The sequence below is a fragment of the Pristis pectinata genome, chromosome 8 (genome assembly GCF_009764475.1).
Source record: "Pristis pectinata isolate sPriPec2 chromosome 8, sPriPec2.1.pri, whole genome shotgun sequence".
Classification (NCBI taxonomy): domain Eukaryota; kingdom Metazoa; phylum Chordata; class Chondrichthyes; order Rhinopristiformes; family Pristidae; genus Pristis; species Pristis pectinata.
Genome location: NC_067412.1, coordinates 73620214 through 73825795, shown reverse-complemented (window position 1 = coordinate 73825795; position 205582 = coordinate 73620214). Strand labels below are relative to the sequence as shown.

The window sequence follows — 205582 nt, the reverse complement described above, 5'->3', positions numbered from 1 at the left end:
TAAACTGAGTTGCCGTCCCTTCCCCATTGCAAAGACCACTCACTTCCTTCTCTGTCCTGGATGATACATTTACTTAATCTCTCATGCATGGTATGACAAATCCAAAGCTCCGTCATCTGTACAGAAAATCTCTTCAATTATTCCAGAACTCCCTATCCTATTCTGTCCCACTTCATTGTTCTTGCTTTTGCTGAACAGCATAGGATCCTAGGCACCAGCAACCAAATAGTCACTTCTGATTAGTGAGTTTCCGCCAGGTGCTCCAGTTTCCTCCCACATCCCAAAAGTGTATGGGTTAGGAAGTTGTGGGCATGCTATGTTGGCACCAGAAGTGTGGCAACATTTGTGGGCTGCCCCCATAACACTCTACGCAAAAGATGTATTTCACTATGTGTTTTGATGTACACGTGACTAATAAAAATATCTTACCTTAATGTCCCCAACTACAGTCACTCTTTTCTCACTTTTGTACTCATTGGCAATATCCTACATGAATGTCTCATCTACAAATTCTTTTCCAAAACTGGACTGGCAACATTACATTCTACTCCAATGTCAGCTTTATACTTACAAACCTAACTTGATCTGCATCTCCCCATTGCCAGTCACTTCAACTACCCCTCCCACTCCATCAGATATGTCAGTCGTCAGCCTCCTCCACTGCCAGGAGAATTCCAAGCGCAAGCTGGAGGAACAGCATCTCATTTTCCATCTTGGAACCTTGCAGCTTAGAATCTTGGAACATCGAATTCTCCCACTTTAAGTAACCCCAACCCCCTCCACATCCACCATGCCTCCTTTTCTTCCCTTTCCTAGCATCTTTTTTTTCTATCCCCTTTTTTTTCTCCTTACCTTTGACCCATCCCCCAGTGGATCTGCTCTCCCCTCCTCCCCAGCACCTATCACTGTCTCTTACCTGCATCTACCTACCACCACCTTGTGACCACCCCGCCTCCCCTTCCCTCCTTTGTCCACCTCTCACTGCTTTGCTTTTCTCTCCCATATATTGGGCTTCCCCTTTTGCTGTCTTCAGTCCTAAAGGGCCCTAACCCAAAATGTTGACCGCTTGCTTTTCTCCACAGACACTGCCTGGCCTGCTGAGTTCCTCCACCATCATAGTGTTTTCACCTAGATGCCAGCATCTGCAGTCCTTTGTTTCTCTAACTTGGCTTGTCTTTTGTGTTGAATTCCTTAACTTCTAATCTATTCACATTCACATCCACTGTCTTGGCCTCCACCCAATTCCTCTGAATCTGATCTTTTAGCCACACCAAGATTTAATAGGTAACATTCTCCCTCATTACCTTACACCTCAATGTAGCTACTAATTCTAAAGAAAAATAGAGGTGAAAACTGTAAACTAACTCGAAAGAAGCCTAGAGTATAGATGGATTTGCTATCTTAAATGTATAATACTAATGTGCTGACACTGCTGCAAATGCTGGTGCACATCCGGCATTTAATGTCAAAGGTAGAAATTACATGGTGGTACACTTTGTTTAGAAAAGTTAAATACCCAGTTGAATTATTTATTAACTGATCAAAAACCCAAAATCTGTGTCCAGCAATGTCTGAGGAATAATTATGGAACTAAAAAATATCCCCCTCAAATAAAAATAATCTGTATACAGAAAACAGATCTTAGACATTATGTTACTTGCTTCTGAAAAAAAATTCAAGCAAAAAGCAACAAACACTTGCAAATATAATTTTACCCAATATGTTCACAACATACCGGTTCCATTTGAGAGTAAAATTATGTTTCTCCAAGTGCTGACATTTCAATGGAAAATTGTATTTCAAACAGTAGTTTTAGTTGACCATTTACAATATAGAGGATTTTACAAAACTGCAACATGTACATCATAAAATGTAACCAATAGTCAACATTTTTGTTAGATCATAATTGTCAAAACACTAATCATGATATCTTTTTTGCCAAAATTCCCTCACCCAAAGGTACTGACCCTTTTGTACAGTTTCTGGGGTACCAACCATACTGCAAAACATAACCAAGTGGCAGGTCCGCATAAGAATCTGGACACTAAATGCTCACAGAAAATTTCAATGCAGTGCTTATCATGGTCAAGCTAGTTCTTACCCAGGAGCCATACAGAGGTTTCACAGTTGGTTCACTGGCTAGAGATCAAGAAAAAACATTCCTAATTTAAAACACTGAGATGAAGAACAGGAATATCTAGTTCAGAATACTGAATCAGCCAACCAAATAAAAATTATGAAAAATGATGATGTCAACCACTTGGTAAGGTTCAGAATTGCAGAAGGTAACATTTTTATCAAACCACTGAGGTACTATCATGATAAATAGAAATCAAATTAAAAACACATTTGTACAGAAGGATCAACATATTTTCCAAAGACAAATATTCTCAGTTAACCATCCAAGACGAGTACAAATGGATACTGCTCACCAAAATTTTCACTGTGAGGGTATATTTCCAAAAAAAATACTAACAACTTTAAAGTTACTTAAGACCTTAAGTATTTTTACTTCATTACCAACAGTTCTTTGCATTTTGAATCTGGGAGGGACCTCTGGAGTTTCACTCTTAAATATCCCTGGTTTTCCATTTCTTCCTTGGCTATACCTTTGAACTAACATAACATTGGACAGACAAGTATTCAACTTTTCCATAATAGGTTGAAGTCAATCTATCCACATATTCATCAAAGTGCAATATTCTGTTCAGTTTGGAATTGGGCCAGGTTTTCAGTTGTTCATGTCTTTTTAAAATAAGAGTATTGTGATAACAAAAAAAAACAATGACCTAAATTAAAATAAGTATTAAAAAGAGCTGCAATTACATCAAGGACTGTAGATTCAGAAATATAGGATCACTATCTGTTAGATACAAATAATGTTTCCTGCTAGAGAAACAGGATTCATTTTAGTTTTTAAATCTGTTGAGAGCAGCCTTTTAAAGCAGTGATAACGAAGTCTATAATACATATTCACTAATAGCAAATATTCTTTAAAGCGACTTCATGAAGAGAGAATAAAAATTCCTAAACTTTTTACATACAATATTTGTACAGATTCCAGGAACTACTTTATATACAGAGTTCAATGTGTTTTGGTACTAAGTACAACTTGTTAATAGAATTTATATTTCCTCATAACTTTACAGAAGATTCCTATCCATAGTCAAAATTTATTGTAGGAATATAGCAAATAATTGCTCGTATGTTCTCAAATAATCCATTGTGAAGTCTGTGATGTCATTAATGACATGAATCAATGAAATCTGCCTCCATCGCAATGATATCAACACTGGAGTTGATGCACCTGGTCTTGCCAACAGGTGGTAACAAATAATGATCAGCTCTCTATATCCGAGTCCACGTCACTGTCCCCTCCAATGGAATGAAATTCTTCACTATCCTCCTCATCTTCACTCAGTTGAACCTCATTAAGAACACTTGGCCCGTGCCTCTGTTCATCATCCTCCTCCTCCTCCTCTGACAACTCATAATCACATCCACCACTGCTAAAGGTTGTATCACGAGTATTTGACTTCAGTTCAGTTTCTTCATAGCTTTCATAGCTGGAGAAAAAAATAAAGTTGCATTCATTTTTCAGGGAAAACTTATTTGATTAAACCAGGAAGCAACGAGAGTAAAGTTGGACCCAATCAAGGTATATAATGGCTATACTTCTGTCTTTTAAGTTAATTTAGAGGTGCAGTAATTTGATAAATATCATTTTCCAGTCAAAAAGCATTATGATTAACATCTCCAGTGCCTGTATTGTTACTTCTGAAAAATGTAAAAACCCCCCCTTCTATTTCAATATCTACATGTTACTCTGCAGCAATTTTTGTTTTCAAGGCAACTGCCAAAGGCAGAAGGTAAATATTCAACTACCTTTGCAAAAGTTATTATCCTCTGAAACCTATCTGAAATGTTATCCCATCCCTCCTCTCATTTTTTCTGCTACTATCAACTTCTCAATCCTTCCTTTACTACAAAAAGTGCCTTTTGGAACCATACCTTTTGGTACTTTTTGTATCAAAAATGGCAAACCAATCATCTGTTCCAGTTTCAATCACTATAATCAACTCGAGACAATTAAGTCCACTGTTTATTATCCATTTGCTCCGTTCTGATCACAGGTCATCGACTTGAAACATCAACTCTGTTTCTCGCTGCATTGTTGCTTCCTGGTCTGGTGAGTATTTCCAGCATTTTCCTGTTTTTTTAAAATTTCAAATATCCAGTATCTACAGTTTTTGTACTTTGGCCTATGTTTATTCATGCTTACACTGGACAGTTTTCACATTTTGTTTTACCTTATTGCCACTGATAAATCAACAGTTGTTTTTAAAAAAATATAGAAAGGGTTGCTGTCCTGTATTCTACTAATGATCCTGAAAACATTCTTCAGGCATTTTTGTTGCTCAAAAGATTATTTGGAATGTTATTATTTGTCCAGTTGTTCAGATCTCATGCCTAATTATGGTAATATAGTCTCTAAGGGCAAACTGATGAGTCTTTTTTTAAGTAGATGGTATTCATGGACAAATCTGAGTCTCAAATCCCAAAAACAATGATTATCTCAAAATTTCAAAGGAGTCACTTCGGTTCATCATCCTGTTGAATCATAATTATAAATCACAAAGTTTTAGAGTTCTCTCAATCAAAAGAAAATTGAGGTTGCGATGTGTTTAGCAACAGCCAAAAAGGTTATAGAAAAGCTGCAAAGAAAAACTGCATGATCACGGCTGATCTAAGAGATTTGTAAGAATCAACATTTTGTCGGATTACATCTAAGCAAATGTAACTTACTTTGTAAAAGGGACAAAGCAACTTAAAATAGACCATTTATCTTTTTAAACTGTGTTGGGGGCTGGGGGAGGGAGTAAGGGCTTAAGGCAACAGGGAACAAAATTTCTGAACAGTAGAATCAAAGGTACCTGTAGGTTTTCCAAATTTCTGAACAAACTCAAAGAGGATCTTTAATGACTGAAGCAAAATGCAACTTGAAATAGTAATTAACCCACCTGTCCAAATAATTTTACCTTATATTACTGTCTTCCATGATCTGAGAAGTCTCACCACCATCTGCCTCATAAGACATCATACTCTCCTCATTTTCCATTCCCATACGTGTATTCTCTGGTATCAGATGAAGTTTTTTTGATCGCATGGCAGTTGTTTCGACCTCAGAGTCACTGCCACTCTCACTGAGCTGAATGGCTGTATAAAACAAATGAAGGATTTGGATAAACAGACAATGTTATTCATTGCTGAACCAATAAGAATAATCATTAATACTGTAATATCCAAGTCAAGTCCATGGCACCTGGAAACAACTCTGCTGTAACTGACGTGTATGTAACATAAGGATATACGGATCAACTCAATTTATAAAAGGTACAAGGCAATGCAATTTGCCAATCAGATAGGAAGTCAGCAAAATCCTAGTGTGCCTGCCACATTGCTCATAAAATAATTTGGCATGGCACAGGGATAACACTACGCCAAAAGTATTCTGATCAGTGTATTATCTATATTCCTAGAAAAACAAAGGACTGCAGATGCTGGAATCTAGATGAAAAACACGATGATGCTGGGAGGAGCTCGGCAGGCCAGGCAGCATCCGTGGAGAAAAGCGGGCGGTCAATGTTTCAGGTCAGGACCTTTCTTCAGGACTCAGAAAGGTCCTGACCCGAAATGGTGACTGCCTGCTTTTCTCCACGGATGCTGCCAGGCCTACTGAGTTCCTCCAGCATCATGTTTTTTTTTATCTGATTGGACAAGAAAATCATTTACTGAAATCGTGATTTATTTTAATGTTAGGAAGAATCCAAATCTAAATTTTTTTTAAACAAAGCTGAGGACATCCTAAATTAATTCCAATCAATATCCAAGCTTGTTTCTGAAGATTTTCAATACAGAGAGTTGCCAGCTAAATATCAAACACTCAAGGACAAATAAGGTCTCCACTGAGCTCAAATCCATGATAAATAATCACTTTCTTGTATATTATTTACACTAATATCTGAAAATATTTACTTTTCTTGAAAAAATATCCTTGTTGCTCATCAAAATTAAGGATATTAGCTGTTAGGTTTAACTTATTTGCAGTGCATTTAATCGTACTAGACCCACCTTTAATTGTGTATCAGCTTACATTTTCAATTCCAGTCCACCAAATAATAAAATAGGTAAGAATGTGCGTGCCTTGAACCAGATTTTTCAGCATGACACTAGCAACAAGTGTTCAAAATTGACGTGACCACTACAAATAGTACCATTGCTATACATAAGTTGTGAGTTTTATCAGTTTATAAAAATAAAGTCTTTCACTTTAGTGTTTATCAGCTGTCTTGGTGAATTAACTGAACTCAGGCTGGTTAAATGAATTGGTTTCATTGGTCTGGAGCTACAACAAAAAAAAAATCAGGATCCTTTCTCTTTTCATTATCCAGTGACTTCTATTGTAAAGAACTTGACATTATGTGATCGCAGGGTCAATAATAACTGATGTCAATTCAAAATTAGATACCAACAGACATTTATACCATTTAAGTTCTGCTAAGAATGCATGACAACATTAATACTTCAAATTAGAATCATAGAGACATCAAAAAAATCAGGAAACGTCATTAACAATGGTATTTCTTGTAACATTTTCAATAGTCATTGCTTCCCCTTGTGACATTTTGGACATGCAAACTCAATCTATGAAATAACAGTAACCAATGGTACTTTTCACTGTGAGTGGGATGCACCTATGGTGCCTGGGTAAGGTGGGAGTTTTTGTGGAGGATGTGTGTTTTGAGAGGAGGAAGGGTTCCGTGCAGTAGTGACTGACACCACCTTCTGTCACAGACTAAATGCAGGCTAAAGAGACATTGATGGTCTAACAGTCTGTGACCCCTGTAATCCCCATTTCAATGGTGAGGAGAAAAGCTGTCGACTGCAAGGAGATATTGACAGCCTGGTAAGTTGGGCAGAAAAATAGCAAATGGAGTTGGATCCAGCAAAGTGTGAGGAAATACATTTGGAGGGTAGAAAGATGGGAAGGCCCAATAAGTGAAAATATATTGAGTAATGCAGAGGAACTTGGGGTGTAACGCCACACGAATATAGAAGTCAATAAAAGGTAGTTAAAATGCTTTTCTTTATTTCCCAAGGCATAGACTGCATGAACAGAGAGGCTGTGTTGGAGTTGTACCTGACACTATTTAGACCACAGCTTGAGCATTGCATCGAGCTCTGATCACTATATTAAAGGAAAGGTGTGACTGCACTGCAGAGGAGATTGTCAGGACTGGAAACTTGGGTGAAATTTGGATTGGCTGAGTTTGTTTTCTTTGGAACAGAAGTAGCCAAGGAGACTTGAGGGTTTTATAAAATTGGATATCCTTTAGCAGAGAGGATGAAATTCTGAGGCATAGATTTAATGTGATTGATGGAATTAGAGGGGAGATGAGAAGTAGTAATCATTCATAGAGTGATTGGGTCTGAAAACTCACTCATGATGGGAGAGGCAAAAATCTTCACCATATTTAAGAAATACTTGGATGTGAACTTGAAGAACTACACTCTGCAGGGCAATAGCAATGTGAAGCATGTAGGAGTAGAAGAATTCTGAAAATGATTTCAAAGGAACTTTGTTGATCAGTGTAGCAAGTCCAAGAAGAGTGTGGGTGTGGAGCTGATGCAGTGGGTGAATCGGGCAAATGGAGCATGGGAAGGCAGTGATCCTAACTTGGTTACGTTTAACATAATTATGGAAAAGGACAAAGACTGGAAGTAAAAGTTCAATATTGGGCAAAAACCAAAGTATGATTTGGTAAAAGTAGACAGGAAATGCCCACTTGAAGGTAAATCAGTGTTGAGTCAGAGAGACATACGAGTAGAAGATGGTAAGTGTTCAGATCAAATTTATTCCCAAAAAGAGAAAAAGGCGTTTCAGCCTCTTCAGGCTCGTAGTATTTGTCTGAAAATGTATACAAGTGGCAGGGGTAAAATTAGAAAGGAAAGCACCAAGCCATGGAGAATATGAATAAAATCAAGGGAAGCACAAAGTAAAAGTAGCAAGTTCCTTACAGGAAACCAAAACACTGGGGGGTGGAGGATGGGGAGATGGTATATGGATTTGTTAACATGGGTAAGGCTTAAGAACTGAATATGTAGCTGAAAGATTGTTGTGGAGAAATGGATTGGAATTCCTGGGGCATTAGCAGCAGTACTGGGAAGTGATCCTAGCGAGGTAAGCAAGAGCTGTGGATGAGACTTGCATTTAATAGTTGCAGAAGAGAGGTTGGGACAGAGGGAGGGAGGTGGATTCTGGTGAGAGAAAGTTAAGTAAGTTAAAGAGAAAGGACAAAGCAGCGGTGGAGCAATGGTGCAGCTAGTAGAGATTGAATCCAGTTTCAATCCTGACCTCCAGTATTGTCCATGTGGAATTTGCACATTTTTCCTGGGTACTCAGGTTTCCTCTCACATCTAAAGACTTGTGGGTCCATAGGTTAATTGACAACTGTAAACTGTCCCTTGTGTGTAGGCAAGGGGTAGATTCTAGGGGGTAGTTGGTGACAATGTGGGGAGAATAAAATGTAATTAGTGTAGGATTAGCATCAATAGCTACTTGATGGTTGTCACAGACTCATTGGTTGAAGAGCCCATTTCGGTGCTGTATGAATGTATCACTCTACATGAAGTCATAGTGTAGGATAGCAAAATGGGTACTGACAACAATAGTTTGTTCAAGGGGGGACTGTGCATACAGACATGAATGTACTTGGAAATGGAGGCAGAGCAGGTAAAATTGCAAAAAGGCAAAAGTGACATCTCTTAAAGTGTATGCAACAATGAAGATGAATTAATGGCACAAATAGAAATGGATGGGCACCATCTTGTCGCCATTATAATGACATAGTTGAAAAGTGACTGCGCTCAGAAATTAGGTATTCAAAAATGGTTAACTTGTAGAGAGAGGCAAAATAGATGAGGTAACCCTGATATTAAAGAATGGGATAAAGGCAGTTGAGACAAATGCCTTGGTTTATAAAATTAAGCAGCAGAATTCCGAAGACAAGCTGGTTAGTAGGTTAATGGACTACTGTAAATTACCTCAAGTGTAGGTGGGTGGGGAGTTGAGAGATGTGAGGGAAAACAGATTACAGGGAATTAAGTGGTGGGGAGAAGATGGAATGGGGTTGAAGGGATTTTTCTGTGAGTCAGCATAGACCATAGGCTGAAGGACCTCCTTTTATGATGTTATGAAATATAAGAAATTACCTCTATTCTAAAACATCACACATTTACAATTTGAACTCCCAAGAAAGGCAAAAAATCACTTGTGGAATGGTAACCATACTGTAGGACAGAGTATAAAGGAAGATGTAAAGGAGCTTGTCAATAAGGTACAGCAATAAAAATGAGGAATATTAATCTACACAAAGACTAAAAAGAAATTAGATGGACAAGGTAAGTGAGGAGCTTATAGAATCTTTACAGAGTATGGAACAGTTTCTTGGAATAGCATGTTCTAGAACCAACCAGGGAACAGGTTATACTGGATAATTAATGACCTCATTGCAAAAGCATCTCTATGCAGCAGTGATCATATGATTGAATTTTACATTCAGTTTGAGGGAGAGAAGAATGGGTTTCAGACTAGTATTTTAAACTTAATAAGGGTAATCAAGGGCATGAAAGCTCAAGTGATCTGGCAAATTAGGTTTGGGGATCAGTCAGTTGAGATACATTAGCAGACAATTCAGGGGATCTTTCAGAATACACAGAATAAATACATTCTGAAGAGAAAAAATAAATCCAAGGGCAGAAGCCACTAACCGTGATCAACTCAAACTGTTAAATGTTATTTAAAAAAATTATTGCACAAAGATGTGCAGCAGGTTAGAAGATGGGACAGAATATTAAAAACAGCAATAGATGACTTCAAGTTTAATAAGGGAAGAAAAACTATAGGATGAGATAAAGCTGGCAAGATGTAAAGAAACCAGCAAGAATTTCTATACAGATAATTAAAAAAGCAGAATTAACAAATGAGTGCTAATCTTCCAGAAAATCAATCCAGAGAATTAATAATGGAAACCAAGGAGATGACAGATGAACTAAACAAGTATTTTGCATCAACCTTCACTAGAGAGACTAAGAAACATCCCAGGAATAGCTGTAAATCGAGAACTGAAAGGGCCATGGGAAAAGAACTCAGGGAAATTTACAATCACCAGGGAAGTGGTACAAAGTAAATTGTTGGAGCTGTTGGTTGCCAAGTCTTGAGTGAGATAATTGACCTCCTTCTAATTCATATATGATATCCATTGAAAGTGACTTGGTTGAAACATGTACAATCCTGAGGGGTCTTGACCCGGTGGATATGGAAAGGATGTTCCCTCTTGCAGGAGAATGAATAACTATTTAAAGTCCCTATTTAAAAATAAGGATTGCCCATTTAAGACAGGTGAGCCAAAATTTCTCTCAAGAAGGCTGAGTCTGTAAAACTCGCTTCTACAAAGGGCAGTGGAACTAGGGACTTTTTTTTGACAATAAAACTAAATGGCGGTGAACTGCAGACAAGATAGACAAATCTGCAGAAAAGAATTTACTTCTATTAACTAATTGGCTAGTTAGTAGAGAACGATGTCAGAGAACCCAGAACTGGTTGGTGACCTTTCCAAACACAAGCTCAATGGGTCAGTGATCCAGTACGTTGCAGTGGTAGCCTGGTATCAGTGGCCAGAATTGAGCAACTTAAGCATGGCACTGATGATCTATTTTCATGTGTGGCCTTGATTACTATGATAGAAATCATAGTCATAGTGTCATCCAGCATGGAAGTTGTCCCTTTGGCCCACTGAATCTGTATCAACCATCAAGCACCCATTTACACTAATCGTATTTTAGTTGTCCAACATTCCCATCAACCCCCAGATTCTACCACTCACCTACACATTAGGGACAATTTACAATCACCAATTAACCTCCCAACCTGGAGGTCTTTTGGATGTGGGAGAAAACGAGAGCACCCACATGGTCACAGGAAGAATGTCCAAACTCCACACAGACAGCACTGAGTGCCAGGCAACCTGCTGGAGTTGTGGGGCAGCAGCTCCACTAGCTGTGCCTCTGTGCTCCCCAAATGTTGCAAGTTTGAGTTAAATTGTCAAAACAGTAAGGAAAAGCAAGGAGCTTTCTACTTACAGGAGAATGGATTATCACCTTCTTCATCTTCACTGTGATCCTCATCCTCTCCATCTGACATCAGTAAATCTTCATATAATACACTTGCCTGGCGCTGTGGTACAGAGATCTCATCCTCATCTTCCATTTCACATACTCCCTCAGTTACCTCCTATTACAGACAATAGAATATTTATGGTTAAATCAGAAATAAATGGAATGTAATACAATGTCAGAAGAAACATTCAAGAGTTATAATGAAATATTACATGCAGAGGATGGTAAAAGTCACTTGCTGGGGCAGGGGTTTTTGGTTTTCCATCATCATCTTCCTCAAAACCTTCAACATCCACATCAGATTCCTCTTCACCTGTTCTTGTGCGTCCCTCACGGCAATGTCCCTAAGAAACAAACACACTACATGAAACTTGGAATTCTTTAAAGGAGTATCAGCCACTGAAGCCTCAGGACAAATCCCTGGTCAATGCAAAGATAGTCCAATTCATCCACGGTGGGTATTACTTTTGGCCTCACCATATGAATGAAGAGATTATTTTTCAAAAAAGAAACTTTTACAATTTTTCTCCAGTGACAATGCTATATTGTGGATACATACAAGTGCTTTGTCAGAATCAGGATGGTGGATATTTGTCAGACATTTTGTTGGTTCTGAATAATACCCCTTTTTAAGGATCTCAATGAGTAAATTCTCAAGATTAATCTTCATCCAAAAACATTTGGTGATCTATGGAAACTCTGTGCAATGGCTTTGATTAAGGAAATTTAAGAGTTTGCAAAAATTAACTCAATTGGGAGTAATAAACACTAGGAGATTGAAAATCCTGCCGATAAAAAATTCTAAATCCATCCTCAGAACTCATAACCATCTTTCAAGGCTACATGTTGTAAATATTTAAAGTGACTGTGTTAGAAATATATATTGTTTTAGCAATTTAAGTCTGTAGCAATGTTATTGAAAGTCTATAGCAATGTTATTGAATGCACTATCTGTATGTCTCACTGGTTCTTTAAGCATAGTAGTATTTTGATTCCAAATTCAAGCTAAACAGTAGCTTCAAGTTTAGATTCTGCCCAAGATAATCATGTACACTTTAAATAAAAACAGACAATTTCATTAAGGAACTGTTTAAAAAAAATCAGAAACAGCCAAGCAGAACTTCAAGATTCAGAGAAAGTGAAAAACCACATTATGCTGAACTTTAATAATTTAAACCACTTTTTAAAAAAAAAACTATAGCCTGGTTTTATTCTTCTCAGAATTATCAGAAGAGTTCAAATTAGGGAAGAGAATTGTAACGGAATCCATTTCTTCAAGTGTCAGTAATTGAACTTAAGGTATTGCAGAATTCTAGGGGGAGGTCAGGATTTTTCTGAAGAGTAGCAGAACTGCAAAGGCAAATAAAAACCTTGCAACCATAAGGCCATCTGAAAAGCTAAAGCACCAAAAGTGTTTACCATCTTGACCTTGGCAGGAAAACAATAACACTGCGTGAAAGAACAAAGGTGGAGTTGAGAGAAACATTTTGTATTTTGACTCATGAAATGACCTTGGCAAGCATATAAACCAATTAAGAAAACACATGTATAACATCAACTTGTTTTAGAACTGACCTGAGGAGTGTGAGGTCCTGGAGTCAGGGGATCAAGACCATCAAACTCTGCAGCATCAAGAGCAGCCTCCTTAGCAGAAGCAATATCTTTTTCCAGTTGAGTCAAATGTTCATCATACTATTTTTTAAGAATGGGAAAAATCAAAAAGAAATGCAATGATCAGAGATAAATCTTAAGTTGTATCAACTACTTTCACCAAAGATCTAACCGCACCTACAACCATTCCACTCGTATCAAGCAGACTGCACTTAAAGTCTGCTATAAAACTATTACATCAGCTGAAAGGATTTCTTACCAGTTGCTAATGTTGACTGTTGCAAATATACATCAGAATCAGAGACATAATGATATGGGGTAAAATCACTGTGCCTTCTTGTTGCCCTGCATGCGTTTTGCTCCTCCAAACCACCTAATGTATGTTTCATAATGTATATTTCATATAGCAGATATTATTGTGAATTCTGAATATTTTATATGGATGCATTCAGAAGATTACTGCCAAATAATTTCTGTTCAAAGACGACAGAGAACTCAATTAAATAAAAATTGTGAACACCCTCGTACTGTGCAATACAAAGTTGAAAAACAAAAGGTCATAAAAAGATCAGCCTCAACTGAGCCCCCTCCTAATGAATATTGTTGATATTTGTTGTCTTGATTCAAGTATTTTTCAAGGATTATCAAGCATCTATTTATTGAGTATAAAAGGTATTTCTGTCGGGACACAACTCAGCCCATCACGAAAACCAGCCTCCCCTCTATGAACTTTGTCTACACTTCCTACTACCTCAGGAATAATCAAAGGTCCCTCCCACCCTGGATATTCTCTCTTCTCCCCCTTTCCATTGGGCAGAAAATACAAAAGCTTGAAAACACGCACTACCAGGTTCAAGGACAGCTTCTATCCCATTTTCATAAGACTCTTGAATGGATCTCTTGTACGATAAAGGTGAACTCTTGACCTCACAATCTATCTTATCATGGCCCTTGCACCTTATTGTCCACCTGCACTGCATTTTCTCTGTAGCTGTAACACTATATTCTGCATTCTTTTAATTTTTTCCCTTTTGTACTACCTCAATGTACATGTTTTGAAATGATCTATATGAATGGCATGCAAACAAAGTTTTTCATTGCATCTCGATACGTGTTACAATAATAAACCAATTACCAAACAATGCCTTTTAGGAATACTGGGGGGAAAGAAAAATCTGGGACCCTATTAAATGCAATTTGCAAAGAGAACATCAATAACAAACAAAAGCACAACCTACCAATAAAGTTCAACTGTATGAAAGGCTTTTTATTAAACTGTTATGTCTTTTATAAAACCTATTCAATAAATTCATTGATGTTCATTCCCCCCAGTTACATGCTGCAAAATTGAACACAAGGTTAAAATTAAGGTTTTTTTTAAAGATTTCTACCTCAGCCAATGTTTGATGGCAGACATTCACAATCTCCTGGCCAGTTTTCGTATATGGACTATCTGTGCCTGCAAATGAAGAGAGAAATAATAAGTCTACTGCTGGTTCTTGAACAAACAAGCTCATTACATTCATTTCCCTAAGACTATTACCCACACGAGTATAGTTTCATTATTTGTACATGAGGTTGAGCTATATTGTTAATAATCTCCATTGTAAAAAAAAGAGATTACGTTACTGTCATAAAGTCATTGAGAAATGCAGCACAGAAACAGGCCCTTCAACTCACGGAGTTCAAACTGAACATTGTGCACCCATTATTACATCAATCCTACCCAAACGATATTTTATTCTCCCCACATTCCCAACAATCACCCACCAGATTCTATCCCTCACTCACACACTAGGGGCAATGTACAGTAGCCAATTAATCTATCAACCCACGCGTTTTTAAGATGCGGGAGAAAACCCACACAGTCTCAAGGAGAATGTGCAAACTCCACACAGACAGTACCTAAGATCAGGATTGAAACTGGATTACTGGTAATATGAGGCAGCAGCTCTATGAGCTATGCCACTGTAATATCTGCTAACTTTGTAAGTTTGGCACAGTGGTGAAGCTCTGTATCGTCTCCTCTCATGCTACTTCATGCTAAGATTCCTTCTAGCACTCAATACAAGTACTTATACAAAGTTAAATGGTTGGTGTTAGTAACGGTTTCCAATCTCATATTGTATTGTAGATGGATGACCAGCTCATGAAGCTCACAAGTACCTTCATTAATAATATTTATGTTGATGAATATCATGCATAAAATGATCAGGTTGTAGGAAGTGGCAAACTAACTATTGGGAATGAAATAAGAACTGAAAATGTTGGAAATACTCAGCAGGTTAGGCAACATCTGTGGAAAGAGAAACAAAGTTAATGTTTCAGGTTGAAGAACCTTCATCAAAACTAGGAAAGCAGGTTATTTTTCAATGGGGGGGGGGGGGGGTGGTGGAAGGCAGCAAATCCTATTACTTTGATAGGACAAAGGCCAGGTTGCCATAGGAATGCATTACAGAGGTCATCCAGAAAATGTGTTAATGTGGGCAGTTACAGAAAGAAAATGAACAAAAACTATGAGATGTGGGCAGTTAGAAAGCAAAAACACAAAACAAAATGGAAATTGTAAAGTGCAAGGCTGTGGTACGTGCCCAGCAGGTCAAGCTGGGCTAATGGAGGAAAACTGAGTCAATATCCCAAATGGATTTACAGCAGAAATGACAGCAGAATTACTGTAAAGGATAGAACCCTAAAGGCTGCAGCATGCACACACAAACACTGCATGAACCCACAGATACATAAAGAACAAAGCGGGATGGGATGGAAAATTAAAATGACAAGCAACAGGAAGCTCAGGTTTGCCCAAAGAGGCTGAAGAGTGGTGCTCCACAAAACAATCACGCAAACTCCATTTTGTTTCTCCTATACAGTAGAGGACACATTGTAAGCACTGGATGCAATACTTCATATGGGAGGAAGTGCAAGTGCATTGTTGCTTCATCTGGAAAATTGTGTTTGGGTACTTGAATGGTGGGCAAAGATTAGTTAAATGAGCAAGATCTTTAAAAATCTTAGAACAGCCTACTGCTACAAAGTGTCATTTATAGCATTCCGGTTAACTTTCCAACATTGTTTTTTTTAATCATTATCCTCCGGGGCAGCAATATGTTGCACTGAGGGGTAGAATCAGTTTTCTTCAATATTCATTCTCCCTCTCACTTGATTTTCCCTTAGTCTACACAATATCAGGTCACTCAAATCCCACTGTGATCTATTACTCCTTTAATATTTATCAGAGGATTTATTTGTGCTACTTTCGAAAAAGGCTTCATGAGTCTGAGTGATCACAAATACCCAAGGACAAAATAGCCTCTCCTTTTTACAACATTCAAATTACGGAAGGACTCCCCTCTTCCTTTCTCGGATAGTTTTCGGTTTAAAATTACACTGCATCTTTAATGAGGAGAGGCCAAGAGAACTTGGAATGGAAACATCCTGAAAAAAATTGGTAGTCGTCTGCTGCATTTGTTTTCTCCATTTCACAACCATTTTTGTTCACAACCATGTTTTCTACATGTCAATAAAACAAACATGTTGACTGACGGTCATATTTGGAGAAAAAATATAAAAGTTTATTCTTGAATGCTTATTGTTCACAAACTGACATTTTTTTTTGACCACTGTTAACTCCCATCCACCCTCGATTACAAGAAAATGTGACCATTAAATTAAAACAAAGCAACAAAACTGATGTAGTGATGGATCTGTGGTGAGAAGACTGGCTTCGAACGTTACCATTATATTTGATGCTGTTTGACAAAATAAGTTCCACATCCTGCAGGAAAGCTTCACGATTCTGATACTTGTGTTTGGAAATATTCTGCAATACCAAGAACATGGAAATAATTTAGTAACTGCAATGTGAAAGAGACAAGTGTATGCAGAAATTTCAGGTAGCTATTTCCAACAGATCTCCAGTTTAATTTTCATACCTTTCTCACTGTTTCAAGGTCCATTGGATTTGTAATTACTTTGTAATAATCAGGAACAAACTTCTTATTAACTGGATGATGGAAGGGCCAAGACTGACAGGTAGAAAGAAAATTGTTCACAATACACATCATAACAATTCTCATGATTTAATTTGAATGTATCCTTTGCAAAAGACAAATAGACAGTCTGACTTACATCTGCCACGGCCATCATCTTTTGAGTAACAATGTTATCCAGTATGAAGGAGAAGGCAACCTGGTCATCATCATCTAGAAGAGGATTGATGGCTTTCTCTAGGCGGACCAGTTTATCTTCTTTCTAATAAAAAGCAATGAAAATTTTTTGATGTTATAATGAAGTAGATTTCTTCCCTAATGAGGCCATCACGTTACAAACCAGGTGGATAAAATTTCAGGTTTTAAAGTGGGTGTCAAGTCTTTGAGACAGAAGTTTGAATCCCTGCCTCAAGTGGTATTCACACCTGGATTCTCTTCATTCAAGCCAATGAGGGAAATGGAGAGAGGCAGGGAGAAGACTTACCTAATGTTCAATCAAAGGTAGAGACCTGTGTCAGAGATTTGAGCACTAAATGTGGGCTGACCTTCCTGTGCAGCTTTAAACAAGTACTACAATGTCAGACACTGTGGGAAGCTAAACTAATGTCCTCTCTGGTGAATGTAAAGAAAATCCCACAGCACAATTTTAAAAGAGATGAGGGGATTTCTCCTTGGAGTCCAGGTCAATATTTATCCTTCTCCAGCCTTAGTAAAATTAATTATCTGCAAATGACTGCCCTTATCTGCATAAACTGGCAGATATGTTTAATGGTGATTATACTTCACACAAACTTTTGGTGGGAGGTGAGCAAATGAGTTGTTCAGCAGGTGAAAACATTTTGTTCAATTTAGTTCTCATAAATAACAATGTTTTTATTATGGCTTCCACATGCTTATAGAATTCTCTCATCAACAGTACACGTGAAGTATTTTTAAGTGACAATAACCTCCTTGACAGAAAAGATTCATTGAACAGTACAACACAGTATGGGCCCTTCAGCCCACCACGTTGTGCCGACCTATATAAACTTACCCCATGATCAATATAACCCTTCCCTCCGACACACCCTTAACCCTCCACTTTTCTTACATCCATGTGCCTATCCAAAAGTCTTCTAAATGTTCCTATTGTATCAGCCATTACCACCACCCCTGGCAGTACGTTTCAGGCACCCACCACTCTATGTGTCGAAAGCCTACCTCTGATATCTCCCTTAAACTTTTCTCTACTCACAAACCAATGTCCTCTGGTATTTGGCCATTGCCGACCTGGGAAAAAGGTGATAGCTGTCCACTGTATCTATCCCCCTCATCATCTTATACACCTCTATCAAGTCGCCTCTCATCCTCCATTGCTCCAAAGAGAAAAGCCCTAGCTCGCTCAAACTTTTCTCTTAAGGCATGTTCTCTAGTCCACGCAGCATCCTGGTAAAAATCTCCTTTGCACCCTCTCTAAAGCTTCCACAGCCTTCCTATAATGAGGCGACCAGAACTGAACACAGTACTCCAAGTGTGGTCTAACCAGAGTTTTGTCGAGCTGCAACATTATCTCATGGCTCTTGAATTCAATCAGCAGACCATTCACCTTCTTAACCACCCTATCAACTTGCCCGGCAACTCTGAGGGATCAATGGACTTGGACCCCAAAATCCCTTTGTTCCTCCACGCTGCTAAGAACCCTGTACTCTGCCTTCAAGTTCGATCTTCCAAAGTGCATCCCTTCACACTTTTCCGGATTGAACGCCATCAGCCACTTCTCCGCCCAACTCTGCATCCTGTCTATATCCCATTGAAATCTACAACATCCTTCTACACTATCCACAACACCTCCAACGTTCGTGTCGCCTGCAAACTTACTAAACCACCCCTCCACTTTCTCAGCCATTTATCAAAATCACAACGAGCAGGGGTCCCAGAACAGACCCCTGCGGAACACCACTGGTCACCGACCTCCAGGAAGAATACGCTCCATCTGCTATCACCCTCTGACTTCTGTGGGCAAGCCAATTCCGAATTCCCACGACCAAGTCTCCATGGATCCCATGCCTTATGACTTTATGGATGAGACTACCACGGGGAACCTTGTCAAATGCCTTACTAAAATCCATATACACCACATCAACCGCTCGACCTTCATCAATTTGTTTTGTCACCTCCTCGAAAAACTCATTTAGGCTCGTGAGGCACAACCTGCCCCTCACAAAGCCATGTTGACTATCCCTAAAAAGACTATGCTCTCCAATGCTCATAAATCCTGTCCCTAAGAATCCTCTCCAATAGCTTACCCACCAGTGACACAAGACTGACTGGTCTATAACTCCCAGATTATCCCTACTACCTTTCTTGAACAACAGAACAACATTTGCCATCCTCCAATCCTCTGGTACCACTCCTGTGGCCAGGCAGGACATAAGATCATTGTCAATGCCCCAGCAATCTCTTCCCTCACTTCTCTTAGTAACCAGAGGTATATCTCATCCAGCCCCAGGGACTTATCTATCCTAATGTTTTGCAGAAGCTCCAACACTAACTCCTTCTTAACCTCTTCTTCCGAGCTCTTCACCACCTGTCTCCGGGCCTACTTTGGCAAGGATTCCCCATCCCCCCACTGATGATCTGCTCTCCTGCCTTAAGCCCTCTTCCTCCTCTTGGACACTTCATCCTGGCCTTCTGCCCACTCTGGATCTCCATCTCTAACAGTCTCAACTTCACCACTCCCCTCACCTATTCCAACCTCACCCCCTCTGAACGCACTGCCCTCCACTCCCTCCGCACCAATCCTAATCTCACTATCAAACCCACAGACAGGGATGGTGCTGTTGTAGTCTGGCGGACTGACCTTTATAATGCAGAGGCCAGATGTCAACTCTCGGACACCTCCTCTTACTTATCCCTCAACCCGGACCCCACCAAGGAGCATCAAGCCATTGTCTCCCGCACTATGACTGACTTCATCGCCTCTGGAGACCTCCCTTCTACAGCCTCCAACCTCATAGTTCCCCTACCCTGCACTGCCCGTCTCTACCTCCTACAAACCCAACTGCCCTGGTAGACCCATTGTTTCTGCCTGCTCCTGCCCCACTGAACTTGTGTCCTCATATCTTGACTCCATTTTGTCCCCCTTGGTCCAGTCCCTTCCTACCTAGGTCCGTGACACTTCAAATGTTCTCCATCACTTCAACGACTTCCAGTTCCCCAGCCCTGACCACTTCATTATCACCATGAACATCGAGTCTCTGTACACTTCCATCCCCCATCAGGAAGGCCTAAGGCTCTCAGTTTCTTTCTCGATTACAGACCCAACCAGTTCCCCTCCACCACCACCCTCCTCCATCTGGCAGAACTGGTACTCGCCTTTAAAAACTTTTCTTTCGGCTCCTCCCACTTTCTCCAAACTAAAGGTGTAGCCATGGGCACTCGCATGGGCTCCAGCTATCCCTGCCTTGTCGGCTACATCGAACAGTCTATGTTCCAAGCCTACACTGGTAATGCCCCCCAATTCTTTCTCAGCTACAGTGATGACTGCATTGCTACATTGACGACTGCATTGGGGCTGCTTCCTGTACCCATGCTGAGCTCGTCAATTTCATTAACTTTGCCTCCAACTTCCACCCTGCCCTCAGATTGACTTGTTCCATCTCCGACAACTCTCTCCCCTTTCTGGATCTCTCTGTCTCCATCTCTGGAGACAGGTTAACCACAGTTACCTTGACTACCCCTCTTCCCACCCTGTCACTCGTAAGGACGCCATCCCCTTCTCCCAGTTCTTCTGCCTCCGCTGCATCCGTTCCCATGATGAGGTTTTCCATTCTAGGACGTCAGAGATGTCCTCCTTTTTTAGTAACCGGGGTTTCCCTTCCATTACCATCAATCCTGCCCTTACTCATATCTCCTCCACTGCCCTCATGTCTGTCCTCACCCCCTCCTCCAACCGACATAACAGGGACAGGGTCCCCCTTGTCCTCACCTACCGCCCCACGAGCCTCTGTATCCAACACATCATTCTCCACAACTTCCACCACCTCCAATGGGATCCTACCACCAGGCACATCTTCCCCTCACCCCCTCTCTCTGCTTTCTGAAGGGACCACTCTCTCTGTGATTCCCTTGTCCACTCGTCCCTCCCCATTGATAACTTCCCGGCACTTATGCCTGCAACCGCACCAAGTGCTACACCTGTCCCTACACCTCCTCCCTCACCACCATTCAGGGTCCCAAATAATCCTTCCTGTTAGTCCGAGGGTGTCACTTATTGCATCCGGTGCTCCCAGTGTGGCCTCCTGTACATCAGTGAGACCTGATGCAGATTGGGTGACCGCTTCATCCACTGCAACAGCCAGGACCTCCCGGTGGCCACCCACTTCAATTCCACATCCCAATCCCATACTGACATGTCTATCCATGCCCTCCTCTATTGCCACATTGAGGCCAGGCGCAGGTTGGAGGAACAACACCTCATATTCCACCTTGGAAGTCTCCAACCTGATGGCCTCAACATCGATTTCTCTAACTTCCAGTAACCCCACCCCTTTTTTAAAAAAATTATTCACCCCTCCCCCTCAACTCCTTTGTCTTCCCTTATTCCTATCGCTCATCGCTCCCTTTCCCCACCTTGATGACCTGCCCATCTCCTCTCTTCCCCCATCCTTATTCCATGGTCCACTGCCTCTCCTACCGGAATCCTCCTTCTTCAGCCCTTTGCCTCTTCTACCTATCACCTCTCAGCTTTTACATCTTCTCCCCTTCCCCCCACCTACTGCCTTCTCCCTCTCACCTGGACTCACCTACCACCTGAACTCACCTATCACCTGCCTGCGTGTGCTCCTCCCCCTCCACCGCCGCCTGCAACCCCCCCCCCCCCCCTTTTCTTATTCTGGCTTCTGCCCGCTTCCTTTCCAATCCTGATGAAAGGTCTCGGCCCGAAATGTCGACTGTATATTTCCCTCCATGGATGCTGCCTGACCCACTGAGTCCCTCCAGCACTTTTTGTGTATTGCTCTTTTTTAACCTCAACATGCTCCAGCACATTAGCCTGTTCTACGCTGACCTCACATTCGTCAAAGTCCCTCTCCCTGGTGAGCAATGAAGTATTCATTAAGGACCTCCCCTACCTCCTCCAGACACATTTCCCCCTTTATCCCTGAGCGGTCCTACCCTCACTCTAGTCAATCTCCTGCTCTTCACCTACATGTAGAATGCCTTGCTGTTTTCCTTAATCCTTCTTGCCAAGGCCTTCTCATGTCCCCTTCTAGCTCTCCTAAGTCCCTTCTTAAGCTGCTTCCTGGTTACCTTATAATTCTCAAAGAGCCCTCTCTGATTTTTGCTTCCTAAACCTTAAGTATGCTTCCTTCTTCCTTTTGACAAAATGTTCCACCTCTCTTGTCAACCATGGTTCCTTCAACCTACCATCCTTTCCCTGCCTCAATGGGACAAACCTATCCAGAACTCCATGCAAGTGGTCCCTAAACATCCTCCACATTTCTGCTGTGCATTTCCCTGAGAACATCTGTTCCCAATTTACGCTCCCAAGTTCCTGCCTAATACCACTGTAATTAGCACCCCCCCCCAACAATTAAATACTTTCCCATATTGTCTACTCCTGTCCTTCTCCATGACTATGCTATTTTCCATCAGAAAATCAACATTTTATAACGCAGCTCTTATATGTACTTCCAGTTTCAACTCATTCTTTTACGCATTTTAGCATCCTCATTTTAAACAGTATGAGTGGGGCAAAAAATAGCTACCATAGATTGCAATGAGAAAAACATTGACACAGAATAACCCAAAAGCAAAAAGTTGCAAATGTTCTAAATCTGAAATAAAAACAGAATATGCTGAAAATACTCAGCAGTTTAAGCAGCATCATTGGAGAGAACAACAAAATAAATATTTCACATCAATAACCATGCAACAGAATTGGGATAGATTAGGACAGTTTCTAATATTTCCCAGTTGTGATCAAAGGACAATGAACTGAAAAGTTGTCCTTGTTTCCCTCTCCTCAGATACTCCCTAACATGCTATTTCTTGCATGTTCTGATTTTACTTCAGATTTGCAGTTTTGTGCTTATTGGAATCTGATGACTCACCTCTTTGAATTTCATGTCACAAAGGTCCACCATACTCTGGGCAATTTGGGTCAGAGGATGCTTCACACCTGTAGAGATAAACAGATGCTTAGTGTGGTGGCAGCATTATACCAAGGTACAACCCACCACTGTACCTCCCTCACACAACCATCCAACCCATAAACATGTAAACTCTCTCATCTACAGTTACTCACTATAAAATTATTTCACACTGTATTTACTCAACTGAATGGAGCTCCAGCACACAGCTGCAGATTATCTGGCCCAACAGGCCCTAAATGTCTGTGTCCAAGGTTTCCTTCACATAAGCCAAAATCTCCCACTCATATCTCCTCTTGTAGTCTCCTTGTTTAAGCAATTATCTAATTTTCATTTATCTAAATTTCATTTCATACCTAAGCCATGTTTTAGCAATTCAACTATCTAATCGCCTTACTACAAAGAATGTGTGCCTTGTCTCAACTATTGGTCTCAATTTGTTGGGGAAAAAAAACCCATATAATCCTTCACAATCATATTTATGAACAGATTATCCCTTGACCTCTCAATCTAATGGATTAGACCTTAATATTTTAACCCTCTTCCTCGCAACAAATCTCTTACCTAGCTTCCAAGCAGATGAATATCATATTTATTCCAGTGCTTCATGTAATGAAGTCCCCAAAAATGTATAACTTATTTCTATTAAATTAAATATAAGGTCTAAGATCTTGTATTAGTTGAACATTTTATTTTAAACAGGCACACCTCTCTCATGTATGTTATTATCTAACTGCACTATTGGTTTTAATGATGTATATTCCATAGTGTAGTTCTTTTGCTCTTCTGGTCTGCTTATAAAAGTATCCTTTAAGATTATTTTCCTTTCCTCATTCTCACTTCACTTTTTTGCAAAACTGAATTACAGCTGTTACAGGTCTGCTCATCCATTCTACTATTAGTTTATTACTGCTCTACTATTATTACTACCTTAATAGTGCGGACAAGCAGATTCTAGAAAACATCTAGAAACTGAAACTCTCTGGAAAATAATTTGTAGCTCTGAATTTAAAGGAAGTTATAACTCTCACCATTATAAGTAGCACAGTTTTTAACAATAAGTTCTACATGCTCTCGGAATTCTTCTCGTGAATGGCACATTCTTTTGCGGACATTCTCTCTCAAGGTCTGCAAGTCCATTGGTTTAGTGATAATTTTATAATAATCTTTCACAACCTTTGCGTTGACTGGAGTGTGAAATGGATAAGTCTGGCAGAGAAAGAGAACAAATTCATACAGAGAGAATGCATTAAAATTCTCGTGTCTCTCTTATCTCAAATGACACATTATCTGCTGACACAACGACTTGAGACAATGAGAAAATGAAATAGAATGGTATTTTGCGACATGTTAATCGACTGGTCCAAAGGGTTGTATTTCCAGTGGATACTATCCCAAGGTGGCTCAAAGGTTGCATTTTCTGAACCATTTATCTCAAACCAGTGTCTACTGGCATCAGTTTAAAAACTTTAGAGCAATGCATCCAAGTCCACAAGGAACTGGATCAAGGTTCCTTGAACTGACAATATTGGACCCATACAAACTGGGAAAAACTTTCATTAAAATCAGTATGAAGTGAATTTTAATACAGGCCCAAGTGAATATGGCCTCATATTTCAGTTTTCTAATCATTGTCCTTCCCACTGCCAAGGTTAAATTAAATAATATCTATGAACACTCACATTTACTAGGTCCCTCATGTCATTGATAATTCCTTCCAGTATGCCTGACAGGGTCACCATCGGGTCTGTCCGTCGTCTATGAATGGACTTGTGAGGTCTCTTTAGAGAAAACAAAAGCAAAAATCATTAGTTTTACAGCAACAAGAATTCTAATTAAAACCTAGAAAAAATCTGATTTTGGTTGAATAATTCCCTTCAGTTTATCAACATTTCACCCATTTTTCCATAAAAAATCTTGGAGAAGATGAGCAAGAATTTTCTTTAACTTAACATTTTTGAAATCAAATCATCCTACTTGTATCCTATCAAAACTTTGCATCTTTGGCTGACTCCATCCCCATCAGCATTTTCTCCAACAAACACTATGATGCTGGAGGAACTCAGCAGGCCAGGTAGCATCCGTGGAGAAAAAGCAAGGACTGAAGATAGGAAAAAGGGAAGCCCAATATATAGGAGGAAAAAGCACAGCAGTGATAGGTGGACAAAAGAGGGGAGGCAGGGTGGGCACAAGGTGGTGATAGGTAAATGCAGGTAAGAGACAGTGATAGGCAGGTGCAGGGAGGAGGGGAGAGCAGATCCACTGGGGGATGGGTCAAAGGTAATGTGAGAAAGGGAAAAAAGGGGAGGGGGGGTAAAAAAAAGATAGGCTAGGAAAGGGAAAACAAAAGCACGGGGGGGGGTTTGTGGGGAAGGGGGGTGGGGATTACTTGAAATGGGAGAATTCAATGTTCGTGCTGTTAGGCTGCAAGGTTCAAAGATGGAAAATGAGGTGTTATTTCACCAGTTTACGCTTGGAATCCTCCTGGCAGTGGAAATTCTGCGAAACAGTCACCTAGTCTGCGTTTGGTCTCACCAATGTAGAAGAGGCTCCTCCCACACTATCACTGATAATCTGCATCTCCCCGTTGCCAGTCACTTCAAGTCCCCCTCCCACACTATCACCGATATGTCAGTCTGTAACAATTCTGTACTTGTTTTAAAATTGGCTCAGACACCTATAGCTATACTTTGGAAAGCATTGGAGGCAAAAAGCAGCACTTACATTTAGGTAATCACAGTGGACGGTAGTTCCTACCCGTCTGCGACGTTTTGGAGGAAGCTGCTGTTTGGGGAATTTGAGGACCAAAGATTTCCTGCGCACTTCATCTGCACTGAATTAGCAAAGAGTAAAGTAATATAAATATTAGAGAAAGGATACAGCTAAAGAATGCTTCAGAAATCAAGACGCAAAAATAAATGTCCCACAATTGGGATGTCAGAAGAAACTTTGCTAATGCTAAACACCATGTATCATAGACAGATTTACGGATATTTCAAGTGCAACTGTGAAAGCAGAAAATTTAAGTTCAGATACTGTAGGGTTTTATCTTTAAAGAAACACATTAATTAGTAAACAATGAAACTTATGACCTGCTTACTTTGCCTTCTATTGTACTGGTTGTTGCTTGACATAATGATAATGGACTTAATAACAATCATGGAAATTAATTCAGACAGTAAGTGAGGAAAATTCAGGAGGTAATGCATTTGAGAATCCGAAATCCAAAGATTTCCTTCACCCAAGCCAGCAGTATTTCACATCTCTGAAGCGGTGTCCATAAATATTGCTTTGTGAATGAAGGCCATCTTATTTGCATCTGAAAGAATTATCATCTGCTTCCGCCATCTCCCTGGGAAGCTTTTTCCAAAGGAGGATCACACATTCATTGAATGTTGCTAAAAATTTGTTTTCAACTTGCTGTATTTCAAGATGCTCTGGAAATTTCTGCTCTTCGTGCCAGGCATTATATATCTACTTTGATTCCCAAAAACAGTATTTCCATCACCATTTGAGAAATAAAAACTTGAAAAAATACTGTAAATCTCAGCAGGTCAGGCAGCATTGTTGGATAGAGAAACAGTCTCAGGTTGACGACACTTCCCAGCTGCTGCCAGACCTATTGAGTATTTCCAGAAATTTTTTCTTTTCATTTGACATGAGAACATGCCCAGCTAACACAATCAATTACTACAAACTATCCCACAAATCTTGTTTTCTTTTATAACATTCAAATGCTGCAATATTTTTGTACTGTGGTGACCAGTACTGAGAAGCTTATGTGCAGCTGTATCCATGATTTATAAAGCAGACAGAATTACCTCAATATTTTTGCATACTATTGACCTCTATTACATGCCAAAAGCTGCTTTGTTTTATGCCCTGTTACTATCCTTCAGTTTATTATAAACCAGCACACCAGCTCACACTAATTTTAAATGTACCTTACCTTCTTTTTATTTAAATCTATTGAATACCAAGTAACTTTCATAAGAAATACAAGCTGATGGGCATTCAGCCCCTCATGCCTGCTTCATCATTCAATAAGGACACAGCTGCTTTCACCTATATGCACCACTTTCTGTACTAACCACTTCTTTGATTCCATAAACATCTACCAACCTCTGAATGAATATAAATTGTGAATGAACCTCAATCTTTATGAGGACTGTTAGAACCACTCTGCTAAAGAATTTGGAGAACACACAATCCTTTTAATGAGATATTCTAGTTTAAATTTTATAAGATGAAGGCAAAGGTTTTAAAAATAAATTAAAATGACTTTAAAATTATTTTAAAAATAAAATCAATGATTTAGAAGTCATATGGCAAGTCCAGGTCTTCAAAATGCTTGAGTCAGAATGTCTGCAATAAACTGACATTAGTCAAGGTATCAAGGGATATGGGGTTAGGGCTGGAAATTGGGGCTAGATAGGAATAGCTTTAGTTTAGCTCATGGAGCAGACTCGATGGGCCGAATAGCCTACTTCTGCTCCCTTTTCTTGTGATCTTGTGATAACATTTAAAAAGATAAGCAAAACAAAGGTTCTGATCTGAAGCTGTCAACAAATTAATTCATCCAAGGCTAACAACAATTAATAATTCAACCTAGTAAGTACTTCCAGGGTTTTCTGTTTTTATTTAAGTAATTTTTTTTTGCCATTTAATTAATATAATGCTCATGACCATACAAAATAATAATTCACCTAACCAACCATAAGCATTGCCACAATAAATCTGATATGGAGTTCCTCAAGGCTTAACAACATGGGAAAAAAGTGAGACCACTTGCAGTCTTAAGGAAAGGGATATCTCAGGATGTGACACTGATAAGAATCTCTCCTAGATCTGGGAGTACTGGACAGAGGGGGTGATCTGGAAAAAATGGGAGTGAGAAATTTCATTGCGTGATCACACCTTTGGGGTACATCTCATGGATCTGCAGCATTAAAAGGGTCCTGTGGTCTCAAGGGACTACAAACCTGCCACACACATTTTTGTTCTAATTTTTTAAAAACAGATCCCAATTTGTTTGTCAGTACTGCCTTGAAGAGGTCATCTATATAGAATTCTTCTCTTGCTTTCATCATAAATCACAAATTCTTACTTACCTCTCAATGAGCTGCTTGCCCAGAACAATTTTGGTTCCTTCTACTTTGATAAGTTCCTCGTTGTCATTCGGTATAACAGTCTTTTCGAGCTCCTCCTCTTGTTCTTCAGTCATAGCAACTGGGTTACTTGGAGGAGCATTTGTTTGGTAATATAGAGGACAAAACTTATTGGTCCTCATGTGTCCAATGGCACCACAAGCACCACATTTTAACTATTAGGAATGAAAGGAAATAAGGGAGACTTGAGTTTCATACTGAATTTCCAGCTACAAATGTTGTTATAAACCACATTTTAACTTCAAAAATTATTTATAAACTAGCTCCAAACATGGTTCTTCAATGCTCCAAGTATACATATGGTGTATGCATACAGAAGGGTGGAGAGTTCTTTTTTTAATATTCTCTGTTCAATACATGTGCTCTCAAGACCACATTCTGAATGCAATTCCATCCAATCCTAAATTTCTGATAGACAGCGCAATATACAAAAATCATTGGGGAAATAGATCCTGGAAAGTGATTAAAGGAAGGTGGTGTGAAAGTCACCAAAACAATTAACTTCCAAGTCAGGTGGTGTGTGATTTACAGGGGAACCTGCAGGTATTTGTCTTCCCATTCACTTTCTGCTCTTTTCTTTCCTGTAGCAGATGTTGCCGGTTTGAGAAATGCTGTCTAAGTGGGTTAGGCAAAATAACTGCAGTGCATCCTTTATTTATTCATTTTCTGTATCTAGGCATCACCGACTAGGTCGGTATTTATTCACTATCCCTAACTGTCCTTGAGAAGGTGACTGGTGATCATCCCTATCACCTAATGAAAGGTCTTCAGCCTGAAATGTTAACTCTGTTTCTCTTTTTGGAAATGCTGCCCAACTTGCTGAGCATTTCCAGCATTGTCTGTTTATGTTTCAGATTTCCAGCCTCTGCAGTTTCTTCTATTTTCATTGGCTATAGACTCCCATAGCAAAGGGGAATCCAGTGATAATGAAGCACAAGATGATCTGTGACCTTGCTGGGAACCTGCAGGTAGTGGTATTATAATGTGTCAGCTGCCTTGGTCATTCTTGGTGGTAGATATTGCAGATCTGACAGGTGCAGTTAGAATAACCTGGGCGTGTAACTGTAATACATTTTGTAGTATCCACTGCAGGCAATGTGCACCAGTGGTGGAAGGAATTAATGTCTAGGTGTTGTGGGACTTGACCACAGTAACGGTCTTGAAAGTCAAGGTTGGGTGGATGGACTCTCTCTTGTTGGAGAAGGTCACTGCATGGCATAGGCTGCTTCAATTGCTAAGGAGTGGTGAATGGAATTGAAAACTCTGTAATAGCCAGTGAAAATCCCCACTTCTGATGTTATGATGGAAGAAGGGACATTGATGAAGTAGCTCAGGATGTTTGGGCCTAAGACACAAAACAGCTCCCTGTACTTGTGTCTTATGGCTGCAGATGATTGATCTCCAACAACGACAACCATTTGGTTAAACATGGTTACTAATCTTCAGTCTTGTCACTGGCATTCATATGCTAGGCCCCACCATCTTTGAAGATAGAAATATTCTTGGAGACTCCTCCTCCCATTAGCTGTTTCACAGACCACCACCATCTGGCTTCATGGTTACAAATTGTGGCAGAATATATTTCTGTTGTCGTTGATGGTCCACTGCACCTCATGAATGCCCAGATTTGAGCTGCCAGATTTTTTCTGAGTCTATCACATTTAGCATTTTGTGAAGGCCATACAACGTCATAACTAAAGCAAGATTTAGTCTATACAAGGACCATGAGGTGCTCACTCCAACCAGTGCTGCCATGGGCAGGTACAGCTGGCACAGGTAGACTGGCAAGAATGTCAAATTGGTTTATCCTTTGATGCTCACTCCCTGCCAGGATTTTCCCAATCCGGTCAATAGTGGCGCTGCTAAGCCACTCTTTGATGGACACTGAAGTCCCCCACTCACAGTATATTCTCGAATTGAATACCTTAAGGTCAGGCCTTTCTTTGACTTTTTTGGGTTTCTTTTCTGGTGGTCCTTTCAATTTCTCCTTTTCCTGATTCCTTTTCAGTCTCCTAAGTTGTTCCTGAATTCTGCGTCGTTCTCGTCTCATTTCCTCACGATGTTGTTCATCAAACAGTGCAAATTTGCGGCTATGAGAAATAAACACAAGATCGGTTAAAAATACCAAAAAGAGTGAATGTCTTTTTCCATCCAATTTTAATGTTTTTTGGTTCTTCATCCATTGCCTGTTTAAACCATCATATGGCGATGCCAAGCTACACTACACTTTATTCCAATAAAAGAATGCAACCACATTTTTTTTTAATTGCCCTCTAAATAGAACATTACAGCACAGGAAAAGGCCCTTCAGCCCACAATGTTTGTGCTGACCACAATGCCAAATTAAACTAATTCCTTCTGCCTGCACAAGATCCATATCCCTCCCTTCCTACATATTCATGTGCCTATCGCATTCTAAATGTTAAGCCAGGTGATGGACTGGAGGACACAAGGGATATCTATTCATTATGAACAGATACACCTATCTGTATAGAATTTTATCTGCCACTTATTTGCCCAATGGCAGATTCTACCCAATCCTTGGATGTTTCATCTATCTAAAAGTACCTTCATAAATATGAAAACTTAAACATTTCTACCACCAGCTTTTCTTTTCTAGCAACAATTTATTTTGCATCTCAAGGCACTTTACAGAAGGGTAATTGGCCAAAACCTGATATCATCAAAGGAGGCACGGTAGCGTAGCGGTTAGCGCGACACTATTACAGTGTCAGCGATCAGGGTTCGATTCCCGTCACTGTCTGTAAGGAGTTTGTACGTTCTCCCGTGTCTGCGTGGGTTTCCTCCCACATTGCAAAGACGTACGGGTAGGTTAACTTGGGTTTAAAATGGGCGGCGCGGACTCGATGGGCTGGAAGGGCCTGTTACCACGCTGTAAATAAAATTTAATTTAAAAAAAGAGGTAGCAATAGGATAAAAATCAGTCACTGCAGTAGATTTGAGCAGGAGTTAGAAGGTAGAAATTGAGTAATGAAGCCTCACAATTACACAGCACAATTCAGAACGTCAAGTCATCACAAACACTTTACAGCAAATGAAGCACTTTAAAAGTAGAACAGAAAATGACCAGAAAATTTATTTTATTGCACCTAAGTGAAGGAAATGTATATTGGCCAGGAGAGTTTTGCAAGACAAATCTATTGCATCCATCCAAGAGGAGAGAGAGTCTCAGTTTATCATCTAGTCCTACAGATTACATTCCGATAAACCAATCCGGAACACCTCAATTGCCCTATAATTTACTGTTAGCTACAAATCTATCCAAAGAATTAATTTTCCTTACTAATTATTTCCTTTGCAAAATCAAGGCTAAATATTATGTAGCCTCAAATATTATGTAGCTCCATGCAGAATAACAAAGCCACTCTATAGTATAACCGAAATGCAGTGCAAGCTGAAGTTACATAATTGCAATAAAAACATTCGACTTACATAAAGTCTTCATCTTTTGTTGTCCGTATTCTAACATATGCATCAATTACAGCAGCTTTCCTGACAGTCTCGCATCTTACGTACTCCTTCCCATCTTCATCTCGGAACGTACGATAGATCTTCAGCCGTCGCCCCGTAGCTGAGGAGTTAAGACTGGTAACAGAGGCTGTGTCATCATCTTTATGAAAAACTCCTGGGGTCGGAGTGCTGCATGCTAAAAGGCAAAATAAGGATTTGGATGTCATGTTGTTTAATGTTACAATACTGTATCATGTTTAATCCAAAGATAAAATAATAAAAAGACCCGAGTGGATTAGTAGATTGGACATTGAACTATCCTCTCTCTTGGATCCAAATGCAGTAAGATAAAAGTCAACTTACTCTGATGCGGTCAGAATCCTACATGAAACAAGTCTGGGCTGTCGGAAATTAGTTGCTCCTTGGACTGAAAGCTTATGGGATGTTAGCATTCATGGGATCACATTTAAGAGCTGCGAGGTAATGATGCAGCTCTACAAAACTCTGGTTAGACCACACTTGGAGTACTGTGTCCAGTTCTGGTTGCCTCATTGTAGGAAGGATGTGGAAGCGTTGGAAATGGTGCAGAGGAGATTTACCAGGATGCTGCTTGGATTAGACAGTATGCATTATGAGGAGAGACTAAGGGAGCTAGGGCTTTACTCTTTGGAGAGGAGGAGGATGAGAGGAGACATGATAGAGGCATACAAAATATTAAGAGGAATAGATAGAGTAGACAGCCAGTGCCTCTTTCCCAGAGCACCAATGCTCAATGCAAGAGGGCATGGCTTTAAAGTAATGGGTGGGAAGTTCAAGGGAGATATCAGAGGGAGGTTTTTTTTACCAGAGAGTGGTTGGGGCATGGAATGTGCTGCCTGGGGCGGTGGTGGAGGCAGGTACATTGGTCAAATTCAAGAGATTGCTAGATAAGCATATGAAGGAATTCAAAATAGAGGGATATGTGGGAGGAAGGGGTTAGATAGTCTTAGGCGAGGTTTAAAGGTCAGCACAACATTGTGGGCTGAAGGGCCTGTATTGTGCTGTACTGTTCTATGATTCTATGATTGAACTGGCCCTTCAATGCAAAATTGAGCCAATTATGGCACTGAAATGCTGTTTCATAATGCAGACTACAGATTGGTAGAGAATGCTCATCTAAAATGGAGTTGAAGAATATCTGAATGGATAAAATATTAATCTGTAACCAGTTGTTTTGTTTTGTACTGAAGGCTTAATATCAAAACCAGGGTGAAATTGCAAAAAAGTCATTCTCCAACATTAATAATTTATAAAATCTGTATTGCATGTCAAAAGGGTACAGTTCTGCTCATCTGTCTCTAATATTATAAACAATCACCATATTTTGAATATATAGCCACAGATTTTGAGCATTTTCATTCAAAAAAATAAGAAACTATTTAGGTTCAATCAACATTTGCACTTTGAACCCCTCAGAGCTTATCTTGTCATCCTAGTTCTCACCATCTACCCTCACGTACTAACATTGTGCAATTTCCTTCTTCAGGCCCACTCTGCTTTAGTTCCTCTTACTCCAGCACCAGTACACACTTAATGAAGCTAAATGATACCAGACCATCAGTAAAACATTGCCTCTTCTGCAGCAATACCAAGCAAGTGTCACTCACATGAACCTTTCCTATCTTTCTTCTCCTTTTTATCACGGTCTTTATCATTTCCAATTTCTTCTCCCATCAACATCCTCTGCAGTTCCTTCCGTTCCTGTTCCTCACGCTCTCGAGAAAGTTGTGAGCTTGTTTTCTTATTCTGTAACATGTTTTCAATATTTTTTCCCATTTCTTCAAAATCACTGTCTTCTGCTGAGCTGCTATCTGTGTCTGTGGAGAGAACCTCAGTTGAAGACAGGACCCTAAAAGTGAAGAAAGGAATTCGGCATTCTGAATTACACTCGTCAATTGTGTGAAAACATTTGTTTGAAAAACATTTGTTTTTCAATTTTGAATCCATTAATAGAACTGTCAAACAATGCAACCTTCAGCTAACTTTGAAGTTAGCCCAATGGTGGTACTGAGAAACTGGAGGTCAGTCCAAGTCCTTTCTTGCATGAGCATGAAGATGCACTGTAACAATGTTGGCATCTGAATTGAGCAGTCAGTTATTTTGGAAAACAAGCAGATAGATGGAACTCTTATGCTCTCTGAGGTGCACGTAGAGACTGAGAATTGGCATCCTTATCTACTTCCATATTGCACTAAGTACAGTCATGAAGTCATAGGAGTTACAGCACGGAAACATGCCCTACAGTTCACCAAGTCCACATCAACCACCCAGTTACACTAATCTTACATTAATCCCATTTTTTTTTACTGACGTACTTTTCAACCATTAGAAAATATACAAAAAGGGATAGTTCACTGTAAGGCTCAAAGAGTTGTCAGATAGGAGCATGCTTCCAGTTTGGAAAAAAGAGGGTAACCCAAAAAGTTAAAGAAATTATCCTTCAGTAATAATCATCCAGATCTAGGTCTTAATGGATCTTTGAAAGGTAAGGTTCCATCAACTGCACCAGAAGTTAGATCTAAAATGCAAATAGCAGTACGTAGAAAAAGTATGTACTGTACATAATTCCATGTTGTAATTTTATATGCTCAGTAATGGACATCTTTAGCACAATATCCAAAGCAGCTCTGGAAAAAATGGAATTACTTTTCACTGAGAACTATAACATTACAGAATAGTCTTCTAATCATTTTGCAAATTTTTTTGCTGGAAAACAATGATACCTGTCCCTAAAATTGTGTTACTGCTAAGCAATTTGGTGCAATTTTTAGTTAAAAGACAAAACAAGGTAGCATCCACATGGTGGAACCAATGTTTCTGCTTTGATTTTAAGATACAAATAGAAGTGAAATCATCTTTGGTAGGAAACCTGTAAACCCTAAGGCATAAACATCAGCATATGAAAGCTGATTATCGACAAGTAGACTATAAGTTGAAACAAGAGATACTAACAATTGGCGTTATTCACAAAGAAAACTTAACATTGTCATCTGAAAAGGTACAACTCATGATCAATATCACATTTCAGTCCAAGGGACAATTTATCCACTGACCTGTCTTCATCACAAAACACTCAAGGATTGCTTTGCCTGAATTATTTTGCTTAACTTGAGCAAGGTGTATTTAATTTCCATGGCAAAATACTGTATTGATCAGTGTTGGTCAATGGATCAATATCAACAGGAACAGGACACTTAACACTGACAATATTAACCAAGTAGTATTGCTGATTAACATAAATGAACAATACTTTAAAATATCATTAAACTAATTTCAATTCTTTTATATTCCCTCTATAGATGTGACATTCTGTGGAAAGAAATAAAATCAGTGTGACTTAGTGAGGGAGTTAAGCTGCTTTAAATTTGAATTTTCAAAGGATATAGACAGCAATTCTAATATGATCCTGTATTTGATGGAAGGTCACACTTAATATATGATAAATAACAACTCTTTCTTACTTGTTCTGAAGATCAAAAATACGCTGACACTCTTCTTTGTATCGCTCCTGATGTTCAGCCACTGAAAAACGTGACCCACGGGCAAATTTGCTCATGGGAGTATCCCCTGACCTGGCTTGCTCTGTCGACATCGTACGCACAACATCAATAACTTCCCATCGAGAGAGCTTTTTAATCTGCCATAAAGCAAATAAAAGCATCAGTTTTAATTGAATATTTCAGATTTGTGTAATTGGTGCATAAAATTATACAGCATTTTATATCACAGAGCTGGCATAATTTTAACAGATCAAATTTATTAAATTAATCTCATTTCTCAAAGATTCTAAAAATCACTGTCACTTTTTGCTCCACACCAGTGAAGGAATTATTGCTGCTATCCGTAAGGAGTTTGTACGTTCTCCCCATGTCTGCATGGGTTTTCTCCGGGTGCTCCGGTTTCCTCCCACATTCCAAAGACGTACGGGTTAGGAAGTTGTGGGCATGCTATGTTGGCTCCAGAAGTGTGGCGCCACTTGCGGGCTGCCCCCCAGAACACTCTACGCAAAAAATGTATTTCACTGTGTGTTTCGATGTACATGTGAGTAATAAAGATATCTCATCTTAAAACTGCATACTGGAACAACTTACTTCTTCCTCGGGAACACCAAACTTCCGAAGGAGCTGTTTGGCATTTTTCAAAGATAGTCGGCGGAGGTCGGCATCTGTTCCTGTTACTGTCTTCTTCACTGGTTGAGGCTGGTTGTCATCCTGGAAATTAAGTCAAAGAAATTTTTGTTTTTAATTTTGTATTTAATTAAGTCAAAGAAATTTTTGTTTTTAATTTTGTATTTAATGACACAATTTAATTCAAATTGTGAGACCAGAACAGAAAAGGTTCAATATTTATGTCTTCACAAAATACATAAAACTCCAAAATAAATTGGAATCTGCAATGCATTTTTGGTTTTTAGTAAGTCATAAAATATAACCAGAAGATTCTGGAAAAGCATCTGCAGGTCCTTCAGCGAAACAAATGACAATATAATATTTACGGTGGAATCAAATCAGACCCTCTCTCCACACTGGATATCAATAGTGACATCCTACACAGACTAATAGCAACAAATGCATTCTACTTTTTTAGTTGTATGTTATGTTACAACATTGATGGGCTTAGAGACAATTACTTCAGTCCATCTCTCAAACCTACTTACGTACCAAGTAGATGTTACTAAATGACCAACATAGTTTTTAAACAAGTTCGTTGTGTTAGTATTCTACATTATCCAATGTTCATATGATTGGTAACAAGAAGTTCACCATAGTTGTCCTAAAAGTATTAACTACCACATTTGCATCAAAAACTTTAATACAGTTTTTTGGTGAGTAACTTCATGAAAATTCTCAGATGTAGATAATGAAGAGCTTGCACTTTCTGGGCACAAGTTATACGATCCAATTTACTGGTACTGAATGTGGCCAGTTGGAATGATGACAAGTAGCATGTAGGTAGAGTCCAAAGACTAGCCCACTTGTCTAGGTATTTTTTGATCATATGCCATCCCACACTTCTTTTCTCACATCATAATCACAACATCAGTTACAAGCTGAAAATTAAAGACTAATGTTGATAACAAAATTGTTTATGGGCATCACCCAAAGACTAAATCCTAGAAGATACTTCACTGGATATTACTGATTGACCTGACAAAAAACAAAAATTTGGTTTCAGTTATTAACACCGAAATGCACTCAAATCACATTTAATAATATGACAACATATAGTCTAACGGTTTCATCTGATTCAGAAGAAATTTAGTATCAACTCCACCAATTTTTTTTATTTGAAACTGTGTAAATAAAATGAATAAATGAGCAAGCAGGCACTTAAGATGCATTCCATACATTGACTGATGCTACAAATGACTACGAGTATGAAAAGTGAAGTAGGTTGATAAATATAGCTTCCAGTATTGTAAACACTTAGCAGTAATGGAGGAAAAGTATTCAAACTCCAAAGTATTACCTTCTGCTGCTGTGGTTTGTTGGGAACCTTGACATAGGAAAATCCTTCACCACAGCCAGTAGGATCAGCAACCCCAGTAACCTCCAGTAGACATTTGCCCTTCATTGCAGCAATGAACGCTCGTGTTGTATTCCAAGGTGCTGTCCTGACCTGCAAAAGGTTGAGAAGAAAGAAAGGTCAGCAAATCTGATGTTGGTCTAGTGAAAAGAGCTTTAACCATCACAGCATTATATCAGCATGATTATAATCCACAAAAATACAGTTTTACCGAAGTAATGGTAGCCAGATAAACTTAACTGCATCAAATCCAGTGTCTCACAATTCCTTTCAAACTCTGCTCATCTGGATCTGGACCTATGATTGTTGCATAGTGGCACAGATGGCATTATAGTGCAGCCTCTGCCTCAGAACTTCAATGATCTGGGTTCATTCCTGACCTGTAGTGCTGTCTGTGAAGAGCTTGCATGTTCTTTCTGTGACCATATGGATTTCCCCAGGTGCTTCAGTTTCCTCCCACATCCCAAAGATGCAATGGCTGGTATCGATTGTTCATTGTAAATTTCCCCTGGGTGTGTAGGTAAGTAGCAGAATCTGGGGGGTTGGGGGGGGGGGGGGAGGTGGCAGTTGATGGGAATATGGGGAGAATAAAATGGGATGAGCATAGGATTAGGATAAATGGGTGTCAGCATGGACTCAGTGGGATGAAGGGCCAGTTTCCATGCTGTATGACACTATTATAACAGCATACTCCTGCTCTCTCCCCACACCTATTGATGCCACTTGTAACTAGAAATTTATCTGTCTCCTTCTTAAATACCATCAGTGATTTGGCCTCTACAGCCCTCTGTCATAGAGAATGCCATAGGTTCACCACTCAGAGTGGGGATGTTTAACCTAGTATCCTGCGGCTATGATCTCCTGTTTGAGACAACAGTGTTACCAACTGAAACATGATTGTCATACGTTACCTCCTACTCCATGCACTTGCATTTTACACACTAACCTTTTATGTGAGACTTTATGAAAGGGTTTCTGAAAATCCCAGTACATCCAGGTGATTTTTCCCTCATCTATTCTACCAGTTGCATCTTCAAAGAATTACCATAGGATTGTTAAACACAATTTCCTTTCTCAGAATCCATGTTGACTTGATCTAATCGTGTTGAATTTTTTTTTTTGTTTAGGTGTCTTGTATTTCATCCTTTAAAATAGCCTCCAGCAATTTTCCCACTGCTGATGTTAAGCTAACCGGTCTTCAGTTTCACATTTTTTTCCTCTCTCCCTTTTCAAATAGTGGCATTGCCATCCACCACACTGCAGAAACTATTCCATAACCTATAAAATTTTGGAAAATGATCACCAATGCATCCATTATTTCCATGGCTAACCCCTTTGATACTCTTGGATGCAAATTATCAGCCCTTGGGGATTTATAGGCATCAGTACCTTTAATTTCTCCAGCACTATTTCCTTCATCACCTTCATTATAGTTTTGGCTCCTCAACATTTCTGGAAAGTTATCTGTATCCTCTTTACTGAAGACAGAGCCAAAATATTTTTTTAATTGCTCCACCATTTTTCTGTTTCCCATTATGAATTCTCCCATTTCTAATAGTCAGGGACCTGCACTTAACTTCAGTAATCCTAATTTTAAATATTTGTAGAAACTTCAACAATCCACTTTCATTTTCCCTGCAAGTTTGCTGTTAGGCTCTATTCTCACACTCTTAATCAATTTCTTTATCCTTCTTTGCTGATATCTAAACTAATCCAATCACCAAGTCTGCTACTTTGCCTGGCATTCTGATATGACATCTCTCAGGATCCAATACTATCCTTGACCTACAAACAGAGTGTGTGTGTGTGTGAGTGTGTGTGAGTGTGAGTGTGAGTGTGTGTGGTGGAAGGATTGGTTGGGGCTCTTTTACATCAAGTCAGGAAGGAATATATAATTGCTGTAGTTCCTGCATTTGTTCCTACATTTTAACTGTTTGAATTTCAGTGATTATCCTGAGACCTAGTTGCCACATGATCATCCCATCCTATGGGACAGTGAAGCCAAGAACTTAATTTATGCTGTGGGGCTACAAAAATTAATTGTGACTTTGGGAACAGCAGGGGCAGGGGGTGGGGGGGGTGGGAAAGGGAGGAAAGAGAAGAGGCTGGACAGAAAAAGGGGGGCAAATGCAAGTAATAGTCTGGATCAAATACAATCTAACGCATTAGCTTTAGCAGTAAAAACATGAAACATGGTTCATCAAGAATCTAATGAGAAGGAAGTGTTTCAGTCCCCATGAAATTACACTGATGTTTCAACACACACATTAGGTGCATGATTATAATTTCAAGAGTTGAGGATTTTACTTTAATGGGGGCAGTTTCCCTTCTGTTACCTCATCATCAATCTTCATCTGAAATTCTTCTTCATTCTCCTCCTCTGGTGCAAAAAATGATTTTTCACCATATCCAGCATCCTGCAAGTAGTGAATACAAGGAACTTAACACAACTTAGTCAACCAAAATTGGGTGATGATAAGTTTCTTGGATATAGTCCAATAATTACTTTCAACAGAGATTTATTTTAGAAGTAAAACTTAGATTCTTTACATTTGAACAATGTATTTTGCCTGGCCTGATTGGTATATAAATGGAACAGTGAGTTCAGATTCCAGTTCAAAGAAATCACAGGAAAAAAATTACAGCATGCAAGGAGGCTGTTCAGCCCCTGAAGTCTATACTGGTTCAATGCAAAAGCTAGTCTCACTCTATGACTCCACTCCAATACCCCCCACCCCCAAAGCCTTGCGAATTCTTTCCTTTCAGATAAGTATCCAGTTCCCTTTTGAACACCATAATGGAATCTACCTCCATGACCACTTCAGCAGTGCTTTCCTGAACCATCAGCTACATAAAATATTTTCCCCACATCACTTTTGGTTCTTTTGCCCAACATGTGTAATTTATATTGTTTGATTCTTGACTCTTTTGCTAATGGGAACAGTTTCCCTCTATGTGTTTTGTCTTCTCTTTTCATTATTATTTTATCAGATCCCCTCTGTTCAAATGAGAACACAGCTTCTCCACTCTATCCAAATAACACAAGTCCAATATCCACAGAATCATGTTGGCAAGTTTCTTCAGCACCCTCTATAAGCCTAAAGGTCTTTTATATAGTACCAGAACTAGAGACAGAACTCCAGCTGTGGGGAGAAATTTTTTTTATCAAGGTTCATCATGACTTCCTTGTTCTAATACTCAACACCTCCATTTATAAAACCCAGCATATCTTATGCTTTTTTAAACAACTTTTTCAACTTTGTAATCAACAGGCATATAACCGGATATGTGTTCTGAAACATCTTTTATAGTTGTGCCCTCGAAATCACATCTCCTTATTCATCCTACTAAAATTTGGCACTAAATATTAAATTTCAACTGCCACGTCCACTCATTCTACTGGCATTTATCCTCATTATTCTTGTTCACTATCCAAGCCATTAATATTTCATTAAAACAGTGGTTCTGTTCCCAACCCTCTGGCAAACTTCACCATACAATTTAGGTCAATCCAAAACACAACCTTCCTTACTAGAGTCATAGTCATAGAGCAAATACAGCACAGATGCAGGCCCTTCAGCCCAACGAGCCCATGCTGACCACGATGCCCACCCAGCTGGTACCAATTTCCTCTGTTCAGCCCATATCCCTCTAAGCCCCACCCCTCCACGTACCTATCCAAGTGCTTCTTAAATGATACTATTGTACCTGCCTCAACTACTTCCTCTGGCAGCTCGCTCCAGATACTCACCACCCTCTGCGTGAAAAAGTTATCCCTCAGGTCCCTTTTAAATCTTTCTCCTTTCATCCTAAATCTGTGCCCCCTAGTTTTGGACTCCCCTACCCTGGGGAAAAGACTGTTACCATCCATCTCATCTATGCTTCTCATAATTTTAAACATTTCTATAAGGTCATCCTCATTCTCCTACGTTCCAAGGAATAAAGACCTAGCCTGGCCAACTTCTCCACATAACTCAGGCCCTCTAGTCTTGGCAACATCCTCATAAATCTTTTCTGCACTCTTTCCAGTTTAACCACATCTATCCTACAACAGGATGACCAGAACCGTACACAGTACTCCAACTGCTGCCTCACCAATGACTTATACAACTGCAGCACAATGTCCCAACTCCTACACTCAATGCCATGACTGAAGGCCAGTATGCTAAACAACTTTTTCACCATCCTGCCTACCTGTGACGCCGCTTTCAACAAACTATGCACTTGTACTCCCAGGTCCCTCCGTTCCATTACACTCCCTCATGCCCTACAATTCACAGTACAAGTCCTACATTGGTTTGACTTTCTAAAATGCATCATCTCACACTTATCTGTACTGAAATCCATTTGCCACTGCTCAGCCCACTTCCTTAACTGATCAAGATTCCTCTGTAATCTACGATAACCTTCTTCGCTATCAACAACACCTCCTAATTTCGTGTCATCCGCAAACTTACTGATCAAGCCTTGTGCATTTGCATCCAAATCATTTATATAAATGAACGAATAACAAGGCTCCCAACACTGACCCCTGCGGCACACCACTAGTCACCGGCCTCTATTCCGAGAAACAACCTTCAACCACAACCCTCTGCTTCTTACCTCTGAGCCAATTTTGAATCTACCTAACTAGCTCTCCCTGGATTCCATGGGATTTAACCTTCCAGACCAGCCTACCATGCGGGACCTTGTTGAAGGCTTTGCTGAAGTCCAGATAGACAACATCCACTGCCCTACCCTCATCTACCCTTTTGGCTACCTCTTCAAAAAAACTCTGAAAGGTTCATCAAGCATGACTTTCCACACACAAAGCCATGCTGATTCATCCTAATTAAACTCTGTCTATCCAAATGCTGGAGGATCCTGTCCCTCAGAATTCCCTCCAGTAACTTCCCCACTACAGATGTCAGGCTGACCGGCCTATAGTTCCCCGGCTTGTCCTTGCTACCCTTCTTAAACAATGGAACAACATTAGCCACCTTCCAGTCTTCGGGAACTTTACCAGTGACTAATGATGAAGCAAATATCTCTGCAAGGGCCTCCACAATTTCTTCTCTAGCTTCCCACAAAGTCCGAGGATGCACCTGGTAAGGCCCTGGAAATTCATCCACCTTAATGTGCTGCAAGGCTGCAAATAGCTCCTCCCTGGTAATATGAATTTCCTCCAAAACATCTCCACTAGTTTCCCTTATCTCTTCAGCAACCATGAATTTCTCTTCAGTAAACGCCGCGGGGAAATATGTGTTGAAAATCCCACCCATCTCCTGCAGCAGGGCTGCCTATAAGGGGACCTACTCTCTCCCTAGCCACTCTTTTACTCTTCATAATAGCTATAGAACCTCTTGGGATTTTCCTTAACCTTACCTGCCAGATCAATCTCATACCCTCTCTTTGCCCTCCTGATTTCCCTCTTAAGAGTATTCTTAATCTTTTTATAGTCATCGAGGGATTCACTTGTTCCCCAACCTCCTAAACCTAATGTATGCTTCTTTCTTTCTCTTGACCAGAGCCTCAATATCCCTTGTCAGCCAAGGTTCCCTAAACTTGCCAGGTTTACCCTTCAACCGAACAGGAACATGCTGCTCCTGGACTCGATATCACATTCTTAAAAGCCTCCCACTTACTATTCGTTTCTTTCCCTTCAAACAGGTTGACCCAATCGACCTCTGCTAGATCTCGTCTAATTCCCTAAAAATTAGCCCTGCTCCAGTTTAGGACCCTAACCTGTGGACCTGTCCTATCCTTTATCACCATCTTAAAACTAATAGAATTATGATCACTGGAGCCAAAGTGCTCCCTGACTGCCACTTCCGTTACTTGCCCTACCTCGTTCCCTAACAGGAGGTCCAGTACTGCACCCTCCTGAGTAGGGTCCTCTATATATTGACTCAGGAAACTTTCCTGGACACATTTCACAAATTCCACCCTATCCAGGCCCTTAACACTCTGGGTAGTCCAGTCAATACTCTGGAAATTAAAGTCTCCCACTAACACAACCCTATTGTTCTCACAATTATGAGCAATTTCTCCTCACACCTGCTCCTCAAGTTCCCACTTACTATTGCGGGGTCTATAATACAACCCCACGAGAGTGACCCTCCCCTTCCTGTTTCTACGTTCTACCCATATGGCGTCACTGGATGATCTCCCAAGAATGTCATCTCTAAGTACTGCTGTTATGTCCATCCTTATCAAAAAGGCAACACCCCTTCCTCGCTTACCTGTACCTCTGTCACGCCTGTAGTATCTATATCCTGGAATATTGATCTGCCAGTCCTGCCCTTCTCTCAGCCATGTTTCTGTTATGGCTATAACATCCCAATCCCCAGAGCCAATCCATGCTCTGAGTTAGTCTGCCTTACCTGTTAAACCTCGTGCATTGAAATAAATGTAGTTTAACTGGGTATTCCTTTCCCTGCCTTTACTGTGCCCCTGGCTATCCTGATTACTAAACTTGCTCTCACTGGCTACTGCTTTATCCCATCTGCTCCTGATGAGAGTCCCATGCCCCTGCCACCTGCCAACCGAGTTTAAACCCTCCTATGTAGCATTAGCAAATTTCCCTGCAAGGGTATTGATCCCTCTCTGATTCGTGCAACCCATCTCTCTTGTACAGATTGCCTCTATCCCAGAAGAGATCCTAATGGTCCAAGAACCTGAATCCCTGCCCCCTGTATGAGCTCCTCAGCCACAAATTCATCTGGCCTATCCTTCTATTTCTGACCTCACTAGCACATGGCACCAGAAGTAATCCAGAGATCATCATCCTCAAGGTTCTGCTTCTTAACTTCTTACCTAAGTCCCTATACTCATCTGCAGGACCTCATCCCTTGTTCTAACTATGTTATTTGTACCAACATGTACAATGACCTCTGGATGTTTGCCCTCCCCATGGAGTATTTTCTGCAGGTGCTCAGAGATATCCTTAATCCTGGCACCCAGGAGGCAACACACCATCCTGGCATCTCTTCTGCAGCCACAATATCTCCTGTCTGTCCCCCTCACTATTGAGTCTCCAATCACTATCGCCCTGTCTGACCGCACCCTTTCCCTCTGAGCCTCAGAGCCAGTCACAGTGCCAGAGTTCTGACTACTGCTGCTAGCCACTAAAAGAACATTTCCCTCACCAGTATCCAAAGAGGTATACCTGTTAGTAAGGGGAATAGCCACAGGGGAACACACCACTGACTGCCTACTCCCCTTACTTTACCTGGTGGACATCCATCTATCTGGGGCCTGTACGTTGGGTGTGACCACCCCCATAAAAGTCTCATCTATGATGTTCTCAGATTCCTGGATGATCCTGAGTACACCCAACTCCAGCTCCAGTTCCTTGACCCGGTCTATCAAGAGCTGCAGCTGGGTGCATGAAGTTCCCTGACTTCGCACATTTTGCAGGAGGAGCATTCCACTGCCCTGACTGTGATCGTCCCTACACTGAATCAAGTGTTAAGGATCAACAACAAAATAAAAGCTTACCTGTTCTTACCTGCCTCTTACTTTTGGTTTTCTGTCTCAGCTAATTTGCTATCCATATTGTTACTGCCCATTTTAATCCACAGACTTCAACCTTGATGACAAAATATGATAATATTTTGCAGCACTTAAGACCTCATCAACTGCATTTGCCTCATCGACCTTCAAAAAATTGTCAGGTTAACTAAACTTGATCTGTCTTTGATAAATCCATGCTGGCTTTTCCAAATCAATCCAAGCTCATCTAAGTAACTACAAATCATGTCCTTTACTATTGTTTGTAAAACTTTCCCTGCCACCAAAGTTAAGTTGACTGGCCTATAGTCACTGGGTTTATCTAGTCACCCTTCTTGAAACAATTTGCATTTCTTCAGTTCTCATGCACCACCCATATATCATGAGATGTTTGGAAGGATCTCTACAATTTCCTGTGTTCCTTCCTTCATCAACCCACGATGCATTCCACCTAGACAAGATGGCTTATTGATTTTAAGTATAACTAATATTACTAGTCGCTTCCTTTTAGAAATTTTAACCCATTAAAGATCTTAATTACATCTTTCTTTGCTGAGACTCCAGCAGCACCACCTTCCTTCGAAAAAAATGATGCAAAATTAATTGAGATTCACTTGTTAAGAAAACATCAGCATTTCTAGAAATAATTCCACTCAGAGACGGACTGGTGTACAAATATTACAATAGGATTTTGGCCACGTTTGAACAGAGAGAATCTCCTCATATATTGGAACATATTAAATGGTGCTGTGAAGCATTACTGGTCACTTTTGAAATTTTGATGGAGATGATGCAAACTTTATATAAATGAGCTGCAGCACAAACAGTATGGCCTCAAAACACCCAACTATAAGTAGCAAATATTACCACTTGTCTAAAAAAACAATATTTACATGACAAAAAGACTTTTCCCAGGAAATCATTTCATCACTCACATTGCTTCAACTCAGCTGAACTTCGAATGTGACAACCAGAATGGAACTGAAATCTAATGTTAAGACTATTACTAGTCAGTGGGCTCACAAGCAGTGTCAACAACGTGGCACCCCAGAGGAAGTGGCAGCAGAGTACAAAGCCAGAGGTAAATAAGTCTTGGAGCTAGGATAGAGAAGTTCATAGCCTGAGGAGAGAACAAGGAACCTGGATACGGAAGTCCAGGTTTGAAAACTCCTCACTCTCTACCTGCTCTCATTATGTGAGTGAGTTGATCCAAGATGAATGAAAAGTCATTTTCAGGACGAAACAAAAGATGTGTCAAACCCAGGGCCAAAGCTGCAGACCTGAATGAAAACAATTTTCATCAGTCCTGATGCTTAATTAATGGCCCAGAAAGATTCATACTGCCCTAATCCAATGGCCAAACCACAGGGTCCAGCTTTCAAACAGACCAGCCCTGGATACTCAGGGTATATTGGATCTTGCATGCTTCTGCACATCTCCCCACCCCCCCAGACCCTCTTCTCATCTCACCTGTTCCCTCTCCTCTTCATCAGTTTCCCTCCCCTCCCTTTCCAACTTCAATGAGCCACTGAAATTGAAATCTAATCTTTGACTATTGCGAGTCAGGCCAAAGCCAATGTGATGGTCTTTGAACCAACTGGTGAAAGGGAAATCGAGAGCTTGAGGGACAAACAGCTAAAATCTCAGGATTACTAAATCAGCAAAGGATTCTGTCAGACTTCCTAATCATCTCTGCCCATTCTCCTAGGCTGGTAATGGAAGGTGAGGGGAAGCAGTGGGGGTGGGGGTCAGGATTGATTTGAGAACATGATGTCTTCAAATCTGAATACTGTCAACATTCACAGTAGAAGAGGATGTGGGATGCAGATCTTTATTGAACATGGCACTGAAATAACTTTTAATTCTCTCAAGATAATTTATTTAACTTGACACTTGGATGGAGTCTCTAATATATCATAAGGTAATATAGTTAAGGCACAGTTCAATCAAGATCAGATTATTTTAAAATGCTACAATGCACAAAACATTATTCATTGTCAGAATTTCTATTATAATCTAGCCAATGCTGTGATTTCTCATGGTACACTCACAGTTGGACATATTCAAGATTGCATTATTCCATCTAACCTTTAAACGCTGTTCCGCTGCTAACATACTGTAATATGCACAGCACTGCTCTGGAGATACCATGGCTCGAATCTCTTCTTCAGTGGGTAATCGGAAGTCTGGTTTAAGTACCCACCAGTTTGAATCCATCCCTTCAGAAACAGATTAAAATAACAAAACATAACAGATTAAAATAACATAACTAAGCTAACACAGAAAGCTCCTGTTCAGTACATATACAGTAATATGGCTACAACCCTTATAATACTGAAATTACATGATAAATGTTCTTTGTATTACTGCAGTAACAATAGCCAGCTTTACATTACTGTAATACAATGGAATTACTCTGCAGTGTTGCAGTAATGCATGGCCATATTACTGTGCCTTGTCAATGTTTGCACATTCAAGAGCTTGTACCTGTTCGTTTGAAGTCTGCACACAGTTTTAATCGCTTTCTGATGCTGCTCTCAGAGTGGGAAGGAAATGCCTTCTTTATGTCCTCCATGCGGATTCGGCGTGGGCGATCTTTACTTTTCCAGAAAAGACGGTAAATAAATACCTACAAAAATGTAAGCAAATATTGTACATCAATCTTATAAAGGGCTGCGATTTAGAAATTAATTTAGCTGCAACTTAATGGGCATGTGAGATAAAATAGGTTTCAGGGTAATAAATAAGGGAATGGACTGATGGGAATGCTCTGCGAGCTGGCATAGACTTCATGGGCCAAAATGTCAAAAGGAAAAACTAGAATTATGAGAATTAAACACCATGCTTACCTGAAGAAAGTCTCGCACATGTGTGTTTGCACGCTTTGAGTTTGGACCAGGAACTTCATAAAGTGGACACTGCTGGCCTACAACAAAAATATCAACCAGCTCTCTAATATGATATCCCTGACGAGTTCGTATTATCAGAAAATCAGTTTCTGGCATCTTGTGTAGGTATATTGGACAACGAAAGAGGTTATTTTCAAATGCCTGTCAAAGAAAGCAAAGAACCATTCAATTAAAATGCATATTATCTTATTTCTACTTCAAAGACCTTTGTTTAGTTCTGACCCCCTTGCTTATTGACTAGTTACTGGCCTGCTGTTCAAGATACGATTCACATTTCTGAACTTCAAAAATGGGTATTATTTAAGAAACGGTGAACAACTTCCAAAAAGACCAGTGAAAAGACAAGGAAAGAGAATGAGGCAAGTCACAAAGTTATGATGCCAAGTAGTATTTTAATTTTCTTTTATTGAAAAAGATCTTGCAAATAAAATGATGGATTAAAGATGTACATCAGGACAAAGGCCAATCCCCACCAGACTCCATCCTTTATCTGGATTCTACTCACACTTTCGTGGCTCTAATTTCATTAAATTCTGAATCCCTCTACAGCAGGGACTCTGCTGGAACTATGCAAGACTCTATTTGGGTGACTTGGCTTCTCCTTGATTTACTTTCTGAGTTGAAGTCTACTGGCTTTTGTCCTGAAGGAGCATTTAATTGTTCTGCTGGCTTCTAAGTGGTACTCTGTTGTTCTATCAGCTCTCAAGCTGATATTGGTTTCCCAAGCTGTTCACCGACTTCCCCGAGTTTCCCAGGTGGCCTCACATCTGGTTTCTGCCCCTCTGCTGGACTAATTCTAGTTATTTCCCTTAGTTACTGAACCAAACTCCTTTATTTCATGGATCAATCACCTCTCTGCCACTTGACAAATGTTATATTCTGCACAGACTAGAAATTCAGAAGGATCGAAACCATGGCATAATGAGAGATTCACAAGATCACAAGACAAAGGAGCAGAAGGCCATTCAGCCCATCAAGTCTGCTCTGCTACCTCACCATGAGCTAAACTATTCTCCCACCTAGCCCCAATTCCCGGCCTTTTTCCCATATCCCTTGACTAATTAGATACCTATCAATCTCCTCCTTAAACACCCCCAATGATCAGACCTCCACAGCTGTATGGAGCAACGAATTTCATAAATCCACGACGCTCTGGCTAAAGAAATTTCTCCTCATTTCTGTTCTAAATGGGTACCCTCTAATTCTAAGACTGTGCCCTCTTGTCCTGGACTCACCCACCAAGGGAAACAACTTAGCCACATCTACTCTGCCCAGTCCTTTCAACATTCGAAATGTTTCTATGAGGTCCCCTCTCATTCTTCTGTACTCCAATGAATACAGTCCAAGAGCGAACAATTGCTCATCGTATGCAAGCCCTTTCATTCCAGGAATCATCCTCGTAAATCTTCTCTGTACCCTCTCCAACATCAGTATATCCTTCCTAAGGATATGGTTATTCCATAGAGCAAAGGTTTGATTCAGCATCTACTTTGATAAGACACTGAATATTTTCTCAACCCTTTAATGAGTTCCATCTTAAATATAATTTCTCTATTGCTGGCTATAGTTCAGTGACTGCAGTTTCACTCTTTAGTCAAAATATTATGGCTTTGAACTTTAACCTTGGAATCTGAACACTAAATCTAGGTTAATTTTAAGTGTAGTACAGAAACATTGGTGGCTAAATCTTCTTCCCAATGTGCTATCAAACCCAGATTCTATCCTAATATGGATGTAAAAGATGCCACAGCATTACTCAAAAACAAACAGGGTATTCTCCAAAATAAATTCTTCTGTAAAATATGGCCTGAGGAGCGCTTGTTATTCACAATGTTAGTGAAAACAAGGCTTAGGTCGATAGCATCTTATAAATGCCCACTTTGGTGATACATTATTCAACTGTAAAGAACAAAAGGGGAAAGAAGTAATCACAGAAAAAAGATAACGAGTAAAGCAGAGAGGTAATAAATATTAAAGAGATAAAAACAAACAAAATAATCCTGCATGCAAAATAAGTCCCGATCTTTGCCACACAAAATTGGGGTGCAATTTTACTGCTTTATGGTCTGCAACATGGTTTTATGAAAGGTAAATCATGTTTGACAAATTTGTAGATTATTTCAGGATTCAAGGTGTCAAGTAGAGTTGATAGAGGGGAATCTGTTAGATGTAACATACAGGTTGAAACTCCTGAGTCCAGCAACTCCCATGGTCTGCCATGTTTTGAATCTGTAGTACAGATCTATACTGATTAACTAATTCTAACTGAGATCTAATTATGATCTAAAATTAACAAAGATCTGTACTAATCTGTAGCTAGTTAACCTACCAGTGCAAATTTTGCGAGTTCAGCCAACAGCTTTTCTGACTTATGGAAACTTCAGGTTATATACAGGTGCTACACAAGAGGCTGATGCATAAATTAAGAACCCAAGGTATTGGAAGAAGTGTGTTGGCATGGATTGAACACCATTTGAAACAAAGAGTCGGAATAAATGGGTCCTTTTCAGGGATGTCACCATTAGGAGTGCCCGTGGCATCGGTTCTTGGTCCTCAATTGTTCACTATTTACATTGATGACTGAGAGAAGGGAATGAAATGCAAGGTTTCCAAGTTTGCCACTGATGCAAAGATAAGTGGAAGGACTGTAGCAGGATATGGATTGATTGAGTGATTGGGTAAAAACCTGACAAATGGAGTTTAATTTAAGGAAGTGTGAGGTCATGTACTTTACCTAAACGGAGAGAAACTGTAAAAGCAAAGTTCAGAGGAATCTAAGTGTTTTAGTACATGAATCACAAAATGTTAACAGGCATGCCTAACAAGTAGTTAATGGAGAAAAAGGCATTTTAGCCTTTATTGCAAGGGATTGGAGTTAAAGAATAGGGAGGTTTTGTAACAGTTGTACAGGGTGTTGGCGAGGTGTCACCTGGAATACTGTGCACAGTTTTGATCCCCTTTACCAAAAAAAAATGTAGTTGCACTGGAGGTAGTGCAAAGGAGATTCATCAAGCCAACTCCTGGGATGAGAGGGTTACTCTATCAAGAGAGGCTGGACAAATTGGGTCTGTATTTCTCAGAATTTATTAGAATGAAGGGTGATTTTATTCAAATATTTTCAGGATCCTAAGGGGGCCTGACAGGGTTAGATGTTGGGGTGTTGATGGTGGAGAATCACAAACAAGGGGACATAGCTACAAAATAAGGGGGCAGTCATTTAAAACTGAGGTGTGTAGAAACGTCTACTCTCCGAGACTAGTATTTTCTACCCCTGAACATGGTGCAGGCCAGATCAAGAGAGTTATTAAAAGGTGAAGATGGGGAAATACCTGAAAGATAAAGGAATTAAGGGTCATGGGCAACTGGCAGAGGAGTTGATGCCAGCATAGATCAGCCACGATCATATTGAATGGCGGAGCTGACTTGAGGGGCCTGGTGGCCTATGTTCTTGAGCCTCATATTGCCATTTTATCTCCATTCCGTTGTTTCCATCCAACAGATAAGCATTTCCCTCCTAACACCAACTTCACCTATCAAATGCAATTGATGACAATTTCATTGGCAAACCTCATTTCCAAAATTTTGACTGAAGCCCTTACGCACAATTAACTAATTTGCAGTGGATTTGTACAGGTGGAATGAGCATGGAACTACAACACTGATGTTTTTTTCCACCAAAATCTTCGATGTAAATCTGCAAAATAATTGCAACGCGACTTTCAACTCTGGAGAGTAGCAATAAAAAGAAATGAGGAAAAGCTCTCAGCTTTGAGCTGGCCAAATGAATGCAGGTAAACTTTGACAGCAATAAACCGATGACGACAATCATGTGAAAATGCAAAATATAACACAAGGGTGGTTCAATGCTACATAGTATTTCATTTTTAGTTGCTCAACATTTTGCATTCGACCAAATGCAGAATCATACCTACCTGCAATAACTGGCCTGGATGTAAAGATCCAAGGAATGGAGAAGTATGGCAATAAACTGTCTCTCCATATTTGCAGTCAGGTGCACCAGGATCCTTGCCTGGTTTCTGTAATGCAAAATAATATAATCCAATAACATAAGTGGCACATTCAGCAGATTTAGAATGTCAAAAATTCAAACATTTAAATGAAAACTAAAATATACTACCAGTTTCAATCAAAAGTCAGTTTATTCATTCACTGGTTTGAAATATGAATCTGTACACCACGCAGAGTGGATAAACTTATTATTGCACTGTACCTTTCCTATAAATAATTATTTAATAAATTTTAACTTACTCGTTTGTAATAGTTTTTAATTTTGGTTGCCATGCCAACTTGCATCATTAGTGGTGGGTATTCTTCACTATACTCGGCAAGAATGAGGTCTCCATCTTTACCCGTCAGATCTTGCGGAGTTCGCATGAAGAACATTTCTCCACCACCAGAGGCCTGACGTTCTTGCTCACGCATCTGAGAGTAAATCAGAAAGAGGAAATCACTCTGGTCGATTCTGCAGTAAACAGAGCACATTATCATACGAAACTTAAAGAAACACAAAACAAATGTGTCAATGAAGTGCAAATTCTAGCATTTTCTCAGATACTCATATTTCCTTATAGCATAAAAGGCATTCAACCCATTGAGCACAAACTGGCACCTAGAGCAATCTCATCAATCCCATTCCCTCACTTCCCTATAATCTATGTTTTCACACATGATCAGATTTCTCTCATCATCTGTTGTTGGATAGCAATATCCTGACCCACAAAAGTTCAACCTAATTCCATTTTTCACTTGATTTACTTGTTTCCCTTCAATGTATCTTGCAATAAAAAGTCTTGTACAACTTTGAGGAAGCCCTTAGTCCATTTACTGTGGACCCGGCAATCAATTTCACTAGCTGATACTGAAATTTTGTACACCAACTTGCATTCATCAACATCAAATATCATAACTACGTCTTAGCTCATACTTTCAATTTTTTTCCAATCCTTGTGATTCACCCAAATTTCCTTTACATTGCTCACAGGGTTTTGGTGCCATCAGCATATTATAAAATATTAGATTGCCTCTGCTATGTATGGTATGTATGAAGGATAGCACATATTAAATGGAACTGGAGTTAAAAAGAGCATGGACAGGGCTATTAGAATGAAGAAGCTTCTGAAAGTTATGAGTAGCAAGATCACCTATGCATTTGTAAATGGGGATGAGAATCCTAAATTCTGTACAACTGATAACCAATGGACACCCAGTGAACATTTGCTGAGGCAAGGCCAGTAAGTGAGTGGCAGAGTTTAGCTTTGTGCAGAAAAGTCTCATTTAGATCAAAGAGCTTTGTAACACCATGCCGACCATGTTGCCTAACTGAGCTTGTCCCATTTGCCTGCATTTGTCGATATCCCTCCAAACCCTTCCTATCTGTGTACTTGTCCAAATGTCTTTTAAATGTCATAATTGTACCCACCTCTACCACTTTCTCTGCCAGCATGTTCCATACACTCACCACCTTCTGTGTGAAAAAGTTGCCCCTTAGGTCCATTTTAAATCTTTCCCCTCTCACTTTAAACCTATGCCTGAGTTTTGGACTCCCTAACAGACTTTAGCTTTTCATCTTATCTATACCCCTCATGATTTTATAAACCTTTATAGGGTCATCCCTCAGCCTCCTGCTCTCCAGGGAAAAAAGTCTTAGTCTATCCAGCCTCTCCTTGTAACCCAAGCCATCCAGTCCTGGTAATATCCTCATAAATCTTTTTTTGAATGCCCTCCAGTTTAATTTATTGAATAAATGAAGCTTGCAGGAGGAAAAAAAATATGGATGAACATTTCAGCAGTAATGGCAAGGAGATAGGGAATGGACAACGGAAATTGCCATTCTGTGCAAGTATTTAGAAAGCTCAATTCACAATCAAATAATCCACTGATCATTGGTATCAGCCTGAACACAGACTGGAATGAGATGGAATCACCATTTCTAACAGGACAAAAACACAATGGCTTCAATATTGCCACCACTATGCTGAAAAAAAGAATCTTGTTATGCATCCCATAATTACAAAATGCCTCGTGTTTGAGGATGGCCATGAAAGTTAAAGCTGATAACATAGTAATTCATGATGTTATACAAGGTTAACATAAATATAGAAATCAGAAGTATGCCAAAAGGCTATTATGAAAGTTCAAGAAATGAAGCAACTACACAAGAAGAGCAGAATTGGACCATCTGGTCCCTGGAACCTGGTTCGCCATTCAATATGATCAAGGCTGATCTTCTACCTCAGCCTCATTTTTAACTAGCACCATCTCAATGGATGGAGGCCATTTGAACAGAAGAATTCATTTCAACTCAATGCAAGAGCAGTCCAGCTAGTTCCACTCCATCCCTCGTTCCCTATAGCACCACAAATTCTTTCCTTTCAGGTATTCATCCATATCCCTTCAGAGTGCTACAACTGAATGTACCTCCACTGCTGACCCTGGCATTGCATTACAGACCTTAAATAAAAAAATATTTTTTTCATGTCATTTTTGGTTCCTTTGAAGATTGAGCTAAGATGACAGGTTACAATCCCATAGAGTGTTTTCACTGACTAAAGAGTCTTGGACTGGAAGGCAGTTTCAGAATAAGGAGTGAGATGGAGAGAAATGTTTTCACCCAGGTGGTGGTGAACCTTTGGAAATCTTTACCCCAGAGGGTTAATTTTGTGTCATCTGTAAATTTGGAACTTTGTGCAGTCACTCAAGTAGGTTCACCTGACGAACTCCACTGTACACTTCCCTCTAATTCCAAAAGATAACCTTTCAAAACTATTGCTTCCTGTTACTTTCAATAACAAGGATGAGGACATACAAATCCATACACTTGACGCCAGAGACAATGATGAAAAAGACAAGAAGAGGAGTAGAGAACTTTTGCAAATGTAGTAGATGTGGCTGCAGAGAGAGGCAATAACAGTTGCAGTGGACCAACCATACAACTCAGATGAATCAGGCCTGATGTGCTTCAGCCTTTATATGCAGGATAAGTTATATGAAGTGAATTTTCAGGACTAAAAAGAGTTAAAACAAAGCAAAGGAGTTCTTAGCAGGTTTTTGGCGATATTAACTTCCTGGAAATTGGGGGATGACTGAAATAAACATTGAAATTTTGAAGTTAATGGAGCAGAACTGGAGCTGGGCAGGGAAATATTAGAAGTCCAAAATATGTGCAGCCTTGTGAACAGTCAAAACCTCAGGAGGTGGCAAGGTGACAGAACATCACCAATGCAGCAAAGCCCAGAGAGGACTCGAAGGTACAAGTGTGGACTGAAATGAAAGGAAATTAAGTCACTTTGTAAAGCCTCAGGAAGCAAATTAAAAAAAGAGAGATTTCATTGTTTACTGCCCTTTAAGTTAAGATGAGAATTCAAGGACAGAACAGCTGAGTGAAAAAGCACAAGTCACTCGAAGTAGTCATATCTGAGAAATAGGAGAGAAGACTGAAATGGAGATGTAGATGAGAACCATGCAACTGCTTGAAGAGGACAAGTTACTTGACATGTCAAGTTCAATGAGAGTGATAGAGTCAGTATCAGTAAGCCTTGTCGCAAATCAGACTGATATCAACAATAAAATATCCAGGACTGAAATAATCCTGAAGGTCTTCTTTGTAAAATGAAGACATTCTGTAGACTAATGTAGAACGGGAGAGAACAAGAGGCCCAAACAGGATTACTGAAGTGAGAAGCTGACTGGGATAACATTAATGAGGTTTGGATGAGATATTTTGTAGTTACATGAGAAAGAACATGGATGTGGCCATCATTAAAGAAACGGCAAGAAACACAGGCTAAAGTAGAAGACAGCTGTTACTTCATCAAGAAAGTCATATGCTTACCTACGAATTATCTGAACTTGAGATTGTGGCAGGAAATGAATGTGAATATTGTGTGAAGGGGAGGAAAGGGTCAAAACCACGAACATACAGGAGGATGAAAGACAAAGGAGAATGGAACCAGAAAACAAACAAAAAAAAACTCCAATCACTACAATCGATGCACATAAAAAATAAAGAAAGCACAGTTATGTAAAAATAAATACCGTAAATACTTTACCTTCGCTTTTTTCTTGATATGTTTCAGGAGTGGATACACAGCATGAGGCCCCGGCTGTGACAAAGCACCAAAGGAATACTTCTTCAGTGATGGCCGATGATATTGCCTGAGTTTCATTGGGCCCATATGAGTTGGGAAAAATGGCTGCCGGAGCTCCACAGCAGGAATGGAGTGCTGCAACAGAAACCTATACTTAAACTATATAATAGAAATAAGCACATTCCAGTGTTTCATATCACATGCCATTAAGTAATTCAATAAGAAGAACCAGACATGGAAATAAGAAAGATTTAAAAATACATATTTCTGTTCTATCTTAAAGCTTAATACCACACTAGAAACATTTCACTCCTTAGATACTTACCTCATCTTTCAAACAGCTGCAAACTATTTCTAGGTGGGATACTTTATTTGTCCTTTACTTCCATAACTATCCTGGGGATATTTATGGAAACAAAAGATGAAGGTTAGCCACCTTCAGTCTCTTCAAAGAGTAACTTCTCATGTTTGGTAATTTCAATTTTCTTTTCAGCTCACCCTAGCCTCAACCCTTCTGGAAATCACTGCCTGCATGCCCTCTAACCATCTCCTTCCATAAAAACGCCACCCCACCTACATTAACAATATCCTCAAGCTTGTTAGTTCAGATGGCATTTCTACCCTTGTGGTCTTAAACACAGGCAAGGACATTCGTGATCATTTCCCTGTATCGCTTACTCCTCATATTCCTCTCCTTCTGACTTTAATACATCCTGCGTCAAGCCTAGAACTCTTTCCAAATCACAATATCTACTGCTTGGCCTTTGGCTCTCTATCTGCCCCAGAAACATTGCTATCATTCTATACAACTTCTTCTTTTCCTGATCTTTGATGCACTTGTTCCAAGCAAAAACAACTTTTCTCCCTTTTCCCTCCACTACTCCAGTACCATGCAACTTCTAAATCCATTCATATTTTGTCTCTCAAGAGACAATTCTGTTTCCTTTCAGCTTATAATGCACACAACTGGTTAGGCCATTCATCATCAAATCTAACTGACTACATCAAGCAATATCCATTCATTCTCTTCTGCTAAGAGTGCTCACTACTTGAGATGGTCCTGGAGAACACAGTTCCCAGAAAGCTTTTGTTTTCTCTGTAACCAACTGGATCCTTATCATTAAAAAAAAGTTTTAACATTAAAAATGTTTGTCGTCACCAAAACTGCCTTTGTCACTTTCCCTCCATGGCCATGTTATCTTGCAAACTAAGTCCTTGTCACTAACTGCTTTTTACTTTTCAGTCCTTGAATTCCAAAATCTGTACACATCTTTTCTGCAACTCATTTGTTTGAATCACTCCAATCAGACGCTCACCTGCCATAGCCATAACCAGAAGCCAAGTAAGGATTCATCCTCAGCTTCCTCAACTATAGGCTGCCAGTTGGCAACATCATCCTCAGACATTGGGTCAGCTTCCACATGTGTGCAGATGGTGCGCAGCTCTATATTTTTAATCACTTCTCTCAACCTTTCACATGAAGATATTTCCATGACTTCACTCCTTCATGTTCCTTTATTTTCCAGCCCTAAAACCTCCCAAAAAACCTTAAATATGATCTTTCTAATCAGCTCAATTTTTTGTTGGGATCTATATTTGACATCACTTGTTCAGGTTCAATGTTATGGATTTCTCTGCTGAAACCTCTTCATCCTGTCAATTCCCTTTCCTCGATAAACCCACCTACATCAAATCTTAGTCATCACTCCAAGTATCTCCTTTACGGCTCAATAGTCATTTTATTTTATATTGTGTCTTTGAAACACCTTGGGATAATTTTCTACGGCAGAGGCGCTACATAAATGTAAGGTGATATTCTTGTTGGGTATAAACTGACCTGTCCCAGAGCCTTATCAGCTTTCTCCCTCTCTTCAACTGTTTTACTTCTCCACATAGTCCCACTATTACCCAGATATCTTGTCTGCTGGATAAACAATAATCCCACTTTCTTCCTTTGTGACGAATGGTGAACTCATTTGAAGATTCTCCTTAAGCTGATCTTCTACAAAATCTTCATCTTAGGAAAATAGAAATCATAGAAATTACACCAGAAAAGGAGACCATTCAGCCCATCAACCCAGTATCAAACCTAGCTATTCAATCAAAACTATCTACACTAATCCTATTTTCCTGTTCTTTTCCTATATTATGCCATATTCTTCTCTTGCAAAAAAATTAGCGAGTCTCATTTTTAAAAATGTAACTTTTCATTAGCTCATTGCGAATCAAGAAACAGAAACATGGGTTATAATTGGGAACTGTCTACACTACAAAATCTCCCTACTTGCTTTCACATTTCATAATGCAAACAGCTGTACCCTTATTTTAATACTAAAGTGTAATTAATTTGTTGTTATACGACCTTACTCCCTTCCATTGATCCTGACGATCCAAAATCCTCAGTGGTTACCATCACTGAGATCTTTACACATCTCTCCTCTTTCAGCCTTTGTACAAAGTAACTCTTTGATAACTTCAAACTAAAACTCATCTGTCCCACGCCATTCTGATTGTTCATGCCACTCCGTCAATTAATCTCCTTTCTCATCCTCCTTTGCTCCACTGTTCTCACCATCCCATGCAACTCATCCACTCAATCGGTCCTGATCATCTGACTTCCCATCTCCATGAAATATATTCTTCTGCATCCCTCCCCGACCACTAACGTCACTTTCTATAGCTGGACAAAAAAAAATCTACTTTTAGCTGTCGCAGATTTACTCCCAAACTTTGACTTCCTATTCTCTGATCTTCCACATGTCAAAACACCTCTACTACTGCTAATCTGCTTCTTCAACTTTGTCTTAAATGCCTGTTCCCAACAAACCATTCACCATTTCCCACTCCTGCTGCTTCTCTTGATTGAGTAGGTGTTCCCCACTTCAAATTGATGGGCTGAAAGCCCAAGACAAAAGATGTAAGACTTACTTTGACACTTACTACCAGAAAGCTTAATTTCTCCAAGACTAAATATTTTCAAATATCTCCCTCCTCACCTTCACATGAGATACTTACTGCAAAGATCCTCAATATTGAGGCTTTCTACTATAACCTCCTGCATATCCCAATCCTAACTCTCATCCTCAGTGTATCTCAATCCTATGATGGGATTATTTCACCCATCTCCCTTCCTCTCTAAATTCATCACTCACTTGACAAACACTTCTTGGTTCCTTTCTCTCCTTCCCAGTCATTGCTGTTAAATATAGTTCCAAGCTTGTTAACATTTAATAGCTGCCTTGCCTTTGCACTTACTGGGCGAGTCAAAACTTTTTCCACAAAAGATTGAAAAGACAAAGACTGTATTTTCAGTCTCTACAGTAACCACTTGTCCTTCCCATGGATTACACTTTCTTTCTCAATCACTTGTCCAAGCTTAATCAGTCAAGTACAATCTTGTTGTCCTGTTCAATATCCTAAACTAACCTGTAATCATAAATCATCTACACATCTAAGAAAAACTTCTTTCATGTTTTTATTGTATTCAGACTTGGTTGCTTCAAAGTTCTCCTTGTTGGTCTCTTATGCTCCTTTATTATCAAAATCTAAAACACTCAGTGCATGTTATCCGCTGATTTGCTATCTCATGAGATCACCCTTGTATTACTGGCTGAGAGGATAAACATTGCTCCAGAGCCCTCTCCTGTGGTGTCCAGGTGTTAAGGGGACTTCTGCTAGTGGCTTCCTGGGAAACAGGACCATATATCCAACCTCTCCCTAATTATATGGAACCTATTTATGTGGTGAAAGCAGGGCTGAGCTCTGAATGAAAGGTGCAACACCTAGAGATCATATCAGTTTTGTTGGCTTCAAACAAAACAAGTGTGGCTCCAAAAGTAAAAGAGCAGCAGCAATTTGTCAATAGTACAAGTTAAGCCTGTGGGATTTGAGAGGTCTTCAGTTAACAGAGATCATTTGGGTGAAGGCTGTCATGGAAACAAGGGAGAATCTCGGCAAGGCACCTTTCATCCATTACCTCCGAAGTATACTTAAAGCTTCCAGAGGTAAGACTGAGGAACAGGAGGAGGCCACACTCGTTAATGCTTTTGCACAGGAGAGGGCCTCAGTGGTATCCCTGTTTTTGTTAACTCCAGAAAGGTTGTGCCCCTCTCCCTCATGGATAACATGGACCAAGTACATTATGTCTGCTCTGGTGCCCTGACATAAATGATGTGGCAGTTTTGTTGTGGATTAAATCTACAAGAGTATATCATTTTCTGCTCATTTTATCATGGGCTAACTGAAATCTCCAATAACTCTAAGTTCAATGAGACTTCTACTTGAGCAGAGAGTTTTGAAGAGAAAGCGTTAGAACCTCAGCTCATTTCAGAAAACCTGCAAACATTAGAAATTTGAAACAAAAATTGAAAATATTGCAAATATATAACACACCACTCAACATCAAAGAGGAGAAAAGACCAGTTTACCATCTTTTGTCAGAACAAACCTTGTGTACTTATGGCATTTTTGGTTTCAGTTCTAACATGATCTCTTCCCAATGACTCCACTGAGTAAAGCTGCAAGGAGGTGACTCACATATATATGGAGGGTCAAGGGTTCAATTTGTATTTGGTTCCTAATCTCAAATAGGTAACTACTCATTACAAATGCTTGCAGTTAAAAAGGCAGCAAGGACCCCATTGCTAATTACTGTTTGGCTACCTTCAACTATGAAGTCATTAAATTACATTCCCATTCCCTTCCCCACATACATTTACCAATTTGTGATTTACAGCTCTGGAGTATGACTAAATAAAACTCACACTTGGGAAGAATACAAATACCCAGTTCCACTCACCTGAATAATGTTCCCTCCAAATGTCCCTCGCAGGCCTTGCTGTTTGGGGTAGTAAAACTCATCGTTGGATAGGTTCCAAGGGTCCTTGACTTCTGGTTGTGACATGTTCTACCAAAGAGACAGGGGAGACCAAGGAAAATACATTCTTGTATGCCATTGCAATAATTCACATGGTTCAGTTGATAACTTGTAATGAAGAGCAAGAACATACATACTGGTATAATGTAGTCTAATTATACCCTAATTGGCATTTGTTGACAATGCAAGGAGTACAAGCACATACAACAAATAAGAACAAATATTCAGCATCGTGTTCGGTGCATACATTGTCGGCCAAAAGGGCCTGTTCCTGTGCTGTACTGTTCTATATTCTATCAAAAAAAAGTGCAGACAAAAAAGTGTATAGTTGACCGCACACAGATCTGTGAGTGTTATTCACCACTGTATATAAGAGAAGATCAGAAGTCATGACAATAAATGTTAATATTTCACTTCATATTGGACAACGGCTGGCAAAATTTCTTAGTAAGTCCAACTTAAGACAGGCCTACAGTTTGCTCTCTACTTAAAACATGCAGTTTTTTGCCAACTGTGGTACCCTTCTATGCTTGTGGAAATGTGGATTTCACCACTCCCCCACTACCCCGCAACCACTCATTGGGGATCCAAAATCTTGAGGTTGAATTTAACTGAGAGGCTCCCTCACTGTTTTCACTCAGAATACAAAGTTATAATTACTTCTTAATTAAGTTCATTAGCTAGAATGCAAACAGGTAACTGCTCACTATGGGATAAGGCAGAATGGAAGTCAGATGAAGAAGTATATTTGAAATGCTGCAAAAGGACATAGCTGTGAGTAATGTTTATCAAATAGTTCCAACACTGATAGATCCAGCCTTCTCTGCAAGCAGTTTATGAATAGCTATACACTACCAGGCAATAAAGCCTTGAAGGCAGCAAATACCCTGCATTGTACAATTCAGTTACAAAAGACCCAATAAAAGGCTATTAAAGAGCCTTCTGTGTTTATAGGTAGAGTTACTATGATCTCAAAATTATTTAAGGTAATGATCAAGGAGTCCTGGAATTCTGCTGTGGTCTCCGTTTCAGAGGATCTATCTTGGGCCCAACACATTGATGCAATCACGAAGGTGGCTCTACTTCATTAGGAGTTTGAGGAGATTTGGTATGTCACCAAATACTCTTGCAAATTTCTACAGGCATACGGTGCAGAGCATTCTGACTGGTTGCATCATCACCTGGCATGGATGCTCCAAAGCATTGTAGACTCAAACAGTTCCATCAAAGGGACAACCCTCCCCGCCATCCAGGACATCTTCAGGAGGCGCCATCCATCATGAAGGATTCCTCACCACCCAGGATGTGCCCTCGTCACGTTACAACCATTGGGGAGGAGGTACAGGAGCCTGATGACCTACACTCAATGTTTCAGGATCAGCTTCTTCCCCTCTGCCATCAGATCTCTGAACAGTCCATGAACACCATCATATTATTCTTCTTTTGCACTATTTATTTAATTTTGTAACTTATAGTAATTTTCGTGTCTTGCACTGTACTGCTGCCGCAAAACAACACATTTCACAACATATGTCAATGATAATAAACCTGATTCTGATTCTTACATTGCAAACAGAGAGAGTTATACAATAGCAGATTCTGAAAACTATTAACAACAGAAATCAGGACTTTATTACATTATCTGATATCTGAATAGAAGACTTTATCCCTACCCTACTGACCTGTTGTGGCTCATCTTTGATGACACCAGTTTTTCCTAAAAGGATCCTGCTCTTCCGAGCTGATGATTCTTTCTTATTTTCCTTGGAAGGAGAGTTAGATGTCATCTCCTCTTTCTCATCAGGAATTTCTGGAATAATGCAGAAGAGACATGAATGTACATCTAAAATAATTAATTGTGGTATTGTTAAGTAAACAGTGTATATTATGAAACAGAAAACATCACATCATCCACTGCTGATTCCAAAACTTTTAAAACCAGAAAGCAGTTATAATCATCGCCACTACTGACCACTATTATTTTTAAATTAAGCACCAAGTATTGAATAAAAACCTACTTACATTCTATTCCTGTGACTTGGAGAAATATATACATATATTACATTTACATAGGCATCAGGAAGTTGAAAAGCACTTCACAACCAATTAAATATATGTTCATAGTGTCTGTGTGGTAATTTAAGAATATAAGGCAGTAAATTCATTTCACAATAAGGTCCCATAAAGATGGTAAAATAAATTACTAAGTAAATTATTTCAGTATGCTAGCTGAATAACGAATATTAACCAGGAGAACTGGAGCTTCGCTCTGTAATTTGTGCAATGCCTATCTGAATGGAAGGATGGATCCGTGATTAAACATCTCATCTGAAAGGAAATGATCTCCAATATCATACATTTGAACAATAGACTAGAAGAGAGATTTCCTAACTTTTTACTTAGGCACCCACTTCCACATTTAACAGCTGCCCAGCTTACTTTATATATTTTAATCCCTTAAGTGTTAATTTATTATAGTTTACATTGTTATAGTTCTTCAAAGTGCCACGAGTCTTTGTATTTATTACCATGGGAAAACAGTGTATTACTTCATTAATGATTCACCTGCCCACAACCTCTTGCTGTTACCTGCCCAAGCACACACCAATCACCACTGATCACTTGCCTGACCATCTCCCCATTCAGTTATTGGTCCTCCTACCCCCCACCCCACCTCACCTCCCCACCCCCCAAGCATTAGCCCTACTGCCCTCACTTCCTGAGTTTCTCCACCTGCAGCCCTCTGCCAACCCATCACTAGCTTGTCCACCCAGCACCAGAACCCACTGACCGTCTAGCTCCCCAGCATAGTAAAAATCCATAAACTTACAGATCCCCCATATCCCCTTGCCACCTAATTCTTGTCAGGGAATTTTTACATATTGCCACAGGTGTGCATAACATTGTCTAAGATCATCTGTATTAGTGTGTCAGTCTTTATTATGCATTCATAATCTACCAAGTGACTTGAATTTATAATCTTCTGACTCAAAGAACATTTCTAATAAGCTGAGACTGACACCTTAAACTCACAGCACAGTGCAGGAATTGATTTTTCAAGCCAGTAGAGACAATAGTGATATGGCAATGTGTTGTAAGAGCCCAGCAATCAATGTGAGCTATAGCTACTTAGATTTCAAGAAAATATGAATTCTAACGGAAAATACAGTTCCTCAAATAAACTCCTTAACAAATAAGTACTTCTCACAATACTGTCAAAATTGTTGATCTCCAAGATGATCTTATTAAGGCATACAAGGTCCTGAATGGGAACAACATGAGACTGCTTCTTTTGGCAAGGAGCATCGAAAACTTGACCATAAGCCCAGATCATCTGAGCTATGTTTCCAATCAAAAAATGGTCAGATCTGTGGAGTCTCTTGGCAACAACAAAACTGCCAAAATTTCAGTCATCAGCAAATTGGGATCCTGGTTAATCCTATCAAGCTTAATCGTGACCTTTATGACAGCAACCAGCTTTCCCTCTCAGACATTCAGGCTCAGATCTTTTAGCACAGGTGGATCATTGAAAGGCAAGAAACCGCTGACTGAATAAGATAAGAAGTATGGCATCTTTGGCTCAGTCTGGGCTTCTTGCCTTGGAAAGTCAGGGAGAAATACAGAGAGGGATAAAGGGATATCAGCGCATTTCAAAAGAATTTAAGCATTGTGAAAGATTAACTTGTTGCTTTCATAAAATATATCCTTCCACTCAGGTGATTCACATGGAAAGCCTTGGTGCCAATTCTCATCTTTGACTTTATATGGAGTAGGGATGAAGTAACAACCCTCCCACCCACCTCAAGAAAGGATACAGCCAAGAAACATTGCCAAGGTTTCTGCATCAATCACCTGGGAGAACCAACCATCATATTTCATCAGTGCATGCAGGGGCCAGTCACGTGATCTCTCCCAATGAGCAACACAGACTATGCCAGAGGCCCAGACTTCCACACTGTGTCCACAAGCTGTCAGGGATGTACTTGCAATTGGATGAACTGATTCATAGGGGAGGCATGAGGGATTAGACATTTAACACTGAGAAAAAGTGAAATTTCAATAAATGAGGTGGTGCAAATCTTTGAACTTTCAACCTCAGAAAGCTGTGAATGCTCAGGGCTGAGAACTGATAGACTTGGTTACCAAGAAAATCAGAGGATTTGAGGACTTAACAGGAGATTCTGCCTTAAGTACAGTATCAGCTAAGATCCACAAATAAGATCAAATGATCACACAGCCCATTCCTTGGTTCTACTTCTTATATTATTCTGCACTCCCAACATTACAAATTTTTAATAATTTGATAGGGCAGTTTGTATCCTGTACTGTTCTTGCTTTGTTGTAAAATGCTTCCTTTAGAACATACCGAGAATAATGTTTTCATCATTTGGGTCAAGAGTCAACACTGGTGGTTCCAAAATTTTATCCATGGCTTGGTCATCCCAGATGATGTTATCCTCCCATCTTCCATACACCAGTTCCTCATTGTCAATTGGAAAGATAGAATACCAAGTCTTATCATCTTCCTGGGAAACTATTTAAAGAGACAGCAAAACAAATACAATTTAACTGATTTTGTGGCTTCAACCAATCCTGATAATACAACATAAAAGTTAAGCACCAACTTTTGGAGAGCATCAAAATAGTTAAATCAATAAGTAACAGAAGTATGAATTTGGTGGCATGTGACTTGAGGCAGAAATATGTAACGATATGAAGGTGGAATTAGGTATTCTTGGTGATGTTGAAAATTTGGAGACAGCTTCACATCAAAGTTAAAAAACAGTGTAGATCAACCTTGGACAATGGCTGGGGTGGAGTCAGCAATAGGAAGAAGTTGAAGCCAGTAAAAAGAATCTGTAGAGGAGACCTAAGACAATGGTATCAGTTTGCCTAATGTTCACTTGGAGAAAACCTCTATTCATCCAAGTCAAATATCATGCAGGTGAAAAACAGGAAACAAGAAAATAATAAATCAAAATAGAAATTGTGATTCAAGTCAGTTGTTCACACAGCACTTTTACCCCCAATGTAAACTTGACACATTAGGGATTTATCAAAGAAATTCATATGGCACATGACATGATCTTTTTTTTTATTGCAGATACTTTTCTCTACCAATTTCATGAAAGAAATCCAAACATCCAAATTCCACTGTCCCCCCTCCACCCACATTTTAACCTATGCTGAAATCTTTTGATGCATGATACTGCTCACTGAATTTTGCTTCTTGTTTTCAAGAAGTAGGCATCACTGAACGATTCTAGCTGCCCAGAGAAGATAATCACAAACTGCTTTCTTGAACTACTGCAGTCCACGTGGTGAATGTTTTTAGGTTAGGAGTTTTGAGATTTCCGTTTCCTCGAGATGACAAAATGATAGATTTGACTTGGAAAGGAACTCGAAGGTGACAATGTTCCCATTCACATGGAGCCCTCAAGGGTGCTGGAATATGAAAGTTTGGGAGGTGCTGCCAATGAAGTCTTAGCTAGCCACTACTGTTGGTAAGACATAAATATCCTTGGTCCACCAGTGGTGGTGGTGTCAATAAGCAGAATGCTTTACCCTGGATATTACTGCACTTGAATGTTGTTACAGCTAGATTCCATCCTAACAATGCAATGCATTTCATTCTTGTGCCTTCTTAACATTACCTAAGTCAAAAAATGGGCCACTTGCTGCAGAATGCCTGGCCTTTGATCTGCTTCAGCCTAACTTTGGGCATTTACTTTGCTGGTCTATTTGAGTTTCTAATTATTCTAGGACTTTGATGGTTTGGACACTGGTAATGTCAGAAAATACCAGATGAGATAGTTTAGAGTGCCCTTGCTGGAGATAGTTACTGTTTGGCACCATTGTGAGGTGAATGCACTTAACGTACAGCCCAAGCCTGGATGTCAGCCAGGAATTGGTGCATTATGGACAAGGACTATTTCAACAAGCAAAATTATAAATGGACTAAGAGACTGCTTAATCATCAGCAAACAGCCCCATTTCTGCCTTCTAATGGAAGAAAATTCATTGATGAAGCAGTTGAAGATAGTTGAGCTCAAACAGCTGCTCTAAGGAATTCATGTATTTCCTTTACACGTGAATTGTATTTGAACACAAAGTGAAAATCTTCTTCAGTGATTCCTTGCACAATTCAGTACAAATCCCAGCTGGTACAATACACAGTTTCCCAGATTTGCTTCCACCTTAATTTCTAGTTATACTATGCATTACTGCCATATTTCAAGTATTAACCTACATTCTTTTCTCAATTCCTCCCAACTATAATATAACTCCTCTCCTCAGCTTCATTCTGCAAGTACAACCCTTGTTGTAAATACTCTGCATCCACTAATACCGACACATTTGCTTACCCCCTACTCCCAGAACAACACATACTCCCTTCCCTGTTCTGCTGCTTTCAATGTTCTTCTCATTCCCTATTAAAACACATGTACTATTTGCTGAGATGGTGTACCGTGCTGCTCTGGTGCATGCTTGTCCTTCCCTTTGGCTGGGATTGGAGGACCTGGCATTGTCGTTTTCTGAACTGGAGTAGGAGGCACGGGATTCGACAACCAAGTGCCACCACGATTGAGCCCTTAACAGAAAAAAAATGAACTTACATGTAATGATATCGGAAGGTAAACAGTTTCTAGAAATGGAAATAGTGAAAATATAAAACTACCAATTAACTAAAAGGAAAGAAATATTGCATCAATATTTCTGGTCTTATGCAGCTTTGTTATGAACTGACTCTCAGTTATTGACTTCGACCTGAATATTTATATTCACAACACAACAGTGAAATTTAAAAGAAAACAAAACAAGATCCATTGCATTGTGTTAATTCAGTGTTCACTGATAAGTTGGCTTCACTCTCAAAAATTTTCAGAATGGGGCAAAATTCATACCTTGTTGTGCATTGTATGCTGTGGCATTTCGAGTCATGCTGGATGGCAACCAGCCTGCTAGGCTAGCTCGCTGGGATTTTGTTGTCTTATGCTTGACGTCCTCTCCATTCCAAATAATGTCCTCTTCCCAGGGCAGCTGAGTGACCATGAGAAAGTGCTCATCCAGAAGCGCCTCCATTTCATTCTCAAACTCCTTCTCATCTGTCGACTTATCCATCTCTTCAGAAGACTCCTACATATTTATGTACATATTCATACATATTCATGCTCCTACATATTCATGTACATATTTATAATCAATTTTGGAAATATCAATTAAAGTACTCCATGCAAAAAGGTCCTGCCATATGAATTATGGTAACAACAAAAAAAAATTAACTTCATTCTAAAGGACCTTATAGTCAATAAATGTTTAAATTGCTGTTTTTTTGCTCTCGGCAAATCCTGCAACACAGATAAGTGACCAGCTAATCAATTTTTGTGAGAACTGAGCAGCTTATGTTTATTGAGACAATCCCCTGCTTTTCTCTGAACTGTGAAACATTTAACAACCACTTAAATGACAGATATAGTTTTGAAATATCAGATCAATCAAAAGATCATCTCATATGGCAGCATCTCCTCCATACTGCCATGAATTTACAGCCCAGCAGAGATCTTGAATCCATGACTTTCAAGTGCTACTACCCAGGAAAACTGATGTGATCCAAAAGAAATAATCCGAAGTATCTAAAAAAATACTTACACACATCTCAGTTGTGCTTTAATATTTTTGATCACTGTCCAATGGACAGGATTGCAGGATGAGAAATAAATAAAACCTTTCATGCTGGAAAAAGTGAATGACTGCAGCAATGCAGAAAAGTTGACAGCCAATTTGCAATATGCTAATTGTCAGATCACCTATTCCTTTAGTGATATTGATTGAGGGATAAATATTGGCCAAGAAAAAAAGAACTCCCTTGCTCTTCTGACATTTCTCTGAGATGACAAATAAGTCTTGGTTTAATATCTCATTTGAAAGTTGCTATCTCTTAATGTGCACATTCCTTCAGCGCTGTTCAGGGATGTCAGTACAAGTCTTGTGCTCAAGTATCTGGGAATGGAGCTCAAACTGAGAGGTTAGTGTGTGTGTCCACAATATGTCTAGAAAGAAGAGAAGGGAGACAAGTTTTTGAACAGTCTCAATCAAAAGAAGGGCTGGAAGTGTGGGGAAGAAAGTTCCAAGGTCTGACTGAGAGGTTACACAAAGAATGTATAATTTATACTTAAACGATTTAAGGGGTTGAAGTTGACTACCGTAAAAATAGGAATTGGCTGATGATGACAAAAGTCACCACAGGTGTACTAAGAAATACAAAAAGGAAAGCATGACGAATGTGGGCAAATGAGCATTAGTTTACTGAATCATCAATGTACTCTCAGTCAAAACAATTTATGATTGGAATAGTGATGAAAAGAATCTCTTAAAGGATGACTGAACTAGGTATCAAACTGCTCCAGATCCAAGAGGTATGGAGACATGGCACACAATTATCTAGTAATGTTAAAAATTTTTTTATTAATTATCAAAATTATAATGACAAAAGGTTTTACAATAAACATATTTGACAATGCTCCAAAATTAGATAATAGACAGAACTCACTTCCTTTTACCCTCTATATCTGCGTTACTCACCTGTACCTCTACCTGGCAGGTTACTTTATCCTCCAGTGCATCTTCTTGCTCTGTTGTTTGCTTCAATTTGAAGCCATAATCAAATCCTTCCCCATCCTCTGGCACCCCCAGCATATCATACCAAAGTTGTGCAGGTCCATAGCGCCACTCTGCAACTTTTGGTCTCATGTCCATTATATTATCAGTGTCACCAGTGGATTGAGAGAATTTGGACTCCACGGGGGCCATCATTGTAATCTGAAAGTTATAACAAGAAATGGCTTTATGAGTAATTGTGAATTAATAACTGACATTAAAGATTATATTTCTAAGGTATTAGCAATGGTTAATTAAATAGATCTAAATATTAATCAGCACATGTTCCTTCAAGCACGTTATGCTTTGTTTGAGTTCACTCTTTTGCCGCTTAAAAAATTTCTTATTCAAAAAATCCTTGCTCCATTCCTTCACTTGCTTCTGTATTGAACAGTATCATTACTATGCGATTTCAATATCCATCTCTGATCCGCTTTCCTCCTTCCTTTGAATTCACAGCCCTCCTCCTTAAATTTCTCTCTCTGTACAAATTCTTACATCCATTTCATGTGCACTCACTCAAATAGCATCTGAATTTAACTCTTCATTTGATTGGGCTTGATCAAATTCAATGCAATCCCAATGCTTCTGAGTGTCCCTCACCAACTATATTCACTTTAACTTGGAATTTACAACTGAACAGGAGTGTGGGAGCACCATCACATTGACCCAGCAGATTTGGCTTGCGCATACCAAACTCTCACTCTGATGAAATCAGCCTCAATGCCATGATCAGATGAAAGAGTAAACGTGACACCAAGATTCCTTCTTCCACTCTAAGCTATCCTCTATCACCCTATCTGAATGCAAAGAACTTAACATTATCATTGTCACGGAGCAACCTCTATTGACTTCACCCACTCAACAAACAAAATCTCCTCCAGCAACCACTTCTGCACCCCAAACCCAGAATTGTGTAATTTCACCCCACAAGACCACGTTCTGCTCTCCCACTGTTACTTCCATTAAAATTCCTCAATAAATTTAATGTCCTTGTTATAGTTGATATGGTAAATGATTCCATTTTCTGAAAGACTGAAGCCTACCTTATCCCAACTGCAAATTCCTCCAGCAACATACCTTCTTTAGCCATCAATTTTATCCAGACACATTTAAACATCATGTTAGTCTCTCCCAAGCTAAACTTCCAACCCCATTTCCTCCCAAAGAATAGTTACTTCCTTCTCTAAAATGTTCCCCACTTGCTACTGAAAACCTCATCCATACTTTTGTTATTTCTGGGCTCAACAGTTTCAATGGGCTTCTGGCTGGCTTCCCATCCAGCATATTCCTTAAACCATCCAAACCCCTTGGAACTCCTAAAAACCTCCACAATCATTGTTGACTTCTGGCTCCCCGGTATATCTACTGCAATGCATGTATGACAATATATGACTGCATTTTATATTTTGTATTGGAGCATAGAATTTCGAACAGTACAGCACAGGAACAGGTCCTTTGGCCCACAATGTCAGCACCGACCATGACGCCAAATTAAACTAATTCTACCTGTCTGTACCTGATCTGTATCCCTCCATTCATGCATCTGTCTGAACGCCTGTTAAACTTTGCTCTCATGTCTGCTTCTATCATCTGCCGTAGCAGCGCACTCCATGCTCCTGCCACTCTCAACGCAAAAAAAAACTTGCCTCATAAATCTCCTTTAAACTTTTCCCGCTCTTAAACCTTAAGCCTATGCCTTCTGGTATTTGACATTTCCACCCTGGGGAAATGACTCTGACTATCTACCCTATCTATGCCTCTCATAATTTTATAAACTTCTATCAGGTCACCCCTCAGCCTCTGATGCTCGAGAGCAAACAATCCAAGTTTGCCCAAACCCTCCAAGTTTGCCCAAACCCTCCTTATATCTAATACTCTCTAATCTACGCAACATCTTGATGAACCTCTTCTGCACCCACTCCAAAGCTTCCACATCCTCCCTGTAATGCAGTCCAGAACTGCATACAATATTCCAAATGTGGCCTAACCAAAGTTTTATACAGCTTCAACATTTCTTGCCAATTTTTATACTCAATGTCCCAACCGATGAAGGCAAGGATGATGTCACATCTAAATTATTGTATTTTATTGTTTCAAACTGCAAGAATAAATTAAAATTAAATGAACAAATGGAACTGAGAAAAACTGCTCATGCTCTGGGTTTTATCCTTAACATTGGGTGGACTTATCTCACAGGCTGCAAAAATGAAAGATATTTGTACTGTTACGGACTCAGTGAAAGTCCCTTTAAGATAGAGAGTGTGTGTGTATGTGTGTGTGGGGCGTGCTTACGTCAATAGAAGATAAAGGACGTAATGACGTTGTTGAAGAAGTAAGAAGAAGAAGAAGAAGGAGAGAGAGAGAAGGGAGAGAGACACCAGCCTGCTTGTTTTCTCTATCGATGGATGAGAAACAATAACTGTGTTTGCCACTGAAATCCATGTATGGAAGTTGGAAGTAATCCGGTGGAGTTCACTTTGTTGCTGACCTGTAGAAGGAAACAGGTATTTGTGTGTGGACGACCACGGTTCGGATGCTTTTCGGGGTGAGGAAGTCACTACCGAGTAAACACTGAAGTGTCGTTTGGGTTCCATCGTGGAACATTTGGATTTCGTATGTACTCTCTCTATGTTTTTCTACATCTACATCTTATCTTCAGACAACGGTGGTTGTTGAAGAAGCCCTTGCTCATGTTTCACCTTATGGCTTGCGGAACTGAACTTTAAGAACCATTCAGGAACTGGGAGTTTTGGACTTTGTCACACACACACACGAAGAGTTTAGTTTTGGGGTTAACGTTCGAGGTTTAACATTTTTGAATTCTAACATACTAACATTTTTACTTTTATTTTACGTATTATCATAAGTAGTGATTAATAAAATAGTTTTTAACACTAAATCATGCTCAGTGTGTTTCTTTTGTTGCTGGTTTGTGACAAAATTTTCTCAAACCAGGCCAATAGAATGGTCTAGGGGTATGATTCTCGCTTGGGGTGCGAGAGGTCCCGGGAATATCCCGGACGAGCCCCCAATTTTGTCACAAACCAGCAACAAAAGAAACACACTGAGCATGATTTAGTGTTAAAAACTATTTTATTAATCACTACTTATGATAATACGTAAAATAAAAGTAAAAATGTTAGTATGTTAGAATTCAAAAATGTTAAACCTCGAACGTTAACCCCAAAACTAAACTCTTCGTGTGTGTGTGTGACAAAGTCCAAAACTCCCAGTTCCTGAATGGTTCTTAAAGTTCAGTTCCGCAAGCCATAAGGTGAAACATGAGCAAGGGCTTCTTCAACAACCACCGTTGTCTGAAGATAAGATGTAGATGTAGAAAAACATAGAGAGAGTACATACGAAATCCAAATGTTCCACGATGGAACCCAAACGACACTTCAGTGTTTACTCGGTAGTGACTTCCTCACCCCGAAAAGCATCCGAACCGTGGTCGTCCACACACAAATACCTGTTTCCTTCTACAGGTCAGCAACAAAGTGAACTCCACCGGATTACTTCCAACTTCCATACATGGATTTCAGTGGCAAACACAGTTATTGTTTCTCATCCATCGATAGAGAAAACAAGCAGGCTGGTGTCTCTCTCCCTTCTCTCTCTCTCCTTCTTCTTCTTCTTACTTCTTCAACAACGTCATTACGTCCTTTATCTTCTATTGACGTAAGCACGCCCCACACACACATACACACACACTCTCTATCTTAAAGGGACTTTCACTGAGTCCGTAACAGTACCATCTTACAAAGATACACAAATTGGCAGTACTCAAGTTCTTGAGTCACAAAAACCAATAGTTTCAATTCGTCTGCATCCTCTTTGGATATTGGAACAAATCAATTGCTCTTGTTTCTCTCACCGTATAAAGAGAAAAGGAAAGGAAAAATATCTACAATAACCAAACCAATAAGTTCACATTTTGTTGCAATATCAGTAATCTAAGTCAAACAGACTAGAAAACTGTTGGTTCATTCCTGCAGCAGACACATGAGCAAATAATATAGATTTGCATAGCTGGGCAAGTGCAATATTGTCAGAAGTGCCATCTTTCAATTTTGTCCACTTACACAAATACAAGAAAAGACAGAGAAATACTACCTGCCCTCTTATCCAACATCAATGGCGCAGAAAACACAACTACAGTGTGTTATGCTGTCAATTATATCACCATTGTTTGCGTTCTGATGTACTTTGGGATACCCTTAAGCAGAAAACAATGTACAAATGTATAAATTCCTATGACCTATCATGTGGTAATTGCCTGTCATGAGAGCTGCATTGTTCAAGAATGCATCCCAGAGGCATACAGTCACGAGGGGTGAAATGGATAAGATTCTGAAAATGTACTTTATACTAATTATCACAAAGAGCTTTGTGTTATGTTTCACAAAATGGCACATACTTATCTAATTCAGATTTGAATTTGATGTGTTGATTACGTAATATTGTACAAGTATAGATGAATAATATATTAGATTATTCAAATACAGTTTCCCCAATGATAACATCTACTTATCAATAATTTGTATATTACACACTTCATCATCAGACAGGCACTGTTCAGGTGGTGGAGGGGCAGCATAGTGATATTCCCAGCCAGATTTTTGTTCCTTTGCTGTCTCTTCTCCATCTCCCTCCTGTGCTGGAGCTTCAGGCTGTGGCTCACGATGTTTCTTTTTCCTTTTCCTCCTAGCACTTCGCCAAACTGATGGGATATTTTTTCCAGGTCCAAACAGGCGCAAAAAACGTAACACCTGCAAGGTTAAGCAAAGCAATCTTGATTATATATCCCAAACAGCACTACAAAAAAATCAGAAAAAAATCATCTGAAAACCTGTCAACAGTTGGAATAAATGTATCTACTGAAACGTCCCTGCATAATCCAGGAGAGAAACATTATGTTCTCATACATCAACAGATCTGGGAGTTGTCAAAACTCATTAATTCACATAGTTGAGCCACATCATCTACAACTAGGTTTTAAGTGTGGCATTTACGAAAAAGAAAAAAAGGGAACACAAAGTCACTGAACAAAACGCTGCCTGTATTCAGCCAATCAAATACTCGTCCCCACCCAGATGCACCATAAATCCATAACTTCATGAATGACTGATGCCACCCAGACTCTCACAACTCTCCAGCATAAGACTGGAGACCAGTGGTGGAGAGCAGCTTTTAGAGAATTCCCTAGCATTACAGTGGGGGGAAAAACAAAAATCACTCAGTGGTGCTTACTCACCACGAACACCTCACAGCCCAACCCAACCCAACCCAAGGATAGAAAGTGCCAGTGAAATTGACCCCAAGCATCCAGCCAACTCTTTGCAGACAGACAGGGACAATAGGCAGTGGATGAGGTTCAGGAAGATTCAGCCCACTGATCTGCCACGCAACTTTTCTGATTCACATTACTGTGATATATTTAAAAGAGAAAGCAAAACTTAAGTTCCACTAACTGACATAATAGGAAATCCAAAAATGTAATACCCGAAAAATATTTTTTTCTACACTCAGAACCTGGCATAATAAACCCAAATAAACTTTAAGTTGAAAAGTTGTAACCTAATCAGCACTTATTTATGAATATATATTGGGTAAAGTAAATTTCCCATGGCATTGGTCAGGATAAGAGTAATCAGCATTTATCATGATTGGGACCCTAAGTTGTGTAATGAAATATGTAATCAGGGACCAATAATTTACAGTGACCAAGTGATGCTGCCTTTTTATTGCAAAGTATTAATGGGCATTAATTCTTCATGAGTGATGAGGAAAGATTAATAAGAAATCTTGAGGTTAAACATCCCTTGGGAGGTGGTGACCACAGAATTCCAGATGCAGTTTGAGGGTGAACACCACTGGACCAAAATCACTGACTTCAACTTAAATAAGGGCAATTATAATGATGTAAACTGCCGGAACCCAAAAACTTCCCAGTCCTCTGGCCAACTGCCAGCCCATGCCACTTTGTATTCTCTACTTTTCAATTTATCATTATCCTTGACCTTTGTTAATCACAGATGTGCCTCATTCTCATGGAATCCCTCTTTCTAATTAGGATGTATTTCTGCTGAGTGTTATGGACCAGCTGTTTGCATATCTGCAACAGTTCATCTTCTGACCCGTTTCTTAGCTTATTTTCTCAGTCCACCTTAACAGCTTCACCTTTATATCATTAAGTGAAGGACACTGCAAATATCCCTCAAATAACGGATGGGCTAATTTCAAATAACAGAGAGAACTTGTAAAAATCCTAATTACAAAGGGTAAAGTATTAGAGAAACTCAATGAGCTAAAAGGAGGACAAAGCAACAGGGCTCGATGGCCTGCAATCAAGAGTTTTAAAGGAAACGACTGCAGAGATAGCAGACCCATCGCTTTGAAAAAATTCAACCTCGCTAAATTCCGGGTCAGTATCAGAACATTTGAAAACAGCCAATGTAACTTCCTTCTTCAAAGAGAGAGGAAGACAGAAGGCAGAGAACTATTGGCCAGTTAGTTTAACATCTATTGTTGGCAAGATGCTTGAATTAATAATAAAAGAAATAACTAATCATTTAGGAAAGCAAAATATAATCAAACCTAGTCAACATGGTTTTATGAAAGGTAAATTATACTTGACAAATTTGCTTGAATTCTTTGAGGATGTGACAGGGAGATTTGATAGAAGGGAATTTGTAGATGTAGTGTATTTAGACTTCCAAAAGGCATTTGATAAGGTGCCACATAAGAGGCTGGTAAATTAAGGTACTGAAGGAAGTGTGTTAGCATGGATTGAAAACTGTCACAGTAAATGAGTTGGAATAAATGGGTCCTTTTCAGGCTGCAGTGATGCAACTGGTGGGGATCCCAAGGATACATTCCAGCATCTGCAGAAATTTTTTGTGTCTCCATACTTGGCTCTCAATTGTTTACTATTTAGATTAACAACCTGGAGGAAACAAAATGTAAGATTTTCAATTTTGCCAATGATATGAAGATAGGTGGAAGGATATGTTATGATGAGGACATTGTGATTCTACAACCAGATTTAACTAGATTGAGTTTGGGTGAAAATCTGGCACATGGAGCGTAATTTAGAGAAATGCGAGGTCATGCACTTTGGTAAGAGGAAACAAATAGTAAATTAACTAAATGGAGAAAGACTGCCAATGACTGAAGTTCAAAGGGATCCAAGTGTTCTAGTGCTTGAATCACAAAAAGTTAGCAGGCAGCTCTAACAAGTAGTTAAGAAGGCTTATTAGCCTTTACTATGAAGGAGTTGGAGTTTAAGAATAGGGAAATTATACAGTCATACAGGGTATTGGTGAGGCCAAACCTGGAATACCATCAGTTTTGGTCCCCTACATAAAAAAGCATTAGAGGATTCCAAAGGATATTTGCCGGGCTAATTCCTGGAGTGAGAATATTGTCTTATCAAGAGACAAGACAGTTTGGGTCTGTATTCCTTAGAATTTAAAAGAATGAGGGGTGACTTTATTCAAACGTACAAGGTCCCAAAGGGCCTTTACAAAGTAGATGGTGAAATGGCTTCATGAATGGGAGAGTCATGAACAAGGGCATAGCTACAGAATAAGGAGCAGGTGATTTAAAACTGAGGTGTGTAGAAGTTCCTATTCTCAGAGAATAATGAATCTCTGGAATTCTCTTGCTCTCGAGGGTAGTCGAGGCCAGACCATTAGGTATATTTAAGATGGAGGTGGAAAATATTTGAGAGATCTAGGAATTGAGGATTATGGGGAAATAGAACAGAAGAGAAGTTGAGGCAAGCATAGATCACCCATGATCTTATTGATCGGCAGGGCAGGCTTGAGTGGCCTGGTGGCCAACTCCTGCTCCTATTTTGTGTTCATTAATGATACCCTGGGGTTTAATTAAATTATGGTCATAAATTCTCAGAAAATTCAAAATTGGTCTTTACCAACATGTGTTGACTTAACTACATAGCTCATTGGATGCCAGGTAATGCTTTTCTTAATGATCTATCATGTTTCTGGATTCTGTGGTATATACCAGCTTTATTAATGTTTCAAAAGAGAACTACGTACATTTATCATGTTCATATATGGAAACATTCATGCCAGCAAAGAGCTCTGACTAAAGCATTGCTCTCCCAATATTCCTAAACCCAGGAATTTGCCCCTCCAACAATCCTATACTGCAGGTATGTATTTTAACATACATAATTAAATTTCACGACTTAATTTACGACATAATATCTAAATGAACAGTTTTTCACCTGTCCTGGCCGAAATTCTGGGAAGAGTTCTGTGACATTGGGCAACTGCTTGGTTGAATCACGCTGCATGATACCCGCCAGTGGCAATGTGAGTTTATCCTCCTTTTGAGATTCATTCTGCCTTATTCGTGGAACATGCCGATCAGTCTCAGACTCTGAATCAGAGGAACTGCTAAACTCAACCTTCTCTGAAGAGGACGAAGGAGCAATTATGGAAGGTAAAATAATCCCATCATTCTCATCAGCTACTGGACGAGGGAAAAGACCATCAGTAGCACGAGATCCTCCGACAGTACTGGAATTGAGTACTGCTGAATTTACCCCATTTGCTGGGAAAAAAAACAAAAGTTAAAAATAAGCAAATTACATTCTCCGCAGAACAGCATCATTATAGTAGACGGTTCACACTACACTGCTCTCCTGCACCTGGGGATTTTCCAATCACAGTGCTAATATACACCAGTTCTAAGTTTAAGAAATGTTTTCCCGATAAAGTAAATAAAAAAAAAGTCAATCTCAAAAGGATCATCCTGCATCCAGTCATTAGAATTCATACCTGTCAAGTATTGCTATAAATTGGATGAAGTGTTGCCCACAGTTACAGAGCTTGTTAAATCACTACATGGAAGGTCTTCTTCAATTACTGGCTATAGACAATGCACGATGGTTCCATATTACCAAAGAAATTGAGGTGGTCATGTGGCCCAATTCAAAATCATATTCCATCTATTTTTCTCTCTTTACATTACTCTCTTTTAAAGGAACTATTTACTCGTACTCACCACTTGATTCCTGTGAACCTCCCTCTTCTTTGCTTAATGGAGGAGGTGGTGGTGGAGGTGGCATGAGTTTTGAGTCCATGTCCTCATTGTCTGCATCATAGTCATCGTCGTCATTGTCTTCTGTGGCCAGCAAGAAAAATCCTTTAGTATACAATTCCAATTATGGAGATGCAGGTCTGATTTATTGAATGAGTTTTTTAATGCCTTAATTTAAGACTATTCTACTACAACAGTAAAATACTATTGATGCTGTAAATCTGAAATAAAAACAGAAAATGCTGGAAAACATCAGCATTACCAGCACCTTAATTACGAGAAATAGGTTGATAACCTTTCATCAGAACCCAAAAGAAACAGTAACTTCTTTGTTTTTTTTCTACAGATGCTGCCTGATTTGCTGAGTATTTCCAGCCTTTTCTGTTTTAAAGTTAAGAACATTAATATCATAGTTTTTCATCAACCGTCAAAAATGAAACTTTTGTAATATATGCTAATATCCCTGCAATACGTCCAACAAGTTAGTCTGATTGCAAGACCATGTTGGCAATGAGGAGAAAAATCACTGTACGGTGGCATAGTGGTTAAATTATCATACCAGGGACCTGAACTAACAAGCCAGAAATCGAAGTTCAAATCCCACTGCAGCAGCTGTGGAACTGAAGGTCAGATTAACAATCTAAAATTTGGAAAAACAGCTAGTCTTACCAATGATGACGACAACAAGAAGCTTTTGTTAAAACCCATCACAATCTTACGATATGTCTTGGTGCACTGGCAGGAAGGCCCATGAGGTGGTTGGGGGGGGGGGGGAGGGGGGGCACAGTGGTATACAGATGGGAGGATTTACCCTTTGAGTCCTCATTATTGACTCCAGACCTAATGAAGTTCCATGATGCCAGGTCAAAGATGGGCAAGGAAACTTCTCCTGATTACCATCTACCACTGTCCCTCAGCTCCTCAAATATTGAACAATGCTTGGAAGAAAAGAACAGGTGAAGATGCAATTTGATTGGGAATATCAATATCCATTCTGTGACATTGCTTTGACAACACTGCATTCAACAAAGGCATTGGGATCAGACAACATCCCAGAAGACTCATATTCTAGAACAAGCTGTGACTCTAACCAAGCTATTCCAGTACAATATTGGTATCTATCCAACAAAGATAAATCAAGAGCATGATTGAATATTCTCCACTTGTGCTCCAATGTGCAGGATCGAAAGAGGCTGCAGAGGGTTGTAGACTCAGCCAGTTCCATCACAGGCACAACCCTCCCCACCATCGAGGACATCTTCAAGAGGTAGTGTCTCAAGAAGGTGGCATCCATCATCAAGGACTCTCACCACCCTGGGCATGTCCTCTTCACGTTACTACCAACAGGGAGGTGGTACAGGAGCCTGAAGACCCACACTCAATGTTTCAGGAACAGCTTCTTCCCCTCCACCATGAGATTTCTGAACGGTCCATGAACACTACCTCGTTATTCCTCTTTTGCACTATTTATTTATTTTTGTAACTTATTGTAATTTTTACATCTTTATGTCTTGCACTGTACTACTGCTGCAAAACAACAGATTTCACAAGATACGTCAGTGAAGGTAAACCTGATTCTGATTGTCTGGAACAGTACAGTGCCAACAACTTTTAAGAAGCTCACTACAATGCAGAAAATTGCCCAGGTGCATCCTGATCATAAATAGCAACACAAGTCCAGCTAATACTGCCAAATCACTCTACTCTCAATTATAAAATTGATGAAAATTGTCATCGACAGTGCTATCAGATGGCACTTACTCATCAATAACCTACTCATCAATGCCCACTTTGGATTTTCCCAAGAACATTCCATTCCAACCTTAATCCAAACATGGACCAAGGGGCTGAATACCTCAGATGAGGCAAGGGTGACAGCCCTTGACATCAAGGCAGCATTTGTTCAGGTGTGGCATTTAGAAGCCCTGGTGAAGCTGAAACTGACACCCAAAAGCCTTTCTAATATTTACGAGGATAAGTCAGGAACCTGATGGAATACTCTCATTTGTTTGGATGAGTACAGTGCCAACAACTCTCAAGAAGCTCACTACAATGTGGAAAATTGCCCAGGTGTATCTGTTCATGAATAGCAATACAAATCCAATGCAATTAGTTACTGCCCAATCACTCTACTCTCAATCATCTACAAAAACATGAAAACTGTCATTGATCATGCTATCAAGTGACACTTACTCATCACACTATTACTTGTCACACTATTCAAGACAAAGTACCTTCTGGATTGGCATCCTACCCACCAGGCTAAATAGCCATTCCTTTCACTGCTATCGTACCATAGCTGTGTATGTACCTTCTTCAAAATTCGGAACAGTTACTCATGTAGACTATACAAACAGCACCTCCTAAATCCACCACCTCCACCACCAAGGAGGACAAGGGCAGTAAGTTCATCTCCAAATCATACAACTGATTTGGAAACATACTACCAGTCCTTCATCATTGCTAGGTTTAAATCCTCCAATTCCCTTCTCAAACTCACTGCTGGAGTATCTTCAACAGAAAGATTTCAATGGTTCAAGAAGTCAGTTCACTACCATCTTCTCAAGGGCAATTAGAGATGGGCAATAAATCCTAGCCTTGCCAGTGACACCTCAGATCCCAAAATACAAATAAAAAAAGCTGAAAAAATGCAAAATGTTTAAGTATTTGTCGTCACAGATGCCTATATTCAAAATAAAACCAATTAGATGTTTTTCCTAACATCAATCTCACCAGTATCGTTTCCTGTAACTGATGACATTAACACACATCTTCCATTCTGTGTTCAATATGTATCTATTGTATCACACAAGACTGAAATAGTAGCAGTCCTGTATTAATTTTTCAGTATTATCAGCATTATTTTTGCAAGTTAAAGGTCAGCGTTAATCATTCATCCTTGTATTAATCTGTTAATATATGTATAGAATTGTCCAGTTTACCCAGTTTCCTTAGAGGTTGAAGATTCCCCATCACTTGACGGTATCTGCGGGTCTCATCCTCTGCTACCTCATTAATATCTGAGTAATCAATGGCATCATCTTTACTTTGAATCCAGCCTAAATAGAACAAGATAATTATTAATTTCTTCAAATAAGTGCTAGCCCAGAGTAAGAATAACATGCAACAGCTCTGGCCTTGTTTGTGGATCAATAACATTTGCATTTATACAGGGCCACGGCTTTTCACAGAAGCACAAACAAATCATGGACACCAGGCCAACATGAGGAGATTAGGAGGGATGATCAAAAGAAGTGGATCTTACAGTCTTAAAGGACACGGAAATAGGAAGAGATGGCTGAAGTCACAATGGCAATGACACTACAGCTGGAGATGGTGCAAGACATGCAACAGGCCAGAATAAGAGGAACGGTGAGTTCAGTGAGGATAGCATTAGAATGATTGAGTCTGGAAGCAAGAGAGCTTCAGCAGCAAGTGGATTGAATTAAAGTAGAATCTAACTAATGTTCAGTGATGAAAATGGACAGTCACTTTGCATTAGTGTAAAGCAGAACTGGAAGCTTTTCCATTTGAATTGGTAATAGCTGTGCATCCTAGTAAATGACCACCATTTACACACTTTATTGGAATGCTGGGTGGCATTTACGTAGCACCCTTGTTTGCTAGAAACATCATTCCATGGCCATTCTTGATTGCTGAACGTACATTCCCATCATTGGATTTAGCGTAAAAGTGCAAATACTTGAAAGGATGTTAAAAGAGATGGAGAGGTGGTGGCTTAAAGGATGTTAAAAGAGGTGGAGAGGTGGTGGCTTTGAGAGTGAATTCTATGGGAATAAGACCTATGACTAAAGGCACAGCCATTATCAGTGGATTTAAAAGAAATGGAAAAGTGCACAAAAACTCAGACTCAAAAGGGTTGTACCAAGGTAAACAGGGACAAGGCTATGATCATTAAAAATGCAAGATGAAAATCTTATAAAGTAGGGTAGCATAAATCATTCTAATAAGCAAGCTGCTGCAGGACAGGACATGAGGGACAGAGCTTTGGACAAGTTAGAGTTTGTGGAATTAAGAGTAATGCAAGACAAGCAAGGAAAGCATTGGAGGTGTAAAGGCTGTAAACATGGACAAAATTAGAAAATCTGCATTAATAAAAAATTACAATACAGCCCTCGAGTCTACCCTGTCATTCAGTAAGAGCACAGATGACCTGTCCTGTCACCTCAACTCCATTTCACAATCTTCCGAAGAAATTCCTCCTCTTTGCTGTCTCTATCTTGAAACGATGCCCGATAGCTCTAGAACCTCCCTGCATTCCTAAACCAGATGAAACATCCTCAACAACCTCACGGTATCTGGTAATCTCCTTCAAAATTATTTATGTCAGTGGTGTAGAGAAAAGGAGGTCACAGGAGTTGGAAGAGCAAAAAATACATATTAGAAAGTAAAGCAAGAAAAATTGTCAACAGTAAAATGGAGCAAAACCCAACAGGAATTTGAAGAATGTGACCGTCAGTCCAATATGAGTCAAAAAGAATATGAGCAGTAGGGTTCTGAAATTCCTTCAAGATAGTTTAGGAAGTTCAACAAGTGCATTCTTTAACAAAAATACATTACACACCCTCTGAATTGGTGCTCCCTTCATCAGACTCCTCTTCATTGGCTGTGATTTCCTTAATGAAGGTCCCGAGGCCCAATGTTCCCAAGCCATCGAGATGCTTTTTTGACTCCTGAGAGCAGACAGTGTACAAATTAGCCCTTCTTAAATGAATAAGTCACAGCTAGCCATCCATACAGCTACATCAACAAAATGAAAATGTTCCTTTGGATCCACAAGACATGCAGGAGCAGAAAATAATTACACGATGAAGGGAATGATTAAACTCCAAAAGCAAATGAACTTTTGAAGATCTTAATCCTGTTCTCTCCACTTCAATTATATGTTCACTCCTTCAGTTGCAAATGGAAGGCCTGTTGCAGTAATGACCCTAATCAATCCAGCAAAAAAATGTTTGAGAAATCAAATTAATCGAGAATGTGTCTTAACTCTGGGTGATTTCTGTTGACTTTTCCACCTCAAAAGCAGTGTTCCATAGCCAAAAATTACTCTATCCAATAACAGTTATTATCATGAAAGATAAATACAGTAAAACATATTTATAAATACCAAGAAATAATGTAATTACATTGAAAATTCCTTTGTAACACATGTTTCTACAAAATCTTTTTCAGATGGAGCAAGGATTTAGAGATCAGAAAGCAGAAAATGAGTAGTAAGGAAAGAAGTTTGGCCAGGATAGAGGTGTAGTCAAACTGAAATGTTTTTCGAAATAAAAACAAGGTACTTAAGTAAGGGAGTTCTCAAAAGCAATGCCTACTGGCTGAAAAGTAGCTGCTAATACTGGAATGGAAAAAATGTGGAACAGACTGATCTCAAGGAGTGAAAGGTGAATCAAATTTGGGAATTATTACTAAGTTATTTACTCATAATAATTCATGTATTATTTAATTCCACAATATTAATTACACTAAGAACAGATTGGATTTAATAGTAACAATTTCTGTCTGTCAGTAAACTTAATGTTAAGCATGTGTGCAATTATGGATTATATACATTCTATATTGCTATGATACAGAGATTATTCCAGATGAAGTGCGTACCTTGTCAAGAACACTGTCATCCTCCAATTGTCCATCTTCATTGATATTTCCAAACAGAAACCCAGTGAGAGAAAATGGGTGCTCGTGGTCCTCATCACTGTCTGAATCCGACATTTTCGAAGTCCTACCAATCTACTCTCAGGGAATAAGAGCAAAAATAAGTTTCCCTGAGCGCACCATTTCTTCAGCAGCACAACTCACGCTCATCTTGAATTATTAACATTAATGCAACTACTCACTCTAATATAGTGCCTTTCCTACCTTGAACACAATGAATATTGATCTTAAGTTGCTCGATCAGAAGTGCACAGTGGAGAAAAGACAATGTAGGTGGAATAGTGACCAGACTGAAAACTCATGATGTACAGGTAGTTCTGCTATAACATGAATTGGCTATAACATGATTGATGGATTAGGGTCGAATTGGCTATAATGCAATTTCGATTGGGAACTAGAAAATCACTTAAGAGTAACTTGGAAATTGACAAGCAAAAAAAAGCCACCTTGGGAAAGAAGTAGCATTCTTGGAAAAAAAAACTGTTTACATGTAACCTCCACACAGTAATCAAACAACATTATCTCTTAAAACACAAGCTGCTAGTTTCACTGTAGGCCATTGGAAATAGACAAGCAATCACCTCTAATGATACTTGGACAACAACACTCTTTTAAACAATGTATTATACAGCCTTTAGTATTTTTAGCTTGCAGTAACAAAATAAATTTATAGGCATTAAAAACACCTTTATTTTTGAAAATCCTGCGGGAAAATTATCTTTGTTATAGTCTGAAAATCTCTAGCCCTTAAACCCCCCCTCCCTTCCCATTGATACAATTGTTTTTTATAACTTGGTTTTCTATAACACGAGGTTTCTTCAGAATGCAACTATTGCGTTATAGCAGAACTACCTGTACCTATAAGTCCCTTTTGTCTTCTTCACCTGAGATGTATCACAGGTGCCATTATAACCAAATTCTTCCAGAGAAATCGGAAGTAATCTTCACCTGTCCCTGAACAACTGGCAGACTTCTAAAGTGAGTTGAAAATTTATTTCCACCAACTTCAGATAGATGGTCTAGGTGAACAAGAAGAAATTGAACCAAAACTCAAATTTCCGCCTGGTTCAAAACTAGGGGGGAGAAATTAACAACATTTGGATGCATACATCCCAATCCATGGAGCAGTTAATATTAGGATAGGAGGTAATCTTTTTCAACAAGAAACCTAGACCTGAATTAAAATATTAATACTACATTCCCACTTCACAGTCTCCCAACATACATGATTTTCCCTTGTCAATAGAACATCCAACTCTCTAGCCATAAAATCAGAAATCCAAACATATCCTTTGTATAGGTAAAATGCAGAATGAATTTAAGAACAAAGATTCTAAAAACTCTCTATATTGTCATTGCATTCATCTCAAAGCTGAGTGGTAGCTGTTTTTTTTTAAAGCACTGGTTAAATCCCCGTTACATATTCTCTTGCTCCTCTTTTGTCTAGGATTGCATAAAAATCATTTTAAGGAAATTTGCAATGTCGTTCAGGAAACTGTTAGTTGTTACACTGGATGGATCTTATTTACCAGGCTCTATCCAGTTGGTAGAAGCACATTCACTTCTATTCTAGAATCACCTTCAATCTTCTGACAAATTCAAAGTTTCGCTTGCACACAACTGCAAAATGGATGCAGTAATTCATAATATTCACCAATGTGCCATAGTTTAAAAGGGCTGACAGCAGAAAAAAAAATCACAGGTGTAAGTTTATGATCAGATGGGGGAAACAAGAATCCAGCATGTAGATTTTGAATGATAACTTAAAGAGGATAAACACTGCTTTTAATGGTTAGATTCTTAATACTTTTGGCTGCAACAGTGAATTAATCAAGAAAGCAAAAAATCTATTGAGATGCATGGCTGGAGCACAAGTTACATGTCAAAGGAGAGACCATTAATGTCACACACAAAATTGAGTCCTGATGAAGGGTCTTGACCCAAAACGTCAACAGTTTATTTCCCTCCAATAGATGCTGCCTGACCTGCTGAGTTCCTCCAGCATTTTTTGTGTGTGTGTGTGTGTGTGTGTGTGTGTGTGTGTGTGTGTGGCTCCAGATTCCAGCATCTGCAGAATCTGTGTCACGTCTTTTTTGAGTTTGGCATTCGAAGCACTAAGTTCAGTTTCAGCATCCAACAGTATAAAAATTTGTGAAACTCCCCAGAGTAAAACAAACAGCATCATTTCTGAGTTATAAGGAAAGCTTACCTAGGATCCAGAGGATTAGAGAAAATGATAGCAATCTTTTAAGATTGTTTGTAGATCAGACAATTTGGATTTAATTAAGTTATTCCATTTAGGAAAGGTTTGAGTACTAGACAGAGAAAACAAAGGAAACAAAACACAAAATACTGGGAACTTCTTTTTAATTGTACAATGTGACCCTGGTGAAAATGGTAGAACAAGAAAGATTTTTTATACAAATGGAACGGATAAAAACTCAAATAATTAGTTCTAGAATCACAGTAAGGAACCTAATGAAAAGTCTGAAAGGGTAGATTTGGTGAACCAATAGCTGTGCAAAACATTTCTTAGTTGCTAATCTGGATTGGCTATATTTCTGCACCTTTATTATGTTTTAATTATCGATTATAATCTAAGATTTGGGTTCTACTGCTTTAGTTCAAGTATTTCCTGGGTTTCACGGATATTTATTGAATAATAACTCATATTTCCCTTTCCGCTTGTCTGTTCTCGTTGCTGCAAATTGATACACTGTACGCATTATTGGTGTGTATAATTACTATTAATCTTTTTTCTCAAGTAGTCCACACCTATGCATGTCTCCCTTTTTATCTTGCTTAAGCAGTACCAAATACATTTTGTTATATTACCCATCTTACTACTATCAATCATTCCCATGTCAGCTGCTTTTGTACCATAAAACACTGAAAGCCATTGTTTTTTTCTTGAACCAAACAATTAATCTCTACTGTTGTTTTCAACCTTTCTTAGCAAACCACAAGCCATCTCCCACTCCAGTGCCATTTACACTCTAATATTCAACTTTAAGGTCCCAATGAGTGGTCCTCACCAACATCTGGCCCTGCATGACTCCACTTCACAAAATTGAATACTCCCACCTGTAACTTAGCATCCTCTTTCCAATATATTTAATTGAGACTCGAAAACTGGTGACATTGTCTTTATGACACTGATTCATTACTTCAAGTGTCAGGTCTCCAACAGCTCATATTTCTATCAACCTCAACAGTCATTATTTGTGAAGCACTTTGAGACTTTTCTAATGGACATATTGAGGCTCCGTATAAATGGGGTATGAATCTTCAGGAAGAAATAAGTTGGTTAAAAATGGAGGAAACAGTGGGGCAGTTTTCATGCAAGGTCATCAACCTGAAACATTACTATTATTTCACTCTCCATAGATGGTCCCTGACTTGCTTAGTACTTTCAGCATGCTGGGACAACAAAGAAGATAGAGTGCAAATTTACTAAGATGCTGGATGGTATCAGGAAGAGAAACATAAAAGCAAAATGTGGAGCAGGTTTTGTTAATCAGAAAAGATTAAAGGTGATTTGCTAAAAATGTTGAAAATATGGAGGGATGGGCCAGGAAATTGTTTTGAATGTTCAGCTAGCTCACATTTTGCCCAGTTTCCCATTTGATTCCTTCCTCCATTGAACAGCAAATTAAAGTCAGTCTTCCTTTCATTCTAGGAACTGCCCTTTTATCCAGGCAACCCTAAAGCCATGGATGATTGGCTTGTCTCCAAACATCAGTACCATACATATCCACACAGCAATAATTAATTCAAGATCAAAGATATGGTCTTCCAACCACTCCTCCCCCAGCCACACATACATCAGCTTGCTATTCAGTCTTGAAGATACCATTCCACTCAACATACTTTGGCACTCGATATTCTTCCTGACCATGGCTAGGAGAGTTTGTTATGAGCATGGGGTGGTTGAAATACTGAACAATGAGAGGAAAAAAAGCAACATTTTAGTTGTCTAAGATAAAAGTGAAACATATTGCTGCAACAGCTGGGAGAGAAATCTTGTGGAATATCTCTTACAGGAAATGATAAAAGGGTTTACCATTTTCCAAGTATATTGCTGACACAAACATTCCTTCAACTTGGGTGTCTTCTTTAGTTCCAAATTTAAATTATACAAAAAACTGTTTTACCCATTTATCACAGTTTAGACCACACCAATCACTGCTGGATTCTGCTATCTCCTGCCAAAACTGGAATACAAATCCAATTTCTTTCTTTACTGCCATATGTCTCCTCGTGCACTTCTTCCTTTACCACATGTGTATAGAGATTGTAGGCTTTTGTCACTATGACTGAGATTTGGTTCATCAGTCTCTTGTGTATTAATCCCTATCCTCTGCACTGGTTCTGAATCATTTAAATTTGCAGCACAGAATGAGGGAATCACAATGTCCTCACTGGCCAATAAAAAGCACCAATTAGCCTCTCTCAGCTCTTGATTCATAACCTTGTAGGTTACAGCACATTGTGCTCAGCCCAGGAACCTCAAATTTGATGAGGGTTTCTGCCTCCATCACCTTTCAGGCAGAGAGTTCCACACGCACACCACTCTTAGGTGAAAAATATTCAACTCCCTCTTATCCTTCAGCCAACTAAGTCAAATCTATCTCCCCTGATTATTGACCTCTGCTGGAAGAAATATGCCTTATCTAAATCTCCCATCAACATCCTCCATTCCAAACAACTTGAGCCCAGTCAATCTCTCCTCATAACTAAAGTTCTCTGTCCTGCCAATACCTTTGCACACCTTTTCTGCACCCTTCCTCATCCTACCACATCCTTCATGTAGAGTGGTGTCCAGAACGGTACATAGTAAATAAGCTGTGGCCTAATCACATATTATGGTATACAATTAATTGTACCATAACCTTTCTACAGTTATATTGTGTGCCTTGGCCAATAATGGAAGGTATCCCATGTGCCTTTTGTCCATCTTATCCACCTGTCCTGCTGTATTCAGAAATCTATGGCTATCCATTCCAAGGTCTCCCTGCTCTTCTGCACTATTTAGTAATTCTATTATTTAATGATTATTTCTTTGCCTTGTTTGACCTTACTTGAAATTTTTGCTCGTTTCCCATTAATCTCCCTTCATGCCACCTCTAACCTATTTTGTCCACAAGGCTAATTTCTTTCTCTATCAGTTTTATTCCCACTAAACTCCCAACCATCCAATTTGCCTTCTTATTCAAGCTAACTGCTTCTCAAATTGCTCCCCACACTTTAAAATTTGATATTACTCCTTTCTTAAGAAACAAATATTCCAGGTACTTGTAAATTTCTATCCCATTTCTAAATTTCCCTTTAAAGTTCTAGAAATTGTCATCTCCAAAATTCATGCGCATCTTACCCACAACTCCATGCTTACGTATCTTCAAACACATTTCTGTTTCATCTACAACACTTAAAAGGTCACAAATAGCATTCTCTGTTGTTTTGTGCTCATCGCTGTATTTATTGTTGCATTTATTATTTACCACATATACTGTTTACTCTGAACTTCACGCGGCAAGGAATTTCATTACACCCTGGTGCATATGACATTAAACTAATCTGAATCTCTGAACTCAACCACGATATTCCACCCTATCTCATTTTAGTTCATTTGCAACCTTTGGCAAAGTTGACATCATCCTTCTCCAATAGTTCTCCATTGTCCAGCTGAATGGAACTGTTATACCTACTCAGATGCAGCCAAGAAATCTCTTGCAACGGCTTCTCTTGTCAATACTGCACTATTATCTGCAATGTCCTTAAAAGATCTATCCTTGGTCCTTGTTTGTAAGATAAACCTACATGCTACCATTCAGCCAGATCATCCACAAAACATCAGTTCACACACTTTCCCTGCTTTATTCTCATTTTTCTTGCCTACATTGTCAGATTTCTTCTACAACATCCAGGCCTAGAGGTGTCCAAATTTCATCCAACTTAAGACTGGAAAGACCAGACCCATACTCCCTACCATACCGGGTTCCTTCAACACCCCTATCTTGGCTACCGTTTCAGGCTGAGACACTTTATTTGCAATCTTGGGCTCTCCGAATTAAAATTTCCAAAGCTCACAGTTTCAAAGGACTGTCCACTTTTTAATTATGTGCCCCATTTTACCCCCACAGTTCACTCCCTGGTTTGGGGCTTCCGTCGGGTCATTAACTTTCCTCGCTTGGACCCCCTGTTCTTTGCAGCTTACATCAGAATATCAGCTGCTGATTAAGTTCCTGCCACCGGCCCATTGCCTGCTCCCTCCAGTCACTGGCCTCCTTTCCCCCTCCACTGTTCGCCAGTGAACCTCAAACGCGGGCCTCATCCCGTCCCCGCAGCGTCTCTCGAACAAACAGCAGCAACAAGAACAAATCCAAACATTTTACTCCACTCTCGCCCCGACCAAAATACGACGTCGGCTCACCTACCCCTCACTCCCGCTACTCCTTCCCCGACACGTCCAAAGAGCCGGAGCACCCTCCAGCTGGAGCACCACCGCCAGCCCCGGAGGACCAGCGTGTCATCCGAGATCCCCGGCCGCAAACAGCGCCATCCATCGGACACAGGCCTGCAGCGCAGGGCGATCACACCGCAACCTGCACCTCAGCGCCAGTATCGGACCCGCTCCGCCACCCACTGACCGGGAGGACCACCGGGACACGAGCACACCAACACCCAAAGATCCGGAAGGTAACAGCACCATCCCCAGACGGACGAGGTGGACAAAAGAAGAAAAAAATAAACTGCCGATGCTGGGAATCTGACAGAAAACAAAAGGTGGAGACATTCAGCAGGTCGGACAGCATCTGTGGAAAGAGAAACCATCAACATTTCGGATCGTTACGTTTTTCAATAGCGCCACAAATGCCATTAGGTACAGATGGAAATCAGGAACAAGGTGCATCATTGCGGCTGAAACAGCCGGGAACAAGTGTGCTCAAACTGGGCAGCACAGCAGTTAGTGCTGTTATCTCATTGTTCCAGTAACCCAGGTTCGGTCCTGACTTCTGAAGCTGCCTGTGGGGAGGTCAGAATCAGAATTATTATCGCTGACAAATAAGATATCTTTATTAGTCACATGTACATCGAAACACACAGTGAAATGCATCTTTTGCTTAGAATGTGCTGGGGGCAGCCCACAAGAATGCCCACAACTTCCTAACCTGTACATCTTTGGAATGTGGGAGGAAACCAGAGCACCCGGAGGAAACCCATGCAGACACGGGGAGAATGTACAAACTCCTTACAGACAGCGGCTGGAATTGAACCTGGCACTGTAATAGCATCACGCTAACCACTGCACTACCGTGCCTGCTGTGAAATTTACTGTTTTGTGGCAGCAATACAGTGCAAAGACATAAATTCTATAAATTACAAAAATAAATAAATAGTGCAAAAAATAATGAAGCAGTGTTTATGGATTGTTAAGAAATGGCAGAGGGGAAGAACCTGTTCCTGAATCATTGTGTTTGGGTCTTCAAGTTCCTGTACCTCCTCCGATGGTAGTAATGAGAAGAGGGCGTGTCCTGGATGGTGAGGGTCCTTAGTGATAATTGGAGAGGTTGCACGTTCTCCCTGTGACTGGGTAGGTTTCTACCAGGTACTCCTTTCCTCCCACATCCCAAAGGCATGCTCAGTTAATTATTAGGTAAGTGACAAAAGAACCAAAGTGGAGTTGATGGGCATGTGAGAGAAAATAAATTGCAGTTGATAATGGACTCAAAGGGTAGAAGAGCATCCCTCTTTGTAAGAATAATATTTATGAATTGATAGAGGTTGGGAATCAAACTGGAAAATCTACATTTGATGTTTTAAAATAAGTTTGTTGCTTTGATAAAATCATTGGAAATTCTGAAATAGGGCATGGTAAACACTTTTAAGAGTTTTGGCAGCTTGGTGTTTATGGAATCTTCAATGTATTTATGCTACAAATGAAGCCTCAAATAGAAGACAACTTCCAGCTGCGTAAGAATGTGAGTTCAACTTTTGAGAATTATCTGGTGAACTGGCTGCATAAAAGTTATCCCCATGAATAAATACCCAAAATTTTAAAAAAATATTTATACTGGGAAATATGCAATATTGATAAGGCCAGCTTTGCTATTTCTCTAATTGACCTTGAGTATGTGCCTTAGCTCGGGTCAGCCACTTTCCCATAGGCCCAGAGTCACATACATGCCACCTTGGGTAAAAGCAGCAGATTTCTCTCCCTAAAGAAAGAGAAACCAGATTTTACTAATACTAGCTTCTTAATAAAGATAATCTCTGCAATGTACAAAAAAAATTAGTAAAAGTGAAATCATAGTTCCAAAGCAAGTAGGCATTTTGAATATTAACACCCATAAATGAAGATTCAAAGCTCTCAAACAATGTCAAGGTAAATTCTAGCATTAGTTGTTTTTATTTTATTAAAATCTTTGTAGTGCATTTGCAACACATTTTTTTCCTCATTCTTTCCCGTGATTAAATTTCTTCCTCCAGGTATGTGTTTCTTAACTGTATTTCTGTGGGAGAACATGCAAGAGGCTCAATATATTTAACAACCTCAAAGAATAAAGACAACTTTGTCCTTTCTTTTGTTTGGTCCAAAGAAGAATTTGCAAGTTTCAGGTCTACAATTAAGCATATGTGGTGATATGTAATACAAAAAATGCTGGAAATACTCAGCAGATCAGGTGGAATCCAGGGAGAGGGAAACAATTAATATTTCAGGTTGATGATATTCAGTCAAAACTAGGAAATGTTAGAAAACGGGCATGTTTTAATTTGCAGGGAAAGGAGGGGGTGGATAGAACAAAGGGAATGATTGCAATCAGGTAGAGATCAAGAGAAACTAAATGATGCAAATAGTGGTGCTGCTGGCTGAGAGAGGATGGTGAAGGCTTTTTACTTGTAGGTAATTTCTGTGGAAGAAATGTAAATAGATGGATGGGGAAAAATGCTGAAATTGTGAGATCCAGCATTCTGTGGCAAATCTATTGTTCTGTATCTCAGAGCTCCAGCAATTTTATCTCTCTCCTGTTTTCATTCATCTCCATGTTTTCACATCTCCTTCAGATAATCTGGAAGTAATGAGCCTTCACCACCCTCTCTCACCTCATGCATTTCAGTTCTTTTTGTTTTGTTTCCACCTGCTCACAGACACTTCCTTCATTCTCTCCACCTTAATTCTTATCTGCAACTTTTGAAAAAAGCTTGTTTTCTAAATTTTCTTTGTTTTGATGAAAGGTCACTGAACTAAGATAGTAACTCCACTTTTCTCTCCATGGATGCTATCTGATCTGCTGAGTAATTCCAGCATTTTCTATTTGTATTTCAGAATTGAGACCACATTGATTTGGTAAACAGATTAGCTAAATTACAGGGATCAAATATTCCAACAGGCAGATTATTATTCGTAGCTTCTTTCCACAGGGATTTACATTGCAGCTTCAACCATTAATATTTCAGGTTGATGAAATCCAAATCAAATCACAGGATGGAGAGCTATATATATATATATATATATATATATATATATAGTTTGTTGATGACATAGATTGCATCGTGAATGTGATTGATTCTAATGGCCTCAATTTTAGAAGAAATAGACCATAAATACTGACCTTGTCAGAAATGTCCACTTCCTACGAGTGAATAAATTTTAAAAAATATAAATGGAAAAATAACATATACAAGTATGTGAAGTGAATGAAGAAAGGCAATTGAATTACATTATGTCAAAAAATGGATAATGGCACCTTCTTATCATTTATGCTTCCACATATACTACTGTTTTATTAATCACTCCTGTAGTGGTAACCCAGAGGCATTCACTTAATAGAACTGAAAAATTATCCTTAGGTTGAAGAGCCAAAGAGCCCAGATAATATTTCAGTTATAGGCTGATTTGCAATGTAGTCATCAATTCAAAAAATAATTAATATCTAGAGCTTATCGTATTGCATAGGCACAATGCTTCCTTCTGGCTTCTAAGTGACCATTGTACAATTACATAAACAAAGAAAATGGGAGTAGTAGGCCTTTGGGGTTACTCCACCATTTATGATCATGGCTGATCATCCACTTCAGTACATGAAAATAATAAGCAAAAACTGCAGATGCTGGAAATGCTGAACACATGAGCAAGTCAGGAAGCATCTGTGCATATAGAAACAGAGTTAACATTTCAGATCAGAAACAATTCATTGACTTCAGTACTCTATTCCCACCTTCTCACCATATCCCTTTGGCATTAAAAAAAAACATCAGTCACCTTCTTGAATATATACACTTAATAACTTGGCCTCCATACCTCCTGTGGTAGAGAATTCTACAGGTTCTTTTTCTTGTTCTTAGTTCTAAATGATCTACCCTCTATCCTGAGGCTATGTCTCCTGGTTCTGGACACCTCAGCCAGTGGGAACATCCTTCCTGTACCTCATCTGTCTACTCCTATTATAATTTTCAGTTTCTGTGAAATTTCCCTCCTCCCCCCTTATTCTTCTGTACTGCAGCGAATATGGACCAAACCTGACCAATTTCTCTTCAGATGTCAGTCCTACTATCCCAGGGATCAGTCTTAATAAACTTTTGTTGCATTCCCTCCGATGGCAAGGAGGCAACACTGCGCAAAACTCCAGGTGGGGGTCTCACCAAGATACAGCAAGACATTCTTGCTCTTTAAACAAAAACCAACATAGCATTTGCCTAACTGTTCTTGCACCCTCCCTTTTCCCAATCTATCACCATTCTTATGTTTTTCGCTATTTAGAACCCAAGTGGATAAACCTTAAAAATATCCACATTGAATTGCATCTAACATGCATTTGCCCATTTATCCAACTTGTCTAAATCACACTGGAGCTTCTTTGTACCCTCCACTCAGTCTACCCCACCCCAGCTTCACTTCATCTGCTAACTTGAAACATTACATTTAATTCCCTCATCTAAATCATTAATATATATTGTGAATATCTAGAGCCCAGGCACTGATCCTTTTGCACTGCACTGATTACTGCCTGCCATCTGGAAGCAGACCCCTTCAGTCCTCCTCTATTTCCTGTCTGCCAACTAATTCTTATTTCAAGCCAGTATATTACCCCAATCCCATTTGCTTTAAGTTTTCACCCTAACCTCTTCTGCAGGACCTCATCAAAGCACCTAAAAATTAGCTTCTGCATTAGGGGTGTTTAAAGTATTATTTGGGCACATTTTTCCCATCATGTGACTAATGTACAATTACAATAATTGAACAGAAGCTTTCAGCCTGCATTTTAGTTTCTAGCCTTAAGGCCCAAACAGGTAAAAGTTTCCCTTTTTAGCGATACAATATTGAAAACCATTCAGTACAATACTATTGTGGTCTAGCATGCAGATGCACTTGCTGATATGACATCAATCCAAACGAGTAACAGAATGTGATATCTTTCCCACTACTAGCTTCAAATTGTACTTGAACTGTGTTTCTATACTAGAATAAAATGTACCTTTTAGCTACAAGAGAAAAATCTGAGTGCAGTTGCCTCAAAAACGAATTGGCTTTGTTTAGTGGGTGGTATTCCCATTGTTAAACTGTCAAGAATAAAACTCCACTTACCTGTGTGTGATCTTTCTTTGTACATGCAAGTCCATGGCTCATTGAAAGTGACTGCACAGGTAGATAGGGTGGTTAATCAAGGTATTGAGTATAGGAGTCAAGAAGTTATGATGCATCTCTATAGAACTCTGGTTAGGCCGCATTTAGCGTATTGCATGCAGTTCTGGTCACCTCACTAATAGGAAGGATGTCAAGGCTTTAGAGAGGGTGCAGAGGAGGTTTACTAGGATGCTGCCTGGATTAGAGGGCATGTGCTATCAGGAGAGGCTGGACAAACTTGGGCTCTTTTCTCTGTGGAGTGGCAGAAGCTGAGGGGTGATCTGTTGGAAGTATACAAAATCATGAGGGACATAAATAGGATGGACAAGCGATATCTTTTTTCCCCATTATTAAGCGATCCAATACCAGAGGGCATGCACTTAAGGTGAGAGGGGGTAAGTTCAGAAGAGACACAAGGGGCTTTTCTTTTTACTTGGAGTGGTGGATGCCTGGAATGTGTTGCCTGATAGGGTGGTGGAGGCAAATTCATTGGAGGCTTTTAAGAGAGGCTTGGATGGGCACATAAGAGGAAAGTGGAGGGATATGGGCATTCTGTAGGTAGGAGGGATTAGCTATGTCAGCACAACATTGCAGGCTAAAAGGGCCTATTCTGTGCTTTACTGTTCTATGTTCTAAGCTGGGCCATCCCATGCATTAATGTAAAAAAAATTGTGATCAAAATTTGAACACTTATTCCATTAACAGCTGTCTATTGGAAGCTGCACATTTCTTTAATTGAACTTCCCAATGATGTACCAAGCAATAGTTTTCATGGCATGTCTTTCACTTGCTTCTGGTCAAGGGTTGCAGCACTATTTCTTTTAACAATTTAAAATCTATTAAATTTCTTTAGAAATTGATATTTCAAATAATTAATTTCATGGTTAATTGTAATCCTAAATTTAAAAAACTTGAATTCTTAAGAAAAATCCATTTAGAATGCAACAGCCTTACACATTTAATGTGATGCAGTTCAGGAAACTTTGTATGATTATGCTTAGAGATGCAATCATCAGTGCCAAGTACTGCATTGATTGCTCATATCTAAGATTGCACAGAAGTGATAATGAACCTTAAACCATACACTTGCACAATACTGTTAGATAATTTTGGATTGCAATCTTAAATTTTTATAGTGGCAATTAATAAAGAGGGCAAACTACAAAAATAAAATCTGAAAAAAGCCTATAAATTTATATAGCATACATGTAGTATTTTGTTATGTGGTTAGTGGCTTTAGTTATAAGGAACAAGTACTTAGCAACAACTTCAGATGGTAATGAATCTATCCGAACATCCATTATAATTGGGTTTGTCTTCATAAGTGTTTTTTTTAAAAAAAACTTTTCAGCTACAGAAAAAGTTGGGCAAACTAAAAATTCACAATAAAGATTGAGTAAAAAGTGACAGGAGAGTAATGCCACTGACAAGATTGTTAAGCACCCAGTTATCAGATATGGAACTGGTGAGATTAGAATACATCAGTAAACCTGCAGTGCAGTTAAATATCTGACTAAGACCGAAACAGTTGATCCAAATGTGACCACAAAGTTGAGGTTTTGTGTAAAACTGAAAAAAAAAACAAAATTACAAATTCAGGAACAAAAGCACAGCAATTGCATTTTGTTGTTAATAATTTTTAAAATTAGGTCAATCACTATGGGCTGATGAAAAAACTGAATCACAAGTGGTAAACTGTTACAATATGCAAACACTTAAAGCTAAAATGTTTTAGGTTTTTTTTTTGAAAAGCTTAATATGCAGTTATCCACAGTTCAGAAAGTTAGACAACTCAATGAATGAAAATTAAATTTTATTTCAGCAGTACAATTTTTATAAATCATTTCAAAACAATGCAGTCCTAATTTACCTTTTTTTTAAATTCTAAAAACACAACTCCGGTTTCTAGTGCATAGTAATAGCATTACCCACCATGGTTACAGCATAGTGAAAAGCATGATAATGACAAAACCAAAAAAGGATTTTTATATTTCTCAATCCTACTCTCTCTGACTGGCAACATTTTTCTTTGCGTCTGCTTCACAGCTATCACTGTATCAATAACAATGGCAAAGGTCAGTTATTGGATCCCAAATACACAGCAGTGTAAAACACAGGACTGAGCCATTTTGAAATGAGAATCTAATACAGGCTCTTTCAATACTGTACTAAAAAATACATTTCCTCTACAGTAGGATATGGGACAAGTTTTTATTTTAAATGTGTAAAGCAATTTCAATGATATATCTAATGAAAGGTTAGAGTTTTAAATGTCTTTGGAACAAACAGCCTTCTCAGTCTTTATTTGGCAAACTCGATATGAAAGCCATTTTTCCTTTCCAGCATGTTCTTGCCTTTATTGTGCATGTCTCACACCACAAATCCCCCACCCCCCCCCCCCAAAAAAAAATAAAGTCAGACAGCTAAGTTAACTACACTGATCCATCAGATTGGCTCACTTCTGGTCAACTCTTTCTGCGAAATGATGCCAACAGGGTAGCCTTTGTTTATCCCACAGACCAAAGAATCCTTCAACACAAGAAATGTTCCTTGAACCAAAATTCTGTTTCTATTGATTGAATTAAGTGTCACTGTTTCACAACTACCAGATTGAAATGTTATTTAATGTGATGATTTATTTCTTGGGAAATGAGGTGGACTGTATTGATTGGGATTGGATGTTGTAAACAAAATAGAATTACGAGTTGCTGTCAGTATTTAGTCACATCTGAGTTTATCTCAAAGAACAAGAACTGTGCACCAAATGTACCACTATACATGGAGGTGATGCAATACAAACTATTCAGACCTTGATCCAAGACAATTCATATTAGCCATCTTCTACACATTAGCAAATGTCAGTAATTTCTCATTTCCCTTTCATCCTATGTCAGTACCATCTGCAATGGGCTTAAATACCTACAAATTCACACTGCAGCAAGTTGATTCTAGAATTCGTACCACATCAGACCTTGCAGTTGTGCAGTGTAAAAACAATGAATTGTTCAAATTTAATTTTTTTTGGTGATTGGAGCTGTATATGTTAAGGAAAACTGGTCACTAACTGAAAATTCTTGATATAAAAACTACAACACCCAGTGAACTTTACCACAAATATTTTTGTACCAAAATGCAGTTGGAACATGAGGCTAGTTTTATGGAATTTAAATACCATGATTTCATAATTTCAGTGATCTCCACCACCCATTTTAAATTTGACATTTAAACGTTGTTGCTTTTTGCCTACTGTGCAGCAGGTGTTTCACCAAGTCTTTTTACAGTGCCAATGCATTCAGCAAGGACTGTGTTTCATTAATATAGCAATAAATTGTTGTAGGTACTAGTCCAGGATTTTGCATTGAAATCTACGCTCATGATAATTTATACATTTTAGATTAGTGCCAATGTGTGAAAGATGTACTGCTTATTAACCAAAAAGTTAAACAGTTGTGAAAGCCAGTATTAGCAATTTGAAACCTGAGCAATGGAGAAAAAGCCATGGCCATTTGTTTAAAAAGTGACTAGAACATGTTTGCTGTTAACAAACAGTTACATCTCCAAAAAAAGCCAGTTGTGAGTAAAGCTATTAATTTATCAGGATTAAGATGCTTAAAAAGATCTTTAAAGTGGCTGTTAAAAGGCAATCGGTTTAGCTCAGCTCAGGAACAATCAAGCATTTAATTGCAAGCTAGAAAGTCCAGTGCCATTATATCAGAATAAATCTCATTAAGGGCCTGCATTTCTGTAAAAATAACACCCAGCCAAAAAAGCAGCATTTCAACAATTTCCAGTTTCAGTCATACAAACTTGTTTTGTGCAAGATCCTTGCGTTACACCACAATGCAATCCGAAGCGCAGCTGATCCATGGCTTCCAATCTATGTGCAACCAAGATGTTCATGTGTTCAGGCTACAAAAGTACACAATTTTTGCTTTTCTTTTTTCTGTGGGGATAAAGGACTGCTCTCACGGCCTCCACGAACACCTCTCTGATGCCCTCCTGATTGAGTGCTGAACATTCCAGGTATTTGACCGCTCTAATCTGTTTAGCCAAGGTCACTCCCTGGTGCATTGTCGTCGGGGAAAGGCTTTGCTCCTTGAGCTTTTTTATGGTTTCAGAATCATTCCTTAAATCCTTCTTCGTACCAACCAAAAGAATGGGGACATTTGGACAGTGGTGCAAAACTTCTGGTTGCCATTTATGGCGAACATTGGCAAAGGAAGAAGGGCTAGCAACAGAGAAACAGATGATGAAGACATTACTCTGTGGGTACGATAGAGTGCGAAGACGGTCATACTCTTCTTGCCCTGCTGTATCCCAAAGGTTCAGGCTTACAGTTCGTCCATCAACAGTCATCTGTGCACTATAGTTGTCAAATACAGTGGGAACATATTCTGCAGGAAAAGCATTTGTTGTGTAACTAATGAGAAGGCAGGTCTTCCCAACTGCGCCATCTCCAACAACCACGCATTTTATAGTCTGCATTATTCATACAGTATGAAGGTCACACTCTGTTAACAAAAATTTAACAGATGTTAAAACAATTTCACAGTATGCAGCACCCAGCTTCAACTTATAACCACTGCTTTCTGGCTCCCATCCAATCAAGCTGCAAAGCAATTAGGAGTCAAAGTTGCAGACAATTGATATGGTGTTTAACAAATCAAACATGTGGCTATCAGAGTTGAAAGCAAATTTTGCTGCACCAGAGATTCTCTGTTTATTCAAGTGTTTGAGATAGGTCAATTTCACATTTTTATTTGAACAGCAGGTCAATTCTAAACCATTTCTCATTTAATTATCACTTCAAGTGGCAATTCATATTCTATGAGATTTTGCTGTTTGCAAAATGGCTACCTCACTGGGCCAAATGTCAGTAAACTGAAATTGCTAAGTTTCTCTGGAGCAATCCTGATGGGTTGCTGCTACTTGTGTTAGATAAATGAAATATCATCAACTGAATTCAAGCATATTTTCTTGTACTCAAGTCCCAGTTTACTCTAGCACTCAACACAAGCAATGTTCTTGTAATTATATTGCACCAAATATTTGCAGATGGGTAACAACTTGTATTGGGAAACATTATCAATTACTTCCCAGTGATTTTTTTTAAATCCATCTTGTAAGCAGGCAAGCTGAATAATTGAACAAAATACAACACCATCAAATTTTAATACAGCTCCATTCTATATTTCATGGAAAAAATTTTCACAAGAAACAGCTGCAGCAAAAGAACCACACAAAGATCAGAAATCAGTAAGGGTACTCTCCCTCCTTCCCCTTTCTGCCGATCTTCTCTCCCCAACCCACACACTACTTATGCTCTATGCCCGCCCAATTATCCTCCACCCACTAATATTATCCACCGACCCAATTTGTTTTTCTTTCCTTTCTCTTACACCATCGCCTTCTCTTACCTTAGATCACATCTATCCCCCACTGCCCCTAATTTTGTAAACCCCTCCCCCGCAACTTTGCCACACCCAATAATTATCTTCCTCCAAACCTGACACAACCTCCCACCTTCAAGTTGGCCACTCGCCTCCCACCCTGCAGTCGGCCGCGGTTACTGCGCGCCCCCCAACGCCCCGGTCCCACTCTCCTCCTCCCACTTCCGACCATCCTTGCTTCACTCCCAACTTTACTTTCGACTTCTCGCTTCCCGGAACCGACGCACCTTCACTCGCTCCGTACCGGCTGAGCATCATACCCAACGCAGGCATCGGGAGTCGGCCTTCGTCGAGGAGCGGAAGCCCGACGGGCGGCTGACCGGACCAGCCCGCTCCGAGGCCTCCGAAAGCCCCGACCCCAACGGCACTTACCTCAAGCTGCCCGGGACAGGCCTCATCCGGGACCTCCACACACTGCCTGCCGGGGAATGTAGTGTGGGCTGGTCACTGGTGCGCTTGCGCAATAAAGCAGGTGCGGTGAGCGGGCCGGCGAGTTGGCGGCGCAGGCGCACTGTCAAAGTGATATTATGAGGCGGAGGGAGAGCACAGGGGCGCGGTTGGTTTGAAGGATGAACTGCAAAGCGAGTGAGTGCATCGCCAAAGGTGATTTAAGGACCTTGAGGGAGGATAGGGAAATGAAGAGGGAACAATAACCTATTGTACTTAGTTGCACATTTAACATCCCAGGATAAATGACAGAAGTTGTAACACATGCGACGCATCTAAAGTTATGGACAGTAGTTGTTGTTTTAGTAATGTCACTCTTTTAAAGATTGCCTGGGCAACAACAATCTGTGTAGAAAGTTCCAGATGCACTTTGAAACAAAACAATAATGCAAGAAGCACTCAATAGAAACCACGCAGAGAGAAAAAGAGGCGGTGTTTCAATCAAGGACATCTGTTGAAAGAGAAACAATTAATGTTTCAGTTCTGACAAAGGCTCTGGGACTTGAAATGTTAACTGTTTCTCTTTTTCCAGCATGTTCTGTTTTTCTTTCCGATTTCCATCATCTGCATTTTTTACCAAACTTTGTGAGAAATATTAAGTTGCAGATCAGGGAAGAGGCAGGACGAATAGGGAGAAAGTTTGTGAGAGAGTGCAGACCAATGTTGTCAAGATAATAATTAACTTTAAAATTGACAGAGACAGAAGAGGAGAAAAAAAAATTGAAACTGAAGGGTGAAGTCATATGTCAAAGAGGTGTGAGACAAGCCTTAGGGGGGATATTCCAGAGCTTTTGACTTCAGCAGGTGAAGGCACAGCATGTTTTTTTTAATATATAAAAAGGTAACACTAATGATTGATCTGTACACGAATGTAAAGGTTTGCACTGTTTTATTGTTGTATATAGTTTGTTTTTTATGATGAATAAAGTTTTTGGAATAAAAAAGATAATCAGGAATGCAAGAAAGCTGCATTTGGAGGGCTGTAGATATCTCAAACGTGGTGGTGCTGGAGGTGAGCGATGGAGATAAGGATAAAGTCATGGAAGGATTTCTTTCTGGGAATTCAGGACTTAGTCCTTGAGAGCATTAAAATAATCCACTTTATTTATTTTAATCACTTTAATTTATCTATCACAATTAGTACATTCTTAATCCTCAAAAAGGACAAAACAAGTAATATTTTGTCTAGATTACCTGAACAGTAACCCTTCCACATCTAGGCCCACGACCAAATTCACAAAATTGCTCTACTGTTTCCAACTTCCCACAAACACATTTCCTCTCTCTTTGATATTAACTCATGTGAATTTTTAGTGTAGTAATTTGCAACATGTGCAGTATGAAAGGCAGGAAACACAGTAGGCTCTGAAAGGTCAAGCTTAGTTAAGATTCTTCTCGGACTGTGCACATGCACATAATGATGCATGTGATCAAAATGTCACAAATTACATCACACATTTATACACACTACACTTCTTGCACCTTTTAAAGTAAACAAAATGTGATAATGTCACAACATTTACAGATTTAGCTAATTTGCAGATCTTCAAACTCTCTTCAACCTTTTCAACCATATGTTGCATTGCATATGGATTGCATATGTTGCTTTTGGATATATATCTTATTGGCATAGCATTCACTTTATAGCTCATGGAAATTCTGGTCTCTTCAATTATATCCTGTGTCGACTCTTCTACCAATGTTGGATTTACTTCTAGAATATACTCAAGTTTACAGTCTTCAGCTTATTCCCATGGGTATCTTGCAATCAGTACAGTCATTTTCATGAACCTTTCTGAATCTCTCCTACAAACCCCTACAAGTCAACTCTTAGAAATGCATATCTGCGCAATCTCTCCAAACCCTTGCCTGGAGGTCTCAGCACACAAATCTTATCATGTAATCTGAACCTCTACATTTTATAGCTTGTGTCATGATGTTTACTGTTTCATTGGCCTTTCCTTGACCTTCCTAGCCTTTGCCTGAACCAGACTCGGACTCATCCCAAGTTTTCTGTGCAGAATGTACCTTGCAGTGAAGCGTGGTGTTAATCTTTAGTTCAGAAGAAACCTTGCTGATCAATGCTTAATTTTGATATCTGATTTACTTCCCAAGACTTGCTTTTTTCAGTGCTTTTTTTCAGCATGTCTCCTGATGTCCCAGCTTCTTCATGTGAGACTGGATGGTAAAAATATGTGAAGAGGTGTTTCTTCCTATTAGTCAAACTGAAACAACAGAAGTTGTGAATTATTATGTGATATAATCTCTTCAGGATGACCATGCGTTGCCTAAATGGATCTAATTGCTCCCATGCTATGTTCCCTGATATTGCATGACCCTACATACTTTACCTCAATCCACTTTGAATTATGGTCCACTAACACAAAGAACTTATCCATATCCCTGTAACAGTAGGCTATGTGAACTCATTGAAATAGTCCTTTGGCACATTTCCACACTGGAATGGTGCTCAGTCCTGGGCCTGCAATCTTGATAATCTGTACACATACTTGCTAGCTCTTCCAGATCATTCTCTATGCCAGATCAGCAGAAAAAGCTATGAGCTTTTGCCTTCATGTTAACAATACCCAGATGTTCTGAGTGAAGTTCCTCTATTATTATTCCTCATAACTCAATATAACTATGACCACATTTCATGTGGCCTGGAATTATTGACAATTCATAGCATCTGTGGTGGCAAAGCTTTATGTTCTCATTCAATCATTAGCCTGGATGAGTCCAGACACTCAAAGTATAACTATATACATGCTTCAAAACTAGGTCCTCCTGCATCAGTATCACTATCTCCACCACTGTTACAGGAAAGTCATCTTCTCTTGTCTGTATGAAAATATTTTTGCCAGCATCTTTGTACGGCAATTTTGAGAATGCACCCATGGTAACATTTTATTTGGATGCTCCATACACAATGTCATTGATAATATTGGGATAAATGTACAGCCAACCATTGCATTCAGGAGGACTTCATTTTGAAAATAATGGGCTTGGGTCCAAGAATGGTCAATAACTATTGTAGCGGCGTGACAGCAGAGAGTGCCGGAAGTTAACGAGGAGTGAGGTTTTTTTTCTTTCCAGCGCTCGGGATAGTGGCAAGTGACTGCGCAGGCACGTGACGTCACTCGGAAGCGCGCGGACGATTTAAAAAGAAGACTGCCATATTCAGCGGGCAGCATCGGAGTGGGCAGCGGAGTGAGAGGGAGCAGAGTGGTTTGGGCTTTGGCGAGACCGGGTAAGATGCGAGATTTATAGAGAGGGAGTAAGTTATTAGTTTATTTATTTATCTCAGCAGTATGTAGCAGTATGCATCTGGGGTTGGTCTTATGTTTGGAGTGTCAGATGTGGGGACCCTGGGAGACTACCAGCCTCCCCGTTAACTACATCTGCACAAAGTGCACCAAGATGCGGCTCCACAAGGAACGTGTTGAGAGTCTGGAGCAGCAGCTCGATGACCTTCGGCTGATTAGGGAGAGCGAGCAGGAAATAGACAGGAGTTATAAAGAGTTTGTAGAGAGTACCTCTGTGGCGGTCCCACTTGAAAATATGTATCTCATTTTAGATTCCGTTGGAGAGGATGACCTGACAGAGGAAGACCACGGCAACTGGGACCTTGGCACCGTGCCTGGTACTGTGGTCCAGCGGGGAAAGAGAAATGCAGTGGTTATTGGGGATTCTATAGTGAGGGGTATGGATAACAGATTCTGCGGAACCGACAATGAATCTCGGATGGTGTGTTGCCTCCCTGGTGCCAGGGTACGGGATGTCACGGACCGGGTCCAGAATATTCTGAGGGGAGAGGGTGATCAGCCAGAAGTCTTGGTACATGTAGGTACCAGTGACGTAGGTAGAAAAAGAGAAGAGGTCCTGAAGGAGGAATACAAGGAGTTAGGGAGAAAGTTGCGAAGTAGTACCTCAAGGGTGGTAATCTCAGGATTACTACCTGTGCCACGTGCCAACGATAGAAAGAATAGAAAGATCTGGCAGATGAATGCGTGGCTGAGTGACTGGTGCAGGGGGCAGGGCTTCAGGTTTCTGGATCATTGGGACCTTTTTTGGGGGAGGCATGACCTATTCACTAAGAATGGGTTACACCTAAACTCCAAAGGGTCCAATATCCTGGCGGGAATGTTTAACTTAGCTGTTGGGGAGGGTTTAAACTAATCTGGCAGGGGGATGGAAACCAGGATGTTAGGATACAAGATGTTAGGGTAAGGAAGGAGGTTTATAGAAACAAGTCCAAGACAGTGTGTAGTGAGGATGGCAAGAAGGACAGGCAGGTGAGAAGTCAGGATAATTTGCTGAACAAAAGAAGTACAACAAAGCAGGATGTTAGGATACAGGATGTTAGGATAGAGGATGAGATATATAGAAACATGTCCAAGGTAGTGTGTAGTGAGGATGGTAAGAAGGACAGGCAGGTGAAAAGTCAGAATAATTTGCTGAACAATAGAAGTACAACAAAATCAATAACAGATACTGGACTAAACGTACTATATTTAAATGCACGTATCATTAGGAATAAAGTAGATGACCTAGTGGCACAACTACAGGTTAATAAATACGACATTGTGGCAATCACCAAGTCATGGCTTTATGACAGATGTGATTGGGAACTGAATGTCCAGGGGTACACAGTGTATAGGAAAGATAGGCGGGTAGGTAGAGGGGGAGGTGTGGCCATGATGGTTAGTAATGATATAAAATCAATAGAAAGGAAGGACATTGGGTCAGAAGAGGCGGAATCCTTATGGGTGGAGCTAAGAAATAGCAAGGGTAAAAGGACAATAGTAGCAGTTATATATAGGCCCCCTAATAGCAGTCAGGAAGTGGACCATAAGTTGCAGTTTGAAATAGAAAAAGCGTGCCAGAGTGACAATGTGAAGATAATTATAGGGGATTTTAACATGAAGGTGGACTGGGAAATCCAGCAAGGCAGTAGATCTCAGGAGAGTGAGTTTGCGGAATGTCTACAGGACGGTTTTTTGGAGCAATTTGTTGATGAGCCCACCAGGGGATCGGCTGTTTTGGATTGAGTGCTGTGTAATGAACCGGAGGTGATTAGGGAACTAAAGGTAAAGGAGCCATTGGGAACTAGTGATCATAATATGATTGAGTTCAGTTTCAAATTTGAGAAGGAGAAGCTGATAACTGGTGTATCGATATTTCAGTGGAACAAAGGAAATTACAGTGGTATGAGAGAGGAGTTGGCCCAAATTGATTGGAAGGGTAAGCTAGCTGGAGGGACGGCGGAGCAGAAATGGAAGGAAGTTTTACAAGTTATAAGGAAAATGCAGGATAGATATATTCCAAGAAAAAAGAAGGTTTTGAATGGAAAAAGGCACAAATGTGGATAACGAGAGAGATGAAGGCTAAAATAAAAGCAAAAGGGAGGGCATACAAGGAAGCAAAAATTAGTGGGAAAACAGAAGACTGGGAAACTTTTAAAAACCTGCAGAAAGAAACTAAGAAGGTAATTAGGAAAGAAAAGATGAATTATGAAAGGAAGTTGGCAGATAACATTCAAAAGGATACTAAGAGTTTTTTTAAATATATAAGGAGTAAAAGAAAGACACGGGTTGATATAGGACCAATCGATAACGGTGCGGGAGAGATTATAATGGATGATAAAAAGATGGCAGAAGAACTAAATGAGTATTTTGCATCGGTCTTCACTGTGGAGGACATCAGTAATATACTGGTTAGTCAGGGGTCTCTTGGAATGGAACTGAGTTCAGTTAAGATTACTAGAGAGAAGGTGCTAGGAAAACTAAATGGGCTAAAGACTGATAAGTCTCCCTGACCAGATGAGGTGCATCCCTGGGTTCTGAAGGAGGTGGCTTTAGAAATAGCGGAGGCATTGGCGATAATTTTCCAGGAATCGATAGACTCTGGCATGGTTCCGGAGGACTGGATGGTCGCAAATGTAGTTCCGCTGTATAAGAAAGGTGGGAGGCAGCATAAAGTAAATTACAGACCTATTAGCCTGATGTCGGTGGTGGGAAAGTTATTGGAATCAATCCTCGAGGATGAGGTTATGGAATACCTAGAGGTGCAAGGCAAGATAGGTCCGAGCCAACATGGTTTTATGAAGGGAAGATCCTGCCTGACCAACCTATTGGAGTTTTTTGAAGAAATCACAGGTAGGGTGGATAAGGGAGAGGCGGTAGGTGTTGTGTATTTAGACTTTCAAAAGGCCTTCGACAAGGTGCCGCATAAGAGACTGATTAATAAGATGAGAGGTCATGGAATTACAGGTAGGATAACAGAATGGGTGGAGCATTGGCTGGTTGGCAGGAAGCAAAGGGTGGGAATAAAAGGATCTTGTTCTGGTTGGCTACTGGTTACTAGTGGTGTTCCGCAGGGGTCGGTGTTGGGGCCGCTTCTTTTTACCTTGTACATTAACGATTTGGATGATGGAGTAAATGGTTTTGTGGCTAAGTTTGTGGATGACACCAAGATAGGTGGAGGAGTAGAGAGTATTGAGGAGACAGGAAGGTTGCAGAGAGACCTAGATAGTTTAGGAGAATGGGCAAGGAAATGGCAGATGAGATTCAATGTTGAGAAATGTGCAGTTGTACACTTTGGAAACAGAAATAAACGGGCAGATTATTATCTAGAAGGAGAGAAAATTCAAAGTACAGAAGTACAAAGGGACTTGGGGGTACTCGTGCAGAATACCTTAAAGGTTAACCACCAGGTCGGATCAGTGGTAAAGAAAGCGAATGCTATGTTGGCATTCATTTCGAGAGGTAGAGTGTATAAAAGTAAGGAAGTGTTGATGAGGCTCTACGGGGCGCTAGTGAGGCCTCATTTGGAATACTGTGCACAGTTTTGGGCCCCATATCTTAGGAAGGATGTGCTGATGTTGGAGAGGGTTCAGAGGAGATTTACAAGGATGATTCCGGAATGAAAGGGCTTACGTATGATGAGCGTTTGTTGGCTCTTGGACTGTACTCACTGGAGTACAGAAGAATGAGAGGGGACCTCATAGACACATTTAAAATGTTGAAAGGACTGGACAGAGTAGATGTGGCTCAGCTGTTTCCCTTGGTGGGTGAGTCCAGGACCAGAGGGCACAATCTTAGAATTAGAGGGTACAGGTTTAAAACAGAGATGAGGAGAAATTTCTTTAGCCAGAGGGTGGTGAATTTGTGGAATTCCTTGCCACATACAGCAGTGGAGGCCAGATCATTGGAGGCGTTTAAGGAAGAGATAGATAGATATCTAATTAGTCAAGGTATCAAGGGATATGGGGATAAGGCCGGAAATTGGGGTTAGACTAGTTTTTTTTTGCGCCCCCCCCAATTTCTCATTTCTTTTTCTTTTTTCCCTTTTCTTTGGAGCAGACTCGATGGGCCAAATGGCCTACTTCTGCTCCCTTATCTTGTGAATGATGCCTAACCTGAACAGACCACCTAGCAAAAACTGGTGGAAATTTGTGATCCTAAATAAGATTATCAATGCCTCTTTCTCTATCTGGGCATAATTTTTCTAATTTTTTTGCTAATGCATATGACACAAAGACAGTGGGCCTTTCTGCTACTCTCCACAATGTGGCTCATTACTATATCAACTCTGTAACTGAAGGAATCACACAAGTGCTTCAGGGCTCAGATGGTGTCACAATATACCAAAAAAAGACTCATTGGTGAGACTTTTCTTGCAGCAGTTGAATACCTTCTGTTGTCCCTACCTTATTCCCATTTTTCATTCTTTTTCAACAGCTAGTCAACACCATTGCAATGTCTGGCAGAAACCTAGCATGATATCAGACCATGCCAAAGAAATATTAGACTTTGGAAACTCAGGTTTCCTTACTCTCACAATGGCTTCAAACTTATCAGGTTGTAGACTATTTTCATCCAGTCTCAGGCCTAAATAAACCACTTCTTTCTTCAAAAGGTTCTTTGCTTTTCTTGAATAATCTACGGAGCCTTCTGAATAGCTCATCAAGCATTCAGAGATTTCTCTCCTCATTGGTCCCATAGACAGCATTGAACTCCTTTAAAAGCTTGTTCGTTGTGGTCTGAAATATTTTGGTTGATAAACTTCAGTCAATAATGTAAACAAATATGTATAAATCCTCTTATGGGTCCTTGATCATTAGTTAATGCTGGCTTTCTTTATCTACATTTAATTGCAGAAAAGCAAGAAACTGGCCTAACTTGATAAAGATCTTGGCTCCTGCCAACTCAGCATACAAATCCTGCAAAAGGTATTGTCCATGTCCTCAGCTTGGTTGAAGTCACTTTATGGTCCCTGCAAAGCCAGGCAATTTTGCAAAGCGAGAACAGAGAAATGAGAGTTGACATCTCACTCTGAGTTTTGATTAATACTCTCTGTTTGAGTTTCTTCAAGTCATCTTCGTTTTGAGCCTTGAATGTGAATAATACCAGTCTAAGTCTGCAGTTCATTAGCTTGGCATCTGACTTACATATAAGCCTCATGCCCCTGAACACCAGCATAAAAATCTCTGAACAAGTCTGCATTTTGGTCAAGAAGATTATCTTGATATGGTTGCGAAGTACTCACAGTGAACACATTATTCTGATCCACCTTTAGTTCTTTGAGCCATACTTCCCCCAAAAGGTCAGCTACCATAATTGGTACTTTCAGTTTTTGATCATTATCAGAAATTATAGATCATTTCTACAATAGTATTTTCAGTATCTCACCAAATCATGTTTTCAAGTTCAGTGTGCTCTTTGCCAATGCCATTTTATCAATTTACTGATATTCATATATCTGCCCACATGACCAGAGAACATCGAAGATGTCTGTGCTGACCAAGATACCAATCCAAACTGATTGAGCAGTCAACAGCTACATTGGCGTACATTTTGATATGTTGGTCAGTAATTTTTATTTCAATGTTGAATTTGCTACCTTCCCATTAAAGCCCCTGGTAGCTCATACAATGGTTCATGTTTATAAAATCTATGACTAAAATTGAAATGACTATCTTACAAGCGTGTTCAAACATTAGGTCTTGCATTTTCAATAATTTGGATTGAATCTGCTCATCAGTTAAGCCACAGCTTGTTCCTTACCACTTAGTTTAAGAAGGCAGCAAAAGTGCAATGTTGCAACAAGTTCTTCAAAGCCAATATAAGCACAACTAGTTTTTCCTGACCCATTGATTTCTGGTTCAAACTTGTAGCTTTCTGCAATCTCTGAGGGCATTGGGTTAAAATGACGCTGCAATCTCTCAATCATCTCATCAAATTAAATCTTTTTCATTTTGCTTGGCACCAGGAGATCTGCCAAAGTGACATGTTTGTCTGAGCCGAATGAAAAACACTATGATGCTGGAGGAATTCAGCAGGCCAGGTAGCATCCATGGAGAAAAGCAGGTGGTCAGTGTTTCATGTCAAGACCCTTCTTCAAATAGGAAAAGGGGAAGCCCAATATATAGGAGGGAAAAGCAGAACAGTGACAGGTGGACAAAAGAGGGGAAATGGGGTGGGCACAAGGTGGTGATAGATGCAGGTAAGAGATAGTGATAGGCACGTGTGGGGGAGGAGGGGAGAGCAGATCCACTGGGGGATGGGTCAAAGGTAAGGAGGGAAATTTGTCTGAGCCAATTTCTATCAGTCAGATTTATTTATTGAATTCTTGTACAGCTTCATTTTGGATAGGCATACAAGAGTATAGTGTTTTATTATTATTTTATTATTATTGTTGTTGAGTATTATTGTTTGCCCTGAAGAAACATTTTCATCCTTTCTATATATGGACTGAAGGACTCCCAGGCTCCCAATGCAACCAGTTTGAATCTACACTGTCATCTCATACCATTCTCTTTTTACATTTGTAAGACCGATGCAAAAATCTCAGCTGCTGGCCTTTAATTCTGTTGTGTTCAACCCTATGCATGAGTCCCATCACTTCCAATCTGCATGCTGGTGTTACTGTAATTCACTCTATCAGCACAGGTCATTTGATGTCCACAGCAACTTCACTACTTTCAGCAGTTTTGCTTTTTCCCTTGATTCCATCCTCATCACCAATGTAAGATGTGAGTATGTACTGTATGTGAATTCTTTATGAATAATTTGCAGAGTGTGCAAAACAAAATATGGGAAATTTGAAGACCTCCGAAAGGTACATTATGTTCTTCTTCGTCTGTGCACATATATAAAATAATGCACATATTATCACACGTTTACATATACACACTCTCCAACCATCCCCATTCATAATGTCACTATTTTTCTCTCCTGCTCAATTCAGCCTTGTACTCTTTACCCCCTTTAATTCAGTTAAAATGATACGCTTGCATTATTCTCCCTGCTAAAAATGACACCACATCTCTCCAATTGATATCTATTTAATTCATTGTCTGCTTTCATTGTCATCCATTTGCCTCCATTCTTTGTCACCTATTCTTTTTTCCAGTGTCAATTCTTAGGGAATTGACACTGTGAAAAATAGCTATTAATATTTTCACTGCCATCTTTCCTTACTTATATGATGTTTCTTTCACGAGTTGCGGGCGAATGCCTGCGAACATGGCCCTCTCTTTTTTCATGCCACTCTCACTAATAGCAAACATTGTTTCTTTTGAAAGATCTACATTCTCTGATTAAAGCAGTAAAGAGAGTCTGTAATTCATACCTTGTGCATTAGGGGTGGTGTCAATGGGAAAAAGGATTTATGCTAAGGTATTGAATATTGGACTTGGTTAGGAATGCGATTGAGGTGTGGCAAGAGCACCATTGACCTTTGTTTGTAATTGCTTATCTCCAACTAGTGCCTCCAAAATGTTGCCTATCAATGCAAGATGGTGATGACATGCAAGTATGATTCAGAGCAGTTCCATGGACATTATTGTAGTCTAATGCCTTTGCCCCTCAGCTGATCTACAAGTGTTTGAAGTTTGCATGCAATACTGCAACTTGTGTTGCCCAGCTTCAGAGCACTGGGCAACATTTCCATGCTATGTTCAACAGGTTAGTCCCTAATCTCTGCTACTTAGAAGTGGTCATCCTTCCTCTATTGGTTCGTTGTCCTCTTTCTGCACTCCAATTGAATCTCATGTGCCATCTCTTGTCAACCATTCTAGATCAGCTTTGCCCCCTCCTTCTGGTTCTGTTTCTCCAATTTCCTGATTGGTCATGTATTTCCCCCTCCCATATGTCACTTAGAACCATAGAACACTACAGCACAGAAAACAGGCCATTCGGCCCTTCTAGTCTGTGCCGAAACGGTATTCCGCTGGTCCCATTTACCTGCACCCAGTCCATAACCCACCAGACCTCTCCTGTCCAGGTATCTATCCAATTTATTCTTAAAACTCAAGAGTGAGCCCGCATTTACTACATCAGATGGCAGCCCAAAAGCACGCCCCACACACACATACTCGGTAGTGACTTCCTCACCCCGAAAAGCATCCGAATCGTGGTCGTCCACACACAAATACCTGTTTCCTTCTACAGGTCAGCAATAAAGTGAACTCCACCGGATTACTTCCAACTTCCATACATGGATTTCTGTGGCAGACACAGTTATTGTTTCTCATCCATCGATAGAGAAAACTAGCAGGCTGGTGTCTCTCTCCCTTCTCTCTCTCTCTCTTCTTCTTCTTCTGACTTCAACAACGTCATTACGTCCTTTATCTTCTATTGACGTAAGCACGCCCCACACACACATACACACACACTCTCTCTCTTAAAGGGACTTTACCCAGAACAGAATAACCTTCCAACCATGAGCCTTGATGTACTCTCAATTCAGCATGCAGTTCACAAAGTCCAAATGGACACCATTTGAAGGAAAGAAAGTGAAGGGAAGAGTCAGGCGAATTGTATTGAGAGGTGAAGTGGCCTACATTGATGGACAGGTGCTGGTTCCCCCAGGCTATGGACAAGATGTGAGGACCTGGCCTTTGGGCATTTCATTGCCACCACCGCCACCACCACCACCTACTTCAGTAAAGACTCCAGAGCATTCAAAACATTCTACTCAGACTGAAACGATCCGAACCAGGCCAGCAAGCCCTCGTAGATTGGCAAGTAGTGGCCCTGCTGTGGATGCCAGATTTGTTGCTGGTTCGTGACAAAATTGGGGGCTCGTTTGAGCTTGTATTTGGACATAGGGTGAGAGGACCTTTGGAGTTGTTAAAAGAGCAACTCTGCACTATTGGGCTTTGCGGTTTGAACTCAGTTTTCCTTTATTGCAAAATTAATGTCACAATTTCTGCACAATGTTTTGACTCTAACACCTTTACTTCAGTAATTTGGGAGTATAATTTGGGAGCATCCTTGCTTGGCAACCGTTTCTAGAAGGGAAGTAATCTATATGGAAGTCTTATGGTACAAAAGTGCAGCAGCAAACAGCAGAAGGAAATACTATAATAAAATTATTTCAAAACTGCAGTATGAAAAAAATTATTGACCTGAAGGCCCCTAACCTTGAGTCTGTGCCCTCTGGTTAGGGTTAGTGGTTATATCAAACATTTATTGGGGTAATGTTTATCAATGATTTTAGAATTTCAGCAAGGTGTTAACTTGAAGCAATTTTTCTGATATAAGCACCCAGCTTCTTTGGTCTCTCAGTAGACCTCTGGTATCTGATTATCAATTTTTTGTTAGCTGCCTTTATCTTGCTAAAAAAGAATTAGAAAGATCAAAGGTTTACAGTAGCATGAGTTGTAGGGTTAGCTCAGGACACCTGTGACTATTGAAGTTGTAGAGGTTTCTAACGTGAGCAAGGGCATGATGCTGATTTGCACAAATATTCTGTTGTTCTGACATCCCTTTTCAATTTAACTAAGTTGTTAGCAGGAAAAGTAACAGGATAAGGAAGGAAATTACAAAGACAAAGAAGGGGGAGAATGACAGGCAAAAAGTAACATGGAAGTAGGATAAAGATAAAGAAAGATGGAGACAGAAAGAAGTTAGTAAGTGGATGTACAACAGTTACACAGACTATATACTCAGCCAACACCACAGTTTCAGAGTGTTTCAATAAAATACACATTTAATTTTATTAGATGAGATGCTGAGATTTTTGACAAAATGCTGGGGTTCACATTCAGTAATTCTATTTGTTTTTAAATAGAGCCACTAATTTGAGGGTAACTGACTGATTAAATGAAATTTCATTCCATAGAACCATAGAACAATACAGCACAGTACAGGCCCTTCAAACCACACCTAAGACTATCTAACCCCTTCCTCCCACATATCCCTCTATCTTAAATTCCTCCATATGCTTTTCTAACAATCTCTTGAAGTTGACCAAAGTATCAGCCTCCACCACGACCCCAGGCAGCGCATTCCATGCACCAACCACTCTCTGGGTGAAAAACCTCCCTCTGACATCTCCCTTGAACTTCCCACCCATTACCTTAAAGCCATGTCCTCTTGTTTTGAGCATTGGTGCCCTGGGAAAGAGGCGCTGGCTGTCCACTCTATCTATTCCTCTTAATATCTTGTACACCTCTATCATGTCTCCCTTCATCCTCCTCCTCTCCAATGAGTAAAGCCCTAGCTCCTTTAGTCTCTCCTCATAATCCATACTCTCTAATCCAGGCAGCATCCTGGTAAATCTCCTCTGCACCCTTTCCAACGCCTCCACATCCTTCCTATAATGAGGTGACCAGAAATGGACACAGTACTCTAAGTGTGGCCTAACCAGAGTTTTGTAAGGCTGCATCATTACTTCACGGCTCTTAAACTCGATCCCACGACTTATGAAAGCTAACATCCTATAAGCTTTCTTAACTACCCTATCTACCTGTGAGGCGACTTTCAGTGATCTGTGGATATGAACCCTCCAGATCTCTCTGCTCCTCTACACTGCCCAGAATCCTGCCATTTACCTTGTACTCCGCCTTGGAGTTTGTCCTTCCAAAGTGTACTACCTCACACTTTTCTGGATTGAACTCCATCTGCCACTTGTCAGCCCAGCTCTGCATCCTATCAATATCCCTCTGTAAGCTTCGACAGCCCTCCACACTATCCACAAAACCACCGATCTTTGTGTCATCTGCAAACGTGCTAACCCATCCTTCCACCCCCTCATCTAAGACATTAATAAATATCACAAAAAGTAGAGGTCCCAGAGCCGATCCCTGTGGGACACCACTAGTCACAGCCCGCCAATCCGAATGCACTCCCTCCACCACAACCCTCTGCGTTCTACAGGCAAGCCATTTCTGAATCCACACTGCCAAACCTCCCTGGATCCCTTGGCCTCTGACCTTCTGAAGAAGCCTACCATGTAGAACCTTATCAAACGCCTTACTAAAATCCATGTAGACCACATCTACTGCACTGCCCTCATCAATCTTCCTGGTCACCTCCTCAAAGAACCCTATCAGGCTTGTGAGGCAAGATCTTCCCTTCACAAAGCCATGCTGGCTGTCTCTAATCAGTCAATGATTCTCTAAATGCTCATAGATCCTATCTCTTAGAATCCTTTCTAACAGCTTACCCACCACAGACGTAAGGCTCACTGGTCTGTAATTCCCTGGACTATCTCTACTACCTTTTTTGAATAAGGGGACAACATTCGCCACCCTCCAATCTTCCGGTACCATCTCCATGGACAACGAGGACTCAAAGATCCTAACCAATGGTTCAGCAATCTCCTCCCTCGCCTCAGGAAGCAGCCTGGGGAGTATTCCGTCAGGCCCCGGGGACTTATCTGTCCTAATATTTTCTAACAACTCCAACACATCCTCTCTCTTGATATCTACGTACTCTAGAACATTACCCTTACCAACACTGTCCTCAGCATCATCAAGACCCCTCTCCTTGGTGAATACTGAAGAGAAGTATTCATTGAGAACCTCACCCACTTCCACAGCTTCCAGGCACATCCTCCCACCTTTGTCTTTAATTAGACCTACCTTTACTCTCGCCATTCTTCTGCTCTTCACATACGAGAAAAAAGCCTTGGGATTCTCCTTAACCCTACTCACCAAAGCCTTTTCATGTCCCCTTCTCGCTCTCCACAGCCCTTTCATAAGTTCCTTCCTCGCTACTCTATATTCCTCACGAGCCCTGTCTGATCCTTGCTGCCTACACCTTATGTATGCTGCTTTCTTCTTCCTAACTAGTTGTTCCACCTCTCTCGTCACCCACGGTTCCTTCACCCTGCCATTCCTTCTCTGCCTCACTGGGACAAATTTATCACTAACATCCTGCAAAAGATCCCTGAACATCGACCACATCTCCATAGTACATTTCCCTTAAAAAATGTCGTCCCAATTTACCCTCCCAAGTTCTCGCCTTATAGCCTCATAATTCGCCTTTCCCCAATTAAATATCTTCCTGTCCTCTTTGCTCCTATTCCTGTCCATGACAATTCTAAAGGTTATGGAGCAATGGTCACTGTCCCCCAAATGCTCACCCACCGATAGATCTGTCACCTGTCCCGGTTCATCACCTAAAACTAGATCTAATATGGCATTCCCTCTAGTCGGCCTGTCAACATACTGTGTCAGGAATCTGTCCTGGACACACTTAAACTCCGCCCCATCTAAACCTTTGGCACTAAGTAGGTGCCAATCAATATTTGGAAAGTTGAAGTCTCCCATTATAATAACCCTGTTATTTTCGCATCTTTCCAAAAACTGCCTCCCAATCTGCTCCTCAGTATCCCTACTGCTACCGGGGGGCCTATAGAATACTCCCAGGAGGGTAACTGCTCCTTTATTGCATGATTTTTTAATTTAAGAGATTAAAATGGATGATTTGGTCCTTTTTTTTAGCCAAACAGTGGCCTTGATTACAGCTGCAGGTTCAATTTAATACTGAATTTAACCCCCATCCCCACCTTGGCACTCTTCTCAACTCTGTACTGTTTGAATTTCCCCTTATCTTGTTCAGTGCTGGATTTGACGAATTTGGAACTTGCATAATGTTCACCTAATTTATATGTGAATAAAATTATATACTATCTGAATCTTGAGCAATTCAGGCGCCATGCACAAATCTGTTAGCTGCCACTTTTATTGATTTTAATCAAGGGTACTGTCACATCAATAAGGCAAATCTGTGGGATCTGACTCAATAAATAAGTGTTATGTAAGCATTTCAAGATGGTAATTTTACGTCTTTGAAAAAAACGACCCAGAGCACGTAATGTGCCTGGGGCATTTAGAAACAGATACCGTGCACAATTGGACTTGATACAGTTGGGAAGCACACCCTGTCTAATTGTACAACAAACAATCATTTTGTGCATGATCTCCTCAGACGTACTCGTCACCTGCCCTCCTTTAATCATTATTTTTGTTTATAAGACAGCATTCCAGAGAACTGTTAATTAACACCACTTATTGCCTGTCACAGGTTGAGAATTTGATTTTTAATGGGAACTTTTAAAGTTGATGTTAGAAGGTGTATTTTCACTTTTTTTTCTTTTTGCATAATTTCATTTCAGGAATGAGTGATGCTGTCACATCACCACCTTGGCCATGATAATGCATAATTGTGCATCTGGAGTGGAAGTTTGAGTAGCATGTGGGGTGTTGGTGAACAATTTTAATGATGACACAGGAAAACAGATTTAAGAGTATAAATTCAATTCAAACAGAGGAATGATATGACGTAAAAAGTAATTGAATCCTCTTACCAATTATATGAATCTAAAAAAGTGCATCAACTGATTTGACATATATTCATTTATTGGTAGCTTGATCATTGAGCAAAGGCCTTTTTTAAGATGGAACTGTATGTTGTTGCCTTATTCAATCATTTTTAAGACGGAAATTTTACTGATAATTAAACTGACACAGGATCTATCCATTGCCCATTCCCAGACATAAAGCGGTACAACCAACTAGGACCTTTTCAAGCTTATCTGCACTATTAAAGCCACCCTGCTCGTCTTAAAAGGAAGGTGAGGTGAAACTATGAATATTAAGTGACTGCAAGAAGTGATGGAAATTTGTTTAAAATAATTCCAGGCTGTGATTCCTCGAGTAATGGTACTGCATGGAAGATTGAGACCTCAGACCTGGCATAAAACTCATGGTCTACCAGGAAGCAGTATTCCCTGCCCACTATATGTTTCTGAGGTCTGGACGATTTCGAACAGACATCTGAAGGCACTAGAAAAATACCACCAACACTCTGTCTGCAAAATCCTCTAAATTCACTGGAAGGATAAGCAAACTAACATCAGTTTCCTCTCCGAGACCAGCATCTCCAGCATTGAGAACCAAGTCACTCTCAATCAGCTACATTGGGTGGGCCACATCATTTACATTCCCAACATCAGACTCCCAAAACAGACGCACTATTTCAAGCTTTGTTGTGGGAAGAGATTACCAGACAGACAGAGAAAATGAATCAAGTTTGTGCTTAAAGCTTCTGTGAAGAAGTGCAATATCTTGGAATCTCTGACCCATGACCCCTCAAAGTAGAGAAGTAGTATTCAGGATTGTACTGAGAACCTTGAGGCCATGCATCCAGAACAACACAGAAGCCCTGCATAAGCAGTTGAAGGAGTGCACCATCTCACAAACTCAACCTCAGCCATCACCTGCCTTATCTGTGGAAGAGTCTGCTGTTTCCACATTGGGCATATTTGCCACCTCAGAATCCACAAATTCAGAGTAGAAGCAAATCTTCCTTGATCCTAGGGTTCTGCCTCAGAAGAAGGAGAATAAGTTCTGAGCACAATTACTTGTTTACTGTTTTTGAGATCCTTAAATATCATCAGGTTTAACATGGTGTGCATGCTGAAGAAATAAATGAGCCACTTTAGCACTGCAACTGTGTATCTGGGTATATAATCCATGTTTAGAAAATTTATGTTACACATTTTTAGTTTTGTGCTACTTGCTACCTCACAATTCACTGTTAACAGATTTATGGATACAAACTCCCCAAAAACAATCCATGCATCTGGGTGTGCCTGTATGTGTAATTTTGGGTGTGTACATTTCTTTCTGTCTCTGTTTATGTCTGTTTTTCCTTTATGTGCAATGCTTTGATTGATCTTCCAAGCTCACCTGCTAATTGAACAGTCTTTGAGGACAGTGTTTTCTAACTCCAGGAATCTGTGAAGTGTGCTTAAGTACATCCTCTAAGAAAGGTCCTTTTCGATGCTTGTTCTATTATATTCCATGCTTATTTTAGACTAAATTGATCTTTAGATACTTTTCAATGACATGATTCCCTAGCAGGTACTACAATAACAAGGACAATAACTACAGGGCGGAGTTGTCTTTGAAGATGTTTGTAGCTGTAATGTGTAAATTGGATCAAACTGTCGCTATAGTAGCTTTTTTGAAGATGAATTGATATATGATACCTTTTAAAATATCTTCCTTTTAACTTAAAAATTCTTTGCAACATTGCCTGGCACAAAGAAAGATCAGGTGAAGTTACATGTCCCTGTCTATTTTACCATTTTGCTACTCGAGTATGTAGTAATTAATAAAAGAGCATAACTGATTATGTATATACTAGTCACAAACTCAGCAGGATGTATGCTATTTCAGTATCAAAGCATATTTTTCATTTAGTAACACTTCCTACATCTGATTACTTGTGGGAGCTGAGGACCCTGAGGCAATCAACATTCTTATACACTCTAAGTTAGCTCCAATTGTATCCTCTTAAGCTTTCCAGAGGCAGTAAGTTGTGGCAACTCATGGTTAACACGGAGTGGAGTTACTGCACAAATTGTAAATCAGGAAAAGAATATAATAACAGCAAAAGGACAGAGGATGAGTAAAGGTACCTGGCCAAAAAAATGGTTCTCCAGAGTTGATTCTTCCACAATGAATGAGAAAATCTTCTGTCCAGTTTGTAATCAGCAAAAAGCATCCTTTATGACAAGTGCCACTCTGCACATGGCTTCTTTCTTTCTTCCTGTTATACTTTCTTAATCCAAGAACTTCCTAAAGATCACTGAAAATCCATAACTTAAAAATATCAACTAATTTAATGCATATATTGGGAATACAGTGTTAGAATTGTTAGCCCCTGCTTTCTCTGTCTATTTAGGACAACCATGGACCATGTCTTTAATGTGGCTCAATTTTTATTCTACTGCCATTTTGCTGAGTTATGTTGAAAGGAATCTTTCTTAAGGAGAATAACATAAATATCACTTGTAGCTGACAATATGTTTTCCTTTGCATCCTTAGCAAGCTGTTGCTGCCACTTTGGATCATTCTTTCTGCCCCATCAAGAGACTCCATGTTGACTACTATTTGTTAAGTTATGCAGCCAAACAAACCCTCAAGCCAGATCCTAACTAGAGTACATTGGAGAGGATTGTAGTCAAATTAAAGAATCCAGAATGTGCAGTATGCCAGTTGTGTGTTCTGTGACATTCCAGGAGGATGAATCTATCTCATCAGAGTAACGCTCACCTGATGTTCTGTGAAAATATACTTGTCATCTTCAGTAGTAGATTGGAATGAAATGACTCAGTAGCAAAGGTTGGAGAATGGAAGGAATCTTGTTTCTGTCACAACTGCAGCTGAGTTGACCATGAATGCAACAGCTGAGTTATGGTGGAGCTAGGCAGATGATTAGAATGGGTTGTTTTAGAGGTTGGGGCTTGAGAGATCAGCTTTGGGTTTAAAATATCACAATGGCTGCAAACGGTTTGGGGTAAACTGAATTAGTGTTTGGGAAGTTGTGTGAAACCATCAGCAAGTGCATTGAGTCCAAGGCAGGGGCTGAAGGTATTGACTTCCTCTTGACATTGTTTCACTGGGGCAACTGGTAGGATAACAGTGACAAGGTTGGAGCAGTCTGTAGATGTTTGGTACAGGATAGCATCAGCATGTATGCTAAATCTCAGCCATTTAAGTTGACAAGGTTGTGAAAAATGGGAAAACAAAGTGGTCTAGATGAATTATTGGAGACTCCAGAAGAATCGGCAAGGGAAGGAAGCTTTTGCTGAAGTTGAACACAAAATCATGATCACAAAAATGGAGCACACACTAGTGATTTTGGTTATCATTTAAATATGGTGTCATCTTTAAGAAGATATGCAATCAGTAACATTGGCAGCAACTGAAAACAGTGTAGCGGCCAGCAACACACTACAAAATGAAGACACGGAGTCGCTGGTTCGAAATCAGAAGTGGAATGAACGACAGGGGCGCAGTGTGCCTTTAATATCCCAAAACTTCCCGCGCTACGGTTCCCGCGCTGACATCACGTGCGTGTCATCTGACCTTCCCACGCGCGGGCTTTCCTAGCCCGACGATGGGGAAGAAGGAGGGCCCCGCGCCATCTTGGATCAGGACCTCCGACGATGTTTGTGATGTCGGGAGCCGGTTCGATGCTGGTGCGGTGAATCGCTACATAACCCCCCTCTAGAACCAGCAATACCGTCGCGAAAACCAGAATTAAATAAACTACGACTTGGGTGGCCTTTCCCTCTGTGCCGCGCTCGCTGGACCACCACAGGTTGGTCCAAGTCTAAATGAGCCAGCTTCAGCCGGTCAATCGTAAGCACCTCCTCGTGCCCCCCAATGTCCAGCACGAACATAGACCCATTGTTCCGGACAACCTGGAATGGCCCTTCGTACGGCCATTGCAGCGGTGATCAGTGCATGCCCCTCCTGACGAAGACAAACTTACAGTCTTGGAGGGAAGTTGGCATACGGGTCGGGGCCTGTCCGTGTCGCAAGGTGGGAATCGGGGCCAGGTTTCCAAGCCACTCGCGCAGCCGGTCGAGCGCTGTGGCAGGTTCTTCCTCTGGCCCCCGAGGTGCTGGTAGAAACTCGCCCGGGACGACCAAGGGCGTTCCGTAGACCATCTCCGCGGACGAGGCATGCAGGTCCTCTTTTGGTGCGGTGCGTATCCCCAGCAGGACCCAGGGGAGTTCATCTACACAGTTGGGCCCCTTAAGGCGGGCCATGAGTGCCAACTTCGGGTGGCGATGGAACCTCTCCACCAGCCCATTGGATTGCGGGTGATGGGCGGTGGTGAGGTGGATCTGGGAACCCCACAAGTCGGCGACGGCAGACCACAGGCTGGAGGTGAATTGAGCTCCCCTGTCTGAGGTAATCTGTGCCGGGACACCGAAACGGGCCACCCAAGTTGACAAAAGGGCCCATGCGCAGGACTGGGTGGAGGTGTCTGCGAGGGGAATGGCTTCAGGCCAGCAGGTAAAACGATCGACGATAGTGAGGAGGTACTGCACTCCTCGGGAGACTAGGAGGGGGCCGACCAGGTAGACATGGATATGGTCAAACCTCCGGCGGGTAGGTTGAAAATCCTGCAGGGGGGCCTTGACGTGCTGCTGTACTTTCGAGGTTTGGCAGTGAGTGCAGGACCGGGCCCATTTGGAAATCTGTTTACGCAGGCCATGCCAGATGAACTTGTCTGACACCATCCGGACTACTGTCCGGATGGACGGGTGTGCAAGGCCGTGGATGGCATCAAACACCCGTCGGTGCCAGGCAGCTGGGACGATGGGGCGAGGTCTACCTGTGGAGATATTGCAGAGCAGGGTGCGCTCACCGGGGCCTACCAGTAGGTCTTGCAGTTGCAGGCCCGAGACTGCGGTGCGATAGCTGGGCATCTCCATATCCGTTCGCTGTGCCTCCGCCAAGGTGCCGAAATCCACCCCCGGGACAAAACTTGGATGGTGGGCTGTGACAGTGCATCCGTGACCACATTCTCTTTCCCAGACAGATGGCGGACGTCAGTGGTGAACTCTTGAGATGTACGACAAGTGCCGCTGCTACCGTGCTGACCAGGGATCTGAGACCTTGTTGAAGGCGAAGGTCAACGGCTTGTGGTTGGTGAAAGCTGTAAACGGCCTGCCCTCCAAGAAGTATCGGAAGTGTCTGATGGCCAGGTACAACAGCAACAGCTCAGGGTCAAAGGCGCTATATTTGAGCTCTGGTGTCGAAGGTGCCTGCTGAAGAACGCCAGCGGTTGCCAACGCCCTTCGATAAGCTGTTCTAGAATGCCTCTGACCGCTGTGCTGGAGGCGTCGACCATGAGGGCAGTCGGGACGTCCATGTGAGGATGCACCAGCGTGACCACGTCCACCAAGGCCTGCTTGGTTTCAACGAACGCGGTGTGAGCCTCTTCCGACCAAACAATGTCCTTGCTTCCGCCTGACAGGAGAGCAAACAATGGGCACATGATGCGGGCCGCGGATGGTATGAACCGGTGATAAAAGTTTACCATACCGAGGAATTCATGCAGGCCCTTGATGGAGGTGGGCCTGGCGAAATTGCGGATGGCGTCGACCTTCGCAGGCAGGGGCGTGGTGCTGTGTTTGTTGATCCGATGGCCCAGGAAATCGATTGTCTCCAGCCTGAATTGGCATTTGGCTGGGTTGGTCAGGCCGAAATCCCTCAGGCGAGAAGAGAGTTGGCGGAGGTGTGTGAAATGTTCCTGGTGGCTGTTGCTGGCGATCAAGATGTCGTCGAGGTATGAAAGCAAAGTCAAGGTCGCGCCTGACTGCGTCTATCAGTCGTTGGAAGGACTGAGCAGCATTCTTGAGGCCAAAGGGCTTCCGGACAAATTCAAAGAGGCCGAAAGGTGTGATCAGCGCCGTCTTCGGAATGTCATCCGGATGCACCGGGATCTGGTGATACCCGCGGACGAGGTCGACCTTGGAAAAAATGGACTGCCCGTGCAGGTTGGCAGCAAAGTCCTGAATGTGCGGCATGGGGTACTGGTCCGGGGTAGTAATGTTGTTGAGGCGTCTGTAATCGCCACAGGGTCGCCAGTCTCCAGCTGCCTTGGGGACCATGTGTAGCGGAGAGGCCCATGGGCTGTCTGACCTGCGGATGATCCCCAGCCCCTCCATTTTTTTGAATTCCACTTTTGCGAGGCGGAGCTTGTCTGGGGATAGCTGCCGGGCGCAGGCGTGGAGGGGAGGGCCCTGGGTGGGGATGTGATGCTGGACGCCGTGCTTGGGCAAGGTGGTGGAGAACTGGGGCGTTAGTACGGACGGGAACTCTGCCAGGACCCTGGCAAACTCGTTGGTCGACATGGTGACGGAGTCGAGGTGTGGGGCCAGTAGCTTGGCCTCACCCAACGAGAACTTTTGGAAGGTCCTGGCGTGTACCAAACGCTTACCCCGCAGGTCAACTAGCAGCCTGTTGGCGCAAAGGAAGTCTGCCCCGAGGAGTTGTTGTGCGACGGCAGCCAGGATGAACCTCCTAAAGTTGTAGGTGCCGAACTGGAGGTGTGCCAAAGGTCCGTATGGCGCTACCATTGGCAGCTCTGAGGGCGGGTCCTGGTGTGCAGTTGTGAGTCTCACAGCTGTTGGGGGGCATGATGCTGACTTCGGCTCCAGTGTCCACTAGGAACCGACATCCAGAACGCCTGTCCCACACATGCAAGAGGCTATCCGGGTGGCCAGCCGCCGTAGCCATCAGCAGCGGCTGGCTCTGGAGTTTCCCGGAAACCTGCATGGTGGCCGGCATCTGCGGGCATCAGCGCCCCACCGCTGGTGGTAGAAACACCATTGGTCGGTTGGTGTCTCAGACCTGGTGGCGGGTGGGGTGCGTTCGATTGCCGGGTCTGGCCTGCTGGGCCACTGGGTACGTGGCGTGGCAACGTGCTCGACGGATGCCCCGCTCTCCTTTTTCACCCACCAAAGGACGTCCGCCCGGGCGGCCACCTTCTGGGGGTCGCTGAAATCGGCATCCGCCAGGAGCAGGTGGATGTCGTCAGGTAACTGCTCCAGGAAGATCTGCTCAAACAGCAGGCAGGGTTTATGCCCGTCTGCCAGGGCCAACGTCTCGTTCATGAGCATGGAGGGGGGTCTGTCGCCCAACCCATCGAGGTGGAGGAGGCGGGAGGCCTGTTCACGTCGGGAAAGGCCGAAAGTCTTGAGAAGGAGGGTCTTGAACTTATTGTACTTCTCCTGCTCCGGGGCAGCCTGGATGAAGTCCTCGACCTGGGCTGCGGTGTCTTGGTCAAGGGCACTCACCAAGTAATAGTACTTGGTGTCATCCCTGGTGACCTGGCGAATCTGGAACTGGGCCTTGGCCTGGTCGAACCAGACATGGGGCCAGAGGGTCCAGAAGGTGGGCAGTTTAAGGGCTACTGCCTGTACCTCTTGCTGTGCAGACATCGTGGGTCCAAAAACGTTTGGGCCCGTTGTGGTCACTAATGTTGCGGCTAGCTACACACTACAAAATGAAGACACAGAATCGCTGGTTCGAAATCAGAAGTTGAATGAACGACAGGGGTGCGGTGCACCTTTAATATCCCAAAACTTCCCGCGCTACAGTTCCCGCGCTGACGTTAAGCGTGGGTCACCTGACCTTCCCACGCGTGGGCTTTCCTAGCCCGATGATGGGGAAGAAGGAGGGCCCCGCGCCATCTTGGATCGGGACCTCCGACGTTCGTGATGTCGGGAACCGGTTCGATGCTGGTGCGGTGAGTCGCTACAACAGCAAATTTTTGTTTTTGAGTGCCTGCATGTTATTCTTCATGGTATTTCATGATAATTTATTGCATTCAATAACTTCACCCGTAAAATGCTCAGTGTCTCATTCCCAAATCTTTAACCTGTTTTTAGATATCTGCTTATCTTCAAAAACCACCTGCTCAAATCATCATCCCCTCTGTTGCCACTGAGCTGCCACAGAGAAAAGCACATCAGAACTCATCAATTCATTATTCAAGAAAATGCATTTTTAATTTGAGTAATAAAAACATTAATTTTAAATACATTTTTTATAAATTCTTTTAAATAAAGTGCAAATGCAACAGTTAGAAATTGCTGACCAAGCCCAGATCTTAGAGATGTCCTAAATTTCCATGTTAGAAATCTGATAATCCGCAACAGGCATTCACCCATTCAACTCTACCATCTCTCCAGTACCTGACCTATTCCTATTAAATAGTTTCTTCTGATCACAGCAGGATTGAAAGGTGCATTTTAATTAGCTTGGGCATACATTATATGCTTCAATTCAGGGGGATATTTTTTATTTTCTATTTATAAATTCAGTCATGCATAACGAGGGCCACAGGACTAGAAATTCTTCTGTGCTGAGAAGGGTATGTAAACACGTAGTATGTGACAAGCCAATACACTATTTCATTCTGGAAACTGTCAGTGTAAGTTCTATGATGCATGAAGCCCAAGATATCATCCGCAATAAAACAGGCCAGGCATTGCATGTTTAAAGTACACAAAGGCTTGTTCCACCAGCTTAGGGAAACATGTATAGTTGGACACTGCGGACAGAGGTTTGGCGTGGATCTGGGATTTAGGGTTGGAATATCAATTGGAATGGGAGGGAAAATCAGCATCTTGAACGTCTTAGAGAATTGGGATGGTGATATTGGGGGGGGGGGGTACGAAGAGTCATGATCAGATAGCAGAGAAAGTTTGCATGTGTGGGAAGTTGTGGTTGTGATTAAGGTTGATGGAGACCTCCAGCAATAGGTTAGCTTTTAACATAAAGGCTCCTTTCTGAAACTGGTTTCTGGCAATAGACTTACAAGGCTGAGACCAGCTTAGGCAGATTCTCTTTAAGTAGCAGATTCATATTAGAAATGAAGAGCTGCTTCTGTATGCGATGCCCAAGCTGTCCATGGGTCATGCATACATGAATATATGTTGTGGAAGTGCATTGCACTCCAGGCATGTTAGCATGTTGTCTGCAAAGAGGACATGGAAGCAGAGGACCTGGAATCGTGAACTTTTAAATGTATGAAGTATGACAATAAAAGTCCATCGCATAACACACAGAAAATAGTTAATTACATGATAGACTTTCAAGACCACATTGCCTTAACACAAATTCTTCAAATTTATAAAATGAAATGAACAATGCAGTCTATTAACTGATGACTATCAGTGCCAAACTTTGCAATGAACAATGTTAATTTAATGAATTCATAGAACACACAAAATAAGCATTTTTTTATCCTTTCTTAGAAGTACATAGTATTCTATGATTATCATATTTAGCTTTAAATTGATCCCAAATAACTGCATTTTTGCAGTATTTTCTCCAGTAATGTACTCGGTTCATAGTTTTTGCAGATGATATACAACCTCATGGCATAGTGAACTGTGAGAGGATCGTTGTAGACTTCAAGGAAATATACACAAAATGGTGGAATGAGTAAATAGGTGGCAGAAGAAATCCAGAAATGCAAAGTGTTAAATTTGGTTGAAGAAATGAGAAGAGGCAATGTACAGCATAACTGTAAAAGCAGTACCAGAACAGAGAAATCTGGGAGTATATGTGCATAGTTTGTTGAAGATGGCAGTGCAATTTGAGGAAGTGATTAATATTGGATGCAGGATCCTGGGCTACACAGATAAAGGTGTAGAGTACAAGAGCAAGAAAGTAATGATGAATCTTTATAAAGCATTGGTTCAGTCACTGCTGGAGTAGTGTGTCTAGCTCTGGGTGCTACACTTAGGGAAAATTTGAATGCTTGTTTGAAGGTGCAGAAGATATTTAGTAAAACGATTCCAGAAATGAGGGATATGAGATATGTGAATAGACTGGAAAAGTTGGAATGGTTTGCCTTGGAATAGAGGATGTTGCGTGGGGATCTAGGAGAGATAATTAGAATCCTGAAACGTATAGTCAGAGTAGATAGAGAGAAACTGTTTGGTTTCACAAAGTGGTCAAGAAATATGTGTCATAGAATGAAGGTGGTTGCAAAAGAATCAAAATTAATGTGAGGAAAATGCATTCATAAAGTGAGTGGTTCATGTCTGATATATGCGATGTTAGAAGTGGTACTGGAGACAGATTCAATTGTAGCATTCAAAAGGAAAATAAATAAAAATATAGGTGCTGAAAATCTAAGATGAAAACAGAAAACATTGGAAGTATTCAGCATCTGGGGAAAGAAAAACAGAATTAATGGTTCAGGTCCAAGACCCTTTTAGATGTTGGATAAGTATCTGAAAAGTAAGAAACTGCAAGGCTATGGAGAAAGAGTGGGTGGGGTGCAACGAGCACTTACTGTATATAAAGCTGGTATGGAGTTCACAGCTGAAATGATGTCCTTCAATTCAGTCTTGTGATAGCAGCTTGTAGTTGTAGCATGCAACTGAAGAGAGGTAGCAACAATATTTAGAGACGACAGTTAGAGATTTTGGATGAATTGATAAGAATTGGAGAATGTTAGATCATTTATGTGTTCTATCTGCAATGTTTCCTGAAGTTCATCTGTACTTATCCCTGTCAACATTTAAATTTATATTCTTACCAAGAAACAGAGGTAGAAGGGGATTTCTTATTTAAAGCTGAAATGTTTAATGTGTGTGATGATCCAGCACTTATTGGCACCATTTTTGCTTTGTTGTGCTTAACGTCATAATTATGAGCTTGCAAAGCTTTTAGACCAAGATTTAAATTGTGGGAATCAAAATTTCAGATCAAAACAGGAAGTGCCAGTTAGAGTCACTTCCACACTCTCAACCCCAATAAGATTTCCCTTCCGGCTGAAGTTAGCCAAGCCATTTAAAATACATCCAATCTGTTATTCTAAGATCAGAAAAATATTTATGCAATCCTGTTGCTGTACGAAGCAAGAGGAACTGAATTAATGGCTTGTTCATAGTTTCTAAAACAGGCTTTTCCTTTTTTTGTTTTCTGAAAAACATATAATTTTAATGACTTGCCTTTCCATTATATTTCTTATTTTATTATATCCAGTTACAGGCACATTGCACCAAACCTTGTGTTAAATATTCCCAACTATCTTATTAAAATGCAGAAAAATTCTGATTGAGAATATTATTTAGGGTAACTGGTGTGACCTCAAGATACAGCATTACCATCGAAGTCTCAATAGAGGCTCACATTACCGCCACACTGGCTGTCTACTCTTTTTTAAAAGTCTGGACTGTTGAACTGCTCCTTCGTGTGTGAGGGAATCTGTTTGGTGTTTTACCATAATAACTTTCTCATAGTTTGTTTTTTTGAGTAGCATAGATTGTTTGGCATGAGGATTCATGGTACCTGATGTTGCAGTCTCTGATTGCTTTTGAGCATTTCTGGAACCAGTTATAGGAGAAGTTGATTGAGAAGAGGTACACTTTTCCTTTTGACTTTGGATAGATTTTCTCCCATTTCTTACAGTTACCTTCTCAGCTACTTGATGTGTCTGTTGTTTCTCATTGTTGCTACTCGTTTGTTTAATACCTCTAGGTGATATGACAGGTTGCCTCTGTACTGGAGCTTGTAAATTCCTTTGTGTTAGAGTTGGCCTGGGAGAGAATTTTTCAGATACATGCTCTTTATGTCCCAGAGGTATTGCCCTCTGCCCTTGGGTTAGAATTGGATAGCTCTTGTTGGGATCACTGTTGCTCACTTTGCCTTTCCTGTTTGTAATCGAACTCCCCCTGCTACCTTTGTTTAACTCTGTGTCTTTCTGTTCACTTGCCTTGGCAAAGTGATCCCTTTGATGAACATTGATTCCTACTCCACCACAAGTCTTTCTAGCAGTTGGTGAAGATTGGTTTGATTGTTTCCCCTTTGTGGCTGCATATTGTTCCCTATTTCGCTCCGAGGACTCCCTCTTCCACTTTGAGCAGTGACTAGGATTAGACTTTGTCAACAAATTTTCATTAGATTTTAGTCTTTTGGTTGGAGTGCTGCACATAGTTCTGCAATTAAGCTTTGAATAATCCTTATTGAGCAGAAGAGCTTGCTGGGATACTTCAGGTTCTTGCACAGATTTTACTGTTTCTTTGATAGTTTCAGGTTCCTGGTTTAGAATTTTTATATTTTCCTTTGGAACAGGATTCACTGTTTGCTTAACGCAGTTCCCCAACTGTTGATTCAGAACTTTCTCAGACACCTTCCTCATAAGGTTTGCTAGTTCTTTATCATTGTAGTCTTTAATTATGCTACTCGTGTCACGTTCTCGCTCTACCTGTGTTACTTCACCAGAGGTGTATGGGTTTTTTGTGCAATGTGCATCTGAGAAAGTGTCCTGTTTGAAAGACTTGCATACCCATCGCCTCATACTCTGAGGTCTGAGATTTCTGGTAAGCGCCCTTTCCAATTCATCCTGACCCAGTTCATTCTCGAGCGATGAACAAATAGCTATGGAGTGCCGTTTTTCTGCATTTTTCTTCTCCCTCTGTTGCCTTCTCAGTTCTGCGATTTCACGATTTGCATTCTCCTGAAGGAAGTACAAACAATGTGACTGTTAAGAACTTGGGAAGAAAAACTTGGAAAAATCCCATTCCTGTTCTAATCTATCATTTTTTTTAGTATGTTGCAACTGTGAAGTTATATCTTCATTTTGCTAAAATCCTAACACATCCTATACAAGTACTTTAGAAGAACATGATCAATTTAACTCATCACATAATTTAGAAAGTAGTGGCAATGTAGAAAATATCCGGTGCATGTAACTTTTTGTACTGGTTTTGATTAGCTGAGGGGCTTTCAGTAAAACTTTGCAATGTATTTTTTTCCAGCATTCGTCCTCCTTTTGTTGTTCTCTCCCTCCTTTTAGCTTCTCCCAGACATTCAACCCATCTGGAGCATTAATATTCATCAGAGATGGGAATCTGCCTTGCTTATCATTATAGCTTCTAGGTAACTCAAGTCTCAACAATGTCATTGACTCCTAGCTCCCCTCTGAAATGGCCCAGTAAGCCATGCAGATCAGCGACAAGTAAGGATGGACAATACATTCCAGTCATGACAGTGATGTTCCTGTACCTTGAATGAATAAAGTAAATAAATGTTTGCAGTTGGGAGAAGTAAGATTGAGAGGGAAGTATGTCATCCTGATGTTCCTGCTTATGTGAGGTATTGAGCCAGCTGGATTTTTTCCTGGCATTGACTTTGTCTGTTTGAATGCATCAAGTTCCCCAAGGCATTGCACTCCTGCAATTTATTTTTCATAAGAGCAATTACATTTTTATCTTTAATTTTGTGCTATCATCTTCACTCTTTAAATGTGCAGTTTGGTCTTTGTTAGGTGGGGGGTGGGTTGTTCTGTATGAACTATATGCAGATGCAGGAATAAATTACATGTAATTAAACTTGGGAAAAAAAAGGCTTTCAAGTTTGCTCTAGACAGGGAGGAGTCTGGCATATCCTGATTTTCATTTGTAAACATGAAAATAACCTGCAAAACACAATCAGTATATGTGTGGACATTTACACAGACCTTTGGCAGTCTTGATGTAATGGCCCAAGGCAATGCTATTGTGTTTGGACACCCTACAATATTACCAATATCCTCCTCAATTAAGACAAGAATAACAAATGCCGCAGCAAGAAATTACTGAAGAGGTTGAAGCTTGGTAATTACTTTGGCAGTAGTAGTGGACAAGCATTTATTGACCTGGATATTCAGTCTCACCACTCCATGTTCCCACACATTGCTTGCGACCCTCCCACAATGCACTCTTGACTCAGTCTTTGTCAGGACTAGTCAGCTGCTGCACCTTGATGAGCCAGAATGACTTAGGACAGTGTGATCACTGGAAACAGCCACTGTCATGGTGATTTTGGAGCCCAATGTTTAAAAAATGTCAGAACTGCTCCAAGTGCTGAATCCTAGCCTATCTTCTGCCTTTCCTAATTTCTGGGTACTTCCTGGACTGATCCAATTTACACTGCAATCCTTCTTGGATGAATGGGTTGGGCACATAAATTCTCAATCCCAGGGATCTGAAAGGTCACAATCTACAACCCCAGTCAACTTCTATCTGCCCCTGCCCAACCTGCTCCACCTCTCTGCTGACTTGGGCAGCTTTATAAAACTGCTTTCTAGCTCTCTTTGGACCAAACATCAGGCACCAGCTGAATGCAGAATTAAGCTTGCAAACACTGGATCTTGCTGACAGTTATGGCCATTTTAGGTCAACTACAAGCAGGAACATCAGCCCCAATATGCTGTATGTAATTTCTGTAGCAGTTACTTCAGTGGCAATTTCCCATTTCAAATAAATAGATTTACGTTCGCTACAAAATGGTGCACAGAAGAACGCCATGCCAATATTTTTAGTGTTAATCTGCGAATACCATCAGTTATTTTTGGGCTCTGGCTGTATGATATCAAGAAAAGGCTGATTGACTAATACAGATGAATAAAAGGTTATCAGTTTATTCATAGACATGTAGCATCTAGAATAATTGAAAAATTATGACACAGAAGGAATCCATTTAACCTATTGTAGCCATGCCAGATACAAAGAACTACCCAGCCTAATCTTAACTTCCGGTACTTAATCTGTGATTCTATACTCCACATCCAGAGTTGATGAAGATTTGAAGTAAGGTGAGAGTTTCTGTCTCTCCCACCTTCTTTAGGCAGTGCCTTCCAGACCCTAACCTCTCTCTGAATGAAAAAAAATCTTTCCTTGTTTCTTTAAATTCTTCTACCAATTAGACAGAAGGTAGATAAATCACCTGGACCAGATGGACTATACCCCAGGGTTCTGAAAGAGGTAGCTGAAGAGACTGTGGTGGCATTAGTAGTGATCTTTAAAGAATCACTGGATTCAGGAATGGTTCCAGAGGACTGGAAAATCACTAATGTCACTCCACTCTTTAAGAAGGGAGGGAGGCAAAAGATGGAAAATTATAGGCAGGTTAGTCTGACTTCATTGGTTGGTAAGATGTTAGAGTCCATCGTTAAGGATTTCATGGTACTCGGAAGCACATGATAAAATAGACTGAAGTCAGCATGAGACTGCTAAACAAGATAGGAGCCCAGGAAAGCCCATGGATAGAAGATTGGCTGACTGGCAGAAGGCAAAGAGTGGGAATAAAGGGGGCCTTTTCTGGTTGGCTGCCGGTGACTAGTGGTTTTTCTCAGGGGTCGGTGTTGGTCTGCTACTTTTCACGTTATATGTTAATGATCTGGATGACGGAATTGATGGCTTTATAGCCAAGTTTGCGGATGATACAAAGATAGGTGGAGGAGCAGGTAGTGTTGAGAAAGCAGGGAGTGTGCAGAAGGACTTGGACAGGTTGGGAGAATGGGCAAAGAAGTGGCAGATAGAATACAGCGTAGGGAAGTGTATGGTCATGCACTTTGGTAAAAGGAATAAAGGCACAGACTATTTTCTGAATGGAGAGGGAATTCAGAAATTGGAGGTGCAAAGGGACTTGGGAGTCCTAGTGCAGGATTCCTTAAAGGTTAACTTGCAGGTTGAGTCGGTAGTAAGGAAGGCAAATGCAATGTTAGCATTCATTTCGAGAGGACTAGAATATAAAAGCAAGGATGTAATGCTGAGGCTTTATAAGGCATTGGTCAGACCATATTTGGAGTATTGTGAGCAGTTTTGGGCCCCATATCTAAGGAAGGATGTGCTGGCATTGAGAGGGTCCAGAGGAGGTTTACAAGCATGATCCTGGGAATAAAAGGGTTAACATATGAGGAGCGTTTGATAGCTCTGGGCCTGTACATGCTGGAGTTTAGAAGGATCTCACTGAAACCTACCAAATATTGAAAGGCCTGGAAAGATGGATGTAGAGAACTGCAGCTCTGCATTCAATACCATAATTCCAAGCAAACTCATCACCAAACTCCGAGACCCGGGACTCAGCACCTCCCTCTGCAACTGGAGCCTTGACTTTCTGACCAACGGACCACAATCAGTGAGGATAGGCAGTAACACCTCCAGCATGATTATTCTCAACACTGGTGTCCCACAAGGCTGTGTCCTCAGCCCCCTACTCTACTCCCTATATACTCATGACTGCATGGCCAGATTCTATTCTCTCCATCTGCAAGTTTGCAGATGATACCAACATAGTGGGCTGTATCTCAAATAACAATGAGTCGGGGTACAGGAAGGAGATAGAGAGCTTAGTGACCTGGTATCTTGGCTACAACCTTTCCCAAAATGTCAGCAAAACAAAAGCGCTGGTCATTGGCTTCAGGAAAGAGGGCGGTGCACATGCACCAGTCTACATCAATGCTACTGAGGTCAAGAGGGTTGATACCTTCAAGTTTCTAGAAGTGGACATCATCAATAGCCTGTCCTGGTCCAACCACATAGACTCCACAGCCAAGAAAGCTCACCAGCGCCTCGACTTCCTCAGGAGGCTAACGAAATTTGGCATGTCCCCTTTGACACTCACCAACTTTTATCAATGCACCATAGAAAACATCCTATATGGATGCATCACGGCTTGGTGTAGCAACTGCTCTGCCTGGGACCATAAGAAACTGCAGAGAGTTGTGGACACAGCCCAGCACATCACAGAAACCAGCCTCCCCTCCATGGACTCTGTCTACATTTCTTGCTGCTTTGGTGAAGCAGCCAGCATAATCAAAGATCCCACCAACCTGGGACATTCTCCTTCTCCCTTCTCCCTTCTCCTTCTCCCTTCTCCCATCAGGCAGAAGATACAAGAGCCTGAGGGCACATATCATCAGGCTCAAGGGCAGCTTTTATCCCGCTGTTATAAGACTATTGAATGGTTCCTTTATATGATAAGATGGACTCTTGACCTCACAATCTACCTTGTTATGACCTTGCACCTTATTGTCTACCTGCACAGCACTTCCTCTGTGGTTGTGACACTTTACTCTGTATTCTGTCATTGTTTTTACCCTGTACTACCTTAATGCACTGTGTAATAAATTGATCTGTACGACCGCTATGCAAGACAAGTTTTTCACTGTACCTCGGTACAAGAGACAATAATATACCAATACCAGGATGTTTCCAGTAGTGAGAGAGTCTAGGACCAGAGGGCACAGCCTCAGAATAGAAGGATGCCCCTTTAGTACAAAGATGAGGAGGAATTTCTTTAGCCAGAGCGTGGTGAATCTGTGGAATTCATTGCCACAGATGGCTGTGGAGGCCAAGTCATTGGGTATATTTAAAGCAGAGGTTGATAGGTTCTTGATTAGTAAGGGCATCAAAGGTTACGGGGAGAAGGCAGGACAATGGGGTTGAGAGGGAAAAATAAATCAGCTATGATTGAATAGCAGAACAGACTCGTTGGGCCGAATGGCATAATTCTGCTCCTATGTCTTATGGTCAGTTACATAATAATCTGAGGTGCCAGAAGACTGGAGCTTAGCCAAAGTTGTTCCTTCATTTAAGCAGAGCAACAGGGAAAAACCAGGAAATTACAGGCCAGTGAACTTTACATCAGTGGTAGGGAAATTATTGAAGATCCTTAGGGATGGGATTTACTTGCATGGACTTTTGAGAGAAACTCAACATGGCTTTGTGCAGGGAAGGTCCTGTCTCAAAAATTTGATTGAGTTTTTTGAGGAAATGATGTAGATGATTGATGTGGGTAGGGCAATGAATGCTGTCTACATGGACTTTAGTGAAGCATTTGACAAGGTCCTTCATGGTAGGCTGGTCCAGAAGAATAAGTGAGATAGGTGAGTTGGTAAATTGGATCCAAAATTGGCTTGGTCACAGAAGACAAAGGGTAGTGGTGGACGGGTGTTTTTCTGACTGGAGGTCTGTGAATAATAGTTTTCCACAAGGGACCTCTGTTGTTTGTATTAATGATCTGGATGAAAATGTAGCTGGTCTATAAGTAAGTGTGCAGATGATACAGAAATTGGTGGAGTTGCATCTTGTGAGGAAGGTTGTCAAAGGATACAGTAGGATATAGAGTAGTTGGAAATTTGGGCAGAGCAAAGGCAGATGGAGTTTAATCCAGAAAAGTGTGAGGTGATGCATTTTGGAAGGTCAAATGCAAGAGGAAAATTTACAGTAAATAATAGGACCCTTAGGAGCATTGATGTACAGAGTGATCTTGGGGTGCAAGTCCATAGCTCCCTGAAAGTGGCAACACAAGTGGATAGGGTGGTAATGAAGGCATAGGACATATTTCCCTTCATCATTTGGGACATTGAATATAAAAGTTGGAGCTGTATAAAACTTTGGTGTGGTCACATTTGGAGTATTGTGTACAGTTCTGGTCGCCACACTATAGGAAGGATGTGGAGGCTTTAGAGAGGGTGCAGAAGAGGTTCACCGGGATGTTGCCTGGATTGGAGTATATCAGCTACAAGGAGAAGTTGGACAAGCTTGAAGTATTTTCCCTGGAGCATCAGAGGCTAAGGACTGACCCAAAAGAAGCATATAAAATGATGAGAGGCACAAATAGAGTAGATAGTTGGAGTCTTTTTCCCAAGGTGGAAATGTCAAATACCAGAGAGTATAGTTTTAAGGTGAGAGGGGGGAAAGTTTAAAGGACATTTTCAAGGTAAGTTTTTTTTACACAGAGTCATGTGCTTCTATTACCTCCCCTGCACATGGATACCCACCATGTACAAGCAAATTGGATTAGTTTAGATTGGAAGCATGATCAGCACCAACATAGTGGGCCGAAGGCCTGTTCCTGTGCTGTATTGTTCTATGTTCTATGTAACTCATGCCCTCTGGTTTTTAACTCATCTTCTAATGGAAATAGGCCCTTCCTATTCCTCTATACAACTAAATCTCCCTTCAGCCTCCTCTTTTCCAAAGAAAACCACCACAGCCTAATCCTCAAAGCAAATATTTTCATTTCTAGCCATGTAAATTTCCTCTGTGCCCTCTTCAATGCAATCACATTTTTATTTGAAGGTGGGTGACCAGAATTGAAATGCAATATTCAAGCTGGGCCTAAATGGTATTGTATACAATTCTAACGTAACCTTCTTGTTCTCATATTCTATACCTCGGCCAATAAAAAAGCATCCTGTCTGCTTTTTTAACCATCTTATTGACCTGCCCTGCCACCCTTCTACCATAACTCTAAGCTCCCTTGGTTTCTCCACTCCTTTTGGTATCCTCCCATTTCTTGTTTATTCCCTTGCATCTACTAATTGCATTATCTCACACTTCCCTGGACTGAATTCAATTTGCTACTTAACTTCCCACTGATCAGACAATCAATATTTGCTTTCAGTCATATGGCCTTCTTTTATATCATCGGCAAACATCTTTATCCTGATCCCCACATTTATGACTCAGTTATTAATATTTACTGATAAATCGAGATAACTAGTCTGGAGTCCAGCGGAACTCCACTAGTAAAAGCCTGCCAGTCTTATAAAAAAATACCCAAGAACCATTATCCTTTGCTTTCTTGTACTAAGCAAACTTTTGATCCAATTTGATGGTCTCCCTTGGATATCCTGTGGAATTTTACTCTTTGGATCATCCTGCCAAGCAAGATGTTATATAAAGTCTTGTTAAAATCCATATAGACTACATCAAATTCACTGTCCACATTGATCCTCCTTGATACCTCCTCAAAAAATTCAATCAACTTTGACAAACATTATCTTCCTTTAACAAATCCATGCCAACTCCTTGATTAATCTGTGCCTTCCTAACTGAATGGCATATCACATTTCCATTTAGGTCCTTTATTTATTTAAGAGAGTAGGGCATTAGTTTGTCCTAGACTAATTGTAATGTTATACTATTATTATTTCTCAGCATGCTTGCAACATGTTGACAGTGGTGTGCAAGCGTCAAAGATAGCAATTGTAAAACATTGGCATCAGAATTTCATGGGTGTGTGGTGGGAAGGGTGAGGATAGCATTGTGATGTATCTCTATTAATTCCAGGGTGAAATATTATTCCACTCCCTATCAGATTAAAGACAGCCAGGGAGATGACTCTCAATTCTGAGTTCTTGCCTCTCAGCCTCCAATGGGATTCGGCAGTAGATGATACATTCAATGAGGAGGGACGTATCAAATCCACTATAGAGGAACACACACAAAAAATGCAGGAGGAACTCAGCAGGTCAGGCAGCATCTGTGGAGGGAAATAAAGAGTCGACATTTTGGGTTGAGACCCTTCATACTGATGAACCCCAGGAGAGACAATTTAAACAAAAAAAAATCACCCTTGCTCAGAAGGGGAAACAAATCCTGCAGTTTCCAATTAAAATGTGCAGGTAGGTGCCAGAGAGGTGCCTGTGTGGCATTTACATCCACTTCATCCATGCATGTGATCTGCTCTCCTACTTATTATACAGTTCTAGCAGAGTCAGTACTGTCAGACCTCCTCCCATGGACACCTCCCAGCCTGCACATGCTGGCTTCTCCCAGTCTCCATCCAGCTAATAGGATTCACCTGCCACTCATTCCAGACTCATCACCTGCAGCCTATTTAACTCCAGTTCTCATTCACACTCCTGGTTCACTCATCAAACCAGATGGTCCCAACCAGTTGCTCCTTGGTTTACTCTCCCTGACTAAGGTTACCTTGTTGCCTGTGGTGTTTAGTTTCTATTCTCTCCTGTTTTAGGGCTCCTCATGGCTTGTTATTTTGCTGTCTATTATTAATGTCATCATTCAAAGCTAAGTTGTCTCTACTGCTTTGCTTTTTGGGTCAAGCCTCCTCTAGAGCCATGACCCAGTACATGAAGGCAACACCTGACAAAATGTCAATGTTTCTTGCTAATGATATATATCTTATGCTACCTGTAATTATAACTTTGTACAGCGTGGACAATAACACTAACTTAACTCTGGGAATATTTGACAGTACCTGAACTGCTTTCTGAAATTTTTCACAGAAGCTTCTGAGAACAATGCAGTATTCCTCCAGCTTAAACTTTTCATCTTCACAGAAATAGTCTACCAAAGACTTTCTCAAATTCTGGAACAATTCCACTTTTTCCCATATTGCTTTCAGTTCTTTCTTTGCAGTCTGTAAATGAAAGGAAAATGAAGGCTTATGAAAATATCACTTGAAGTATCAACATATTTTTAAAAAATGTTCAGTTCTTACATTTTGGTTCAATGCATTTCAACTTGAAGAATACATTTTCACAAGGCATTTTAGAAATATCCAGCCAGCGTACGGAGACTAAGTTAGAATACATATCATGCTGAAACTTAATTACAATCAAAGATGGAGGCATTGAGGAAAGTTTGGAGTTGAGCAGTGAGGAATAGTTGAATAGTGTCAGAGCTCCATTCTGAGTCAAGCTACTGGAGGTTGTTTTATTTGCAGGGTAACTTGTAATAATATGCATCATCCCAAGTCACTGATAAACACCAGGGTGCTATTTCAAAAGAACCAGTGACACCATTGACAGAATTATCTTAGTCAAAGAGAGACAGCAATTAGTGGTTTCAACTATATTTGTCTACAGTTTTGTGTAATTTAAGATATGGTTATTATCTTAAGGTGTCTATTTTTATTGTATAAAATTGATCACATTGGTGATGATCCCTCTGAGTACCTATCAACTTCCCTTGCACTTATTCCAAGCTTTCTGTTCTGTCTAGCTGAGTTATACAATAAAACAAAACAGAAAACACCATGCCCTTTAAATAGCTTAAGATAAAGATGAAAGACATCGAAGACCCTCAAAACAATAGAAGGCAGGGAAAGTTCTAATCAAACTGTACAATGATTTGCTTAAACTGTGAATACTGCTTGTTTCTGGTTGCTAGAAAACAAGGAAACATTCAGGCAAAGAGAAAGACATGGAATTCTTGGGCTTTCTGGCCTGGAAGTAGGCATCAGAGAGTAGAGTCAAAGATCTACAGAATGGTTAAGAACAGAGAAAGAGGTTTGGGAGTAATATTTTAAATTAAAATGTGGATGTGGTTAAAAAAAAAGTAAATGCCTTGGAGTGGTGAAAACACAGAATGAACTTTTAGTTGAAGAAATGAAGACAAATGCCCTGGAATTATTTAACACTTAGATCCTGTAGCAGGACTATAGGTTTTTTTTCTAGATCAATCCGATAGAGGAGTAGAAACACCTTCTTCAGTCATTATTAATTGATGTTGAACTTTTTGCAGTTTCTCTGTGTCCGCAAATGCTTCTTTTCCTTTGGAATGGTGGTGAATATCATTCTGCCCTACAGATGCACGTAGCCATACGTTTTAAGTCAAATTTACTTACATTCAAAAATATATGGAAACACTTAAGATTAATGTTACAAAAAGTACAACATTTAAACTAATATTGATTGAATCAATCCACGAGAATAGAATTATTCTGAAGCTTGATATCTGCTAGAATTCTTGAAGGCAACATTCTCTCGGAGACCTTTACAGGAAACTGTATGAGAATAATGTCAGTATTCAATCATTGGAGTTTATATCTGAAATTAGGACTATTGATGACTGACTAAAGCTGTACTTCTGAGAAAAACTTACAAGTATACTTCTAAAGTCTTGAACAGCAGAAAAGCACATGGAACTTGCATTGCAGTGAATGATGTTGATTTCCTGCAAACATTTTTCTTTTGTCTTCCATGTCACATCTCTTAGTGCACATGCATTAACAATATAATCAAGGAGTACCAAGCATCAAACAAATTTTAAAATTCATTTGATTTCAAGGACTGTTGACACAATCATAGGAAATACACCAGAGATGGGTATCTTCTGTAACAACCATATTATTTATACAACCTGTTTGTTTATTTGTGACCACTGGTACACTTACAAAAAATGCAGCCAACCAGAGATAGTATTTAAACCACAACTCTTCTGTCATTTATAATGATATTAAATACAGAAATTTTTGACATAACAATAACTATCATGCCAATCATCAATGGGATCAAAGACAATCATTACTATTACTATAACGAGTGTGTGTGTGTACTGGTGCTATGGTGCCTCCAAAGATTGAGAGTTCAAATGTGGTAATTTGTGGGTTAGTATCAGATAATGGCCATTAAAGCTTTGAGATTAACATTAAAATTGGAACTCAATATCTTGCCTCATCTGACCTACACACAGTTAGTACGTTAACTCATAATGGTCCCAGCATAAGCAGGGATATATAGCACAATTCAAAAACAAAATAAAAAATAAGGTGGAGCTTTAAAATTCCATTCTTGACCAGAACTGGACCAGAACCAGTGGTCAAACTGCTGATTATCACAAAGTCTAAAACTTATAATTTCACCAAAACTTATCTAACTGCCATGCTGCTGATTTTAATGCCAGAATTGAATTTGTATGAAATACTTATTTAATTTTGTGGTAAAATCTTTACCCAGCTTTACCTGTAGGAACGAAGTCATTTGTGCTTCAAGCTCTGGATCTTCATGCAAATTTGTCTGCAAAGAATCAAGTCTTTCCTCCAGTCTATTCAGCTCCTCTGTCAACCCATCTTCAGATAACCTTGGATGTTGAAGAATGAGAAGTTAGCAAATGTATTTTGCTGGTTCTTCTCAATTTTACACTTGTAATTTTGGAAATCTTGTGTGAAGGATGTGGGCCAAACATGGGCAAATGGGACTTGCTTAGATGGGCAACTTGTTCAGCATGAATGAGTTGGGCCGAAGGGCCTATTTCTGTGCTGTATTATTCTATGACTCTCTATGAGAAGGACTTGACAAAGCTGTAAAAAATCCTGATATAAGGCCATAGCCAAGTGAAGAGCAACACAAATGTACAGCATGAATTTAACTGTATCTGAATCAATGCTAGATAAATGCAAATGATTATTACTGCAAAGCAGGTGTACAGAACATTTATGGACCAAGGAAATTAGAGGTATGAAGAAATGCTAGTGTTCAGTCGTTGTCAGATTTGTAAGGTTGTGAATTCTGACCTAACTATTGCACATTAATGGTGGTGCAGTCTAAAGCAGGGCCATGGGAAAGGAATTTCATCCTACCTAGCAGCTGCACCAATGTGTTCCAGTTTATCCGGGAAGGAGAGAAGGTTTTTGTCTTTTTTTTCCTGCTTCCTGTTAAAGAAAGAAATGTTCATTCTTACAAATGAGCTGCAATAGAGTTCTGACATTAAGAGACTCAAATTCACCAGAGTGAGGAATTTTGCTCCAAACCACAGAAATTCAAAAAACTCCCACATTTGCATATATAATTTTTGTGATGAATTTAAATAGCAAATTTCAAACTTCAGCCCCAGGAATTCAATGCACTTCAGTGTCTACCAACTTGAATTTTGTCCTGTAAGATGATTCAGATGATGTGGACTTCATCACAACGATTCTAAGTAAAGATATATCGGATTATTTTGTGCTTGGAGCTGACTTGAAGAGGAAAGCCTGCAGTGAGAACTGGTGCAGCAGCTGAAAATGAAAGCAAAACCTGGAGTGTATGAAGGTCAGAAAATAGGCCAACTTTACATTTAAAGTTTGTTGTCCGTACTGTATGCTTAAATGCTTACTTTTAGACAGCATAATAGGCAATGATGCCATTGCCTCATTTACGCAATGGTGGAAACCAAAGAACCTTACCACCATATATACTTATAGCACAGCTGCTAATGTTTCTTTTTCAGGTTCATGTCTTAACTTCCCATTCTCATAAATAAAACTATCAGTTCAGATGCCATTGAGCAGTTAATTGAAATTATTCTCCCAAAAGGAGAATTTAAATAACTCAAGTAAAATGACATGCATGACTGTAAAGTAGCTACGATGCTTCCCAAGGATTGAAAATGTTCTAGTGAGAAAATAACACATAAGGTTAAAGGATATTATTTTTGGAACTACAATTTTACCTGGAGCTGCCAAAAGAAGAAAAACTTCCTAAGTGCCCAGAAATGTAAAGGTAGCATAAAAATAGACGCGCAACCTGACCGCTGAGCTGGTTCGCTGGCTCGGACAGTGAGTCGCTACACAACTCCGCCCCTCCCCCCCCCCCCCCCCCCCCAAGAACCAGCAATACGGTCCCCAAGGTTCGTGGGCTGTGCTAGCCCGTTGCTTAGGAGGTCGGCCTCTGCATCACAGTGTTGGGACCTCGACCGGTTGTTGTAGATCTAAATGGGCAGTCCGTTGTGAAGACCTCTTCCTTGCTCCCCAATGTCCAAAATAAAGGTGGACCCATTATTCCTGATGACCCGGAACGGCCCCTCATATGGTCGTTGCAATGGTGCCCGGGGTGTGCCCCTGCAAACGAAAACGAACTTACAGTCTCGTAGTTCCTTGGGCTCACAGGATGGGGCTTGACCATGCCGTGAAGTGGGAATTGGTGCCAAGCTGCCGAGCCTCTCGTGCAGTCTTTCCAGGACTGCCATGGGTTGTTCCTCTTGGCCCCGAAGGGCGGGTATGAAATCCCCTGGGACGGCCAGGGATGCACCGTACACGAGTTCAGCTGACGAAGCGTGGAGATCTTCCTTGGGGGCAGTGCGTATGCCGAGCAGGACCCAAGGCAGTCCGTCGACCCAGTTAGGACCTTTCAGGCAGACCATCAGGGCTGATTTCAGATGGCGGTGGAAACGTTCCACCAACCCGTTTGATTGAGGGTGGTAGGCCGTGGTGGTGTGCAGCTGCGTCCCTAGCATGTTCGCTAATGCAGACCAGAGGCTGGAGGTAAACTGGGTGCCCCTGCCTGAAGTGATGTGGGCCGGAACACCAAAACGTGAGATCCAAGTTGTGAGCAGCGCCTGGGCGCAGGAATGAGTCGTGATGTTGGATAGAGGGGTTGCCTCTGGCCACCTTGTGAACCGGTCCACGAAGGTAAGGAGGTACCGGGCTCCTCTTGAAACTGGCAGAGGACCAACGAGGTCGACATGGATGTGGTCGAACCTTCTGCGGGTAGGCTCGAACTGCTGTGGCGGGACCTTGGTGTGTCGTTGGATTTTTGATGTCTGGCAGTGCCAACAAGTCCTGGCCCACTCACTGACCTGTTTGCGCAGGCCATGCCAAACGAACTTGCTGGTGACCAGCCGAACAGTTGATCTGATGGACGTGTGCACCATCCCAAGTACCAAGTCGAAAACGCGTTTCCGCCAGGCTACAGGAACTATAGGTCGGGGTTGACCTGTTGCGATGTCGCAAAGGAGGGTCTGCTGACCTGGACCGACTAAGAAATCTTGGAGCTGCAGGCCCGAGACTGCGGTTCTGTAGCTGGGCAGCTCGTCGTCGGCTTGCTGTGCGTCAGCCAGGGCCGTGTAGTCAATGCCCAGGGACAGGCTGTGGATGGTCAGTCTGGAAAGCGCAACAGCAACGACATTGTCCTTTCTGGAGACATGTTGGATATCCGTTGTGAATTCGGAAATGTAGGACAAATGTCGCTGCTGACGAGCTGACCAGGGATCGGAGACCTTGGAGAAGGCAAAGAACAAAGGCTTATGGTCAGTGAAAGCGGTGAAAGGCCTGCCTTCTAAAAAGTACCAGAAATGCCGGACCGCCAGGTACAGCGCTAGAAGTTCCCGATCAAAAGCGCTGTATTTCAGTCTGGGTGGTCTTAGGTGCCTGCTGAAAAATGCTAAGGGTTGCCAACAGCCTTCGATTAGTTGTTCCAGTACTCCACCGTGTTGGATGCGTCCACCGTGAGGGCGGTTGGGACTTCTGTCCTAGGGTGTACCAGCATCACAGCATCTGCCAGGGCGTCCTTGGCCTTAATGAAGGCAGCCGCAGCCTCGTCGTTCCAGGCGATGTCCTTGCCCTTGCCAGACATCAGTGAGAACAAAGGGTGCATGATACGGGCTGCTGCAGGGATGAACCGATGGTAAAAGTTGACCATCCCCAGGAATTCTTGCAGGCCTTTGACCGTGTTGGGATGGGCAAAATGGTGGATAGCGTCTACCTTGGCGGGTAGGGGTGTTGCTCTTTCACTAGTGATTCTGTGGCCGAGGAAATCGATAGAGTCAAGTCCGAATTGGCACTTGGCCGGGTTGATAGTGAGGCCGAAATCACAGAGACGGGAGTACAGTTGGCGGAGGTGGGAAAGGTGTTCTTGGCAGTCACGGCTGGCGATTAGTATGTCATCTAAGTAAATGAACACGAAGTCCAGGTCTCGGCCTACCGCGTCCATCAGCTGCTGGAAAGTCTGCGCAGCGTTCTTAAGGCCGAATGGCATTCGAAGGAATTTGAAGAGGCCGAATGGAGCGATAAGTGCAGTTTTGGGGATGTCATCAGGGTGGACCGGGATTTGGTGGTATCCCCGGATGAGGTCCACCTTGGAGAAGATGTGGGCCCCGTGTAGGTTCGCCGCGAAGTCCTGGATGTGAGGGATGGGGTAGCGGTCCGGGGTGGTGGTGTCATTCAGCCTGCGGTAGTTGCCGCAGGGCCTCCACCCGCCGGTGGCCTTGGGGACCATGTGCAGGGGGGAGGCCCAGGGGCTGTCTGACCTGCAAACAATCCCCAGCTCCTCCATGCAGCAGAACTCTGCCAGGCAGAGCTTGTCTGATGGTAGTCGTCGTGCTCGGGCATGAAGGGGTGGACCTGTGGTAATGATGTGGTGCTGCACCCCGTGTTTGGGCATCGAATTTGTAAACTGAGGTGCCAAAACCGATGGGAACTCAGCTAGGAGCTTGGTGAACTCATTGCCAGACAGGGAAACGGAGCCCAGGCACGGGGCTGGTAGGCTGGCTTCTCCCAAGGAGTAGGTTTGGAAAGTTCTGGAGTGCACTAGCCACTTCCCTCGCAGGTCGACTAACAGGCTGTGGGCCCGAAGGAAATCGGCTCCCAGGAGTGGCTGGACGACGGCGGCCAGGGTAAAGTTCCAGGTAAAACAGCTGTCGCCGAATTGTAATTGAACTGTACAGGTACCGAAAGTCCATATTGTTGTGCCATTTGCGGCATTGAGTACAGGATCTTGTTGCCTGTTACGAGTGTCGCAGCTGGTTGGGGGCAAAATACTGACCTCTACTCCAGTATCGACGAGGAAATGACGCCTGGACTGCTTGTCCCGAACGAATAGGAGGCTGTGTTGGCGGCCAGCCATCGTAGCCATCAGTGGCAGCTGGCCCTGGCGTTTCCCTGAAACTTGCAGGGTGGGCGGCATCAACGGGCCTCCATGCCCCACCTCTGATGGTAGAAACACAGCTGGTTGCCTGTGTCGTCGTCTGTGTTTCTGGGGTGTGGTCGCTCGGTTGCTGGGACTGGTTTAGGTAGGCGTTGGGCTCGCGGCCTGGCGATTTGGCCGACAGACGACCCGCTCTCGCGTTTGGCCTTCCACAGGATATCTGCCTGGGCAGCTACCTCACGTGGGTTGCGGAAATCGGCGTCGGCCAACAGCAGGTGAATGTCATCGGGTAGTTGTTCGAGGAAGGCCTGTTCGAACATTAGGCAAGGCTTGTGTCTCTCAGCCAAGGCCAGCATCTCGTTCATTAGGGCCGATGGGGATCTGTCCCCCAGGCCGTCGAGATGAAGCAGGCAGGCGGTGCGCTCGCGACGGGAGAGGCCGAAGGTCCGAATAAGAATGTCTTTGAAAGCCGGGTACTTATCCTCCTCCAGAGGAGACTGGATGAAGTCTCTGAACTGGGCGGCTGTCTCCTGGTCCTGAGAGCTGACCACGTGGTAGTACTTTGTGGAGTCGGAGGTGATCTACCGAAGTTGGAATTGTGCTTCAGCCTGGTCGAACCAGACACTGGGCCGAAGCATCCAAAAGGTGGGCAGCTTGAGTGCCACTCCATTGGCTGCTGCATTGTCGTCCATTGTGCGGGTCCAAAATCCGTTTGGACCATTGGGGTCACCAACGTAGCGGCTGCTACCGCGATGTGAAAGCAAGACACTAGTTGGTGGGCTGCAGAACAAAAACTGATTTATTTTCCCGCCTTGAGCGGGCCTTTTAAGAGGAACGGTTCCTGCCCACCGAAAACGGAAATGACGTATGCGCTACATCATCAAACTTTTCCCGCGCGCAGGTTCTCCCCGTCGCTCGGGGAAGATGAAGGCCCAACACTATCTTGGGCCTCGCCGCTCCGACGACGTGCGACCTGACCGCCGAGCTGGTTCGCTTGCTCGGACGGTGAGTCGCTACATATGTCTATTTGAAAAGCATTAAAATGCATTAATAAACACATTCAACTGATAACAATAACAAAATATAAAAATCATAATAAAAATGCTTACACTTTTAATCTTGTGTGCCACATAATCCTGAGGGGAATGATGTAGTGCTCAGCCACTTGTCATACAGTGGTGATGTGGAGGGAATTGCTGGTTCTTCTGAGTCAACAGCAGTTGACCTAGGAGGTGGAGGCTGGGAGAGAGACAAGGCTGGGAGCAACATGGTGGCAGGGAAGAGGCATAGGGCTGTGATTCTTTCGCTAGCTTTGCAGCTGGCTTGGCTTTAATAAAGAACTCTCACAGGCACAGGAATATATCTGTATGCACTCTTGCTCTTTTGGAGGCATTTCAAATCTTTTTGGTGCAGCTCAAAGCCTCTGAAAAATTTTGGTTTGGGATCTGGGATTGACCTTGTGAGTTTGCAGATCCACAGATAGTGAATCAACAGATAATGAGGACATTGTGTATAAATGTTTACAGATTAGAAACTTGCAGCATTTTGACAAACTGAATATTTTTATATACTCACAACCTCCTGACTTAGAATTGAGAATGCTTCCATTGAGCTGCTGACACAATCATGAAGCACTTGCTACTGTGTTACATCCAAACAACCAATTGCAGTAAACCCATTAAATTCAACATATTGTCAAAGCATTACTTTCTTTCCTGATGCTAAAACAAGGAAAATTATTATTAAATGCATTTCCATTTCCAAGCCAAGGACAAAACAACTAACATTACAGAGGGAACTTGCAGAAAGGCTTTGTTTATCTTTAGAACACTCACCATGGCCACAAAGTGCATTAGGTTCATGCCAGGTTTATTTGCTTTTATGTCAGCGAGTTTCAATAATGATGCAATGTGAAATCCTGCCGCATTTCCTGAATATCCTCCCTGCAAATAGAATAATGACATTGGGTAAATGTGAATGGTGACAAAAACTGTGTGATTTGCTTTTGTAATCAGAATAGTTGCAATACACTGGTACCTCACTTCACACTATCATCAGAGTACTAATTTGTAATAGCACTATTGATCCTCCAGCCTGAACACTCACAGGTATGTACCTCTGCACCCCGGCTCCCCCAGTACTTGAATAAATGGAATGTAATGCACACCCCTCTCCAGGCACCCCCAACAGTTAGTGGAGAGCAGAGCAGACCATCAGGCTGGTGTTGGGTGGGCTGGGGCAAGCAGTGTGACTGCTGCATCTGAGATCTGGGGCTCAGGGCTGCACTCTGTCCACACAGTGAGTGTAGGATTTTATTGGGGACTGGCAGCCCAGTGATCACCATTGAGTTTGTTATCATACCCGTTGGGAAGTGATGAGAAAGACTGTAGGATCTGGGCAGTCTGTCAACACATGGAGCAGTCACTCCCAGCAATGGCCTTACTTACCGGGCTGACCAGGATGCAACCTTGAGCTCATCTTAGTGCTGAGTGGCCACACAGCTCTCTCCAGCCAGCCCAAGACCAGCCATCACACGCAGCTTCTCGACACTGAGCCATGAGTGATTCATTATTGAACTCATACTAGGTTCCCAGCACCGTAGCACTGCCTCTATATATAATGCTATAATGCTGATTCCATTAGTGCTGTCATTCTGGGAACACATCTTGAGTGCTAAGTGAGGGACCGTTGTGGTTGTTTAGTACTTTGCTATGTAAAATGGTTATACTATTAGGGTAACAAACAGGAAGGCTGAACATGATTGACAACAGCATGATCAGCAGCAAAACCTCAGTGCATTAGAAGCTGAGTGCAGGTTTTATTTTCAACAGATCAATACACACTCTACTCAATATTCCTTTACATCACTCCAATGGAGCTAAAAATAGGATGGGGTGACTGAATCACAACCATTAACTTACTTCCTTTATGAAAAAACAAAGATCCTGAGTTCCGGTCACCAATGATTTCAATTCTGCATCCCACTCCCGCTTTGACCTCTCTGTCTTTGGTCTCCTGTGTTGCTCCAAGATGTTCAAGGCAAGCTTGGACGAACAGCACCTCATCTTTTGTCTGGGTACTTCGCGGCCCTCAGGACTTAATGTGGAATTTACCAATTTCAGGCCACCACTCCCTTTTCACATGTGGTTGTATCTTTCTGATTGCATTTCTTTCTTTTATTTGTTGACTACAACTGCCAGTTTTAAAGTAATCATATTTTTGCAACTTTGGTCTGCATCCAATCATAAACATTTCTTCTGTTTTCTCCATCCTTCCCCTCTCTGTAAATCAAAACACTCTTGTTTTCTCATTTTGACTGAAATGTTAACTCTGTTTCCCTCCCCACTGACTCTGCTCTGCATACTGAGTGCTTCCTGTTTTTGCTAGCAGTTGTGGAGTTGGCTAGCATGAACACCTGATCAAAGATTGTTGAAACAAACAGTATGCTCATATCAATTTCTCCTTGTCATATCCCACTTTCTCCTTCATCTCACAATCTCTGTCTCTGTTCAGGATACAGATTATCTAAGCATACTTCTTTTACTTAGCAACATCATATGCATAATGTTGTACCTTCCTCTTCTGAGATATCTCACTTGGATCATATCAGATTGCTGAGAAGGAAGAAAGTGACAACGAAGCTGCTCCATCCCTCTCAATCATTAACTCAGATATTGGCACTCATGTTATAGTAAGGGATAGTTTAAAGACAGAATCCTAAGTAAGTCACCAAGCAGCTGGCACTCAGGTTTCCAGAAAGCAAGGTCATACACCAGTTCTCTACCGGCAACTCAACTTATAAGAAAAACTGTTCACCCTATAAATACAGACTGAAGGGTTGCACATTCAGATAGCTGTGCTATTTTCAGGCCTGCCCAAAAATCAGTGTGAAATGTTCAACCTTGCACATGGCTTTGAGAGGTGTCTGAAGCCCTTATTTTGCAGCATGTAAGTGATGGTAACTTCCAAATCAACACTTGTGGACCCAACAATGCTGATGGCCATGGTCTCATGGCTCTTTGCCACACTCAGACATTGGGTAGCTTCCCCCATATGCAGCACAGGGGGAAGCTACTCGATGTCTGAGTGTGATAAAGAAAGCTGAAATTATGGCACTGGATTCCTATGTTTAAAGGAGCTTCATGGCAGTCCAACAATCTGTCCTGCAACAGATTACCTAACTACCTCAGAATGCTCCAGGGAAGTGGCAGTGCTTCCCAAGCTTTTAAACTCCTGCTACTGTCATTCCCCCAGTAGTCTCATTGTTGCCCATCAACCAGCTAGTCCACCTGCAACCTCCTACACTGCAAGACAGTAGCCATCCATCAGCCTTTCTGCTGACACTAAGGGAGTGCTGCCAAGAAGTAGCTTTGCAGGCAAAAACACGTGGAACCTGGGCATTATAGGTTTGCACTTGAGTAATTAGTCAGTGTCGATGTGATTTTGGGGTTTACTATTGATTGCTTGTATAAAATTCATCCTTTCACGATTTGTGACAAAGTAGATGCAGAAATGAACTGAAATAAAATGATGCTATTGAGGGAAATGGATCAGCCTCAGGGGCATGTGATCAGCAAATAAGAATCATCCTTCACTGATTGTGAAGTTGCTGAGGAGCCTTATTCCTGACCCAGTGCAGTGCCTGTCATGAAGAAACTCCCACAATGGTGTTGGATGAGCAGCTTTGAAATTGTGCCTCAGTTAGTAATAAGGATAAATGATTCCAAGTCACAACAGTCTGCAACTGGGAGGCCACTTTGCAAGGTGTAGGGAATCAAAATAATTCTTGCCCTTGTTTTTCAAGGTGGCAGGACCAGACTTTTCCTTGCGCTGTTTTTGAAGCCTTGACTAGTTGCTCACTTCCTTTTGTGTGGAAAGCACACCTACCCCATTGTGTTAGTAATGGGCAGCAGTAAATCTGAAGGCAACACATGGGATGGGAAACAAGATGGCTGCTTGATCTGAATGCATTTGAGTTTCATCAGTGCATTTGGAGCTGCATTCTTTGAGGAAGAAGAGATGTGGTCAAAGCTGTATTCATTGAAGCATTGAGGATATTCTTCAGCCGATGAATTTAGTCTTATATGTTTTGGAAATGCTTCCTGTCACAGAATTCAATAAACTCCCACAGCCACAGTATTTTAGTATCTGTTTAAAGTTAGTTTCAGGCCAGTTTTGGCACCAAGGATAGTTAATTTGGATAAATGGGCAAAGGGGATCAAGAGATATGGGGTTGCTGCAGGAAAGTGAGGCTGAGATAATGGATCAGCCACAATGTTATTGGACGATGAATGGGCATGTGGCCAAGTGAAATATTTCTGCTTCTATTTCTGATGTTCTTTTGTAATTCCAATTGATTGTCATGGGAAATTCTTGGACTACTCTTTTTGGTCATTACCAGGCACTTTTAACTTACAACTTATCAGCCTATGTTGGCATGGTCTTGCTACATGCAGGCACAGACTGAGGATCCCAGTTCATTCAGTGATGTGGGATCCTTAGTCCACCCAGAGAGCACATTCCAAAAGAGCCTCCTGTCAAGATTTCTTCATCTTTCTCCTCCTCTGCAGTAATTGTTGCACACACTAATTATTTTAAGTGCTGAATACCTTTCTGAAATTTAAATGTTGGTACACTGCCAAAATGCTTGTTTCTTTATCTAATTCTAATATTTATTTTTCTCTTTTTGTTATACTCTCATTATAGGAAGAATATGGATTATACATAACCCATAATCCAGTAGGCATCAAGGAAATGGGAGATCCTCCCTGGAGTGCAATACAAGCACAATCTCAGCACCAAAATCAATACTGGACGGCACTAATAGTTTTCTGTATGTTCCAGTATCTGTGCCTCTTGCTGTAATTATGTAGACCTGCATTTGCAGGAGCCTACACAATACTGGGGAGCCTTGGATTCAGGGGACAGTTCTTGTCCATCCTTGGAGCCACCCTTCAGACAATCACAGCAACCAGAAAGTGGTGGGCATTGTGGATTAACTGAAACTGAAGGACATATGTGAGTTTTCTAGTTGTACAGAGTTCACCAAAGGATCTTTTGGGGATGGTCGCACTATATTAGCAATTCTGGAAATGATAGGCCTCTCAAGACATGTTAGGCTTCACATGTCCATAATGCCACATGGCTATTCTCTATCACTTGCATAACCTTCAAGCCCACTATCTGGGCAATTCCAGGTGCTTACACTGCCTGCTTCTCTCTACTCATGAGAAAATGAAATCCACTCTTCTTACGTAGAGAAATTCCATCGTGGTGCGAGTATAGTCCTGAGCTACAAACCATGAGCCTTGGGTTTTATTAATTCCTGATGCATGGAAAAATCTAGAGGCTCAGGGCCAATGTGATCCTCACCTCCACAGTTAGAGCAAGGCTCAGAACTGTGGCTGAAGCTGTGCCAGTAGCAGGTCGCAGATGTCAGTGACCACTTGTTTTGAAAATCTTAGCCTTCTGATATATTGCTCCCTTGCTAAGTGAAGTTTGGAGCATTGCTCCTTGTAGATTCCCATGGGAAAGGCTTTGTGGTTGGAATTCTGATCCCCATCTCCTTTGGCTCCATCTGGCAAAAGCAGTGCTACATGATGGAATAACTAGGTCCACATGATGGAATAACTAGGAGCCATATAAAGGACTAGTTTAATCTCATTTCTGCTGCATAATGCAGGAGAGGTAAGCATTAGTTATTGGCATCTTTCCATGTCTCCCGTCAATACTCTTATATCCTCTTTCCTATAAACTTGGGTTTCCTCATTCAGTAACAAACCAGTAGTATTTTTGCTGAGTAAATATTTGCTTTTCCCAGTGGTACTTAAGGTAATTAACTGTTTTCAAAATTGCAGTTCAGTGCTTACTGAGAGTAGTTTTTATTAGGTGCCTATTGTGTGGCAGACGTAGCCTTGATTTTACATACAAAACAACAAAAAAATAACAAAAATGAGAACATACAGGTAGTCTTTCTACTTTCCATTGCTTTGGTAACCAACGATTACTGTTCCATAATTGTAATCTCTAACATATACTTGATTTTCTTCATTTATGCATGCACTGAACCAAATGTCCTACTACCTTATGAGAGTGTCCCTATCAATCACACTTCTCAGTGAAACACACAGCAATTGAATCTTAATGCAGGCAATTCTTATAATTGCAGCAATTGAATCTGCCTGTGAATTGTATTTTAAAAGAACATCTGCCAGATACAAATCATTTTGTCCTTCAAACTGAACAGCTCAGCCACATATCTGCCTAGAAATTCGACTGCATAAAACTAAATTTTTCCAACGATTATTGGGTTGTTTCATGTTTCTAGAAATTTGTCTGGGCACTTCGACCGTGTGACACCATTGTCCCTGATGCCAGTTCCTCATCAGAGTCACATGGAATTACATCGATCCTTTTGGAGGAGTGAAATTTGGTGTTATACCATGATGGTAATTTTATGAGGTTATTATCTAGGGACCAATCATCTGCAGACATATTTGAATCTCACTTTGGAAATTTAGGAATTAAAATGCAGTTAATTCAATGAGCCTGGAATACAAAGCTAGTGAGAACAATAATGACTAGGAACCTACTGGATTGTTCTGAAAGTCCATCTGCTTTACACTTGTCCTTCAGGGAAGAAATTTTGTCATCTTTACCCTTTATGACCTATTTGTAACTTCAGACCTTTAACAATGTAGTTTCTCCTGAAATAGCCTGACAAGTCACTTGGTTCAGGGGCAATTAGAGATGGGTAATAAATCCTGGCAGCAAAGTCCCTTCCCATGAACAAATGAATAAAAATATCTTTCCAGTATAGTGCTAGAACCAATGTAAGTTAAGTTCCTCATATTTTGCAACCTTTAGCTGTAATCCCCTGTAGTCCAGACCATGATCACTAACACTGGATTCCACCTGCTTCTCTGACCATTCATCAAAGCCCAAATGTCTCTTCTCCACTCGATCATCCATCACGAGGCCCTAATATCACTATCCCCAACAAAATGGTCACAGCAAATCCCAGTCCCAGAACAAAGTACAAGCAAAGATTTTTATGAAGAAGAGCCAACTGAAGTTTGTAGTGGGCACACAGCCTTTTGGGTGCCCTAAAATTTCCAGGTCATCATCTTGAGACAGACGTAATGACAAAATATTTTGGCAGTGAGCAAATTAATGCAAAAGGTGATCTTGCATTCCACACTATTAGATTTACTTAGGTCAATATACTTACTGCGTTCATGAAGTTTCCAGCTTTCAACACCAACCTCAATATAGTATGCAATTCATTACAGTTCTGCAGTTCTGCAAGACAGCAAAAGCATTATGCACATTCAGAACTGTTTCGCACATGTGTGAACAACAATACACCAAATGGTATATGCACTGACAGCGCATAGAGATCTCTGCAAGCATGATTTTCTGTTTCACAGTTTCAGAATATTGGCATAAGCCTTCTCTATGTGGGATAGGTCTAGCAGGGCAGAATTTCTTAATGGGATCATTGAAGTACCATGTCAAGAAACTATTGATATTTGGAGTCCATTTATTCAATACTTTCAGATGATATAGATCTCTTATCAATAACTTTTCAATTTAGAGGAATGGAGTTGACGACATAATATTGCTCTGTTTCTACTGAGAAATTTCAGTCCAGTTTTTTTTCCTTTTTTTGTCTTTTTTTTGAAATTTTCTTTTTAGTTTGGTTTGATATATTACTTACAATTTTTTATTGATTTGGGGATTTTTTTTCTTTTCTTTTATATGCACAATAAATCTTTTTCTTTCCTTTCTTTTATATTATATTCATCCACTAAGAGATCGTGAGATCTAAAGATTATTTTTATATTTTATTATTCTTTATGATTATCTATGCCATGATTGTTCTCTTGATCTCTTTGTATTACATGTACAATCATCGATGTTATATATTAATCTGTATTAATTTGGAAACTAATAAAAAGATTGAAAAAGAAAGAAGAAAATATTGATTTTGGAAATGTTTTCCGAAATTCAAAATTAATGGGTATATGTAAATTTTGCATGGTTTTGTTCTGTGTTTACTTCTCTGAATTGTTGGTGCATTCCTCCCAGAATTAGCCATCCACAAATTTCTTAGTTCAACCTTTGATTTCAGCTCTGTGCTTGCAAAATAGTGCTATCCATAAAGAGTTGATGAAGAGTTAAACTTATTTTAAATGTGGTAAACTATAGAATCATAGAAACATACAACACAGAAACAGGCCTTTACAACCCACCACATTGATACTGACCATGATTCCTCCCTACGCTAATCCCATTTGCCCACATTAGGCCTGTAGCCCTCTACACCTTTCCTATCCAAGTACCTGTCCAAATGCTGTTTGAATGTTGTAATAGCATCTGCTTACACAAGCTCCTCTGGCAGCATTCCAGGTATTCTCCACAACCTGTGTGAAAAACGTACCCCTCAGGTCTCCTTTAAATTTCTCCCATCTCACCTTAAACCTGTGCCCTCTAGTTCTAGACTCCCCTGACCTGGGAAAAAGCTTCTGCCTATCCATCTTGTCTATGCCTCTCATAACTTTAGAACCACTATATTAATAATAAAGTGTGGATCTGAATTAGCTGCATGTGTTTCCATGCAAAGAAATGCATGACCTAACTCTTTTTCAGGATCTTACCATATGCAGCCTCCATCAATATACAAAAAGATGCTAGAAGCGATTTTACTTGTGGCTCAAATTCTTCCTTAAGGATCATGGCTTCCAAATGAAGGCAGTAGCTGTAAAATAAACAACATTTATTCCCAAAGACCAGAATAAGCAAAACTAAAATTCCCTGAAACTCCAAGCTTTGCAACAAATGCAGAGAGGGAAAGATAAAAGTCAGTGCAGAATTATCTTTTTTTCTGATTCAATATATGGCTTCATTTCATAGATATCATTGCATCAGTTCAGGAGAAGGTAAACCTGGTCCATCTGACCTCTCAGTGTTGGAGTTTAACAAAGAATATGGTTGTAACATGTTCTGAACTGCCATTATATTGCATTGATAATCTGGCAAAACATCAGCGCTTTCAGTTACCCCATCTGTATTCTTGCAGAACAAGTAAATACAATCAAACACAGCATTTTGCACCTCAGAAAACTCCTGCTGGTGCTGAGCATAAAGATAATTCAAGTGGTAGTATCACATGACTGGCAAATGCTTCATTCACTGAATGTGGGAGTGTAAACCACATCCTGCAAGTTTTCAGTGTAGGCCTCTTTTCATCACAATAATACGGTTTTAGATGTTTTGCAAATTTTTTTTGCAAAGTCCTTAGACTGCAGAATCATCTGTGTTCCAATTAACATCTATTGGTATAAACCTTGGAGTGCAGCAAATGTTTGTACAGCATGAACACTTTGTTCAGGCACATCAGCCAAGGGTGAGGCAAGCCAGTTTAATTAAACACGTCATCCTATTTCCAGATATTTATTGTGTATTTATATAGTTATATTAAGTAGATTTGTATTTATAATCTTGCATTAAATGTTAGTAATTTAGTGTAAATTTCTGGGTGTTAACATTTTCCCAACCTTTCTGCTCTTTCGTACTGCCCTAACTAAAAAAATCTGGACACTGCTTTTGAGGCACAGTGATATAATTTTCTCTACCTTTTGCAATGACAGGAGAACTTGGAGAATATCCTTCTGACTCACTACAAAGTGATTTATCACAGTTCAGGCTCGCCATCACACATAGGATATTCTAAACTGTAATATGTCATTGGTGAAGCCGCAGTTGGAGTACTGTGTACAGTTTTGGTTACCCTATTATAGACAAGACATGGCTAAACTGGAAAGAGTACAGAAAAAAATTATGAGGATGTTGCCAGAACTAGAGGGCCTCAGTTATAGGGAGAGGTTGGCCAGGCTAGATCTTTATCTCTACGTAGGAGAATGAGGGGCAACCTTATAGAAATGTTTAAAATTATGCGAGGCATAGATAAGGTGGATGGTAACAGTCTTTTCCCCAGGGTAGGGTAGTCTAAAACTAGGGGCATTGATTTAGGGTGAGAGGGGAAAGATTTAAAAGGGACCCAAGGGCCAACTTCTTCACGCAGATGGTGGTGAGTATATGAAATGAGCTGCCAGAGGAAGTGGTTGAGGCAGGTACAATAGTCTCATTGAAGAAGCAATTGGATGGGTACATGGAGGGGTGGGGCTTAGAGGGATATGGGCTGAATGCAGGAAATTGAGACTAGTTGGTTAGGCACCGTGGTTGGCATGGACTCATTGGGCCGAAGGGCCTGTATCAGTGCTATATTGCTCTGTGACTCTATAAACAACTGTACTTACAAAGGAATTTTGTCTGGTCTTGGAAAGTGTTAAACAATAAGTTGGAGAAGAGCTATTGTGAACTATTTTTAACCTGTGGCAAGGGGGAGATGCAGTTGAAGTAACAGTGTTGCAGAAAGGAGCATTGTGAGGGAGAACTTACAGAGGAGGCAAATGCATGGTCGGGGTGGTCTTTGCTGTAAAAGTGAGGAGTTCAGAATTGTCACTGCTCTTTAGCATTGTCCTGTAGCTGCTGTTTATTGCCAGAATAAGAAAGCAATACCACTTATGGTAATCCAGCCATGTGTGACTAACCTGAGTCATGTTAAGATGCGTGAGCTTGATATACCATATTGGACCAGAGAGATAAGCAACAGCTGTATAAATATGGTATATCCTCTACTTTGTGTTATATGCTCAAAGGCTTCAATAAACTCAACTAATGTCATTTAAATAAATAAATTCCTTACATTAGTTGTTTTTCCGGGAACATTAATGAAGTGTTTTGTTTTCCCTCACATTACTCTCCTACCTTGGCACTCTCACCAGGAGCAGCATGAAGAGATCTGCCTCAGGCAGTTTACTCTGGTCTCCTTGAAACATTTTTAGACGTTTCACCTGAAACAGTACAAATGCAAATAAAGGCTACTGCTGCATTGTTCACATTTTATAGTCTTGCACCTTGAATATAGTATCTAATGTTTATTACATTCCTGTTGCACTTCACCTATTAAAAATGTAATATATAATTTAACCAACAACAAAAAATTGCTGTGTATCTTAATGATGCTGAAAAATAAAGACCTCAGAAACCTAAAATAACACTCACCTGTAACTTTTCAAAATTTGTCTATACTGCATGTATTTTTTTCTTTTGCTTCCAAAGCCTCTTATACCTAATTATTTACATTTAGAAACAGACTTTTCTCTCTCACTTTAGGTTTCCAATATTTACTTTAAATGTAAGTACTACATTAATCTGCTTATTCTTTTCTCTTTCCTTTTTCTTCAGTTATTCAATGCCTTTGTCATTTGCTTTTCTTAAATTTATTCTTCTCAAACAATCTCTCACTTGTGCACAAGTAAATCTCAAACAATTCTATAAACTTGGAATTTTTGTTTCAAAGCTGCAGCTTTATGAAATGCTGTAAAACTGGAAAGTTGCTATTTTTGATATTTGTGTTGCTGTTGGCTCCATGCAGTTGTTTCTAAATTTGTTTGCTGCAGTTCATTCATAATTTTAACTGTATAAATTTTGTCTGGTGACACAAGAGATTCTGCAGACACTGGAATCTGGAGCAACACACACAAAATGCTGGAGGAACTCAGCAGGTCAGACAGCATCTATGGAGGGACATAAACAGTCGACGTTTCGGGCCAAGACCCTTCAAGAGGACTGGAAAGGAATAGGGCAGAACCCAGAATAAGAAGGTCGTGGGAGGTGGAGGAGCACAGCTGGCAGGTGATAGGTGAGTCCAGATGAGAGGGGAGAGGTAGGTGGATAGGGGAGGGGGGAGATGTAAGAAGCTGAGAGGTGATAGGTAGAAGAGGCAAAGGGCTGAAGAAGAAGGAATCCGGTAGGAGAGGGCAGTGGGCCATGGAATAAAGGGAAGGAGGTGGGGAATAGATGGACAGGTCATGAGAGCGGGGGAAGGGGAAAGAGAAGGGGTGAGGGGACCACAAGAATGAGGTAAGACAAAAGGTGGGGGGGAGGGGTTACCGGAAGTTAGATTTTTGTCTAGTGATAAATTTTGTCTGGTGAATTATTACAGCTGAGAGATTTGAGAGCATCATTTATGGGCACATGGGTGCACATAAGTCAGGAGAACGGGTGGAAAACTAGGATGCTTTGGCAAGAGTAGCAGTCCCCAGGTGAGTGGTGTATGGAGTGTGGGTAAAGGAGCAACTGAGATCAGGGGAGGTGGGGCGGAGGGTGAGCTCATGTTGGAATTGAGAATAGCAATAGCCATGATTGGGGAGGTAAACTAGCCAGGAGGGAAGGAACGATAATGGTGGTTGAAGTATAAGAAGTAACAACATTTGGGAATCTGGTGGGTGGTCATGGCAACTGGTACTGACCTGAGAGGTTGCAGCAGCATTCTTGTTCATATTTATACAATTATGAAGCTCAGATATATTTTATCTTGTTGTTTGCAGCCTGAACTACCTATCTGACTGTATGCAGACTCAGTTCACCAAGCGTGGCTGGTAACGGTGCCAATGTTGTAGTGGGGGCCCTTGTGCATATAAAAAGGATCTCAAGTTCTGCTTTAGGAATGGATGGAGAATGCGAGGGTTTCTTGGTCTTAACCAATACGGAAGACAATGTTCTTTCAGCTCATAATTAGCCTGTGCTTTCTGCCTACCATTTTCAATGTTTAGGAGGTTATTCAGTATCAGAAAAATGGGTGCTTTGTAATTGAATTTGTAGACTGTTACTTCCAGATGTATGGATCATCTAAATAAACTATAAATATGATGGCTGAGAAATTAGCATTAGAAAGATATTTAACGACAACCTATTTTTAGGTTGTTGGCTCATGAATGAATTTAATTGGTATGTTTTTCTGCTGGTTATCTGCACCTCATCAGTATCTTTGAGTTGTTCACAGAAACAGATGTTTGGTAAATTGACAGAAGAGTGGTTATCTTGGCCAATCACAATTTCTTTGCCCTCCAAATGTTACCTTTGAGGTTGCACTTTCATATATAACAGATTTAAAAGGATGACTGTCAACCTATCACAAGACTTTCAATGACATTGATTATAAAATCTTAGTATCCTTGTGTCTACAAATTTTATTGAATACACTCAGCTTGATAGAAATCAAAGATAGTTATTTTTGCAAAATATAATTGATTTGCTTTGTCAAGTCATCTACCTGCAAATGAATTGTGACTTTTAGCAAGAATTTGGAAGTAATTTGGCTGATGCAGTTCAGACGTGAATTTTATTTATGACACTTATTTCTTCTAAAGTAAAACATTACCAGGAGATCACAACTGGGGGAAGACATTGTATTTATTTCATGAAAAGTAGTGAGCCAATATATACGTTCAGCAATTAATACCGTGAGCATTATTTTTTAATAGGAAATATAGGTAATGAGCCAATGTATTGGTATTGGTATTGGTTTATTATTGTCACCTGTACCGAGGTACAGTGAAAAATTTGTCTTACAAACCTATCTTACAGGTCAATTCATTATACAGTGCAGTTACATCAAGTTAGTACAGAGTACATTGATGTAGTACAGGTAAAAAAAATAACAGTAGAGTAAAGTGTCACAGCTACAGAGATGTTCATTCTGCAGGACAAAACATAGTTGATAAGGGAAGACAAATTAAATCAAGAAGTGGTAATTCAGTTATGCAACATAAGCTTTTCAAAAGCAATAGATTTTAGGGGGATGGGAACACTGAGAGAATTACAGTTCTTCAGTTTTGAACTCATAGAATGACTAACAATTACAGATGAATCTTGTTTTTAATACTTTGAGGGAAAACAGAAAATATATTAAGTGTGAAACAGAAATTTGAAGACTGGGAGGCAGTAACTATGATAATATTGATAAAAATAGCTAACAATAAGCCCAAACAAAGCTGCAGAGAAATGGGAAGAAAAATAAATTTAGAGGTGAGAGAGGCATCGTCTATCAGATCGGACGTTTTTGATTTGTATCCTTTCATGAATTGAAGAGGAGTGCTGGAATATACTGCCCAGATGGGAGAGCAGTATTGAAGTCTCATTCACACTTGAGCTTTATAGAGTAGATCAGTGAAAAAAAAAGTTTGGCAAGAACAGTGAAACCAAACTGTCTGAAGCAAATTAAATAACAGAGGAAGTATGGGAGGTCCATCTGAGATCCTGAGAGAAATTACAGTAAAGAATGTCAGGAACTGAAGAAGAATTGAGGGTGGAGACAGTAGAAGTGAGAAGTACTGGGTGTGCCTATGAAAGACACAAATAAAGTACCATCAGAGAATTGAAATACATTTTCATTACCTCCTTGGATACCATGAAAGAAAGCATGATATTTCTAGAAATTACTATTGGCATTATTAGTATTCATTTTCATTATAATGTCATTTCTGATAAAATATCTGAGATACAAATACATAATGAATTTGTATGCTATTATATTAAAAATAAATTTTAATCTTTAGCTTTATAACAATTGCATTTATAATAGAAATGAAGGGCATGAGCACTGAAGGTGTCTGATTTGAGGAAGGTGACTAATGCCTGTGGGATGATTGTCAAAAGCTTCAAAACCTTGGCTAATTTTAATCATAATATTCACACTTAGTTCATTGCCAATCAAAATCAAATTGCAAGACATTAACCAATCAATTACTACTACTATGAAGATTTATGCAAATGAAATTAAATCATTTAAGTTAAATAAAACTGTTATATAAAACATCTAAAGTATAGATGCTGGAGCAAAAACTTTTTTTTTGATAATTTAAGTAAAATACATTAAAGGCCAAGCTGCTGTGGCTAGATTTTGTTAGCCTGAAGTTCATATGTGAGACTCACAATTGTTGTAGGGTTCTCTGAGAAATTACTGCAAATGAAGTCCACAGCAGGCTGGGTTAAATAGATTTTAATTAAGTTTTCCATCAGTCCTGTGCCAAATTCATCATCCTTATAACAAAAGAGTTTACCTCTTCAGCTTCTGGCAATAGTTTCAGCAGCTTAGTTAATTCTTCAGACCCATATCCTTTAGCTGTTCCACATCTAATGTCTTCCACAATCTCTTGCACAGATCTTTGGTGTTTAAAAAAAATGATCAACTTAGTATGATGTTATTTACACAGAGAAGGCTACAGTAAAATCCCCTGAACTGTTTCAGCAGCACGACTGACACTAAACGTGTCTTCAAATAGAGGGAAAGATATTGTAATACTATCTGTAATTATTCTAATTCATAGCTCCTTCTACTTTTTCAAACATCATTCTGAAACTTCAGTCAAATAATGCTCTTTCTAATGAAATAAATTTATGTTTGCTTTCAGGGCTAAGAAAATTTAATTTCCCCTTACCCAGCTGGGTCAGTAAGTCAAACCTGATATCCTAAATCACATTATTAATGGAATAACATTAATCAATCCAACACATGATGAAAATTTAGAACAAAAATGGATGATACTGGAGATACATGGAAGAAACATGTATTCCTTTCATATTTGAGTCACAGCCAAAACAATAATCAATTTGAAGTTGGTATGGAGGCACAATGCTAATGTTACTGAGTTTGTAATCTGGGTATAGATCAATAATTCAGAATTTTTTTTTATTATGACATTTAAATACAGTAAATTTGATCAGGACTGAAAAGCAGATATCAAAAAACTTGATTTTTGAACACTAAAGCATTCCAGGGATCAGGCAAGGTCCGGTGAGAAGCTATACAGCCTACTCTTGCTTCTATTGCTCATGTTCTGAATCTCTTACAAGTAATCATATTTGGTCTTTACCTCCACATACTAAAAGAGTTGTTACTCTTCCTGATAGATGGTTTTGTCCCATCTCTATAGTAACAAATTTTACAAGATTACTGAAGGAGTTCTTGCGATTTTATCTCAACAGAGATAAAACTACCTCAATTAAAAAAAGCTTAAGAAAGTATATTAGTGCATGAATAATTGGTAAATTTTTTAGACGTGTTAGTGTAATCTATGATGTCAATGTGTGATGTCACCAAATGCATTGATAGTTTACTTATTGCATTGGTGGCTGTCGGGTCTGGAATCTTTATGTAACTTTGCTGGTGAGGAATTGTGAACAGATTAAAGAGCTTAGCACAGTATGTCTGTTTATTCAAGAACCCCTTCAGAATTGTCCAGCACTTGTCAGAGAGCAATCATTAACGTGACTCTGTACTTAACAAGGCCCAGCAGTCTTAATTGCATAAGCTTTCACAGCTGATAATAAATAAACTAAAATTCCAACCTTCAAAGGCAATAAAAACAGAAAATGTTGCAAAAACTCAGCAGGTCAGGCAACATATGTGAAAAGAGAAACTGCTAATGTTTCAAGTTCAGGACCCTTTTTCTGAACTCAGCAGTTTGATAAAACTTTCATTGGTGAAAGATACTGTTCAAAGAATATTCCATAATTAATGCAGTAAGATTATATTTTAAAAATCATACTTTGTAAACCACTTTGAGCAATTAGAAAACAATTTATGGGGATTCAGGAATTGAATCTAGAGTTACCTTTGCGGTACATTCAGTTCATGCTGATTCAGATCATAAATCTGCAATGGATGGGTTTGAATAATTTATCCCAGAATTACTGAAATGATTGTCCTTGTCAATGTTGTTTTCCTTGCAAATTATTCTCTACACACAGTTCCAATACCATAACATTCTTCCCCTGTTGTCCTGGTGCACAGTATACAGTATATCCATATTCAGCTTACCAAAGAAAGATACTCATGGAGTTTTTCAGGATATTACAGAATGCATCACAACCAATTAATATTTCTGAAGAGTTTAAAAGAGCATTTATTTTGTAGGTCTGAAACCCTATATCAACGGTTTTGTTTGCTTCCAAAAATCCCACAATGGCAGGAAGGCTTAATGCCATGGGTCAGCTTGTCACTTTCCTTCATAGAGGTTGATCTTTACCCATGTTCAAATTGGCAATTGCAAATAATGGAGGAGAGCAGGTGGGGTGTGGGACCTGAAATTTAATGGTCAACGACACTCAACATATGGATTCCAACTACAGCAGGATAGCTCATTTGTGAGGACTGCTTCTCTTTCTAGCAAGGATCATCAAGCGTGAACTGCAACCAATTATTGAGTGCTGTGTGGAGGAAAATTGAATTTCAGAAAATCATTTCATCAAACAGCTTAATGGGATCAGCAAAATGGAGATGATTTTGAAAAATATCTGACAAAATTCTCAAGATGGACATAAATCAATGATCAGAATAAAAAATTATGTTTCCAACAGTAGGAGGGTCTAGATTCAAGGGCACAGCCTCAGAATAAAGGGACATCCCTTTAAAACTGAGATGAGGAGGAATTTCTTCAGTTAGAGGGTACTGAATCTGCAGAATTCGTTGCTACAGAGGGCTGTGGAGGCCAAGTCATTTAAGGCAGAGATTGATAGGTTCTTGATTGGTAAAGGGGTTAAGGGTTACGGGGAGAAGGAGGGAGAATGAAAAAAAATCAGCCACGATTGAATGGTGGAGCAGACTCAATGGGCCGAATGGCATAATTCTGCTCCTATGTCTTATGGTCTTAAAACCTGACGTCTTCCTACCTTTTAAACTGTTTTAGAAATATCCCCACATTCATGCTTCTTCTGGAATCCAGTAGAGAAATCTACAAAAAAAAGAGTAATTCAATGGCCACAGTGAGAAATACCAGAAGGGACAATCAGAGAGATTGTTTGTGAAAATGAGAAATAGTTAAACAGGGCAAAAGAACAGAAAGAGGTAGAAAAAAATTATATTTCATTGCATTTGATGAGATTTTGTTAAATACAATATAGTTGCTGCATTTGCTTACAAAAGTGACCACACTTCAAAAGTAATTCATTGGTTCTTAAATGCTTTGCAACCTTCTAAGTATGTGAAAGCTACTGTATGATTACAGCCTCTTCTTTTTAATGTGGTATTCATTTTCAAAACAAAAGTAATTGCCATTCCATCATCATTGCTGAGTCTGAATCCTGGAACACCCAACCCTGAGGGAGCGTCTTCATCAGTAAGCTCCTAAGAAACATCCCTGACCCAGCTGAAGAAAATCAAAAAGCTGCAGATGCTGGAAATCTGAAATAGTAACAATAAAAGCTGTTAACGCTCAGCAGGTCAAGCACCATCTGTACTGTAGAAAGAGAAATAGAGTTAACGATTCATACTGAAGACACTTCAACAGAACAGGAAAAGGGTGGGAGAAGGATTCAGAGAGTCACAGTCATAGAGAGACAGAGCACAGAAACAGGCCCCATGGCCTACCAAGTATGCAGTGACCATTAACCATCTCTTTACACTAATCCTACATTAATCCCATTTTTTATTCTCCCCACACTCTCATCAACTCTCCCCCCAGATTCTACCACCCACCTGCAGACTAGGAGCAATTTACAGTGGCCAATTAACCTACCAACCTGCAAGTCTTTGGGATATGGGAGGAAACTAAAGCACCCTCAGGAAATCAGAGTCACAGGGAGAACAAGCAAACCCCACATAGATCTGAGGTCATGGTTGAACCCACTGTGAGACAGTGGCTCCAGTAGGTGTGCAACTGTGCTACCCTTAGGATTCATAGGACAAAGGAATTATCTCTGATAGGGTAGGCTGGAATAGTTGTGGTGATGAGCTATTGACAAAGCCATCTGGTTGATAGATTAATGAAGGTAATCAAAGGGAGAGAAAATAGACAAAAAGGAACATTAAAAGCCATGAAATGCAGGTCACTGCTGTTGCAAGTGCCCATGAGATCAGGCAGTATCAGTGGAAAGAGAAAAACTAAATTAATATTGATATTACAGATGGATACCTGCAGGAGAAGACTGGCCAATAGAGAAATCAACTTATCCTTCAACAAGATCTCACCACCAGACATATTCTGTAATTCAATTTTAAATCCCAAAGGCTGCAACATACCCAGATAGAAGATGAGGTAATATTCTTCAAGCTTATATTGGGCTTCATTGGAACAATGCAGGAAGGCACAGACAGATATATTAGAGTGGGAGTGAAATGGAGATTTAAAGAGACTCCAAAGTTGCCCTTGAGTACTGGTTGAAGGTCTCTGGAAAGTAGTAACCCAACTGGTGTTTGGTTTCCCCAGTTTACAAGAGAGCACTGAAGCAACACCCTAGTTTGGAAGAAATGCAAGTGAATTACTGCTTCATTGTTTAGGTGTCTGGAGCTAATTTTTCACCTTCTGAGCTTGCAGAAGGTGCTGTGAGATGGAGAGAGGCTGGTGGATCAGGGAATCACAAAGGGCATGGTCCTTTCAGAATGCTGAAAGGGGAGGGGAAGGTTAAATATGTCTGGCAGTGGAATCTCATTGAAGACAGAAATTTTGAAGGATGATCTACTGAATTTGGAGGCTAGTGGGTTTGACATTGAAGACCAGGGAAAATTCATTCCCATTCTGTCCAGGAGGAGAGGAGTGACAGCAGAGGAGTGAGAAATAGATGAAATGTGGTCAAGAGATATGTCAATTATGGAAGAGGGGATAATAGTAAAGGAAGACACCTCAGAGGTAACTGTTCAGAAAGACTCATTCATTGGAGTAGATCTGACAAAAACAGAGGAACAAGGAGAATGGAATGGGGTCCTTACAGGAGGCATGGTGGAAGGATTCCACCACCAAACATACCTTCCTCTCCCCTTTTAGCATTCCAAAATGACTGTTCCCTCCATAACTCCCTGACCCATTCTTTCATCACCACCAACCACTTCCTTTATCACAGTACTTCCCCATGCAACCAGAGGAGATTAAACACCTGATCTATTATATTATCTCTTCTCACCGTTTAGGAACTCAAACAGTTCTTTTAAGTGAAGCAGCAATTCATTTGCACTTCTCCCAGTCTAGAGTATCGCATTCAGTGCTCACAATGTGGTCTCCTCCACAGTGGAGAATCCAAATGCATATTGGGTGACTGCTTTTTGGAAATCTTCATGCAGTCTGCAGATGTAATCCTGAGCTACTGATGGCCTGTCACCTTAACTCTCCATCCCACTTTAAACCATCTCTCTGTGGCTACCTGCCTTGTTCCAACAAGGCTCAATTTAAGATTGAGGAATAGCACCTCATCTTATGTCTAGGCACATTGTAGCTTTTGGAGTTCAATATTGAATTCAACAACTTCAAGTAACTTACTTTCTCCATTTGTATCACAACAAATTAGTTCTGCTATAGGTTATCCTCAGGGTTGAGACCCTGTATCAGGACTGAGAGTGGAGAGGGAAGATAGCCTGAACTTGGAAAATTCAATGTTCATACTATTTGGTTGTAAACTACCCAGGTAGAATATGAGGTGTTCTCTCCCTTTTCTGGATCTCTCTATCTCAGGAGACAAACTATTCACTGACAGTTACTATAAATTCCCTCCACCATTTTGACAGCTTCTGATTCCCTGGCCCCCACTGCCTCATTTTCACTATGGATGTCCATTCTTTACATTCACAGCTCCATCCCCCATCAAGAAGATCTTAAAGCCCTCCACTTCTTTCTGCAATGAAGATCCAACCAGTTCCCCTCCACTAACGTTCTCATCCACCTGGCAGAACTTGTTCTTACTTTGAACAACTTCTCTTTTGATTCCCCTCACTTCCCACAAGTGAAAGGTGTAGCCATGGGCGCTCACATGGGCCTTAGCTACACCTGTCTTCTTGTTGGGTATGTGGAACAGTCCTTGTTCCAAACCTTCTTTGGTACCACTCCCCAACCCTTTCTGTAACATGGACAACTGCATTGGTGCAGCTTCCTGCACCCCTGCAGAACTTGTCAATTTTATCACCTTTGCTGCTAACTTCCACCCCGCTCTCAGATTCATGTGGAACATTTCCGACACTTCTCTCCCTTTTCTGGATCTCTCTGTCTCCATCTCAGGAGACAAACTATCCACTGACATTTACTACAAACCCACTGACTGGAGGGTGATAAAATATTATCTTTTCACCCTCCAGCCTCCGTCTCTACCTTCACGTCCCCTCTCCCCACCTGGCTTCATCTACCTCTTTTTTCCCTTGTCTGCTTCCACCTATTTCCCACCTGTGTCTATCTCCCAATTCCTCCTCTACCCCTCCCCTACCTGGCTCCTTCTGCTCATCATCCTTCATCCCTCTGTCCACTTATCATCTCCCAACAACTGCTTCACTCCTTCCCCTCTCATCTTTATACTGGCTACTTCCCTCTCCACTCATTCATGATGCAGGGTCTCAACCTGAAACATTGACAATTACTCTTTCCCTGCAGATGCTGCTTGAAATGCTGTGTTCCTCCAGCAGTTTGTTTTTTACCTTCATTCATCAATCAACTTTATGGCTAATAACTCATCACCATAGCAATCTTGGCCCCACCCATTTGAGATATTCCTTTTGTCCTATGCACCTTACCTCACTCTTTCTGCAACTTAAAACTAACTTGTCTCTTTCCCCATGTCTGATGAAGGGTCTTTTTTATCTACAGATGCTACCTGATCTGCTCAATTTTTCCAGCATTTTCTGTTTTTATTCCTGACTCAGTTGCTTGATTTTTTTAAGGATGTACCATTACAATGGATTCTAGAAAGCTTGATTAGGCCTTGTAACTAAACTTCTGCAAAGTACTCTTGAGAGCTCGACACGATTGATTAAGCTCAATATAGTGAAGATTCATGGGTAGGTATTCTGAATAGCCTGGAAATTGGCCAGAAAACAGCAGATACTTGTTGGTGGAGCGTTTAGTGGATACGTGGACAGAAAGCAATGATGAATGGATGGGTTGGGGAAACAGTACTGGGGCACTACTATCTTCAAATTCAAATAAATACAGGTGAAAGGAAAACTTAGGACTAATTTTAACAAAGTTCTTAACTCCAAGCATAGGCAATGCTTAGAATGGATTTCTGGATAATGAAGAAGGTAGGCTTGTAAGGCAAAAGCAATGAAATCATGTTCCAAGAAACTAATTAATTCAGTTTTGGGCTATAAACAGGTTCTTTCTGGTTTGGGAAATAAACAAACCACTATGATCCTACCTAGATTCAGCCTATCATTTCCCTGTGTGCTCTCTAGTTTCATCTGAAAAATACTTTAAAGATTAAAATTGAGAATGTTTCCAAAAGAATAATTACCAATGCCATTGATTTATGGTTATAATAGGTTTAACATGGAATTTTCAACCTAAAACCATGTTAATTTGTTTGAATTGACATAAACTAATGGGCCTGCTACTACATTCTGTGTTACAAGTCACAACAGCCTCCGTCATAGGATTCAATACCTGCAATTTGATGAAATCCCAAGCAATTGATCTGGAAAGTGAAAACCTATGAAATCCAAGGAAAGTCATTAATTGGGTTAAAAATTGGCTCAGGGACAGAGAGCAAGGAATAATAGTCAAGTAGTTTATGTGATTGGAGGGCTGTGTACAATATGGATCCATAAGCCTCAGAACGAGGCCCCTTGTGTATTGTGAAATATATTGACTAAAATGTAGGTTCATTGTGTAGATTGCTGATTATACAAAAGCTGGCAGTTGGTTGACAGTGAGGAAGAAAGTTCTACAGGAAGATATCAATTTTCTCATTAGGTGGACACAAATGTGACAAACGGAATTCAGTCTGGAGGGAATAACTTTGGAGAGGGAAAACAAGGTGGGGATTACATGATAAATGAAAGGATACTAAGGGATCCTAGAGTGCATGCCCACAAGATGCCTTGAATGTTGTAGAATAGTTAGGTAAATTGATGAAGAATGTATATGGACTACTTGCCGTGACTGACCAAGATATAAAATACAAGAGCAAGGAGAGCTTTCTGGATTTGATATAGCACCAGCAAGGCTCTAGGTCAAATTGCAGTCACTACATGTAAAGAAGGATGCGAGAGCATGAGAGAGGAGATTTATGAAAATATTTCCAGGGCTGGAGAATTACAGGTGTGAGGAAAGGCAGACTAAGCAAAGGAGACTTAGGGGCTTTAACTGAACTGTACAAAATTATAAGAAGACCAGACAGGGTGACCAGTAAGAGGGAAATTGAGGAGAAAAAATTCACCCAAAGAGTAGTGGGGTCTGAAACCCTGCCAAAAAGATAGTGAAGATAAAAATGTTTTCACATTTAATAGGCATGTAGATGAGCACTTGAAAAGCACAGACCAAGAGCTGGGAACTAGAAGTAGGCTAAGTACTCCACTGCATTTGGTGTTCACAATGTGGTCTCCTTTACATTAGAGAGACTAAATACTGACTGCCTTCACTCCACAGGGGCACCTCAGAACTCTCTGTTATCTGCCTATTTAATTCTCCATTCCACCCTCACTCATACTTGTCTGTAGCCTCCCTGCCCTACAATAATGATGCTGAACATAAGTTTGAGGAACAGCACCTCATCTTCCGTCAGGGCCAACTGCAGCCTTCCAAACTCCAGATAACCTGCCTTCCCTGTCCGTATCAGAATTAGTCATTTCTGCTGTAGGTCATCCATCTGTGATATTGTTCAGTTTTTCTCTCTCCATTTGTACTGCCTGACCTGCTGGACATCTCCTCCAGCCCTGCATTTAACATCATTTCACATTCCTTTTTGTTTTCTCACTCTCCGACTGCCATTATCTCATAGCTTTTATTCCAGTTTCTCTGTCTTGAATTGCCCCCAATAACCCACCAACCAGATGATCTCCATAGCTTACTCCCAAAGCAACCCTGGCTTCACCTTTCAGAGGTATTCTCTTTGCCCTATCCAATCTGCCCCCACTTTCACTGCAACTTAAAACCAACACATCTTCTCTCTTTCCCAGTTCTGACAAAGGGTCTTTGACCTGAAACATTGACTTGGTTTACCTTTCCATTGATGCTGCAGCCCTGCTGAGTGTTTTCAGCACTTTCAGTTTTATTTCAGATTTCCAGCATCTGCAATTTTTGATTTTCAAAGCCAGCTCAGCTTTTGGCTGCAACAAACAAGATGCCGGAGGAACACAGAAGGTCAAGAAGCATCTGTGAAGGGAAACAGACAGTTGATGTTTCAGGTTGAGATCCTTCATTTCCCTCCACAGATGCTGCCTGACCCGCTGAGTTCCTCCAGCATCTTGTTTGTTGGTACAGATTCCAGCATCTGCAGTCACTTGTGTCTTCAGTTTTCAGCTGGCATGAATGCAATGGGCTGAATGGTCTCCCGCATGGTAAACTTCTATGAAAAACATATACCATTATGATGTAAATGCAATAATCTTCCAATAGTGGATTAAAACCTTGGAAATCCCTACTTAGCACCCTTGTGACTGCAGCTCCAGTACATAGACTTTAGTCATTCAAAAAGAGGCCATCACCATCTGATCAAAGGCAATAAAGAGAAATAAATGCCAGCAGTACCAAGATGCAAAATAATGGATAACTTAAAGAAGCCATTTTATCCATTGATGCATTGTGAAGAATTCTATGAGAACTGCAGGTAATAATTTTAAAATAATAGTACCTCTGGTTTACATTTTTGTGATACCTTCTGTGTTGCACCTTTGGTAAATATTTTCCAAGCCAACACAATCACTGTATTAATTATTGCAAATTTCCCCTTTTTTATGTCAGCAACTTGGATTGATGGCTTTGAAGTGTTTAACTTTATGACAAATTGAAAGGGCAGTGCTTGAGGGACCACCAGTTTTAAACAATGTCCACAGCACCATGCATGATGGAACTGGCAATTCATGCATGTCTATTCCTGCATAAGTTACATATTAGATATTTCTCCACAATCTCTCACCAAGGTAAAGAAGAGAATACTGAAGGAGAGGCTCTAGGGAAGATGATCTGTGGGGGTGGAAGGGGGAACATTGGAATATACCAGGGAGATGAGTAGTGAGCCTGGTTAAAAAATTGGACTGTGATGTGGAGATGATCAGTGAATGTGGAGGAGAAGCAGTTCCTCATGGCAAATGGTTCAAATTATAGCACAGTCCTTCCAGAGGCAGCAGTTTTGTGGGTTCAATACAATCTTGAGCACAGTATGTACTGACACTGCAGAGACCACACCAAAACAAATGCACTTGACTGGAATATAAGAAAAATTGTCCAGAGCCAAAAATGCTGGTAAGAATGCATGCCACCCTCTTATTGTCTCACCAACCATATTTAAAAACAAATCTCTCAAAGAACACACCTGATTGCGATGCTTTTAACTTGTGATCTAGGTTGTTTCCCTACTTGATTTTCCCTACCGCTGACCTGAACAAAATGCAAATAGAATGGAGTGCATAGTAGGTGTGACATTTGGAAAAGCCCATTTTTTTCTAGCGCATAAGATCATGAGAATAGAATTCTCACAAATGTTTAATTGACAGCAACTGCCTTTGAGAAGGACTGAGATGATGTTTGGAGAAGGGGCTACAGAGGATATCAGGGTGTTATAAAGAAGATCAGGCTACTGGTCAGAAGGTCAGTGGGGTGTTGTGAGTGTGGGGGGTGGGGGAGGAAGGTACCTTGGAAGACATTGGCAGGGCTAAGGAGAGCATTACTGGGAGTGGGTGGGGTGGGGGAGGGATGGAGGGAGTGGTGATCACTTCACTTGTGAAGAGAAAGCAGAGATATGTTCAGGGAGCTGGATTCTTGAAGATTTTTATTGTCAGACTCCCCAACACAGCTTGGGTAAGCAACACACAAGATGCTGGAGGATTTATAGACTGTTGATGTTTCGGGATGAGACCCTTCATCTGGACTGAAAAAGAGATAGCCAGTATAAAAATGGTGGAGGGAAGGGGTGAAGCAAGAGCTAGCAAGCGACGGGTGGATCCAGGTAAAGAGGGGTGATTGGTAGATGGGGGAGGGGAGAATGGAAATAGTGCCAGAAGCTGGGAGGCGATAGGTGGAAGGAACAAAGGGCTTAAAATGATGGGATCTGATCAAAGAGGAAGGTGGAGCATGGGCTTCCTAAGTATCACAGGAGAAGGTCTTAGGCCCCTGCTTATGTCTTGCTTCTGCTGTTGAAATCTCCACCATTTGTCAATCAGGTAGAATGAAAGATTTATATCACTATGAGGAGGTGTGACAGAGGATCATATTCTAATTTTCCGAAGCACACTGTACACAGACCAAGTATCCAATTGCATGTAACTAGCCAATAAAAGTTCCAGGGTTATGGCTTCTGAGCAAGGCTATGATTCATATTCCTGCTATTTTACAATTCAACTTCACCTTTGGTCCACCAGGCATACTATTCTTATCACGTTCAATTTTGATTTAAAAGAAAGTAGACCAAGGCCATTGTTCTGTCCCCAGTTAAAAGCAATTTCTCTGTGCTATGTATCAATTTTGCTCAACTAATGGCACTGTCCTTTTAAAGTGACCACGTTATTGGTTCAATAGGGATTTGAACACATAATCTACACAGACACTTCAGGACTATAGTCTGCAGGTATCACAGTAAAGGCTCTCAATTGGAAACAAAGAAAATTGTCCAAAACATAAAATTCCAATAAGAGTGCCTGCTGCTCCCTAATTGACTTATCAACCAGATTTAAAAACAAAAGTCTTTAAAAATCTACGCAGTGGGATAATTTTAACTTTCAACAATAACATATTGGTCTTAGTTCTTGATTTTTCATGCTATTATCTTGAACAGAAATCAAAATGGGACAGGATGATTAATGGGTGGGTAATCTAGTTCAATTAACAACAGTCTTTGTGATTAAACATAGTTGATGTGGAGCTGTGATATTACTGAAAGACTTGAAAGACTATACAGCCTTCTCTTGTTCATATATTTTAACTTCATTCTGGTAAAAGAATAATATATTGTGCCTTACTTGGCATTAATGAAACAATGCATCATCCAACTTAACACCATCAATCCCATGACAGTCATTTAACTACAAAACTCTCAAGTCTACTATTCAATAAATATTTGTCCAAATATTTTTTCACTGCATTACACTTTGCATAATACTCCAAAAATCTATTTTCATACTACTGACACACAAACATTTTAATTAGGAGCAGAACCAGGCAACTTACCACCTCAAATCTGCTCCACCATTAAATATGAGTGTGGCTGATCTGATTGTAATTTCAACTCCATATTCCCACCTCACCCTACTAACATTTCAAATCTTGCTTATCAAGAATCTACCTAACTCTGTCTTAAAAATATTCAAAATCTGTTCTGCCACTATTCTTTGAGCAACAGAGTTACAAAGACTCAAAAACCTCTGAGAGAAAATCACCTCATCTCTCTTAAGTGGGCAACCCTTTATTTTTTTAACAGTAGCCCTTCGTTCTAGATTTTCCCACAAGAGAAAATATCCTCTCCATATCCATCCTTTCAAGACTTTTCAGTATCTAAAATTTTCAAACAAGTCTCCTTTCATTCTCCTGAACTCTGGTAGATACAGGCTTAGCCTGTACAACCTCTTCTCATTAGAAGCTTGTAGAATATGGATTAGAATTTGCATGAGGCAGGAATGAAGTTCTGTTATGTCAACCAGGAGCGTAGCCTCAGCTTATCAAAATTTAGTGTATCTGGGAACAGCAGGTCCCAGTTCTGGCAATGGGTGTACAATGGAACTTGAAGCCAACATAAACAAGGCCCGTTGATGCCAGAACATATGAAGCCAGGGAATTCGATCCCAATCTGTGTCTTGTCCAGCACCATAAACATGAGATGAATTTAGCATCTAGCTTCTTTGGGCAACAGAAGTTGATCTTTCTGAGGTGGTTGAAGATGAAGGTGTTTTGGAGGGTTGGAGTTGAGGAGTACAGGGTTTGGTTCTGAATTGAATCCCCACAAAATTACTACCATCCTTGCATCCTTATTGCAATATTAATGACTTTTCATGCCATCCCTCCTCAAATAGTCAAGCTGAGTGATCTCATGTTTAACTTGGAAAACCAGAGGGATGAAGAATGAAGCTCAGCACTGCCCACTCCATTGTAATTCTATCGGTGAATATTTGACCATGTTATATTTTGGAAATCATCATTTTAATATTTAATCATGAGTTTGTTTGCTGTAGCATGCGGCACTTAGAAAAATTATCAACCTACTCTGTGGCATTCTAGTTGATATCAGTGAATGTGAAGCAAACATGATTTATTTCATATGGGCTTGGCTTATTCAATCTTCTTGTTTCTATGAAATGATGGATGCAATGTTCTGATAGTATATGTTGATGCTGGAATCATGTAGTTTTGGCATTGGGACTTGACATTTGGGAAATAAATCAGACAGAATTGGCTGTTGGCAGAAGACAGATATACTTTCACAAAATATGCACTCATCAATGGGAGATTTAATGAGGGTCAAAGTTCTTGTTTCAGAAACTCCACCTGCTTCTGATTTGACTCACGTATTTAGAAAATAGAGGAAGTTACCTTTACTACCTGTCAAAACCAGGAAGCGATTTAGTTCACAGCCACTGAATATTCACAACCATTGTCTGAAATGTTGGCCTTAATTGAAGCAGTAAGTTTTTTTTTCCTACTGTGCCACTACAAAATGATTCTACAGGTTGTGTTTCTACAATTTCAGGCTGCAAAATCCATTGCATTTTACTCTTTCCATCTGACTCTGTGGATCACTTTATAAAGGGAACAGAGAAAGAGAATGAAGGGTAGCTTTAAAGGTCTTCCCTTTAAAGCTACCCTTCCACCAGAGTCTATATGACTGTGTCACTCAGATAGTATAGACATGATCTGCCACAGAGGGAATGTATTGGTGAGGAGGCAGAGAAAAAACTATTTCAATTTAACTGACACCCAATCATCCTTTAAATAAAAAATACATTTGGTTTCTTAGTTGAAAGTGTCTTCACTGCGTGTACATAAATTTGCAGTGTGATTCTTACTACTTCTGTGCCAACTTGTGATGCCTGTCTAAGCAGGTCAGGACTGCATCCCAGCAATCATTTGATGAGCAATGAATTCTGTCACTCCACCTTCCTCACCATGTCACATTCATAACCTGGAGTGAAAAAACAAACTGCTGGAGGAACTTAGGACTGATTCAGGGTTGTGACCTGAAACATCAACCAGTTCTTTGCCTCCACAGATGCTGTCTGACCCGCTGAGTTCCTCCAGCAGTTTGTTTCTTTTCCCCAGATTCCAGCATCTGTGTTCCCTTGTGTCTTCAGATGCGTAACCTGATTTGATTCAAATTAACTTACCCTTTCACTGGTACGGTATGGACAGCTGCTTTTAAAACTTCTCCGACTGTTCTGCTCATCCAATGATACATTCACCACCTGTTCAAATAACTCCTCAATTACTGAAGTGTCCAACTGAAAGTCATCATCATACTTATCCGCCGTCCAGATATTATTTTTCCCCAAAATCCTCTCCTTTGGAATGGTGATCCAGTTCACTTTTTTCAGTTTGGACTTCTGAAGAAGACAGGAAGATGTTGATTCCAAGAGTGGTGGTGGTGGTGGGGGTGGGGGCGGGGGTGGTGGTGGTGGTGGTGCTGGTGGTGCCATCAGAAAGTTTCCGTTTGGTAATGGCACAGGATTGGTATCAAGGGCAGGAGGAAATGGTGATGGGCAAAGTGTGATAGGTTCAGCACATTTCGTGGCTACTGTCATATCCATAATCATCTAATTGCGGCCTCTTGATGAGAAGCACCGATGAAAGTGACAGTCTTCATCACCAGGGTAAACATTACTCAGTGACTTAACATGTACACATCCATCCACAGTCTCTGATATCCAGCTGCTCTCTGCAGTCCTTCATTTACTGTGTTTCCATCCTTCAATAAATGAAAAAGTTCATTTGCCAAGTGTTCAATTATGTATATCTATTGTTTAAATGTACATTGAACAAAATAGTCATTCCCAGTCACAAAGTCTGAGACTCTGCCTGGCTTATCAGCACTGTTACTGACATTTATAAAGGTTTATTGCAAATTAGTGAGTCACTTACATAATTGGCAATGTTGGACCAATGACCCATATTACCAGAAAGCAATGTTCATTTCCATTTTGTTGAATTTCCCATAACATGTCTACTGCTCGTCCACTTATTGTAGTAAGATGGTTCAAAGAGCACATTTAACAGAAAATCTCTGCTAGTCTACCAACTTTTAGCATATGCAACTCCCCCATAATAAATGCAATCATCACATAGATATCTATTTTTGTATTAGTGGAATAATTTATCAATGTAAAAACTATTAATTGTGAATTGTAATTTATGCTTATTATAAATACACTTGGATTTTGCCTTGACAATATGCAGCTGATCCCAAACAAGCATGGGATACAGAAGATGTACAGATACCAATGTCGCAATGGGGATCCCCTCCCTCTGGGAATAACTTTGCCTGATGGAACACAAATTTCTATGAAATTAAATAAAATATGAAAATTGTTGACCTAATTCAACAGTACCAAGGTGACTAATTTTGCATAGCAACTGTTCATTTATTAAATGAAAGCCTTTCCTGTTTATAAAATCTAATGGATTGCCACATGGGGCCTTGAGTGGCACATGCATTCTGTCGATTTCTTCTGGCACTTGTGTAAAGATTAATAGTCCATAGAACTGGAGTAGTCTTTCATGTTGTTTATATGATTTCATTGGGAAGGAATTGAATTGTGTGGCTCTCCTGAATAGAATATTAATAACTATCTGGCTGAAAGGCCTATAGTTGTCTGTTTAATACAGTAAAGATTGCCTCATGCTACCTCAAAGGACTACATCACAAAGAATTGTGAGGCAAAGGAAGTGGGCTGCATACCTACAACCAACAGTTGACATATTGTCTTAATACATGGGAGGGAGCGGCATTAGTGATGGCAGTGAATGCTGTTAACAAAGCGATCAGAAGAATGTCAAAGCAAGCACATTCCTGGTATTTGGACCCTGAAATAGGTATGTTGATGCAGGAAATAAACACCTTCTGTGGGCTCTACTTCAGGAGTCTTCTATGAAGCCCTTCTTTGTCATCAGCCTTCTCTATTGCATAAAAGAAGGATTCTCAAGACGGAGTCAATGTTCTCCGCAAAAGTCCAGATTGAATAGTCAAAATACTTAAAATATTTATATGCAGGCAAAAAAAAACCAACCTTTAGGAGCACCACACAAGGGACTTCTCAATATGATATCCAACCCAATGATATCTTCCTCCAACTTCTACCACCACTGACAGGAATTATTTGGGATGGGTTTGATGGAAAATGGGGGAAATGAAACAGAAGGATTACCTTTGGTCACTGGGCATCATCTACATCTGATGAATCAGTTTCTCAGAGCTTAGCAATTGTTTATTTTGAGATAACTTGGGTGTTTTATTAGCATATCGGTTTTGTGGACATAGTCTTTTTACTGAGCTTCAGACTCCTAGACCGAAGATGTTCCTTATGTACTTCATATTGGTATTAACCAGAAGAGGAAAGAAAGCTGCCCAAATTAAAAAAACATATTTCCAAAAATAGCAGTGATACTGTATAAAACTAAAACATATTAATAAGATGGGATAAGAGACTTATGGAGTACCTTGTCCTAAGAACATGCACACTTGAATCCCAAAGGAAAAGACATTAATATGACATAAATTTATCTGGCATTTTCATGGAATTACAAAAACATTCACCAAAAAAGAGACCATTCAGCCCATCACAGCCATGCTGGCTCTTTGCAAGTACAATTGTGCTTCATCCTACCTTGCTGTTTCTTGTTCATAACCCCATAGGCTCCTTATCCTCAAATACCTGCCCAACTCCCTTTTAAAATGATTTGTTGAATCATTTCTGCTTTAAGTGGAACTTTCCAAGTCCTAAGTGCAAAATATTGGGACTGGGGCTTTTGCCAATGATTTAAATACATGAAAAACACAATGATGCTGGAGGAACTCGGCAGGCCAGGCAGCATCCATGGAGAAAAGCAGGCGGTCAATGTTTCATGTCAGGACCCTTCTTCAGGTTTAATTTATCAAGTTCAACATGTGTGAAAATATCAAGAATGACTAAAGTTTCCTTAATAAAAATAAGAGGATGCTTCCTGCTGTGGACATTATGAACTGGTATTATTTGGATATCATTGTTACTGTTTGGTGTAACACCTAATTACTTAAGGTAATGTTTAGTTCATTTTCGGTTGGTGCAGATGCATATAGTGTGCATTAAGCTGCAATAACAAGAGAAAACTGGTATCATAAGAGAGACTAATCAATATTAAATTAATACACCTCAATCCAGGCTGTTGATTAGCCCCATCTGACGGCAAAAAATTTAGTCCAAGCAAATAAAACTCTTGTGCTCTTTAGCGTGTGTTTTTCCCACAGCCTCATTTTTTTATTTCCAGCACAAAAGAGCTAGGTCAAAAGAGGAAAATGGGTTGGACACTGCTGTTGCCAATAATAACAGCAGTCAAACAATCTCAATTAGATTCCTCTGTCCACTATTTAAAGCTTTACCAAAATATTTCGAAAGGGTTATCAGCCTACTTCCCTTCCTGTCAGATAATTGCCATTTCTGCAGGACCGGGACAAATATTTTTATTTCCATATGTAAAATATTTATAACGCTTCCAAGATAAGTTATACTTGGAAGACAAAATTAAGCACTAAGTTTAAAACTGCCAGGAAATCAGCTAACTCAGCACTGTCTGCAAATTATATCTGGGATCTTCTTACCCAAATTGGGTGAATGCTGGTCAAAAGCGATTTTTAGTTCTGACCACTCCAACACAATAAGAAGTCTGCCTTGTTGCCACGTATTTTATAAGGCACATTCACAAGTCAAGGAGGACTACTGAAAAGCCAACAATAACAAAATAAGTTTGATTTTAACATTGAAGCTTGTCATTCAGTAGTGTTACTCCGTGATTCTGGATGGGCGCCAGAGAACAACCATCCTGCTAATCCTGAGTCAGAATTCCAAGACAAAGCTGATCAGCTAGAAGTGAATAGTATGTCAGAACTACATGTAAAGCACATAGGTTCTGAACGATCCTTCGAAAACTTCCCGGATAGGCAGGTCCTGGTCCCCATTAGAAGCTCTACTTGTGAATTTTGGACTAAACCCTGAAGTGTGCCGCTCTTTGTCCATCAACAGTGCGGAATAATCCTGCCACTGTGCTTGGGGATGTCCTCACATTTATTTCTCAAATCCGTCCCCACCATCACCTCAGCCCCTCTCCCCAACTTTACCAACTTTTTTTCTAGACTGTAATCAGATTCTTACCGGCTCCCTTCTATCCCGACCTCTGGTTCTGTTCGCCGGTCCGGTGCCTCCGAAGCCGGTCACCCTTTCTCTGAGATTTATGTCCCTGCTTTTCCCCGAAGTTTCGAAAGCTTGAAGCTGCTGTGCATTGGGACACGAACGCAGTGTGTAATCGTCCAAAGCATGGAATAATGGGAACTTGGCGTTTTAGTGGGAGTGTCCAACTACAGGTGGTTCTGTGACGGGAGTCCTCGGGGATCCGGAGCTGGAGAAGAGGGTGGGATCACAGTCTATCATCAGGACACTTCTGAACGGGATAACATCCATGTGAGTGGAATACTGAGCGACATCCAGCGACCGTACTCTGGCCAGTGAGAATGAACGGAGCAAATCACACACATTTTATAGGGACTCTTTATGAAAGTATAACTAAATCAGTGTGACACTGTTGGGTCAACACACTGAAACATTTCAATTTGTGTCGACCTCTTTTTTGAAGACTGATTTAGGAATGTATTTGTTATATCGATTGCACCCTCATCCTGGAAAGTAATACAGTGAGGAACAAAGAACTAACCTGCAGCAAAATAATATAGCATTGGAGGTTCTATGGTGAAGGCTGGCCCGATTTCAAATGGAGCGTTGCCAGATCAGCGTGGATGTTAGTCACGGGGGATTTAAATGCCGTTTCGCATTTCATATCAAGGGTAGATATTAAAAAAAATAATTCTGTTTACACAAGAATGCTAATGTGGCAACGTCGCAATAAAAGTTTGCGAAGCACAGTTTTGTTTCGCATTAGACTTTGTGCACCGTCACAGGGAGAGAATGTGGTTCACTTTGCCTGTTGCGTGCGTTTCGGAATGTCTCAGGCGTATTTCTCTAGGGCACTGGTTGTTTGGTTCAGTGTCAGACCCATGATGTCGCTGCAGGAGTTTCACAGGACAATGTCCTCACCTTAAACATCTTCAGCTGTCTTATCAATGTTATTCCTTTCACTCTGCTGGAGGAACAGTGTGGGCTGAGCAGCATCTGTGGGACTGAAGAAGAGCATTGACCAGCATCAGGACAGTTTTGAACGGGATAGCATCCATAGGAGTGGGATAACAGTCCTGATGAAGGGTTTCGACCCAGAACAATTCCCTTCCTCCCACAGATGCTGCTCAACCCACTGAGTTCCTCCAGCAGATTGTTTGTTGCTCCAGATTCCAGTATCTGCAGTCTCTTGTGTCTCCATCTTTCTTTTATTAGGTCAGAAATGGAGTTGTTCACTGATGATTGTGCAAAATAAAGCTGATCGTGTTTGCATGCGGCAAGATCTAGATAACATTCAGGCTTGGGCTTCTCATTATCATTGCATGGCAGTGGTAACATCTTACTTACTGATATCCGTGTTTTGGAAGCAGATTATGGCTTCTAGTTTGTCTGTGTGACTGTCAGTCAAGTGCCCTGGAAATGCAGTCACAACTATTTCTTGGTTTGAGTTTCTACCTTTGTAAAAGAAGACCATATCTTCCATGTCCAGCTGATATCTGGTTCAATGCGATCCATATATATGTGGAGGCTCTAATCCAGGTTCTGCTTCTGGAGAGATGTGACGACATCTCGTTTGAAATATTGCACTTGTTTCAATGTTCTCCATTATTCCCCACTATTAAATGAGATGTATCACTGCCATTTCTTCCATATTGATTTCCTTGATCTGAGCCGAGATCTTGCCGCGCATTCTATTCTGCAGCAGATCAGTGTGATCAGTTTGCAAAGATGCAATCAATGAAGCAGGTGATGGAGGTTTTGCTTCTAATGCCAGAAGAGCAAAGTTTGCCTGTGTCAGGAACCAGTCAATTGTTGTTCACTTCACTAAAATGGTAAATTGGTTTATTACAGTCACTTCACGAGGTACAGTGAAAAACTCTGTTTTGCATGTCATCCATACAAATCATTTCATCACATCAGCACATTAAGGTAATACAAGGGCAAAACAATAACAGAATGCAAAGAAAGTGCAGTGCAGGCAGACAATAAGGTGCAAGGCCATGATAAGGAAGTTTGTGAGGTCAAGAGTCCATCTTATTGTACAAGGGGGCCATTCAATAGTGTAGTGGTTAGCGTAATGCTATTACAGCGCCAGCAACCCGGGTTCAATTTCGGCCGCTGTCTGTAAAGACTTTGTACTTTCTCCCCATCACTCCTCCAGGTGCTGCAGTTTCCTCCCACATTCCAAAGACATCTGGGTTAGGAAGTTGTGGGTATGCTATGTTGGCGCCGGAAGTGTGGCGACACTTGCGGGCTGCCCCCAGAACATTCTATGCAAAGATGCATAGAAACTGTGTTTTTCGATGTACATGTGACTAATAAAGAAATCTTATAACAGTGGGATAGAAGCAGTCCTTGAGCCTGGTGGTATGTGCTTTCAGGCTTTTGTATCCTCTGCCTGATGGGAGTGGGGAGAAGAGAGAGTGACCGGGGTGGGTGAGGTCCCTGATTATGTTGGCTGCTTTACCGAGCCAGTGAGAAGTGTAGACAGTGGTAATATAATATACATCATCATGCTTAGCTGCACATCTTATGTCTTGGTGAGCTTATTCATACAGGAGAACAACACTTCCAGATTCCAACATCTGGAGTCTCTTTTGTCTTCACAACACCAAGTTGGAGTACCCCAAGTTCAATCAATTGGAGGGTGTTTGTTCTTGTGCCCCAGCAGTTTCTGCAGAAGGCCTTTTCTTAAGGGGCAATGAGTAGCGGTAACATTAATGTCTTGCAAGTGCAAGTAATGATAACCTTTGGCAACTACATGAAATTCAATGGCTTTACCATTGCTGAGTCCTCCACCATCATTATCCCATTGGTCATCATGAATTAGCAATTTAATTGGAGAAGCCAGATAAATATTGTTGCTGCAACAGCGTGTCAGAGGCTGGGCAAGCTGCACCAAAAGCTTTATGGACAATAGGGGAGTCAAGTGTTATGGGGAGCAGGCAGGAAAATGAAGCTGATGCTAAGGTTGGATGAATCAACTATTACCTTATTGAGTGTTGATCAGGCTCCTATTTCATGATAAGTGTCTCATTTCCTGGCTCCTCAAAGCCTTTCCCATATCCAAAAGTCAGCAGTATGAGAGATTACTTTTCCCTTGGGTAGATGAATGCAGCACCAACATCAAAAAACTGGGACCTTCCAGGACAAAGCAGCTCATTTGGTTGGTATTCCTTACACCACCTAAATATTCAGTCCCTCTAGCCCAGTGCACTATGGCTGCAGTTTGTATAAACTACAAAATTCTCTCCAGTTATTTGCCAAGGCTTTTCAGACAGCACCTACCAACCCTGTAACCTCTACCACCAAAGAAGATGGTGGAAAGCACATGGGAGAAACACCAGCTGCAGATTTTCCTGCATGGCACTCAGCACCCTGACTTGGAAACATATTGTTGCTCCTTCATCATAGTTCAGTTTATGTTCTGGAAATTCTCACCCAACAACACTTTGGGAGTCCCTTCACGAGGAGAATAGCAGCGATTCAAGATGGCAAATCACCATCACCTTCTAAGGGGGAATTGGAGATGGGAAATAAGTTCTGATTTTGCCAGTGACATCCACATCTCATGAATAAATTAAAAGAATTCTAAACCACCCTGTAAGTCAGAGAATTTCACCTCGTAAGATCTTAAGAAATTAGGAGGAGGAGCAAGCCATTCAGTCCCTCAACCTGCCCTGCCATCAATATGGCTGTAGATTATCTGCCCCGGCCTCATCTCCTCTTTTGTGTCAGTTTTCTATAGCCCTGATCTTTCAAAAATACATCTATTTCCTTTTTAAATGTCTCCAAAGATATGGCCTCCACAACCTCTGGGGTAGAGAATCCCAGAGATTCACCACCTTCTTTTCCCCAGGGTTGGGGAATCAAGAGCTAAAGGGCATGGTTTAAGGTGAGAGGGGAGGAATTTAGTAGGAACCTGAGGGGCAACTTTTTCATCCAGAGGGTGGTCAGTATATGCAATGAACTGCCAGAAGAAGTGGTTGAAGCAGGTACATTAACAACATTTAAAAGGCACTCCAACAGGTACATGGATAAGAAAGGTTTTGAGGGATGTAGGCCCCTTGATCTCTTATCTATGTGCCCTCGTTTGAGATTCTTGCATGAATGGAAACATCTCTACATCTACCTTGTCATGCCCTCCAAGGATGCCCCCCAAACTCCAAAGAATATAGATCTAATTTCTTTAGCCACTCAAGATGGAACAGACCTCTCATCCCAGGAATTAACCTACAATCTCTTTTGGACTGCTTCCAATGCCTGTATATTCTTTATTAGATAAGAAGGTGTCCAGGTGTGGCCTCACTAGTTCCTCATAAAGTTGTAACAATTTCTAAACTCCAGCCATCTAGCAATTTTCCATTTGCCTTCCTCATCACTCGCTGTGCCTGCCTGCTAACCTTTTGCAATTTGTGCACAAGAACACCTAAATCCATCTGTACTCTGCTGATCTGCAACTTTTCTCCACTTAGATAAAGTCTGCCTTCATTCTTTTTGCCAAAGTGCATAACCTCACACTTTCCCACATTAAACTCCATTTGTCAAGTTTTCAACCACTGACTCAACCTATTTCCTGTTGCAGAATCCAAATATCCGCACCACAACATGTCCTCTCGCCTATATTCATGTCATTGGCAAACTAGCATCAGTGACATTATGGAGGGGATAAGAAAGGACTTTCTCAACAGATATATCAAAATACTGAATATCTATGCTCAAGCGGAGATTATGATGAATTTGAAGTAATAGTTTAAAAAAATTAAAGGCACTTAAAATGCTAATTCTATTAATCAATGTAAAGTATCTAGACAGATTTTGAAATGTCTTCAATTAATAAGATTTTTTACTATGAAGTAGTGTGGGAAAACAAAACAGGTCTGAAAGACAAATATGACAGTCCAAGTAGTCTCTTCCTGCACTAAAACTTTCATTTTTATGATCAAATGCAGTCACAGCATCAGATAATTGATGATCTCACCAGCACCCTAACATGAGGCACCACTGATGTTTCTTGCAAACGTTCCGCTTGCAGAGTTTTGTTTGACTCTTTCTATTGATAATCCCATGATATCATCAAAGCTGCTGGATTGGGATCAGTGGCTAGCAACAGTGTTTTAATTTCTGATTGGTTTGCAGAATGATAAGATCAGTATGTTCCAATCTGCAGTTGGTGAGGGTGAATCAATATCCTGTCTATGCAAGGCTATATAAACAGCCTTGATCCTTGTGAATTCTCAAGAAAAAAACAATCCTTTTCAGCTTTGTTTGACTGCCTGCCAGTGTCATGACACACATCTTGCTCATCTCAGCCTCTAATTCACAGTGAAACAAAAACCTCTTTATTTTCACATTGCATCTATTCCTTTCAAAAGTAGACTCAGGATAGCCTGTAAAAACTATCCCCATATATTATACTGCTGCTTTTATCTCCTGTCAATTTGAAACAGATATTGTAAATAGCTTCAATAATCTACATATTGCACTTCTTTGTTCTTCTTTCCATGTGTCTGGTTTTCTGTTTTTTCTCTGTCTCTCCTGTGCCTGTTTTTCTTTATCTTTGCCTGTTTGTTTTTGTCTCCTTACTTCTCTCTCCATCTCTGCTACTGTCTGGATGTCAATGTCTATTTCTCTTGTGTCTCAGTCTCTGGGGTTGGAAATTCCTCTGTGTACTAAAGCTATAGAATATGAAATTTTGTACTAATATTTAATAACTTTAAATGCTAGTAAGACATACCACATGTGACTATGGTCCAAAATTACTCACAGTAATTGTGTAAAGTTAATTCATGTGACTGTGCCCTATGAGTAACCAGAATGCACTTCTCAAGGCTCACAACGTGCAGGTTTATCATCTGGATCGCTGTTTCCTGCTATTTGTTCAGCATGAGATCCTTGCCTTTCCACCAACTTTGACTTCATTGAACAGAAGATGACAGGCTCACTCTGCCAGCTGACTCAAGGTTCTTTACTCTTGATCAATCAAATATTAAACTGCCTCTGGAAATCATTTCTTAACAGCATTTGCTTAAATCCTTTATAACCTACTATATTCTCCTGCTCTAATGACAATTTCTAATGATTTTACATTTAATTGCTAATTCTGACGATAGTTCTGATTTTCTCTGGCATTTTCAATATTGGTAAAACTGGCTTCTTCTGATAAGCAATGATTCCAAAACTCTCACAGTATCCTAATCTATCCTGTCCATTGATCCATATGGAAAACATTTTATTACTGAGTGATGTGACTCTTCTCTCTGCAAAAACCTCTTTATCCCTTTTAAAAATTCATACCAATCTATCAAATGATATTTCTTGAAGTCAGATCAAGTGCACATTGGTCATGGTTATCCTTTTCCTGCATCTTGCTGTTTATAGATAGATTAACTCCACATTATCGTCTAGAAGTGGCAAGTAGGATGGATGATATTGACTGCTGGTTCTTAATGATACGTGGTGACCTGGTAAAGGATAATTATTATGCAAACTGACTTTCAGCATGTATGGAGAATGACAGAAATATCTCTAGCCAGAATTCAGTTAAAATACTTTGGTATGTATCCATCACAGAAATAGATATGTGTTTTTCTATACCTTTTGATGTTTTAATAGGTAATGACAGAGATAGAAAGCAATTATTAATAAGCAGCTCAGGGAAGAAATGATTGAAGTGGCACTGTGAACACTGGCCTTATTGATTCAAATCAGCTGGGCCAATGTTGTTGGGGTGGCAGCAGGTGAAGCACACCAAATAAGAATATTGGAAACAGAAATCATGCCATTCTGCTCTGACATTCAGTAATGTCATGGCCGCTCTTTTATCTCAGTGTCACTTTCCCTCACTAACCCCATATCCATAATTCCCATAAAACTGTATTTAAAGAATTATCCATCTCTGCCTTGAAGATGCCCAACATCTAAGCCTCCTCAGCCCTTCTAGGTAGAGAATTACAAACATTCACCTCCTTCTGGGTGAAGAAATTTCTTTTCATCTCACTCCAGGGTGATTGGACTTTCAACACTGTGCCCATTGATACTAGATAATCCTGTCTGGGGAATCAGGATACCTGCATCTCGACTGTCAAGACCCACAAGAAGTGAAGTTAAATAATACAAGGTTTGGATGGTGTTAACTGAGGGGAATTGAAAGAAATGATGGTGACCAACAATGCCCAAAGGCTCAGGAAGCAAAAGACAGTCAGTTTAAACTACACCACAGACTAAATTTAAAAGAATGCCATACTTAGGGACAATGTGTTCAGTCACACAAGGAAAACAGAATCTTTGGGAAGCAGGATTGCAATCACATCTCATGCAGAATGAAATAGACTCGATTGCTTCCTCTGCTCACTGAGAGCATAGAGTTATAGAGCTATACAGCACGGAAGCCAGGCCTTTGGCCCAGCTTGTCCATGCTGACCAAGTTGCCAAACTGAGCTAGTCCCATTTGCCTGGGTATGGCCCATATCCCTCTAAACCTTTCCTATCCATGTACCTGTCCAAATGTCTTTTAAATGTCATAATTGTACCCACCTCTACCACTTCATCTGGCAGGTCATTAGTATATGCTGTATCCTCTGTGTGAAAAAGTTGTCCCTCAAGTCCCTTTTGAATCTTTCACCTCTCACTTTAAACCTATGCTTTCCAGTTTTGGACTCCACTACCCTGGGGAAAAGAGTGGCTATTCACATCCATGTCACTCATGATTTTATAAACCTCCATTAGGTCACCTCTCAGCCTCCCACTATCCAGAGAAAAAAGTCAAGCCTCTCTAGTCTCTATTTATAACTCAAACCCTCTAGTCCTGGTAACATGATCATAAATCTTTTTTGTACCCTTTCCAGTTTAATGATGTCCTTCCTGTAGCAGGACGACCAGAACTGCATGCAGTACTCCAAATGTAGCCTTACCAAAGCCTTGTACAGCTGTAACATGACAACCCGACTCCTGTACTCAATATCCTGACGTACTCAATGTGACTGTTGAAGGCAAGCGTCTTCTTCACTACACTGTCTACCTGTGTCGCCACGTTCAAGGAACTAGGCACCCGCACCCCTAGGTCCCTCCATTCTACAACACTCCCCAGAGCCCTACCATTTGGAAATGGAATTGGAATTAGTTTATTATTGCCACATGTACTGAGATACAATGAAAAACTTTTGTGAAAGTCCTGACCTGGTTTGTCTTACCAAAATGCAGCACCTCTCATTTATCTGAATTAAACTCCATCTGCCATTCCTCGGCTGACTGGCCCAGTTGATCAAGATCTCGTTGTAAACTTAGAAAACTTTCTTCACTGTCCACTATACCACCAATTTTAGTGACATCTGCAAACTTACTAATTATGCCACCAACATTCTGATTAATATAAATGATGAACAATAGTGACCCAGCAATGATCCCTGCAGCACACCACTGGTCACAGACCTCCAATCTGAAAAACAACCCTCTACCACCACCCTCTGCCTTCTACCATCAAACCAATTTTGTATCCAATCGGCTAGCTTGCCCTGGATCCCATGTGATCTAACCTTCTGGACCAGCCTACCATCTGGTACCTTGTCAAGGGCCTTGCCAAAGTCCACATAGACAATCCCTTACCATATTGCCCTCATCTATCTTCTTGGTCACATCTTCAAAAAACTCAGTCAAATTCATGAGACATGATTTTCCATGTACAAAGGCATGCAGACTATCTTTAATCAGTCCTTGCCTTTCAAATGCATGTAGATCCTGCCTCCCAGAATCCCCTCCAATACATTACCCACCACTGATGTTAGGCTCACTGGTCTGTATTTCCCAGGCTTTTCCTTGCAGCCTTCCTTAAATAAAAGCACAACATTAGCCACTTTCCAGTTTCCGGCACCTCACATGTGGCTATTGATGATACAAATATATCCACTAGGGGTCCTGCAATTTCTTCCCTAGCTTCAAAAATGTCCGAGGGTACACTTGATCAGGTCCTGGGGAATTATCTACCTTTATGCGTTTAAGACCTCTGGCACCTCCTCTCTTCAAGACTCTCTTCAAGGTATCACTATTAACTTCCCCATATATGAGAGATTATATGAGCCATAAGATAGGCCAATTTGCAAACCCAATTTAGTTTTGGGTGCTGCTGCTGGCACCTAGTGTGGGCTGTTTCCACCTGTTAATCATGAATAGTCATGTCTATTAGGCAGCTCATCCAGATTTTTTTATTTATTCATGGAATGCAGCCATTGGTTTCAAAGTCGTATTTAATGCCCACCCATAATTGTCTTTGAAAAGATGGTGCTAAGCTGCCTTCTTGAAAGGTTATGATCATTGTGGTGAAAGGTTTCCAAGGATAGCGATACAGTCAGAGGGGAACTGTAGGATTGGCATAGTTGTAGTTTTGAGAGATGCTGTTGAAAAAGCTTTGGTGAACTGCTGCAGTACCTATTCTGTCAATTTTACCTATTATTAAAGAGAATTAATGTTTAGCATGGTGGATAGACTTAATCAAATGCCCACTAAGTCCTACTTGGCATCAAGCTTCTTAAAAGTGGTTAGAGCTCTACTCATCCCAGGAAATGGAAAAAATTCCATCACGGAACTGAGCTGTGGCTTGTAGGTGGTAGAAAGGCTTTGGGAAGTCAGGAGGTGGGTCAAAGGGCATTGGATGCCTGGTAGCTAATACTTTCTTGTAACCACAATGCTTATTTAGCTGGTCCTTTAAGATTCTGATCAATGGTGATCCACAAGATGTGATGGTGGGGATTTGGTGATTGTAATGCCATTGGCTATTAAAGGGAGGTAACAAGACTCTCTCCTCCTGGAGGTGGTCATTTCCCAGCAATTGTGAAACAAAAGATATTACTTGGCAATTATCATGCCACAATGAATGTAGTTCAGGTCTTGCTACATACAAGTATGAACTGCTTCATTGTCTGAGGAGTTGTGAATGGAATCAAACACTGTGTAACCATTAGTGAACATCCCCACATCTGACCTGTTGCCAGCAGAAATACACAAAGAGAGGCAGAAATACCAGCTGCCAGGATTTAGTTAAACAGGAACTACATGGTAATCTTTCTGCTTGACTCAGATAACTGAAGTGCAGGAAATCACTTGGAAATCATTTTATTTAAGTTAAGCAAACTGACCTACTGATGTAGGAAGTTTTAGACAGTCGCCACTTTTGTGTTATTATATAAAGTTAAGTTGAACTGATTGAATTAAATTGGCCATTCACAACATCTTCTCTGAATATTTATTTGCTATGAATGAGAACAACTTAATGATTCATACCTAGCTTTGACTAACCTTGTTTTCTTCATCATGAGTAGATTTGTGAAGCACATGTGTAGCAGGTGCTAAAATCACAAATATTCAGCTCAGAACCCAGTTGGATACTCTTTGGGTTATTCCCTTGACCAAGAGTATTGCAATAAATCTTGGACAAAATGGGCATAGATCATACGCATAAGATATTCAGACTGCTTAGAGAAATTAGTGGATTTGAGGGAAAGTCTAAGGCAAGAGCAAAATGTGTAACAGCTTATGTTTTACTTTCAAAGGTCACCTTTATTTATCTAGTGCAGTTTCTAAATATACCCATCACCTGTGCCAGAGTTTGCCAATAATGCATTCCAATCATTGAAGTGACTTAACTTAGTGACTTGGGGCAGGGACAGGTGATTACATTGATAACAGTCTTTCTGTACCGTGAGAACTAAATTTACATCTTCTAATACTTCAAACATAAGAGAAAAGTTGTAAGACTAAGTAAAGCATATGCAGGCATTCAAATTAAGGAACCAACTGGATCATGGTTTGTTATCTATTATCTCAAATCCATCTTCCTCTACTTGCAATTTATTCACTAACTGATCTAATTTCTCCTTAAACTAAAACAACTCTTATTGTATTCATATTAGAGATTGATTTAGTTAGTCAATCATTGTAAATACGAACCAGTTATTTTTAAATTATACCTTCAATCAGCTTTCATTACCTATAATTATCCCATTTATTTTATTCCTGATTTAACACATGAAGGTTCACTTTATCTTATTTTAACATACCCAGCATGGATGTCCCTCTTCATTGGTTTTAAACATAATAAACAGAATCCTAATTTTTTCTGGAAAATCTTGTTTGCAGCTCTGACATGCTAATTAAAAAAAATCTTGTTTCCGCTTGAACACATTTGCTAATATTTCTAGGTTTGAGATGTTCTGTGAATAATGTTTGAATCCAAGATGAATAAACAGCTGATCTGCGCATGTACATGATGGGGGACATTGTTCTCGTGTCATTCCTCACAACTTGCTCTCTCTTTACAGATTGAGCAAACTGATTGTGTTCAGATTAAGTGGCAATTCTGTTCAACTTTGACCCCAAGTTTCAGCTCATTAGAGGAATATTAAAGCCTGTAGTATTGTTGTCCAGAATGACGTCCAAGACCTGGTTTTCTCGAATGGTTTTACATTTTGTCACAGCCAGAAAACAAGTGAAAAGGAAAAGAGAATGAATTCTTTGCGGTTTGGCTGGGTATGAATGCTTTTTTTGCAAGCAAGCTTGGTTCCCCGCTGGTTTTTGTTCACAGCCTGTAGCCTTTCAGAAAGACATGTGTCATTAACATAATACTTCCTAAACTGCCTTGCAAATATCAGTTAGTCCCTTTATTTACAAGGAAAGCAGAAAAAAGTCTAGCCATCAACATTAAAATAGCATAAATTTTCACCTTTAGCAGTGAAGTGCGCAGCCACAATTTTCTGGATTTATGTACCTTTGATGAAATGAAACATATACTTCAAATGTCAAACATACATAGATTGGTAAGACGTGCCTTAATGATGGGAGTATTGAGGCCAAGGTCCACAGCACAAAACAATGCTGATTGCAAGCACTTTGAAAGCTAGTAGTCAAAAGAATGCGGTTTATTAATGCATGCGATTTATTAAGACCTCAGAATTTAATCAAATTCAGATAATCTGGTTGAATTGTCTGGAAAGATTTCCATTTGCTCAGTTACCTCAAGACAGGCCTATAATGGCATCTTTCCCATGTATATCCATCTTTACCAAGAGGGATCACATTTTCTTCCTGCATGCCTCCAGAAATAGATCCTTCATAGAGAAGGTTATGTTGCAATCGCATCTAAACATTTCAAAAAAAATCTAAATTTTCTGAAAGTAATTGGTAATTCTTTAATGTCTGCTCATATAAGAGTCTTATATTTTCTCATGACATAGAAGGAGGCTATTCAGCACATTGAATCCATGCCATCTCTTAGAACATTCCCATCAGTGCCGATCCCCCTCTTCTTTTCATGTAACCTATTCTATCTCACATGCCCCTCAACTCCCCCTTGCATGTCTGCTGGCCACTGATAATCCACTGCTTTACTCATGTGGCATTTCCAGTGTTTCTTACATTGAGGGCTTCACTAACAATATTTAGCAATATTTAAATCAACTGGTATTACATTGTGGTGTATGGTTAAATGTATAAACTCCTAATGAGATATGTTATGGAATCTACTGCTTGCCTGATGAATAACAATGTATTTAATGTCAGTAAGAACTTCATCACTTTTGTCCTTATATGGTGTGGAGGAATGTTACAGTGAAATTATAACCAGCAGATGTCTAGGTTGCAACCTCTAACTTGTTTGGTACTGTCAGATAATGTTGCACTAGTGCAAAATGAGGATATCATGAATTCAGTCTGGGAAATGTTACTACCTTGCATGATCCTATTTTTATGGTCATAACTTAGTGTACATTGATAACCTAGACGTCTTTGCTAATTCATGAAGCTTTATGGCTGCCTTCAATGATATCCCAAACATTGTTGAATCTTTCCTTCACAAAATCTGCTTAGAGTTCTGATTTAGTCCTTGTGAGGAGGAAAAGGTTTACAAAAAATGCATAAGACACCTGCTTGACACATCTATAAGCAGCTGATCGGCTCCTTTAACAGATATCCACAATGGCAGCTTTGAATGAGCGCATAAAATTCATTTTTGTAAGCTTTAAATCTACTTGTTTTGCTGTCCTTATGGCAGGCTGAGATCAATTGCAGCACCTATATGACTTTCTGGAAAAGCATCACTTGCAAAGATATTTTTCTTAAAAATGACAAGATAGCTAAGGATCTGAGTTTGATTACAAGTCTGTGGATAATAGGGGTTACAGGTAGTCTGGTGAGGGTGTAGAAGCACTTTTGTGAGAACTCATTTCCTTTTTTTTCCTCCATATAACACAAATGTACTAGGATTTTTATTGGATTACCAAAAAATTACAAATGATGCAACTAAATATGTTTCTGCCCAGTTTTTTCTTCTAATGCCTATTAGAATAACAGAGCACTAACTCAGTAAAAAGTAATGCATCTCAGTTTCCTCGTGAACTTTGCATCACCACAGAAGCCAGTCTTCAGCCAGTTCAGTTCAGTTCAAGTGATGTCAAGAAATCATTGAGTGTGCTGGATATGGTAAAGTTACGATGCCCAGTAACATGCTGGCTGTAATTCTGATGTTTGTGTCCTTAAACCAGCGTCAGCTGAACCCATAGATACAACACTACTATTTACCCACAAATCTGAAAAATTGTCCAAATGAGTCCAGAAAAAATGGATAGATCCAGAATAGCCAAATAATGTTTCTTCTGCACATTAATGGATGATGTTGCTGTAGGTTCTATCAGGTGCTACTTACTAATAAACTGCTCGCTAATGCTCAGTTTGGATTCTGCTCGAATTACTTGGCTCCAGAACTTTTTAGAGTCTTGATGCAATCATAGAATAAGGAACTGGAACAAAAGGCAAGGTAAGTTTGACTGAACTTAATATTCAGGCAATATTTGATTGACTAGTGGAGTAGGTTAATATCAATGGCTCTCAAGGTAAAGATACTCCACTGGCTAGCACAAAGAAAGATAGTTATGCTTTTTGGAGGCTAATCATCCCATCCTGAAGGTATTACTGCAAGAATTCCTCAGGGCAATGTCTGGAACTATCCATCTTCACTGGCTTCATCATTGACCTTCCATGCCATCATGTCAGAAGATAGGGTTTTTGCTAATGACTGCACAATTCGATTTATCAACCTTCAAATGACAAAGCAGTTCATGTCTACCTGAATCAGGGCTTATACAACATTCAGGCATGGGATGACAAATGGTGAGCAATGTTCATGTCCTATAAATATCCATCTCCAGCAAGAGAGGTCACCTAACTATTTCCCCTTGACATTTAATACCATTACCATCACTGAGACCTCCACCATCAAGACAATACAGTTTATTATTGACCAGAACCTTAACTGGACTAGCCATTTAATCCTGTGGTCAGAGCCTGTGAATTCTGCGGTGAGTGACTCACCATCCTTCAAGATCATTGAGTCAAAATCCTGATTCTACTTACCCAGCAACGTGTTGAGGGTTCTTTCATTGAGGGACTGCATTGATACAAGGAGGTGACTCACTATCATTTTCTCAAAGGCAGCTATAGATATGCATTAAATGCTTTTTTTCCCTAATAACATCACATCACTTTTTTTAAATTGTAGAAATAATGTGTGCCACAAATCTCTCAAACGATAGTCTGAAATGCCATTTGAACATTTACAACCGAACAGTGTCAAGTAGTTTGCCTGCCAGATTCAATCAATAAAAGCATTGCAAATTCAGGTCTGCTTTGGCTAATCTATCAGGCTCAGTGGCATTTGTGGCTCCAGTAAATGGTCTGATCATGTTTTTACAGAAGTTGGTTCAGACTCCCAGGATGTAACAAAAGTGCCCCCTTCTGTTTTGGACTGGATTCTCATATCTTTCAGCCATGCATTTCTCCAACTCTCTGAAGATGGACCTGATGAAGCAATGCTTGGTTTAAATTATTAAACTGTGTTCTTCATAATAAGACAGTTAAGCAATGTTGGAGCTTAGTTTTCTTTGAATTTGCTTATTTCCATCAATGAAATTAGTCATTGCATCATGTGAAAACCAATGAATTCAGAAACCCATTACTCCACTTCAATGGACAACTTGGTTGGCTTTATATAGTTACTATTTGCATTCCAGCCTCTCTGCCTATGCCAACTTTGAGATCTGTCTGCCTTAATACTCCTATTACAGAAGCTAGATTGCTAAAGAACTATGGTTTATTCATAATTTTCTGTTCTCATTCAGAAAGATCAAAAATCACCTACACTAAGGTGTGATCTGTTTATCAATACTAAACAAAAAAACTACTTAGTCTGAGGAAACAATACTGAAGATAATTCCTTAACATCTTAACTATCTAATGTCTTGGAGCTTTTTTTTTAAACAGAGATACATACAAAAATATACACTAGACTTAGTGGCCATTTGCATTTCCATAGAACACTGAATCATTTTCATTGATTTCCACCTGTGTCAACACATGAAGAGATTTCAGGTTTTTGCATGTTCCCCAGGATACTGCAAGAGAAATTCTACTTGATGTTGGTTTCCAAGGGACTGCAGTGTCACTGAGACGAATGATACAGTCCTCAAAATGTATCTGGGTAACCATCCGTGCTACTAATCTCTCTAACTCAGATAGCACCTTGTTCTTGGAAGATTAGGAGCCTGAGCAAATAAATTAAGAGGCCCTGAGAGTAAAAATGTTTGTAGGTATAGATAGAATATTTGATTTTATAAAGTTAATAATATTTTATGTCTGTATTCTACTTAGTAGTGTGAGTACTTCAACAAATAGACTGGGAGTTTTTTCATCGTTGAGACACTAGTCAGCTGTTTTTGGGTATACAGATCTCTTGAAAGTTGCTGTCACAGTTTCTTGAGTAAAAACTTCTAAGATTTAAGATAAGGGTACCAGAATCAGAAAATAATTGAAAGAAATGCATTCCGATTACATTGTCGAGTGGTAGCGTATGGGCTTTCAAGACCACATGTGGAAATTTAATTGCCTGAACCTGTGACCACCCTGCGAGTCTACAGGATTGCATAACAATATCTCTTTGCTTCACACGTTTTGTCAGAAAATAAAATAATTGGTATATTGAACTGAATACAGTATCAGTGAACTTTGTTGTATAATACTTACTACTATGTAAAAGATTATTATAATTTGTATTGAGAAATACAGTGTCAAAAACAATGAATGCAGAGGTAACTTTTCCCATTATAAATAATCATTGGATATCTTCAGCAAGCAATTTGGACAGCACAGTAGCCTCCAAGCAGATTTGCAGCTTTGAGCAAGTGCATCTATCCACTCAAAATTTCAAAACTTCAACTTATAGGTGGACTTTGTTCAAGTCGCAGAGCCAAAAAAAATCAAACATAATTGTCTGGAAAACTTTCAGGAAGACTTATGTTTAACCAAAATGAATAAACTTCTCTAGGTAGCGTCTGTAACTTGGATTCTGTTGTGCTGTTCATAATACAAGTTAATGCACTTTTATGGGCTTCTGAGTGGGGTACTAATTTAGTGAAATAGAAAGAGGAGTTGTCCACTTCCACTCTCCTCCATCTACATGTAATAAAGTAGAAAATGCTGAAAATGCACAGCAGATCAGGGAGCATTTGTGAAGAGAGAAAAATATTTAACATTTAAGATTGACAACCTTTAATCAGAAGTCCTGCAAGTTCAGAGTTGAGTACGTCAGAGTGACCTAATTGGGTATATTGTAATGGAAAAATTATGGCAGGCAATGCCACATCAGCAGTTTGCAATAAAAAAAATTTATGGGGGGTAAGAAACGAGAGGGATGGGTCCAAGTGAATCGGGGATTCCAAAGACAGGAGAAAGGGCCCACAATTTGGGCTGATAACTCCAAACCCAAAAAATGGGCATGATGGTGAAGGTGGTAAAAGAAGAGCTCAGCATGGTGCTCCTGTTGCAAAGTGACCCAGGTTATATTCTGATCTCTATATGGAGTTTGCAATGTTCTCCCATAGGACATTATGAACACTCTTTTTCTACCTAAGCATCCTACTTCTATTCATTATAAACATCCAATGCTAGAAGGTTTTAAATATTTTGAGAAGTCCATGTCAAAACGGCCATGGTTCTCACTATCATTAAAAAAATAACTTTCATCAATGAAAATTGGTCCCACAATATAGCCTCTGCAGAACAGCCATTGATTGAGCAGCTATTTGAAACATTAAAGAATCTAAAGTCTGAGTATTTTTTTTGGCAATGTTTTGGTGTCCTTTAGTAATTTCCTCTAAAGTTTCCACACAAAGGATCTTTTTCACATGCAAGCTGAGGCTAAGGTGACCAACCTTTATGAATATTCTGCATGTTTTGAGTGTTGAATATGTAGTTGCCACTTCCGGCCTGAACTAAATGTCCTCAATTTTTCACACTTGCTTTCTGGTCACCCTATTTCATGCAAATGCACTAATTCAGGACTGGCAATACAGGAGGTCAGTCTGGTGTGTTTCTCCCTTCCCACATTTAAGTTTTCCATTTTCCACTGTGGAGTTGTTGGACATCCTGCTCCCACCAACCCCCCTCCACATAAGAGTGCCCGCTCGCACTTATTAAGCCCTGAGCTGTTTTGCATCACAATCAAATGAGACCCAAATCCAAAAATAGTTCAAGGCTCTCTACTGTGGGTGGTCTATTTCCTAAAGCTTTCACTTGGTTCCTCCCCCTGCCCCCCAACCTGAATCATAATATTGCTAAAGATTTAATATGGCTTGGCCTTCCTTGGTTGGGGTGGTTTTTAGTGAGCTTCCTTGCTCTTGATTAATGAGATTTGCTGTCTCCACTGCCCGCCCAAGATGAGTGAATGTTGAACATTCTGTCCCCAGAGAGTTTTGTCTGTGATTGTACAGCTATTCCCAATGATAAAAATTCTTTATCTTTCCGTATAAAAACAAACTGATATGGATTGAATATTACCTTAGAATTTCCCAAGTTTCCAGAAGGTTACACCATGAGGTAATTACATTTGAAATGTTAAACAAAAAGAAGTAGGGTGTATATAATGTTCCATAACACAGCTAGTGGAATAAATTATGTCATGCTGAAAACTTAACATCATTGCTGCTGCTGACATTCTTTTTAACTTCTACACAAAGATAAAGATGGTCAGGGATAGTAATTCAGACAAGAGGGTGACATCATCTGTAGCGGTTAGTAATTTATTCTTCGAAATTACTCAGTAATTCAGGAAGTGTAATGATGATAATTCAGAACTTCATAATGACATTTTAGTACTTAATTATTGAAAAGTAGTTCAAATAATTAAGGTCTACAAGCTGAGTGCAAAGAATATATTTCTGAGCTCATTAGCCGTGCCGCAAAAAATATTTATAAATGAGAGGGTAGTTAGAACTGATTTTAGGAGTCAAATGAAGGTTAGTGAAGAAGGCCTCTGAGCAAACAGTCTTGTGTATCTCACTGTTCAGAAGCAGGGAAGCCTAATGAATATAGCTGAGAATCTCATCAATTAAGAAAGGCAAGCAATATTAAATCATTAGAAATATTAGGATTCAGGTCAGGGAGATCATGTGAAAGCTGCTGGAGATGATTTTGGACCACCCACACCAATTCATCCATAGTGCTTGATTGTTGCTAGATTTGAAGTGTGGGACGAATATCACAAAATTAAATCTATTTGATATAATTTAATGGAAATACACGTCAACTAAAAATAAATTTGCTTATTCTACTCTTCTGGAACGTTGCATGCATCTTCATGTTCTTTTCCAAGAATAGTACTTCAGCTTTAAAATTTAAATCAGTAATACAAGTAACAAAGAATACACATGATGCAGAGCTGAAATAGAATTGGACCCTACTGAGTCTTATTTATCAGCACAAAGTTCACTTAGGGAAACCAATTTCTATGCTCAACCCCTTGTTTCTTCTTCTGGGCTTTCCCTCCACCATGAGAAGTACACCAGCTGCCAATTTGGCAGAAACTGAGTGGATCATGGAGCATGTATCCAATGTCTATTCCTATAAATCTTGCAATTGCTCCAAGGTTCAATCAGCAGCATTCTGAATCAGAATCAGGTTTATTATCACTGACATATGTCCTGAAATTTGTTGTTTTGCGGCGGCAGTATGGTGCAATATACCAAATTTATATGATGCTATTCCAGATTTATATAAAGCTTGGCATCAAATACTTTGTCTACCACTGTTGTGGATATCCAGAACACAAGCAAAGTTAGGAAGATTTGACTGTCAAAAGTTCCACAATGCAGTAAACATTTCCACGTTCATTAACCCTTTAGCTGCCTGCTCAGACTGAATTCAATGCCATGCAGCGGAGGCATCCTGTTTGATCCTAAGTTGAACTTCAGAAACCAAATTTAGTTCAGCACCAAGGGATTTCTGTTGCTTGATTATTCTAATGTTGCTGTAGCTGTATCCATGACCTTCTGTCTCTGTGCTCAAGTTCTTCAGTATTCTTGGCACAGTATTTCCAAGATTCACACTACATAAATTCCAAAAACCTACCTACCATGTACTAAGTTCAATACCACCCTTGTCCTTATTCACTGGTTCACTTTTTAAAAATCATTATTCCCAATACTATTCTTCCATAGTCTTACGATACCTAACCTTTGCAAACTCTTCCACCCCTATGTTCCAGATCAGGCCTCCCTGTCAGAACTTAGTTCCTGTCAATTAGGTTTCCTCACCATCACTCCTCTCATAATCATCTATAATTATCCTGAAGGCCTTGCAATACCCCTGACCTTCAAAAATACCTTCAGCAAGCAGCTCTTTGATTTTATGTTTGGCGACTTCCTGTGACCCTTGCAATGATTCAATCTTTTATAAGTAACCCATGAAAAGGACAGAAAAGATCACACTGCCCATAAATCTGTTCCATCGGGCAGATGGAGTAACTTGATTTCTGAAATTAAAACATTTTGGTGTGCTCAGAGTGACACTGTTCTGCATGAAAGTTGAATATTTCAGCAAAAGAAATTGTCAAATTTCTTCCTGTTTCATTATTGGCTGATTTATTTCAGATATTTTTAAATTGAGTCATCAAACATAAACCTCTTTAGAGTGTAACCTCATTGACTAATTGATGAAAGACTCTGAGAGATTCATTAGAGTCCCAAAGACAAAGTGTCTGGACCCAACAATTTTCCATACATCTTTCTCATTCACCTGCAATATCCACCTCTTTCACAAATTCAGACTCAGTGTGTACTTGGAAAATTTGTCCCAGAGGGCAATGACAACCTGCGGAGAAACATGCTACCTGATATCTAACATAATTTTTATGCAAGTATTTTATATTGCACCTCTACACCTCCTCTTCTCCTTAAGTAATATAGCCAAACAAATTATATCCAATCCTTTCAATATTTTGATAATCATAATCATATGTCAATAAAACAGATAATACCTATTATTACTCTGATAACTTAAATACTTCAAACTGAGTACCATTTTGGACAATTTCTTGATAAATGTGGATGCCAAAACTGGATCCTACTGCAAATGTTTCTTTTGAACAATAGCAATTGCTAATTCACAACTGAATGTGATTATACTGTAGCTAAACCATCTTGGCCTCATGCACTAATTTAAGTTTAAAAAACACACAACTTTGGAACAATATGAATTCATTCCAATTGGTTGAAGCAACCACATTGATTGCTTTGTTCTCCATATTGCCAATATTGCCATGGGTTGAACCTCTGCAGCTTCACCAACACACCATTTTACCAGATAACAAAAAGGGAGATATCACAAAAGGAAATCACACACAACAATCAAGAAGCATGCAAATGCTCTTCTATTTATCTTATTATTTTACTATTAAGCACACAAGTATACATGATATGATGTGCAGATGTCAGCACTGCAATCACATGTCTTCCTTATATCAGTGGAAACACACACTTGTCAGGATGTCATGAGTTCAGTTTCCACTCCAGAAACTTCAAGCCATAAATTAGGTAGACTCAGTGTCATAAAACTGTTGAAGATGTCTTTTAGTTGAGTCATTTAACAAAGACCACATTTATGTAAAAGATTCCAAGGCACTACTCAAAAAGGAGCTGGATAATTTCCCCAGTGTCTAGTCCAATATATATCCCTCAATGAACATTTCTAAGCAACATATTTGGAGAGGGAGCCATCAATATAGTCAGCTCGACCAATTAGAATAAACTCATTATGTTTGTGTGATCTTGAAGTGTCTAATTTCACTGCTGAGTTCCCCAGCGATAAAGCGATTGCACTTGATAAGTATCTCATTGGGTATAAAACCTTTTCACCTGTAACCTCATTATAAATTCAAACGGTGATTAACTGCTTGGAAATTTTTACAAGCAGCTGACCCAGAGATTTTCCAGCCTATCAGCTGGAAACAGAAACTGCTGGAAACACTCAGCAGCTGAGGCTGTACCTGTGGGAAGAGAAACAGAGTCAATGTTTCAGGTTGGAGACCATTTGTCAGATTTTGTTTTAGATTTTCAGTATCTGCAGTTTTTTTTGATTTTCACCATCAGCTGGAAACTCCATCCAGAAATTCTCATGTTCAGTTGCTCAAACACAGGCCCTTGTCTAATTTGTTGTGTGACTTGGAGTTCACAAACAAGTTCCTGTACAGCAGATATTCTCTTAAAATAATAGACTCCAAGGAATTTCTAGGTTCAATCATTTCCAAATAGCTATATTTGATTTGTGGCTGAAGTATTGGTGAATACTATGTAACAAAGCCCTTACAATCTCACTATCATTTTCAGAGTTTTATGTTGTACAGTCTTTGGCTTACCATGCAAAGGGGGCACTGTTTTCTTATGCCAAAATTGCTATTATTTTCCACTATACATCTGTCAACAGAAAGATGCAGATTATAACAAGTCTGTGCATTGTTGCTCTATCTGCTTGTTTTACTTCTGTGGCTCAGTCTGTGCCCTTGTGAAGGAACTCATGCATTCATTAGCAGACTAGCTTTGGGATCTTCTACCACCAGTGAGCACCGTAGGGATTGTAGTGCTAGAATAATATGAAAAATAAATATGATGTAAAGATATTTCCATCCATGGTATAACTTGGATGTATTTTTTTCCTTGTGCTCCTCTAAAATGAGGATAGTTTTGTCAGATTTATCTTTTATTTAGCCAGCTCAGCTAGCTCCATCAAGGGCACAACCCTCCCCACCAGCAAGGACATCTTCAAGAGGAGGTGCCTGAGGAAGGCAGAGTACATCACTAAGGAGCCACACCATCTGAGACATGCCCTCTTCTCATTACTCTTCTTGTTACTACCATCAGGGAGGAGGCCTGAAGACCCATACTCAACAATTTGGGAACAGCTTCTTCCCCTCCACCCTCAGATTTCAGAACGGTCCATGAACCCATGAACACTACTTCGTTAATCCTATTTTTTGCATTATTTATTTTGTAATTTACAATAATTTTATGTGTTTGTACTGTGCACTGCACTGCTGCCACCAAACAACAACTTTCACGACATGAAGTCTGTGATAATGAAACTGATTCTGATGACTTTGTATGAGAACACAAGCAACTACTGGGCCTTTCTCTTATGAACATAGAGGGAAATGTATTTACCATGTTGCCCTGACCAGAGTGTAGATCTTGGCCGAGACCATTTACCCTGAGTGCAGAGTGGTTTTAAAACTGTGAGATCCACAACTGATATGATCTCAGTTTGGCATTAGCAAAAGAAATGCTGTGAACAAAAAAGACCATTGTGTATTGCTTTTATCAACCTCACCAAGACTGTTTGAGTGGGGGTGGTTTACTCATGCTGCTGAAGGAAATTGGTTGCCCGCCAAAGCTATTCAGTGTGATCTTTTGTTTTCATAACAATACAGGAGATAAGGTTAGCTGTGATGAGGCAATACTGTATCTCTGAAATCAGCAACAGGGTCATTCAGGATGGATTCTGGCACTGACACTCTTTGGATGTTATTTTTCAATGCTGTTACATGCCTTTTGTGCATTCACTGAGGGTGCCCCTTTATACGCCCAAACCAATAGAAATTTGTTCAGGTTTGTCCACTGATAGTCCAGACAAAAGTGCACTAGGTCCTTGTTAGGGAGTGAGTCCATGCCAATAATGGTGCACTGGCATCCCATATCAGGGTACACATGCAGCAGTGAATGGACAGTCTTTCTTGCCCCCATAATGAGGTTAGATTTACCATTAGCACCTTGAAGGCAGATGGTAAACCCAGGACACTGCCTTATCACCATCAATTAGCATTGATAATGAGTGACTGAAGCTTGTTGAGAGCTTCATAAATCTGGATGCCACCTTTCACCAACAACATCACATGATGCTGAAACTTGTGCATTGCAGAAGCTGCAAGTGTGTTTTCCAATCTGAGCCAGGGAGTGTGGACAAACAGCAACCTAACAGAGAACACCAAATTACTAGTTCACCAAGTTTGTGTCTTCTGTACACTCATGAGGCCTTAACAAAATATGCAAGGCATGAGAAAAGGCCTACCATTTTCGACCTTGCTGCTTTAGTATCTGGTATCTAGTTTTTGGTATCTCAACCACCTAATGACCAATGTAGAGGTCCTGGAGTGTGATACATCTGTCAGCATACTTTCAAAACTACGGCAACAGCGTTTGTAGTGGATTGCACACATTCATTGGATGGATGATAAAAAGAACGTAAGAAAATGGGAGCTGGAGTAGATCATATGGCCCCTCAAGCCCGCCCTGCCTTTTAATATGATTGTGGCTGATCTGTTCCAGTCCTCATCTCCTCTTCTCTGCCAGATCCCCATAGCCTTCAATTCCCCAATCTTTCAAAAAATTATCTAGTTCCTCTTTAAATACTCCCAGTGATTACCTTCTGGGGTAGAGAATTCCAGAGATTCACTATTCTCTGTGAAATGCGGTTTTAATTGACCGCACTCAGTCCCATCATTCGAGATTCTCCCAATAGTGGAAACAACTCAACATCCTCCCTACCATGACCTCAAAAGATCTAAGACCAAAGAGACTCTGCAGATACTGGAATCTAAAGCCACACACATAAAATGCTGGAAGAACTCAGCAGGTCAGCCAGCATCTATGGATGGAAATAAACAGTCGATGTCTCGGGTTGAGACCCTTCATTGGGACTGGTAAGGAAGATTGCAGAAGCCAGAATAAGAAGGTTGGGGGAGGTGGAGGAGCACAAGCTGGCAGGTGATAGGTGAGTTCAGGTGAGGGGGAATGTAGGTGGGTAGGGGAGAAGGGATGAAAGGAGATGATGTGAGAAGTTGGCAGTGGTAGGTGGAAGAGGCTAAGGGCTGATGAAGAAGGTGTCCGATAGGAGAGGACAGTAGACCATGGAATAAAGGGAAGGAGGTGGGGAACCAAAGGTTATGAGGGCAGGGAAGGGGAAAGAGAAGGGGTGAGTGAGTCACAGGAATGAGGGAAAACAAAGTGGGGAGGGGGGGGTTGAAAAGAAGGAAAAACAAAGGGGATAGGTTACCGAAAGTTAGAGAAGTCAGTGTTGATGCCATCAGGTTGGAGACTACCAAGGTAGAATATGAGGTTTTGCTCCTCCAATCTGCATCTGGCGTCAAAGTGGCAGTAGAGGAGGCCATGGATAGATATGTCAGTATGGTAATGAGAAATTGAATTGAAGTGGCTGGCTACTGTGAGATCCTGGCTATTGCAGCGGACAGAGCAAAGGTGCTTGACAAAACAGTCCCCCAATCAACATCAAGTCTCACCGATGTAGAGGAGGCTGCACCAGGAGCACAAGATGCAATAAATGACACCCTCAGATTCACATGTGAAGCACTGCCTCACCTGGGAGGACTGTCTAGAGCCCTGAGTGGTGGTGAGGGAGGAGGTGTAGGGGCAGGTGTAGCACTTTGCACAGTTGCAGGGATAAGTGCCAAGAGGGTGATCAGAGGGGAGAGACGAGTGGACAAGGGAGTCGCGGAGAGAGTGATCCTCACCAAGTGGAACGTGTCCTCATATCTCGACTCCATTTTATCCCCTTGGTCCAGTCACTTCCCACCTACATCCGTGACACTTCACATGCTCTTACCACTTCAACACTTTCAGTTCCCCGGCCCTGACTGCTTCATTTTCACTATGGACGCTGAGTCCCTGTACACTTTCATCTCCCATCAGAGAGGCCTTAAGGCTCTCCACTTCTTCTTGACAACAGACCCAATCAGTTCCTCTTCACTGCCACCCTCCTCTGTCTGGCAGAACTGGTACTCACCCTCAACAACTCCTCCTTCTGTTCCTCCCACTTTCTCCAAACTAAAGATGTAGCTGTGGGCAATCGCATGGGTCCCAGCTATGCCTGCCTTTTCGTCGGCAACATGGAACAGTCCATGCTCCAAGCCTACACCGGTAATGCTCCCCAACTCTTTCTCCGCTACATTGACAACTGCATTGGGGCTGCTTCCTGCACCCATGTGGAGCTTG

General features: G+C 40.4%; 3 protein-coding genes across 6 annotated transcripts; all 3 read right to left on the bottom strand.

The window, feature by feature from the left end:
• Positions 1-968: 968 nt before the first annotated feature.
• On the bottom strand, positions 969-90510 carry taf1 (TAF1 RNA polymerase II, TATA box binding protein (TBP)-associated factor). Of its 2 annotated transcripts, none has more exons than XM_052021779.1 (40): positions 90410-90510; positions 83916-84047; positions 82876-82984; positions 81233-81349; positions 78255-78374; positions 77473-77801; positions 73772-73987; positions 69141-69377; positions 67463-67694; positions 67027-67149; positions 64924-65091; positions 62240-62367; positions 60480-60587; positions 55643-55816; positions 51843-52016; positions 51506-51610; positions 47514-47714; positions 47152-47293; positions 46753-46883; positions 39510-39590; positions 37117-37266; positions 35739-35858; positions 35109-35284; positions 33255-33496; positions 31591-31804; positions 30062-30227; positions 28081-28292; positions 25694-25802; positions 24652-24750; positions 24001-24178; positions 22931-22998; positions 16978-17100; positions 16782-16874; positions 16585-16669; positions 14241-14308; positions 12814-12930; positions 11451-11582; positions 11203-11353; positions 5040-5217; positions 969-3566 (listed from the first exon to the last, which is right to left on the bottom strand). In XM_052021779.1, exons 2-40 carry the CDS (start codon positions 84027-84029, stop codon positions 3341-3343), a joined length of 5916 nt encoding a protein of 1971 aa, XP_051877739.1. In that variant the 5' UTR covers positions 84030-84047; positions 90410-90510; the 3' UTR covers positions 969-3340. The 2 variants fall into 2 exon arrangements, with proteins under 2 accessions (XP_051877739.1, XP_051877740.1); XM_052021780.1 differs by having other exon boundaries at positions 90406-90425.
• Positions 90511-97394: 6884 nt separating this feature from the next.
• rhogd (ras homolog gene family, member Gd) lies at positions 97395-101534 on the bottom strand. 3 transcript variants are annotated; one of them, XM_052021577.1, is made up of 2 exons: positions 101421-101534; positions 97395-100109 (listed from the first exon to the last, which is right to left on the bottom strand). In XM_052021577.1, the coding sequence occupies exon 2, from the start codon at positions 100081-100083 to the stop codon at positions 99508-99510; it is 576 nt and encodes a 191-aa protein (XP_051877537.1). In that variant the 5' UTR covers positions 100084-100109; positions 101421-101534; the 3' UTR covers positions 97395-99507. The 3 variants fall into 3 exon arrangements, with proteins under 3 accessions (XP_051877537.1, XP_051877538.1, XP_051877536.1); XM_052021578.1 differs by having other exon boundaries at positions 101293-101431; XM_052021576.1 differs by having other exon boundaries at positions 101276-101421.
• A 12568-nt stretch (positions 101535-114102) lies between these two features.
• On the bottom strand, positions 114103-180454 carry fhdc2 (FH2 domain containing 2). Its single transcript, XM_052022314.1, has 15 exons — positions 180195-180454; positions 176181-176758; positions 164630-164691; positions 162019-162121; positions 157880-157965; positions 155707-155807; positions 154278-154348; positions 147883-147990; positions 147755-147768; positions 142006-142077; positions 141389-141506; positions 138901-139062; positions 129542-130585; positions 128417-128503; positions 114103-114120 (listed from the first exon to the last, which is right to left on the bottom strand). The coding sequence occupies exons 2-15, from the start codon at positions 176604-176606 to the stop codon at positions 114103-114105; spliced, it is 2472 nt and encodes an 823-aa protein (XP_051878274.1). The 5' UTR covers positions 176607-176758; positions 180195-180454.
• Between the last annotated feature and the right edge of the window lie 25128 nt (positions 180455-205582).

Coding starts and splice junctions, on each gene's coding strand:
- taf1 (XM_052021779.1), bottom strand. CDS start 84,029: ATGTCGGATTCAGACAGTGATGAGGACCACGAGCACCCATTTTCTCTC. Junction 16,875..16,977: donor AGATGATGGCCGTGGCAGAT/GTAAGTCAGACT, acceptor TCTACCTGTCAG/TCTTGGCCCTTCCATCATCC. Junction 5,218..11,202: donor AGGTGATAATCCATTCTCCT/GTAAGTAGAAAG, acceptor TGTTTTATACAG/CCATTCAGCTCAGTGAGAGT.
- rhogd (XM_052021577.1), bottom strand. CDS start 100,083: ATGCAGACTATAAAATGCGTGGTTGTTGGAGATGGCGCAGTTGGGAAG.
- fhdc2 (XM_052022314.1), bottom strand. CDS start 176,606: ATGATTATGGATATGACAGTAGCCACGAAATGTGCTGAACCTATCACA. Junction 154,349..155,706: donor ATTGATGGAGGCTGCATATG/GTAAGATCCTGA, acceptor GCTGTCTTGCAG/AACTGCAGAACTGTAATGAA. Junction 130,586..138,900: donor AATTTCAGAAAGCAGTTCAG/GTACTGTCAAAT, acceptor TACTTCCTTCAG/GAGAATGCAAATCGTGAAAT.